The following is a 288,358-nucleotide window of genomic DNA, read 5'->3' as shown; positions in this document are numbered from 1 at the left end:
TTCAAATAATTAAAAAAAGTACCAATTTATAGATCAACAGCCAGGATGTTAAATAGAAATATTCTTCTCTATTTATTGAAGTAGCGTCCAAGCCCCTTTGCTTGCTAATTCTTAATTAGTTCAACTTGAATTGCTTTCTTTAATTGAAATAAATGGGAAATTGTTTCCTTTAAAAAATGACCATTTTGCAAAGACTAACTCCATTTGGTTTATCTGGAGAAAATCAATACATTATTCCTTTTAACATTATTACTTCTTGCTGGTAACTTACAATAGTGGTCACCATATATTTATATGAGAACTGATTATTTGCTAGACTGGTTGTCCAGAAATCTGTGCCTCAGTCTAACTCTGCTGACCTTCTGGACAGACTTCACTGAGCAGAGAGAAGGCACATGGGATGAGTTTAGCTGACATTTGAAATCTCATAAAAGGATTTGGTTGAGGAGAAAGCAGCTTGAAATGTTAAAGTTTTCACTTTTCCCTTCACTACAGTACTATAGGGGATTAAAAACAATGGCTTGGTCTGCTATTATTTGAAATGACTTAAAGAAAGAGAAAAAGACTAAACTCTGGGATTCTGACCCTAGGCAATTTAAACTTCTCTGAGCCTCACTTCCCCCTGACTAAGATACTGAGATTATTAGCAAGTCTCTGCCTCGCCTCTAGGTCTCCCATCGACTATGTGATTCAAGGGAAAGTGATGGGCTCTTATGAACATGAAACTCAGCTCAGATCCTCAACATCCTCCCACTATACTTGAATTAACTCACACTCTTTTTTGGTGAGTATACTGCATTGTTGTTTCTGCACCCATGGCAGAATATAGGGAAGGATTGATTGACTCTGTTTCTGAATGATCTGATGCACCCCAGCACCAGCAGACATTAAATGATCCCCTCCACACCCTTTGTGTATTTTTGATTTGGGGCCACACTTGACATTGCTCAGGGATCACTCCTGACAGGCTCAGGGGGCCATTTAGGTGCTGGGATCAAACCATTCATGCAAGTCAACTACATGCAAGATAAGTACCTGCACTGTTGTAATAGTTTTATGGCCCCAGACCTGGTCTCCCTTTTTAATTTGATCAAATACTGTTGACTTATGAGTATAAAGGTTTATATATTTTAGGTGCACAATATTACCAGCCTCTGCCCACTATCAATGTCAGAATTCAGCTCTGGTGAACGGGTCTGAAGCAGAGTCACTGTGAAGATTAGGTAAACAAGACAGACATTAGAGTGAAAGCATGGGGGTCAGGGGGCTCACTGCCTCATGGAGAGAAAGACCCAACTGTCCTCTCCATTGGATATTTATTGTTCAGTAATAATAGGTCCTAGAAAAAAGTGTAGATAACAAATAGATTCTGTGTTATTAACTAAATCTAAGGAAGTTTACAAATTTCATAGAGGAATGTAAAGAATGAGGAGGTTTTATGTATAATTTCTGAAGGTTGTCTTCCTCTAGGGAAGGATAACAAGGGAAGGGTATACAGGGGCTTCCTCCCCCAGGGCATTGGTGTTTTGATAACTTGTATAAGGAGCGCTTCAATTTGCTATTTATACCTTCTCTCAGATTCTCTGGCCTCTAAAGATTTGGGACTTCTCCACTACTGATTTCTCTATTATATAGCTTTCTACTGCAACCAGAATGCTGATATCGCCATCCCTACCCTTCACTAAGATGTACGTGGTCCCTTGCATCAGGGCCAAAGTGAATAACATCTATTCTCTAACTCTTTCTTTACATATAAATGAACGAGTCCACTGATGCTTCTATTTCTGACTTATTCCACTTAGTATGATCCCCTCCAGTTCTAACCATGTTATAGCAGAAAGCATGATTTCCTTTTTTCTTCCAGGTGAGCCATGCTCCATTCCATGCACAGGCTCATCTTCTGTACCCACCGACTGCTGCCAGGCATTGGACTTTTCCCCAGATCTTAGCTATTGTACATACCACCGCACTGCATGAAGGGTGTACAATTCTCTTCTAAAGGAGCATTTTTGTGTGTGTATGTTTTGATAGATTTCTAGGAATAGAACTATAGATCCAATGGAAGAAAACATTCTTTTTTTTTTTTTAAACTCTCCATTTTTAAACTCATCACTATAATACCAAACCCAGATCAGTTTTCTGAAACTTCTGGCCTCCTTTCAGCCATCTCTTTTCTGTCTTGCATCTCTGCTCACTGACATGGGGGCTCAGATACCCAGGCTCCTTCTTATGTAGGAATGTTTGCCCAGCTCCCCACCTCCTAGAAATAAACTCTCATTGATCATTTCATGATTCACTCCTTTAGGTCACTTCAACTATCCAAGAGAAACTTCCAGTTGTCCATATTGAGAGATCTCCATGATGTCAGCCCTTCCATTTCCCACACTCTGTCCTTTACATGATTTGAGCTTTTGTGTGTGACCCACCATAACTGTAACACCACCACCATATCACATATGGATACAATCCTAAAAACACATGGTACTCTGGATTTCGCTTGTTGATGCTCTGATTCCCACACAATGTGTAACAGTCAAATAAAAGATAATCATTGAATTAATGAATATGTTGAAATGCAGTTGCTTTTATTAAGGCTTCATCTTAAAGTGACTTTATTTCTTTTACCTTTACCACAGACCATGACAGCACTGGGTTTGGCCAAGTAAAATGCTCACCAGGTAGAGGGAAAGTTATGGAGGGTAAGACAACCCATGTGCAGGAATCGAGTGACCATCCACTCATCCATTTGTACATCCAACACACAGCCAGTAGTATTCATCTGGGCCAGGGCCAGCTCACAGGGATGAAAAGATTATAATGCTAGTTCACCTCTCTATGTAGAGAGAAGTCAGCATTTGGTGACAGCCATTCTTATTCTCCAGTTGTCAAGAATTCACATCTAATACAGTGAAAGACAATGAGAAGTGGCCAAAGGAACCGGAGAGCTGAACTACAGAGCTGAGCTTATTAGGGTGAGCAGAGGCCTTTAGAGAAGGGAAGGATCTATTCTAGTGGCAGGTGAGGTGAAGGGACAAAGTCTTCCTGAAAGTATCATTAACAGTATTATAAATCAATAAAAAAAAGTGGGAAAACCAAAACCAATTTGCACCTATGATCCAACATTAGGCATTGACAGCCTGTGGACTAGTGGTCAGAGTTTTTGCTTTTTTGGGGGGTTCATATCTAGTGGTACTTAGGGTTTACTTCTGACTGTGCTCAAGGATGTACTCCTGGCAGGCTCAGAGACCACCTGGGACATTTGGGATTGAACCTCGATCGCCTACATACCAGGCAAGCACCCTCCCTCTCACTGTATTCTCACTCTGGCTCCTAGTGGCCAGAGTTTAGGATAGAGAAAGTCTCTGGGTCTGAAAAGGCAGGTGGTGGGCACCCCATATTCCTGGTTCCTATAGCATCCTAGCTCACTTAAAGCAATAAGGGGCCAGGTTCTAAGTACATGCACCAAATACACAGCAAATACACAGACAGAGCCACACATGCTGTGCAGGATCCAGGATGCCAGAAGAGGTTGCCCACCTGGACAAGCCCAGTTCGAAGAGCCAAATCTAAGAACTGAGGCCTGCCTGGCCTGGAGAAGGGGCAGATGACCGGGGAGGGAAGGCGACTGGGCAGCAGCACCCCAAGTGGAGAGGAGGGCTCGATTGATTTCCCATCACTGCCTCACAGCGCTGTCAGATCTCGGAGCCCAAAGCCCATCTTTCTGCCTGCTGCTCTCAATCAATATGATAGATCTCCCCCTCCGAGGCCTGTCTGAAGCCTATTATTCCGCCTCCACGTGTGCGGAGCTAAATTAATGATGACGACTCGTGGGCTCCAGAGCATCCGTAAACTGTATTTATCGCTGTCCACACAGGCTGATCAATCCCCTCTCGGGGGCCCACGTTCTGTTTAAGACCTTCCTGCTTTTGAGGGCCAACTGATTGACCCCTTGTTTCTGCTGGAAGGAGAGAGAATAAGCAGGCACCAACATGGAGAAGGGGTGTCTTGTCTTTCCGGTGGGGCCCAGAAGGATCTGAACATGGAACAAGGTTTTGCCAGTGAAACTAAACCCTCTCGACAGTCTTTTCTGCAGGCTGAGAGAGAGAGAGAGAGAGAGAGAGAGAGAGAGAGAGAGAGAGAGAGAGAGAGAGAGAGAAACAGAGAGAGAGAAACAGAGAGAGAGAAACAGAGAGAGAGAGAAACAGAGAGAGAGAAACAGAGAGAGAAACAGAGAGAGAGAAACAGAGAGAGAGAAACAGGGAGAGAGAAACAGGGAGAGAAACAGGGAGAGAGAAACAGAGAAACAGAGAGAGAGAGAAACAGAGAGAGAAACAGAGAGAGACAGAGAGAAAAACAGAGAGAGAGACAGAGAGAGAAACAGAGAGAGACAGAGAGAAAAACAGAGAGAGAGACAGAGAGAAAGACAGAGAGAAAGACAGAGACAGACAGACAGACAGACAGAGATCCCCAAGAGTTTGCCTGGAGACACACAATGATACAGTAAAGGGAGGCCGTATGTTCAACGGTTAATAAGTCATTGGGTTCATTGTGGTTAATGAGGACAGAGCCCCAATCTGTCTGATTGGGGTCCAATATGAGCCCTAATCACTTCCTCAATACATAAGACTTTTCATTTTCTAATCAAAGCTGACAAAGGAGAATGTCTCTTGCTGTCATTTTTGATAGTCTCTTGTACCAAGGCTGACTGAGGATCCTTCCTCCAGCCCACAACATCGCATGTTTGGGATCTGACACATGGCCAGCACCCAGGAAATGGTGCTATCTCCCTGGGTCACTTTTGAGACCATAACCAGGAGACTGCCACCGTTCTATTCTGGGGCTTCTGTGTGTGTTATATGAATGTTATGTGAGTTAGGCAGCTGCATAACTGGAAAGAGTCGACAAGCAGATACTGGAACCATCTAATAAAATATCCTGCTCATTCTGGGAGACCCAGGGAAGGACAGGATTTGTGTTAACACCCAGATAGAAGCTAAAGCTCAGGGATCATTGTTTGCATGCAGGGTCAGTATGGGCTGGTGTGCCGCTGGCCAGCCAAGTTGGACAGTACTGAGAGGGGCTTCAGGTTTTTTCTGCATAGAAGGATGGGATCTAGGAGTTAACAAAATGTGGGTACTCAGAGACCAGACCCACTCAAGAGCTGTCGGAACTCCGTTCACTTTATTTAGAGTCCTGCTTCATATTAAAGCAAAAAAAAAAAAAAAAAAGCAATAGTAGGTACTTCGGTAGGTCAAGAATGACATGAGTTTTAGCTACAGGGGTAAATGTTATGCGTCAGCACAAACATTAGGCAACCATATAGACATTAGCTGTATTTTATACATTCTTTGTACTACTATTATCAGTTTTATTAAGCTAAACAGAAATAAAAAATACTTATTCTTTCCTCTTGGATGTCAATTATTACTAGTAAACCACTAATCGGCAGAATCTAACCCATTGTCTATTAATGTTAAACTAAGGAACTATTGTAAAAGGGAGAGATGATAAAAAAATAACTGATTTTGAGTGGAATTGGTGACTGGTATGGTAAGTGTTTTACTATCAGAAACTCTCAAATTATTTTGCAAAGGGGAGATATAATTTTGGATTCCCACCAGCAGTGTGACAGTGTTGCAGTCTTTGCACATTCTTTTCATATCCTATGATACTTATCCTCCTACTGTTTGTTCTTCAAATGTATATGCAATACTTATCTTGTACTGGACACATGATTAAAAAGTAATCTGCATAAAACCATCAGGCATTGGATTTTTAATCTAACTTTTCCCTCTCAAATACTTAGTGGATTGTACAGTATATACTTTGTCTCCTCTTCTTCTCTAAAAATTTGTAAACAAGACAATAAATTTATTTCAACTGTTAAAAAAATAGGCAGGAGATATAGTTATTAAAAAAACACAAACATGGGGTTGGAGAGATAGCACGGTAAGGTATTTGCCTTTCATGCAGAAGGATGGTTGTTTGAATCCTGGCATCCCATATGATCCCCTGTGCCTGCCAGGGGCGATTTCTGAGCATAGAATAATCTCTGAGTGCTGCCGGATGTGACCCCAAAACTAAACAACAACAACAACAACAAAACCCAAATATTCTCATAACCTACACATTACTAAGTAACCAGCCAAAGAATATTACTGTAGAGTCTACCAGATTGGGAAAAATATTATTGTAGATTTTAGCAGCTTGGGAAAAGCAATTTAGGGTAGGTAGGGTGTGTCCCAGCAATTCTTATTTAACTGCAAGGGGCAAAAGGCACACAGTTTTTTTCATCTAGTCAGCATTGTTAATTCCCATATGCTTCAATGTTTAACAAGATCATTGTTTCTGTTTTGCCAAGCACTAACTTAAGACACAACTGGCCTTTTCTCAACAGTGTCTGCCAGGACCCCCTTTTCAGGAGAGAGGCTAGGCCTACACCACACTGGCTGATATTTAGTCATCATACCTATAGAGCAGGGGCTATGGCACTGGTGGAAGGGGGAAGCCAGGCTCGGTGACAGTTATTCTAGTTACTACATGTCTTGTTTATGACTAGATCACAGGCAACATGATTTTTCAAGCACGTTATCCCAGTTACCTCGATCTCACTTCTTCACTCACTCGAACACCAAAGCTCAGATACAGTCTACAAGTGAAATCTCTTATAGGGGATACATGCTGGGAACAGGGTGGAGGGAGGACAACAATAGTAGTTGGAATGTACCAGATTTATTGTCACTCTGTACCTTAAATATTACTATGAAAGATTTGTAATTCACTTTGGTCACAATAAAAATTTAAAAAAAGACATGAAATCTTTATGTGTACATTTTTTTTGGGGGGTGTCACACCCAGCAGTGCTCAGGGGTTACTCCCGGCTCTATGATCAGAAATTGCTCCTAGCAGGCTCAGAGGACCATATGGGATGCCAGGATTTAAACCACCGTCCTTCTGCATGTAAGGCAAATACCCTACCTCCATGCTATCTCTCCGGCCCCAATGTGCACATTTTTGAAAGAAAATCAAACAGAAGTTTTTATAAAAATGTCAAAAAAAAAACCCTAGAATTCTCCATTAGAGTCAACAGAAGGAATTGAAAATATGAGATGCCTTTTTATTTGATCTTTTTCAAGGAAAATTAGGGGTGAATGCAAAGGCACCTGTGAATAAGGGAACCATAGAGTCTACTTGAAGAGCAGCTTTCAAAATGATTTACCTCCATTTCTCATTGAGCCACTGTCCTTACTTTACTGGAACATCAGTCCTTATTTAACAGATCATTTAAACATTTTCCACTTTTTAAGAAAGCGCCAATACAGATGATAGACATGGTGATTATAACATTACAAAAAATATCTATTGATCTCTAGAGACGACCTTAGGTTGTTAAATTTAAGCCATGAATGATAAGTGGGAACTTCAAATACTGCCCTCTATTTAAACATCTGCTCAGCCAATGTGTGATTACATATTATAATCTGTCTCAATTACACTTGGCTCCCTGTTCATCCAAAACCCCCCAAATTCTGCCATGCACAATAGCTCTTCGAATGTTTTTTTCCCCGAAGTTTGAGTCTAGGGAAGCATATTTTAATAGTTATCAGATGATAAGATCTTTTCCAAGTTTCTGCTGTGAAATGCCCATGTTATAGAATTTTACGATGAAAAGATGTTAATCATTAGAAAACTAACCTGAAAAAATAAAACCTAGGAAATTAATGGCAAATTACCTACTCATTTTTTTCTCTCACTGGTTCAATATATTAAAAATTAAATTATGCAAATCTGAGATAGACTACTAGGTAAAAACAGAAACATTTATTTTTTTATCCTGACTTTCCCTGCAATATATCAGATCTAACATGTTTTACTTTAAATATATACACCATACTGCATAATGTCATGAAGAAAATATATCAGTAGTATTTTGATCTGTAGGATTTACAGTCCTTGCCTGGTCATCAACTCTAGCATAGCTAGGTTTCACAGGTAAACACAAAGGGGAACTATTTTTATTTCTATTTTTCAGGAGGTTATGGACATACATAGATCTTAAGTCAATTTGCATTATCAGTCACTCAATAAACACTTTGTCGATCAAAGCAAAGGGGAGAGTCAAAGAGAGAGGCATTCTTCCATGGATTCCTGGAGCAAGCATCCTATGATCACACTGTGTAAACAATGAGGACTCTCCATGTTGTAGACTCTCCTTGCACATCTGGCTCCATGGATCATCCTTGGGCACCAAAGGATCCTGGTAGGGATCAGATTGCTTACATGGGCTGCAGTGTAATCAGGAGATTGTGGGCCCCAACAGCATGGAAGTGAGGAGCCCTCAATACCAGGACAGATGGAAGAAGCATGGAGGACACTTCCTCACCGGATGGAATAGGAATCTAAAACCTTACTGTGAAAAGTATTTAATAGAACTTAACAGGCTTTTGCTTTATTGCCCTGGAGCTTCATATATTGACTTTAGCCTTAAACTAAATCCCCCTTATCTCACAAGAAATTTGGATGGTGAAGGAATGAGGATGCAAGATCCCAAGCTAAGTACACATGGGCAAGGAAAGAGTGACATGGACAGAGTCAAGTACAGGTGTCCTTGAAGCTACTAAACTATATGGAACAAATACTGGTAACAAATGTTGACCAAAACATTGAAAACTTTCATTGTTTTGGCCTAGAAAGTTTGGGAAGATTATTTCTCACTATGCTGCAGTGAGGCTGACTTCTAATCAACTTGCACCAGTGTTAGGGAGTCTGAGATCTTCCTGGAAACCCAAAAAAGATGATCTCCTCTCTTGTACATGCTCCAACAATAAAAACAGGCCACCAGCTCTACCTTGGAGGGAGCTTGTCCATATCTTCAGCAACCACCTGTCCAAAGAGATAGGCAAATTAAAAAACTATCTAAAATATTATGTTCCAGAAAATGTGGAACCACCTGTAGGAGATAAAAATATAGGACGGCTCTTGGAAAACACCAGCACAGCAGATGAAACTTGGCAAATATATATTCTGTGACTCAGTAATACACTCAGGTACAGGCTCTAGATGAATACTAGGAATCTTATACTAGGAATCTTATCTTTTAATTTCTCCTTATCAAATATGCCACATCTTTAATGTTCTGATATTTATAACTAAAGCTTGGGATGTACTTGGCTCAAATACATTCTCCCAAGTAGAAGCATAGAATGTAGGTGGGTTTCTGAAGTATTCCAGGTAAAATGTTTAATGGAAATGTCCTAACATTGAAGCTGGCATTATTTATGTGCCAAAGACAAATACTTGGCACTGTCCTGTGTAAACCCAAAATAACCTCATCCACAAAAGGATCTGCAAAGGTCCCAAGCCACAAAGTCATGACTCATCCCTCTCTTCTACTCCATCACTGGCCTCCCAAGTGATCATGTACTTTGTAAAGAGGTTGTGACTGAACACCATTTCCATATTTCCTTTTACACAGCAGGATTTACTCTGCTGACCAGGAAAATAGGTGGTAAATACAGAAGTCACATGGAGGCTTTTATTTTCTCTATGAGATCACAGAATGGTTTGACAAACACATTCTGCAATGGTTCCATAGCCATGGCTATGGTTCCAAAACTTGCCTTGCCTTGCCCCAGATTGCACAGCAAGACAAGCCTTTAGACATTTGGAAGCCCCCCAGAAAGCACTTCGCCTGGTATGTATACAAGAACAGGGAAAGAAAGTACTAGAAGATGTTTGTCTAGAGAGTGAGAACCAGGAAGTCATGTAGCTGGGTAAAAACACCTGCTCTGGTGACCCCGACTCTAACTAACCCTCGTTTCTAAGTGGAAACATGTTCTTTTCTTTAAGTATATTTTTTATTTATTTAAACATCTTGATTACATATATGATTGTGATTAGGTTTCAGTCATGTGAAGAACACCCCCCTTCACCATTGCAACATTCCCACCACCAATGTCCCAAATCTCCCTCCATCCCACCCCACCCCCACCTGTACTCCAGACAGGCTTTCCAGTTCCCTCATTCATTCACGTGATTATGGTAGTTCTCAGTATAGTTATTTCTATAACTGCACTCACCACTCTTTGTGGTGAGCTTCATGAAGTGAGCTGGAAGATCCAGCCCTCCCCTCATTGTCTCTGAGGATTGTTGCAAAGATGACTTTTATTTTTCTTAAAACCCATAGATGAGTGAGACTATTCTGCATCTCTCTCTTTCCCTCTGACTTATTTCACTCAGCATAATAGACTCCATGTACATCCATGTATAGGAAAATTTCATGACTTCATCTCTCCTGATGGCTGCATAATATTCCATTGTGTATATGTACCGCAGTTTCTTTAGCCATTCGATTGTTGTAGGGCATCTTGGTTTTTTCCAGAGCCTAGCTATTGTGAATAGTGCTGCAATAAACATAGGTGTGAGGAAGGAGTTTTTGTATTGTATTCTACCACAGAAGCCAAGCCAAACAGCAGTCATGCAGCTCAGGGCTCTTTAAGCTACCGACAGGCACTTGTCCTTCCTTCACTGCTCTGGCACAGTCACTGAATAGAAGCATTAATGACTGGGAGCCCTCAGGGCTGTTAAGATAGGGACACAAAAAGTTCCAAACACCATACACTCCCCAGCAGTTTTAACTTCATTCCCAAACGTTTGGACTGAAAATAAATGCAACCTAGCGTGAAATTTAAATCACTTTTGCTGAAAAACAAAGGTGGACACGCCAACTTTTATTACCATTAGCATTTTGCTGCTATTGTTTTGCAACTGCTGTAGAGTTTGGGGACACTCCTAGTCTTGTTCTAGGACATTTGGGGAGACACCTGGCAGTACTATGGGTGGGGAAGGGAGGCAGTGAGGGAGAGGGTGAGCTTGAGGCCTCACATTTTTACAGATTATACTCAAGACTTCAAGTATATGCCAGTCTGCATTCAACCCTGACCTCTCCTGTGTGAGAGAGTTCATAACACACTGGCCCAGTAATTCCCAGATCAGGAGTCATTAGATCTTCCTCCAGGGGGAAGCTGTGATGGGACATGAAGGGAAAAGCCAGGACTCTCCCAGAGAGAGCATGGCCTAAGTTATGTTTTTTGGGGACTGACTCTCTACTGTCAACAAAGTCACTATTCTCCAAGCATTTAAAATCATTTCACTTACAAAGTTCTGTACAACCAGACTGACAAATAATTAACAGGGGCAGGCAAGTGTTCTAGCTTTGGGCACAGAAAGGAGATGAGTCTGTCCCTGCAGTTAAGACCTTCCACTTCTTCTTAGTAAACAAGTCATGTCTTGAAGAAACACTGATCCTCAGGGGCAGGGCCCGGCAGTCCATGAAATCACCCCTGAGCAGAGGCGACAAGCACCAGGGAAGTTTATTGTGGAAACCAAGACTAGCATGTAACAGGGAATAATTATCATTAGGGATCAGAGAACAGACTCTGGCAGAGAGGCCTAGGGTGGAACCCCGAAGTCTGTAGGATTCCACAAGCCCTATGGAGCAGGGAAGTTGCTGGCTGAGATGAACATTGAGAGAGGTAGAATGCCTGTCTCAAATATAGACAGTGGTGGGGGAGGAAGGGGGTTGTTGTTGGTGGGTATGTTGCACTAGTAAAGGGTGGGTGTTCTTTTTATGAACTACAATCATGTTTGTAATCATGGTGTTTAAATAAAGATATTTAAAAAAAGACAGAAAAGGCCAGTGCAGGAAGGCGAGGAGCCAGGGTTCAAGTTGCTAGACTGCTTGCTCATGTTCGATTTTTATGCCATCTCTAAACAGCTCAGCAAAGAGCCTAAGCTGGTTTTTGAGAGGGAGTTTAGCCACAGCTTAAAGATGAAAAGGGCCTAGCTAACCCCTGCCGCAAAGATAGCTAGAAGGCTGCATGCAAGCATGTTGCTAATTGCCAGACTCTACTTTCCTGCCTGGGTGCAGAAAGAACACACACATGTCAATAAACCACACTGAACAGTGCATCCAAGAATATGGGACATTAAGAAGCTTATTTCAAAGGAAGCACTGTTAGCTAGTGACGAAGACGAAGAATTTAGCTGACTCACTCCTTCATTCCTTGTCTCTTTTATCTCTTTTTGAAAATCCTGCCTAGCCAACCACAAGAATGGCTCTGGGAGATTAGGATCCCAGCCAGGCAAGGAGACAAGTATTTTCCACTTTACAAAAATGCCCTTTCTTTCAAAGGTATTTACGCGAAATCTCTCTTTGCTACTTCCACATCAGCCCTGAAGTTATTTTTCAGTGGAGTGTAGCTACATTTTAATCAGTGTTATCTCGGGAGGAAATGCTATCCTCTAATTAATGGCTCAAGCAATTGTGCTAAGGATAAGAATTGCCTGGCAGACAGATCTCTGTGCTAACTGTATGATCGCTGTTTGTTGAGATGCTTATTCAAAGTCATGCTATTACCATTTCCAGATAATGCGATTTACCTCCAGCGTCCAAAGCACAAGCAGACTGCGCTGGTCAGGGTCTGTGTCTCACACAACACACGGCAGTCTCTCAATTCAAATCTGGGGTCAGGCAGATTTGGCCTTGGCCTTGGTCTTTGTGATGGAAATAAAGAGCTTGGCCACTTCAATCTGTGGTACTTCAGGGAAGAGCATCAACTTAAAGGGGAACCAGCCAAATACAGTCCACCAAACCCAATACTGGTCCTCTCTCTATCCTTAACCTTCCTATGTTTGAACCCCAAGAAAGCGAACACTTTTGGCTTGCCCTGAGCCCTCCCTCAGGAAGCATGGTACAGACTGAAATATCTAAGCATAGCGCAGGCTGCTGGACTGAGCTTTACTCCACTTAGGGACAAAGAACCAGCAATAACGGCAATGTATTTTAACTGGAGAGTCACCCGTGAAACTGTGTACCGTATGAAGATGCTGATGGAGTACAAGGCATACTCAAAGCTTTGTTTTTATTTTGTTTTGGGGCTATAGCCAGTGGTATCCAAGGGTTGCATCCACCAGTAATCAAGAGATCATATGGCACTGGGATCAAACCTGAGGGTTCCTGAAGGCCAAGCAGTACTCCAGTTAACTAAACTCTCCTCCGGCTGGCACCATAGCAGTTGATTTTATAATTGTGACTTCAATTAAAACCTAGCCTGAGTGCTGAAAGAAAACAAAACTAAAAAAACATTTGTGTAGAGATGCATTTGGATGTGAGAAAGAACATGAAATACTACTAAAATATATATATTTTGAGGGAAAGGAACACATGGTGAGCTCAGAAATGGTTCTGTACTTGGAGTAACTAACTCCTGGATTGAAGCCTCATCCCACCCATTCTTCCTAGGTAACTTGACCTTACCTGCAAGACCCTGCCCATTTCCTGGGAGGGGTCTTGAAAAAGGTAGATAAGACTTTGACCAGAGGGGATTAGTCCCTCTTTTGGTCTTTTGCCAGCATGGAGGTCAAAGGAAGATGGCTGAAAGGAGTTAAGATGCAGGGCTAGCTAAGAATGGCTGAATGCTTAAAAGGTTATGATATAGGCCACACATGTGGTGGATAGGGCATGAATAAAGTTGATGCTTCCTGAAGCCTGCCTGTGAGTGAGTCAATACCCGTCGCTTTCCTGGACCCCAGACCCGCCGGTTGATGGGGGATGAAGCCATATGGCCATGGCCTAAGAATAAAGGCCTTCATCCTTCTCCATCCAAGCCCATCCTAAGGGCGAAATGCAACACTGGATGTGCTTGGGGTACCATGTGCCACACCAAGAATCAAACCAGGGTCAGCTGCAGGTAAGGCAAGTGCTTTACCTCCCAGCCTTATTTATCCTAAAGTGCTAATCCCCGGGCTGCTGGGAGGTGGCTTAGAGAATAAAGTGGACTATGTGTGAGTGGGAGAGAGGAGGTTTAATTCCCAGTGCATCCTGAGCATGCTCACTTAGGCTCTGGCAACTCTGTTATTCATGTTCTCTGTAACCACAGGATTTCTTGCCATGACAGTCAGCTACCCACGATGCCAGAAAACATCAGGGGCAGGAATATGACTCTCTGGGGAATCCATGTACTGGTACCACATGACCTAGACAAGGATGAGGGCTGCCGAGTAACATGCATACCCATGTGATGGTCACCCAGAACTGCATCAGGGAAGGAATTGGGGAAAGGAGACTGCAGGAGCTGGGCTGAAGCACTCAGCAATCCCCAACAACCCCCCCCTCCCTTCTGGGACTGTGGGTTAGATACCAGTCACTAGGAAGAAAAGATGATCTTGTTTACACTTCTGCCAAGATGATTCTTTTCCATGCAAGCTGCTACTTAAAATAGAAGATATGTGTCCAGTAGTGGGACTCACACTTATGTACTACAATCTGGGCTCTGTTCTGGCCCCCAGCTCCCTCCCATCAAGACAAGCTGGATATTATCAGGTGGACTCTAATGGCTGCCAAGCACTGCCACACCTGTGAACTGCTGGACTGAGCACACCAAGTCACCTTCAAATATAACAAACCTGAACTTCTCACTATGCTCTCCCACAAAGTGCCATTTTTGTAGTTAAAGTGTTTGACCAACTTAGTTCCATTTATGGAGCTTATTGTTACTGTCATTGTTGAATTATGGGAAGAGCAATAATGCCAAGTCCTAACACTTCACCTAACACAAAATGTCTCTAACTTCTCCGGGTATCCAAGAGTCAGAGCTGGGAGGGGCCTCATTACCTTGGTCCACTCGCTTATGTTCATTTCTCTTTTTCATATCTGGGATTGCTGACAGGAGAGAGAGGAGCAGGTTTGATGATTCTGTTTCTCTGAATTCTGAAACAGAATTCTTGTTTTCTCAGTTGAAATTTTAAATGCTTTTCTTAACCCAATAGCTTCCCTTGACATCAATCCTAACAAAAGAGGGGACAAAACTTTCAACTAGTCAAAGAGTAAAACATAATGGGTAAGGAATTAAACAACTGTGTTCTTGCTTCTAAGAAAGCCAACCATTATCTCCTACTACTAAAATTCAAATATCTTCTCTTGACTATCAACACACATTTATAATTCGCTGGCCTACTTCTGGAGCTAAAAGAGTATTCTCACAAATATCCTCTCTACCCTACATAACTCATTAAAAAGTCCACAAAAATGGCACATTAATAGGCTCACAATGATCACTAAGAGCTGATGAGTACTAAGACAGACTCTGGATAAAAAATTTAGAATCTACCTGACTATATGTTTATCTATTACATTATATATCACATTATATGGATGAAGTTGTTACCATAGGGAAAAATACTGACATTATTAAGACTCTCCAGCCTATGGAATCCCTAAGTACTTGTGTGAAGGCAGTGGAAGAGGCTCCTGCTTTCTTGGTGCAAGGACTGGGACCACCCCAAGCCTTCCTCTTTTCCCACCCTGTATAAGAGAACATAAGCTGTCACCCCACTTTGACACTTAACTTTTTAGACCCTCAACCCTATGTGACTTTTTGCTCTGCTGACTTTTGCAGCCTAAAAATTTAACTCCCTATTTGAGAATATATTTGGGGTGGAAGGCACACCCAATGATGTGCAGGGCTCTCTCCTAGCAGAGTTCAGGGGACCACATATAATGCTGAGGAATAGAATTGGAGTTAGCCATAAGCAAGCACCCCTGTACTAACTCTCTGGTTACTAATGCAGGAGTTTAAATCAAGCTTCTTTTTGTGGGTTCTCCTGTTGGCTAGGAGTTTGGGGTGCTATGGCAGAGTTTACCCTAAGCCTCCAGGCTAGGAACCATTTGAGGTCACTGGAGCTGTGTCCTTTGAGGACTGCCCTGGGCTGGTATTTCTAGGGGGTTTGCCATACACTGCCAGGCGCCGCAGGCTGGGAGCACAGAGCAGATGGTTGACCAGATGCCCACACAACACTGCTCTGCCAGCATGGATAACCAACCACACACCCCATGTGACAGCTGGGAATAAATTCTTTGCAGAGCTAGAGAGAAGCAATAGAGCCCTTTCCAAGGAACCGCAGAAATCACCAGCACCTTTTGGAAGAAGCAACCAGCTTCTTGCTGACAAAAGACATTAGGATGGTGCTTAATATGACTATGCCAGATAAAAGTACACTAACATTATGAACAATAAAAGCTCTGATAGCAACTTAGTATTTCATGTTTGATTTTTAATTTGCAAGCAAGAGAAACTGGAGGTCAACAAGGGGATAGAGAGAGGCCATTGGTTGGAGTCAGCATCCTGAGAAAGGGAAGACATGGGTGGGAAGGAAGGGGAAGGAAAACACACTGCATGGGAATCAGAGAGTTCAGTGCTTCACAGGCCTGCAGCTTCTTTGCTTGAAGACCTCCCTGGGCCACTTTCAGTCTGACACTTTTTACAGAAATAAATGAATCATTTGCTTGCAGCAAATCCTGGCTGTTGGGAGAAGCTAGGGAAAATGGAGTGAGAGGCTGTTTGATCAAGCTGATAGAGTAATGAGCCCAGAGTCACAGCAGACTCACACCTTCATCTGTGTGTCCCTTATCAAGAATTTTCACAAGATTATCTCATTTGTCCACACAGCAGTTGAGGGTTACAGGCCAGGCTTTATCTCTACTCTGCAGATAAGCAACCTGAGACCTCGGAATTCCAAGTGACTTAATCCTACTCCTACAGAGTTGAGACTTATGTTCACATGGCCCCTCCGGGTCCTGCCGGATTCTCCTGCTCAAATTTCAGAGCCCTCAAATCATAAGGGATGGGAAAATGTTTTTTCCTGGTGGCCTGGACACTCGCTGCTGCCAATGGGAGCATCCGGTTTCTGTAGACTCTAAGACTCGCCATTGTCAAGGATATAATTTCAAAAAGTAAGTTGCTCTTTTTGGGAGTATCAGGACTTGGGAAGAGCACATGCTATGCAGGTAGGAGGTCCAGGGTTGATCCCCAACACTAAAAGGTTTCCTGAGCACCACCAGAAGTGACCATCAATGTCCAAGAAAGGAATCGTCCTTGAGTATTGTAGGGTGTAGTCGCTAAAGGAGACCAAAAAGAAGGATGTTCAGGGCCGGAGAGATAGCATGGAGATACAGCATTTGCCTTGCATGCAGAAGGACGGTGGTTCGAATCCTAGCATCCCATAAGGTTCCCCGAGCCTGCCAGGAGATTTCTGAGCATAGAGCCAGGAGTAACCCCTGAGAGCTGCTGGGTGTGACCCCCTCAAAAAGAAGGATGTTCTCCAACACAGGTTGCAGTCAAAACCTCAATAAGATAGTGATAAAGGATTTGCTTATACTTGCTGTCATGCTTGTTCTCCCTCTTTGCTCGCCCTCTTTGAAAAGGCAGGCACAAGGCTAAGCACCCCAGAAGCAAGAGGTCCTCAAAATTCTCCACAAACAGAAACTTGCTCTGAAACATGGCATGGATTTGTGCAGACATAAGGAAAGCAACCAAACATCCTACAAATGTAAATGTTCTATTGTTTGGCTTTTGAAGAATTTTGATGCATGAGATTCGTGAACTGTGATGGCTTGTTATTAAATAACCATCATTGAGGATACCTGGAACTCAAACGTTTTATTAAAAAAAATAACCCAAGGGGCTGGAATGATAGCATAGTGGTAGGGCATTTGCCTTGCACATAGATGACCCAGGACAGACCCCAGTTCAATCCCCTGCATCCCATATGATCCCCCAAATCAGGAGCGCTTTCTGAACGCAAAGCCAGGGCCAAGGGTTTCTATGTTTCCCCCTTAAAATTCTTTTATTTTTTTTTTTTTTAATTTTTGGGACATACCTGGCTGTGCTCAGGGCTTCTTTCTGGGATCACACCTGGTGGTGTGCAGGGACCATAAGTGGTGCTGGAGAACGAGCCTGGATCAGAATTGTGGAAGCAAAGTACCTTCTCCACTGTACTGTCTCTCTAGCCCCCCAGGGCTAGGGATTTCATATAAGAGATAGCACACATAAATACTATGTTCAATTACCTGAACTCAATGTCCTGTATTGTAGAATAAAAAAAATAAAGTATACGGCCTATATATATATATATATGATATATATATGTGATATATATATATATATATATATGATATATATATGTGATATATATATATATATATATATATATATATATATATATATATGATAAGGCAGGGTAGTATCGGTGGAGAAATAATAAATACACAGTCAGAAAAGATGTTCATTGGAGTAAGCTAGCTTTATTCCCTGCAGCTTTTCTCTACCATGAGTGTCTCTGCCATGTGCTCTATTTTGCCAAGCTCTCCCTGTGCTACCTATCTCATGTGTCTTCTCTCTCAGATGAGCTCTCTCCTCACCTCCAGGCAGACTCTTTTCTTTATTTTTCAGAACCCCACCCTAGTGGGTGGGGGAAGGCCCTTGTAGTTCATGTGGGTGTTTGCATACCAAAAGAAGAGATTAGGAAAAAAAGGAAGTTACACTGCACCACATAGTCACCACATAGTCCCCTGAGCACTGCTTACTATCCTCTTGGTGGCCCTGAGTACCTCCAGGCTGAACACTGATGAGGGTGGTCCCTATAAAAATTTAACCCACATACATTTATAGGAACTTTGGCTTAGTTAACATAAGCCACATCATCTCACAAGCTATTGCAGACATTTTCCCTAGTGCTTCAAGCCTCCCTATTTGGCATCCACTTTGCCTTTTGCTTCCTTATCTTGTCAGTATTGGCTGATTCTCCTGTGGAAGACATTATTTCAACTAAAGTCATGCACAGAACTTATGACAACAATAGTGATGATGAAAGTGCCTGTGTTCATTCAATGTTTCACATAGACTTTGTATTTATGCAGGGTTTACTATGAACTAGGTCATGCTTTCTACATTTGTTTTCATTCAATTCTATCTACCCAACATGATCAATAAAGCCATTCTCCCATTTTACAGAGGATTGAATCTGACATTCCCCGTGGAAATATTTGCAAAAATTCCCACAGTTGGAGAATAGTCAGGCTGTGATTAGTCTTCAGTTTCTGTGATTCCTGAGCCCATGTTCTCTTTAAATTCAATAAACATAACATTGAGCTATGTTAATCCATAACCTCTGTATACTTTTCTTTGGAGAGAGGACAAGCAGTTGAAAGTTAAGAGTACTGCACTTCTTTGCATGAGTTAAGAGGACAGCACAGAAAATATTTTCAAGTTGTGGAGAAAAGCATCCCAGAAGCTTCCAAACCACAAATCATACCAAGTAGAAAAATTTCTGTGTTTTGTAGGACTAAAATGAGAATTAAGGGGCCCACATAATAGCATCAGTTGTGCTATTACCTCGCTTGAAGCCTTGAGTTTTTAATATGAGAAAGGGAAACTAGGTCATCCACAGGGATCTTCCTGGACCAATACCCCATTTTTGAAGAATTGGTTATGCATGCAAAGAGTGCAGTGAAGTTAGGAGTATTAGGTCATACTAAAATCCCAGTTTCCTCTCCAGTTAGAATTTAGTTTCTTGGGCCGTATGTAAGCCCACCACACGATGAAGGTCATTTGTCAACGACTGTCATTGGAACATTACAGCTCTGAAACGAATTCATCTCTCAAGCTACTTTCCCTGAAATTGGTAGTAAAGACTTACTGCTCCTTCTTGCTCCTTTCATCTTCAAAGCCCTTGCGAAAGTATCTAATTAATCTTCCAAATGTCACTAAAGTAGGTACATTTGTAGGTACAAATGCCTTCCCTCCCCTTCCATTCCCTTCGCATTTCCTGGTTAATCATTTTCTGAGAGTGATGGCATCTGAGGAGGCCTAGAAGGGCAGTGAGTTGAAAATCACATCGACTGCTGACTTCTCACAAATACTGTCATGTCAAGTGCTTATCCAGCAAGGGGATCACTGTGGGGGTGTCTTTCCTAGTCAGGAAGTAAGAATTTCCTTGTCCATAAACTGCTTTCCACCTAAGTGGAAGCCCAGACAGCAAGGCAGGAGTGTGATTCCTCAAACTACTGACAGTCATTGGGCAGCACAGGCATGCAGCTGAACCAATCAGAGAGAGACTCTCCTCCCCACATAACAAAGGATGCTCCTAAAGTCTGGGCTTGGATTCTGCTCTTGAATGGAGCCAATAAGCTTGGTAGTGGGATTCATCCAGCATCCATCCCTGGGATCCGACCTGCAACAGTGGAACTACGAAGCCAATGTGCAGTGGGGAATGAGGAGATGTTGAGAAGGGCCCTTCAGGACTTTCTGCTCCATCTTAGACTAAATATGCACACCAGTGGCCCACTGACATCTTCACTAACATTTCAACCCCAGAAATGAACAACCCAACAGGGCTTTTACTTACTATCACTCACACTTCCACAACTGCCCATTCTTCCCTCTCCTTAGGAAACTCTCAGAGTGAAATGGCAGATTAGGGGTTTAGGAAATTGTCTCTTTTTCCTTCAGTTTGAGGCAGGTAGGGGGAGACTCAAAGAAATAACACTCAGTGTTTGCTGTCTACTTCCATAGACTCTTCTGAATTCTTCTACTGCCAATAGCTTCTGAGTCTTTCTTCTTTTCAGGATGATGTAATTTCACATCAACCAGGGGGACACAATTTGGGATATTCCTACTTTTGGCTTAACCTTTCACACCTTCCCTGGGACCCCCACTTCCTTTTTCAATCTACCTGAGTTTGCAGTCCCCCATACATGCCTCCTTTAAGGTTTCTGTCTTTTGAGTTCAACAGCACAATCGCCAGAGAAGGGAGAAAGAGAAAGAGAGGGAGGGGAATCCAGCACCTAACTTATTTTTTTCAAACCTATAATTTCATACAGCAATACTGAGACTGAATTCAGTGGTGAAAAAGAAGCTGTAATTTTAATGAGCTCTTCTCCCTGCTCCCAGACCATCACCTGGATAATACAATTCTAAAACACCACCTGAATAAGTCTTTCCTAAGCCTTGTGATTTGCAGCTGCAATGATTAGAATTTAGCCCAGAAATACTGTTAGAATTACCTGGCTCCCTGGGGTGGAATGTTATCAGTTTAACAGGAGGGATTCACCTACTGCTAAACACCCACCGTCTGATTATGAAGGTCCCTGAGAACCTGGGGGAGTGTCTATCACATGGAGTAGATCACACCTGGGCTCCTCTTGTCAACTCCCCACCCATAGGGACAGTGATGTTTAGAGGAGGCCACCCCTAAGAAGAATGGGCAGGTGGCTTCTATGACATGTCTTTTCAGTTAAGGTGCCTTCTATTTCAATTACAAATAATCCTGCCCAATCTCTGAGTAAGCAGCAGTGTAGTTACAAGCAATAGAAATGCTTTTCTAAAAAGAAAAAAAGTGCTTTTCTAAAAAGAAAAAAAGTGCTTTTCTGGGCTTTCTAAGCCCCTGACATGAACATATTCTGTAGTGGTTTCAGGATGGTGAATATTTTAGCAGATTGGGGTCTGACAGGCAGCTGTAGATAGCACACTCATATTTCTTCTAGGCTCTGGGTTCTGCATGGTACCTGCATTGGGACTATGATATCAATGAGGGTTAAATGTACAATGGTTCTTTTACATGGCTCTTTAATTCCACTGAATTCTGCAATCTGTATCTGTCAGACTTCGCGACAGAATCTTCAGGCAAACTACCTGAATTTGAAGGCATAAAGCGACTGTTCTGGAAAGGCTGGTTACGGGTCTCATCCCAGTGTGGAATCCAGGAGGAGGAGGGGGGCAGTGCCATAGGATAGAAATCAAACAGCAGAGACAGACTGAGGAGCTGGGATGACCCCCAAGGTGGCATTGTGACCACCAGGTTCCTCTCTTCAGACTTGGGCTCCTTGGGTGATGATTCTGTTGGCTGGATTTAAGATACTAGCTCAAAAGGCATGGGGACATCTGGAGGTTCTTTAGGATAGATTGGCCTGGGATCACGTGTGGGGCTGTGTGGGGTTACTCTGGAATTCTAAATGGTACAGGGAGTGCTATAAAGAACGACAAAGATCTAAGCATCCTCCAAACCCAGCCCTCATGCATGTGACTAGAGACAAATACCAGGAATGGCTGTTCAAGTCAAAGTGTGTCACGGCAGTGAATGTGTGACTCTCCAATCCCTCACCGAGAACATCCACAACATATATCTAGTGTTGATAGCAATGCCAGAGCCCAGGCTGTCGAAAGCAACTCCCTAAGGCCCCACTAACACACAGTTGGCTAGCCTGCTCCCCACTTTCCCTCACTCCTGCTTTGAGATTTTTTAAAAATGAATCCCACATGCTTCCCTCAGTCTCCACTGGCTCCTTTAGGTTCCTGCCCACTCCTTTCCCCCACATCGCACATCACTTGGGAGCTTCTCTGAACTCAGTTCCAAGAAGGTCAGTCGAGGAGATGAAGCAAATCCCTCTTGGTCTCCAGAGGTACTTCCAACACTCCTGTCAGAGTCAGCGAGCATGGGGCATTGCACAAAATACATGTTTTGCCGATTATTTTTGGATTTCAGTGACCTGTGGACTCTCTGGCCCCAATCATTGGAGTTAATTGAAAACTGGTGCCTGTGCAAAAGCATCACTTGGTTCTGTGGCACTCAAGAAGTCACTGCAGTGGAAAGAGACATTCCAAGCTAAATTGGCTTCTGGCTGGACCTCTTACTAGCCTGCTGGAACCATTTATAAAGCACAGGGAAGTATAACACAGAGAGAATGCCGGTAAGAAAACTGACAAACATGTGAGGCACACAAGAGAGCAGGTGATTGGCACTGGTGCTCTGGGTATTCACTGACCCAGAGGAGAACTAGGGTTCCCAGTTCACTATTGAGAAACTTCATCAAGTCATGTACCTTCTTCATTCATTTCTTCATGTGTTTCTTCCAGATTAAAACGAGATTCAAGTGCATCTTTCAAGCAGTTGTTGCAAGAACTAAAACAGTTAGTCTATGAGAAGCTCTAGGAAAATTACACAGCATAAAACAAGTGCCCGGTTATAAATAATTACTACATGCACAAGAAGAATCACATTCTCTCCTAGATTGGTTGAGGCTTGATCCCCAAAGACTTCCCAGAATGAAAAAGCAATTTCCATTCCTCTGTCCCCCAGGACAGGGAAGCGATTCTGGTAGTATCTATCTGCAACAAATAATCCACACAGATAGGAGGGTAAAAAAGGTGAGAAGGATGGACACAGAATCCTCCGTCAACCTGCCAGCAGCTATAAAAACCAAGAGCCAGCTAGTCAACTGCAGAAAGGACCTTGACTTCCCAGCACATCACCTATTTATTCGGATCTGAATAGTGCTTCCCACCTCGAAGGTCATAGGTGGGAAAGCAGTCAGGAAAACAAATATCCAAGCAAAATATTATGAAAGCCTCTATATATACTTCATATGCACACATATACTTTTTCATGACTTTGTCACCTTGATCAATCCCTTTCCCTCCTTAGATCTGCCTTCATACCTGGACAATTAGCAATAACTTTCCTGGGCTGTCAAGATGAAAGAAAACGTTGCTAATATGCATTGACCTCAGATTCTCCATATTGAAAGGGCCTCATGGGATTTACAGTACCAAGAGGTGGAAGATATTCTGGGACAACAGCAGTGGGCTAGAGGAGTCTCAATAAATGGATGGAATCCACATTCAGACCACACTCAATCACATCCAATTAGAATGTCATTTGGGAAGCAGAGATCTTTCATTCGGAGAAGACCCATGTTTCCAAGGAAAGGTTAGATCGCAGCCACGTCTCTGACTTGGCTGTGGCACACAGCTGTGGTGCCAAGATTTAGCTTGCAGGACATATTTACCACAGACAGACCAAGGAGGGCAGAACTTGGAGCTTATTAGGTCCCAGAGACCATTGCTGGAGAGCAATGAAAAGCCCAGATCTGAGATCTAAAGTGGCTGAACTGTCTCTGCAGGAGACAGGGGGTGCAGGGGTCTGGATTGAGAATGTCTGGGTCTGGATGAGCTGACCTGGTTTTTCAATGAGAGGAGACTAACCTAGTTGCTTTGCAGTTCCAGAAACATGTGCCAGAGTCTGGGGTGGCGAGTGCTGAAGCAAAAACACAATGGGCAGAGCATTGGTTTTAGAAGCTTTGGGAAATGGAAGGAGGAGGTTAGGGAGGGTCTCTTAGGGAGGGTCTCTTAGATCCCTGCACTAACAAGGTGGGGGTGTCACAGGAACTTCAGGGCCTATAGACACAAGTACCAATCCCCTTTAACCTGGGAGGTGAACTGAGGGAACAGACACACTCCACCCCCACCTCCTGCCACCAGACTTGCCTCTTGTCTGTGTTGGGGCATAGGGCAGCTACTTTCTGCATCACCCCCAGATCAGGGGAGCATCACCGCTGGAACCAGGGGACAAAGCAACTTGGTATTGAATTCTGAGTGTCTCAGACCTTGGCTTTAAGCTGAGAAGCATTGCTTCCTTGCTGAACTCGCCTATTTGCCTACATGGACCTTCCTTCCATGTCCAGCCCAGGCTTTAGCCAGCCATAGGACCCAAGCTTAGAAAGGGGCATCAGAGCTATGGGGCACATCAGGGGGGGGGGCTGGGCTTTGCAGGGCACTGGGGGAGTGAATTTAGGGTGTGTGTTATTTCCAAATTCCAGTGTGGGGGTTTGCAGCTCCCAATATGCAGAAATAGCTAAAATCTTGTGTAACATGTGATCAAAGAGACACAACCCTGTGTCTATTCCCTACGTATTTCTCTCTTCCCTTAGTGCTGATCTGGTCCACAAAGAAACTGGAAACCTCAGGTCACAGGAAACTTGGAGATGCCTTGAGTTCCCCAGGTTGAGCTCTGAGCACAACTTCCCTGATCATTCTTGGCCATCACTATACCATGGGTCTCTGATTACAGCTTGGCCTAGGTCTGCTGACAACAACCCCAGTTCTTCCTCAGACCCGGTCTATGCCCTGAACACACAGTGTCACTTTTCACAGGCCCTTGGCCCCAGGGCTGAAGTTGGCCTTGCCAAAGATACCAACAGAGCTTCCACTAGGCCAGCTGCCTTTCTGAGTACCTCCCCTGCCAGTATCTACTTCACACACAAGATCCTGGGTGTATGTCATTTATCTCCTTCCTGGGGACAGTGTGGTATTTTTATGCTACCCCAATTCACAGTCTCAGTAACCCCAGAACCAGTTTTGCTTTTCCTCAGTACCTTCCCTTTGTAGGTGATGGAGAAGCCCTTCATGGGCTAAACGACATGTTACAGTGCACGTTGAGTGATCTAAAAGACTCAACTGTATGTTTGCATTTCTAGCAGCAAGTTGTCAAGTGTCTCTGTGTGTTCTGGTTGTGTGAATGCCATTTGCAAACCTCAGCATCTTCTTCAAGTTGGGCTCTTGTCATTGTCTCAGGCTTAGAGGAATGAACATGATCAATCTCTCCTTCGTTGTCTCATTGCCTATGAGGGTCTGGGCTGTGCCCCTAATTTCATCCTTAGGTGAACAGTGATGATCTCACAATCTGGAATCCAGAGAGGGAGCTTGGAAAACAGGGACACGGTTACCAGATGCTCCGAGTCTCTGGCAGAGCGGCCATACTGGTCCCGAGTTCCATTACAGTTTCCTCTGGTGCACCCAGGCAATACTTTGAGTGCAAGGAATACGCCATTTTATTCACCTCTGTGACTTGGCCCAGACTCTAGAGAGAAGTGGCTAGATTTTGACAGGGCATCCATCTCAGAGCTCAGGCAATTGGCTTCCACCTCTGTGGATGGGGAAAAATCAATCTTGATTCCTAAAAGGCAGAGAACAGTGACCGGAGGTCACCAAACTATTATAGTTGCTGCCACAGTCCTACTGCCTTTAATGGGATCCAGAGCCAGAGGATCCCAGATGGTTTGTGCTTCTTTTCTCTCCTTTTTGTACTCTTCAGGTTGCATATTTTGCCATTAATTAGACTTATCATCCCTCCATAATTGGAAATGTGTTTATTTTCCCCAACTCCTTTCTACCTATTTGACTCATATCCCCTGGTTGCCAGCTTTCCCCACACATCTTTCTAGCACTTTGATGATCTTCCCTGTCCCTAACAACTTCTCATTGGACCAAGCAAGGTCTGGAAACAACCACGAATGCTCTGTCTCACTGATATCCTCAGCATATCTGTACTGTTTATAAGGCTTCTCTCTCTGCTCAGCCTCACCCAGACTGAGGACTTGCTAGGCCCACTCCCTGTCTTCTCACAACTTGCTCCTTTATTTTTTTTATGTTTTTCATCACTCCCCCTGAGGTTCTAACTGAAACTCTTAGATCTCTCCCTTGATTTTCAGTTTTCAATACAACTTAAATCATGAGTTTCAGTCTGCTTGCTTCTCCCCTTCTTTTCTAGCCCCTTTCTAAATTTTTCTGTTGTTTGGAGGAAAGGGAACACTTGGCAGTGCTCAAGGGCTACTCCTGGCTCAACGTTCTGAAGTCACTCATGATGGTGTTCATGGGGCCTCTGGTATGCAAAGGGTACACTGAAACCCTCTGAGCCACTTCCCAAGAGGGGCCCAGAATTACTTAATTTAACCCAGAAAAACCATTATAATTCAAGTGTTTTTCATCTCACTTGGATCCAGTTGCCAACATTCACTCTTTCCTGGTTCCAATGTCTTCAGTGTAGGTCAGTGAAATGTGTCTCCCCGATGCTTATTCTGGCTCCAGTCCTTCAGGCATGACTCAGCTCCTTCTTTAGACAGAGCTGGCAGGTTTAGACATGCACAAGTCTTGTTTGATGGGCACAGAGTTAGAAATTACATATGACCTTTGGCTACTTTTGTATCAGAGGATTCATACTTCAAAGAAACTCAACACTTGGCTGAATTTTATTCTCCTTATTTCATTTCTCATCTTAAAGTCTCAATAGTCCATTAGGCACATTGTTTTTTTTTTTAGCCTCATGTTTGTGTTCAGTTAGATCCAAAATCAATTTTCTGTCTGTTGTCTCTTAGTCATGCTTTCCCAAACCTTTCCTTGCTCTAATCTCACTATTACAAATAATTGAAACTTTGCACTCTTTCTTCCTCTAGCCCAACTATGAAGCATATATTCACAAAAGCAAAGAAGGAATCTGAATTTTGTTTAGGCATGCTTTCTGACAAGTCATAGAAGAAGTGTCTTCATTGAAAACTTGTCTCAGATTATGAACATATCTGTAACCATGGTGCTTCAAAAAAGAAATGATAAAAAATAGAAGAATGAAGAAGAAAAGAAAAAAGAAAAAAAGAAAATGTGTCACAGGAATCCTATCCTTAACCCAAAGGCATATTTTACACAGGGGGCTGACTAGAAACATTGTACAAGCTGGAAACAATACTGAAAATTGCTCTGAAAATGTTGGATGAAAATCATTCCTCAGGAAGCTGGGCTGGGCCTTTCACATTTTCTTTATTATAAACTAGACTTGAGTTTAGGGCATAGAGTATAAAAACTTATAACTAGCATCTTGAAGTTTATAAAATTTAAGTATGAAGATTTATAAAATTGTTATAATTTTACAAATAATTATAAAATTATTATGTGAGGCAAGCTCTCATAATGAGAAGTATATTATGAATGATTCTGGCCTTAGGAAGAGCAGATTGTGTGACCTTCAAAGCATCAATGTGCTGCAGTGAAATGAGCTCACTTATCAGTGAAGGGGAACCTGGATGCTTTTTCCTCCAATCATGGCTGGTCTTTTCTCCAAATTACTTCACAAATCACACAGTATCCACATCCTACTCCATACATACATCACACTAAAAAAATGCCTGGATAAGGCAGCAGCCCCGCACCTTGGAGTGGACCTGGGACCCCCAGGTGCGAAGAGAGAACGCCAGGTGGATTTGGCTGAGGGAATTTTCTCAGCTGAAGCCTGGAGCGGGTGGAGCTCTGCTGACTCCCAGGGAAAGGAGGGAGGACAGGGACCTAGGCTCAACAGTGCCCTCCAACATTGTGTCCAGGAGCGGAACTGCACTAGCTGCCAACAAAAGGAAAAAACAGACCAGGCCCTACTAGAGAGCATAGGAGGAGCCAAAGCTTGGCGAGCTCACCCAACAGACCCCTCTAGAACCATGCTCAGGGAGGGGACCCATCCCCACGCCACAGGGGGCAAAAGCAGGCTGAACTCGGAAGGCACTGCACTCCAAGCCACACCAATAAATGCAAAGAAATATGGGTAAATTAAGGAAAACCCTAACATCTGAAGATACAGAGAGAAACCCTAGCAAGTTTCCAAGTCCACCAAAACACACAGGTCCATTGGAAGGAGACTTAAAAGCAGCCATGAAGAATAAAACAGAAGCCTTGATTAGCAAAATGAAGGAAACGCTAGCCACCGAATATAAGAAATTCATGGAGGAACAAATCAGCAAAATTAAAGAAGAAATGTCAAAGAATATGAGAGATTCCATACAAAGGGAAATAAAGGAGTTAAAAGACGATATAACAAGCCATTTGAGCAGGATCACACAGTTGGAGAAGCACATTGAAGAACTCGAAGGAAAACTGCAAACAAATAATGACCAAGAAACCAGCAAGGAAATAAAAGGCAAAGCACTGGAAGGAAAAGTCCAGTATCTAATGAACAAGGACAAAAGAAATAACCTAAGAATCGTGGGTATACCAGAAGGGGAGAATATAGGAAAAGGGGAAGAACAATTAGTCAGGGAAATATTAACAGAAAACTTTCCCACCCTCTGGAAAGAAGACAGTGCAAATCCAGGAAGTGAAGAGAGTCCCTAATAAAATAGACCCTAACAAACAAACACCAAGACATATAGTAATCCAAATGGCAAAAACAAAACAAAACAAAACAACAACAACAAAAAAAAACGAAGAGAAAGATGATCTCCTTAAAGCAATAAAGAAGAAAAAAACCCTCAAATACAAAGGAAGGGACACAAGAATCAATCCAGATCTCCCATTTGAAATAATTCAAGCAAGAGACAGTGGAATGACATATTTAAATGCCTGAATGAAAGAAACTTCCAACCTAGGGTCCAATATCCAGCAAAACTCTCATTCATATGGGAGGGCAGAATAAAAACATTTTCATACCAAAACAAGCTTGCATTATTTGCGCAAATAAAACCACTCCTAAACGACCTACTCAGGGACGAATTACACAATCCAAACCCCCGATTGTAACAACAGCCACTCTACACAACACAACTGCACAACAGTCATCTCTGTCAATAATCTCCCTAAATGTTATTGGATTAAACTCTCCCATTAAGAGACACATTGTAGAGAACTGGATTAGAAAACATAAACCAGACTTCTGGTGCCTGCAAGAAACACACCTACAACTACAGGACAAGCACAGGCTCAGAATAAAAGGATGGAAATTAATTATTCATGCTAATAGAATACAAAAAAGAGCAGGGACAGCCATTCTTATATCAGACCAAATTTTATTCAACCTCAAAAAAGTGATCAGGGACAAAGAGGAACACTACTTACTGATCAGGTGAAGACTAGATCAAGAAGTACTAACCCTGCATAATATTTATGCACCTAATGACCTAATGTAGAGCCAGCAAAATATGTGAGGCAACTTCTTGCAAACCTGGAGAAACACATGAAGGGAAATGTGATAATTGTAGGAGATCTCAATACTCCAATATCACCACTGGACAGATCCACCAAACAGAAAAACAGCAAAGAAATAAGAGCCCTAAATAAAAAAATTAGATTTAGGGCTAATAGATTTATATAGAGCCCTCCATCCCCAGAAAGCAGAATACACATTCTTCTCAAGCCCACATGGAACCTTCTCCAGAATAGACCATGTCCTAGGATACAAATCTAACCTATATAAGATCACAAATGTAAGGATCATTAGAAGCACCATATGAGATCACTATGCAACAGAGGTCAAAATTGACTACAAGAAGCAATGGAGAAAAACTAATACCTGGAGATTAAACAACATGCTTCTCAACAACAGCTGGATCAAAGAGCAAATCAAGGAAGAAATGAAAAGATTTCTTGAGACAAATGATAATGAGAAGACAACCTGTCAAAATCTGTGGAACACAGCAAAAGCAGTAATTAGGGGGAAACTCATAGCAATACAGGCCTATGTCAAGAAACAGGAAAATAACAAAACCATCAGTTTAAAGGATAACCTCAAGGAATTGGAACAACAGCAGCAAAGACATCCAACCACAACCAGAGGCAAGAAATAATAAAAACCAGAGCAGAAATAAACAACATAGAAATTAAGAAAACAGTACAAAAAACTCATGGGACCTGGAGTTGGTTATTTGAAAAAATAAACAAGATAGACAAACCAATGGCAAAACTCACCAAAAAAAGTGGAAAAACACCCAAATCAGTAGGATAACAAATGAAAGGGTAGAGATTACAAGAGAACCCCAAGAAATACAACATATAATGAGATCATACTATGAACAACTATACTCAGTCTAGAGAACCCAGTAGAAATCGACAGATTTCTGGAAAAATACCATCTTTTGAGACTGAATAAGGAAGACCTAGAAAGCCTAAACAGACCAATCACTTCAGAGGAAATTGAAGATGTAATTAAGAAACTCCTTAAGAACAAAAGTCCAGGTCCAGATGTATTTACAGGTGAATTCTATCGAACATTCTGAGAAAACTTACTACCACTTTTCCACAGGCTTTTCCAAACCATCGAAGAAACAGAAATCCTCCCCAACTCCTTTTATGAGGCTAATGTCACACTCATTCCCAAAGATGGCAAAGACACCACCAAGAAAAAAAAACTATAGACCAATCTCACTAATGAACATAGATGCAAAGATTCTGAACAAAATTTTAGCAAACCGAATCCAGCACTTTATCAAAAAGATCATATATGCATCATGACCAAGTGGGTTTCGTCCCAGGAATGCAAGGTTGGTTCAACACACACAAATCAATTGACATCATACATCACATCAACAAGAAGAAAGACAAAAACCACATGATCATTTCAGTCGATGCAGAGAAGGCGTTTGACAAAATCCAACACCCTTTCATGTTGAAAACACTCAGCAAAATAGGGTTAGAGGGAACCTTCCTCAAGATAGTTACAGCTATCTATGAAAAGCCCACAGCCAACATTATCCTTAATAGCAAAAAAAAAAAAAAAAAAAAGAAGCATTTCCACTAAACTCAGGAACTAGGCAAGGCTGTCCACGCTCTCCACTCTTAATATAATCTTAGAGGTCCTAGCAATAGCAATCTGACAAGAGACGGGAATCAAAGGAATCCAAATTGGGAAAGAGGAACTCAAACTATCTCTTTTTGCAGATGATATGATGATATACATCGAAAACCCTAAAGAGTCCACAGTAAAACTCCTAGAAACAATTAACCAATACAGCAAAGTGGCTGGCTATAAAGTCAATACACAAAAGACAGTAGTGTTTCTCTACAGAAATAATGAAGTTGAGAAGAGAGAGATCAAAAATACAACTCCATTTAAAATAGTATAAAAAATATAAGGTACCTAGGAATTAACCTTACAAGGGAAGTGAAGGACCTATACCAGGGAAACTTCAAAACACTCCAGAAAGAAAGTGAAGAGGATCTAAGAAAATGGAAGAACATCCCATGCTCATGGGTAGGTAGAATCAACATAGTCAAAATGACTATCCTATCAAAACTACTATATAGGTTCAATGCAATCCAAATCCAAACTCAGACATCATTCTTTAAAGAATTAGAACAATCAGTCATAAAATTCATCTGGAACCACAAAAGACCCAGGATAGCCAAAAACATACTAAAAAACAAGAAGCTGGGTGGCATCTCGTTACCTAACCTGAAGCTATACTATAAATCCATAGTGATCAAAACAGCATGGTACTGGTGCAAGGACAGAGCCTCAGACCAGTGGGTTAGAACAGAATTTCCAGACATAAACCCCCAGATATACAGTCAACTAATATTTGACAAAATAGCCAAGAACTTGAAATGGAACAAAGAAAGTCTTTTCAACAAATGGTGCTGGTACAACTGGAAAATGACATGTAAGAAATTCAAAATTGACCTGTACCTCACTGAAAATGGATTAAAGACCTCGAAATTAGACCCGAATCTATAAAATTTATAGAGAATTAAAAAAGGTAGAACACTTTAAGACCTTTATATCAAAAAGGTCTTCGAGGATGGAGCACCAATGGCAAGAACTTTAGCATCAAACATAAACAAATGGGAATACATCAAACTAAAAAGCTTCTGCATGGCAAAAGAAACCCTACATAACACAAGAAGATAGTTAACTGACTGGTAAAAATTCTTTTCACTCAACATATCAGATAAAGGGCTGATATCCAGAATATACAAAACACTCAGAAAGCTGATCCCCCCAAAACCAAATAGCCATAAAAAATGGGAAGACGAAATGAATAGACAACAAATACATGAAAACATGCTCACCTTTACTCATCATCAGAGAAATCCAAATCAAAACAACAATGAGGTACCACTTCACACCAGTGAGAATGGCTCACATCAAAAAACTGGGAACAGCCTCTGTTGGCGAGGATGTGGTATGAAAGGTACTCTCATCCACTGCTGGTGGGAATGCTCCCTAGTCCAACCCCTATGTAGAACAGTCTGGAGAGTGCTCAAGGAACTCAGAATTGAGCTACCATTTGACCCAGCAATGGCTCTCCTAGGGATCTACCCCCAAGTCGGAAGGACATTCATCCCAAAGTATGTGTGCACCCCACTATTTATCGCAGCATTCAGTATAATAGCCAAGTCTTGGAATCAACCTCGATGTCCAATGACAGATGAGTGGATCATTAAGATGTGGTTTCTATACACAATGGAATACTACATGTCAGTCAGAAATGATACAATCATGGACTTTGCAGCAATGTGGATAGACCTAGAACATATTATGTTAAACGAAGTAAGTCAGAAGATGAAAGATAAACACAGATTGATATCACTATTCTGAAGCACCTAGAACATACACCTTATATACAACTAATACTCAACAATCAACTAACAGGGTTTAACAGGGTAGAAACTCCAAACACTGTAACAGTCAACATACACCAGGGATCAGTGCCCAAAACACATGAAAGAAGAACAACACAAACTCTTGACTACATATTATACCACAAAGAAGCCAGCAACAGCAGAAACAGCAGCATAGAGAGAACAGGTATGTATGTAATCAGCCTTCTAATACAAAGGCCCATAATAATCCCTTAGGGTTCTTACACAGGAATACAGGTAAAGAATACCATGGGAAATCACCCACTCCAACGGAAACATCTCATAACAATATATTTTAATGCCTTAATCTTACTATATTTAAAATAACCTCTCAGGTGTTCTTGGACACAAAGGGTGGACAAACTAAGATGGCATGTCGGGGCCCAGTCACACGAGATACCATACCCAGCTTGCACCATGAGTATGTCCCGAGAAAACTCTTTAACATACACTTTATCTCTAGGTCATACCTTCTTTTAGGACTTGAAGCACATGACCAGCCAGAACACTGAAGCAGCAACTGTGACCTACAGACTTATTCTACAGGCCCTACTCATCGAACACATTCAAGCAAAGTAGCATTCCCTTGCCCTTTTCTCCTCTCTTCTCACTACTTTCTTTTTTTTCTTTTTCTTCTTTCTTTCTTTCTTCTTCTCTTTTTCTTTTTAATGTATTTTCTCTTCTCTTCTTTCCTGCCCCTTACATATACTTTCCCCTTTCCCCCTTTGTCAATCTGACTATGCCTTCACCCCTCAATCCCATCCAGATCTCCCACTTTTTTAAAACTCTTCACCCTCAGTTCTTAATCTATTAGGTATCAAGACTGACCTCCTACCCCAAGGAACCAGTACCCAGCACCCAAGTGAAGGGACACCAAGTTAAACCCACACCTCATCGCCGGCAAGAAAAGGCAACCATCTCCCCTGCTAACTCATGCTGCATGGCCCTCCTTACCAACTCTTCCTAACATGGACCTTACTAGAAATTGGACTTAGCTTTAAAAGTATCCCCAAAGCAAGAACTCTTCCCAAGACCTCTCTGCCTCAAAGCTTTTGCCAATCTCAAGAAGGTCAGGTTGTGGGATGAAAAGGTGCCTGGGAACCCACACACCACAAGAAAATCTCAAAAGACAATGGGGAAACCTATAGTTCCATCATAAGTATAAGACCTGTATTGTACTACCTCTTTACCTGCTTTTCCCCGATTTTAAGATAGTCTCTTGCATCATTTTGTTCCTTTAATTACTTTGTTATTTCACTTTTTAAAAATCTTTGTTTATATATATATATATGTATATATATAAAAGCACATATATACATATATATTTATTTCTATTTTTATCTTTTTTGGGTGTGTGACCTCTTTCCGTTTTCTTCTTTTTCCACCCCCAAATGCACCGGCAATATAATGTAGCACCATTTCTCCCTGCAAAGACACACTAAAAAAAGGGGAAATCTTACATATAAAAATGAGCTCTCATCTACTAGGGATAAGAACTCATTCTTGTTTACAATACAGGGACATCTCCCACCTTGAAAATATGTCACGTGGACCTAACTTAGACCCCAGGTGATTAGCACCATTCGTCCAGCCTTGAACCTTGGATTCCAGACATAGAAATGACACAGTTCTTCACGACAGCTACAGGAAACAAATTCCATCTGGGACATCCTCAGTACTGTTCGGACATCAGCAAGTGCCAGCTCTAATATTATATCCTGACAACGAGGAAAATGGGAACAACTTGACCTAAGAGTAGGTTATCCTACCCCTCCAGCTGATGATAAGACAAAATCAGAAGACTTGTAACCCTTTGGTCAGTCCAAAAGCCAAGATTGAGATTTACAGATGACTGACTGATAGAACCATGACCGGCCTGTATGTATCCTGTGACCAATAAAAAAGTCTAGTCTAGGATTTGAGCTACGACCTGCACAACCATCATGAGCTTCAGTTCCAAAGATCCATCTGAGACAATTGCAACAGAATCGGTCTTCTGGAAACACAACAAAAGACACTATCATAGGCTCCATCCTAAGATCAGCGCAAAGACCAAGACCACCAAACACAGAAGATGGATTAAAATGACAGTGAGGGAACAGAACTTTTAGAACCAAAAAGAAAGGCTTCATCACAAGTTCCACCCTTTGACCTGTGCAGATACCAAGATCTCTAGATACAGAGATCTGATTTTATCACCCAGGATGAAGCAGAAGTCTTCCAAACACCACGAAAGCACCAAAGGGAGAGTAAATGAACCTGAACGAAGTCTATAGTTAATACCATGACAATATACACCAAGGGTGGAGAAACCCTGTACCTCTAAGGCCAAGGAAATTCCTTTACAAATGACCCCAATTGTAGTATCAAATAATTAATGATGGGGCTGGATGGAAGTGGATGCCATCCCAGGCCACATGGCTCCACAACCCCCATCCAGCCGGCGGGTCCCAGGCCCAGGTGAACGGCGGAATCAGACTCATCCAGAGACAGGCATCAGGAAGCATCAACTTTATTCATGTCCTATTCACCACATGTGTGGCCTCTATCCTAACCTTTCAAGCATTCAGCCATTCTTAGCTAGCCCTGTGTCTTAATTCCTTTCAGCCATCTTCCTTTGACCTTCATCCTGGTCAAAGACCAAAAGAGGCAAAAACCCAAAAGCCAGAGAGCCCAGCAGGGCAAAAGGGGCCCGAATCCCTTGGGTCAAAGACTTATCTAGCTTTTCCAAGACCCCTCCCAGGAATGGGCAGGGTCTTGCAGGTAAGGTCACACATAATATCTGGTTCCCAAGACCCCTCCCAGAAATGGGTGGGTCTCAGGTAGCTACACCTAAATCCAGGGTGGAGTTACACCCAATATTTACTGTGCCTGTGCGGGAGGGAAAAAAAAAGCACAAAACAATTTTTTATATCTATTTAGGTTTTGTTGATTTCTTCATTTTGGTATGGTTATTGAAGTTGTTGTCTCCATTTATATTTACTTACTTCTTTTCTTCTTTTCTTTTTCCTTAGGTGCTCTGCCATGTTTTTTATCTCAAGACCATGGCTTTTATGTGGTGCTTATCTTTATTGTTGGACATTTTATTTGACACTTCTTTTTGTACTGTTGAGGTGTTTCACCTTCTTTTTCCCCTTCGCCTCTCAAACCGATGATGAGAGCCTCTAGAAGGACTCTGCCCATTTTCGGTGTATTTAATTTTTACCCCAGTTTATCACTTTTCTCTTCTTCAAACAAAACCACATAATTGGAACTATCTAGTACCGCTTCCCAGTTAGAGGAGGAAACAAGGGAGGTACCAAAACCAAAACAGGTGTAGGACCACTAAGTAGTAAACTAGGTTCAGAAGGGACTGCGTATTTTAGCAGCCCGGGGGAGGAGGGAAGAGGATATGGGCAGTAGGATGGGAACAGAGGTATAGGGAGGATAATTCGGTGATGGGAATCCCCCTAATATTATGTTGATATGTACCTAAAATATTATTGTCAACAATATGTAAGCCACTATGATCAAAATAAAAATTATATTAAAACAATGCCTGGACTAAATTTAGTAGAGTCATCTATGTCTTTGGGAAATTTGATCAGGTTCTTTTCTCCTGTTTCCATTTCCTTCCTTTCTTACTACTGAGCACCTGGGTACAGTAGGGACCCCCCAGGACACCAGGCCACTTAGCCTTGTAAAGGGCTCAGGTCTGAGTCTGGCAGGAGAATTTCCTGTGTGATTTGATTGATGGAAATATTTACACTTGTTATCTTCATTCACAGCCAGAAGACAGGAAGGTGCTTCCAATTACTCTGTAGGAAAGTGCCTGCTCAGAAGTGGGTTTTTATGGACCTTCTGCCTGTGATAAAGCACTTTCATAATACCCCATTTTATAGTTCTCAGGGAAAAAATGCATTGCCCTCAAGTGAATGATAAAAGCTCTTGGAATCTTGACATTTTCTAAGAGAAGTATCTATGTACCTAGACACCCACCCCTTTACATTTCCATTAAGAAAAAAGTATTCTACTCTCATATCAGCATAGCTTTTCCCAAATTTATGAATGGAAGAGTCCCTACCCCAATTTACTTGTGAGCTACTTCTTTGGAAATGGAAACTATTTCCCCATAGAAACAGATGAGAGTTCATGCCCTAGGCCAGGAAATGAATCCTGTCCTATGTGACCAAATAGGTGACAAAGGCCAGATTGAAATGCTTGAAACTTGCAGAGCAATAAACTGCCTTAGTTATTGGGAATAAATATTTGGCACCAGCCTCCATGTCCAGATAAGAGGCAGATAATATCAGAGGCTGCAGGAGGGCCTCTCAGTGAGGTCTCAAGGCATCAGGTGGGAAAGACTCAACACTTCAGCAAACAGCAGCTGGGGAGAGCTTGAGGCCAGGACAGTATCTTAATTGCATGTAACAGATGCACAATGAAAAAGAAGCCTCTTTTTATTTATCTTTTATTTTCTCATGTTCTTTTTTCTCTACTTATCTTGAGAATAAGAACTATATTATCTTCTCTTTCTAGCTGGGTGACCTTGATTAACTTTTGGACACTTGTACTACTCATAGGACAGGTTGTAAAAAATAAACCTTAGTTGATCCATAGTGATCATCATAGCGAATGTTATTTCAATGTTACTCTCTTAGCTACTAAATTGTATAAATAATTTTCAAGATTCAACCCTGTTCAAGAGCAGTCAGCTTTACTATTTTATTTCTTTAAGGTAGTAGGTACTTGACTAATGTACCTGGCAACCCTGGAAAGGAGAGAACAAAAAGTACTTGGAATGCAGAGTATGTATCTTGTACCATGCTTGGGCACTCGTGAGCTTGCTCAGCTCCACTGCAGAAGTGGATGTGGGTTGACCAGATCTCTCCATCCTCCCATAACTTGGACTCTCACTCATCCTGAGTGTGATCTCACTTTTCCACGGACTTGTGGGGAACACTGCTTCCACTTGTTTGCCACATCCTAAATCTAGCTTCTCATAATTTTCAGCTCAGCTGCTCATTGTCATAGACTTATCAGAACACTAACTCAGGAGCCAGGAAAAGGGCACAGGGGTTAGTGTGCATGTCTTGCACATGCTGTTCCTGTTCAATCCCCGACATCACATGATCCCCTGAACATCACTTACTGGGTAAAGTCCTAAAAGCCCCAAACACAACCAGGGTCTCCTGGGTGCTTATTGGCACTGCAGAATCAGGCAGCTCTGAATCCTTATATTGAATTCCCAAATCACTGGAAGTGCTCTTTAAGAAAAACAATCACCTTTCATGGGAATCAAACCTTTAGCTTCTGGTGGTCCTCATGTCAGGAAGATCTGGAAGCTCCTGCTGTTTCTTATTCTGTATTGTGTCTCAGAATTTTTTTTTTATTGAGTTTGGATTTTTCTCGCAGCTCCCAACCCAGTTATCCTGCTAACTTCAGAGATGGGGTCACTGCAAGAACAATAGCAAGAGCCTTGAGAATTGACTTGGTGTTCAGCTAAAGAAGATGCTGGGGGGTAAACAGTCTCATTTTTTTGTTTTCAGCCTTGGCAGCTGATAACTAAGAGTATCCTGATCACACAGATGACTGATGACAGGTTTGAGGCAGGGCTGCTAGAGCCCCTGGGAAAGAGGGATGTTTATTCCTACCCTGCTTTCTGGAGAGCCTTCAACCAGTAATGAATCTCACTTTCATGCTCAGAGATGAAAATGACAGTACCTGCTTTGACTCAATTGATTATTGGGATCAAATTGCCCAATGCATAGAATATAATTTGGAAAACATACAGCATATTAAGCAAACACAAGAGATTATAATATTTATCATCACCATCAGCAAAAACTGAGTGCACAGTCTTTGGGCTGTTCGGAATACAAATGCCACACTGACCTCAGTGGATGGCAGCTGCTTTCCCAGAGGACACATTGACCTTTTGGAAACAGGTTTCTATTTCTTGGCTTACTGCATCCCCTGTCTACTGACCTGTGTCCTGACCTTGTCAGCAGCCATCAGATTCCAGCTTTGTTTCTAAACTTCTAATTCCATTGATATTTTTTTCTTTACTATATATTGGCATTTATTCCTAGATATACATTGACTAGCATTTGTTCATAAGTGTGCATTGAGTATACTATAAGTTGCATTGAGCATACTATAACAACATACTATAAGTTGTTCTTGGAAATGCAACGATGGTGAGAATCTCTTGTTTGTAGAAAAGACTCTTAAGACTGGTGTGAGGGAATTGGCAAGGATTTAGCACATCATCCCAACAGAGCAATATACTCTTCAAACATGTATAGGCCAAAAATTAAAATGAGATAGAATGTGCTGACCATGGGACTCAATCCCTGTCAAATGATCCTGTATTGAAATGAGATGTCTGTGGCAGATGCAGAGAACAAAAGCAGATGTTCACATCTAGCCAGTTAAGTCTGCTGGGAAACTGAAATGAAGAAGAGCCTTAAAACACAAATCCATTGTGAGTGCAGCAAAGTAGACTAAGGGTGCTTTTTATAGGAATTGGCACATCGGGGCATGAGGGACACAGAGGATTTTTTGGAAAATGGAATATTTATGTAGCTGAATTCCACGGCTTTAGAGATTAAAGTAAAATAAAAAGCCAAAAGTTAGGTTGAAAGTAGATTTCTAAGACTTTTGAATACCAGGCTAGAATTTAAATTCATTTTTGCATGCCATGGGAAGCTATTAAAGAATTTTTAATGAGTCTTTGACATAATTCGAAGAGCAAAAAGCTCGCTGATGGTTGAGTCCAGGGGAAATTGTCATATGGGAGATTAATTAGAGATGAGCAACACTGATGGCTTTCAAACCTAGCTGCACTCTCCAATTTCCCAAGGAGTTTGACAGATGCAGAAGCATAGGCCCTTCATGAGGCCAGTTCAGTGAGACTTTGAGGGTTAGGACCACAGTTTTCAATGTTTTCATAGGGAGCTGGGGCCATACCAATAAAAGCAAAAATGTTTCAAGGGCGACTCTGTTAACCAAACATTCTAAACTCGGAATTTGACAGATACTAAGTCCAAAATACATTCATTGACTGAATGAAACATTATCTGGCCATGAGGTCTTCTCATGCAGGTTTGTGGGAAACTGTGATTTGACATCTAGTCAGAGAGATGATATAACCTGGATTTCCTCTTACACTGAATGGGTTATAGAGAACTTTTCTGTGTAGACATAGGCCCTTTGAAAGATAATTGTGAGTGTTCACTTCAGCATCACAGATACCAGTACCCAGAAACTATTGAGTTTGCTCCCAACATTCTCAGTGCTACATTCTTAAATTTTATTCATTGTAAATGGTATCTGGATATTGAAACACCTTTCAGAACTTTACCAGTGTGCAAATATACTCTTCAGACATGTTTTGAAATATGGACATATGTAGTGCAGTGAAAAACAGGGTATTTGCTGTGGTCATACTAGGTAACACTAAACATGGATTCTCCTAGGATCTTTTATAATGCCACATTTTTTTACATCCTTGTGTTTGGGTGATGTTATTATTCTGAATGCCACCCAAGTACACTAATGTGCTGTGTGATATTTCCAGGCACAAGAACATTGTGATAATGCTCAATGTTGGAAATATGTTTTTTTGACAACTTTTATTCAAGCATGAATTACAGTGGTGTTGAACACAAGTTCAAAGCTAAGTGACCAACACCATAAAATAGGCTATCCTGAATCAGAAACATATACAAAGTTGACCAATTGAATTGACACAAATGTGATCACAGTTCCCAGGAAATGGATCCCTACATGTCCCCTGCTGCTGTTTCTGTACTCACCACTTCAGCAGTTATGGTGAATTTAAGGAACATAATTGCCAGGAATAGCAAGCACCAACTGCTTCTCTGGATCTTACCTTCACTTACTCCAGAAAGTTATTTTTACCCCAAACTTCTAGTTTATTATGACATTCATGCCATGATATACCACCATACACAAAAGTGCATGTATACACACACACACACACATACACACACACACTCTACACAGAGACTGCAGGGGAAATGAGGCATTTTTGGTGAATAAATAAAATACTTAATTCAGTGGTTTTCCCCATACTGAGCTGTTGTTAAATATCCTTTGACAGAAATAAAAAAAAATATCTACCAGTATATTCTGAAGATTGCACTCTAATGGATAATAAGGATAAATAAAATCTACTTGTTACATGCCACTTGTTAAGTGTTGCAAGTCAGTCCCTGAAGAGGTTGACTGATGGAGGGACAGAGGATGAGGTCTTTCCCCTCCAGCTCTAAGCACACATCTGCCACCCTGTTCAGCCGGCAGTTCTGAGGTGAAGCGGTGGGTAAACAGCTCGCAGAGAGTCAGGCTTGTGGAAATATTAGCATTATTTGGTGGATAAAACTGAAGTCCAAAGCCTCAGCATCAGTTCCAGCCAACACCTTATCTTCATGCTATCTCTCTGAACCCATTTTCATTAAAGTCCAGGTAGACCAGAAAGCCCATCTTTGAGGGCATTGAATTAGGCCCTTATTTTGGAGGAAGAAGCATATACCCCCTGCACAGTGGGAGGGGTCACTGCAATGATGATTAACAGGCTTCTGAACTTAATCCAAGTTTTTAATCCAGGCTGAAGTCCATATGATGTCCAAAATTGATGTACCAATACGGTCGATTATTTATAGATGGGAGCTTAAGTCACAAACCAAAACAAAATGTTTAAGGCAGAGACCCTCCCTGTGTAAATAAACAACTTGAGGATCCATTCAAAATGGATGGAACCTCCTATAAACCTAGTATTTTTGCCTATGATGCGCCATGCAAAAAACCCTGAGAATAGACAAAAATATCATTTAGGAAATTACAGACAACAATATCTAACCCACTAACCTAAAGTCAAGAAAGCAAAACCCTAATGTAATATAACATCAACTCCTAAGATTAAAAACTAAAATAGAAAAACATTAATCACAATAGTCAAAAGAAGTGTAGTACCAAATATAAATTCAAAGGATTACAATTATAAGAAAAATACAAAAGGTGAAATTTCTACAGAGTCCAATACCAATCTGTAAAGATGAGGGGTCTGGAACTCCGAAAAGACTGGCAAAAGACACTTGATGGGTCTGGAAAAGCGGGTTGAAGCCTGGTACAGAAGATAACATCAAGCTGAATGAAGAAGGCAGGCCAGTACAGTAATCCATGTGTTGGGGCATCCCCAAGCATTACATCATTACCATCATGAGTTGGTTGGGCTTCTACATTTCCTTTGGGATCAGTGCAATCTTGGGGTAGCCATGGTAGAAATGGTCAACAATAGCACTGTGTATGTGGATGGAAAACCAGAAATTTAGATAGCACAGTTTAACTGGGATCCATGATCTTTTCTCTGGGGTTATATTGTGACACAAATTCCAGGTGGCTTCATTTCCAACAAGTTTGCAGCAAACATGGTACAAAACTCCAACAGTCATGGATTTCTTCCTCAGGCCGAGATCAGGAGGCTTGTAGTTGTGGGTGAAGGAGATGAGTTGCACATGTGAAGGGAATCCTAAAAATTAAATTTTAAGGTCTAGGAAGATAGAAGGAAGGATAAGGAAGACTAAATTGGGGAAGATAAAGTTAGGAAAAAGGAAACTATATACAAAATATGCAAAAAAGACACTGAATAAGACACACATACAGACTTCACAAAAAATATGGCCATAACACTCACTCATACCAAAAAATATTTGTTGGAAAGGATCCAAAATAGAGCAAAAGAAAAAAATAATTCAGCTGAATAAACTAAAAGCATTTTAAAATGTAATAGCTGGCAACTGTTTAGATGAATCATTTCAAATTCAAAAAAATTTTTCTTTTAATGGCAGAGCAGAGCAGATCTGAAAGAGAATTTCATGCATAATACAAACATGGAAAATTCTACTATAAGTGTATAACAGTATATATACAAAGTTATTGTATAACAGTAAGTCTATGATAGTCAATCATAGGCAAGAAGCACTGTGAAGAAAGTCCATCTAAAAATTTCATTATGTCAGCGTCTTAAAACCTAAATTGAGGGAAATGAAGCAATGATGTTAAAATAAAAAGAGTGAAAATCGTTAAATGAGTATATCAAGAAAGAAAAACATTAATATGATGAGAAATTTTTTTTCAGGTGAACCTTGACTAAATTAAATTGTAAGATTTCATGATTCACTGAGACCTAGAGCAATAATGAAATTAAGAAATAAATGCACCATACAAGGAAACACATTGGAGGTCTATAATTTTTAATCCTATTTATTGATCAGTCCTGTGGAAAGAATCATAGAGCATTAATAGCAACTAATAAGGAAGTGAAATGATTATCTTGTGTTCATTGTAGGTCTTTAAGAAGTATAAAACAGGATGTATGCTGCTGTGGATTTCACCAATGTATTAGGGACTTTTTTGATCTTCTTGTCATCAAAATTGATCCAGTGTTGTTTTGCAGCAATTTTACAGTATGAATACAGTGTCCATAGTGAACTTTACCATAATGGTTTGACACTGCTGATAAGTTGTATTTCTTAATCTTGTTTTTATTCTCTGAAGTGAATTCTACTAAATTGAGGTCTTCTAAAGGAAAATCCACATAAGTGTGCAATATTTTATTTGTCTGCTATCAAAAGCAAAACATTTCAAGTACATTATAAGTACTGGTGGCAGTTTCCATAAATACATTTTCTTTGAAACATCTCTTCTAGTTTTGTAGCTGTTGCACTGAACTTTGTTGTCTTCTCTTAACTTTTCTTCTTTAAAAAATTCAGAGAGGCATTCCTGTAGTGTACATTTATCTGTAGATGTAACAGCCAGAGACAAATGAACAAATGTCTCATAAACCTCAGACTTTTGGTGGCATGTGAGACACTGTAGTATAGATTTGAATTGTCCTTGAAAGAGATAATAAATAATAGATTTGTGAGCCTTTTGATATTGACTAAATTTTTCATAATTTTCATTTTCCATAAGATGTGTAGTTTTGTCTGTCATTAGATTTACAGTAAGCAAGTCCTGATGTAGCCCCTCTATTAGAAACATCAGTAGTTCATGTGGATCCTGCTGATTGTGTACAGCAAACTGGTCATTAAGTAAACCAATTGTTACTTTGAAGCTTTCAGGGTTAATATATCTATGAAATCCATTTCCCATGGTTTTAATGAGCTGACCAAATTCTTCGGCTAATTTATCTTCATGCTCCATTGAATTTTTCTTGTTAATAACCTTTTTATAATGATCTTGATAAAAATACTAAGTCAAATCTGAAATATTTTACAAGCATTGCAATATTGAGTTCATGTAGCAAGAGTTTCCTATATTTTGTAGCCCAGTTAAGACAGGTTCCTGTCTTTCCTTTTGCATCTCGGAGTGTAAGGGTTTATCACTACCATCAGTCTCACTCAACGTGTGGTGTGTGATAGCTAAATCCTTGTTACCTGCCCCAGAGACCTCAGCAATATTACTGTTGTTAATATCTTGAGTATTCTGTTTTTGCTCTGAAGGGGAGTTTATAGTCTTAACCTGATCATTTGTGCTACCCAATTTCTAACAAGGCATAAAGGAACCCCACATTTCTTGGGAGGGTTGTCATTTGTAGAAACATAGGCAAAACCCCTTCCTCTCAGGAGAAGATATCCAGCTGTCCATTTTTCATCCTTCTTGATCCAAATAGGTTTATGGGTTGTTTCTTGTCTCTGAATATCTTCTTTGAAATGTCTTTCCGCTGCAGTATAACTTTCCCTTTGGGGTAAGTTTAAGTAATTTAGTGTGATAAGAGTCAAAGATAGCAAATCCATTGGTGGTAAACCTCTTTTTCTATTTTTTTTTTTGTAATTGAGTTTTTAAGGTTCTGTGAGTCCTTTCTACAATGGCCTGTCCCCTACAATGGTAAGGAATTCATTTGAGATGTCTTATCTGCCATTCTTAACAGAAGAAATTCAAAAGTTTTGCTATCATAGGCTGGCCCATTATCAGTTTTTATAGAATATGGAATACCCATCACAGAAAAACATTGTAAAAGAAAACTACAAACAGCCTTAGATTTTTGAGAAGACATAGAAATTGCCCACATAAACCGAGAATAAGTGTCCACCATAACATGAAGATAAGATTTTTTTGGAAATAAATCTGTTTGAGTTATATCCATTTGCCAAAGTTCGTTAGACTGTAAGCCTCTTGGGTTTGCTCCTGCTATGTGAGTCATTTTTGTTAACGGTGCACATATGTTGCAGTTTTCTACAAAATCTCTAGCTTGCCTCCATGGGGTTTGGTAATTCACATGTAAACAGCGAGCATTTGTATGTAGGGCTGAATGTTCTTCTACAGGTGATTTAAATATAGGCATTGCTAGCAAGTTAGCAGTTTTATTTCCTTGAGTCTTCCTTGGAAGACCTGAGTGGATTCTAATATGTGTGATGAAAATGGGCTCAGTTTATTTTTGAAGAGGCTGCTGTAGTCATTTAAGTAAGTTCTGTATGATTGGGTTATTAGCATTAAGGGAAGCAATGGCTATCACATGACATAAATTTACCACAAACAAAGAATCAGAAACTATATTCATGGCTTCAGATACATTTTCTAATAGGTAAATTAGCGTTCCTAATTCAACTTTCTGTGCAGATTTATATTTGGTATCTATGGTCATATTAATGTTTTCTCCGGTTATTCTTCCTTTTCCATTTTGGGATCCATCAATGTAAAAAACCTTGGCATTGGGAATAGGGGAATCCCGAACAATTGAAGAAATAACAAACTGAGTTTTCTTTAAAAATTCCCAAGTTTTTCCTGCTGGATAATGGGAGGATATTTCTCTTGTGAAATCTGAGAGGGCCCTTTGTAGAGATTCATTAAGAGGCAATATTGACTCAATTTTATTTTTTGGTATTGACAAAACTATTATATCTGGGTCAAAACCTAGTAAAGATATAGATCTGAGTCTTGCCTTAATAATAATCTCTGAAATCAGTCGCAAGTAGGGGACAACTGAGCGAGGCTGTTTGTTATGCAAATACACCCATTTCAAAGGTCCTGACTGTTGCATCAATGCCCCTGTGGAGGTTTCTATAGTAGGGAAGATTAACAGAAATACCTTTTCTCCTGGGATGAATCTTAAGAGAAACGATTTTTGTAATCTGCTCAAGATGATGTCCAATTCATTCTTGGCAACTGTTGTTAAGTTTCTCGGGCTATCTAAAGCAGGGTCATCCTCCAAAGTTTTAAACAGATTAGACATCTTTGCATTCGGGATTTCTAGTGCAGGGCGGAGTCAATTTACGTCACCTAAAACTCTCTGAAAATAATTAAGCGTTCTGAGGTTTTCTTTTTTGATAGAAATTTTTTTTTGTGGACGTATTGATATCCAGTCCAAAATAATACCCAATTATTGACATGGTGGCATTGTCTGTATTTTATCTAAAGCTATTTTCAGTCCTGATGTTTGTAAACAGTCAATAACATAAGAGTATAAGTCCTGTAAATCTGTTTCATTGTTCATTGCGAGCAAAATATCATCTGTATAATGAAATATCATGGCTTGAGAAAATTTTTCATGAGCAGGGCTCAAAACCTTATGTACAAAAAAATGACACATGGTTGGGGAATTCAGCATGCCTTGGGGGAGAACAGTCCATTGGAAATGTCTGTAGGGATGAGTATTATTGAGAGAAGGAACTGAGAATGCATCTGGGTGGATAGGAATATGGTAGAAGCAGTCTTTCAGATCAATTATAATTAGTGGCCATTCCTTTGGAATAACTACATGTGATGGTAAACTATTCTGCAATTTGCCCATAGGTATCATGGATAAATTACAGCTCTAAGATCCATCAAAAGTCTCCATTCACTTAAGGGCCCGGAGAGATAGCACAGTGGCGTTTGCCTTGCAAGCAGCCGATCCAGGACCAAAGGTGGTAGGTTCGAATCCCGGTGTCCCATGTGGTCCCCCGTGCCTACCAGGAGCTATTTCTGAGCAGACAGCCAGGAGTAACCCCTGAGCACCGCCGGGTGTGGCCCCCCCCAAAAAAAAGTCTCCATTTACCAGATTTTTTATAGTGAATATAGGTGAATTCCATTGAGTTCAATATGTCCTGAACTTAGCTGTTCCTCCACTAATTCTGTCAGCACCTTTAATTTATCAGTTTTAAGGGACCACTGACCTGTCCAAATTGGTTCGTTAGATTTCTATTTTATTTTTATTGGTGCTGGTGTTTTTATGGTAGTGGCCCCTACTAAAAATTTTGGGGTTTTAAATCAAAAGAAGGTTCAGGCTTTTCTGGAGCTAATGGGATGTGCAATTCTGCTTTCCACTGTTTGTGTAGGTCACGGCCCCACAGGGATAGTGAAAATGGGCCCACATGAGGTCTTATTGTCGCATTTTGATTTTCTGGACTGTAAAATATCATAGTCCTTGTACTCAACAGACAGGAGCTCAGGCCTCCTACTCCTTCTAGCGAATACTGGATTTCCTGAAGAGGCCAATTTTCTGGCCATTCTTTATCAGAAATTATGGTAACCTGAGCACCCGTATCTATCATGCCATCAAAGGGTTGCCCTTCCAAGTGAAGTTTGATCATTGGGTGTTCATCTTTAAATTTAGTAACCATAGCCATGATTGGGTTTTGAGCAGCACCTGGATCTGTGCTTCTAAAACCTCCAATTCTAGTCTTATCTGAAGTCCCAAATTTGACATATGGCAATATTATTATCTGGGCAATCACTTCTCCTTTTTTAAAGGTCCATGTAGCTGGTACGGTAATAACTACAATGATTTCTCCCATAGAATCTGAGTCAATGACACCAGTGGTTACTGATATACTCTTTATGTTGAAGAACTTCTGTCAAGAATCAAACCCATAGTATCTGGGGGTGGCGGGCCCACAATGCCAGTTTCTCTTTTTTTAATTTTTAATTTTTTATTTTTAATTATGATAACAAGGATGCAAAGAAAGAGGACAAGGTAAAGTTACAGTGGAAGGACAATCACCCATAACATAATTCTCAGAAGTCCCCTTGCTGATATCTTAACTTTGAAATTTCAGCCAAAGAACATTAAGATAAATAAGACAGAATCCATGTACAATTACTTTGTCCCTCAAGTCCCCAGATTGTAACACATTATAATATTTCTTAACAGCACACAAGGCAATCTAAAGCCATAAAACTTATGTAACTCCTTAAACATTAGAGGCATAGTATTTTTTTACATTTCCATATACAGGCATATTAGCTTAAGTTAACCTCAAATTTTAAGTGGGTTCTTTTTCAGGATTAGAGTCAAAGGAGAACAGTAAAAATGGTTAGAGTGGCAATTGTTGTTTGCATAGGCCCACCAAAATATGAGGAACATGGAAAGAAATAACCTTGGCCTAAATACAAAGAGACCCGACCCCTAAAGTTTCCTGGCACAAGACCAACTCTAGGCTCCAGGCAAGCTAGATCGTCCAATCCAAGACATTGTCTGTAGTGCCAACACACTCTTATTTTTCACAGTCTCTGTTGTTGCTATCATGTTTCTATATTAAATATCCTGGAATCTGCATATCCTATAATGAAGTCAGGATGTGGAGCATCCTCTCGTTTCACCTCACAATCAAAGGGCAATTCAGGGAGCCCTGTCCTGTAAGCAGATCGTTGTTGTTAAGTCTTCTCAGTGTTAAGGGAAGTCTCTTTTGAGCAGGTCGATGTCTGAGCAGTGTAGGGTCTTCCGTGTAGAGGATTGCTTCCAGGTGATGTTATAGACCAGCCTGGATGTTTCGTGGATGGCTTCCCTGGTTCAGGGGTGAATGGAAAATGCCATTTCTTCTGAGGTATGTGCCAGGTCGTTATGTCAATGTTCAGGGTGTAAGGTCCCTTTGCACTACAAGATTTGTGTGTTCCAATCTCTATTAGATAGGATCTTATTTGTATGTATAGTATTTTCCCATTTTAATGTGCCTATGCAAAAAAGAAACAATGCCACGTGGTGTTATTGGCGCATATGGGGGCCTTAAGAACAATTCCAATGATTCCCATGATATGGTTCAGTCATAAACACTAAACTGGGGGACTCTTTCACCAAAATTCCTTGTTAAACAGCTCAAAAAGAGAAGATAAAAAGTGGTTAGAATCGTCACTGTATAAGACAACTTTTAGTAAGAATTATAGCTGTCAGAGAAAAACCACAAAATATTCTAAAGAAATACGTGTTCATTTTTTGTATCTTGAAACAGTTTGGGGTTGTTACACAAAATTCACGGTTTTGGTCTGTGATTAGGATTGTACACTACTGAAGTTAAAAAGAGTAATGTAGGTTAGTGACATTTGTGGGCGGTTAGAGAGTTAAGGAGTAAAAAAGAGCTTTGTAGGGGTGTGGGAAAGGGCAGAATACAAAATGAATATTCTGGATACGCAAAACGTAACATAAGAATAAGGAATAATCTTAATACATGAAGTATGAGCGGGGGCTCATGCCCCCGCACGGTTCTGTAGTTTTTGGATCCATAGGGAAGAATTTCTCACCCCTCCCCCCAGGGCCAGATTAACCAGGCGTGACCCTGAAGACCCGCCTGGTGTGTGTGTGGGTCTTGGTCCCCTGGACTAAGTGGTCAGCCCAGGGGGCCTATGGCTAGCTGTCCTGCCCAGAGCCCCCAACATACCAGTCAAACACACCCAGAAATCCTGGCATGCAGAGTGTTCTGAGCCCAGCCGTGCCTCTGTAGTTTTTGGATGCATAGGGAGGAATTTCTCACCCCCTTCCCCCAGGGCTCGATTAACCAGGCGTGACCCTGAAGACCCGCCTGGTGTGGGGGGATATTGGTCCCCTGGACTAAGTGGTCAGCCCAGGGGGCCTATGGCTAGCTGTCCTGCCCAGAGCCCCCAACATACCAGTCAAACACACCCAGAAATCCTGGCATGTGGAGTGTTCTGAGCCCAGCCGTGCCTCTGTAATTTTAGAATGCATAGGGAGGAATTTCTCACCCCCTTCCCCCAGGGCCCAATTAACCAGGCGTGACCCTGAAGACCTGCCTGGTGTGGGGGGATATTGGTACCCCTGGACTAAGTGGTCAGCCCAGGGGACCTATAGCTAGCTGTCCTGCCCAGAGCTCCCAACATACCAGTCAAACACACCCAGAAATCCTGGCATGGGGAGTGTTCTGAGCCCAGCCATGCCTCTGTAGTTTTAGGATGCATAGGGAGGAATTTCTCCCCCCCCAGGGCCCGATTAACCAGGCATGGACCTGAAGACCCACCTGGTGTGTGTGGGGGTCTTGGTCCCCTGGACTAAGTGGTCAGCCCAGGGGGCCTATGGCTAGCTTTCCTGCCCAGAGCCTCCAACATACCAGTCAAACACACCCAGAAATCCTGGCATGGGGAGTGTTCTGAGCCTAGCCATGCCTCTGTAGTTTTTGGATGCATAGGGAGGAATTTCTCCCCCCTACCCCCCAGGGCCCGATTAACCAGGCGTGGCCCTGAAGACCCGCCTGGTGTGGGGGGATCTTGATCCCCTGGACTAAGTGGTCAGCCCAGGGGGCACAATGCCAGTTTCTAACATGTAAGGGCATGCTCCTGGGTAAATTGTGATGTCCTCTGAGAATAATATGTCTAATCCGGCTCTCCCTGATGTGGAGTGAATTAATTTCCTTATCGTGATGAATTTTCTTGGGCTGGGCTTGGAAGGATTATTGTTTGTGAACTTTGCCCCTGATTTGGAAGGGCCTGGGGGGAGGCCCTGTGGGTGTTTCCCTGCATCATGTCTGTGTGAATTTAAAAGAAGATGGCAATTCCTTTTGATATCCCCCTGTTTTCTACAATGGTAGCAGACAATTTGCCTCCTGGGGATTGTGTTGAAACCTCTACTTAGGTTATTATCAATGAGGTTTCTGGATCTGCAATCTTTTGCCCAGTGGCAACCCTTTTTGCATTTTGGGCAAAGACCTGGTTTATGTAAAGTGCCCTGTCCCCAAGGGGAGTAAGGCTTCATTCCCTTGGTAACTGGGAAGGTTTGTACCAAGTCTAAGTGGGGTGGAGGTTGGGGATCCCCATAGACATTCCGGCAGGCATAAAGGAAATCATTCACATTTGCCTTTTCTTTTAATGTATTCAATACTAATCTACAGGCCGAATTTGCATTATGATACGCCAAAGATTTTACTAGGAAGTTTCTCATCTCCTCATCTTTGACATGTAACTTCAGAACATCTTTAATCTTACCTACAAACTCTGCATATGACTCATAAGGGCTTTGGGTAATTTTTAAAAGGTTTCCTCTAGCAATGCTGTTAGAACCAATTTTTTCCCATGATGACAATGCAATATCCCTAATTAAATTTAATATTTCTTTAGGTAAAGCTGCTTGTGTCTGAATACTTGAAAATTGATTTTCTGCCATCAATAATTCATATGATAGCATAACACCTGCCACTTGTTTTTTTGTACCATTTGGGCTATAAAATTTGGTTTTTACGCCTTCTGAATAGTACAATTCCCATTCAGTTCACTGTTTAAATGACAGGCATATTTCAGCGATTCTTTTAAAATCATACAAAGTCCAAGATGAGTTATGACTCCAAAGTCTTAGTAATTCCACACTATATGGTGATTTTGGACCATACTCTTTACATGCTTTTTAAATCCGATCTAATTCTTCCATCCGAAAGGGTACATAGTTAGAAACATTTACCCTGTGTAAAGGGGATGAGGCCAGATTAGCAAAATTACTCTGAATAGAGCTCTGAGGCCATGAGTGTGGTTTATTGTCTGAATTTGCACTGTAGTGCGATTCAATTTTGTGAATATAATGAGGCCTCCCTTGTGGAGTTAGCACTGGAGGTTGATCATTGTCTGAGTCACTAGTGTCATGCAATTCGCTAGAATCAGGCTTAACTTTCCGAGTTGTTTTTCTTCCAGCAACAATTTCTATATTGTTGATGGTTGGGCTGGATTCGCCAGCCTGCATCTTGGTCTGAATTTTCGTTGGAAAGATTTCCTTATTATCCATACAGGTTTTAGCCTCATCATTTCTACACTTTCTATTTCCTAAATACCAGCCAATAACTATGCTCACAATAACAACGTGAGCCAACACAGAAATTCCACAAACTATGATGGCTGGAGATAATGCAATTTTCATTTGAAATATAGACCACAATCATCCAACTGCAGTGATTGTCCTTAGATCAAAACCAATTAGTTTTAAACAAAATGGAATAATCCACTTGTATAATAGAGAACCAATGCAGAAGCAAAAAGATGGCAGAATCCACACGACTAACCACAGAAACCATTTAATGGTCAGCAGAGGAAATTTCCAATGAAGTATTTCACTTGAGGGTCTAGGTTCAGCCTGTCTGGGCACTATTATGTTGCAAGTCAGCCCCTAAAGAGGTTGACTGATGGAGGAATGGAGGATGAGGTCTTTCACTTCCAGCTCCAAATACACATCTGCCACCCTGTTCAGCCAGTTGTTTTGAGGTGAGGCAGCAGGTAAGCAGCTCGTAGACAGTCAGGCTTATGGAAATATTAGCTTTATTTGGTAGACAAGACTGAAGTCCAAAGCCTCAGCATCAGTTCCAGCCAAAAAGCCCCAGCCGTCCACAGACCCTTGTTTTTTATCCCCAGAATCAGGTACTACCCAATGGTGGAATCAGATATCACCCAATGGTGGAAGCAGAATCAGGTACCACCCTAGGATAGGGCACAATCACCAAACAGGGTAGGGTCAGTAACATAATAATCCCATAAAATGTTTACATACACAACAGTTAAGAACAATGGTTTCTTAACCACTATTAAGTTGGGAACATTATCTCACTAATTTCTCACTTGGAAAATTATGCCTTCACTATTCTTATGGTCACAAGAGATCTCACCTCCTGTGTCTTTTCATTGACTCTGATTCCCTCAGTTTGAAGGTTGATGGGTAAGGTCTGGAGGTAAAGAGAAGAAATGAGGAAGTCAAAAGGAAAGAATTTGCAATATGTTCCTAACCATACGGGCCAGAGAATAAAACCCGAGTCTTACGTTTTCAAGAGACAATTTGCATTAGAGACATTGTTTAAAATATAAATTGAATCTCAGAGGAAATTTAACATTTGGTTTTTGGCCACTAAATCTGGCAACCAGTGTCCTACAGTTTAAGGCAATAAGAAGTCAAATAGTTCCACTAGCAAATGAAGGTCAAGAAATCATAAAACTAAGTTTAATTTCAATAAAGTGCTCTAAAAATTTGTTAGCACACCATATTAGAAGAGAATAAGTCCATAATAAAAGTTAATGTTCTCTGAGCACTCTTGGAATTAAACTTATTTTTCAAGAGGGCAGAAATTAATTTTCCAATATCAGAACTATGACTGGAATAATAAGCATGAAGTCCTGAGTGGAGCGTTTAGCTGCTTATCCATTCTTGATCTTTAACTATTATATTTGGGAGACATTCCCCCATGTGATGTTAACTTGGAAAGGCCCATGTAATCTTTAACTTGATCTTTAAAAACAACAAAATTTGAGTGGATGTCAATAAACTCCATGAATTATAAATATTCTCTCCCAGCATATTTGATCAGAGCTGTCAATAAACAAAACTGTATTTTCTAGCATCTCAGGCATGAATACTAATTTATGAATTTTAATTTAATGTTCTCCAGAGGACCACGGAGAATACAAACCATTTGGACATCTGTTGTGTTACTCATAAAACAAAACCCAACACATGCACATTTCAGGAAATAAAATAAAATTCTTAATGTATGTGCATTAAAATGCTGTTTATATACACAACTAGTTTGATGTTTCACATAAGAAGCTAAATTATATGGACTGACCAAATTTTCATGCTCTCACCACAGTTTAATCCACCCTTTAGCTGCGATTTCTACATTTTCTATGGGTGTAATTGACTCTTGACACAGAATACACTGGCTCTATTTCTTTTTCCCCACCCAACCAAGTACGAGTAAAGTGGATTGTTTCATAGGAAAGTGGCTATGAAGCTGTCATCTTGTCTCCATCCAGATGATGGTGAATAAGAAAGTACCAACAGAAGTTCCTACAGGAGGAAGAGCTCTTTGATACCTGTCCACCAATCTACCCACTAAAAGTCAACAACTATGAGCCAGACCTGATGGCATGCTACCAGCTGGCAAGCCCATCTAGAGGGAAAAAGATGCAAAGACCAACCAAAGGGAAGTGAGTGCAATGTTACTTATTTCAGACTCCATGGAAGAGAGCAACTGGCTCTCATGCCAAGGCTGCCAATGGGTAATGGATTTCGGCACAAAGTCAGGGAAGATGAAAGCCATAGGACAGTGGGGAGGGTGTTTGACTTGGTTTGATCCCTGGCACCCCTTATATTCCCCTGAGCACTGCCAGGAATGATTCCTGACTGCAGAGCTATTAGTAACCCCTGAGCATTATGGGTGTGACCCCCAAATAACACAAAAAATAAGATGGAAAATAATTGGGCATTTCAGAAAACACAGTCACAACAAAACAGCAAAAAAAGGTAGAAAAATAGCAATAAAATCCAGAACCCACCTTTTCATCTGGCTTTGGACAGGGAAAAGAGACTGTCCTCTACAAAATAAGGTTTGTAGTTTGTTTTCTTCTAACACCACATGCTGGCTGCAGAAATGTCCTCCTGTCTCTTCAGTGGCATGTGCCTATTAAATCAAATCTCAAATATATACACCTGCTAAACAAATTGCCTGCTTTAGAGCAAGGTGGGATTGGCAGAGTAAGGGGTGAGAGGGAACTGGTGATGGAAAGGGTACACTGGCAAAGGATGGTGTACATTGTATGAGTGAAACTGAACAATGAACAACTTTATAACTATGGTTAAAGCAATTATGAAAATAAATAAAACTGCAACTGAGTACTCGATGATGCAATGGTTTTGTTCAAAATCATGTTTATTCTTCATGATGATAAAAATCATATTACATTTGCTATAAAATTGCTACAAGAAGGAAAAACATTATGTGTTACTGATATGACCCCTCCCAAAGAAAAATGCCCAAACGTTTAAAAAAATTTAAATGTTCTGCCCTTTGAGAACATATTAAATAAGAGGCATTATTCCAAGTGAGTGAGGCATGCGTAAGTGTGGATTTATTAGGGTTTGTTTTGAAATGTAATTTGTTTGGAGAGCTTTTTATTCCTTTGATAGCAATGAAACAGATTTATTGGCTATATGTTGGAAGTGCAAGAGATAACAGATAACCAAGAGAGAAGTTTTAATAAAACACTCAGCAAAGGAAAGAGAAAAGTGAGTGACTATGCCTGCTCACATTTCAGCTAATAAATAAAACGTACAGATAGTGTTAACTGAAAAACATCCTGGTTATTACAACCGGGAAGGTTTATTGAAAATTGGGTAGAACACTATCATTTTTCATACTTAGGGCTCTGCTGCAGGCCAGTCAGGCTGGAGTGACGTAATGCATATTAGAGTTTTGGTTCAGGCAGCTGATGTTTTTTTGGTAGAAAACTTGCAAGTGACCATGAAAAAGGAAGGGCGGCTACTGGGGTAAAGATTTGGCACCCACTCATTCTGGCTGGGAGATCTGAACAAACTAAACCAGTGTTGAATTTTATCACTCACTCCCTATGTGCCAAATGCTTGGATATTTTTAGAGATGCATTCAAGGCACTTTTCCAGTAGAAATTGGCTTTAAGATAGTGAAGACTTTAGTCTTGAGGGTACCAAGGGGACCTTCATTTTACTTGCACCCAAGTTGATGGTCATGAGTAGGACCTAGACACACACAAAATATCAGCTCCTCTTGTATTTCAAGGCAGGAAGAAAAAGGTGGCTCTTGTCAGGGTCCTTGAGCTCTGCAGATCTTAGGGTGGTGTTAGAAGGTTTCAACTTGGAGTCTGATGAATCACTTCCTGCTTCTTTAAGTGAGACATTCGGGAGCCAGAGGGGAAAAATGCCTCTAAATACCAATAATAACCACCAAAGTTAAAATAGATTCATAAGGGGATGGAAGGGTTGAAATGCTTCCACAATTGCTGTGCATCTTCTTTGAATCAAATCCACAGTTAGAAGGAAGCAAATACCCCAGATCCGATTTTACTCAGCCCAGGAAAAGGCAATCAGAGTGGCATTCAGTGAGTATCTGGTAAGGAATCAACATCAAGAAAGCCAGATTGTTTCAAAATACAAAAGCTCTCAGACTATAAATTATCCTGATGGCTAGTTGAAATGAAACTATAAATTCAGGCTTGTCTAGTAAAGAGCCAGGGACACACAAGCAAGATGCCATGAAATTAATTGGCATGGCATGGGGTGAAGAGAGTTTGCTTTCACTGTTCAGTCTGGAGCCTATCAGATGTCCCATTTGATTCTGTCATGAGAATACCTTCAATGCTCACTTTCTTGATTTTCAACCATTTAAATATTTTAATGATATCATGCAGAAAGACTCATACAGGGTACCATTTCATTCTCCAGAGGACTTATTTTTGTGGAGAGCTTTTTGGGAAAAAATAATACCTGAAGTTTTTGCTACTGTTTCTAGCAGGACTCTAAGAATGTATCAGCAAGAATAATTGAAGAGAAGACATAGCCCCAATTTCTGAAGCACCTATATTATTATGGCATTCTTATGGATATATATGTATATATATACATATATATATTATTTTTTGGTTTTTGGGCCACACCCGACGGTGCTCAGAGGTTACTCCTGGCTGTCTGGTCAGAAATAGCTCCTGGCAGGCACCGGGGACCATATGGGACACCGGGATTCGAACCAACTACCTTTGGTCCTGGATTGGCTGCTTGCAAGGCAAACACTGCTGTGCTATCTCTCCAGCCCCTCTTATGGATATATTACCTACTTACATCAATCAATCAAGTATGTAGGTTATCTGGCTAGGCTTTTGTTTTTTCTCAGAAAGCCTAGTTTTTTACCTAAATAATTAAGACATACATAAGAAAATATCATTTGCATGGTTTTAATATTCATAGTGCTTTCTGTGAAAGAGCAAGATCCCCAAATTATGTTGTGATTTAAAATAAAAACAAAAGTTCATGTTTTGAATATTCTAAAGTTATGTTTAATATATTTAGTATGGCCCTTATGTAATGAAAAGATGATAAAGGTCAAGCACACCAAGGCTTTGATGCACCTGTATATATATACAGAATAAACCACTTCATCTATTTACACATTGACATGGGTATGTATATGGATATATCTAGGTACATACACATATCCTCAGATGCTATTATTAAATGCAATCCTATATTTTTGGCTAGACAAGTTGGTGATAGGCCTTGATACTTGCCACCATGCTAACAAAGCTATGTTGAAACTCAGCAACCACTGCGTTCATTGTTTGGCCAGATAATTCAGCTGCTGCTGAGGAAAGGGATTCTTATCACACCCTTCTCTCTCAATGTTCTGCTGTGCTTAGAATGAAAGAGGCACAGACTTTTATCGAGGTGGTCTTGAGCTGCAGATGCAATCACATCGCTCGTGGTGCTCCAACTGGATGTCAACAAGGCCCATGTACTTACTGGTTCGGCCTCGCCTCTTGAAATGGCCAGGCTCAAACTTTAAGACCTAGGAAAAGGAACAATTTTCATCAGAAAGGCCTGGGAGCTGAATTCCAGTTGATGTCACTTCCTCTCTTTATGATAGCTGATTCTTAATCCTTGGGGACTCCCGTGGCAGCTTTGAGTTCACTTTCAGAATGTACACAGTAAGTATTTTTAGGAACAAACATCAGGGATCTGCTGATCATAGTAATCCCTTCTGCTTTATTACCTGAAACCTCAGGGATCCTTTTCTAACTTTCCAAGAAGATGTTTTGTGCCAGGTAGTCCTCAAACAGGGCTCAAAGATTTTTCCAACCAAAACATGTTTTATAAAAACAATAGTAAGCATCTTATCATTGTACATGGGTCAATGAAGAAAGTATTAATAATAGCACTGATATGAATATGAAGATAATATATATCAGATGGTATATGTTTTGTTAATATAAATATAATCTGAAGGTCATAAACAAAAATTTATGTTCTTACATTTTGATAGTTCAAACAAATTATGCTCATTGTAAACATTTTTTGTAGATTCCTGGGTCTATTTCATCATTGCTTAAGTTAACATATCTTTATTTTTATTGTATTTTATTGTACTTTATTTTATTTTTTTGGTTTTTGGGTCGCACCTGGTGGTGATCAGGTGTTACTCCTGGCTCTGTGCTCAGAAATTGTCCCTGGCAGGCACAGGGTACCATATGGATGCCAGGATTTGAACCACTGTTTGTCCTGAATCGACTGTGTGCAAGGCAAATGTCCAACTGCTGTGCTATCTCTCCAGCCTCAATATCTTTATTTTTAGTAGTAAATTTAAAGAAATAAATTAATTAGCAGGTTTAAATAGAAGTTTAATCTTCTATATTATGTATGTCCAACATCAGTCAATACCAACTCAAGTATTAGAAAAATTTTAGATACACTGTGTAGTCAGTTAATAATTTTTTTTATATTTTTAGTTTCCAGTTACTCTCTCCTTTTGATTATATTATTTTTCAGATTTTAAGCCCTGTCCTGGCACCACCATACAGTTCTGTTATATCAAGGCAGTAGATTTTTCTAATATAGGGGATGGTCTAAATGCCATTGGCACTAGCAAATCATGCCATCTTTCCCCTCTGCAAGTATATTATACTGTATAAATTACAATTTCATGATATATTATGTATTTTTCTAGTAAATGGATTATAAATGCCTGGAAGGCAATGACAGTGAAAAGAAATATCACTCGCATTATTGGGCCTTTGCTAAATGACACACACTAGTATGACTTAGCAAATGTTATTTGGGCATTGCTGCAGTACTATCAGGTACTATTAAATACTTGCTCTAATTTTGTTCAGACATAAGGATATACCCAGTTGCTTGCTCCAGGTTCCAGAGTTAGCAAGTGGTGGGACTATAATTTGTCCCAGGACGTCATCAAAGACATCAAAACTGTAGTTTGGTCCCAGAGAGATAGATGTGTATGAATTAAGATTTACTGCAGTGTATACAGCCAATTCCAGTTTGATCCCTAGATTTCCATATGCTCTCTTAGCACTTCCTGGAGTGAGCCTTGAGCGCCGACCAGGAGTGACCCTAGATAAACAAAAACAACTTTGATTCATTCAACTCAACAGAATGTGTATGAATGCTAGATCTTCAGCATCACCCCGAGGGGAAACATGGCAGTAATGACATTGACACAGAAATTCAAGAATAAACATTCAGGTTCTGTCTTGTTCTCTTTCCTCTAGACATCAATGCTATCCACCACCAATAAGTCCAGGGACCAGAGTAAAACAAGTCAGGGAATTAAAATGAGGCCCTAATAAAGTGATTCATGCTTTAGATTCCTGTCAATCCCCTCATATAATTTTGAAAAATATAACAGAGGTATTGAGTGAAAGCTTTCACTGACATGTCCCTATTCTTAGTTCCATGTTCTTCCATTGTTGGACTCAGAGGAATTAGATGTTGCATCTCCTTGAAAGAAACCTGAGTAAGACATGCCAAAGTGGAAGAATGTGGTATTTTGGAGGTGTGAACTAGCTCTGTAGAGAGGAAAGTCTCTCCCTGCCTTACATGGTCTAATTACTGCCAGATGGATGCCAAAAATCTGCAATTACTTCTCCAATATGAGCTAGTCACTATTGTCCAAGGTTATCTACATGCAAAAAACCAAAAACCTTGGGGGTTTGCAGATGCAGGGCAGGGATATGATTCAGAAGATGCTGAGCATATTATAAATATTCTCTCTTGAAAGAAGACTGTTCTTAAAGCCTAATAAGTTGCCAGGGCTGCATCTAGAATTGCTTTCTCATTTGATGGCAAACAAACTTGTGTGCTTTGGATGAGAGCAGAGCCTGGAGGTTTATTTTTTTTTTCTTCTTCCTAACTGGTCTCCTGATTGTGGAGGGATTTTCCCTGTGTTTTATATTAAGCAACATGAGCACAGTATATATGTATTTTGCTGATAAGAAGAGAGAAATGAATTGGCAGACACTTTTGCAGACAAGACAGGAAAGTAGTGTGTGAGCAAAGTGGAAATTGGACTGCCTTGCTCGCTGATCACAGCCCTGATGTTCAAAGCTTTCAGACCATGTAATAGTCTTGGGTTCAGGTACACAAGCTCTGAAAGGAGGAAGAAAGCAAAGCTTATTTGAGGAAGCGTGAAAAGTTAAAAGAAAAATGAAAAGCCTTTATATGAGAAAGCAAACTGGCTGGTTATGGGTTATCTGGATACCATTAAAGGAAGGAAGCGGTGAATTAATTATATCCCCTGAAGGACACTTGCTAATAGGTGCCATCACAAAATGCTTTCTATTTTCCAACTCATAGCTCACAGAGACAAACCCAAGAGTTGAAATAAAAATTTACAGAGGAGCAGCCAGCCATGGCTGATCACTTGTGAGTGAAAATGGAAATCTTGACTTGTCTCCGCTGCCTGGCAAACCAACAAGAAGCCAGCCAAGTTGACTTGCTGACTTGAGATACTGGCTGGGCCCACAGTGGCTTCACACTGAAGATGCTCTGTTTGCAAAGACATTTAACTACAGTTCCTTGCCGTGTTGCCAATAAACCATGGATGAATCATTGCAGAAAGCCATGACACTAGTAAAACAGTACCAGGCTGAAAAGCGATCTGCTGAGTTGGGTTCTTGTTTATTGGGAATATAAAAAAGGCTGTTATGGCTTTGTAACAGTTCCAGAATTAATGGCTGACACAGGAACACAAGTAAATATTTCAGCACAATATAGTGCATATACCTGAATCATTAAGAGTTTATTTAAGGTTCTACCCAATTTCTAAGTCAGGTAGTGTTCAGGACACACATGATTTCTTAAGAGGAATAAAAATGTTTCATATCTCTCTGTTTTCACTTTGACACCTTTGATGTTCATGGATCTAGGAAAATGATGCATAGAATTAAGACTCAGAAGAGACAGTGGTCATTTTTTCTGAGACCTTCATAACTGAGAAGGGTAAGCATTTGATTTTCTACCTGGAGCTCTGGTCCATTGGTAGAGAGTGGCCAGGGCAGAGACAGAGCCCTGAAATGGAGGTACTGAGACCAAGTGAGAAGACAGGTCCTCATAGAACCAAGAGCTGAGGCACTCTGAACAGGTTGAATCAAGGGCCCAAATATCAGGGATCATCTGGGGCACCTGGGATTGAAGCCAGGTCAGCTGCATCCAAGACAAGTAGTCTACCTGCTGTACTGTCTCTGCAGTATCTAAAACAGCTTTTCTAGATAAAATATTTTCATGTTTTATGAGTTTTTATCATCAGTGCATATTTTTGTCAATTCATATTTTCTATCTTTTAATATTTTTTTTTGTGGTTTTTGGGTCACACCCGGCAGTGCTCAGGAATTATTCCTGGCTCCAGGCTCAGAAATTGTTCCTGGCAGGCACAGGGGACCATATGGGATGCCGGGATTCAAACCGATGACCTCCTGCATGAAAGGCAAACGCCTTACCTCCATGCTATCTCTCCGGCCCTCTTTTAATATTTTTTAATGAATCAAAGTTTGGCCCTCAATAAAAAGTGATTTGTTCTTTTTATTTAAATAATACTTATTTTTGAGGGGCAGGGTCTTTCTTGGTGGTGCATCTTGATGGTTCTGTATTTAGATGCAGCATGTGGGGCCAACCCAACCTTGGGGAGAACAGGATGGGGGATCATATGCTACCAGAGATTGAACTCAGGGCCTCCAACATACAAAGCATAATCTCAACATTTCTGGAAGGCATCTTCAATTCTGCAGCCATGGGCTGTAAATGGACACTATCTATTGTTTCAAAGAGTTCACATCCACCCTGAAGTCACTACATTGGACATTTCACTGAATAACCTAACATGACTGTTGTCTGTTTTATAGAAGGACCAGAAAAATAAAATTCTTCTTCCTGAAGGATATACCTCTGCACAGGGCCCTTGCAAGCATTAGCCTAAATTAGATACCAGCTACCTGGCAAGTGTCCTACGCCCATGCACTGGGCCCAGTGCTTCCACCCTTTGGTTGAGTCACATACCTCATGGTACTTCTTCACGGTTTTCCCTGAAGAACAGGTGCAGGACTTCCATCCAGGTGTGCCACACCCACAATTGCCCCCGCAGCGTTGTACCAATAGGCACCGAGGGAAGAACACAGCATTGCTCAGCCTTAGTTCCTCTCTCAGGCTGACTGAAAAGTTTCGGGGGGTACAGCTATAACGCTTCACATCGTCGTTGAGTCGGTCCAGGTCCACTGTAGGAAACACAGCCCATCAGCAATGGCCATGACATATCTGCCTCTGGGATGTCAAATTACTCCCCAAACACCATGATGGAAAATCTAATTTTTCTCCCTCTCCTACCTGCCCTTTAAAACCAGATCACAGCCAAAATCCAAATAAAAAATATGCCCTGTCTCCCCAGGCCCCTAAACCATAGCTCTCTCTCTATATCTTGGAACAAATATCCCTCTCCTGTGGATCAGAAAAGGGATATTAGCATTGTATTCTTTATTGATAAAAAAAAATTATTCTGCAGATTCTATTATTCTGAGGATAATTCAATAAATATTCTGAGGAAAGAAAATGAAACATTCAACAATTTAAAATAATTGCCTTTATCTTAACATACACACCCACAGTAAATTGCTTCTTGCTTCTAAATAAACCTTGACTGGAAGCTATTACCTAAATATAATTTGAATTCTACTGGGTAAACATTAGGCACGATCACTGGAATACATTCACTTGACCAGAAAAAATTTCAAGCAGTTGAGAGGCAAAGAAAGGGTTTCTTTCTCAAGGTCATCCAGAAGGTCAAAGGAAAAGGCAATGTGGGAAGTCATGTGAGGTCTTTGTGACCTCACTACTACCCCTTCTTGGCCAAGCCTCTTTCCATGGATTCTCCCAGTTGACTTCAGCTGCCCAGAAGGACAGAACTAATCATCACCTTTCTTAGCTGCATTCCTAGGACTGGATGCAGAGGGTCTCAGTTCATACTGCGTATGGTGCTTCATTTTATCTTTTGGAGGAGGCACTTGTAGCATGCTTAGGGAATATACTCAGAGGCGTTCAGGGGACTATGAGGTGTTAAGGTCAAACCTAGAGCTCCAATGTGTACACCAGCTCTTTAAGTCACCTTCCCAGAACCTTCATCATGATTCAGTTTTTTTTTCCTTCCTTATATCTCTGTCAAGTCAAACAGCCAAGGAAGGGGTCAGGAAACTAGCTTAAAGGGGTGCATGACTTGCCTGCAAGCATAAGACCCTGAGCCAATCCTTTGTACTTCTTGGCCTCTCAGGTACTACCTGCACAGTCCTGGAGTTATCCCAGCACTGCTAGGGGTGGTCTCCAAATACACAGACAGAAAGTCCAATGGTCTAGTTTCAAACAGAGGTGAGATGAATGATACTCTTTTTTTTTTTTTAATTTTTATTATGGTCAAAGTGAATTACAAATCTTTCACAGTGATATTTAAGGCACCTAGTGACAATGAATGAAGAACATTCCCACCACCAGTGTTGTCCTCCCTCCATCCCTGTGTCCAGTATGCATCCCAAATCTCCCTCCTTTACTAATGCTAGTGAAACTTCCCTACTTGTACAGCTTGTTGTAGATTGGCAATTACTCTCTTAAAAGATTGTCAAGGCGTATGGGCACTGGGACTTGTAGAAACTAAGGCATAACCTTAGAATTTGTTTATAGGTAAGTCCTAGTTCCCTGAATTAAATTTGGTGATGCAATCTTAATTACACTGAAATAGACTTTAATTCAAAATTCATGTAACCTTCCACCTCTGCTGCCTCCTGTCCAAGCCCCTGTCTGGTAAGCTCATGTGAGACTGTCTCTAGGGAAGCAGCAAGAGAGGGAAGTCCTTGGGCTCTGATCCAGCTCACTCACTGTGCAGTGCTCATTCCCAGCAGAGGAACCATTAGGCTGATGCATCTCAGCAACTCCGGTTTCTAGGAGTGTTTGAGAGCCAAGCTGGGTGAGAAGCTATAAAGGGGTACAGAAGCAGCCCAGGCTATTGGCATTGTTAGATTGTCCCCACAGAGAGCACATCAAACACAAGAAGGAAAGAGGGAGAAGCCATGTGACCCCATGAAGTCAGCTCAGAAACTGGCCTTATAGCCAGAGGACCCTTGAATAAGGAATGAAATGACATTGGCTTGATGTTCCCTTGGGGGCATCTTTTCTGGTGGGAGAAGATACTGAGAGTCAAGGGGAAGGACAGTTCCCTACTCTGTATGTGCTGAGCTCAGGACTCTGCTGGGGGCTGAAAAAGTGCCAAATAATTCCTGTGCATAATTTATTGCTTTTTTTTCTCCTTCCTTTGTAAAGACATGTCATAAGTTTAGCTATAATCAATCCAGATTTAAATTGAGTGAACTCTGTCTAGGGGAAAGGAACCATTTTATTGCTGCTAGAGCCCTGCAAATAAGTGCAAACCAAGCAGGAAGGATTACATAAAGGGATTAAGAAGTGCAGCCTCACCCATCAGTGGTGTCACCTTGAGACACATTCTCATGCTGGCCTGTGCACTGTGGGGGACCTGAGGATAGCATGGAGACAGGGGGAGTAAAGGTCCCTTCACAGAAAAGGACAGGGACAGATAAGAGGATGACAGTGTGGCCGAGATGCAGCTTCTCTGTAGGGAGGGTCAGTGAACTTGTGCTGTCTCACCCTTTCTTAGTTGATCTTTCTTGGAGTGACTTTCTTGGAGGTGGAAAAGCAAAACTGAAATCCTTTGCCCTCCCTAGGGAGCCCTGGCATGGTGTAGATGGGTAACTCAATGGTTGAGTCACACATACTAACACATATATTTACTCTCTCTCTTACTCTCTCTCTTTCTCTCTCACTTACACCCAATCTCACAACACTCTCACACATACACACTTTCTCACACACATTTTCTTCCACACTCACATATTCTCACACATTCTTACACACTTCCACTCTCACACACATTCTCAAACACATATACTCAAAATTATATTTTCTCACACATACATACTTTCATACACCTCCTATATGTTCATATACCCATTCACACTTTTTCACACACATTTTCACTCTCTTTCTCACACACAAACATACACATGCCACATCAGGCAGTCCAAGAGGAGTCTATATTAGGATGAGGCAGCCAATGCCAATTTTTTAAGTCCAGGCCATGTCCCAGAGAGACAACAACATGCTAAACTTCAAAGTGCCCCAAAATAACCTTTTACAAACAAACAAGGTCCTGGGCTGTGAGACCATGCCAGCCCTTAGAGCCCACTGCTTAAAAGCTCTTCTGACAATGTGTAAAATGCCACAGAGCCAGGTGACAGATTTTGTGCTGGGATATTGTTTCCAGTCAGCAGAGACCTGTTAGGCAGTGCCAAGATTGGAGAGCCAGAGAGGAGGCTGAGAGACAATCAGCACTGTGGGGAGGAGGATCTGGGGCTACCATCAGGGGTGGAAGTAGGTCAGGCCCCAAGAATCCAGGGGGAGGGGTTGTCTATCCTGCCCTGGATTCAGTCTCTATAATGGAACAATCTGGAGCTCAAGAATGTTCCAGATTCAATCCAAAGGCCCTTGAATCTTACCTCATCTCATCTTATCTCTGTCCCTTCACTCAGTGTCCTGCTATTCTTTTCCATTGGAATCTTACCTTTTTTCAGGATCTGTCTTCTATACCAGGTAAATTCTGGGGATCCAGTAACTCGAATATGATGGAAATCTGAGAAGGCTCCACTGTCCTTCAGAACATTAGTTCAAAGTGAGGGTGTGGAGAGCACCTTTTTCTGGGCAGCCTTTGCTTCCACAGAAGTTCTTGGGCTGGGAGATGGGCTCTGGGAGGGAAAGAGTGAGGGATTTGGATGGCTCAGGAGGTGCCTCAGAGACACAGCTATCTGGTTCTGACCCAGATTCAGGGCAGGAGAAAGCACAGTGGCTTCCCTTGGCCATCAAGGGTCCTCAGGTACTGTGAGAAGCTCCTCAGAGCTTCAAAATCATGAAATGGTCACAAAAGCTACCAGTAACCACCATTTATTTTCTTTATGAGCCTGAGAAATTGGAACTGTGAGGGAGGGGGGAGGTAAAAGGGGAGGAAGAGAGAGAAGGGGAGGACATGAAAGGGGAGGGGAGGATAGGGGAGGGAATGAAAGGGAAGGGGAGGTATAAGATGACACCTGGCTATGAACCCCAAACAAAGGTGCTCCCCCAACTTCCTTCTTCCTTAAACCTCTTCCCTTGATATGTAAAAGCTCATTGATAGGTACATCTGTCTCACTCTAGACCTTCCCCCTCCTGGTGAATGTATAATAAAGAAAAGTCAGTTTGGGCTTGGCACTCAGAGATACCCCCAGGTGCAGACTGGCTCCATGGCTCCCTCCTGACTGGCTTGGCTTATTTTTTCTTTGCTGCTATATTGCTACTTTAGATATGTCTGCCTAAGAGGTTAGAAACATGGCATGTGGGGTGGCCTTACAAACCCATGGTTTTTTTGTTTTATATGAAGGGGAGAGGAGGGGAGAGAAGAAAGGAGAGAGAGGAGAGGAGAGATGAGAGGTGAGGAGAGAGGAGAGGTGAAAGAAAAGAGGAGAGAGGAGAGAAGAAGGGAGAGGAAAGGGAAGGGGAGAGGAAAGAGCAGAGTAGAGCTCAATGGGTTGAGCACTTGCTTTGCATGCAGGAAGCCTGGCACTAGAAGTCTCTGATGAGCTTTCTCATAAGGGTTGTTTTCCCCGAAACCCACTGAGTCAGAGGATGCAAGGAGAGTCCGACACTTCACAGAAGACATAGGCATAGGAAGCAGGAGGCAAGGTGACAAACCCCTCCATCATTAACCAGAGTCGCTGCTGTACGAAACACACATCCCGCCACCCAGATAGAAACACTGAATTTCCACAGAAACACACACTCCCATCAACTCGCATGTGAATTAACTACCTAGATTGGGAAAAAAAAAATTGGATGTGGCCACCAGACCAGGACAGCCACTAAGGAGCCTCCTGCTACCAGGACAATAACCACAAGGGTCCTAGTCCCTTCACTGAGATATTTTCTTCCTAACATTTTATGTTTGTGTCATCACAGACATACAATGAATACCAATAAGATATTTATAAACAGTGGCTGACAAACTGGCAGGTACTCTGGATATTTACAAGTGATATGATAAGAGAATAGGCAATGCTGAGAGTCTTAAAATACTTTACAAAGATGAAGATCTAACAAGCAAAATGATACCAGAAAGTGAGTTTAGTGTCTGGCAATGATTTTGTGTACTTATGACCTTTCCAGATTATTGGGGACTCGCAGAGGCTAGAGAAGAGATTGCGATCACAGAAACACCTTGGTTCTGTGAAAGTTTGTACTCAATAACAGTGACATGGTTAACAAAGTATTTTGTACCCACAAAGTATTATGTGATTGTAAATCTGAATCCAATGAGGAGCTTATTTTTAAAAATGCACAAATCAGTGTCTCTATAGGTGATTTCTCCAGAGATATTATTCTTAAGCTTTGAATGAATAACTTTATCTGAATTTGTGTGACTTCAAAGTCTAAACTCTCCTTACCATAACATTATTCCTTTATCCTTTTTTTTTGCTTGATTTCTATACATTTTACAGTAAACAATTTTATAAAAGTACTTTTACCTGGTGTGTATTATGCGGTTCAGACAACTGAAGGAAGTGAACCTTTTTCATTCAAGGTGAAAAATTTGAATAATATTTATTTTGATTTGCTCTCCCTAGTGTCTGTTTGTCTTCTTTGCAAAGAGGTAGTTGTTTACAGAATAGGGAATTAAGACGTAAGACAAACTAATTTGTTTTATCTTTAGTGCCCTTTGAAGCTTTTAAAAATTCTGATCCAGAGACCTAATAAGCAGACAGAAAACATTGCCAGAATTCAAGTGCATTGACTTCAGCGTGGGTCTAAAATTGTTTATGTCTCACTATGCTTTGAAGCTATTTCCTATATTCTATATTATGTTTAAAGAGCAAAACTTGTGCATTCCTGGTTAACATGCATGGGCAGGACAAAAAATAACAATAAATAATTGGAAAAATAAAAGGTGTTATGACCAATGGGAATTCAGAACCAAATCAAACAGTTATAGACAAGAGCCTTTTTTCATTTACTCCAGGTTATTTTTGAAATGCCAGTTACTTTCTTATACAACTTACCAATTTTCAATTTACTGAATTGTAAAGGTATAAATCTAAAGACATTTGGATCAAGTGTTTAGATCTTAGAGAAAAAATAATGTCATGCTAAGAAATGATGGAAATGTTAATAGAGCCTCATAGGATTTAGGTTCCAGAAAGATAATACACAGAGCATGGGAAGCTTATATTTTAAAAATTATGCCATTTCAAAACCAATTTAATAACAATACATTTCCTACTCTACATAAAAATAATTTTTTACAGTGAAGTAGCTGTCAGTTTTGGCATTTGCATCAAAAATAGTAGCTCTATAGGGAAGAATGATTTTTATTAAGCATAATCGTAGTTCAAAGCTATTATTCTGGACTATCCCAACAATGCTCCTATTTTAACCACACCACTTAATCTATGAAAGCAGGCTTCCTCTGGCTATTATGTGTTGGATTTCCCTATTATTTGCTGTAGAGCTGATTACAATTTTTGTGGAAAGTTAAACTCTTCTACAATAAGTAAAAGAAAAGGGCTCACTGATGTTGTCAGTATCTATAAATGTTCTCTCAATAAATGCCCAGTCTAGCAAAGTTTAAGGTCAATCATTTCTTAATTTAGAATGACTGGATTTCATGCTATGCCCTTGAAGAAATAGATTCTGTTAGCGAGACATATTTCAAAAGCATCATGGCTGAGTTTCAGTTCAGATAGGCAAGGCAATGCCAAGTCTAAAGGCAATTACACAGTCTACAGAACAATCCACCTATTTTTTAAAACCAGATTACATGCAAAAATTTTATACCATTACTTTGCTCTTAGAAGAGGTCAATGCAATATGAAACAAAAATAACTAAAAAAGAACGGGGCTACTTGGTAGTGGAAAGAACAAAGTTGACATAATTGACAAAGATTGGGCATTCTACTAGTTATCTGCAGATTTCAATGATCCCAGCTGCACTCTTTTCCATTTCTCTTTAGAAAACAGAAAGTTCAATAAAGTAACTAGTCATGTGATCTTTAGTGAGATGCCACCACAGAAGAGTCTGAGCTTCTCTTTGACTTGAAGATTTAAATGCATAGATGTGAGAGGCTGAAGTTCTGGTTTCCGAAATTGGCAGTGTTATCTGTCTTCTTTCTCTCCCTCTTCTCCCCAAACTTTTACTGACTTTTTGCTTCTATTTCAGCTCTCCTTGAAAAGCTTTCTGGAAACTCATTGTTATCAGAATTCCCTTCCAATAAATAGGAATAAAATGATAACATTAAATTTCCCACATTCAGAAGTTCTTTACCCCATATGTTTGTGTATATTCACAGTCATCTTAACAGGATTTCCTCAGGGTTGTGAGAAACCACCTGTGAGGTGTCTGGCCACTCAGAAAGATGGATAATGACTGCTCAATACTATTTATTCATAAAGGCATGTTTCGAAACAACTCCAGTAAGCTATCACTATCCTGATAGTAACACACTTTCAAGCGATTCCATAACGTTTAGATTTAGATGGCCTGAGGGACTTCCAGCTTCTATATTGATTAATCCCTTTTTGATCTTAATTCCATTTATTTTTTTTTTCATATGTGAGGAAGAAAACTATAGTTTTGTGTTTTGGGGGGTCTAACAGCTGAAATATTAAAGTTGACTTCCCCCACCTCTGTGATACACAAAGGTGGTAGAACATCAGTGGACAGATAAACAATGAAACCAGGAATTTATTCAAGAGAGGAGACATGTGGGAAGCCAGACAGATATGCCCTACGCCCACTTTAAACAAGAAATTGAGAAAGAAAAACTAAGCCAGTAGGAGAGAAATATGTTTACTTTGTCAGAAATAAGTAGAATGTCCTTTAGATGACCCCTCCAAGGTTATTTCAGCCATCAAGTTGTATTTATTTATTCATTCATTCATTCATTCATTCATTTATTTATTTATTTATTTATTTATTTATTTATTTATTTATTTATTTATTTGGTTTTTGGGTCACACCCAGCAGTTACTCCTGGCTCTATGCTCAGAAATCCCTCCTGGCAGGTTCGGGGGACCATATGGGATGCCGGGATTCGAACCACCGTCCTTCTGCATGCAAGGAAAACACCTTACCTCCATGCTATCTCTCCGGCCCTCAAGTTGTATTCTTAATAAGCAACACCCATAAGGCTAGAAAATGGATTTCTGGAATATTCTAAACAGAGAGTGCTGGATAATCCTTACTTCTAATTCCACAAACATGAACTGAGGGTCTAGCACTGGTCAGACTGCATCATACACCATAGATAGAATAAAACCAAAAACAGCTTTTAACCAGCTTTCAGGAGTGAACAATCCCAAAGAACACATATTCTCTCTTTCACACAAAAGGCTGTTGAGGGGCCATATGTAATAATGACCAAGGAACTGGGATTGGTCAGTACTGAAGGCAAGTTTTTTACTCCTGTACTATCTCTCTAGCCCAAAGAAAATCTTATCAAATACATTTAGGGCACTGCAGATAATTATTATAGTTTTATCCTCACCAAATAATTAAAAAAATAAGTTCTAGGTATTTCACTATAAAGTCCAACACTTAAATTAAAAGTCTTAAAAATTTTTGGTTTTGTTTCTGGGTTCCACCTGGGTGGTGCTCAGGGAACATTACTGACTCTGCATTCAAAGATCATGCCTGATGGGCTTGAAAGACCCAATGGGATGCTGGAGATCAGGCCTAGGCAGTCCCTCAAACATCTCTAGTTGATCCCAGATATTCTTTGCTTTTCACTGGGAAGTTCACAAGCACCCAGGGTGCCAAGCACATAGTGGGTCCTCATTAAAAATTTGCAAAATAAGGTGAGAGTGAGAGATAATACAGTGACTCAGGCACTTATCTTGCATGTAGTTAACCCTGGCTCTATCTCCAGTACCTCATATGGCCCCCTGAGCCCAGCCAGGAGTGATCCCTGAGCACAGAGCTAGGAGTAAATGCTGAGCACATCTGGGTGTGACTCCAACTAAATCTATAAAATAGATACCGAGTGTGTAAAGTTAAAATTTTTCAGAGCCCTTGACCATTATTTGACCAGAGACCTATTAATGGAGTCAGCACTAGGTCACTCCAACATCCAGAATGGTCTGGTGGCCCTCTGACTAGGACGGACAAACCATTGGTGGTGAGACCCCAAATCCTTATTTTCTCTCCTGCTGTTGGGTTGCAGGCTCTGGAACACTGTTTATTCCCGCCAATTTTGGTGGCCTGCATGGTTTACTTTGGGGTTAACAAGGCTTTCCTTGTCCCAAATCCAGAAGCTGGCCTTCTTGCTTTTGTAGTTTTTCCTAGTTACAAACTGGGATAGATCATTAATGAATTGATTCTTTCTACAAATATTACAGTTTTGGCAACACAAAGAACTTTGTGAAAAATGTAAGTTACTAAGAGCAATCCTCAGATATCAGTTCATGAAGCATTGCATTGATGATCCTAAATTAGTATTTCTCTCTGGTCATTTGCTTTTTACCTTTTGACATCCTGTCATGATATGATCGCCCTCGATAATGAGGGGTGTCCAAGAACAGATTTTCAAGGTCGTCCTGCCATGATTCTGGGTTGAGGTACTTGAGTAGTTCTTCCACTGTATCAAACTGTGAGACTGTTTTGTCCAGCATGTCCGCCATGAGTGTGGGATCCGTGACTGCTGGAGAGTGATAGGATAACCCCTAAAATGACATACAGCTCAGTGATCTTACAAAAAATCTGCATCCATAAAATACAACAGTTCTACAACTCTAGGCAAGGAACATTCATAAGCTTCTGATTATAGGCTATCATCTGCATCCATATCATGATAAACTATTCTGCCATGATATGGCCATTTTTTATACACAAGAGCAATTATTAGTTAATGGCAGCCATTCTCCTTTTGTGAATCAAAACCAGGCAGACCATAAATCTGCCAGCTCCTCTAAATTGTAATCTTCAAAACTATGTTGGGGAGAATGAATATTAAACTGACTTCATACAGTTTCTGGCTTGAAGGTCCCCAATACCCAAATCCACATCAATAAGTAATGGCAAAATTTAAAGTCTAAAGCCTCCCATGTAAGTTTTGAATGACCCATCCTATTCTACTATGGTTGGCTCCCATGTCCTGCTTTGTGAGGCCTCCTAATGGAGTGGAAGATAAATCAGCAGGGCTTAAATCCACTCGAGAGACATATTGATAAGGCTTGGCATGCCAACTAGCTTATTCACTGTCAACAAGACTAATTAGCCCTGATATGGGCTCACTTGATGAAAAGAATTGAGGATTCACCTGGGCACCATTTTGTTAAAGTGCTGAAGCTCTCTAGTGATCTCAATTGCTGTCAACAAGGCCCATGAATACTATTTAAAGAGGCAACACCATAGCATGTCTGGAATGGATTATGTATTTCTGTCATGGTGTGTATCCCCACATAAGTTTCCAAGCACTTACTTCACTAACCCTTGTACAATCTAGAGGTAAATGAGCCATGATTTGAACAGCTCTGTAAAAATTCATGACCCATTAACAAGAAAATAGAGAGCACACAGTCTCAAATGATTTCTAAATGTCTCAAAAGAAACTGCCAAACAAATAAGATTCTCCCAAGGGCAAATATTTCCCATCACTATGGGAAACTAGAAATTAATGAAAACTTGGGCTCCTGAAACTTAACTGCAATATCTGTTTTGAATAGTAATTTGTGCTCTCAAGTCCCAGAGAGTAAAGCCCTTTATTTATCATCTCATTCTTAGGTCATGTTTTTTTCTGCTTAACTAACTCAGTTGCTAAAGTCCCTAAGGGATTCGCTGATTGCCTGCTATAGATAAAATAAAGAAAAGAAAAGAAAGAATAAAAGAAAGGAAAGAAAGAAAGAGAAAATAAAAAAGAAAAGGAAGGAAAGAAGGAAAGAGAGAAAAAAGAAGGAAATAAAAAAGGAAAGAAAGAAAAAGAAGAAAGGAAGAAAGAAATAAGAAAGAAAGAAAGAAAGAAAGAAAGAAAGAAAGAAAGAAAGAAAGAAAGAAAGAAAGAAAGAAAGAAAGAAGAAAGGTGAAATGGTTTTCTGCACTAGCACCACACTGGGGGGACCCTGATACCACCCTGGCACCAACTTGCTCCAGGCTGTGCTCATGATATCCTGATGACTAGGAAGCAGCAACAACTGTAGGTTTCCTTGCCTTGCCACCTAACGGTGAGATGAATTCAGAAGACACTCTATGTATGGCACCCAAGCTTCGACATAAGATCTGTGCAAAAATCAAGATCTTTACGGAACCATGATTGTAACAACTGCGGCTGAGTAGAACTTTTACTGAGACCATAAAGAAAGAACTCAGGGTTGGACAATTAGTATGTCCCAAGCCTGTAGTTGTTCTTATGACAGTATGCTTCATGGGTAGAGACACACTGTGGTTTTCTTAGGCCCAGGGTATTTCCTTTCTAATTTCTCTGTTTGCTGTGCCTATCCCCCCACCAAAAAAAAGTAATATAAAAATGCCTGCCATCACCCTTTTTAAAATTCTATTTGTATCTTCTTGTAGGGGCTCCTGCCTTTTTTATAGAACCTTGGGACAAAAATTATTTCGTTTTATATCATATTTCTGCAACTTTCTACAAATTGAGAAAGTAAAAATAGAGGATGGGGCCAAGAGGCCAAGTGGTCTCAGATGCATTGGTGGAGAAAAAATATGTCAGAACTAAATACCCAAGCCAAAGTCAATGACAACATAATCAAGAGACCCAAACTATAACAATCCAAACTTAAAATGTACCTGTTACACTGGCAGGCTAGTGTAGTTTTGTTTATTTGTTTTTGATAAGCACAGCAAATGATGGGGGAAATTAGAAAGAAAATAATACCCTTGGCCTAAAAAACAGGGTGTCTCTACATGCGAAGCATACTGTCATAAGACCGACTACAGGCTCTAGTCTGAGTGAAAGATTTTTAAACCTCTAAGAGAGGGACTAAAATTTGGGTCTCCTGCTTTAACTGTTGTGAATTTGATCTCATTTAGCGTGTTATATGCATATGAAAATCAACTGTACAAGGAATACTGAAAAATGATAATTTTTAAAACAGTGCTCTAACTGTAAGCTACTTTTAACAAAACAAAGTATGGTTTTTATAGAAATTAATGTTTGGTTCAAAGGTTCTATGGTTTTTGCACATTCCAGAAAGTTTTTGAGAAACATGAATGCTGAGCAGAAAAAGCTATATTTCCCCAATTTTTCTAGAGGACTAAGAAGAAGTTGGCCTTGAAGTTCAAACCAAAAGCATTTCAAGTATACAAGGTCCCATAGTCAAATTTCTGCACATTTTCCAAATGATCAGGCCAATCTGGCTCCTTCCGAGAGATGAATCATCTCTTATGCATTCATTGGGCCTTTAAACAAGTTCTTTACCAGGGATTAGGAAAGATGGGTCTATGAAACTCACTAGCTCAAAAACATAATAGAAGCGACAAAATTTCTTGATAAACAGTACAGTAGAGCCAGGTTGTGAAAGATTACTTTTAACTGTGGGCCTTCTATTTTCAATGGCATGCTAGGGGTACTAGCATCTGAGCTCATCAGAGGAAGTGTAATGGACCATCCAATCATAATACTCTCATTGACACTCTTAGAGACCTTGACCCAATGTTGTTCTAATCCAGCAACCACATTGGTCACAGAATCCAGAGCTGAGGAAATCCTGACATAAGAAGGAATTACAGATATATTCCTGAGAGCAAAAGATCATTTTAATGGGAACAATATCAACTCTGACCCAGTGCCATTGACCTTCTTTACAACCATAAACACACTTTTTCAATTCTCTTGACCTCTTACTAACATCTGCCTTTATTATCTTCCATGTTATTGCCACATAATGTGCTACACATAGAATTGACGAAAACAAGGTCTGCTCTTTCTGAGCAAGGCAGACAAGTAGACAGAGTACCGAGAAATGACTAAATTTGGAGAGAAAACTGAGAACCGGAAGTAGTTAGCAGTTTCAGGGTAGACTGCTATTTTATTTCTTAGTCCAACAGAAGACGCCTGGTTTGTTCTTGTTACTTTACTGGAAATGGTGAGAATTTTTAAGTCTGAAAAGAACCTTGAAAATGTAGAGGCTCACAACTTGAATAAAAATAAAAACAAAAGAGGAAAACTATTTAAAAATTCTCCACGTGAACCATACTCCCCAGATTAGTATGCTCTGTTGAATGTGTCCTTGACATGGAATTCTGTGCTTGGGAACTGATAAGCACATAAGTCCTTGTCTCTCCTGTGTCCCAACATTTCCTGAAAATCTTTCCCAAAGAGAAGCATAAAATAACCTGATGTGGTTTTCTGTGACCGCAGTAAAATGGGTGCACATGGCAAGTCTGAGATCTGGCTTCTGGCTAAACCATGGGTCCTTAATGCAGCTGAAATGGTTCTGTGGTTGATCTTGGCTATTGCAACAGATTTTTCCATTTGCAACAGAAAAATAAATTACTTACTGAGATGGAACTTGTGACTGACTCCCAGTTGGTCTCTGAGGCAGCCACGGGTTGGAAATCTTCCTAGAGGACAAAGAAACATCCACAGAAGTTCATAAAACATCTTTTGGGTTCATTAAGTGCCAACTGTCAACATCTCAATCATCAGACGCTTCCAAGTAAATGCCAACAGGAATAGGGACATCATTTCTGCAGAACAGTCTATTGTTTGTCTCAAACTCCACTCAAGAACTTTGCACGTCCAAGTCACTGACCTCAGCATTCATGGATTTACTGGCTCTGGTAAAATGGAGAATGTGTGGGCAGAAGTTCAAGGTTTAACCTGGATGTCTATTGTTTTAAGACATCAAGCAATCTATTGAGAAGATTACTTCTCAATCCCTGTCCTCAACTGCTAAATGCTGCTACACATGCCTACATTATGGGGTTGTTTTAAGGCTCCTGACATTCCTGATGCCATTATAGTTGGTAATAAAGTGGTTTCAAAGAACAACACTAAACCTTATCTATACGGTCTTTTCTTGTTTGGTCCCACATCACATTTTATCCTGTCTCTTCAGTTAGTCCACACTCTCAGAGGCCTTTCAAAGCGAAATAAACTGACAAAGGGCAATTTCTGAGTCTATAAAGAAATGCCTGGAATAAAGCATGGCAGTTGAAGAAAATGATGATAGGAGTGACAAAATACGACCACTGCAGGAGCACAAAGGACTCATCTGAGGAAGTTAGTTCAGCTTAGAAGAATTTGTGATAGCAAAAGAGCTCAGAGAAAGTTACTTCTCTTCAAAGCCAAACTTCTCTTGGGATTTAAATTGCTTTCACGTTCATTACTCCAGCACTAAAAGTTTAAAAAGTACACAGAAAAACAACTTGAGTTTTCCTTTTTTTTTTTCACATGTAACACTTTTTTTTAAATTTAATTTTCAACTCTGCTAAAATAAATACCCTTGTTTAATTTTGTTTAATTTAGTATTTTATGATGATGTGAAAAATTCAGCCACTCTCATTTGGCAGATGTATTTTGCCATGTAACACTATGAATAAGAGCTAAGAATTGGAAAAAAAAAAAAAAAAAAAAAAAAAAAAAAAAGAATTGGGACTAAGTTTCATTAACATTCGGAGGAATTGGAGGTTCATTTGTTAATTGCTTGTGATGAGATGGGTTTATATATAAATGTCTGTGTTGAAGAAAATCTCAGTTGTTTACCAAAAAAGATCCAAGTTACATGTGGTGTACAAGAAAGGAATTTTTATTACAAATTGGCTAGGTATCCTAATTTTAATCTGGCCCTCAGAGAAGACAGCAAAACAAAACATTCTGTGCACTAGAGACATCTGAGACAGGAAAGGACGGTGGATTCCCTCAACAGAGGATGTGTGCGAACAAAAATACTCAAGCAGTTAGGAATCTTCTAGATTCAGATAGCAATAGAACACAGACATTCGAGCCAATAGTTTCTTCTTATTGTAAAGCGTTTATTGGCATCAGGCTATAAACATGGGAATGGCTCTGGAATTTTCATTTTCACTTATGTATTCAGAATCTGTCAGTTGCCCTCGATGTGCTGCTTCAGGTAGAATCACAAAAAATAAGAAACTACTTCTGCCTCAGGGAATTCAAAATGTCACCAAGTAAATAAAGCTGTATCCTAAGCTCTCAGGGGGTGCTTGAGATCTGCCATACCAGGAAACTATGTGAGACCATAGAGAATGCTTCCTGAGAGGAAGTGAGTTTAGAAATCAAATGTACTTAACTTATAATGCAACATTACTTAAATAAAATTTTCACAAGGGTAAATACGTGCATAAAGGCTGATGGGAAAAATAATGCTAACGAACTTTTTGGTAGTTTGGAGTATCTAGGAGATAAATAATTACCATAGCTTTCTTTCCAAACAAATGATTTTTCAAGATGAATCTTTTTGATAAGAATTTAGAGGATTACTTGCATACAAGGTGAGTTAAGGCATTGAAGAATGCTCTGACCTTGTGACAAAAGCAGTCAGGAAATGTATATTTAACACATTATTTGGACACAGTATATTTAAGAAACCCATGCACAGTACCTATATTGGGATGTTAGGAAATCATATATTTTGTCGTAAAGGACTGAGAGAGAAAGAGGGAGAGCTGTTTTAACATAAGTTGAGAATTATTAACTCCAAAATATTTCAATAAAAGCAAGTAACTGATTATATCTACCATTAATGAGAATAAAAAAAGGGCCATCTTCAAACATGGGGATTTGAATAATTTTATAATTATGTAGTCCAATATCTTCACTGGAGTAATCAAAAGTCTAAGTCTCTGAGTTACAAATATGTCTACCTCCTAGCTATTTAGGAGCAGCAAAGCTCATTGGTAAGTCCAAATGTGTAGTGATTTTTCATGCCAATATGGACACATGTCAAAAGATGGGATAGTTTAACCAAAGTGGATAAAAAAGGTGAAATGTAGTATACCAGAATGTTCCTTGAAATCACCACTATTTAAATTTTGCAGTGTACTCACTCTATGATATGCTTTCAGTTTGCTTCTTTTTATTGCAGACACATAGTATAAAATTTTTATTCATTATTTTCACTTTTCATGCATGAGTCATTAATGCTTCCAAACACATGTTAGGTTCTTTACTCTCTGTACTACAGGGTTCAGTTAGAAACTCTCACAAGGCATGTATGAGAAAGGAGCTCATGTAGTTCCATGTAAAATGCAAATACTCATTGTTTGAAAGAAACCAACTTTCTTGGGCCTAATTTGAAAAGTCTATCATTTTTTTTTAAAAATAAATGGCTTATTTGAAAATGAGTTTATAGGAGAATGGGAAAACCCTTCTAAATATGAAACAAAGAACATTTGAATTTTAGTGCCAATAGGAGATTCTTAGTATAAAGGAACAAAACGTGTTTGCCTTCAAAACTGTCCTCAATATGATTATTTCTCACATCTATCCTAACCCCCAAGTCTAAGAGAGAAACAAGAGAACATTCAATCAACTTTCTCAGGGTTTTTATTTTCCCCAGAGTATTCCCCCTGTTCCCCTTTTCTTTGAGATATACTTGATATACAGCAGCTCCTTAGTTCTGAACATGCTGATTTCCAAGTTCAGGTCGAACATTCTACAGACATTTCAATGACAGGCCTCTCCTATCTCAGTTCTAGCCCAGTGGTCACAGCAAGAACCTACCTTAAAACACTATACACTGGCACTCTTAGTCATACTATCTTCGCAATCTTGATTTTTTTCCTGGAAAGAATATGTGAGGATATGAAGTGACTTCATATTTGTTTTATTGTGCATGATTCCTTTCCTGCACTAGAAGTGATGCCCCAGAATGGGGGAGAGAGAGAAACCTGTTTATTTGTTCTTCACTCTGGTCCAGTTCCTGGCTGAACTTTTCAAACATACTTCAGTTCCTCTGGCTCTCGATGTACTTTCAGGAATGATGTTTGGTGGCTGCTGCCAGCAAAGGCAAAGCACAATTTGGAGTAATTTCAGTATGCTGGCCCCTTGGTCACAACTGAGCTATGTATCTGTAAGGTCAAGCTGAGAAGAAAGCTCGTTTTGTTAGGCTCTAGGCTAACCCAGACAATATCCTTTCCTGCTGATGCCTTATGCACAGAAATATCCCTACTATTGTTTAAGAAATGTAATATGCAACTGAAAAGCATAAGTTTTTGGATTTTGATCAGTGAAGAATTATTTAAAATTTATCTAAAATAGTTGTCCACCTTACAAAAACACAATTTTAGTTTTTGCTGCTGAAGACTCAGATAAAGGCTTTAAAATTTTAGTTTTTATGTCCTAGTCTTCAGAGGAAACACAACTGTTTTCTAGCTCCATGAGGCTGATACAAATTCAGCCCTCCATTTCCTTCCTTCCTGCTTCTGCAGTGTGGCTCATTCTAGCCTCAAGGTTAGACCTAATAGGAGCTCAGACTTTGGCTACTCTGTGCCTTCAGTCCAGGTAGGAGTCTTGGTACCTAGGTATTACAGTTACAATATCAAGATACACTGCACCCCACTCCCTTAATAGCTGAATGGACTGATGCACAGAGAGTCAAATACACACCGAGAATTTGTATGTTAAGATGAAAACTCAACAAGTGTCAAGACGAAAACTCAACAAGCTACTGGTCCTCACTTGCTCAAATGTTCTTTGTGATACATCAGCTAGTGATGTCTCCCACTCTATAATTTGTCTAGTTTAATCTGTGCTGCCTTACTCTAATGAGAATTAATTTATATTATTTACACTAATAACTTACTCTCTACTCCTGTTCTCCCATCAAGATCAGTCATAATTATATTTTGGCAGTGAAACTCATTATTTAGAATTTTGGAATGAAACTCACCCCCTCATTATCTACATTATACTCTCTGGAACAATTTTGATTACATTGCCATTTGGTCCTCAAAACTCTTGCTTTTTTAGTAGCTCAATGTGCAGAGCTTTTATAAGGAAAGTGTGCTAGACTTGAAAGTTAGGCAATAATTCTCCAAGTGCTGCAAAAAGCACAGCTAAATATTCATACAAGAGCACAGATAAAGTGTAAATGTCAAAGTTAGCAAACATAAAAATTGATATACCTCACACTGCATAAAGCCTAAAAGGATCCAAAACAAAATTGAAATGTAATAACAAGTACACACTGGTAATAGATACAACAAATAAACAGCATCCTTAAATAAAATGAACTAATAAATCAAAAGGATGTAAAATTATGTTCTGCACCATACCATTTTTGCAATGAAAATGTACAGGTATCTGTTCAAAGCAGGAGTAAAAAAATAAAGGAAAGGAAAAGATGAAGTGGGGTTGAGCAATCATCTACCTACAGTCATGTGTTGTGTTATGTTAGCACTATTCATAGTTCCCATGTATTCCCTGGGGGAATATAAAAAGTCTTTGTAGAAATGTTTCTCACCAGTTACAATAGAGAAGTCTTTAAAGATTGAACAATAAAACATTGTTCCAGAATAATCCATTTGGCTTGATCTAAAACATAGCTCACGCCAACTTGGATGTTGAAAACACACTTGGATGTGGAAAACACACACACAGCCTTCAGAGCAGGGTCAGAGAAACATTTATCTGCCTCTCAGGACAGTTATCTCCAGGATTACAGCAAATATAACTGGGGATAAAGAAATCAGTACATGCAATTACTATTTTTGATATTAAAGACTAAGATATCAGAGCCAAAGAGAGAAGCTCAAAGAGTTGAACAATTTCTCTCTAGGTCATAGGCTCTGCTTCAATCCCCAGCACTGCAAAATCCCCTAAGCACCTCAATGGTAGAGCCCTTAAGCAAAGAGCCTGGAGCAGCATTCCAGTTCTTCTAGGTGAGGTCCCAACACAACACAAAATAGAAGGCTTAGATGATTTTCAGAAAGAATGCTTCTAGGTAGTCCTTTCTTTCTCTGACACCTCAAGGATAGATGTTTCAATATAAGCTAACAAAGAAGAATGCAATCAGATCTTCACCCAGGCAAGCCTACAGATATTAGAGCCTGTAATGCATGTCCAAATGAATCTCTTCTGTCCCTTCAAATTCGAGTCAGAGACACTTGTCTTAGGTATCTTTGGAGACAACTGCTGCCAGGACAATATTGCAAACATTTGGGCTGATTAGTTAAGGCCACCTCTTCTTGGATCTCAGGGAATGTGGCTTTTCATTTTTATCCTGAAGGTGAGTAGATAAGCCACATACTGTTCACTGCTTAGAGAAACGTATTTTAGCAACTCTTAAAGCAGAATGCATGTAGTTAATGCAGATTTTTTTTTCAAAAGCTTTTGTCCAAAATAATCTGTAATTTACTAATAGTAACTGATTGGGGGGGTAAAGCTTGAAAATATATTTGTTAAGAGCATGAAAACCGGCTAGGCTTTGCAAAAGCCGGCTCCCTGTGTGTGACACCAGGTGGGGAAAATCCACGAAAGTACACCGGCCCAGTGGGGCCCAACTCTGAAAAACTGTGAGTGTGACCTGTCTATGTCTGTCTACTGTCCTCTTGCGTAAAACTCTTGCGAGTGGGGCAAAAAGAGGCTCCAGAAACTTTGCTCGCCCAGACGCCATTTTCAGGGAGGGACTACAGAGCATGAAAACTGGCTAAGCTTTGCAAAAGCCGGCTCCCTGTGTGTGACACCAGGCGGGGAAAATCCACGAAAGTACACCGGCCCAATGGGGCCCAACTGTGAAAAACTGTGAGTGTGACCTGTCTATGTCTGTCTACTGTCCTCTTGCATGAAACTCTTGCGAGTGGGGCAAAAAGAGGCTCCAGCAGAGCACGGCCACTCCGCTTCGCTACGCGGCCGTGCACTCTTTCTAAGGAAAGAACTCCATTGCAACAAGAAGGAAAAATCACACTAAAAACGGCGCTATATCACAGAAGCAAACATTTCTCTCCGGACTGTCTTCTCTGTTGCATCCTCGGGCCTAAGATTTGACCCAGTGTGAGGCTTCATCCACGGAGGACTCCCCTCCCTTAGAGGCAAGTCAGCCCATCCAGAAAGGGAGGAGCCAGAGGAGTGTGCTGCCTGCATCATATAGACAATGAATACCACCACAACACGTAGAAAAACCCACAATACAAGTGTGACAATGGGGAAACAACGCAGGCCAGCATCAGACATAGAGAATGAAGATGACAATTCTGAGGACCAGATAATGACCAACCAACTAATCAACGTCTCAGATAAGGACTTTAGACTAGCAATATGGAAGATGCTCAACGGACTCCAAGAAACCATGGATCGAGTTGAACAGAACACTAATAAGAACCAAGAAAATATGAAGACAGAAATCACAAAACTCCAAACTGAAATAACATGTCAACTAACAGGACTGAAAAAGTCAGTAAACGAAGTGAATGACAAAATGGAAAAGGTCTGGGACAGGGTATCAGAAGCTGAGAATAGACTTGGTGCTGTGGAAGATGAGATACATAACAATTCCATACAGCAGGAGAGATTGGACAAAAAACTTAAAGCAAATGAGCAGACAATGGAAAAATTAGTCAAAGAATGGGAACAGATGAAAATAGAAGTCTATGATAAGATCAACAGAAAAAACTTAAGAATCATTGGAGTCCCAGAGACCCAGGAAGAAAATTTCCAGGAAGAATCAACGGTCAAGAACATCATTAAAGAGAAACTTCCAGAGCTAAAGAATATATGTGATCAAATCCTGCATGCCCGAAGAGTACCAACCAAAAGAGACCCCAGAAAAACCACCCCAAGACACATCCTAGTCACAATGACAAATCCCACAGATAGAGACAGAATTCTGAAAACAGCAAGATCAAAAGGGGAAATCACGTTCAAGCAAGCTTCCCTGAGATTTACAGCAGACCTGTCACCAGAAACACTCAATGCCAGAAAGCAGTGGTGGGATATTGTGACAAGACTGAATGAAATGAATGCTTCACCCAGAATACTATACCCAGCAAAACTCACTTTCCGGTTTGACGGAAGAATACATGGCTTCACAGACAAAAAACAGCTCAGAAACTTCACAGACACAAAACCAGTCTTAAGAGAAAAACTGAAAGACCTAATCGAAGACAAGACTACCCAAAAGACACACCAAATTTTGAAATAAAGATGGCGTTAAATCCCAGGACAATTCTTTCTCTCAACGTCAATGGACTAAATGCACCAGTTAAGAGACACAGAGTGGCTAAATGGATCAAAAAACTCAATCCAACCTTCTGCTGCCTACAAGAAACGCACCTGAATAGTCAGAACAAACATAGACTCAAAATAAAAGGCTGGAGAAAAATTATCCAAGCAAACAACACCCATAAAAAAGCTGGAGTGGCCATACTAATATCAGATAATGCAAACTTTATACTTAGGAAGGTTGTAAGGGACAAAGATGGACATTTTATATTAATCAAGGGGTACGTAGAGCAGGAAGAATTCACTCTCCTAAACATATATGCACCGAATGAGGGGCCAGCAAAATATTTAATACAACTGTTGACAAATCTGAAAAATAATATCAACAACAACACAATAATTGTGGGGGACCTTAACACGGCTTTGTCAACACTGGATAGGTCAACCAGACTGAAACCCAACAAGAATATACTAGACCTGAGGAGAGAAATGGAAGAAAGAGGCCTAGTGGATATATATAGGACACTCCATCCCCAGAAACCTGGATACACATTCTTCTCCAATGTACATGGGACATTCTCCAGGATAGACTACATGCTGGCACATAAAACATACCTCCATAAGATCAAGAAGGTAGAAATTTTGCAGACTACCTTTGCTGACCACAAGGCACTGAAATTATTTGTGAACTCCAAAGGGACTCAGAAGAAACACTTTAACACCTGGAAGTTAAACAGCCTCATGCTCAATAACCAGTGGGTCCGAGATGAAATCAAGGAGGAAATCAAAAGGTTCCTGGAAACAAATGACAATAAAGACACAAACTATCAGAACTTATGGGACACAGCAAAAGCAGTACTGAGAGGAAAATTTATAGCTTTGCAAGCACACATCAGGAAGGAAGAAGGAGCTTACCTGAGTAGCTTAATGACACAGCTAATAGAACTAGAAAATGCTGAACAAAAGGACCCAAGAATAGGAAGACAGAAGGAAATAACAAAGCTGAGAGCAGAAATCAACGAAGTGGAAACTCAAAAAACAACCCGAAAGATCAACGAAAGCAGAAGTTGGTTCTTTGAAAAAATAAACAAGATTGATAGACCACTGGCAAACCTAACAAAGAGAGAGAGAGAAACTTGATAACTCGTATCAGAAATGAAAAAGGAGAGATCACTACTGATATGACAGAGATTCAAAGGGTAATCAGAAACTACTTTGAAAAACTCTACGCCACTAAAAATGAGAACCTGGAAGAAATGGATAAATTCTTGGACTCTTATAATCTTCCACCCTAAAGACTCTATCAAAAAGCTTCTAGAAACAATAGACTCATATAGCAAGGTGGCAGGCTACAAAATTAACACACAAAAATCAATGGCCTTTCTATACACCAATAGTAATAAGGATGAAATGGACATTAAGAAAACAACCCCATTCACAATAGTGCCACACAAACTCAAATATCTTGGAATCAACTTGACTAAATATGTGAAGTACCTATACAAAGAAAACTATAAAACTCTGCTCCAAGAAATAAGAGAGGACACACGAAAATGGAAACGCATACCCTGCTCATGGATTGGCAGGATTAACATCATCAAAATGGCAATACTCCCCAAGGCATTATACAGATTTAATGCCATCCCTCTAAAGATACCCATGACATTCTTCAAAGAAGTGGATCAGACACTTTTGAAATTCATTTGGAACAATAAACACCCTCGAATAGCTAAAGCAATCATTGGGAAAAAGAATATGGGAGGAATTACTTTCCCCAACTTTAAACTGTACTACAAAGCAACAGTTATCAAAACAGCATGGTATTGGAATAAGGATAGATCCTCAGATCAGTGGAATAGGCTTGAATACTCAGAAAATGTTCCCCAGACATACAACCACCTAATTTTTGATAAAGGAGCAGGAAATCCTAAATGGAGCAGGGAAAGCCTCTTCAACAAGTGGTGTTGGCACAATTGGATAGCCACTTGCAAAAAATTGAACTTAGACCCCCAGCTAACATCATGTACGAAGGTAAAATCCAAATGGATTAAAGGCCTCGATATCAGCCCCAAAACCATAAGATATATAGAACAGCACATAGGCAAAACACTCCAGGACATTACAGGCATCTTCAAGGAGGAAACTGCACTCTCCAAGCAAGTGAAAGCAGAGATTAACAGATGGGAATATATTAAGCTGAGAAGCTTCTGCACCTCAAAGGAAATAGTGCCCAGGATACAAGAGCCACCCACTGAGTGGGAGAAACTATTCACTCAATACTCATCAGATAAGGGGCTAATCTCCAAAATATACAAGGCACTGACAGAACTTTACAAGAAAAAAACATCTAACCCCATCAAAAAATGGGGAGAAGAACAGACACTTTGACAAAGAAGAAATACACATGGCCAAAAGACACATGAAAAAATGTTCCACATCACTAATCATCAGGGAGATGCAAATCAAAACAACGATGAGATACCACCTCACACCCCAGAGAATGGCACACATCACAAAGAATGAGAATAAACAGTGTTGGCGGGGATGTGGAGAGAAAGGAACTCTTATCCACTGCTGGTGGGAATGCCGTCTAGTTCAACTTTTATGGAAAGCAATATGGATATTCCTCCAAAAACTGGAAATCGAGCTCCTATACGATCCAGCTATACCACTCCTAGGAATATACCCTAGGAACACAAAAATACAATACAAAAACCCCTTCCTTACACCTATATTCATTGCAGCACAATTTACCATAGCAAGACTATGGAAACAACCAAGATGCCCTTCAACAGACGAATGGCTAAAGAAACCGTGGTACATATACACAATGGAATATTATGCAGCTGTCAGGAGAGATGAAGTCATGAAATTTTCCTATACATGGATGTACACGGAATCTATTATGCTGAGTGAAATAAGTCAGAGAGAGAGAGAAAAACGCAGAATGGTCTCACTCATCTATGGGTTTTAAGAAAATTGAAAGACACCCTTGTAATAATAATTTTCAGACACAAAAGAGAAAAGAGCTGGAAGTTCCAGCTCACCTCAGGAAGCTCACCACAAAGAGTGATGAGTTTAGTTAGGGAAATAACTACATTTTGAACTGTCCTAATAATGAGAATGTATGAGGAAAATGGAGAGCCTGTCTGGAGTACAGGCGGGGGTCGGGTGGGGCGAAGGGAGACTTGGGACATTGGTGATGGGAATGTTGCACTGGTGATGGGTGGTGTTCTTTACATGACTGAAACCCAAACACAATCATGTATGTAATTAAGGTGTTTAAATAAATTAAAAAAAAAAGAAAAAAAAAGAAAATATATTTGTTAAGAGTATGTCCACACAGTTTGAAAATTTTCCTCTGATTACTGTCTTGTTTTTAAGTTCCTCAGAGGCAGGAATGAAAGAATCTCTCTCTTAATTTTATCTGTGATTTTTGATTGAGTGAGTGTTTAGAGGTATTTCTTTGGAAAAGCAAAGGGATTTATTGGGTTTCATGAAAACATAGCAAATGAATACACTATAAGGATTCACTGTATATTTGACTCATTGAGGAAAATTTACATCTGGCAAAAATTGGAGGCCTGTGGTCTCTCTGGGGGATATCCTTGATATTTCAGTACATGAATTTTGAGACACAATCCAAGAAATATAGGTATAAAGGGGGATATACCGATGTTTTGGTGTCTATTGGAACATAACAAAGCAATTACTAAAAACCCAGGGTTAGAGCTATAGTATATGTGGCAGACCCATGTTTAATCCTCAACACCCCATGTTTCCCCTGAGCTCTGCCAAAAGTAATTCCTGAGTGCAAAGCCAGAATTGAGCCCTAGGAACCACCAGTTTTATCTCCAAAACAAAACAAAACAGATCCTCACAGTCAATCGATCTCTATGATTTAACTGAAACTTTACAAGTCTATTTTATTATATGTTCATCATCAAACCAGCTCTTTTACTGAAAGATTAAAAAGTCTTTGGCTGGAGGCCATGTATATTGGAAATAACATTTTATACAAAGATACCAAATGCTCAATAATAAATAATTAAAGAGAATCAAGGAATATTTTCAAAATTAGAAAACTGATTCATAAAAATTGATATATATATATATAACTTTAGAGTAACAAGAGACACTGAAAATGATTTCTCTGTTATTGAAAATAAGTTTTAATAAAATATGGATCTTTAGTAAAAATATTATCATCAATCAGATTGATTGGCACTTGGTAAATTATGCTCATCTAATCATCAATTTCTGAACTCTTTCATTTACATTATCAATAATAAAGTAGAATGTCTTATCATAGAAGTTCTAGGATTTGTGAGCTAATCATCCATGCAAGGCTAATGCTAACCCAAAAGGTTAATTTTTTTTGTATGGTACAAGACAAGAAACTTTTTTTACCTTGGTTAATTTGTGTTTTTTTCACAATGAACTTAGACTTGAGAAGCTGTTCCTTATGTAAGAAATGGTCAGTATAATAAAGTGGGAAAGGCAATTTCTCCACCTAGCAGCAGGATGGACTGGGAAGCTCATAAGGCTTATGAAGGTCTCGTGTAGGAGAGTGCTAAGGGCCAACTGTGCCAGGAGATAGACAGGGATATTCAAAAAGTAAAAGGACAGCTAACCTACAGTGATTGCTTACCAACAATGAATTGGAAATAGAATAATCATAGGAAGTATAGAGGGGTGGCCCAAAAGATTGTTTGAAAACTGGATTGCTGGACTGGAGAGATGATACAGTGTTAAAGTACTTGCCTACCACATTGCCAAAATCAGTTCAATCTCCAGAACCACACATGGTCTTCTGAACACTAGCAGGGGTCACTCCTGAGCACAGAGCCCGAAGAGCCCCTTACACTGCTGAGTGTGTTCATCAAAACAAAACAAAGCCAAGGCAAAGAACTGTTTTCCAGACAAGAGGAACATTTTTTTTGCATACAGTACAAAACATAACTTTGCTACTGGCCATACACATATTTAATATAGATTCAATGATAGATGAGAATTTAATTTACAGCCAGAAAAATATATCTCCAGAGGAAAGGTCTCTCCCTACAAGGACTTGCTGAAAAGCTAGATATAGATTTCAATTTTGTTAAGGGCTCTTATAAACACAATAGACTTTAGTATGAAAACACCTCTGTGATGAATTGTGCTGTGGTCACAGATCCCAGGTAAGGGCACTGTAGCAGACACTTCCTGTGGATTATCTCATTCATCATTTCTGCACTTTGAAGAGGAGGAGAAACAGAGGGACAAGAGGAATCTTTCCAGGGAAGGGAAACTGGTTATTAAATGGGTCTGCAAATATATGAACTTTGGATGGCCCCTCTGAGCTCTTTCATCTCTGCAGAACCATTCTTTTTAGGGATAAAGAATCCTTGCATGAGATCAACAAACAGGCGTGATTTGTGCTAAGTACAGGTTTTCATGTCAAATTTTCAGAACACTGTTTGGGTTGCCAGTCATGTGAAAATTATTAAAGATATATAATTTTGATATTGCAAAGCTAATCTAAAAGATTATACTGCCAAACAAAAATAGACGATGAAGGAAATTATCTTCTACCTAGAACATTCTGTCTGAAAGAAGGAAAAACATGATATGAACAAGTCATTTTTAAATTTCCTTAAATATAATACTATTTTGTTTTTGCATTTAAACTGCAGTCTTTTGTTTTTAATTAATACATACATGTGAATTGAATAACCATAAGACATACAGTTACAAAGTTGTTCATGACTGAGTTTCAGTCATGCAATGTCCATCTTTCACCAGTGCACACTTTCCACCACTAACATTCCCAGTTTCACTCCCAAATTCCCCCTGCTTCTGTGGCAGATATTTTTCCTCTCTTTCTCTCTCTCTCTCTCTCTCTCTCTCTCCCTCCCTCCCTCCCTTCACCTGTGCAATGTTCCCCTCACCAATGCCCCATCTCTTCCCACCTCAACCCCCACCTGTACAGGCTTTCTACATTCCTCACTCACTGACATTGCTATGATAGTTCTCAGTGTAGTTATTTCTTCAACTGCATTCACCACCCTTTGTGGTGAGCTTCATGTTTTTTTTTTTGATTTTTAGGTTACACTGGCAGTGCACAAGGATTACTCCTGGCTCTATGCTCAGAAATCTCTCCTGGTGGGCTCGGGGGACCATATGGGATGCCAGGATTTGAACCACTGACCTTCTGCATACAAGGCAAATGCCTTTCCTCCATCTATCTCTCCAGCCCTGAGCTTCATATCTTGAGCTGGTCCTTCCAGCCCTCATCTCTGGGAATGATTTCAATGTCTTTAATTTTTCTTAAAACCCATAGATGAGTGAGACTTTTCTGTGTCTCTCTATCTCCCTCTAATTTCACTTAGCATAATAGATTCCATGTACATCCAAGTACAGGAAAATTTCATGACTCATTTCTCCTGACGGCTGCATAATATTCCATTGTGTAAATGTACCACAGTTAATAGCGCCACTAAGACCGAGGAGTTATGCAAATTAAAAAAATGCAGCTAATTCAAAGTACAGACATTTCTTGATCTGTCTTAAATAAGATTTTCGATTTTTTTTTTTTTTGTAGTTAAACTAGAAAGGGGGGTGGTAGTGGACAATTTGAACCTTAGGTACAGAACTTGTCTTCCAACAAATTACTCTTCTGACCAAGGGGACATCAGCACATTCTTGATCCTGCAGTTCCTTGTTCCACTAAAGAAGCAGCTACCAATGGAGTTAGCGTGCAGGTGAACCATCTCTAAAGCAACTTTGCTCTTTGAGTCTAAGAGTAAGCTGGTCAGGACTGCAAGACAAGTACATACATATGTGTATCATTCAGATTAGGGCAGGGAAAACCTTGCACAGAGAAATCTGGGTGCAGGAGCTCAGTTCTTTGACTCAGGTCTGTGAAGGCTTCCTGAGAACATTTGCACCCTGGCATTTCAGAGCAGAAATGTCAACTCTGTGTCCAGTAACTTCAAGTGTTTGCCCACAGACTGGAAAGTTACCTTCTGAATACGGTTAACACTTTTAAGAGACCCCCACAATGTCAATTCTATTCGTTCTCTTACAGTTTTCTTTTTCTTTGGGTTGCCACCAGTTAACAATTTTTTGTTTAGCATTTCTTTCTTTTGTCTTTCATTACAGCAGCAATATTCATTAGCAGTTTTGTGAGTGAAAACCCTAAAGTTTTCAAAACAAACTTTTAATCCTAGATTGGCTCTCCTTCGCTTCCTTTAATTTTATTTTCAAGAAAATTGCATGCTGTGTGTTTAGTTAATAAAAATTCATTGCTGTGTTCTTCTAAGCCAAAATAATTATGAAAATAATGAAATATGAAAATAATGTTTGGCTACAAAAGTAATTAGATAAAAAAAGCACAATGCATTTCAAAATCAACAGAAAACTAGTTTAGAATTGGTGAAATGATGGCTTCTCTTCTAATATACTGGTAAGATTAAAACCTGACTTTGTTGTTAAGGCCCAAATGTCAATCATGTTATTAAAAAGTTAAAAATATATTAGTATTATATTATACTATAAATGTTGTATTAACATAAAATGATAACAGTTATTCAAATGCTATGTTAATAATATCAATAGCATTGAAAGCAATGGAATTATTTTTATTAGTTATAATAAGTTACATTAAATTTTTATGCACACCTCCGGCCTCACTCTTGTATCTCATACATATTTATTTATTATTTGCAGCAGGTTTGGAGATGAAAAGGAGTTTATTGATCCTCAAAATCAAAGATCTATTGCTAATCTATAGCAGAGAATAGATAGATGCTTTAGTTATAGAATGGCCTCTGAGGAATTTCTCATTTAGAGTGATTCTAAATTTTCACTCTGTCATTCCTTTTCCCATCAGCAATTTTTATTCTCTTAATGACATAACATTATGTGATGGTATTCTGGTGGTTTGCATCAGTGTTTTTGTCCAAGTCTGAGTAATTCCACCAGATTGGTCCTTGGAGGCTGGAATTCATCCTAAATGTATTACTATTCTATCCCCCAGCTCTATTATAGTACTGTGAACTAGTGCACACTTGCTAAATACTGGTTAAATAAAAGGATTTAACATTCACCAAACTTCTGTGAGATACACAGAAATAATTCATGTAGAGGAACATTGGCTAGCACAAGATTGCCTATTAATAAATATCTGCAGATAATAAATGAATAACACAAGACCTCTAGCACTAAATGATGAAGGTGATAAATGAAGTTTCATAGGCCAATAGAGGAAGAACTGATTAAAGTTCACCTAGGAGGGCTGGGACACGTGGCATGGATATTGGTCCTGAAGTGACAAGTCACGGTGAGGAAATTTAAGTGATGTGTGTGTGTGTGTGTGTGTATGTGTATGTGTGTATATGTGTGTATATACATTTGTCTTTGAGTATCCTGGGCATTACCCAATGATATACAAGGTTTACTCTTGGCTCTGTGCTAAGGAATCACTCCTAGCAGGCTCAGGGGACCATATAAGTTGCTGCAGATTAAACCTGGGTTGGCCATATACAAGGCAAACACCCTACACCCAAAATTTCAATCAGGATCTTCGATACAAGAATGAGCAGGTGAAGAGAACAGACCAGAAGACCAGAAGAAGAGAATAGAACCAGATGCAGAGAACAGACCAGAACAGGCAACAGACAAAAGCAAGAACAGACCAAAACATAGAACAGACCAGAAGCAGAGAACAGACCAGAAGCAGAGACTAGAACAAAAAACAGAGAACAGATCAGCAGAAGAGACCAAAGCAGAACATATTCTGTGTACCCAGAAGAAAACAAGGAAGGAGGAAGCTGTAGAGGAGCAGTCGCAGGATACTATTTTCATATGGCAATTCATCTGTTTAGGGCTCACACCCAGCACAGCTCACAGTCTACTCTTAGCTTATTATTTGATAGTTGCTCCAGGGGATCACGGCTACTCAGGTCTCCTGCATGTACTCCAGCCTTTTGAGATAGTTCCCCAGTCTTTTGGTATTTTTTTTTCCTTAAATAATATTGACTCATTCACTCGGCAGGTCCTTCCACTATGACTGATTATAGGATTTAATGTGGAAGAGATACAGAAACAAAAAGGACATCAAGGTGATGGGTGGGTCTCAGGGAACTTTCATCCTGATATCTTGGGATGACTTGCAAGGAAAGCTAGTCCCAGAGGCCATGGATCCATATCATGGCTCCATATCATCATCAGCTGGAGCCCAAGTAATATGGAGCATTCATGCTGTACACCACCTTGCAGGAAGCAAGCTATGGTTTTGCCTTTGTTGTGTGTGTGTGTGTTTGTGTGTGTGTGTCTCTGTGTATGTTTCTTTGTATATGTGAACTACACTAGGTAATGCTCAGGGATTCTTGCGGTACAGGGGATCAAACCTGAGGGGTCACATGCAAGGCAAACCTCTTAAACACTGTTTTTTTCTATCTTCTCTCTCTTTTTCTCTTTCTCTGTCTTTGTCTCTTTCTGTCTCTCTCATCTGTAACACAGCCAGAATCCCCCCCTCCCTCTGCTTCCATGCCTTCCTGTCCAGGTGTAGAAAAAAGAAGACACAGAAAGCAACATTTGCATCTTGGATCTGGGAATCTTAAATATCATCCATCTCCTAAAACAGAATAGTACAATGGTAAGAACTATTCAATGAGTTGAGAAGAAAAAAATCTTGTGGTTAATTTAGAAAGCCTGTTTGGGACGTCCACATTTCTTCTAAGGCAACCTTCCCATTAGGAGTCATTCCTTATTTTAGTAATCAGACCCCTAAAATGATAATAGCATTCTTCACTCCAATACAATTGAGTTCTATCTTCATCTCAGCAGGGTACAAAATTACCTTTTATCTTCTAAGAAGAGTTAGAATGTTTGTCTGATGAGAGGCTTCAATAGATGAAAATCCTTTAAGTACTTTCTGGTGACCCCTGAGGTTGGTCAGAGGGATTGATTTGGTGGGATTACTAAAGCTATCTCTACACCCAGCAGGAGTTAGAAAGATGCTAGAATACAAATGGGTCTACATGGCTTTCATCAGAGGAACTCTCTGAAGAAACAAAATAAAAGCAAACTGGGTTTATTAAAAAAAAGAGCAGGGGAGTTGAGCAATGCCCTTTTTGGCATTTCGCTTTGCTGAATAAGGCTGGCATCATTTTTGATGCTGGAAGACATGGCAGAAGACATTTTATAATCAGCATGTGGAAGCATTTCTCCAAATTGGCCTGAGAGACAGATCACTCAGAATGAAATTCCACTGTGAACATTGACTGTTTGACCTTGGGCAAAGTCAGCTCCCTACACTCAAGAGTTTTGAGTTGTGAAACAGAAAACACAGATTTCTGCCACTCCCTAATGCACACAGGTTTAGCTTACACAGTTAATATTAGGTAACTTATGTGAAACTAACTGCTCCTAGTGGGCATTTTTTCTCAAACAAGCCCAGTTTTCCAATAGGGTATCTTGCCAATTAAAAAGATGGCCAGATGAATAGAGGAGAGACTCACCTACCAGAGTCTCTGGATTCTATCCTATTTCACCACTGACTAGTTCTTGAACCAATCACATAAGTTTCATTTTGCCTGAATTTGCCTATCTAAAAGTGGAGATAAATAATTCAAATCATTGAGGGATATTCTGAGGCAGACAGATCCCTCTGTGTAAAACTTTTGGAAAGGGCCTTGGCTTTAGGACATTTCTTTCCATGGCAGTAAATTTTGATTGCTTTATGCTGTCTAGAACGTCCTAATATTACCACTTATTGTATAAGTGGCATAAAAATACAGAATCAAATAAAGCTAGTTGGATCGGGGAGAAGCAAAGTTCTATAAAAGTTCTATGCCAATTGCTAAATGCTCATCACATGCAAACAACTACAAATTATGTTCTTTGATTTGTGAGATGTTTTCCAACTAGAGCTCTGATTGAAAACATAAAAAAGGGCAGAGTATGTGTGAGGACTTGAACTTGATCCTGGATACCACAAGCCTCCCACCTTCTGTCCATGCTTCTGTCCACGCATTCAACTATCAGACTACTTCAGATCTTCCAGCTTCCTGGGATGTGAGACCTATAAGAAAACTGTGACCAGAGAGCTAGAGTAGGGATAAAGGCACTTGGCTTGCGTACAATTGAGCCCATTTGTTCAATCCATAATGCCAAATGGTCTCCCAAGCATCACTGGGAGCGAGTGCTGAGCATAGAGCTGGAGTAACCCTACACTAGGTGTGGTCAAGATACATAAACATATCAAAAATAAAACTGAAATAGTCCCAAAGGTGCTAAAAAACGGGAAGTAGGATGTCATGGAAAATTTATTTGAAAACCACAAAAATGTTCAGCACTATTGCATCAATATTATAAGAGTAATATCCCCAATAGGAAAAAAAAAAACACCTGGCATTTAAATTAAATTCTCTGCAGAGGAAAACACTATTTTACATGAAATGACATACAAGCCCTGATACTCTGACAGTGAACTGCATTTCTGCAGTTAAACTGAGAAGACAGGAAACTGTTATTTCAGATAAACCATGATTCAAAGAAAGCTTTGAGGATAAAGTAAATATTTGCTCTATCACCATAATATCTTTCCCGATCCATAAAAGTAAAAGAAGGATCAGGTAATTCAAATAGACCATAGACTTTAAAAAATGCAACCACCGAACAAGGTCAGTCATTTGTCTGTACCCAGGAGCTTAAGTTACTTCTCTAATTTGACTAGGTTTGGATCCAGCATTTTGCACAACATCTTGTTATGTAAATAGAATACCTACAGGCCTATAGAATACCATTTAAATTCCAAGCGTTGTCTACATGCAGAAAAGAATCCAGTACCCCAGATGGAAGGTTGACAGAGAGCTTGGGGTTGGAAGAATTAATGGTCCAGCTCACAGCATCTCGACTATTCCAATGCTGACCAGAGCAGTTTCAAACCTCAGGGAAAGTCATTGTGCTTGAGACTTTTTGGTGAACTCCTATCACTCTGACTGGCAGGTTTCAAAGCTGTCACTTCCCTAACAGGAATCCTGGATGGGGCTCAGTGGAAACCTTCCACACTGCAGCTCTGACATTAAAACATTAAAAAAGAATCCTTTACCCCACTAACCCCAGCCCTGCAGTAGAAGCACATGCTTGAGTGTGGGACGAAGACTGATCTGACCCGAGCTAGTAGGGGTCCAGACTCTTGCTGTTCTCAGCAACTTTCCAGAGGACAAAGGAAATGGGGACCGTTTTCACATTCTCTTAGGAGGTGGTGAGAGAGCAAACATCAAAATCATCCTCTCTCTATACATATAAGCCTAAACTTACACGGAGTCAGCTACAGATTGTCTATAATGAGAATCACTTCATTCTTATCCAGAATGCATCTTGAAAGTGCTGAGGTTATCCGAGGGTGACGAAGGAAGAAGCAAAGTTGATTCTGACAGCAGCATGAGGCTATGTTGAACTCTGTTCAACACACACACACAGCTGAAGGAAGGAAGATGGCTTCACTATTTTCTCTCGGTTCATTCATTTTTGCTTATCCCGAGTGGGTCCTGTCAACATTTACAGCAGCTATTCAGATTTCATCAGGATAAATAAAAGAAAAATATGCCTGGAGCCCCTGTACTAAAGTAGAAGATCCTATCCTTTAAAGAGTAACAACAACCACCAAACCCATAAAATTTTATATCAGATAAGAATAAAGTTAACAAGAATCTTTGCTCTCAAATGAACACTGCATTATCTTCGGCCGATGTCCCAGTTTACAGATGGGATGGAGAACTCATGATTTATTATACGTGGTAAAAGAATATTGCTTTGGGGAGCTATTTTAGCCCAGACTCCATATTCTTTTAACAAATAAAAAAGGAAACTTTAAATTGGATTTCTGACATTGGTTGAGTGTTTTCAGTCTAAAACCCACTGAGTTGATTAATTTTAAAGTGGGGACCATCAGCACAATCTCATTTCTGAGCGTTACCATTTTTCTAGGCTTCCCAGATGCATGAATCGCTGAAGACAAACAAATCCAAGTCCTGCCGCACCCCATCGTCCTCACACCAATCCAGCCTATCAGGAAAACAAAGGATTTGGATGTTTTCCCCTGCTTTCATCCTGCCACTTTTTAACCAATGAAACGGTTTTGGAAATCTGTTCCTTAAGCTCCAATAATGCCTTCCACCATAAAGGCTCATAAGCCAACACAGGTGCTATGTGATGTTCATTGTCAAAACCTTAGTGGTCATCCTTAACCATAAGACAACCCTTTATTATTATTATTATTATTATTATTATTATTATTATTTTAATCATTATCAAATTTAATCACCTCTTTTCTTCCTTCTGTTCTGGTAACCACTATTGAGTTCTGAGTCCAGAGATCTTCCTTTAGGTCTCCCCCAACCCAGTTCGTTTGTTTATCTTGTAAATGAGTAAAATCAAGTGGACTTTGTCTTTACTTGTTCTAAAACTCTTTTTATTTGGGTTCAGAGATATACAATAACGTGACTTAATTTTCATGCATACATAATTCCTATCTTTAAAGGAGAAGTTGACCATGTCCCTCGGTTGGAGCGATAGTACAGTGGGGAGAGTGTTTGCCTCAGGAGCTGCTGACCTGGGTTTTATTCCTAGCATCCTTCATGGCCTCTTGAGCACCAGAACTGATTCCTTAATGAAGAGCCAGAGGTAACCCTGAGCTTTATCAGGTGTGTCCCAAAGAAACAACAACACCATGCAAAAGAGGTTGACCATCTTTCATCACTTCTTATTTACTCCTTTTTTACCTAACTATTCTTACTTAACTATACTATGTCCTTTATTGGCCTAACCTGATGGTCTTCAAAAATATTTTTGAAAAGTTCTTAGCTCTCTGTATAACTCCCAATTAAATCCCATATCAGTTGGATGTTCTCTGAACAGCTTGCAGCCTTTTGAGGAGGATGTGAACTTATTTATGATCTGGCTTTTGTCTCTCTCTCTACAATATGATTTCCAGTCATTCCCCCACATTACCCAGACTTTCAAAAATAACCCATTACCATATCATCTCTCTTAAATATACAAGGAAGCCTGAGGGGGGCAAGGGTGTGTGTGAGAGAACTTACTTTGCAGTTAGAAACCATAACTATGTTCCCTACCTTCCTATGGTGGACCTGATCCCTGTGGCTTGCTATAACCAGGTGCATGCAAACAGCCAGATGTACAGTCCAGGATATGCAGTAATTTAACAATAATAACAGAAAAGGGAGAGAAAGACATAAAATAAAATAACTTTGCTCTTTCAACTCTTCTTTCACATTTCGGTAAAACTTCATCATCATTTAAGGAGCAAGTAAAAGAACAAAAGCATCGCTCCGTCTCATGTGTATGCTCCCTGCCCAGTGTTGCTGCAGACTTCCAGAACTTGCCTCTCCATTAACATGCGTCTTGTCACTGTAGCCTGCATTGCTTGGGACTGAGGGGACATTCAGTAAAGGCTTGAAGAATGACTGGTGCCGCAGGCACAAGACGGAGCTCATCCTTCTCAACTTCCTAAACAAGATCCATTATCTATCAGCAGGGAACGTGTTCTTTTGAAGACTATTTTCAAACCATTTTCCAGCTTTCTTTATTCAAAGGTACCTTAAAGTTAAAGGTTAGCTTTGGGGTTAATGCTCATTTCTATTCTTAAATGTATCTAAATGCGTTAACTTCAAGTTTTAAAAGTCTGCTTTCTTGGCCATACAATAGCACTTGACATTTTAACTTCAAAAATGTTTTCCATTTTTTTAGAAAATGATTGAGGCATTTTCCTTAATATAAAAACTATGATGGAAAGGTAGCATATGACTAATTCAATTACTTTAAGGCTGATATTTATGGGATTTTTCATAATAACAATAATATAATAATTTTTGCTTTTACAAGATCATCTCTCCTTTTCACAATATTCAAACATTCAGTATTTTATCAATTTTTCTGACCTTTGATATTAAAGTTACTTCTTCAGGAACTTCTAGAATTGAAATTCAAGATGTTTTAAAAAGGTTCAGACTCAGGGCCAGAGTGATAGTGCAGTGGTAGAGCATTTTCCTCGCATGTGCCTGATCTAGGATGGACCTCAGTTTGAGCCCCAGCATCCCATATGGTCCCCCATGCTAGGAGCGATTTCTGAGCCCATAGCCAGGAGTTACCCCTGAGCTAACCGGGTGTGGCCAAAAAATCCCAAATAAATATAAATTAATTACTTAAAATTTTTTTAAAAAAGGCTCAGATTCAACAGGATCTTTTTCAACACATTTATATAAATATATTTTAAAATTCAACCTAAGATGAAACACAGATTCTGGTAACAACAAAATGCTCAAACAAAAAAATGTTTTTCATTTTAAAAGTTATAGAATAAAAAATTTCTTCCATTTGAATTTGTGAAAAGGAAAGATGACCAAATGAAATAGAAAAGATGTACATTATCATTATATAAAGTCCTATGAATCATTGATCATTTTATTCACATGTGACATATATTGAAGCAAAGCATGGGGAACAAACAAAACCAACCCTCAGCAACCCTTGAGGTCAGAGCACAGAATTGGGACTGCCAATAGAGGAGAACAAAGGGTGTAAAAAGGGTGTCAGATTGGAATGGAGGGCTTTAGGCCACTTGAGGGTAAATGTGGTAAGTAACTCACTCCAAAGGCATGAAAGAGAAAGCTCTCCCACACACAAACAATGAAGTAACTCAATATGACATCAAATTAAAAAAAGAGTGAAACCTTAGAAATTGGAAAGAAATTACTGGTGTTTTCTGACACATCTGATCACAGTGAATGGAACAGAAAAAAAAAATCAGGGACTGTGCTCATCAGACACTCCACTCCCACATTTCAAAGGGGTCCAATTGGGCCAGGAACATGGCTCAGCAGTAGAGCATTTTACTAGGCATGTGTGAGGCCCTGGGGTCAACTGTTGATACTGTTACAAAAATGATATTAAAGAAGTGACATTATTTACCAGAAACTATAGTAAACTACATGATGCCATGAATTGGGTCCCAATAAGGACAGATTGGTCAGTATATTTTAGACGTATTTTATATACAGACATGTTTATAGCACATTATTGAAGAGAAACTAGATAGCATAGATATTGTAACCATCTTGGTTAAAAATAGAAATTAGTGAAATTTTCTGTAACTACTAATACATAAAGTAGTTATTGTGGTGCATTAGAGAGAGCTGAGTCCATACTTAAAAAAAAGTTTATTTGTTTGTGTGTATCACTGAATCTAGAAATGTTTTGTATCTAAAGTTTCAAAGAAGAAAGTTCAACTGTGAATAGTAAAGTATAAAAAGCTATGGTTGATCTAAATGTACTCAGAGGATGCACAAAGCCCTGTTCAGTGCTGGCCAAGACAGGAGTCATTATGTGTGTGTGGGGGTCACTTAATATAAAATGTTGACAAATTTGCTCAACTTTCCAGAAGAGCTGATTGGTGAGCAGGCTAAGGAAAGTGATCAATGCAACAAGATTTCACAAACAAAATAAACTTTCCATTGACAACTAAAATGAAGCGCTTGAACACAGGACATAGAACCCTTCTGCAGATATGACAGAAAAAGAATAGGATACAAATGGCCAAGATATCAAAATGCATCACCGTGAAGGGAGAGAATGGTTTATGATACTCTCTGGAGGCAAAAAGAAGAGGTCAGCTCAGGAAACTGAATAACAGAAATAGAGTTTCCATATTTACAAAAGTGATCCCAATGGCAAATATCTATTCAGCTATAGAACAGCCTCACAATAGAAGTGAAGAAAAGGCACTGTATAAGTCATGTCACACCAGAGTGGACAGACTGTTGGAAGATACACCTTTAGAAAGAAATGGCCTCACCGCCGTGACGGGAGTGTAATAAATGCCTCTCTTGGGCTGCACAGTTCTGTTTCGGGAGTTATATGTTTTTCAGGGAACATCTGTCTCTCCTGTGAATCTAGTTATATCATCCCTTTGGTTTTATGCGTATCGTTTCAATCTTTTTTTTTTTTTTCTGAAAAAGCTTTCAGTTTGTAAATCCGTTGTTTTGCTTGGACTCTATATTTTTTGAAAATCTTATTTGTACCAAATATCCTGAGCTCTTTAGAAGGAAACTGCTCAGAGGAAAATACAATAAAGATAGTTAGAATCTTAATCCATTTTACAATGCAACCTATAAAGAACATATCCAATCTGAAATTCATAATATTTAAAAGCTGATAGGGAAGACACATTTTTGCCTTTTATGTATTGTTATAAATTGCATACCAGCGATTTCAATATATGCAACTTTGGCTTTTGTAATTGAGCCTGAATTCTCTCACTTAGGAGCATTTGTTACTACTAGTGTTTTCAGAAATGAAACTTTATGAGGAATGGATTAAAGGCAATGAATGCAAACAAAAGAAATATTTAATACTTTTTCTATACTGCAAAGAGCTGCTTTATTTGTACATAATGATAACTTTATCCCAGGAGCCAGGGAACAGGTTTTATTTTGGGGGGGGGGGGACTGGAAATGTCTGTGACTTGTGCATCTGAAACAGGTCATGAGGGTGACATGGCAGGTAGAAAAATGAGGAGGGGCCTTTCAGGGAACTATGCAGTGAACAAATTATGGGAGAGCCTATCAGAAAGAAGAAAGAAAGAAAGAAAGAAAGAAAGAAAGAAAGAAAGAAAGAAAGAAAGAAAGAAAGAAAGAAAGAAAGAAAGAAAGAAAGAAAGAAAGAAAGAAAGAAAGAAAGAAAGAAAGAAATAGAAAGAAAGAAAGAAAGAGAAAGAAAGAAAGAGAAAGAAAGAGAGAAGAAAGAGAGAAAGAGAAAGAAAGAAAGAAAGAAAAAGAAAGAGAAAGAAAAAGAAGAAAGAGAGAAAGAAAGAAAGAAGAAAGAAAGAGAGAAAGAGAAAGAGAAAGAAAGAAAGAAAGAAAAAGAAAAGAGAAGAAAGAAAAAGAAATAAGAAAGAAAGAAAAAGAAAGAAAGAAAGAGAAAGAAAAGAAAGAAGAAAGAAAAAGAAAGAAAAAAGAAGAAAGGAAAGAAAGAAAGAAAAAGAAAGAAAGAAAGAAAGAAAGAAGGAAGGAAGGAAGGAAGGAAATAGAGAAAGATACTATGGCTTAGTGAAATAAAAAGAGTTGTCCTTAGAAAATGAGAATTTTTGAAGGGGATTGGGGTCACTCCTGGTTCTGTGTTTAGGGACCACTTGGTGGTACATGGGTATCATATGGTGCTGGGAACTGAATCTGGACATCCTGATGCCAAGTCCATTCTTAGTTCATGGAGTCCTCTCATTAAGCAAAGAAAAATCCCAAGTGACTGAAACACTTTAACCCATCTTGATCTCTCATGAAGTTAAGCAGCATTTCAAAACCAGTTCTCTGAAGCCCTGACTCCTGGAGACTCATTTATCTTCTACACATGGAACCCAAAGCCCCTCCCTTGGCCTTTAGCATCTTTGAGAACTTCTTTGGTTAAGAGGTTCTATCAGGTCAAGACATAACCTCACTCCCAGGAACTTTCACTGAATGAGTTCTTCCACATGCTTGCATGATACAAAGGAAATAGCCTATTTGTTTCCTTCTGGCTCATGACTTTTCTCAATCTAATTTTCAGGGTCCCAACAGTAACACTACAATGGCAGAGAGTACCATATTTTTTTCTCCCTCATTCCATCCCCATATTTAAGGCTGAGTGTCCCCTTTCTTGTGGGCCTGCAGTGCTCTGTCGAGGCCTTATCACAATCCACACTGATTGTAATTGTCTGCCTTTCTACCTCACAGAGATATCACTGTCTCCTTATTAACTACAGCCATTTCTCAGAACTATCCGCTGAATCTATAAGTGAGCATTAGACAAAGATACATGTTTTAAAACCAAGTTCACTTTCCCAATGCTCCTTCAGAAAGAAATACGGCTTTGCTTTAGGCCTCTCTTAAATATGCAAGTCATTTTTTAAAAAGAGTTGATTAGCATTTTCCTCCCTCAGTTTTTTCATACCAAAATATTAGCACATCATAGAACAGTTGGAGGAAGCTTAGTGGAGAAAGAAGGGCTGCCTTTCTAAATCACTGGATCTTTCTGGAATGAGCTATGTGCTGGCCTGTGAAATGCTCTGGATACAGGTGACGATAATATATTGGTGTCCTAGAGCATTACCTCCCCCAGAGTTGGACATGCATTTACTCAGTATGAGGGGCATGTGTCTGCTCATGAGATGAGCATATAGTGGTCTGTGAGGAAAGTGAATCACAGATGTGAGACATTTTATCAAAGCTTGATGATATGAGAATGAATCAAACTGCAAGGCCAACAATGCACTGAGATTCCCTCCTTCCCTGCAGCTAAGAACTTGCAGGACACATGCATGAGAATAGGGGGTCCTCAAAAATCTGCATGGCTTTGCTCTGGGATACTCAAGGCTAACATGTGTGTGAGTTCTGGGACCACAGGCGGATTCAAAAGCTCATTTCATTTGCTACCTTCTTTGTCAAGTTGACTGTACTGTGATTACTGTCTTGCTGATAAAACAAGACAGTTAGACTAGGTATTAGATCTTCAAAGTACTGCAGCTCCAAAGCTGCTCATTTTCTGGCATCAGTCCTCACGTAATGCACAGCTCAACTAAAGCTCTCACAAAACATTTAGATTTTCAGAAGGCAATTTGATAAAAACAAACAAACAAATTCATTCAATCCTTGCACAGAGACCCTGGGTTCATCAACATGACTTGTCAGTGGCGACAGGCCATTTGATGTAAACATTAAATGTAAACACATCCCCCACTCATCTCAAAAGGCAGCAGGGTAAAGACCCTCACTCACCAAGTTTCTTCCTGCTCCAGAGCCTAGAGCCCAACCTAAGGCCGATCTCTCTTGCTCAGGACCTGGCCATCGCTCTGGTTTTCTGGTTGTCTGGTCGTCTCTGCCCTGCTCTGTTCTTGCAGCCTTGCTGACATCTCTATGCTGTCTAGCCTTAGCTGTCCCTCTGATTTGAGTTCTTTATGTGGTCAAAGTACTGCAAGATTTGGGAAATGATTAAACCAGATTGGGCTGAGAGGAGGTGCCTCTTAGACCTAAGTGACGAATTTGCTATTGTCCTGCTACTACCCGAACTTCCATGTAGCTCTTGCAGCAACATGCATCCTGATACACCAAGACAGCAGTGACCAATCAGCAAAGAGGCCTTTTGTACTCTTGAGGTCTGGGGTACCTATGGATCTTTTTGGGTATAAGTGCACTTCTCCAGAGCTTCCTTACTCTCCACTTCAGCTTTACCTCCACAAAGCTCCCCAACTATCACTGCTTCCCCGTCATTTTACATCACACTCCCTTAATTTTATTTCCAGCCCTTTCTTAGTCCAGATCTCTGCACTAATCCACTCCCATCTGAGCCTGGGCTCAGCCTCTTTTGCTTGCTAAGGGTAACAGCCTGGTACAGTTCACAGGGGTTTTATGTAGCAGCCACTTCCTGGCAGCGCTCAGAAGTGTGCAGAGCACTGCGTGAGGATGACCTCCTGCACTCTGACGGAAGGCTTTCTACAGTCCTACTGGCAGAGGCCAGACTCCTAGTGGATATTCTGAATCTTCATCAGCTTTTATCTGCTTACACAAATGAAGAAGGGATTTGTTCACAGGGCACAGAAAGGAGATCAGTCCTGTACTCTTAAGCTTTGTGCCACATTCCATGAAGGGCATATGGTTCAGTGGTAGAGCAAACACCTCATATGTGTGAAGCACTGAGGTCTATCCCCAGTTCTGCAATAAATAAATAATGAATAAATAAATAAATGGAAGAAAATCAAAAGGATAAAATCAAGTCAAAAGAATGAGGATATATTGCTTAGCATTGTTTTGTTTTCCTTTTAGTTTCATCTCTCCTTAAATTTTGGGTGATCAAAATTAAAACCCCTAAAAACTGTTATAACAGAAAACCTTGCACTAAATGCCCTTGTTTTATTATTCTTTTTTTCCATGCCCTCTTGGTCTTCTTCCCATCTTCTACCTTCTCGACTTCTATTTAAAATAATTTGCAATGCAAGACCATGAATCATGAAGAGTTTTAATCTCAATGGGAATCTTAATTGCACCATTTGAAGTTAATTCAAACAGCAAAGATATACAACTAATCAGTTAAGCAATTGGTCTGATAAAATTGCCTTTTTGTTGTTTTAGAAAGTGTTTATAATAGGCATTAGCAAAGTTCAACTTAATATACTAATGCTTGTTAATAAATCAAGGACATTCTTTTGAGGAGCTTTCAAAGGACATCTATTTGACTTTTGGATTTTAAAACAATATGCCATCCATTAAACCCACAGACAGGAAAGTTTCTAGGTTGGTTCCAATGTTTAATGAATTATTATTACTGAGATTAAGGATGTCAACGGTGGCTAGAGACATGTATACCTGAGCACAGGTACAAATGGGGGGGGGGGGCTCACTGACCATGCCTACTTGTAATCCAATGGGCAATCAGGTGATATGCCAGAAATAATAGTAAAATAAGAGTAACATATAATAAATACTAATAATTTCCAGAATTATTTATGAAATTTATCTGTTTGACACTGTTTCTGGCATGTCTAGCATATATCATCTCTACTTGACAGGTGACAAAATTGAGCCTTTGATAAGTAAGCTAAGGAACTGAATAGCAAAACTTTATCTATTCATACCTTTGTATATGATAATAGTTTTAAAAACAAAAAAACAACAGTTCATAAATCCCTTCCTTGACAAACTGGATTGGAGGTAGGAAAGCTGTGGGACCCTGGGTTCTGAACAAGGAGGAACACCATTTTGTAAAGGACTACATGTTAGGTTTCTCTTTCTTAAGCCTAAATTTCCATTAGCACTGCCCTGAACTACCAGGCTATACCAGGTAGCCTATCTGGAAAGGACACTAGGAATTGACAGAAAAGTATGTTAGACAGTTGCCAATAATTTTAAAGATCAACGAAGCTCGAATCTCCTTAGCCCTTTCTTATATAAACTGGCTTGCGACCTTGGGCGGAGTTCATCTCCTTTAGGAGATGAGCCTGACCAGTTAGTAAGGAGCTTGTGGCTGATGAAATAAAGTTTTGTTTTGCTTTACTCCAATAGTGTCGCTTTGATTCTGGACTCTAACAAAGCCTACTTATTTAACCACATCTGGTCAAGAATCCTTTTTTTTTTTTTTTTAATTTATTTGATAGGGTCTTAGGGCTAGCTCCATTCATTGGAGCACATGTCTGTGTGCTGAAGATCCAGGATCATTTTCTGGTATTTCAGAATTCCCTGAACACTGCCAGGAGTAAATCGTGAGTGTCAAGCTGTGGGTAGTCTTGGAGTGCTATTAGGGGTGGCCAACCATGACAAAGAAAAACAAAAACAATCAAGTCTCTGTAAGGGAAATGTAAAAGAGAATGAAAAGATCTTTCTATTACATTGTTCATGCCAAGAGTGATTTCCTAGATGTATTCAGAAAGAATCAAAGGGAACAAATAAATTAAAAGCTACGTTCATTAAGAGTTCATCCACATCTGATGGTTGAGCCTATTGTAGTTCTGGGAATTCAGCCACAAATGCACTTTGGCCCACCTTGATCATATTTAATGATAGACTTGGAAAGAGAGCCGAAAGATGTTCCCGATAAAATGACCAAGGGGTGAGTGGGGAAATGCACAAGATACTTAAATGCTGATCATTTCTAACAATATGACCTGGTGGGAGCAATTGAGTAATGCCTGCTATTCCACTCAGGAACTGAGTGCCTGAGCCCAATCGCAAACACCTCCTTAAATTTCTAACCTGTCTTTCCTACAAAAGGAGGTCCATTTCTTTGACAGTTTCACAGGAGAGCTAGTTATTATTATTATTATTATTATTATTATTATTATTTTTACTAATTTAGGGAGCATTCACAACTGAAGTTCACAGAGAATATGCCTATGAGCACTAATAGTGCTTGAAATCTCCACAAGGGACAAACCACCCTGCCTAAGTCAATCCATCACCATTCCAAGCTGCCAACCCCCCTCCGCACATGAACAATGGAGACCAGTGGAATCACCAAACACCCTGAAAGGCAAAGAAATGCAGAATTCCAACGGTCACGGTGTAATTTTTAATGCAGAGTGGCAACGGCATGAGCTTGTGATAAAGTAAATCATGCCTGATGGATTATTTTCAAATTAAAACTGGAACTAGTGCCACTGAACGCTATTTTTCCCATTTGCAATAGTCTGAGGTACAATTCACTTACTGCTGAATCACTCATAATGCAAAGAAAAAGTTAGATTAAAAAAGCAAGTCTTTCCCATCTAAATTTTAATCATAAGAAAAGAACTATGCATTAATACCAACCGGCCATTCTATGCTCTATGTCAGAATCTATGTCAGAATCAATGCCTTGAACAGGGATGGAATAAACAATGAGAGGAAAAGTGTTATTGGAAAAATACAAGGGAATGCTTAAAGGACAATGAACGAATTCAGGGTATTTAAGATAGTTTGCAGGCAAAATTATGCTGATCTCTCCTTGGTTTTCACCTATAATATCCTGTCCTTTATCTTCTTAATGTAGTGTCTTTTTATTGCCTTTGCTTTGGTCATCTTTGCCAGGTTATAGACTCCAATAAAGCCATGCCTTGCTTACTTGTATATTGATCACACCTTAGACAGGAGTTGACATGAAAGAATTTGATATATACTCTAAATAATTGATGGCATCAATTAGAAATATAATGCATGAAATCTAGCAATAGAATGAATTACATAGTAGATTTAGTCAAACATTTTCTAAGAGTCAGGGAGCATTTCAAGTTGGCAGTGAATGCTGACATATTTGAACAGTGAGGAAAGAAAGCTCCATACATTGGCATGTAGTAAGTAGGAATCAGACTCCTGGGTTGTATTTGTACCTTGTCATCTTTAAGATGCTTGCTAATCCTGAAGCAGTACAATTTTTAGAAAATAAGTACTTCTCAGTGTAAGTTGCGATTTAAATAAGAAGAGACCTTTTTTTTCTGTCATTGAAATTACAGACAACCTTTCATTGCGTTGTACACTTACTTTATCTGCGCTCTTGTTGACTATAAACAATATGTAATATACTCTATTTCATATACTTTCTTTCAAAATATGTACAAGGGGGTGACTTTAAAGATCCCAAATGGTAGTTTTAACTAAAAAAATAATTTATCATTTTGGCTATAAGACAGAACAGAGCGTACTATAGGGAATTAATAAAGTTCGTTCACCCTCATACCATTATATTTATTTGGAGAAAATTATCCCTATTCTTCATAAAATCGATGTCTGTTTTGAGTCACAGGGAGTTTAAGTTACTTACCACAAAAGAATAATAAATCTTGAAGCCAGGTTTAGCCACAAAGTAGTCATCAGACTTGAAGGTTATTTTAATTTGGTTTGTCCTTGATGTTATCCTTGGAGGGACTTCCTTGTGTCCACACCAGCGTCCTTGGAGTACGGTGCTTGTCTCAGAGACATCTTCAACTTCCACAAAATCATACCTAGGATCAGTTTGACAGATGTTAAAAACAGGAACTAAGGTAGACTATTAGATTCACACTTTTACTGAGAAATTAAAAAGTAATGTAGGGGCCGGAGAGATATCATGGAGGTAAGGCGTTTGCCTTTCATGCAGAAGGTCATCGGTTCGAATCCCGGCATCCTGTATGGTCCCCCATGCCTGCCAGGAGCAATTTCTGAGCATGGAGCCAGGAGTAAGCCCTGAGCACTGTCAGGTGTGACCCCCCTCCAAAAGTAATGTAGTTGTTCAAGATCTATCATAAGAGGGGCTGGAGCGGTGGCGCAAGTGGTAAGGCATCTGCCTTGCTCATGCTAGCCTAGGACAAACTGCAGTTTCATCCCCTGGTGTCCCATGTAGTTCCACAAACCAGGAGCAATTTCTGAGCACATAGCTAGGAGTAACCCCTGAATGTCACCGGGTGTGGCCCCAAAACAAAACAAAACAAAAAAATATCTATCATAGGAAATAAAAAATAATTAAATAATAACATTTGGAGGGAAGACAACATTGGTGGTGGGAATGCCCCTGATTCAATGTCACTATGTACCTAAAATATAACTGTGAAAGATTTGTAATCCAGTTTGGTCAAAAAAAAATGTCAATTCAAAGTAGATTTAATACTAGACCTGAATCCATAAAGTTCATTGAGAAAAACATAGGCAAAACTTAGATCTCAATGGTGTCTTCAATGATAAGATGCCAATAGCAAGGGCTATAAAATCAAATCTTAATAAAAGAAACTACATAAAACTAAAAAAATAAGGGGGGATAGTTTTTTGGACAAGCTTTTTTAAATTCAAATGTGAACAACCTATTTTGAAGAATTCATAACAGTTAGCTGTTACTGCTCTGAAGTCAATAGTGACCAAATCAGGCCATTTTAGACTAAATCAAAGGGCTTCTAAACAACAATTGTCACTCTAACACTGTTTTAGCTGTTCTCCTTTGACTCTAATCCTTAAAAAACCACTTAAACTATTGAGGTTAACTTAAACTAATATGCATGTGCATGATACTGTTAAAAAATACTATGCCTTCAATGTTAAAGGACTTAAATAAATTTTGTGGCTTTACAATGCTTTGTGTATTGCTAAGAAATGTTATAATGTACTACAATCTGGGGACTTGAGGGAAAAAGTAATTGTGCATGGGTTTTGTTTTATCTTTCTTGATGCTCTTTGGTTGAAAGTTCAAAATTAAGGTGTCAGCAAGGGGATTTCTTTTGAGAATTCTGTTTATGGGTGATTGTCTTCCCACTGTAACTTTACCTTGTCCTCTTTCTTTGCATCTTTGATCTCATAATAAAAAATAAAATATTAAAAACAAATGAAAAACTATAGGGCTGGAGCAATAGCACAGCAGTAAGGTGTTTGATATGTATGCAGCCAACTTAGGACAGACCCTGGAGCAATTCCCGGCACCCATATCATCCCCCGAGCCTACCAGGAGAGATTTCTGAGCACAGAGCCAGGAGTAAACTCTGAGCACCACTGGGTGTGACCCAGAAAACAAAAATGAAAAATGAAAAACTATAATCTTGTAGTTGCTCTATCAGGGGTTCTCAAACTTTTTAAACAGGGGGCCAGTTCACTGTCCCTCAGACCATTGGAGGGTCTGACTCTAGTAAAAACAAATCTTATGAACTAATTCTTATGCACACTGCATAGATCTTATTTTGCAATGAAGAAACAAAACAGATACAAATACAATATGTGGCCTGCGGGCCATAGTTTGAGGACCACTGCTTATATATCTAACTATATAACAATCGCCCCAACCTCACAACCTTACTTTGAATTTCCTTAAGATAGTCAAGGACGTACACCATTTTCCTAATGGTCCCTCATCATTACCCTTCTATGATTCACTTTGGGGACATTGATCTGACCAAATTTCAGGAATAAGCCAATTTAACAGAAGAGCTTATTAAACCTTCTGCCATTGTATTAATGAGTTCATTGGATAGACGACAGTTTCACAAATGTACTAGCTACTGTGATTTTTATTCTTTTAAAACTTTCTTTTTTCTTTATTTTTCAATAACTGCTTTCACTTATCTGGAAACAAATGCAATATGGTCAACTATGTGATGCAATATCTTTAAATAAAGTAAGAAAAAGGAAGTTAATGTAACTATATAACTCTAGAGCTTATAGTCTAAACTTTGTCACTATAACTCTATAACTACAGAGCTTTTAGAATCAGCATTCACCCAGCAGAAATAAATGATCAAATACATTGGTATCTTCTTTTTGGAACATATTTATAGTTGATGCATATAATAAAACATGGCATTTATCATGACAGAAGCATGTGATATCAATGAAGGATATACACTAAGCAGTAATGACTAATGGGAATATTGGGCTGATCAAACCAGTCATTTCTCAACTGTGCTTAACCATAGGTCACCTTAAGCACTGGTAACAGAAACAGAACCTCAAGGTTGAAGAAGGGAGAAAAGACCTCTCTGGTTACTACTTATAATCCTGATCCTTGACAGCTTTCCATCATGTAATCATATCTTTACACCACTGGCATCTTCAATGGTCATTATTTTGATTTCCAGACATTCAAGATCCTGGAACTTCCTACATAATTAGCTGAACTATTTGCCATTCAGTCACGGGAGTTAATGAGTCAATCCAAAAAAAAATCTTTCCCCACCAAATAATTTCAGGGTCTAGTGCCCTTGGGCAAGTGATGGACAGCTAGGGCACAGGTTCCACATCTCACATGCCTCTTATAGTTTTCATCAATATTAACCAAGAGGAATCAGCTGGAGAAACAACTTGTCTGAATAGGAGAAGAATCCAATATAGCTTCCTGGTCCGAACCATGCACCAACCACAGTGTTCTTACTGGACCGGCAGGGCAATCTATGATTATGAAATTTGTCGTTGACAATAAGTTATGAGGCTTTCTGTCCTTGGCCTCAGTTTCCTCATGAACAAAAAGAAAGTTTATACAATCTTACCAGCTGGATATCTCTTGGGTGCTGTGTAAATTAATTACTGAACAGTTATATGGTGCTTGGAAGGTGAAAAGTACTAACAAAGAATCATTAGTCAAGCAATAAAATATTACAATGCAGACATTAAGAAGGCATTGAAACAGATGGTAGGAAATCAACTGTGTTTCATTCTATATACAATATGTATCAATCACCTTTATTGCTCAAAGCAGTGATACTTGAAACTTCGTTATTAATACTTTAGAATTAATGAAATAGTATTTTTCTTCTTTAAAAAAGACACCCGTTCAACTTTCATATTAGATCTCAGAATACACTGAGTTGTTTCTTTAGGGGGAGAGGTCTTGGGGAGTTGGATAAAACCTGGAAGTATGCAGGGGCTATACAAGGCTCTACTCAGATGTGACTACTGATGGTGTTTGGGGACTATATACAGTGATGTTAGGCAACAAAATGAGGATGCAGCATGTCAGTCAATCGCCTTGCCTCCTGTATTGTCTCTTAACTTGATTTTTTAGGAGGAGTTCTGAGGCAAATCTCTGAGGACTTTCACTTCTCCTTCCCCCCCTTCCATCTCTTATTCTTCTACCTGCTTTTAGAAATTTAAATGAGCAATTAGAGTGAAGGAAGTGCCCTTAAGGAAGCCACTTTATATCTCTTTTCCATTTTCAAGGTCAGAAGACTTCCTCACCATGAGGATCCAAACTTAGTTTAGCAGTAGAGACAGCGCCTCCCTCTCAGGAACCTCTTGGAACAAGCTTAATGGTGAATTCTCACTCTCTCACTCTCTCTCTCTCTCTCTCTCTCTCTCTCTCTCTCTCTCTCTCTCTCAGAAAATTAATTCTCCTTTTCAAGGTTGAAAAGGCAAGATCTAGTTTCTTCTCTTTGCAAATATGAGCTGGCCTCTTCCTGCATGCATTCATCTCTGCGTTCTATCATACATTACTCTCTGTGGACCTAGAAAGTAATGGTTGTTGCTGTTGTTCTAAAAAAAAATAACAAAAAATAAACAGCAACATAATAAAAGCTGTCAGCATAATAAACAGGCAACAAAGGACATCCAAACTTGAGGCGCCCTCTTTTTATTATTCAAAGGAAAATAAACCTGCTGAAGGAATTTAGCAGTTCAGTAGTTCATTGCAATGCAGAACAAGCACAGGAAATAAAGTACAAAGAGTGGGGGAAATCTTCCCTAAGTCTTCACATACTAATTAAGGGAATAAGATGCTCGCTTGGAGAGGACAATTCAAAGAACAAGGTTTGTGTTTTCACCGATAAATATGCTAAGAAGGGAGAAGCTTTCATCTACTGCTGACCCAGAAACTCAGAATTAGACTACAAGGAGTCCAGGGTCCCCTGAGTTGCCTGACACACAGCTGGGGCCTTAACACAATGTTTTTAGGTATCTACCACCCCAGAATGTGTCCTTGGCAAAGGTCCATTAAGGACAGGGGTCCCCAGGCAAAAGAGTGAGAATGGTGAAAGATTTACCCATAACCTTATTTCCTAGGAAGACTTCATTACTGAGGAAATCATAACTTAATAATTCACAGAGCTTTGCTCAGTTGGATTTTTGTTGCATTCCTGTTTTTTTCTTTTTGTGACCTCCCTCAGCTCCCTTTCTTCTTCCCCAGTGTCCTCTGTGTTCCTTATCTTTAGAGACAGCCTCTACAGCTAGGTAGCCACTTATTCTGCTTTCTGGGGCTCTTCCATGAGGACTGTGGGTCTGCCTGTCAGTGACACATTTCTCAGTTCCACTCTTAGCAACCTGACTCGAGTTTGAGTGATTGATTGTCTGCAGAACTGAGAGAGAACTTCAGTGATTTATTTCTGAACCAGTCAAAGGTCCTCAGGTAGCCCCTGCCAACCCCTTCTCCCTGTGCTGGGCAACCACTGTGGCTCATGAGTCAGCATATGGTATGAACCTGCAGGCTGTGACAGGCCAGGACTCCAGGAGACCGGGATCTGGGAGGCACAGGAGTGTCCAGACCCTTCCTCCAAGGACTGATGGAACAGGATCCTGGGAGAGCTAAATTATTTTTCTAGACTTGAGGGAAGGGAGTGGAGGAACCAGCAGGGGAGTGTTGTGTATGTAAATATTTTAGGGGATTACGATGTTACTCACCCTAAACTATTTACATACACAACAGGGGAGCATATGTCCTAAGCCTAAGGAGGAGTGTGACAAGCTTCAAGGAGGAGTGTGTCCTCTTCCCACTCACCTGCAGATCTCATTTTCCGCTTCCTCCAGCCCAAACTGATTGTCGAAGGCCAGCTGGATCCTCGTGTGATCCTGGGAGTAGAGCCGCCAGGTGAGGAGCAAATTCCGCGGGTAGGTGCTGGGGAAGCGGGGACTCTGCAGGTGCCCATTGCCTGTCACCTGGATGGTCTCATCCTTCCGGTACAAGTCTGTGAGGTGATTGCTCTCTGTTAGTAATCACAACTTGGAGAAGTTAGTATGCTGAGCCAATTACAGGAGAGCCAACACAAAACAACACACAAAGAAAGTTGCAAACATCACATTTCAAAACGCTGCTGGAGTTTTGTCTGGAAGAAAACAAAAAGTCAGAGCCAATGGCACAGCCCCATGAGTCAACCCACAGTAAACAAATTCCTTCCTTGAGCCAGGATCTCTCAGGATCTGCACAAAATCAGACTTCACAGTGCTAAGAATTCTGGAGGCTTTGGGGGAGCACACGGTAGTTCAGAGTTTAAGTTTGCTTAGATTAGAATTAAACCAGCAAATGGGGTGAAGAGATTGTACAGAGGGTAGGATGTTGGCCTTGCATGTGACCAACCAAGGTTTGATCTTCTGCACCCATGTGGTCCCGAGTTCCACTAGAAGTGATCAATGAATGCAGAATCACAAGTAATCTCTGAGCATCACCAGCTGTGTTACCCCCAAACCAAAATGAAATAAAAATAAAGCAATTTTAAATATTTTCTCAGTCCCTTTTTTTCTATATAGCACAAAAAACATTTTTCTCTTCAGAGTTTAGTGCATGAGATGATCAATAAATGTGGCAGAATGAGTGAAAAATAAATGAGAAGAAATTCATGGTGTCAATAACCATTTATTTTATATTCAAATGGCATTTTCCAGTAGGTTTCACTAATATCCAATTATGTTCTTTTATCTTCATTTGTCGTGACTTAAGACAGTTCCATTTCCCCCTAATAATATCTTTATTTAAGCACCCTGGTTACAAACATGCGTGTTGTTGGGTTTCAGTCATAAAATGTTCACGCTCTTTCACCAATGTAAACTTCCTGCCACCAATGTCCCCATTTTCTTCCTCCCTCACCCACTGCCTGTCTGCATTCTATTTCTTCACTATCATTGTCATGATAGTTGCTTAGTGTAGTTATTTCTCTAACTATGCTCACCACTCTTTGTGGTAAGCTTCATAGTGTGAACTATGTCATATGGAGATAGACACAGAATAGCCTCACTCATCTTTGGGATTTAAGAAAATTAAAAGACAGTATGATAAAAATACCCAGAAACAATAGAGAGGGCGGTTTTATTCTTATTCCATCTTCTGTGTACTGGATAATCACATCAGAATGGTCTAACATGTCTCTGTTCTGTGAAGTTCCAGAGATGGAACTTCTCAAACTGATAATTTCCCAGGAGATAAACGTGTCTTTGTGGCTTATGAGGGCCCTTGGAACTACATCTGATGTTACCTTGAAGTGATTTACTGTGGTTTCTTAAATAGTTTCAGAGATGTGTTGGGAGGTTCTTTTTTTCTTTTTTGGGGCCACACCCGGTGATGTTCAGGGGTTACTCCTGGATATGCACTCAGAAATCACTCCTGGCTTGGGGGACTATATGGGACACTGGGGGATCGAACTGCGGTCTGTCCTAGGCTAGTGCCGGCAAGGCAGATGCCTTACCACTTCATGCCACCACTCCAGCCCCAAGTTGGGAGATTCTTTGCTGAATGCCAAGACCAACCATGTGTTTAAAGCTAAGCTCTGACTCCCTGTCCCACCTCCTTAGAAGTCTAGGTGTAGGAAGTTGAGTCCAATCACAGTGCTCAGGGAAAGTCATTCTGCCCAGCTCTGACCACGAGGACCCATGCCAGCCTGCTGTAAGTGACCTGCTGATGAATGGGGAGAGTACTGTGTCCCTTCCAGACCTTGGACAGGTATCTGCATTTGGCTGCCCTTGGCTTTCTCCCTGCTAGAATAAAGCCATCACTCTGCATCCAATGCTGCCTTGAGCTCTGTAACATATTCTGCAAATGATCAAAGCTGAGGAGCTGAGGAGAATCCCAATTTGAAGCCAGTTGATGGAAAGTGTGGATTGTTTGGGCTCATCTCTGTGCAGTTGGTTTGCAACTGGGCCATGAACCTGTGAAACAGGATTTAAGGCAGCACCACTGCTGCAGATAGTCCATGCTCCCTGTCACTATATTTACCATCTCTGGCACAAAGTTGACTTTGGGATCTAGAATTAGGGTCCAGAAGGTTTATGTTGCTGATGGGTTACAGCCCTACCAAAGGGTTGGGCCAATGAGTGCGGCTGTTTGGTTTCCAAAACAATGGGCAGAAGTTGAACAAGACACTGGTGAGTGAAGTAACAAGAGTTTCTCTTCCTTTTCTGCATGTTTGTTTGCATGCAGGGTTCTCAGTGTTTCTAAGAAATGCATCTGCTGTTCACTATGCTCTGCTGGTCAGCAGGATGTGGGGGACAATTGTGGGTATGGCAAGATGCATAGTCCTGGCCAGGCATTACTACTAGGGAGGGAAGCAAGAGAACTTACTAGGGCCAAGGTATTTTTGCCAATTGTTACTTTTCTCCTTTCTTCTCTCTCCACTTTTTAATAATTTAGTGAGGCACTTATTGGTGGAGCCTTACAGGGCCATAGGGACTGGGGAGACTGCTCTTTAGGGGGCAGTTGGGCTAGTAGCTAGTACTCCCCAACTTGGGTACTAAGTACAGACCACAGCAGCCCGCAGTGACAGTGCCCATCACATTTTGGCCCAATCTTATAAAAACTGGTGACTATTTCCTTAAACTGATACTTTAATGAGGCAGAACTACTATAGCCTAAACTTTAAATCCTTCATGTGAATGGGCAACTAAATATCATTTGTCCCTAATGGGAGGTGATGTAAAATGTAATATTCAATTTTAAAAACATTCATTTTAGGTGTTCCGGTTCCTGATCTTTATAAGAGGTCTGGGGAGCACATTTTCCCTGGGATCTCTTTAAGGCTGTATCCAGGGGTGGCATTTATTTTATTTAAATTTTATTTATTTATTTATTTATTTTAGTGTTCCAGATACTTGATCCACATATAATTTAAGAAGTTTCAAAGAATAATTGCTGCCTTTGTAGATCTAAAAGGCAAACTAGATGCAAATTACACTACCTAAAAGAAGCAGGAAGGATTATGTGCTGATTTACTTCCATCGAAAGCAAACTCAAAAAGGTACACAATGGACATTTTTTGTTGTATTGCAATTTGGGCCCCTACCCAGTAGTCTCAGGGCTTATTCCTGACTTTGTGCTCAGGAATTACTCTTGGTGTGGTTCAAGGGACCATATATATATATATATATATATATATATATATATATGGGGTACCCAGGATTGAACCCAGTTGAGTTGTATTCAATGCAAGTACCCTCCTTGCTATACTATCGATCCCGTTCCTTATAAAGGAAAGCCAAGTGCTGAGCACAGGTATGACCATGGTGTGAGACAGAGTTTCTGTCTCTGTGCGTGGACCATAGAGGGGAACTTCTCAGAGCTGAGGCAAGTGGGAGGCTGTGGGTAGACCAAGGACTTTCAAGAAAATCTATGGAAACAGCTGAAAACCAGACAAAATAACTTCACTTGAGATTATAGCAATTTGTAAGCAATACTTTCATATTCTTTGCCATCTATAATCCACTTTGACTTTTGAAATTCCATTGTTTACCTCTGGTATCTAATTTCCTGCAAAAACAGGACAGTTCAGAGCAGATAACTAACATCATGGATACTAGATACAGAAGGTCTTCAATCAGGTTCACCGGAGATAATGACTGGCTATTATACATGAAGTTGCATTCCTGAATGAAGATGTTGACTCTGGTATTCTAAGAATACCTAACACTCACAGAGCAATTATTGTGTGTGGTCACACCAAGAAAGAGTTTAAATATGCTACTTTTTTAATGTTCACAGTTACAAGATGCAGTTAGTAACGCCTAATTTTGCAAGGGACACTCAAAGTTTAGGAAATGAATGACATTCGGGCAATCTAGCTGTGACCCCAGACAGTCAAGTCAACCTTTAGAACAAACAGAAACAAGAAAATAGTTTGTAGTGTCCATTCAAAGACAGGTCAGCCTGTCAGCCTCTTGAATCCTGGAGTTTTGCAGAGGACTTATAGTAGAAGCAACTCAAATGAAAAGCAAAAGCCAAAACTGTACCTGTAAGTCAACCTATGTGTCAGGATCAGGGGGAAGACTCTGGGACATCGAGGCCTTTCTTTGGAATATTCATTCAGAACATGGACTCTTAACATTATCTCATTAGCTCATGGTAAATGCAGATTCATAGGCCTCCCTCCAAAGGCTACAGTTGGGAACGACTTGATTTGTGCAACTCTCCTGTGGCTTCTAGTTCCCGTCCCAATCTTTCTTCATTGCCTTTATACCACACATTTGACTTTTCCCAGAATTTATGACCTGCTGGAAGTCACCATCCTGCCATTCCCTGACACCTTCTCCAGTGCCAGTATCCATAGACACCATCTACTTTGTAAGAGGCAACCAGTATTGGTGCCCTCCCCTGAAACAGCTTATCTCATGCTTTCTTCAACTTCTCACTGCATATACCACTCACTCCCAATCTTGTCACTTACTCTAACATTAAAGGAGAAAGGGGAGGACTGATCGTGACAGTGCTGTTATTTCTTCCTGGAAGGCTCTGCACGACAGGGTGAATGCTCCATTGTTGAAGTATGGATTAAGACACTCAGCCAGGGATTCCCTAAAAACAAGGAGCTATGTAGCTGTGCCCCCTTCATACAAACTTACTGGAACAGTGCAGAAGTGATATCCTACAGTTCTTCTGAGACAGACAGCAGGAAGCAACAGCATGACCGACAATCACAAACTTCCTATTCTGCAGCCACAGGCCAGGGACCAAGACTGCTCACAGAGTCAGGCAATCCCCAGCCTACCCAGAGATCTGTTATGAAATTCCATCTGCAAAATGGTTGTTACATGCTCATGCAATGTAGTATGCAATATAGCAGGTGAAATGTATCATGAAAACAATAGAATAAATAAACAGAATAGAATCAATTGAGAGAGACATCAACACATCAACTTGTGCAGCTCGTACAATCTTAGCATCTAGACCTCTTTGTATGGGTAAAGTGTGATATAAATGGAAAGCATTCAAATTTGTCTTTGATAAAGGCTTGTTGACCAAAAAAGTATGCTATCATTTAAATATAAGTGCTATCATTCTCTCTGCTTTTATTCTTTCCAACTGAATTTTTAGACATTCCTATGGCTGGGTGCATGGGAGCTGGGAAACACCTTGTCCCACTGAGTTCGGGTACCTTCTCCCAAAGAGCAGGAAGAACAGCCTTTAGCAGGACACGCTTCCCAGATAGATGCTTCAGAGGGCTGGATCACAAAGCACTTAGGTTCCTTTCCTCTCCAAATAACTTGATATCACAACATTCTTTTTTTGTCAAATGGACAGTACTCTTAGTACTTTGACCATGACTAATGGGCTTAAAATGAAACAGAGACAAGGGAGTGTGCCATCCAGTTCTTGATCAGGCCCTGCTTGTCCCATCTGAACAATACTACTAGACAGAGAGAAGCGCTGGCACAACACCTTGAGCCCAAATGGATGTTTCTACGAGTTGGTCAAAGGCCTATTACAGAGAAAATATTTATGATCTTTTATTGTATTAACTATTTGTGATATTTTATAAGCATTTAAAAGGTTAAACATCTATAAAATAAAGATTTAGAAAATTGTTTCAAGGCCTTTGGTCATATTTACACATTAATTCGTGTCTAACATTTTGTGGTGGGAACTTAAATAATTCTTATTATGTAGAAACAATGTACTCTAGAGTTTGTTCCATTTTGAAGCTAAGCAGAAGCTTCTTTCTGAGGCTGACTAGGTAGAAGAGATAAATGGAGAAATTTCAAAAGGTCTCTTGAATTTCTTACGAAGTTTCATAGGAAGAAAACACAAAAAAAATGTACAGATCATATCTCTTGTTCATCAGCACATGCCCCATTCTAGTTATTTGAAAATCTTCCACAAATATGTATATATACATATTAAATACATAACCTGGGTGTATAAGGACTGAAACTATGATACATCTGGATTATATTTTAAAGTAAGATAACAAATAAGGGCTCCTTTTTTTCATCAGAAATAATATTAGGAAATGCCAACAACAAATTCTTTCTAAGAAATTAAATTTTGATGTGGCTAAAAGGTCTGGTATTTATAGGAAGATATGGAGGCCCTCCATTAAAAGATTGAACTGGGAGCATCCTGCTGAAATCACTCTTCTTGATGTCTGCCACCAACAACAGTCCCCAAGTGATGATTTATGGTCCTTGCCTATGGGAAACTATCAGGTGGCCTGAGCAATGGAAGAGGTTCTCCTAAAGTCCTCCTCTGAAACTGCTAAATTGAGAGTAGTGGAAAGTCAGGACTGTGTTTTGCCTATTTATGAATTTCATGATTGACTTCAGTCAATCTATGCACTGCCCCTTGGCAGATGACAATAAAGAATAGAGACATGTCCTGGGGGGTAACAGTACCCTCCTACATTGCTATTTCTCCAGGTAATGCCTTGTGGAAGAGGCAATAAGAAAAAAGCAGGCCCAAGAGAGCTAGTTGTTCAGTTGACAGAGTATTCACCTTACATGTAGCCAATCCTAGCTCAATTTGTGGGACTGCCCAGTACTTTGCATGCACAATGCACATGACTAATGAGCCATGGTACTACCCAGTTAGCCAAAGCATGGCTGGGAGGGCTGTGAGCACCGAGCCACAAGTGAATTAGAGCACTGCTGTGTGTGGTGCAAGAAACAACTAAAAAAATCATTCATAATGTTAGGCTAAAAAAAAAAAAATCAGTGTTTTTCAACAACAAGTTCTATGGCAGCAAGGCTCAGAATTTGGAATCAATCCCTGAACCATGCATGCTCCTTCTGGAACCAGGTGGAAATGTCCGCTGGCAGAATTCTGGGCTAACAGCTGGTGTGAGTTCTTAGCCAGAATCATCTTTCTAAAGTCCATGGCAGCAGCTCACTGAAAACCTGGTTCAATAGTCAACAATTGGTGAGTATTTGCCAGCAATTCTTTTTCAAGGAACTGACTAGCATTATAGATAGAGCCTATTTGTCCTAGAACAGTTGGAAGGAGAGCATTGGTGGTTGTCTCTTACATTTTTAAAAAACAATTCCTTTGGTTACAATACAAGCTAAGTCTGAATGTTTGATAAACAACTTTCCTCATAATATCATTTTAGAAACAATGTTTTCCAATAGAATCTGCAATTGCTGAGGTCACAGTTATTGTGTTTTAAAAATCTGAAGAGAGAGCCTTGCCTCAGTCTCTTTCTGAGTTCCAGAGCCATCACTCTTTATCTGTCCTTTGGGGGCAGCCAGATTGGTGCCGGCGAAAGGATAGGGAACTCACTCCCGAATCCCTTCCACCAAATGCAAACGGGGCTGTCTTTTTGGGTCTTAACCAGCATCTTTCCTTCCTTTCCTTCAGTCCTCATTTTCCCAAACTGTATGGATGCTATTGCATCTGTGTAAACAAGTCATTTCAATTTATATCATAGACTTCCTGGCAGATTGGATCTAGCATTTCTTTCAACAGTCTAAGAAATATAGTGCTCTAAATCACTAACTGCAAATTCAATGGGGAAGTTAAGAAGATATCTACTTTGGGGGATACAGAGAGAAACCCTGGCAAATCTCCAAGTCCACTCAAATGCCTGAACCTTATAGATGAAGACCTAAAATCAACACTTAATGGATTAGTAATGATAATCAAGGAGTCACCAGCCTGTGAAATTAAGAAATCTATAGATGAACAATTCAATCAAATCAAAGAAGAACTCTTTCAGAAGATGAGAAAATCCATACAAATAGAACTGAAGGAACTAAAAAGCATGTTAGCAAGCCATAAAAGTAGAATTACACAGGTGGAGAATTACATAGACTTATTTGAAGACAAATTACAAGCCAGCTGGGATAAAGAAGTCAAAAAAGAAAGGAGAGGTAAAATTGTGAAAGAAAATGTAAGGTACTAAATGAACAAGGGCAGGAGAAATAATCTCCAAATTACAGGAATTCCAGAAGGGGAAGAAAACGGGGAAGGGGAAGAACAAGTAGTGAAGGAGATAATAGCAGAGAACTTCCCCACTTTTTTTTTTTTTTACTTCCCCACCATTGACAAAGAGTTTTCTCTACAAATTCAAGAGTCAAAAAGAGGGCCAAACAAAATAGACCATAATAGGACAACACCAGGACATTTTGTAATTCAAATAGCAAAAATCAAAGAAAGTGATCGACTCTTTAAAGCAGTAAGGGAGAAAAAAAACCCTCAAGTATAAAGAAAACAACAGAAGAATCAAACAAGATCATTCATTTGAAACAATCCAAGCAAGAAAATATTGTATGACATAGTCAAACTACTGAAAGACAGAAACTTTCAACCTAGAGTCCACTACCCAGCAAAACTCTCTATTACATGAAAGGGAGGGTTAAAAATATCCTCAGACAAAAAAAAAAGAACTGCTAATATAATCTAATGCTTATGTCCACAGATAGCAATGGAATATGCAACTGCATGCCATGAACTCCTGTTATAGAGCTCATTCATTGAATATGTTACTATAACCTGTTTTCAACTGTAGGTAGCTTACCATTATAATGCTCATAATTTTATATTGCTTTTAGAAAAGAAAACTGGATGCTCAAGACCCACTAGACAATATTTCATGGTATAGGCTCCTCTTTACAGTGCTCATTACCATATTACTTAATATTCTAGACTTAAAATTTTTTTAAAGAATGCTCTATACACAATCTAACCCATGAAGCCTATATGTGCACATGAGTGTATTGTTGGCCATCTCATGTCTGTCTAATGTTCATCTGTAATATATATAAAGTCTATGTTGTATATGTCCTTCTGCATGTCATAAATTACCCCTACTTACCTCCTTTATTTACCACCTTACAATTTTTTTCTAGCCCGTCAAGACTCTCTCACCTCCATCTGTTATTCCCCCCCCCCCATTTAACCCTTTTTACCCTCAGTTCTTAACTTTTCATGAAACAGAACATTCCCCACACCCCAGCCAGCTGCCAACCAGTTCCCAAAGTGAAAAGATAGATTCTTGGCCTGAGAAGAAGATAATATGATACTGCTACTAATTTTCTCTTGGTGACCCCTTTTCTCTTTACTGTGGATTTTTGCTTGCTACCAGAATTGGTTTCTGAGAAGCCCGTGGCTTGAGAACATTTCCTGATATGTGAGTACTGGGAGTCATTTTTAGATTCCACAAGACCAAATGATAGGCTGAAGTTGTGCTTCAGATTTTACCCCTCCCTCACAGACTATTTCAAAAGATTTAAAGGGGACATGCATATCTCCTTTGAATATTTCTTTAGATGTATTTCCTCAATAGGTATAACCCTTATTGAATATCTTCTTATATAGTGGCAATTTCCCCCCATTTTCCAGTAGATGTTTCTTTAGTGTTTAGAGTTCATGTTAGAATGAGGTATGGGGATTGTTGGACTTATTACCTCTGCCCCCCATATGCACCAGTAATACCTTATGGCATTTTCCTTTTTATTTGTTTGTTTTTTGGTTTTTGGGTCACACCTGGTGATGCTCCAGTTACTCCTGGCTATGCACTTAGAAATTGCTCTGGTGTGGGGGGGACCATATGGGATGCTGGGGGATCAAACTGCAGACTGTCCTAGGCTAGTGTGGGCAAGGCAGATGCCTTACCACTTGCACTACCATTCCAGCCCCAGGCATTGTTCCTTTTTGCATATGCACATTAAAATGGGAAAATATTATGTGTGAAAACAAGGTCTTATCTAAAAGTGATAGAAACACATAAAATTTATACTATAATGGAGCCTTACACCATGAATATTTAACATAGTGACTTGGCTTAGGCTTCAGAAGATCAGACATTGACCATTCACCCCCAACTTTGGATACCATCTATGGAAATGACCACGGTTTTCTACACCATCAGTAGGAATCAAACTTCTTCTAGGGAAGGCCCTATTGCTGCCCTGGCATCAACTTACTCCAGAGAGGGTTCTTATGACACTTTGAAGAATTAGTAACAGTAACAACCTGCTTTCAGGGAGGGTTCTCTGCATTACCATCTAATGGAAACCAGAAGATGCACCACATCACCCTAAGTTTGACATATGATCTGTACAGAAACCAGAATTTCTAACTACAGAAACCTGACAGCAACAACCGTGATTATGAAGAGCTTTTACTGAGACCACAGTGAATGACATTGGGGTTGGATAACCTAGTATGGCTGAAGCCTGGAGTTGGTATTATGCTGGAATACTTCATGGGTAAGGTATCCCTGTTTTTTAGGCAAATGTTTTTCCTTTCTCTTTCTCCCATATTTTGCTTTGTCTATGCAAACAACAACAACAACAACAGCAACAATAACAACTGCCAAACACACTTTTTATTGTATTTTTATCTCTTATCTTTAAAACAAGAGCATACTAAATCTTCTGCTATTGTATTAATGACTTTATTGAAGATACAATAATTTTCACAAACATACTTATGACTGAGTTTTTTCTTCTTTCCTTTTCTTCTCTTCCATTTTATTTTTTAGTTTTTCTTTCTATTTTTTTTAATAAGTTTGATTTCTGTTATCTTGAAACAAATGTATTAATGATCAGTTATGCCAACTATGTGATGTATTTTTTAAATAAAAAAAGAAAAAATCTGAAGAGAGAGAGAAAGAGAGAGAGAGAGAGAGAGAGAGAGAGAGAGACCCTTAAAGTCCTTTCAAACATTGGTGAAAATCCCCAGATGCAATGATGATGCTGCAGCACAGGCAAGCCTGAAGCACTGCTTACCACACTCTTCACCACACACTCCCTCTGTTATTTCAAGACTCTGCTATATTTTTACACAACAATGGACAATTAAACTCTCATCTAAAAAGGCTGGATTTTACAGGTACATCCTATAAATGTTTATAAAATGAGAATGAGAATAATTGGTGAAGAGAAAAGGCAGACCCTCTCAAAAATTAAAATTTATAATATATTGTCCTTAAAAATAGTTATTTTGTCCCCTAAAAAAATTTACCAAAATCTCACTGTCTTCTCCTGTTCTCTTTTAGGTGTGTGTTGTAATAGTATTGTGTATGTGTAAAGGAAGTGAAAAATAAATGAAACAAAATCATTCGGAATTGCAGCAGATGGGGCTGAAATCTGGAAAGGATGGAAAGTGGCTGGAGAATAGTTCTGTGGAGAATGAAAGGTGGCTGAAGGGAGAGATGTTCTCAATGAGACTAATTCTTCACTCAGCAAAGAGAACATCATCACCAAATTATCTGCAGTTTCTCCCACCAACATGGCTTAAAGCTATAGAGACAGTAATCTCCAGAAAGGACCATTCTGTTTCTAGTAATCCTTCACCATAGGAAACCCAAAATCCTTAAAAACATTGCCCTGGAAAACTTTAAGGTAAGAACACCAGGCAGTTCTTGAAGAGTATGAATCTTGTGTTTACTTTTTCAGGTTCAAGTTTTTGAATATGGTCAAGCCACAAAGAGGACAACAGGCATGGGCAGCCTTGAGGTGATTCATAGAGAAACTTAACTGAACAGTGAGGAGACAGTGATATCTTACACACTGAACATGTGATTTTGCAGGCTGCAGGGGTGATTCAAGTGGTTGAACATATTGAAAACTCTGGGTTTACTGCTTGGTAGCACAAGCCCTCCTTAGCACTGCTGAGTGTTCCCTTGCCTGAAGAAAACCAACTTGATTGGCACAGAAAAGGAAAATTATTTTCTTAGTAATACTTTACCAGTGAGCCACATCCACGTCCCATTATTCTGATGTTAGAGTGCGAATTGTCAATAACAGACATTTTCTTACCCACTAGTAATTGAATAGGTATAATTCCTCCAATTTACTAGGTCAATTTCCTAAAGATTGATAGCAACTAAACTTTTGGGAATGACAAAATCTATTTTAGAACGTACATAGAAAGGGCTGAGGAGATAATCCAAAGGTCAAGTATATAGAGCATGCAAGTCTTGGATTTTATCCCTGGCATCTCATGGTGCCCAAACATTGCCACGAACAATCCCTGAACAATGTACCTGAAATAATCCTTCTGGCACTCTTGAGTGTGGACTCCAAACAACAAGTAAGAAATAAGGAAAAAACTCTGTAAACAAAAGTGAAACAGTATTTATCTGGGTTTTAGCTTTTCAAAAGCCGAAAAACAAATTCATAACTGAGCTTTAACAAACATTCAGTTAATTTTGGCATTTACGCACAACCGATGTTTGCTACAGTTAAAGTTTTCTGAATGCTGCCTGGGAAGTAACTATATAAAAATGTAAAAAAACAAAAACAAAAACCTGTTTATTTCTTCAAGTTGTTGATTTGTAGTTCCAGCTAGTAAAAAAAAAAAAAAAAAAAGGAAAACTATGGAACAACTATTGCCCAAAGGAACAAAACCTATACACAAACCTCTGATTTAGCAACCAGAGGCAAACTCTACAGAAACTCACTTAATAAAGTGCCTACAGCCCTTTCGAGGGGGGCTCTCCAGGGTGAAATGTTCCACTCTGTGTAGCTTTATATATAATTAGAAATCTGCCACAACTATGACCTTGGATATATTTTAGAAGAAGGTATAATTAAGAAACCCAAATCTGAGTAAATAACAGCTGTTAGATAAGCAACCCCCCAAAAAAAGATTTTTCTGAGGAGTGTTTTATTTACATCTTTCAAAATTAGAACGAGACCGTCTTCTCTGGTCTACTGCATTTCAAATAAATGCCAGACTTTCTATTTTTCAAAGAGCTCTGGGTCGCAAAAGATTCCACTGTCTCTGCAATTAAGGCCAAGTTTCTGTCATCTCACTCAATTTACCAAAGATAGACTTACATAACCTTTCTGGAAAGGCTGCTACCTACTGGGAAACATTTAAAAAGTAGATTCTGAATACAAGAAAGAAACCGGCATTGACCACACTTCCATCTATCAAATAGTTCTGGTTTATTCACAGAAAATGCACACTATTGATTGTTCTCAGAAAATGCCCAATCTTGGTATTACTATGGAGAAAGGTCACAGATCTTTGGTTCAAGTCTTATCTCATCTGATATTATCAGTTTCATCTAATAATGTCATCTAATCAGATGAGAGCATTGCACTTAATAGCACTCACTAGGGCTTTGAGGGACAGAAATCAGGTCCTTTCCATGATCTGGGACCAACTTGAGCAAAAAGTTCTTTTAAAACACACAATTTACTATTTAAACAAATTTTCATATTGGGCACTTAGTCAGATGATAAAATAAGTCAATTGAAAGGAATTAATGTCTTCAAGTTGATGAGTAAAAAGATATGTGAATGTTAGGATACAAATAAAGTGAAACAACATTTTGCTATTACTGATCATGCTACTTTTCTATCCACATTTCAGTTGTAAAACGAATTGGTCAGAGAACATGAATTTTCTTCAAAATGAACCACAAGATGATGATTGAAATGCACACAGATAACTGATACACAAGCCACTGTCTTGCTAATGTTTGCTAATACTGTCAAAATAATGAGAGATCTACATAAGGCCTCTATCAAAAATGTGCATACAAATTGCCTATTTGCACTTGGAAGTGTCAAATCTGTATAATCTTCACTGGAAAAGTGATGTCAGAAGCTGTGGGCAGAATATGGAGTACATCCTTACCAAGTACTATCATATGAGCTATGCTTTGGGATATAAGTCCCCAAATTAATAACAGATTCCTCTTAAGTGAATAGGCTAGAAACCCTGAGATCCTTTGTCCCTCTGTCACTATGTCAAGAAATTCATGCCAAGAAAAGTGCCAGAAGAGCAACCCAAGGTCAGTCTACCCAAAGCCCCTGCACAGTCATTCCTGTCCTTTTCTCTGGCACCTCATGGTGATACAAGTGATCATGAGCAGACAGAACTGGAATCTGAATGAGTTAGAAGCAACAGGTAAAAACCCTGCAGCAGAACATATAGGGTTAATGAAATCCACACTGAACCCAGGTTCAAGCAACTCAATTTTGCTGCAATGACTTGCAGGGTAGACCTAAAGGGTCCATCTTTTTGTGAAAATACATTATGATATGGGTCAGAACCATAGATAGCACAGGAGTTTGCCTTGCATACAGCTGACCTAGGTTCAATCCCTGGTATCCCATATGGTCCCTCAAGCTTGCCAGGAGTAATTTCTGAGCACAGAGTCAGGAGTAACATTGCAGGTGTTTCTCAATACAAACAAATAAACAAAAACATCAAGGTTTACAGAAGACAGATTAAAATGACGTCGAGGAAACAAGAAGTTCTAAGATCACAAAGAAAGTCTTCATCGTAAGTTCCACTCCTTGACCTGTGCACAGACTGAGACCTCTAGATTTAGAGGTCTGTTTTTAACATCCAGATCGGAGCAGAAGTCTCCCATACGGCACGAGAACACCAAGGGGAGAGTAAATGAACGTGAAAGGAGTCTACAGATAATCTCATGACAATATATTCCAAGGGTAGAGAAACCCTGTATCTCTTAGGCCAAGGGGATTCCCGTTTCGGATGACCCAAGATTTACTGTGCCTATGCAGGGTGGGGGGAGAGACAAAAAATACTAAATAATCCTTCTTTTTTATTTGTATTTAAATTTTTCTATTTTTTTATTATTTTTATCTAGTTTTTGTCGATTTCTTTGTTTTGGGGTAGATATTGAAGTAGTTGTCCATTTTTTTAATTATATATTTACTTTTTCTTTCTTCTTTTCTCTTCTTCCTCTTTACGCCTTGTCGTATTTCCTATCTCAAGACCATGGCAACTATGTGGTGCATACTTTTATTGCTGCAGTGCTCACTGGATATCTTAATTGATTCCTCTTTTTGAACTGTTGTGGTGTTTCACCTTCTTCTTTTCCCCTTCGTCCCTCAAACCAAGGATGAGAGCCTCTAGAATGACTCTGCTCATAGTCGGCGTAGTCAATTTTTACCCCATTATATTACCTTTCTCTTCCTCAAACAAAACCACATAACTTGAACTTTCTAGTCCCACCTCTCAATTAGAGAGGACAGTAATGGAGACACCAAGACCAAACAGTTATAAGACCACTAAGTAATAAACTAGACACAGAAGGGACCACGCATTCTAGCAGCCCCTGGGTGGTGGGGAGAGTGGAGGATATGGGAGGCAGGCTGGGAGCGGTTGTGGGAGGACAATTCGGTGGTGGGAATTCCCCTGATTCAATGTAAATATGTACCTGGAATATTACTGTGAACGATATATAAGCCACTATAATTAAAATAAAAATTATATTTAATAAAAACACATCAAGGTTTGAGAGTAAAAGAAGTGATAGGAGAAAAACCTGAGCATAGTAACCAGTAATCCCATCTGGCTCAGCTGTTGTATCTTCAGCTTGGCCAGAGGATGAGGACGAAGAAGACTTGATTAGGAGGGGCAGCATGGACACAAGTCAGTAGGACTTGGTTGGGAAGTCAGCCCAGCACAAAGGACTGCCACCTTGTCACTGTCAGTACCTTCTAGATCTATTCTTCCATAGTCACCCATAAAAAATGAGGGTACCCTCCCTGGAAGAAGGAAGTTGGAGTGATGCATAAAACTCATCTTCTTGTGCTTGAGAGGAGGGCTGGGCAGGGACTTTAGAAACAGGGAAACCAAGCTGCCTCAAGCTCACTCCAACTGGGAACTGCCAGCCTTTGCAGGACCCAGATATGACTCAGGGAGAGGAGACAGGGCCACCATGAAGACTCAGTCAACACATATCACAGCTTGGTGAAAAAGTGTCTCTAGGACTGCAGACTCTGAAGCTGTGCATTCATACATCTGCTTCTATAGCCTCTTTCTGCCCTGGACCTGCCCACTGCTGATGGCTGGATCACATGCACCCCCACATGCCTATGCTTAGGCCACAAGCCCTGCATGTCAGTATTGAGGGAGGCTGAGCAGCTGGTGTCCCCCACTGGCACTGCCATTTCTGCTTTGGCTTCCAAGTCTATGTGGTAGCTACCATTTTCTTCTGATCTTCAGCCACCGAATGGGATGTTGGTCTCAGTTCCTGAAAGTGATCCTGGATTTGGTGTTCTGCTGTGCATTGCCAAGAGATCATTTCTCTGGACTCTCCTTCTTATTTTCTCTTAATCTGTGTGTCCCCCAAAGAAACTCGAGTCCAACAGCATCAATGGAATAATTTTCTATAGATGTCCAAAGTCAGGTTCTTACACTGCAACATCCAACCAGAGGAGGATTAAAAAAAGAGCAGAGTGCCAGAGTGATGGTGCAGAGAGTAAACCATTTGTTTCACATGTAGCCAATCTGGCTTCAATCCCTGGCACCACATAAAATCCCCTGAGCAACCTCAGGAGTGATCCCAGAATCACAGCCAGGAGTAAGCCCTGAGTACTGCTGTGTAAATAAATAAAATTTATTTTATTGAATAAAACAACTTTTTAAAAAGGGAGTAGGTAGAGATGTCATTGACTTTGTAAAATGCTTCATTCTTATTGTGTTATATAAGACTTCACAGTCTTACATTAAATCAGGCTGAAAGGGGGAGGAAGTCTGTTTTGATTGTTTGAGGAGGAGCATCATCCCAGGCATGGTCCTGCTCTGAGATCATCTCTTTGTTAGTCACAGTTATAGGCTTAGTGGCCACAGATCTGATGCTACCAATTAACCAACTTTTTTCCAAGAATTTCTAGATGCTGTACTGAGGAGTTCTCCCATTGTGAAGACCGTCAGCCTCTTGTTAGGCTTCATCCCAATATCAGGCATCCACTCTGATAATCCTTGGCTCTGGAATTTGCTTTGAGGGTATATATTTTTAGAAGATCTTTGAGACAAGTTCCACATAAAATAAGGCTCAGTCACTGTTTCATAACTAACACATAAATGTCTATAACTGAGTTTCTAAATATAATTAATGGGAAAGATCATACAACCAACTTTCAGCAGTTTGGGTTGCTCACGATATTAGCAATATTAATTTGATACAATGCTTTTCTGCTTAGTTATGATAGTGGATTTTCTTTTCACCATGATCTGATTTGATGAAAAATTCGGTGATGGGACCGGAGTGATAGCAACAGTAGGGCATTTGCCCTTGATCTGCGGTGATCAGGACTGGGCCTGGTTTGATCCCTGGCATTCCATTATGGTCCCCCTATCCTGGAGTGATTTCTGAGTCCACAGCAGGAGTAACTCCTGAGCATTCACTGGGATTGTGGCTCAACAAAACAAAACAAAACAAAAACAAAACTAAAAATTCAGTGAGTAACTCAGAAGCCAGGCTCCCCTAATCTTAAAACAAATTATCTATAAAAAATACTTGCCAGCTAGTTATGATTAGAAAGGGACATGGGTACATTCTCTAATAATGCACCATTCAGTCATTTACTAACTTAATGCTTAAAAGATAATTTTTGAGTCTGGAAATAGACTTAGAAATCATGTCCTATTTTTTCATGTTGGGAGCTTAGGTCAACAAAGTTTAAAAGAAGCAGGGCGAGTTCTAAAATCACCACTACATCTTGTCCCATGTCAATAGGGACTAAAATTCTCTTTCTATTCCTTCAGAAGCTTATAGATTCTGTCTTCACTTCTTAATGTTTTCCAGTTCTAATTACTGATTTACTCTGAAGAGGAAAAAGCAAGTTACTTTACTAGAACACCTGTGTTACCATACACATTCAAATTCTTCCTTTAGTCTACACCAAAATCCTGTGGAAAAGAGATTATCATCAATCTACTCCGTTTTACAAAAGAGGGATAATGAGGCTCAGAGAAATCAATGATTTGTTCAAGGGCATTCAGAAAAATAACGATAATGTCAAGGAACTTAAGCCCTTACTTTTTCTGAATTTCAAGCTCCACAAGTCTTTCTTATTGACCAGTAGAAGGCTCACACAGCCCCTGTGTGCGTGACTGTTTTTACAGATCTACTGCTACAGACACTATTGTTTGGCACAAGGACCCAACAACGTACCTTGATTAAAATTTGGCACTAAGTTTTAAAGACACCTTTATTTGTTGAATTTCATCACATACAAACACCACACACACACATGTCACAAAGGCTGGACAGGGCACTAAGTTTTAAAGACACCTTTATTTGTTGAATTTCATCACACACCACCCCACACACACACACACACACACACACACACATTGGTCACAAAGGCTGACAGTCAATACTTTCAAAGAACAGAATGTGAAACTTTTGGGGTAAGAAGTGACTCAAAGTATAGCATTTGTTCTTTATCTCTAATTGAGGTATCTTGTATTAGGATGATTCTTAGTTACTATGGATAGAAAAATTCAATGCCAGAAAGAAAGGACCTTGCCTGGCAGGCCAAACAGAAGACAGAACGAGGCTAACAGAGTTGACCAACCAAAACAAATGATGCCTCCTGAGAAAGATCTTTCTTGGGGGGCTGTATTTTTAATTTCTTCAGACTGACTTGCAAATTCATGAACTGAGGCTTTAAGCTGGCTTTAAACTCTTCTGTGAACAAACAGTCCAGCAGGGCTTAATTTCATGGGAGAGCCCAGACAAGCAGGGTTGCTTTTTCTGGAGGCCAGTCTAATGGCTGTGTACTCTTGTGGCAGAAGCCATCATTTGGGGGTTATCCTGGGAACCACTGTTGTCCCATGATCGGGCCGCAGGCACTGCCAGCCCACCACAACTCTACACACCAAGAAAGAAAACACACAATGGGAGGGAGGAAAATGGAATCACAGTTTTGTTCAAAATTCATCATGTGGGAAATGGCTTTTGAACAGAACCAAGAGAAAACAGTAAGAAGAGACAAATACAGTTTGATTAAGGTTGCAGGGATAATTATTTTCATCCTATTTATAGTTTTTTTTTTTTTTTAAAAAAAAGAACCCACTGACTCTATCTTCCTAGTTTCCCATATAAAGCTGAGGTATACAAGGGCAAGTTCTGGCCTTTTCCTTTGAAGATCTCCAAAGACTTTCTGTCTTGTTAATTAAAACAACACTGATCATATTTTACCAGAACATGGCAAACGAATCCTGACAGGCAGGGTGAAACTAGAGTATTTAGAAAATGCAATGGGAAAATAATGGAGGCAGAGATGTGGGGTTGGTGGTGGGAGTTAGAGGCCCTTCACTGAATAGGGAGAACCTGCAGGCACCCCATACTCCTGACAAAACCATACTAAATGAAATACAAAGAGGACATTGTCTGGATTTTGTAGCTGAACTGTTAATTTTATTTTATTTTTTAAAATTAAAGTTGAATGTCTTTCTTTTTGTGTGCTTTAAAAAATAAAACAAAGCTGTACATATCAGGCTTTCTCTCTCATTTTCATGGTTGGAATACGATTAAATTCTATAGACAGATGGACCTTAGCCGTGCTAATTACCCTGGTCATCAATGAACTCAGCTGCCGTTGAGAACAGGGGAGACTGCACAAACAGCAATCTGAAAATCCCATATTCTAGAAAACAGCAGCAGTAATATTGCTTGTTCTGTATGGAAGAGATGGAAATAGTTTGTTTTCCGAGGCTTTTACATTTTTTTCATTTTCCTGTACCTCTTTCCTTTAAAATAAAAAGAACATCCATATATTGTGGAGTGACAAAGATCATCAGATCTACTTTTTTTCTGACTTATGAACTGGCATAGGTCTTATTTTGGGGGTGACATGCTTGAGGGTAGAAGGTACTGGTCTGGTTTATTTAGCCAAGTGGTTTTACTCTGCTGAACCCTTGGAATCTTGTGTGGTAGAGGGGGCATGTGGTGAACAGGAAAACAAGTCACTTTAGGTAAACTTAAGGACCGTCACAGAGTAGGCATGGGGCACCTGCTATTCATTTAGGCATGATGTCCACTCACAGACATTCACAGTGAAAACCTTTGCAGAGATGTTTGGTAACTGCAGATGCAAACATGTTCCATGATCAGTGAACCATCTCCCTTGGCCCACATAGTGTAAGTGAAAAATCCAGTGTGGCCACCACATATCCAGTGCTGATGGGATGATGGGATCTTCATATCTCTAAAAGAGAAAGAACCTAGCAAGGAGCCTATGCAGGGGTTTCAATCTCACACTCTGCAGAAGATCTGCGCCCCCACAAAAACAGAGAGTGTCTTCTCACTGATCAGGCTCTGCATACCACACTGCACATCCTGAGTCCTCTGTCAAACTCTTGGGTATCCAACATTGACTAAGGGCAAAATGAGCAGACAAAGGCCCATGCCAAGATGGGGCTGAAGAAGATCATCTGGTTTTGGAGGCTCTGTCCAAACCAGCATGGGTAAAATTTTACCATCCCCTGCACCTCATTATCTTCTGGCCCCAAGCTAGCCACCTTCCCATATAGCATTCTCCCTGCTATGTGTTCTCCCTGTCCAAATAGGGGCCCTCTGTGTCTGCGAAGTAAGCATCCTTGTCTCAAGACTTCTACTTGTTTACTGCAAAAACACTAACATTTTCTATTTCCTCCCCAAATGGCAGAAAACTCAACACATAATGCAAATGTCAAAGAAATTTTTAACTTTTCAAATGTATATGTGCTAGGGACTGAGGCAAGAGACTTCCAGATAATGCTGAAGTCCTCCATTAATTTCCCAGTAGAAAGGCCTCTATGGGAAGGTCACAGAACACAAGACATAAAGATCTAGACAAATCAGAACTAAATAGTTAGTTTCCAGCACCTTCTGCAACAGGGTGAAAGAACTCAAGAAGAGCTAGGATTTTCCTGCCACCTTTCTTTACACAATAAGACCACGATCCAGTGTTAAGAACTTTGGAGACTTCAAAGTTGAACAGGACAATGTATCTTGCATTAAGAAAAACTGAAGCTAACACCTTCCTCTGAGTGTTCATGAAAGCTATGATTTCTAAACTAAAATCCTAATCCAGATTGAGGATAGGTATTGACTTGAACACATTTTGCCTCCTCCTTTAGTTGATGTCTTACACTAATGCAGACTTTTTGTTTTTGCAGATTAAAGAAGAACTTCAGAGGTCTATCCCGGTCAATTCTCATTGAAGGACAAGACAAGAAGGTATGAAAAAGGAACAAAAAATGTTGATTGAATTGTAATGCTACAGGAGAAGCCAAGTAATTTCTTTCATTTCCAGAATACTTAATAACCTAATGTAATTACTAATTAGCATAAACACTCCAATAAAATATTTATGTTGATATTATTAAATTTTCTTTTCACTTAGGAATAGGTCTCATTGTAAGGTACAGAAATTACTTTTAAATGTGTTGCTTACAAGTTACAATAAAAAAGTAAGTAACAAAAGTGAGTTGAATCATTATCTTCAATCACAGCTAAATTCAAACTATAAAGTCCAATTGTTATTACTATTATTACTATTTTGTAATACATGCTTATTTTCCATACAGCTGGTATAGGAAAATGTTTCTCAGATACATTAAGAAACTAGAAAACTGACAAGAATTATAAATCATTTTATCCTATTCTCAATTGTGGCACTAAATTTCTTGTTATTTATTTAAAAACTTATCAATAATCTTTAAACCTTCAATAATAATACATGAACCACATTTAATAGAGTGATTTATATGGGATTAAAACATTACACCTATATTCATTGCAGCACAATTTACCATAGCAAGACTATGGAAACAACCAAGATGCCCTTCAACAGACGAATGGCTAAAGAAACTGTGGTACATATACACAATGGAATATTATGTAGCTGTCAGGAGAGATGAAGTCATGAAATTTTCCTATACATGGATGTACACGGAATCTATTATGCTGAGTGAAATAAGTCAGAGAGAGAGAAAAACGCAGAATGGTCTCACTCATCTATGGGTTTTAAGAAAAATGAAAGACATTCTTGCAATAATAATTTTCAGACACAAAAGAGAAAAGAGCTGGAAGTTCCAGCTCACCTCAGGAAGCTCACAACAAATAGTGATGAGTTTAGTTAGAGAAATAACTACATTTTGAACTGTCCTAATAATGAGAATGTATGAGGGAAATGGAGAGCCTGTTTAGAGTACAGGCGAGGGTTGGGTGGGGAGGAGGAAAACTTGGGACATTGGTGATGGGAATGTTGCACTGGTGATGGGGGGTGTTCTTTACATGACTGAAACCCAAACACAATCATGTATGTAATCAAGGTGTTTAAATAAAAAAAAAAAAGAAAAAAAAGACATCAGAGGTGAGTAATAGCACAGTTATAGGGAGTTTGCCTTTCACATGAATGACCTAGGATAGACCCGAATTCGATCTTGGGCATCCATATGGTCCCCCAAACCTGCCAGGAGTGACTTCTGAGTGCAGAGTCAGGAGTAACTCCTGACTCCCACTGGGTGCTGCCCCCAAACAAACAAACAAAAGTCATCTAAGGGGCTACAAAAATCATAGCAAGCTTTCTTAAAAATAAGTAAATACATATATATTTACACTTAGAAAGTATATTTAAATAATAAAAATAAGTTTATATTTTATTATGTTCAATATGCAATATGTAACTTAAAACTAATCTTTTCATAAAACAATAAAACAATCTAAAATTAAGGCCATAAATTTAAAATATGCTTTAAAACAAGTAAACATGACATGTTCTTTAGCTTGCATTTTTAAAATAATGGAAAAATGTCTTGAGTAACTTGATCATTGTATGTATGTGTCTCTGATCCATATTTTTTTTATCAGTTTCTGAATAAATAAACACTAACTGAACTCTCAATGACTGTCAAAATTTTCAAGTCTCATTAGTTTCTTTAATTAGCTATTTGACTATATATTTACCTAAGAGGGTTTATATCAAAGCTTCATATAATCAGTAGTAAAATTTTTTATAACAAAAAACTAATACTAATAGAATTTGGGACATTTGCCAGATAATTTTTAAAGATATCTAGCAAATAATGAACTATCTTCAGCATACTTGTTTGTTTGTTCAGTACCATTCTCATACAATTTATAGTATTCTTGTAAAACAAATGGGAGAATGGTAAGAAAACATTTAATCTTAAGAATACAGATTTCATGAACCGAAGCAGTGGCAACAGTTGTAGGGCATCTGCCTTGTATGTACTAAACTAGGATAGACTGTGGTTTGATACCCCGGTGCCCCATATGGCCATATGGTCCCCCAAGCCAGCAGTGATTTCTGAGCACATAGCCAGGAGTAGTCCCTGAGCATCACTGGGTGTAGCCCAAAAACAAACAAACAAAAATACAGATTTTAAAACTGTGTGTCCTTTGGGGCTAGGAATGTGACTCAAGTGGTAAAACATATACCTAATATAAAAGGGAGGCCCTGAACATAACCCAGGTACTGCACACTGGCCTTCAGTCACCCCTGTACCCCACATGGGGCTCTTGGACCACCCTACTCAGGTTTGGAACAGCTCCCCATAACAATAAAATGTTTGTCTTTTATAAAGTGCTTTGAAAATATCGTCATAATTTCACTTCATAAGTCTAGATTACACTTCACTTTGAAGTAGTACCATGCATGTTTTAAGGAAGGAATAAAAAGATAGTCAGTGAATATATTGCTTAACATGATCTAATTTTTGTATATTCTAAAGAATGGCATTTATAAAGCCATTCCTCCCACAAAACTCTTTCCCCCTAGAAAAAAATTTCCATTTATTTTGTCCAGTAAAGCAAAAGATGATACTTTAAACATCAACTGATCTATGTGGGACCAGCTATTATCTGAAACTTTAGCTGCATTAAGGTTGATTTAAAAAAAAAAAAGAGGTAGATTATAAAGGGTATAATTGTGTATTTTCCCCCCAAAATCTTCTTTGGGGTTATTTACTTAGCTAGTATGAAATCTGTGTCATCTTTTTTATTTTCTGGGTGTTTAGGCTATACAATGAGAATTGATTTTCTGAGTGATAGCCCTGAGATCTTGCAGGAGTCTCACTTTTCAAAAAATATTCAATTATGTTCCTTATTGTGCTCACCAAAGAAGAAAAGCGAATGTAATTTCCTTTAAAAAGCTATCCAGAAAAGTTGCATTAACCTTCAGATAGCACAACCAGATAACTCACATAATTCTCTTTAGGGGTTCATGGTGCAAGAATATGTTATACATAGGAATATTTGTATATGCCTCTAATGATCCTTGACTTCATTTCGTAGACAGAAGGAATTTCTCATTAACATGTTAAAAAAAGAGAGTGATATATAGTGTATTGGAATTAGGAAGAGTGGGGAGTACAAATGAGTAGGAAACCTAACAAAACCCTAAGCAGCCTGAGACACTGTTGATCCCTTTAGATTTCAGGGAGTTTGTGACAAAGGATCAAGGAATGGGCCTGTGGGAATGGATTAGAGGAACCAAAATCCCTGCCAGTGATGATGTGATCCTGTGATATGAGCAATGATAACAGCCTACTGCTTTCCATCATGTATTCCAGTATGGGGAAAATCAGAGGAGGAAGAAAGGAAGGAAGGACAGAGGGAAGGAGGCAAAGAAGGAAAGAGGAAGGAAAGAAGGGAAGGAGGGAAGAAATGAGGAAGGAAAGAAGAAAGAAAGGAGAGAGGGAAGGAATAAAGGAAGGGAAAGAAGAAAGGAAGGAAGGGAAGGGAGGGAAGAAAGGAAGGGGTAAGGAGGGATGTAAGATGGGAACAAGGGAGGGAAGGAGGGAAGCAAAAAGGTAGGAGGGAGGACAGGAAGGAAGGAAAGGAATAAAGGAGAAAGGCAAGGAAGGTAAGGAAAAAAGGAAAAGGAAAGAAAAAAGAGATGAGGATAGGAAGGAAGGAAAGCAAAAGGAAGGAAAGAAAATATGAAGGCACACAGATGCAAAATGTCACCCAGAATAAAAGTTGCAGCAATATAATAAAAAAGAACATAAATATGCATTATGTTGAATAGCAAGGACACATTCATGGTGATATGATAGATATAATATTCTTTACATGTGAACCCAAATTCCTGATTTTTCCTTAGAAATCTACAATAATAATAGCCCCATATGTTAAAAATAACCAACAACAATAACATCAAAACCCCAAGCATTATCTCCCTTGCTTATTAAAGTTTTAAGAACAAACTGTCCTTATCTGGGTGGGGTTGGGTGGGGACAGACACTGCATCAAAGCTTCAGGGTTTCTTGTACTGCAGAATAGGGAAATATGTTTGGTCACAGCCCCAGGAGAAAGTGTTACTGACCTCAGTAAACTTATCAGGAAGATAAAAAACAGTGTTGAGGCAAAAGGTCAGCAACTTTCTTTACAAATAATAAAACCCGTCTGAAATAATGCAATTTCTTCAGGAAAATGTTATCACTAAAGACAGGGCAATGGTTCAAAGTACATGGGTTAAAAAAATAAACAAAACAAAATGGTATATGATGGAGAGAAGGAATATAGTTCAGCCTTAGCGCTAGAAAGATGGCTAGAGATCCTCTGCAGCACTCTCAAGGATCAGAGTCAGGAATTGCCCGAGCTAGTACTATTGGGTATGGCCCAAGAGCAAATAAACAAGATGCCTATTTAACCTAAAGCAATATATAGATTTAACAGTATCCCAACACCAATCAAAGAACCACAACAATTTTTAAGGAAACAGAACAAAAAATATGAAGGGTTATGTGGGAATCATAAAAGACCTCAATTTGATACAGAAATTTGAGGAAGGAAAGAAACAAAACAGGTGAACAAAACAGTGATGGAGCCTGTACGGAGTGTGGAAGAAAAAAATTAGGCACAAAGACTAGGGTTTAAGAGGTAGTATAGCAGAGAGATGCTTATCTGGTATGTGGCTGAGATCCTCTTAGAATGAGCCATTCACTTCTCTCTGGAAGGAACTTGGCCTGCCATGACATCATCTTGCTTTGGTACCTGCGAATCTTTCTGTTTGGGTGGACCATGAACCAACACTGCTGTTTCAACACCCACTTTGTCCGTCAGGCATAGAACATGGGAAAGCACTTTCCTACAGGATTAGGATATTCTCATTCCCCATCAATCTCACGCAAGAGGGGAGACATCCCCGGACACGCACTGAGCCTCCACCAATGGACAATCCAAGGAAAAGCCTGATAATCCCACAGAGGAAAGAGATGTGGGCCAGTGAGCTGTGCCTGCCAGAGTGATTCCTGAGTGCAGAGCTAGGAGTAAACTCTGAGAGCTGCTAGATATGCCCCTCCAACAAAACAACAACAACAACAACAACAACAACAACAGGGGCTGGAGAGATAACACAGTGGTAGGGCATTTGCCTTGCATGCAGCTGACTCAGATGGACAGTGGTTCGAATCCCATCATCCCATATGGTCCCCTGAGCCTGCCAGGGGTGATTTCTGAGTACAGAGCCGGGAGTAACTCCTGAGTGCCACTGGGTGTGACGCAAAAACAAAACCCCACAAAAACAACCATACCATCTTGAACTCAGGCTGTGGGGGGAAAACAGAGCATCTATGTTCTCAGTGTGGCTTCCTCAGGTGTCGGGGGGCCATTAGCTCAGGAAACTCATCAGCAGAGCCACTGTGTTACTATGGGAACAGGCATTGTGAGAGCTGAAGGGGCACCCATATGAGCCAACATCTGAATGCAACCGGCTGCTGGGGATTCCAGGGGTTCCAGCTGCAGAAAACCAGGCTGGTAGGCTGCTCCCAGGCAGGCAAGGAGCTGAACTTGTGCCTCAAGTGAATGAACAAAGCACAGAGCCCAACTGACGAGGAGCAGCGGAGATACCAGCCAGTCACCGAAACACCTAATGCCAGCTGCCCACCCAAGCCATCGGGGACCCCTGCCATGCAGGTCACTGTATACTGTGTGCTTAGGGACCTTTCTGAGGTCACTTTCTCCCTCCAGCTCAGCTCAGATTTCCAACTGCATGACCTGAGGCTGCTCTGTGAGCTGGAGTCGGGCATTCCTGCAGCAGAGACACAGCTCTTCTTCCAGGAGAGGCCCCTGAAGGATGAGCATGGAAGCTTGGGCTCCTGTGGCATCAAGGATGGAGACGTCCTGGTGCTGCTACAGAAGGAGAGTCCAAGTCCACGGCCTTCGGGACGCGTGGCCAGTCTATCCCGCCTGGACCTGGGTGGGGTGGCAGTGCCCAGCACATCTAGTGCCAGACAGCAGCCACCCCAGCGCCCATCCCAGCACCAGCGCCAACAATCGGTTCCCAGTGCCTTCTCCCTGGGTTCTGGAGAAAAGATGGGGTTGGCACAGGGTATGGACAACCCTGCCCTAATCCGGAGCCTGCTGCTGTCCAGTCCTCATGACCTGTCCCTCCTGAAGGAGCGCAACCCCACTTTGGCCGATGCTCTGCTCAGTGGGAATCTAGAGGCCTTTACTAGAGTGTTGAGGGACCAGCAGCAAGAGAGGGCCTGGAGAGAGCAAGAGAGACAGCGTCTCTATTCAGCAGACCCCTTCGACCTGGAGGCCCAGGCCCGGATAGAAGAGGAGATCCGGCAGCAGAACATCGAGGAGAACATGACTATGGCCATGGAAGAGGCACCTGAGAGCTTTGGGCAGGTGGCCATGCTCTACATCAACTGCAAGGTCAACGGGCATGCCCTCAAGGCCTTCGTGGACTCAGGTGCCCAGATGACCATCATGAACCAGGCCTGCGCTGAGCGCTGCAACATCATGAGGTTGGTGGACACCCGGTGGGCTGGCATTGCCAAGGGTGTGGGCACTCAGAGGATCTTGGGGAGGGTACATCTGGCCCAGATCCAGATTGAAGGGGACTTCCTGCAGTGCTCCTTCTCCATCCTGGTGGAGCAGCCCATGGACATGCTTCTGGGGCTAGACATGCTCAGGAGGCATCAGTGCTCCGTTGACCTGAAGAACAACGTGCTAGTGATTGGCACCACCGGCACTCAGACACGCTTCTTGTCCGAGGGAGAGCTGCCAGCCTGTGCCCGGCTGGTAACTGAGCTTGGGCAAGAAGAAACAACAGACAGGGAACAAGCCAACGCTCTTAAACACTCCATGAAGGATCCGGGGCGCAAAAGGCATTGATTGAGGCTTAGAGGACAAGACACCATCTCAATAGGGGCAAATTCTAAGACATAAACTCACGGGCAATGTACAAATTAAAAACATCTACAACCATCAAATCTGGCCTCAGCTAAGTTTGCAGTTCCTTGTCCCTGTAAATTCCCCCTTATCCAAAAATCACTTCCCCTTATCCTGAGCAGGCTGGGGGCTCCCAAGGAGTTCCAGACCCCTGACAGGCCAAACATTCTTCCCGGAGTGATACAATTCTGACAATGAAGGAGCTGTGCTTAACCAATGGCTCTCTGCAGAACTTTCAGGACAAAACCATTGCCACTGTGCAGCGTTCCTGGGGCATCTGTGCAGAACTATCAAGTCAGCACTAGCAACTACTCATATTTGGAGAGATGTCCATTTTCACAGGTGCTGTTTTCTTGGGGAACAGTATTAGAAATAGTTAGGTCAGTTACGAACCAGTTGTTGAACATGTTCAACATGTCTGTTTTGGACAAACCAAAAGCCAATTTCCAGTTTTGACAGCTTCCACTCCCCTGTCTGTCCTGCAGCCATACCCACTACAATCAACCTCAACATTTTTTTTTTTATTTTGCTATGTATAAGAAAGTGAAACATTTTCCTAAGTGTCTTAAAATAAATTTTTTTTACTTTTTTATTTTAAATTATTTTGTTTTCAGTTTTGGGCCTCATCCAGTGATGCTCAGGGGTTACTCCTGGCTCTGTGCTCAGAAATCTCTCCTGGCAGGCTTAGGAGACCATATGGGATGCTGGGGACCAAACCCAGGTCTGTCCCGGGTCAGTAGTGTGCAAAGCAAACACCCTACCTCTATGCTATTGCTCTGGTCCCTTATTTTTGTTTTTGATTCAAAGCACCCTGGTTGTAAGATGCAGATGATAAAGCAGATTTTTTTGAATGATGGGGTGGCAGGGAAGAGTAATAGTACAGTGAGAAGACCGCTTGCCCTGCACATGGCCATCCTGGGTTTTAGCCTTGTACCTCATATGGACCTCAGTATCACCAGGAGCAGAGCCAGGAGTAAGCCCTAAGCACAGTTAGGTGGCCTCCCCAAAGCAAAAATGATGATGATGCTTGGAAGTGCAGTGGGATACCATTGCACTCATTTCAACAAGACCACTTCTTTTATATTTGAAGCTGTCACAGAGTGTTTCACTGTTGCAGCGTTTCACTCTTCAAATTAGCCTTGAAAATTTCTGAATGGAGAGATTTCTAAAGCTTCACGCAATCCTCCCATCCATTCTGTCTATTCTTCTTTACCGGTGCTAGCGGTAAAGAGACGATTGATTGCAATGCAGGAATAAAACAAGAAAGATAAATAGGTTCTATAGTCAGATATTCAGGTGCAGAGAAAATAGTGTAGAGAAATCATATGAACTGATATTAAGTTAATATATTTGAAGTCAAGAAATACATATTCTGCTTCTCTAGAGTGCTTAGGAAGTCAGTAGATGCTTTTTTTGCAACTCAAACTTATCAGAAAGTGTTTCTAAGGGAAGAACATTCGTAGGCTTGGAGACTACATTATGAACCTAAATATACTGGAATTATTTTCTCCAACAAGATCTAAAGCCACTCAAGGCATTTTTAGAGATTATAGGGTGAACAATACCTTAGCTATAATAGAATTTCTTGTTTCTTATTTTAAGAAATTGAACTCCTACACACAATAACTTCCAATAAATTTGACTTTATTTTTCTTCTGCGAAGGATACATCTGACTTCTCTGGCATGAAACCATCCTTTAACATCTGAAATCAAGGTCTTTTGCAGAATTTCAGTAGATCCTTTAACTGTACTTTAAGGACAAGTTTGAAATCAACTGAAATATATGTCATGTTTCTCTGGATATACTCCATCTTCTAAAAATATTCCTTGAGTAAATGGAGGGGTAAATGTAAAACTCTTTGTTCTTATTTGAAAAGCAAATTCTGATATAAAACAAAAATCAATAACCAAAACTAATGAGCTGGTACCTTTATTAATGTTTTCGAGATCATTGTTTTTAAATCAAAATATTTAAAATTATTTCATGGAGTTAGTCTTGGTTATATACACCTGAACTAATTACATTTAAATGGAGGTCAGAGTAAGGGACAACATATTATACATGTCTATTGTGTAGAGAAGATTCTATGCAAAAGTAACACATTATTGCAATAAAAGATCAGAACAGACTTTTAAAATATGCTCCCCTTTGATTCTGGGAATGGACCCAAGGCTTCACAAATAGAAAGTCTGTAGTTTACCACTGAACCATATTCCCAAATGGAAACTGTCATTAACTTTCTGTGTGTATATATATATATTTATATATATATATATATATGTATGTATATATACACAAAAATGGGAAATTCAAGGAGCAGAATACCTATGAAACATTCAAAAATATAGAAGTTGCTACTCCTTAAGTAATTTTGATGATACATCTGTACTTTGAATTATATAGATTATATAGTTTTATATCATACATGCATGCCTGCACACAGCTATTTTGGAAAATGACTACTGAATTCCACTATTTCATTTTCCTAGTCTATTTGAAAATGGTAGCCATGTCCAACTATTTGTATCCCACAAAGGTCTGCTGACTCACCATTAAAAACCATCAACAAACAATAGACTGCTGGATAGACTCAAGACTTTCATATTTCAAATGCCAGAATCTTTTTTTTTTTTTTTTTTTTTTTGGTTTTTGGGCCACACCCGGTGGTGCTCAGGGGTTACTCCTGGCTGTCTGCTCAGTAATAGCTCCTGGCAGGCACGGGGGACCATATGGGACACCGGGATTCGAACCAACCACCTTTGGTCCTGGATTGGCTGCTTGCAAGGCAAACACTGCTGTGTTATCTCTCCGGGCCCCAAGTGCCAGAATCTTACCTGAAACATATGAATGCTAATATAGTGTGATTCTATTCACTGTGCAAAACTCTTAGAAAATTCACCGAGTAGAAACTACCAAAATAATTCCAGTAAAGATGACAATAGAGGAGCAATCATTAGAAATCATTCAGTATGAACACATGAAGCCAGCACTAAACTGGGCTTTCAAGAATGGGGAACCGACTAAAATGCCTTTATAGGTTTCAAGATACAGCAGTGTGGTAGGGACAGGAGACAATTTCATAATCAGAACTAAATATATAGAGGAAAAAAACTACTGACATGTCAGTACAAATAAATGAATTTTAGCTTGATGCTTACTTTACAAAGAAAGAAGTCAGCAACATGTGCTTTCATTATACATAAAATGTCAGGGAAAAACACACCGATAGTACTCTCTTTTAAAAGTCTAAGTTGCTAATATATACCTTATCAACCAGTGGGGATTTAGTATCTAGAAAATGATAAATCTTCATTTTTCTCTCTCCCTAGCAGAAATCATGCTAAAGAATGCGTGATAAAATACAGCCAAGCTGGTTAAAATAACAAGTCCTTTTCAAACTCCATTAAACACATGGTTTCACCTAATGCCCATCTCAATACCACTTTACTAAGGAAATTGCTACTGTTGACAAGCATGCATTTTGAAGCGACAGTAATGCATTCTCCTGAAATTAAACCTGAAGTCCCATGCTTGGATTGGTGGAGCACATAATGTTAACCACTTTTTAAATGCCAGGTTATAAAATTTCTCTCAGTTTTTGAGAGGGGAAAATCTACTCCTGCCCCTCACCAAAGGAAAGGATGCCTGCATGAGTGAGTCTGTCTTCACTGCAGGTATTAATGTTGCCTTTTCAAGAGAATATTCCACTTGAAGAATCTGATTTTTTTCCCCTTTGCTGACATCTAACATTTGAGTAAATAATTAGCAAGTGGTCTGGGATTTACACTAGCAAATAGGGTTATGACATCAATAGTCACTCTCATACTTAATCTTCAAAGTTAACAACAGAAAAAAAAAACCCAAGATAAAGAGAAGTAGAGGAAGGAGAAGAAAAAGAGAAAGCAAAATAGAACTGAGTTGTCTGAACCAATTCTCTATTGTTTTAAGAGCTGCGCTTTACAGTGGGTGAAGACTGGGCTGAGATTATGGATTAGCTCCCATTCCAAACACCTCACTACAGATGCCTTATCTAAATAGGATCCTATTTGCACATTAGCAGCTGACTCAGACTTGCTTTTGAGACTCAGCCTGGTTGCACGATGAGTCTATCCAATAGATTCTAATAATTTTTGGCCACACCCCATGGTGCTCAGGGGTTACTCTTGGTTCTGCACTCAGAAGTCACTCCTAACAATCTTGGGGGATGCCGAGGATCAAACCGAGGTCATCCTGGGTCGGTCACATGTAGAGCAAATGCCCTACCATTATGCTATCACTCCAGTCCCTGATTATAATAGTTTTTAAGAATCATTATTATCAGAAAAACAGGACCCACAGTTCCATAGTTTTTCTCAGGAAATCCAGTCACAGGATGCTGTGACACATAGAGATGCGCATAATAGACTTCTTCAATAGACTTGTAAGGAGTGTTAGCATAGCAGGTAGGGCATTTGCCTTACACATCCAGGTTTGGTCCAGAGCATCCCATATGGTCCCCTGAGCACCTCTAGGAGTAAATCCTGAGTGCAGAGCCAGGATTAACCCCTGAGCATTGCTGGTTATAGCCCCAAATACAAAAGCAATGAAAAGAAAGACTTTTTAAGACTTCATCCTTTCTTTAATTATAATCGGTAAGATTTATTTTAAGAATATTATTAGAAAAATCACAAGGATTTCTATATGATAAAATATGGAGCAGTAACAGGCACTACTCCAGATGAAACTGAACATGCATTTATTTTCCTACTGCTCACTGGTGCTGTGTCCAACACACACATACACACACTCACACAAATTAATAAAAGGTTATCAGCAATAGTATATTGTTGATCAATATCAACATAAAATTATCAAATTAGGTAGAGTCTTACCTGACAACATTAATCCCCCTAAGTCTCACCTTATGAGTCTTACTACAATGAGCTCTTAACATAAAGAAGAAAATTAATTTAAATTACATTCATTAATATATTCAGTTTTTTTTATAATTAAATAATTTTTACTTTGACCAAAGTAAATTACAAATCTTTCTCCCAAACTGGTGTCTAGTCTAGGGATTCAATTAGTCTTTCTGTCAATAATGTATAAAAAGCTTTATGTTTATTGATGCCATTAGAAAGTCAATCTACTTTCCCAAGAGTCTAGTCAACATCCTGCATGAAGCAGAGTCAAGAGAATGCACTTTATGGCCTATTAAAAAAAAACACCTTAGACACTTCCGAGTCTGACAGGTCAGTCTGATAGTCTCACTTGCAGTCCCCCTTTTATGCAATGCTCACCCATGGCCTCCTTGGGATATCCGGGGGAGCCTGTCAGGGTGACAGGGTTGAGAGAAACACTCCTTTGTTCAAAGGGGAGCAGCTCTGGAAATTCTCAGCCAAGTGGGCCAGTTGTTCAGTGTTAAGATATGGTCTGCTGCTTTGTCCCTGCAAAGTTGGGGTTCCTGGGCTGCTCTACTGTTTCCGGAGAGCCCTGAAGTCACACTCTGCAATCCTCAAGAGCCGTATGATGATGTGCTTGGCATCAAGCCTGGGTGGTTGCCCTATTTTCTCATCAGAGAAATGCTGCGTTAAGCAACACAGTCCAACACATAGCCCTGCACATGGGATTCCTTTCTCATGCCCAAGAGAGGAATCATTCTAAGGTGATGGAACCCAGTGACACCCTCAAGTCTGCATTGGGCAGACTCTCAAGCTAAGCTTCCATGGAGTATGTGATTTGCTTCTGCCCCCATTCACAGGAAATGGGTTTCCATTTCCCTGCTGCTGATAATGATCAGGCCCCAATCCACTAATATGTTTCTCATCAAAGCCAGTGGGTGGGGTTTGGTGCAATGCTTGCAGAGAAATCAACTCTCAGATATGCCACTGTTGATGGAATATTTGTCACATACTAAACTCCAGGAAATAAAAGAACTGGGCTCTCTTGGACACTGAGATACCAGCCAGATGGCAGTGATGTATTTGGACATTTTGAAATGCCAGAATAGGGTCCCAAATTGCTAACAAAAATTCAAAAGTGCTCAGATTTTCTGGAATGATTACATTATTCCTAGTTAATGTTCAGTGCTTCAGGCAAGGAAGTATATGCTTGATAAATACACATGTTGTGATGAAAAAGTAAGTCTTATTAATAAACAAAGGATACACTGTAATTTACTATTTTATATAGATATGTAAAGAAAGACTCAACTATTTTAATACTGAATTTAACATGTATAATTAGAATAAATATGTCCTGAGCTAGCTACATAACCTACACATATAAACTTAAATGTGAGGATACAATAAATTAAAGAAAGGACAAATATAACTTTAATATGGTCAAGTGGCCAGCTGCATTTCATTTAATAAGGGTAATTTTAGCAGATTTGAGGGTGGCTAAGTTACCCTGGTGTAGATGAGACTGTCCTGTTTTAATATGGACAGTTCAGAATCCTTGAAACTTCATCCATCAAATGGACCAGAACAGTTCGTATGTAAGTGTGGAGTGGATTTTTACTTTAAAGCATATGAGCATGCTGTGAGCACTGACAAAAATGAGAGGAGGAGGAGGAAGAGGGGAAAGAGGAAGAGTAAAAAGAGAAGAAAGGAGGAGAAGGAAGGAGAAATAATGGATAATGATGGAGGAGGAAAAAGAAAAAGAGGAGCAGGAAGAAGAGAAAAATAAAGATGACAAAGAAGAAAAAAGAAGGAAAGAAAGAGAAAGAAATCTGGTTTAAAAAGATTTATTACTTCTTATTAAAAGAAATACTGATAGATACAAGAAAAATAAAAATGTTATTTACCTATATTTAAAGCCACAATATAACTGACATTGAGAAACATCTCTAACTTTTGAACTTCCATAAAAGTGGTATATAACTAAAAAGTGGAACGTAACTAAAATATTACATGAGTGTAGAAACTTATCTAAAAAATGTAGATAAGGAACACTCTAAATATGACATTTATCTATGAATTTGATTTATCTACTACTAAAAGGCACTGATAAAATCAATAAGCATTTATACTTAGGGTTAGGGTAACAGATTCAATTCTGAGTCTCAAACAAAATCCTAGCTATCACATTTTTAAGAAACTGAACAAGGAAGCAGCCATTTTAGAAAGAAGCAAAAACAAGTGGTATGTCATGCTCACATTTATTTTAAGTTGCCATTGAGCAACTGAGGAACAAGGTGTGAGGAACAGAGTGTAAGTAGCAAAATGTAAAGTGGTAGCTACAGGTCTTTAAAAGAGATGAGGGCATGGAATGGGGACAACACCTAGAACAGCTCTGCTTTGGATATGGCCAGGGAAGTCCAAGAGCTACAGTCCCATGACTCCGCTGGAGAAAGCTGTGACAAACCAGGATGTTGGGGAGTAAGAACAAGGAGTCAGGGCCAGCATACTGCCTTGTTACTACAAAAGAAAAGTTCTTGGAGATACGTGGAAAAGAGATCTTCTGTTGCGTATGTAAACATTTCAATGGGATTATTATGTTACTGTCCCTACCCTGATCGGTGATTGTGCCCTACTCTAGGGTATGATTTGGCATTCTGCTCTCACCCTAGGGTGGTACCTGATTCTGCTCCCACCTTTGGGTGGTACCTGATCCCACCATTGAGTGGTTCCTGATTCTGGAAGATAAAAGCAAGGGTCTGTGGAAGGCGAGAGGCTTTTTGGCTGGAACTGATGCTGAGGCTTTGGGCTTCAGTCTTGTTCACCGAATAAAGCTAATATTTTCACAAGCCTGACTGTCTGCGAGCTGTTTACCCACCGCTTTACCTCAGAACTGCCGGCTGAACAGGGTGGCAGACGCATGCTCCGAGCTGGAGGGGAAAGACCTCATCCTCCATCCCTCCATCAGTCAACCTCATCAAGGGCTGATTTGCAACAATCTTCCACGGACATCCAGTTTGCTGAGCTCTTTGAAACAAAACAAAATGGCTTGGGGAGACCTTTGCCACAGGCAAGATGACCAGAGCTTTGACAAGAGCAGCCCTCAAAAAAAAAAAACCAAGGGGAGCTGATAGCACTTTGGAACATCAACAACTTCCACAGAGCAACTTTCCTTCATCAGCGAACTAGTTCTTCAGTGTTCTATGCACAATGTACAAACTATGCTCAACTCAGTCCATCTCAGCAAGAAGTGAAAGTAAAATGGTATTAAGAAAAATTGTACATGCATATGCATCTGAGTTGGTGCTCCTTCATTCTATCACAAATAATTGCATAAAGTGAAAGCAACAGATGGGCAGTGAGCGTAAAATAAAAGCAAAGATACTTTGTTCACATGCTGCCAATTGCCATTGGTTCTCTAAAGAAATAACCGAAAGAAAACAATCTCAAAGATATTCTAGAAGAGACAGCAGTTTATATCCCCATATGGCAAGGTCTATACCCACAAAGCCTTATTCTATAATGATGCTTCAGAGCTTGTCAGAAAGTGTTTTTATTAACAGAAGAATTAGAAGCTACTTGCTCCTTTCTAAGTATTCAGTAACTAAGAAGCCTGTTAATGTTTTATGAAGAGAAGCAAAATCCTTTCCAAGCTATCTATTCTCAGTTGAGTGAGAGAAGGCTATTTTATAAAAAAGGAAAGTTCAATAAAAATCACAAAGAATAGAGAGAATATACTTTCAGATGCTTTTTTCACTTCAATAACATTCTAGCAATTCTACTTCCTGGCATCTATGTCAAAGATCCAGAACTATTATTTTTGAAAAGACATTTTTGATCCTATACACTGCAGCACTATTCACAATAGCCAATATCTGGAAATAATCCTAGGACCCAAGAACATATGAATGGATAAAAAAATTATGGTGTATTTACACAGTGCAATATAATTCAGCTCTAAGAAATAGTAAACTCCTGTGGTTTGCTGCTACATGATCACGCAGCGGTTTATCTCCTAGTTTGAAGGTCCCCAACCTTTGGATAGTGAGGCAGGCATTGTGCTTTATCTTGTGAGGGCTCTAAGTCAAGTTTAATCATAAAAGCACAGAGTTTTGCTATCAACAACATAGGCTATTTGCAAAGCTATATTATTCTCTTGCCACTCAAGTAAAATTGGAGTCCTATGACATTTGTCCAATGACTGGCAAATCATTCATCTATTTACTCAATATACAGAGTCAACAATGCCAAGGACACTGCTGCTGCCATGGGGCTGACCTGGGATCTAGGAGGGCAGGATGGCTGTCCCCATAAATATAATAAGAGAGAGTACATGGCGTAAGGTGCTTGCTTTACATAACCAACTATGGTTCAGTGTTTGGCACTGCATATGGTCCCCTGAAAACTTCCAGAGTAATCAATCTTTTGAGCACAGAACTAGAAGTAATCACTGAATATAGCCAGTACAGTACCCAAACAAAGCAAAGACAAAATAGCTAAATACCAATATTTATGAAGCACTTCTTAGATGAGTCATTCATGCTAATGATATTACACATTTTGACTATTTCATATTTTATAACAATCTGCCCATGTTAAATAAGGTCTCTGAGTAATGAAGAGGGTAAGTTAGCAGCTGGAGGTCAGAGCTGATTAAGGAATGTGAGGGGCATCCAGCACCCATGTATTTAATCCCTTGGCCATATTCTATGTCATTTAGGTCTGATTGTGGGTCTTTAAGCAAAGCAAAGTTACAGTTCATACAGTAGGAAGGCAGCAATCCAGAAAGTGGGTACTTCGTATTGTTCTAGTCACTACTGGCCTCAAATATGGGGGTATTCAGTGTCTCTTGTGCATGGAAATGCCCGTAAGACACATAGATGTCCTCCATGGCCCCAGAGGGCTCACCTCAGCATGCTCTTAACAAAATGGCTGACATGGGTAATTGCAGGAGTTGCTCTCAAGGAAAGATGATTCTCTGAGATTTGAACCCACAAAATCTCCAGCCTCAAAAGTCAATCCTCACCCTCACCCTGTAAAACAGGTTTTGCTATAAGTGGGGGCAGGTCAGGCAAAATGGAGGGGACTGGATTTAGGACTCAGGGTTTCTCCCAAGCAGAGAAATTATTGAGCCAGGAAGAGGGAGCACCAATAGAGCGTGACCCTAGAATAAAAACTCAGCCCTCTCTGACTGTGGAAACTGAAATCATTAACTACGACTGTACTTAAACTAGGGGGCCACCTGCAGTATTGCCCAGAGACAGGAAGCAGCATCTGGGCCTTGGATACCGCCAGGCTGGTAGGAGAGAGCACCTCAGTACCACAGAAGGGCACACATTCCTCCGGACTGTGTTACCCATAAGAAAATGAAAACTCATGGACAAGGCCTTGACAATTACTTGAGTCAATATATCAAATCCTGCTCAAGTGATCAGCAGGACGCTATGGGCATCACTGCTACTGACCTTTCTAGTTGGCGCATTTATTAATGATGTGTGAGGGGAAAAGGCAGCGTGTGAAGAGATTTTCCAGACTCAGTCTGTCAGGGGAGTAACTCTGAAGGCGAGCTTCCAACATTGAGGTAATACCTTAAGTAGAAACCCATATAAAGGGGCCTGTGAAGACTTTAAATGCGAGGCAGACAATTACACAGTGAAATAACCAGGTGTAGAGGAAAAAATACTAGGTGAAAATATTCAATAGCACGATGGTGATTCCTGAAAGGAAAAACTCAGCGATTATACAGTTCTTAAGTAGCTTTTTGACTGAGATCCACTGAATAAAAATGCTTGGTTGCTATAGAAACAGAATTGTTTCAGACATACAATGTAATCAAGTAGAGGAAAACAGAGACCTGCTTTTTAACTTTAATAAAAGTTGAATTATTTCTGGTAGCTTTTGCTTGGGGAAGGTTGGGCCACACCCAGAGATACTCAGGGGTTACTCCTGGTTCTTTACTCAGGGAACCATATGGGATGCTGGGGATCAAACCCAAGTCCGACCTACCACAGTCACATGCAAGGCAAACATCTTACTCCTGTGCTACCACTCTGGCCCTTCTGGTAGTTTTCTTAAAGACTGAAGTTAATGTCACATAAAATAATCTTTTAAAAAGTGAATAACCTAAGAATCAACTAATGTAATTCCAGATGCTATACCCACCACCTCTTTCCAGGTTCCTCACATCTGGCTGACACATGTGAAGCAATTACCTGTTCTTGTGTCCTTCAGTTCTTGAAGGCATGAGCCATGTGTGAATCTCAACATTTTTGCCAGGGACCTCCTTCCCTTTCTCAGTGACACCCACCCTCAGAAGCAGTAGAAACCCTGCAAGATCCCGTGTATCATGCCAGATGTAGTCTGTAGTCAGAAGTCTTTGTACTTCTCTGCCAGCACTCCAAGCTTCACTAATGCCACTTCCTGTTACTGCTAAACCAACAGCAGAATTCTCTAGCTAGGAGAAGAGCTTCCTCGAAGGTCTGCAGGGTACCTTCCAGTAGGAATCAGACCATTTTGTTGCTATTGACCTATTTATTTGTCCTATCTCTTTAGGGCCAAGGGAACAGAGGACACACAAATAGACAAAAGTGCCCGGTGGTTGACATTAGCAGTGGGATTTGTCAAGTTTAAGGAAAGATTTTTGTGCCAGTCAAGTTCATTTCTAGCACTGCCAATAAACCTGTTTCAACAGTCGTGCTCAGTTCTCACTGGGACTATTTTTGCATGAAATATCCTAATAGGCTGTAGAAAATGTTCAAGAATGGCTTCATTTTTAAACTCTACCACTCTTTCAGGAAGATCTTTCTTCAAACTCTGACTAGGAAAGAATGTCCTAAGACTATTTTTATTCAGTCAGACACACAGAAAAGAAATTTATGAGCTATAATACTGGCTAGAACTGAATTTTCCACATTCTGATTTTTGTCTGGTTTATCTGGTTTAAGGTCTCTCATATAATTGAGCAAACTTTTTCTTATTATACCACTTTCAATGGTAAACCCATTTTAGGAGCTTAATGCAGAAATCTCAAGTGAGACAGGTAACTGAATTATGTAATGAAAACTTTGAGAAAATTATATATAAAAAGAATTAAACAATTTGGGGCTAGAGCAATAGCACAGCAGAGAGGGCGTTTTCTTTGCAGATCGAACCCTGGGTTTGATTCCCGAATCCCATATGGTCCCCTGAGCCTGCCAGTAATAACTTCTGAGTGAGAGCCAGGGGTCATCCCTGAGTACCATCAGGCGTGGCCTTAAAAATATATTAAGCTGAGAAGCTTCTGCACCTTGAAGGAAATAGTGCCCAGGATACAAGAGCCACCCACTGATTGGGAGAAACTATTCACCCAATACCCATCAGATAAGGGGCTAATATCCAAAATATACAGGGCACTGACAGATCTCTACAAGAAAAAAACATCTAATCACATCAAAAAATGGGGAGAAAAAATGGACAGACACTTTGACAAAGAAGAAATACAAATGACCAAAAGACACATGAAAAAATGCTCCACATCACTAATCATCAGGGAGATGCAAATCAAAACAGCTATGAGGTACCACCTCACACCCCAGAGATTGGCACACATCACAAAGAATAAGAATAAGCAGTATTGGCAGGGATGCGGTGAGACAGGAACTCTTATCCACTGCTGGTGGGAATGCTGACTAGGTTCAACCTTCCTGGAGAGCGATATGGAGATTCCTCCAAAAACTGGAAATTGAGCTCCCATATGTTCCAGCTATACCACTCCTAGGAATATACCCTAGGAACACAAAAATACAATACAAAAATCCCTTTCTTACACCTATATTCATTGTAGCACTATTTACCATAGCAAGACTCTGGAAACAACCAAGATGCCCTTCAATAGATGAATGGCTAAAGAAACTGTGGTACATATACACAATGGAATATTATGCAGCCATCAGGAGAGATGAAGTCATGAAATTTTCCTATATATGGATGTACATGGAATCTATTATGCTGAGTGAAATAAGTCAGAGAGAGAGAGAGAAAGACGCAGAATGGTCTCACTCATCTATGGGTTTTAAGAAAAATGAAAGACATTTCTCAACAATTTTCAGAGACAAAAGAGAGAAGGGCTGGACGTTACAGCTGACCTTATGAATCTCACCACAAAGAGTGATGAGTTTAGTTAGAGAAATAACCACATTGCGAACTATCCTAGCAATGAGAATATATGAGGGAAATGGAAAGCCTGTCTAGAGTACAGGTAGGGGCGGGGAGGGGAGGAGGGATATTTGGGTCATTGGTGATGGGAATGTTGCACTGGTGATGGGGGGGTGTCATCTGATATGGCTGAAACTCAACCACAACCATGTTTGTAACCAAGGTGTTTAAATAAAAAATATTTTAAAAAACTAATTAAAAATAGATAATACCAAGAAGTGGTATTATCACTGGGCTATCTAGTAGAAATTGATCTTAGCCAAAAAACCAAAAAGTCTTCAATGGTATAAATTGAGACTGGAGAAATAGTACAGTAAGTAGAGTGCTGTCTTGTGTTTATCTGACCCAAATATGATTTCTGGTACTCAGTCGGGTCTCAGGGTGCCCAAGCCTTGAAAGAAATAATTCCCAAGATAGAGCCAGCAGTAAACTCTGAGCACCTTTGGGTGCATCACCTTCAAAAAGAAAAGGAGGCTATAAAAGAGGAGGGAAAGGATGTGCTTGGTGTATATCTGGTTAAAATTTGCACAGTACCCTTCACACTTTGGACATTCCATTCTCTCTCTCTCTCCCTCTCTCTCTCTCTCTCTCTCTCTCTCTCTCTCTCTCTCTCTCTCTCTCCTTCCCTCTCTCTCTCTCTCTCTCTCTCTCTCACACACACACACACACTGATGCCAGAAATGGTATTTAACTTCTTAGTTCTTCATGAAGTTTGCCAGAGTATAGAGAGAACTCCCCACCCCCCTTAAATCTGTAATGATTTAGATGGCAGGAGGGAAGGCTCAAAGAATGAAGTGCTTTGCATATATGAGCCCTGGACTTAACACCTGGGCTTGTGAGCTCCAAGGTTCAACAGCTTAAGCAAACATGCCATCAGGAAATCATCCCAAGAAAACAGACAGGACTCTTGAACAAACAAACACAGAAAGACAGTTGAGAAGGGTAAGAAACTTTCAAAATTGATGGCTGGTAAAATCTTTGGAAGAAGGCAAGCAAAGTAGAAGGATCAAAATGATGAAGAGTGGAGCAAGTGAGAGGGAAACTGGGGGCACCCAGAAATGTGCACAGATGGAGGGAACTGGACATTGTGACTGGAACTCAGTCAGGAACAACTTTGCAACCATGTAAAAATTTTTAACAATAAAAGAATAAAGTTAGTAACTTAGAATATGCACAAAAATAGATGTTAATTCTAATGGATAACAGTTGGAATTTTTTTTGTTTTCTTTTGTTTTTGGGCCACACCCAGTTAGTTACTCCTGGTTATACACTCAGAAATCTCTCCTGGTTTGGGGACCATATAGGGCATTGGGGGAATCAAACCACAGTTCCTCCTAGGTTATCGCGTGCAAGGCAGATGCCTTACATCTTGAGCCACTGCTCTGGCCCCTTGTTTTTTGTTTGTTTGTTTGTTTGGAGAAATTTTTTGTTTGTAGTTTGGACCATACCCGGCAGCGCTCAGGGGTTACTCTTGGCTCTGGGCTCAAAAATTACTTCTGGCAGTCTCGTGGGGACCATATGGGATGTTGGGGATTGAACCCAGGTTGGCCACAAGCAAGGCAAATGCTCAACATGCTGTGCTATCACTCTGGCCCTAGAATTATTTTTAATAAAAAATTCTATTTAAGATTAAAAATATTGAAAATTAATGATCATATGTTGTGGAATAAATGAGTTTGCCCTATGTATACAAAACTGAGTAGCATGAAAAGAACTCCAACAATACACCCAGATTTGGATAAGACATGAATATGAAAATAATTAAAATGAGGAACAATAAGAAGGGAGGAAGAAAGGAATAGAAAGCATTTTCAAACTGAAAGAGAAATTGAGTGTCAGCAGAAAGATAAGAGAAAGGCACAATGAGTGTGATTTTAGATGGGAAATACTAGAGAAAATTAAAAAGCAAAATGAAGTCACCATTACAGGTAGAGAATTCAGAAGGGGTACCAGGGTGGGAACCTGGAGAGGAAGAGGCAATGTGGAAGGACCAGTTAAGGGATGGGAGAGGAGGGACAGACTCCGATGGAGAAAGTTTCTGTACTCTCTAAAGCACAATCAGCAGCCACACAAGAAAACTACCACTTAGAAGGAGCAACAAAACTATCCCTTAGGAAACATTATGCAAGTAGTGCCTGGCATCAGAGATTATTTATTATAACTCTTTTTTAATCCATTTAATGGATTTTTATAATCCAGAGATCATCTGTTATTCTCAATAGTTCTTATGCATGTCACGTGTATTCACAAGCAAATTCTCTGGGTAAAATCTATCTTCTCTGCCAACTTGATTCCAAGAATTAAAAGAAATTAGTATGCACACATATTATGTTTACATGTATGTATATGTTGCATTCAACAGTTACTATTTTTTATTAAGATAACAATTTTAGAGTTATACAAATGTGGGCTCGAATCTGGCCCTGTTGTTTTATAGCATGCTATTATTCATGGTAGTGTAACTGACATTTAGTAAGTTTGTTGACCTAATTTTTTGGCCTGCTTTGCCCTATTTGCTGAATGACTAAACTTCAGTTTTGGCTTGTTTTTCTATAAATAGAATGAGAGAAATCATTAACTCAAATGCATTAGAAAGAACATATCGGAGTCATAGTAGGATGAATCTAGTACTTAGAAGGAGCATGTTGCAAATATCAATTCTTAGTAATTAGAAACAATTTTCTGAAGAATTTTCAAAAATTGGAAACATCATTAAAGTATCATTTTATTGTAAAATGTTTTGTTTGCTTTGATATTTTGGGCCCCACTCAGGAATGCTCAGGGGTTAGTCCTCACTCTTCACTCAGTAATTACTCCTGGTGGTGCTCAGGGGACCATATCAGATGCTGGGGTTCAACCCAGATTCACCGCCTGCAAGGTAAATGCCTACCCCCTGTGCTATCACTCCGGCCCTAACTTAATGTAAGTTTTACCTGGAGAAATTATTCTATAATCTACTCAAGTTGATTACTTATCTCGTTTCTTTCCTATGGCAATGCCTCAAGTAGCTTCAATGTGCTACAGAAATGATAAATGAAGTTCAAGAAAAACAGGTAATGGTGCCATAAAAATGGTATTTCTCCATTCTGTCTGCACACACAGATGTGATTCCTGCAGAGTAAATAAAAAAAAAACACTCATATACATTGTCACTATTGCCTTATATATTACTGAGAAAGATTTGTAATTCACTTTTTCCACAATAAAAATGTAAAAAAAGAAAACAACTCAAATACAAAAATAAAACCACTGGGCTGGAGAGCAAGCCCTAAGGCTGAGTACATGTTCTGCTTGAGGGTACGCTTAGAACCCCCATACCAAATAGTTCCCAGAAAATTGCTGGGTTGATTCCTGAGCACAGAACTGGGAGTAACTTCTGAGAATGCCAGTAGCTCTTGAGCACAGGTTCCCCCAAACCAAAAATAATTTAAACATAAAAGTAAATAAATACAAGCATGGAACAAACCTTTTTTATGTTTAAAATTACTTTTTTTGTGTGTGAACCTTTTTAAAAATTACTTTTCATAATTAAAAACAGGCAAAATATTCACCCTACATCAAAGGATTAGTCTATATTTTGCAAAATTTATAAACATCTTCTTTCCTAAAGAGATGAATGGTTTTGCCATATCAGTTCTAGCAAAACAATAAGGCTTTAAAAACTGTAGAAATGAAAAAGAGAAATTGAGTATATCAGGAACATAGCAGTTTATATCAATCCATCACCTGCTTATGATGTGAACTCTTTGTGCTATGTTCATGCGTTATAGACAAGTATGTCCCAACTTTCTCCTAACTGTGCATATCCATATGACCCCCAGTTGAAAAACACTACTGTAGACAATAGAATACTGAATAGGGAACCAAGTCTTTATCTACACAGTGTCTACTTGGATGTTTCTGCACTTTGAATAATGTCTTCAGAGTATACAGAGACTTTGCAGGAATAATAAAGAAGTGGGGACTGTATCATCCTGAAATCAGTGTGTGATCTGAATCCAGTGGCTGCATCCATCTAGCAGCAAGAAGAGGACAATGTGGGACACATTCATGGGCTCCATGAAGACAAGCTGGGTAACAGACCATGGACTAAGAATCCCACAGATGGCTGGGAGAGAGGCAGAGGATGGAATTTTTTTATGGGGAGAGGGGTGTCTTAAAAAGAAACCCACAGAACTGGGATGCAGCTTAGTGGTAAAGTGCATGCCTGGCATTCAGGTGAATTAGTTTTGATCCCTAGCACAGCAAATAAGTAAATAAATAAATAAACTAACACCTCCTCCACAATATCCTTGAGGATGAATTGAGTATAACAGATCTAAGACTTGTATCTAGAAAACTACACAGAACTGATTCTTTTCTCAAAATAAAAAAAAGGAAACAACATTGCTCAATGAATGAGAAAAATTAATATAATTAAGCTGTTTATTTCTCATAATTTGATTTATAGAGTCAAGGCCATCCCATTCAAAATCCAGCCCGATATTAAAAATAAATCTTATTCTATAGCTTATTCATAAAACAAAGACAATTTTAGAAAAAGAAAATGGAAACGTCAGAGGCCTCAGGATACATATGGCTTCAGGACTTTATGAAGCTGCAGCAATTAAGTTAATTTTATAGTTTACATATAGCCATATATATCCACAGGACAAATTAGAGCCCAGAAATAGACACACTCTACACAGTCAACTGCTTTTCAACAAAGATGTCAAAGCAATCCAGCGTTCAGAGATTTGTCTTTTCAACATATGGTCCAGAAGCAATACGGCTAAATGGGCCAGAAGCAATGAGGTAATGTACGAAAGCATTTAAAACAGACCAGTGCTCTAATGTAAAGCCTATAAAACTGCCAGAAGAAAACAGGAGAATATTTTCATGACACAGTTAAGATACATTCCTTAGAATAAAAAAAAAAGAAATATAAACATTAAAGAAAGAAGAAAATTATAAGCTAACTTTATCGAAATTAAAAATACTTTAAGAAGTAAAAGAAGAGTGGTAGATGTTATTTTTGACATGTATGCTTAATAAGTGTCCAAATATATTCAGATGCATTTATAAATATTTTCAATGTAATGGAAATAAAAGGATTGCAATATAATTTGAAGAGACTGTACTGAAGCATATTAATAGGTGAAAAATAGGTAATATTGTCAATTACATGCATCAAACTTGATCAAGACACAAGTACTGGAATGTCTAAAATTAGGCAACAACTGACCTACAGGCAATATGCAAAGATGTCAATATTTGGAGGCTCAGACACTACTGCTGCGAATACACAGTGAAAGTCACTTTGAAGAATGGTTTGAAAACTCTGACGCTAAACAGACACTTAGCACCTCTGTAAGTATTTAGGCCTCAAACTGGTATCAGAGATCCATACACAAATATTTATAATATACATCAGTCTTTGCCCCCAGCTGGAAAGCCCTGAAACATCCATGAGCACTTCAAGTGATAAAAAGAAATTAAAGGAAGAAGCTGTAGCCACAGGGACAGGGAGGACTCTCCAAACTTCAAAGCTTGCACTGAAAGAATCCAGGCTCAGAGGCTGCAGGCTGCAAGGCCCATTTACATGCTAATTCAAGAAAAAGCAAAATGATGAAGACAGAAAGAGCAGCAGGGATTATCTGACTTTAGATTGGGGCAGGCAGCTCAGGGAACTTTGTTCTGGTGACAAATCGAATGCTGCATGCTGTGGTTAGGGATTTCCCCTTAGGCTGAGTCATCTACCTGAAAATGGCAAATTTTACTATAATATGTGACTGTGTCTAAATAATATACATCTAGACATTAATATGGTTTATATTTACCTAAAATGTCTTAATAATAAAAATAAGTGGGTTTCAGACTGGCTTCTAAAACTGTATTTGTTTAAAATGAACATAAATGGACTTTTAGTCCCCAAAGTGTGTTCTTCAGCAAGTTCTGGAGCAAATATAAATCCTAAACATCCTTCCACAGACATGGAAGAGTACGCATGGATGTGCCTTTTTGCTGAAAAATCAAGTGCTTCAAAAAATAATTGTTATGGCCAAAGTGATGGTGCAAGGCTTAAAGCACTTGGCTTGCACACTGTGACTCCAGGGTAATTCCCTGCACATTACCAGGATATGATCCCTGCCTACATCCTGCTCAGATACTTCGAGCACCATCATTTTGGCCATAACAATTATTTTTTGAGTGAGCAGTCAGTATCATGTATCCCTTCAACAGTCCCCCCCAAAGTAAAATAAGAAATTGTTGACAAGCTCCTGACCACATGATTCTTAAAATGCTTTCCAATTTTATCACTTGTCTTGATAACTAAGCACAAAAACCTCTCTCACAGCTGAAAACATTAGCCCCAGGTGGTTAAAGCATCATTATTATGATTATTATTTAGGCCAGTTCTTCACCTAATTCTCTTATTTATTGAGCTTTTCCAATTTGGAGTGTGGAAACAAATCCCCACTTCAGAATCATTTCCCACACTCTGCTTTTGCTTCCCTTTTGAGACCTGGTCTGCCAAAGAGAAGCCTAGATAAGAGAGGCAGAGTCCCAGATCTTGGAAGACAGATGAGCCTCCCCAGTCAACTCTCTATGCAACATAGCAGCCAGTACCTCCCGTGCTTCAAGGTGTCACATCTGTTTTCAGCAGAGCACCCACTCCTAGACATTTGTCTTCTCTACTAAAAGAACAGGGATTCCGCTTTCTAAAGCTTGATATGGCCTCCTCTTAGCAAAATGCCTGCTACCCGAAAGGTGCTAAATGGAAGTCTACTTTTCAAATACATCATCTGGAGTAAGGAGTATCAGATGTCATTTCCCCACACAGGAGGTCAGTCCTTGCAGTCAATGGGCCAAGGAGAGGTTCCAAAGTACAACAATAGTAGAAGGACAACAGACTCCATCTTCATTTGATTAGTTACCTTGTCATCTGTTTCTTTTTCCTCAAGGCACATAAGTGACATCACATCCCCAAAGACTGATCAATTAATTGGGGGGGGGGAGTGATATCAAGAGGTGTTCTCTGTGATGAGCGGTGGCCCACTTCTGAGGGAGTCACTGACCATGCTCTGACATGTTTGTTTGTCAGATTTGAGCACCTCCTTGAGGCCAGGGAAGGGAGGATGCCATGTTCAGCCTTAGCATTGCCCTTCTGGAAGAAGAGACAGTAAGAGATGTCATTACTGTTCAGATTCAGGGTCGGGAGTGCTGGGACCCACCCATGGTTGGATTCTGCTTCCAATGCTGTAAAGCAAAGGTGCTTGATTGCTATTTAGCAGATGAACAAACAAATCCACTCTGGAACTATGTTTCTGCCAGAGTATTGGAGTGCATAAAAGAATAGCTGTGTGTGTGTGTGTGTGTGTGTGTGTGTGTGTGTTTTGGGCCACACCTGGTGATGCTCAGGGGTTACTCCTGGCTCAGAAATCGCTCCTGGCTTGGGAGACCATATGGGATGCTGGGGATCAAACCCAAGGTGCATCCTGGGTCAGCGATGTGCAAGGCAAACACCCTACCACTGTGCTATTGCTGCAGTCCCAAAAGAACAGTTTTAAAGAATGTTTTTCTGGTATTCTTGAGAAGTGAGGTGTTGAGAGTTGCAAGCCCTTAATCTCACTCTCTCTCTCTGCTTTTTATGGGCAGAGAGAAGGACTTTCTAGGGGTGTGTGGAGGGACTTCTTGAAGTTGTTTATATATTTGTTTTGTTTTTATATTTGGGCTATACCTGGCAGTGTTCAGGGGGTCATATGAGATTCCAGGGATCAACTTTATCTGCATGCAAGGCAAATGCCCTTCCTGCTGTGCAACTGCTCTGGCCCCATCAAAGGCATTTATTTACTAGACCCCAGGAAGAGCAGAAACTAGTTCCCCCACCCTCAAGCACCTAGACACCCTGTGTCTCTGTTAGGTTCAGAGAGACAGATGGCTCCCTTCAGCATTCCAGCTAGAACCTCGGGCCAGGCCTTCCTGGGATGTTCATTCCTCCTACCTGGTGCTCTTCCTAGCCACAGAAAAGTCCAACTCAGGCACTGGGTTCTTCCCTAGCCTGGTATGGCTTTGTTTTCCTACTACCTTCACTGTCACTAAAAAATAATTCCCTGAACCCAAATAAGGTTGGTGAAATTGCATGATTGAGGTTATCAACTAGATATAAAATGGCCCATTGAAGTTCTGAATTGAATTAGGACATTTTGGGGGGGAGGGGCGGGGAGGTTAGATTGCAAAAATGTCCAGGTGGCAGCTAAACATCTCGGAATATTTGAGAAATAATTACAGATATTCATTAAATTCTGATCCACCCACTCAATTGACTGCAGCATGAACAGTTGAGAATTAGCATACAAATAGGTTATCACGCTACCACAAACTTCCTCCAGTCGAAATAACTGCAATTTAAAACTATACCTATGAACCTACCCAGAACAAGAGGGGACATTTGAAAAACTCTGAATGGGGGGAAACAAATAAGGTCTTCCCTCAGATTAAATTTTTTTTATCTATAACAGATATGCTAATGAACGTGTGGTTAGCTATTTCGATTTCTTTAGAGGTACAAATAGTGTGTCTGAGGAGCTTTTTATCTCCCAAATGGTCTTTTACAAAAACACAAACAAAAATCTTTGAGACCATCCATCATCCCTGGGCAAAGCAAAGACACCAACAAACCCTTCTAATTGCCAAGTTCCATGTATTTGGGTTATATAAATACTTTATAAAGAGCTTCCCCTGAGAACCAGCAAACCAGGACAAAGGGCTCCAGATTCCAAGCTTCGCCGGAAGTAATCATGGCAACAAATCATGGCAACATGCTGGAGAATGAGGGATTTGATGCTGGTGGGCCCAGAGTTAAGAAAGGATTAAGACAGGTGCAAAGATGTGGCCTGCTCAGGTGCGTGACTTAGTTGAGAAGAAAACTTTTCATGGGGAGATGGGTGGCAGACACACAGGCAAGGACAGAAGGACAGACAAAATTGGGGTGGCTGAACCAGCAGGCAGTTGAGATAGTATATCCTAGGGCTGCACAGTATAAGCACGGGACTGTCAGTGGTAAATGCAGTAGACTCCACACCCCAACTCTCTCCAAAGCCTGCCCCAGTTTTGGACAACAGTTCCTGGAAAACTGGCACTAAGGGACGATTTGGGCCCAAAGGACCCCCAGGGCCTTTTCTCTGCTTTTGCTTCTTCTTTTTCTGTTTTGGGGCTATTGAACTCAGGCTGGCCTTGTGAACCACAAATGCTCTCCCCAATGTACTATTGCACTGGCCCCATCTATCTCTTTATTAAAGTAAATTCTTTCTTTGCTATCCCTCCCAGGACCCCTGCCCCAGGTTTAAAAGCCTATTTATATTCTTAAGACTTTCTTTGGGGCCTAAGGAGGGACTCAGGTGGTGAGTTAGTTCCTGCGCAGAAAGGATCAGGCACTAGCTCTGCATCCCCCAACACTGAGTGAAATCATATGAAAGGTCAGGAAACAAAATTGCTGGTGTCACTGAAGAAGATTTTCCACTCAGTGGGAATCACTGGTACACTCACCCAGCCTTCACCTCACCCCCAAGATCCAACCAAAAGGCTGAGCACGCTTCCTTTGTGAGCATTTCAGCTGGTTGTTCTCTTTCTGTGTTATCCAGTCCCAGAACATATTCCAGGAGATCATGCTTTGTGCAACACCAAATGCCATGTTTTTCTGCACCAACAGTTGCGGCTCCTCATTTTGTCCATAGTTAGTGAAGACCATGGGCAGCTGGGCACTGCAGAGTTATGCTGATAGGAGAGTTGTGGGTATGAAATGACAGGTCTCCGCCATGCCTGTAGGGTTCACGGAGTGTGAGGCCAGTAGAATTGCATCAGAAATGGTCATGATGTGACCCCCACTATCACCCCAATTCTTTCCAATCCTCTCTCTGGAGACCAAAATGCCTTCTATCAAAGGAAACATTTCTGTATGTGGACATGAACAAGTTGAGCAGAATTTTTTAAAGGTCTTTCTCAATTTTACTTGGAAAATTGTTTCTCTGCAAGCAAGAATAGAGTTGTGGAGTATTTCCCGGTGGACGGAACCATGGTGCTGATGATATTAAAACAGTTGCACGAAAAATATATAAAGTGATATGTTTTTCTTTTATCTATATTTGTGTAGCACAAAGGGTACTTCAAAATTAAAACTCCTTTTTACTGAAATTCAGTCAGATTAAACACTTGCCTATGCACTTGTAGGCACCTTTAAATTGTATTCATAGTTTTATCAAATGAACCATAAGAAATCTTCTGTTTTCCCATTAGTAAGATATGAAACTAGAAACAATATTGAGGTGGCTGCAGAGATGTATCATCTATTGTAGCAAACCAGAATAATTTGCGATGATATGAGGTGCAAGAAGAAACAGAAAATTCAAGACATTTTGAAGAAGAAATGGCTTTTGCTGGTGTTTGTTACCTAATTTGAGTGAAAGGCATTTCTATTCTTAAGTTTCCTGCACTGACTGCATCTGATCAGCAAGATTATTTTGAAGACAGTAGGTACAGTTATTCTACTTGGTATTTGCTCCAATGGCAGATAAGGAAACAGTATCAAACCAGAGTTAATTAAATGCTCTTGCTTATCGCTTTGGTTCTGTAATGGGAACAATGCTAATGAGATGGCAGGGGAGAGAGACTTCTATGTGTGAACCTGACAGGAACATTCCAGTGGCTGAAAGAGAATCCAAATTGCCATGTACTTGCATGTTAATGCATTCAAGAGTTTCTTTTCCAGGTTATTCTTTTGACATAAGAGATGAGGAAGCTGCTAGTTCGAATGCATCATGCCTCTAGGAAAGGGGAGTCATAACAAGAATGCCACGTGCTGCGCCCTTGGTTATCCTGGCTAAACTGTTTCCATACCCATGCAGAAACTATCAAGGTCTTCTTTCAAGTGCAGAATTAGGATGGGACCAGAGTTGTCAGAAATCATCAAACTGCTCTTTCCTGCATGCAAGGAGCCATTATTTAACTCAAAAAGCAGGAACAACCCTAAAAGTTCACAGAGCTGTTCAAAAGCCAGGTACTTTATTTACCACCCAAAATGACAACCCAGAGACACAGACCGAGGCAGATAACTTAAACCATTTTCCAAGAAGGGACAAAATCATGGTTTTGAGTGGGAGGAAAGGTAAAAGGTAAGGTAGTTGAGGACTGCAACAAATTTCAACTATTTTTGATTCTGGATAAACTGCTTATTTGTTCTATCTTCTGGCATAAAACAGCCCATGATCACTGAATTGCATCATCCGAATGACATCTCCAGTAACTGTTTGTACTATGGCTGTGGAAACAACTTGTCTTGACCCAACCAAAGGGTGTTATCAATCCAAAGTATGCTGCAATGACTCCAACCAATGGCAACTTTGCAAAGAAGAAATAAATCACCATTGGGGTTAAAGAAAAAACAGACAATCACATTCTTCCTTTGCTGGGCTTAGTCTAGTCCTTGCGTGTTTTTAGTAACTTACCATTCAATAGTATCTCAACAAATTGCGCACAGTTACTCTTTATGCCTAAGGTTAACATGAATCCTCAGGTAACACAGTAAGAAAATGAACAGTCCCAGAGAAGGAAGCAGGTGCACTCAGTTTGTGCTTTACTAGTATGGACCCTTCAAAAATCTATGCTGGATGTTGGCATATACCAGTATTGCCTTAGAGGGGGTAGGCAGATGTAAACATGGACCAAGGTGCCTGGGCCAAATACAGTTAGTTGGCTTTAGAGCAGGGGTCTCAAGCTCGCGGCCTTCAGGCTGCAAACGACCGTCCGTACAACATTTTGTGGCCCTGCCCTAGACGAATCTTTTTTTGTTTTGTACTGTTTTAGTTGTTTGGGTCACACCCCCCAATGTTCAAGGCTTACTACTGACTTTGCACTCAAGGATCACCCCGACTTTGCCTCCCGCAGCCCCCAGCTAAATTAAGTTTGAGACCCCTGCGAGGATCACTCTCTCCAGTGCCTCTTCTAACAATAAAAAGCACAGATATGAAGACCTGGAAAAAGAAACAATCCATGAGCAAGATCAATGTAGAGGCATTGTCTGTATGACTAACTCAGTCTCCAGGACTCATGCCTTTGTATCTTCCTGTCCTTCAACACAACAGGCTGTGGTTCCATTCACTCCCAAAAGCCTTGGACAAGAGAGATTAGAAATAACTGTTGGCATAGAGGTGCAGAAAAAGAAAGTCTGATTACACTGCTAGAAATGGGCACAGCCTCCGTGGAAAATGGGCTGGAGATTGCTTAAAAGGCATCGTGGTTTACAAAGCTGGCAACACTAGAGTTTCAGACAAATAATGTTCAAATTCCAAAAGCACCACTTGGTCAGTGTCACTCCTAGGTTCCCACTCCCTCCCAGTTTTCCCCCAATAGACATATTTTAGGTTTCAAGAGATTGTTTGACCCATGCTTACAAAAGCAGACAAACTGAAAAAGAAAAAAAATACCCTCATTGGTCAAAGTAAGTCCTAAATTGGTGAAAACTATGATAGTACTAGAGGGGAAAAGGGATAGGAAAAGAGAGGAGATAGTGGGGATCTTTTATTGAGCAGAGAGATAAAATGGAACTAGATTATGGTGATAACACATATACAAACACCTGGAATTTCATAGTATTATAAACCAATGATGCATTAACAACAATCACCCTCCCAGAATTATAATAAACTTCTTCACTACTCAATCCCCTAACATGATCATGAGGGCACTCAGATTTCTTAAATTGATATGATGGATCTAAACCTGGGGCCATTTTCATTGTCTTAAGTTCCCTTTCCAAATTCACTGTCCAGAGGGCCGGAGTGATAACATAGTGGTAGGGTGCTTGTCTTGAATGCAGCTGACCCAGGATGGACCCATATGGTCCCCCAAGCCTGCCAAGAGCAATTTCTGAGTACAGAGCCAGAAGCAACCTCTGAGTTTCACTGGGTGTGTGTGGCCCCAAAAATGAAATGAAAACAAAATACCAAGACAAACAAACAAATTCACTGTCCAGTATGTCTAGTGCAGACACAGTAACAGAGTAAATGTAATCTGCTAAATCAGCCTTTGCATAAGTTCCTATGCTATATCATACCCATGATAAATTATTAACAGCAAGGATATAAAACACAGACTAAAATATTATTTAATGGTATTTATAGATGTCTAAATCTACATTTTTAAGCAGAGTGAGGAATGTCTATATATTTATAGTTTATTTTTACAAGATCTGAAGTATAGACGATAGTCTTTGAATTTAAAGACAATAGTTCTGACAATATGACTGCCTACACAAATGTGGCTAAAGTGACAAAGTTATTGTGTTTTCCCAAGTAAGCCGATAGTAAATATAATGAAAAGATATAAACAGTGGTCAAGTATCATGCCCTCCACACTTAAACAAGGAAGTTTTTATGTGAGTCATTAAATTCATTGTTAGTATTGCCTTGACCTGAATGCAAGAATTCCAAAGGAGGCCATTCATTATCAATTGGGTCTTTTAAGACAGTAGGCTTGTGATGCTCTGAGGGAACAAATTATGATATAGTTAGCTCTCAAGCATAAAATAAATATCTCTAAACAAATAAAAGATACTCCTCATGCATTTTCGTCCATCACCAAATGGACAGTTTCTTAAACTCATGCATGTCATTTACTAATTATTTAATAAGGGCGATCCAAATAGTTTGCCAATTCACTGAATGATATTTATATTCAATGACTATATTTAAATACTGTATTAGGTGGCAGAAACATAGTACTGGACTAAACACAGAGCTTTTCCTAAAGAGGTTTATAGAGACCAGTGAGTGTTCAAAGTAGAGCAAACTCTATGCCAAAATCATCCAATTAGGACCACATATCAGTCCAACTAAATGTGGGATTTGGGGTGGCGGCCAAACCTACCTCTATTCAGGGATTCTTTTGGCCCTGTGCTCAGGGATCATTCCTTTTTTTAGAGGGGACTGTATCAACCATACCTAGTTATGATCATGAGTTACTCAGGAATCACCCCGGCACTGCTCAGGGACCTAATGGGATGCTTATGATACCCAATATAGGTAGACCACATACAAGTCGAGCACCCTCCCTGCTATAATACCACTTCAGTCCCACAGGGTCACTCCTTATGGTGCTCAGGGGACCATATATGATTCTAGAAATCAAAGCTAGGTTAGCTATATGCAAGGCAGGCACCTTAACTCCTATGCTATCTTTTTTGTCTAGTATCCTGGAATGTGAAAGAAGGATAGGAAGAGAGGAAGGCAAGAAGAAAGGAGGGTAGAAAGGAGAGAGGAAGGGTGTTAGGGAGAGGGAAGGGGATATATCAAAAAGAGGATCAGTAGGAGAGAAGTAGATATGAATGAATTAAACAAACAAAAACAAGCTTTTAGTCAGGAAAGCAGCCATTTCAGGAGTTCACAACCAAGTAATTAAACTCTTCCACACATGTGGTTCTTGGTGCTACAAGGCATATTCAGCATAACTTTATCTTAGAGTATTTCCATTTATTTAAAATTGGGAAAACTAGAGTTATTCAACACAGTCTTCCATATAACTATAAAATGGGTGATCAAGTAGTAAGTCCTCGGAAAAATAACTGTGAGAGTGATTAATGCCATTCTCTTTTCATAATAAGTACAGCTGTATGACTAATATGTCTGTCAATAAGTGCAATAATGTTGAGGATTATATGAGAAAGGAAAACCAAAGTAACAAATCTTCAATGTATTAAAACCAATTGCACTCTTAAACTAAGATCAATGGATGACAAATTACAGAGTTGAACTTTCTCATTTGTGAGTTATCCTCTCAGAGAATAGAGAAAATCATGGGCATGAAATGCATGACTTCCATATCATAATAGCCAGCCTCAGTAAGACAACCAACCACCATGGGGTTAGATATTGAGCACAGATTCAATCCACTATGTTCACTCAATGAATCATTTGACTATGGCTTAAAACTGACTATTAGAAACTCACAGGGAGTGTGATGGGATGGAAGATTTCTGGCCAAACAATTGTTTCTCACTCTCCCCACCCCTCCTTTCCTCACACTCTCATCCATCAGAATACCCATCACATCCAGTGGGTACATGGATAGGAGCAGTGGTGGGAGGGTTCTGGAGTTGGCCAGGAAGAAAATTTCTGGGAAACAAAGTACTGAATCTTAGTTTTGAAGTATAAAAGGGTTTAGGCACGTGAACAGGGGATGAATTAAAAAACGGTTTTATAAAGAGTAGCAAGATTCAGGCTCTAATAAAGAACAGTATTACATCACATCTTTTCTTTTTCTTTTACTTGCATCTTTTTAACTCAGATATGTACAGCTGGTTTATGGTGTCAAATTGTTGAAAGGGACATTTGCTAAAAGAAAATGCATCTCTGAGTCTTATCCCAAAGAATAGGGAAGAGAATATATATATCATACTCACCTAAATTGATTTTTCTTTAAATCCCAAGAACCCTTATTAAAGTTTGAATTCAACTTTCTAGCACAACAACTATACTAATATTAAAATATTAAAATGATAGTGTCTTCTAGAAAACAAATCATGACATTATGATATACCTCCATTGAATTTAAAGAACTGGGACAGAACCTGAGAGGTTCTGAAGATCAGTGTCAGCACCTGGAAAGGTTCTTTCACCATTTTGGTGTTGTGATTTCATGACTATTTACTGGTAGAGGCTGAGACAGTCCTCACATGCCCCTCTGCCCCTCTACCATGGTCCCTGTTGACAATCTTACAAGTGGCTCTTGTCCAGAGCATCAGGCATATAGCATTAGCAGAAATCAATGCAGCAGCTGGGCCAGACTCCTGAGATTACATTAAAAAATCTCAGAGTGTCCATGTTGGTATCCTGAGTTGCTCACTCCAGGGGAAACCAGCTACCAAGCACTGCTCATGCTCAAGCACTCTGGAGAAATTAGGGGGAAATTAAGGCACCAAGATACCAATGAGCACATGAGTGTATCCAAGGGAAAACAGGATCCCTGGACTAAGTAAAAATGAAGATAACCTCAACCCTACAAGATCCCACAAATGCAATTTTATGAAGCAGTCAGAAAGTACTGGATAAGTCAACTGGAAGTCCTGACTTCCACAAATGCTAGGAGATAATATCTATTTTTTACCTTTTTAAAACTGGGAAGATTTTGTTAGCTACACAGATAAACCTGAGAAGCGGATGCCGATGAACCATCAGCCCTTCTTCATAAACTGTGTGCCAAGGCCGTGCCTGAAAGAATGCTAATGTAGCCACAGGCAAAATCTCGTTTTCGAGTGACCATGATTCAAAATTCATTGAGTTTATCTTCCTGGTAAGAGGTAAAGCTGGAGGCTTGATGTGACAGGTTATAATATTTTCTGAATCACTGTTCCATTTATTTTTTAATGTCTTGGAAAAAATAAGTCATCAAAAGCGATTTTTCTTTCACCAGGAAACCCATAATTTTTATCCAACCTAAATGAAATAAGCCTCAAAGAATACATAGCCTATTTGATCAGCTCTTTTCATCCTAGTAAAATTTCATTTTCTAAGGCATTACCGCTGATAGAAATAATAAAATGAAAAGGAACAAAACAGTTCATTTTTGTAATTGAAGCTGTTGATACAAATATTCAGCTATAAAAAAATTACCCCAACACTGAGATCAGCCATCTATCTAAGTCTTTGCTCTTGGCATAATTTCCCATATTTCCCTTGCAAATACAGCTACAATTTTAGTCATTTTAAACATGTTAACTTCCTTTTCACCTCAACATTCAAATTCATAGAAGACTTCTTTCTATTTTAAGTTTATATTCCTCTTACTTTCATTGCTGTTTCTGTGATGACGGTTGGAGATAGCACACAAATTGGGTGGAGGGCATTAGAAATGGTACTTTGTTGTGATGTTGGGGTGTCTTAAATACTGAAGCCCCCACATTCTTACTCAGTTGCCAGGGGTGGGCCTCCACATGACACATTTTCAAGGGCACCATTGTACCAACATCCCTATACTGCAGAATTCCTTAGAATACTCATCTTGCAATTTATCACAAATGTTTCATGTGAGAGAGTCAAAATCAGTTGTTTATATAAATAATTTTTAAATATCCATCTGAAAACACTGAGAGAATCATAGGATAAAGTCTTTAAGGTAAGTCATTTTTATTGGCAGGGTGGGAGTGAAGTGAGTGTCTGTCAAGAGATACTCAGGAGGTTCTGGGACCCTTCCAGGCCAATTCTTCTTCAACCAGGCTGCTGGTTCTATCCTAGAGCCCAAATGTATAGTGCTCAGGCCCTGTGATACCAGGGACTGCCAGAGCTACTAAAGAGGTAATTGGGGCCATTCAGGGGTGCATCACATGATACTTGACGCTCCATGGTCTATGTGAGGTCAGAGATGGAACTGAGATGGACCTTATGAAAGAGGTGCTCAGGGATCATTCCTGGAAAAAACTTGGGATGCTGTATGCAGTATTGGAGATTGGACTGGGGTCCAATGTCTACAAGAAAAATGTCTAACCTCCTTATCTCTTCGCAAGTAATTCATGTTTTTTTGGTTATTATTTGTTTTTGGGCCATACCCAGCAAAACTCATGGCTTATTCCTGGCTCTGTATTCAGGAATTACTCAGGGGACCACATTGGGTGCTAGGGACCAACCTCAGGTCAGTCTCATGCAAGGCAAGTACCCTAATAGCTGTATTATCTCTCCAGGACTTACTGCAGGGAATTCTTTACAAATATAGTAATGGCCTTGATGTAATTCATTGTGTTCCAAAATTTCTGCTTTTTATTAGAACTTACAATTATTGCCAAATTGTTTTTATTGCAATTGCTGATACACTGGGAAATACAATTTTATATGGTACCTTTTTCATGTAGTGCTATAATATATAGCAACAATATCAATGATAGTTTAAACTCTAAGAACTCCAAAGTTGTAGAGAGTTGTACTTGAGCTCTAAACTAGTGCTGTCTTTGGTTTCTTTGATTCAGAGAGGTTCAATCATATGATTAGTAGAATTTCAAAAAATTTCAAAAAATTTACTGTGAAGTTTGGTTTGAAGAACTTTTTGTTGTTGTTGTTATTGTTTTCATTTGTTTGATTGTTTTGGGGGCCACACTAGTTTGATGCTCAGGGGTTACTCCTAGCTATGTGCTCAGAAATTGCTCCTGAGGTGGGGGGACCATATGGGATGCCGGGAGATTTAACCATGGTCTGTCCTAGGCTAGAGCCTGCAAGGCAGATGCCTTACCTCTAGCATGACTGCTCCAGCCCTGGTTTGAAGGACTTTTAAGAAAAATTTTATTTTGAGACTTTGGTTATATTTTTCACTACATAGATAATATTATGTTTTATCTTTGGTGACACAAATACTACTAAAGTTTGTTTGAAATTGGCATGCATAAATTATCTGATAGATACAGTAGAAAAACATGATTCAGATTTGTTTTATAGTTAATTAAAAACATGAGTAAATTTCTTCCAACTAATGCACATAGTTGGGTAACACTGAAGCCAGATTTTTGTCCCCCATAATGTCAATAGTTACTGTAAAAATTTTCAAGGTCCTCTTTTGGATTGTAATGGTCCTATAAATTTTAAATTACTAATACTATCTCTATAATGTATTAGTTTCATAATAGTGGCCACATACTTATATTGATAATAAAAATAAACCTATGAAAGTTTTAACAGTTTTATGAAACATGGTAAATATAACATTTCAAAACCATCTCAAGATTTTGGTCATTTTTAAAGTGCAAAAACAGATGTAGCTTTGCAAACAAATATTTGATTTGGCCTTAGGCTGAAAAGTGCAGAAATGATATGTGGGAGCAATATTTTTAATAGAAACATTCAAGGACCTGAAACATAAGAGACAGAAACAATATTATGATGATGACTATGAAGGTCCTAAGGACATCCTCAGAAGTGGCATTTCTACAAGAGGCACAAAGTTCACAGTTTCTATGTTTTTGGAACCCTGGTCACATTTCCTGTCTCTAGCACTAATAAAAGCATATTTCCTGATAACACAGGATAATGCACACAAACACTTCCAATGTCTTATGACATAAACTTGCCTCTACTATCAAACACCAAAGGAACAAAGCAGGATTATGTTGACTTCATTAAAGCATATGTATAATATAATCTCGAAATACAGAGAAAAAGCATACATTCTCAAACTTCTGTTTAAACAATGACAGTAAGAGAGATTTATTAGCTGATGGCCCTGTAGTCTCTCTGTCCATTCATTTGAAAAGAGAGCATAAAGTCCACCTGGGGTGGTGCTGTTAGATAAACATAGGGTACCCAGGTAAATCTGAATTTTAGACAAGTACAAAATACTTTATGTTTGGGAGGTTTGAAGCCACACCCAGAAGTGTTAAGGACTTACTCCTTGTCCTGTGCTTGGGGGTTCCTGCCTATGGTATTTGATCAACCATCCAATATCAATACCAGAGACTGAGCCAAGTTCTGACAAATGCAAGGCAAGAACTTTAACCATTGACCTACCTCTCAAGTCTTAAACAATTATTTATTGTATGTATGTTTCAACTATTGCATGTCATGCATCCTCATACTAAAATCTTTTTACTCTTGGTCTGGACTATTTTTTTAAATGTAATTTTATTTAGTGGTCTTTGGGCCACACCCAGCAGTGCTCAAGGGTTACACCTGCACCAAGGAGTCAGTCCTGATAGGCTCAGGGGACCATATGGGATGCCAGGGATGGAATCCAGGTCAGCTGTGTGCAAGGAAAATTCTTTAATCCTCTGTGCTATAATTTGGCCCTTTTGGTTTGGGATTTAAAGTTATGTAGTGCTTAATTCTGTGTGTACAGATAATCATCAGGTCCCTGGCTGGGTCAAGGATGCTGTCACATGAGATGACCACTGTATCTATAGACTGTGCAAAACATGATCCCTTCCCCAAGAGGGTCAACCTAAACCAATCACTCAGAGATTTGACCAGAGCAAGTTTGACATTGACCTGAGTAAAAGCAGACACCTCTGGCCTGGATGACTGTCCAGGTGGTCCAACATTGGTCATTCCCTGCCTTCAGTGTGAACAGGAACATCAGTTCCTCTTAATGAAAGATAGGATTTGATTTTCACTCCATCATTGCTCTGGCCTTGGAGAGTATAAGGAATGCCAGTGTGCACAGGAACAGCAAAGAACATGGCAGACGCTCAGAGACGGGGTGGGAAGGGAAGCTTAGTAGGATGTATCTGAGGACATGGGCAGGACATTGAGAGGCTGGCCCAGTGGCTGTTGGGAAATACACACATGGACAGATGTATCTTTGGGGATACAGGGTCTGCAGGTCTTGGTAATACAGACTCTGTAGATGACAGAAGGGAGGAATGGACGAATTACAAAGATTCTTTTGCAATCACTCTGCAATACAGATAGGCCTCAGAGAGGCTGACAATGAATATGGAAAACAGAGAAAAGTCTGTGTGTTGAATAAGGCAAATACCACTTAACTTTTCCTTGTTTTTTATTCGTAACCTGATATTGAGTCAGTGATAAATTTTATAATTGGTGTCTTTTTATATTTAACAAACTATACCTTTCTATTGCACTATGGTCTAAATAAAGACTAGGGTTTGGTATAGTTTTAAAAGGCAGTTTTAGAAACAGTTTTAGAGCTAGGAATAAATAAATGTTTATAGATTCTATTCCCTTTTCAGCGCTGTTGGTAAAACATGGTTAGAAGTAAACAAAACAGAGTTCAGTCCACAGGACGTTAACTTTAGACAAACATCTCACCCAAACACTGTAATAATAGTCACTTTTTTTTAGATAGTCATCTTGCTCAAATCCCTTATAGGATGTTATATAAACAAAATCAAAACTGATGTGAAAGCCAAAGTTTATATTTAGATCCAGATGTAAACAGATGCCTCAGTATCAAATATAGAAAATCAGTGTAACTCTTGTATTCCAAACAATGTTCTTTGAATAGATCCAAGTTATGGGACAAGTAGTGTCTATGTCCTCAATAAATAAATTACAAAAACAGGGTTGGCATTAGTGCACTTCTCAATGCCTTGCTTTGGGTCTCTCTTCTCTTCATCTCCTCAGTGTCTTTGCAGACCGTCTAGAAAGAAATTCTATTCACATTTTTTCCCAGTAGATCACATGAACCCAAAGACAACCAACTGACCTCCATATAACTTTCCTACTGAATAAATTTTCTGTATGCTCTTAGGTTCAAATGCCCGGGAACAACTTTGGGAATATTAACTTGCATGACAAAAGGAACTACTTCTCTTCAAGGGCTTGGTTCATGCATTGACCTTTAGAGTTTTAATTTGGAACAAGGGGCAGCAGATCTTTTATAAGATTTTTATAAGAAAGCTCCCTGACCTGGTTTTCTTGTTCAACAGTGCTATCACACCGAATCCTTTGCTCCCTGAGCAGGCTGCAACCTCTGCCCTCTTCTACTTGTTTGGTGAAATTGTCCTTTTCAATCTCAAGAAAACAGAAGCCTCACATTCTTTCTGAATGTGTCTCTGGATTCTACAGAATCAATCTCCTTTCTATGCTTCTATGACATCGTTTTAATAACCATCTTTTGATCAGACACAGATGGGTACAGGAAGTGGTTGGATCTTGATCTCACTTATCTCAATTCCAAACTGCCTTCATATCTTTTGTTCCTGATATCAGAGAGCTTTGCTCTCTGATAGTACTGTCTGATAGGGTATTTGTCTTGCATGCAGCTGACTAGTATTTGATCCATAGCACCCAAAATAATTTTATGAACCTACCAGCAGTAATTCCTGAGTGCAAAGTCAGGAGTAATCATTACAGATAGCCCCAAGACCAAATAATAAAATAATAATAATAATAATAATAATAATAGGGCCTGGAGAGATAGCACAGTGGTGTTTGCCTTGCAAGCAGCTGATCCAGGACCTAAGGTAGTTGGTTCAAATCCCGGTGTCCCATATGGTCCCCCCTACCTGCCAGGAGCTATTTCTGAGCAGACAGCCAGGAGTGACCCCTGAGCACCGCCGGGTGTGACCCAAAAACCAAATAATAATAATAATATACTAAAATACACAAATACACGTATATGATCGTCATATCTCAGACTCTTATTTCCAGTGAAAGGAATGAATAAAAATGTACCTATCAATTTTAGCTTTACTGAAAATGAGATTAGTATTAACCATTGTTTATATCTCCTTTATAAGATTCTATATACCATTTAACAACTGACTGCTAATATTTGCTTCCAAGCATCTAACTCAACTCTTCGCCTATACCCTGTTTTACCTAGAACACAAAGGGCAGGTGTGATGTGTTCAAACAAGCACTATAGAAAGGCTTGCAGAAGAGAGATACTGTGTTTAGTTTGTTAATAGAAAAAGGTTTTAAAGTCCAACTATAATTCAACATTCTTAGGGCCACTTGGAGTACGGCTGATGCTAAACACCTTGGTACAACAGCAGAAGGCACTGTGAACAATATCTTGATTCTTTGAAAAGATAAGAGACTTGAGACCAGAACGATAGCACAGATAGGGTGTTTGCCTTGCATGCAGCCTATCTAAGTTTGATCCCCATATGATCTCCCAATCCTGTCAGGCGTAATTTCTGAGTGCAGAACCAGGAGTAACCCCTGAGAGCTGCTGGGTATGTACCCCCAAGTAAAAGAGAAGGGACCAGAAAGAAAGCAGAGTACATGCTTTGCATATGTGAGGCCCTCTGAGTTTGTTCTCCACACAGCAATAATAACTACAGTGAAAAAAAAAACGAGACAAAAAAACAACTACCACACTGGTTATTAAAATAATGTAATTTTTCAAAAACCATTCGCCTGTAATAGAAAAAGCAGAATGGAATGCATGACTCTGCATTTCTGTGGGAACCATGTCCAAGCCCGACTGGCAGATGGGCAGCTGTCCCTCACTGCATAGCACATCTCCTGGGACTCTTTGGGGCAGCCACAGAGAGACCTGCAGTGGTCCAGCCTAGGAGTGGGATTTGGTATTATTCCTGCTCCAAGACAGATGTAGGAACCAGGGCTGCAAATAGTTCCCCAACCCCCACCAAGGGCCTAAAGACAGGGCCTAAAGCACTTCCCAGGCTCTCCAAGCCAGTAAACTCAGTGGAAATGGCACAAACCCACAGCGGATCTGCAGAGTGAAAAGCAAGTAGTGTTATAAATTAAAATCATGTCCCTGACAGTCTCTGGGTCAAATCACACATGCTTAGTGGCTCTGAGCAGCCAGTGAAAATGGCTCTTCAAATGCCTTCTCAGTTGAATATTCTTAAAAATTTATAACATGTTTAGAATTATTTTCCTTTCTTAAAAAAAATGCCTTATCAGGTAGAACATGATGGAAATTCCTTTAGTCTGAAGCAAGGGTTACCACAAAGTTTCTTAACTTCTTGGGAAGAACAAACCTCTCTACCCTTCTGCACTTAGCCCAGCTAAAGAGGTGGCATACACCTCACCCTCGTGGGATGCTCCTAACCATCTTTGGGGAGCAAATTCAGAAGCAGTTTCACATTCAGTTCAGTCCTGCAGCAGTGATGTGAGACATGGATTGTATAGGCATAGAAGAGGATGGACACACTATGTTAACGAGCCCATTTTCAAAGCTTGCTAAAAAGGTACCCTTGCAATGCCTTTCAGACTGTTGGCAGTCAAGACCTTATCCTCTGTGCTAAGTTCTATGTGCCATGGCTGATGGCATAAATAATACCCACCACTTCTGAATCTTGATTTTGGCGTGTTTCAAACTCCACATCTCAGCCCCTAAATGATCTCATATGCAGATACAGGAATGTATTCTAGAATGACCTAGAAGCTTGGGGTGAAGCTGTGAGTATCATGCCTGTCATCTCTATAGAATGGGGACATTTCTGGCTGGGACAGAGGGACAGGATAACTTGAGAGATGACACAACCCCATTCTTGTTATCTAAGCCTTATGGGATTCTTTTCACTGAATTGCCTACACGTCAGCCTGTTTCACTTTCTCTTGGGGGAGCAGACATGATTATTCCTTCATCAGCCTCTTCCACTCACAGACCTGTCTTAGAAATGACTGCCATGTGGTTGACTCTTGGAGATGCTTTGGCTTCTGAACTACAGCTCTCTCTGCAGCATCTTCTACTCCAGCTCTTCCTTCTCCTGCCAATCTCTCTTGTGGCCCCCAAAGCATCCTGGTTCTCCACTTAGCCTGTAGCCTCCCCTGGCTCCTTCCTGTCCTCTTTCATTCTCTAAGCTCTTCATTCTCTAAGCCAACTCTTGAGGATAGAATTCTAGAATAACCAATCTCCCTCCTGCTTTTCTTGCTCAAATCTTCATTTGTGTAACCCATTCAGCATAATTTCTATGCCACAAGTACCAATGGTTCAGAACAATCTAGTTCCAGATCTCCTTGATATCTAATCATCTAGGTATACAGTTCACATACTCAACTATTAAACTTTCTGAGAGGATGGTGTGGTCTTTCCAGTGGTTTCTAGCGTGGTTTCTAGAGTTTTCCTGTGAATTTTGCCAACTTTGAGAGTGGTTTGGACTGAATGTCACAGCTAGTAAGGCTAGTGAGACTGTAGTGCTGCTTGGCCTCTGTTATGCTGAGGATACCAGGGCCACCCCAGCAGTATTTATGGGCCTTCAGGGCTGTATCTTGTAGTGGTCAGAGGGACCATGTGGTGTGAGGGATCAAACTTGGTTTAGCTACATGCAAAGCAAACATCTTCACTCTGGACTATCTCTCTGGCCCAAATAATGAGTCTTTACTAAACTTTTCTCTCTCCAATCTTATATTCTGAGATAATAAATAGCATCACCATCTATCCAATTACCTATCATAGAATTTTCATGCTCCATCTTGATATTTCTCACTTTCCAATCACCCTAACCCAGTTGTCCGTCTATTTTATTAATCATGATTACATTCCTTTGCAAATGTGTGCCTAACTGTATTTCTCAAATGTTCTCAAGGCTTTATCCCTTACCTGGCTAAGTTTTCACACATCTTACTGGTTTCACACATGCATGCCCTCTCCATTGCCCTCTGCTCCATCAAATTCACACTGCCTAGTGATATTATTAAATTAAAATTCAGGTAAGCCATCTGGTGATGTTCTACTAAATTGAAAACAGAGCTGAAATTCCTAACCAAGCCCACAAAACTAATGATGCTGAGATTTAACTCCCACCTGCTTTCTGTTCTCCTGGCTTCCAGCACACCAGTAGAGTCCTTTCACAAGGCATCATTGTCCTTCCTGACCAATCTTCATCTGAGGGTTTCCTCTACCTCTAAATGCCATCCTGCCATTCAATCTCTCACCTCCAACTACTTTCAGACTTTAGTTTATTATTATCTCTTAAGATATTTCCTCTGACTATATGATCTAACTTAACTCAGTAATCTCGAAGTCTAATAGGTTGTATTAATTTTTTATGACATCAAAATCATCTATAGCTTCCAGGATAGCAAAAATTATATTGTCAATACTGTACTTAATTAATCTGGCACACAGCATTTAATACTGCCTACAAAAGTATTAAAAATGATACATGTGTATAGTAATATGCAGAAAAGATTTTTAGCTTCTGAAGTTGGCAGGCCCCTCAAATTCAATCTGGGCCCTGGAATGAAAAGGTCAGAGGATGACTTGGTCATTCAAGACTTCTTTTGTTCATAGGGTCACCTGGAATAAGTCCCTGCTATTCACAGCTACAATACCCATTAAATTATCTATTTCTTGTCACATCAACCCTGATGAGAAGAAAATGAGAGAAAGAGAAGGAGGGAGATAATTCAGAGGGAATATAATTTTTTGCAGTAAAAGCCCATTTGATATGTCAAAAATATCCTCTCAGAAATTTCCTTTCAGATTTGGCCTATAAAACACGCTCCATAGCAAAGCCACTCATCTCTGTAATGAATACTTGCACATGCAATCTCTATTACAGTGAACTATTGGGAAGGCCAAATACGCAGCTCCAATCTTTACAAGCGAGCATCCTACCAACTCAAGTATCGTGTTTATCCCTTCCTACAATTCACATTAGAGATAAAAAATCCCTCTTCCTGATATATGAGGAGATAAAAAATGCAAGTTAGCTTTATTAGTTTTGGAGCCAAATACTTCCCAGCCTAGACTCTGAAATAATAATAATTTATCCAAGATTCCCCTGGTGACAGCCAGAATTAACACAATCTGCAGATGTGCCCAAATACAGTCTCAAGATTATAATATAGGCTCTTGGAGAATCTGGCATTAAGTTCTTGATCTCCAGTGATTATTAGATTTAATGAGAGGTGTTTGTCATAAATATAATAAATTACATCAAAAATATGAATTGAAGTTGATTAAATGTGTTGAAATTTAGATGTTCTCCAAGCACTTATTTAAAACCAAAATGTCTTTGGGATTGTAATGATATTATGGTGGTAAGACTCTTCCTTCCACATAGTGGACCCAAGTTTGCTCCCTAACATCCCATAGGGTTTCCTGAGAGCCTGCAAGGAGTGATTAATCACTTGAGCACAGAGCCAGGAGTAAATCAGGAGTAAGCCAGAGTAAGCCCAGAGCTAGGTGTGCTCCCCACACAAATATTCAAAGGACAAAAGTAGCTCTCCTTTCTATTGTTGAGATATTCTGAATCAATTTTCTTGTCTCTTTTCTGGGTTTGAGGTTGAGATTACAAGGAACCTGGGCCTTTGAGATAATATCCAAGAGGGGTGAAAATATTGAGATTGGTGGAGAGCGCCTATCAGTTTTGTTTCATTTCTACTTTTACCTTTTACTTTTACCTGCTAAGAAGTGTCCATTCAATCAAAGCTATGGAAAACAGCATTCTTCATTCTTTGAATGCTCATGGGTCAGGGAAATGAAGAAAACTCTTTTGTAAACCAGCAGCTGATGACTAAGAGAGAAATAAAGTGAAATGCTATACTATTTTATTTTTCAACTCTAATATTTGAAAATTTAAATTTTAGCTAATGTGGCATCTGGTACCGCTTAACCATGACATAATTTAAGGAGAAGTTTTGGCACACTGCCAGGAACCACAGCCTCTAAAGGGCTTCAAATCACAGATATAAATGGAAACTGTTTTTCTTCTGTTTATTTACCAAATTAAAAAAGAAGAAAAAATGCAAAATGTTACCAGAAATGGAAAAACCACAAAGAAACGATCTAAAATCCGTAGAAGATTTTTGTCTGGTTCTTCCTTTTCTTTCTTTTTTGATTTTTGGGCTTACTTCTAGCTCTGTGCTCCAGGACCACTCTTTGTGGGTACTGAGTGATTATATGTGGTGTCAGGGAATAAATTCATGTCAGCCACATGCAAGGCAAGTTCCCCAGCTGCCATATCTGTGCAGGGAAGTATTAGGGCATAGTAGAACCAAGTTGCAGAACTCTTCTTGTAAAAGCACGAGATGCTTATGAATGCTTTCCCACCACTCACATGGCATCATCAAAGTGTCACAGGAGTTCCAACACATGTCTTCTCTGTGCAGACTCATTGATGATGGCTGTGCAGTTCTGCCTTGCAAGTGGTGAGTTCCAAAGGCTGACAAGGAATGTCACAGAGACTACGACAGACACAGTGATCAAAATACAAAGCTACCACATAAAAGGATTCCCAAATATTCTCCTCTGGATTTAGTGGGAATGCACACATCCTCAAAGAACAAATAAACTTTTTGGCTTGTTATATATACACACATACATATACATGCATGCTATTACATGTTTATATGTATGTACATATATAGCACACGGGTTTATTGTTTATCTATAAGTCCATAGTAATATCATTAACAAGAAAAAAGATCTTAGAATTAAAGAGGACTTCAAAGAAGTTCTAGAATAATTTTGATTGCCAGAACTTTTTGATAGAGTGACGAGTCAAAAGTATGGGGTGAGAAAGCAGAATGCTTATAAATATTGTTAAACCTTCAATTAAAAAATTACACCACCCCATGGGACTTTTTCAATCATGCATATATTATAAATATACATTTTAAACTAAGGAAGAGAACTATCCTTGGTAGATGACTTACAAAACATTCCAACAATGTGTCTTAGTAAACTGGAATCTCAAACTTCACAAAGTCTACTTGTAAACAAGATGAAGTCATTCTAATCTTTCAACATTGTGGCACTATGTGTTTGCAAAGTTCCTCGTGTACCCACTAATTGATAGCATATGCTTACATTTATTTTCAGCTCTAAAGAATGCTCGCAAACCACCCAGATACATAGTCAGATACATAACATGTGGTGATTTCCTACCAGCTACTTGCACTCAGGGGCAAAATAACTCCCTTTCCATCATACAACTTCCAGAGGCTGACCATGGAGACTATCACTGGTTTCTAGAGAGAGGCAAAATGTATATTAATATAGATCATGTATTGGTCAGGTCTTTGGATCAGATGTTCAACTCAAATCAATGCACACAAGATAGACATTCCATATCCCTCATTTCTTCTGCCCATTAACTTTCTTGGATAAATGAATGGTTAGTGGATGTTATTATTATATTGTGGACAGAAGGACTATTGTTTTTATTTTTTTAAGCTTAAAAAATAGAAGTAGAGATGAAGCTAGTATTCTTTCTTTCAAGTTGGTAGCCAGAATTCTAGCCTTGATATAATCCCCTCCTGCTTGAGATGGTGAGCAGGTCAGAAAAAGAGATTACATTGGCTTAATTATGTTACAAATTGAATAAATGTAAAAGAATCTGAGAGATGCAATTAAAGTCCCTAATCAGTTGCTATTATTACTATCATGGCCTCATTGTTTTTCTAATTCTTTTTTTAAAAAATTTTGGGGGTGCACATTCTGTGATGCTCAGAGGTTACTCCTGACTATGCATTCAGAATAAGCTCCTGGTTCAGAGGACCATGTGGGATACCGGGAATTGAACCCAGGTTCGTCCTGAGTTGGTGCGAGCAAGGCAAATGTCCTAATGCTGCACTATTGCTCTGGTGCCTATTTTTCTAATTCTTAAAATTTTCATTCAGGTAAAACTAAATTTTTATATATGAGCAGCACTAGTATTCAAAAGATCTCTTTATTGCTGATTGTTTTTATGAATTTCACAATTAAAGATTATTCTCTATCATTCTAGGTTCTGAAAAACAGTAATTATTCTGTGGAGAATAAAAAAGAAAACTCTGTGATAATAAAGAAGGTGTAAAGTTTAGATCTAGTTACTCCACAGTTGGCTAAATAATACATTTTAAGAGTCACAGTATATCAGACTATGATACCTTCTTAAAACAATAAAAAGCATGGAATAAAGAGTTCTAATGTTTCCTGATTTATTTTTAAATTAACATGGATTATATTCAAATCAAATATAAAACTTTCACTCTACCAGAGACACAGATGATCGACCTGTACCCCAAGAGTACCATGACAAATATTGCCATTTTGGTCATACCTCCAATACTGCATAGGGAGAGAGGATAGAGAGAAAAGTAGGGCTTGGGTGGGAGATTATGGTGAATAATGATAGCTCCACCTAACTATGGAATCATGCCAAAGGATTCAGACTCATCTTTGGCCAACTCTGCAGGAAGACTGTGAAACATTATACTGACCGATGCTAACAGACTCAACATTCACTGAGCATGAGCTGCCGAGGATAGAATGAAATCATGGAGATGACCAGGAATTGAAGAGTGAAAATCAGACTTCCCATTGGATTGGTTTCAACAGGGAAAAGCAAGAATGATTTCAAGAAGGGGCAGGACTCAAAAAGCCTATGGGGAGAGGTGGGGCTCAACCCTGATTCACCCTTGGTTTACCAGATTTTTCATGACTATGTGTCATTCACAGAAAAGGTACTGGGAAAGAAGGAGCAAAGCTTTACCACGGGAGTTAATGGTGTTGTGTGTTTGTGGTAGTAAGGACAAGTGGAGTACAGTAGGGAGGCCATTTAATGCACTCCTAAATGTTTTAGGATTGAGACAGGAGAGAATTCCAAACCAAACCTTGTTCCAGGATCCCTCAGAAGTTTACAAAGATGAAGAAAATTTCCAACTCAAAGTGACATCTAATAAACATTAATTCATACACCTCACAACACATATATCAGAAAACACAATTCCTCCTAAGCACAGCGATGTGTGTACATTCTTTTTTTTTTTTTTTTTTTTTTTTTTGGTTTTTGGGTCTCACCTGGCAGTGCTCAGGGGTTACTCCTGGCTCCATGCTCAGAAATTGCTCCTGGCAAGCACGGGGGACCATATGGGACGCCGGGATTCGAACCGATGACCTTCTGCATGAAAGGCAAATGCCTTACCTCCATGCTATCTCTCCAGCCCCGTGTGTACATTCTTATCCCATCCTGCAGTGAGTGTAAAAACTCCCCACCCAGTACTAATATGGAGATAGTCAAACATGCCTAAGACTTGCCCAGGCCCCATATCACTTCCATCAGTGAAAATAAAGCAAATCCTCAACAAAATTTTGTCTAAGTGACACTGATGGCCAAATTGGGAAATTATCTGTACAAGCTTAAAAAAATCTGTGGAAGCTAATTAATTGCTTCTACATATTATCGATGAAGCACAGACGTATCTTGAAAAACACTGAATAAATCTTGATCAATTCAGAGGTGAAATCACTTCAAAACAAAGAATATTTTCTCCCTCTGGACTACATCTACCAATGAAATTTGAGAACCATCCCCAACTTCTGTGGGGACCACCCAGGGAAATGAGTCAGTCTTTGGGATAAGCTACACTCAGGGCACAAGGCTGATGATGCTCATGAGGCCTCCTGCTTCATTCTGAACCTTGTCCTATCATGTTTTGGAGGTCGAATACTCACTTGTTCTAGATTAAGTCAGACCTGACGTGCAGTACAACACACACACAAATACACCTGAAAGGCAAAGGAAGTCACCTGCTTTCAGGATGCCTGTCTTTGTTGCATTCAGAGGACATACACAAGGAAACTTCTTCACACAGATCTGGAAACTCTTCCTTGAAATAAAAGCTGAGGCTTTCAAGGTCACAAAGGGCAGCTAGCAGGAACAAAGGCTTTGGATGTGAGGCATAACTTTTCTCAGTTGCTTCTATGGAATTACACAATCATAGATAAGCAAACAAGAGAACAAAAGATGCCTGCTAGGATGTGGAACCATATCTTGTCAATGTTCGTTTTCTGCTGATAATGAATCATGCCTTCTTTCTGGGTCAATCCCTTGCAAAGGTGACTTCCAAGGGGCCAGGAGGAGCCTTGTAACATATATTCCATTAATGTGTGCAACTCACACAATAAATAGGCTCTTTTAAATGCATCCAGTAAAACATTTGTTTGTTTGTTTGTTTGTTTTCTCTTTTCACCCTTTCTTCAGCTCCACCAGAGTCTCTCTGATGCTGGGTGCTAATGGAGTGTGGGATGCTTGTCAAATTTGAGGCAGGATTTAGATGAAGAGTTAGTAGGAATTTTAGGGTCTAAATTGATGCTGTCCATAGTCTGGTTCTCAAATAGTCAAGCCTGATGTTTGTGCTATTAAGACACTACAAAGAAAATACAGAGTGAGTGGGGCCAGGAAGATGGAATAGCTGAGAAGGAGCTGGCCTTACATGGGGCTAACCTAAATTCAATTCCTGGCACCCCATTTGGTCCCCGAGTCTACCAAGAATGATCCTTGAGCATTGAACCAGGATTAAGCACTGAGAACAATTGGATGAGGTAAAAAAAAAAGATAGCAAGAAGGTAATGTGTTTAATTCGCATGTAACTGACCTGGGATCAACCCCCCCCCCAGCACCTCATATGAGGTGCACCTTGTACTCAGAACCATGAGAGCTTCTGAACACTGTCAGGACTCAAATCTCTGCTAATTAAAAATAAGTGACTTCTGAGATGTTTTTAGAAATACCTCTGCCCTACTCTGATGACCCTTCTGTCCTCGAGTTGCAAAGATCAAAGTTTACAGAGGAAGGCAAAGGGATTTCTGGGTATCTGGAGATGCAGTTTTGAAAGTAGGGAGCCAGCAGCGTGGCTATGCAGAAAACTTACAGAACTTTCAGTGAGGTAGAAAAGGCCTTTGAAAGGAATATTTGCAACCATCTTAAACTCTTAACACGTGTTGCCAATAACAAGGAATGATGTCAAGATGCTTTTCAAACCATCCATACAGGAAAAAAAAAACCTGATTAGCCATGCTAGGAGACTGCATTCTCTTTATAGAAAGGGGATGAAAAGTCATAGTCCTATTAAAAAAATTCAGGTGGGGGCTGGAGAGATAGTATGGAGGTAAAGCGTTTGCCTTTCTTGCAGAAGGTCGGTGGTTTTAATCCTGGCATCCCATATGGTCCCCTGAGCCTGCCAGGAGTGATTACTGAGCATAGAGCCAGGAGTAACCCCTGAGTGCTGCCAGTTGTGACCCAAAAAACAAAAACAAAAACAAACAAAAAATTCAAGTGTCAGTTTAAAGAGCTGGAGCACTGTGGGGTATGCAGTGTCCCCAGATTCTATTCCTGACACTTCAGAGTTTACCAACCATTGCTGGGTGTATAGGTCTGGTGAGCCCCAAGAGCACTAGGTCTAGAGAACATCATAGAGTTAGATCCAAGCCTGACCATCTTGCCTGCAAAGAAAGCTGAGTATTATATAGAGTGGCCCTCAGGTCTCTGAGCACTGCCTGTAAATTCTTGCCACCTCTCAAATCTCTTTTGCAGGTAATGAGCAACCTTACTTGCATTTGTGAGTTTAAATCTCAGAACCACCTGGTGGAGGACATTAGCATGTAAGGAAGCATGTTCCTCTCCTCTAACAAAAGAACTGACAGGACAGTGGAGTACCCCTCACTGGCCGTTTTGTAATCTCCTGCTGCATTTCCATTTAGAACAGATCTCCGAATCCAAGTAGATTAGATGGTAAAGAACAAATTAAAAGTCTAATTTGATTGTCAACAATGTAGACACATTGCTTTTTTTCCCTCCAGGCCCCAAGAATATCCTCCTTAATCCAGGTGACATTGTGAATAAACATTAGAGGTTGGATAGTTGGAATTTTAATTCAGTGAAGCGATTTTCGTGAAACTGTTTTACAAAACATTTTTGTGTTGTTAGTGCATTTCACAGTGCCTGGGAAACAGTTGAAGCCAGGAAGAGTGTCTCAAAGACTATCCAGTCCAGTGTTAATTTAACTTGCTGTGCAGAATGCTCTCATATTCATTTTTTAATTTCCAATTTGCCATCAACCACTACATTTATAAAGTATAATATAATCAATAACTGAAATTGAAATAATAAAATGTACATGCATAAGTTCCAATTTAACTAGATAAAACAAATTATGGCCAATTATTCAAAATATACACACATTCTCAAATTCTTATTCTTAATATCATCATAGCGACATCTGCGTATTTCCACTCACTGGTTTACAAAGTGCTGTACGAGTGCACTGAGTCATTCCCCTAATTTCATAGAAAAGCAAAAAAATGAGTCAAAATAGTTTTTTAATGTGAGATCCCTCTTTTGTAGCCGTGATAGATATAAAGTCTTGATTATTTTATTTAGTCCTGAATCAGCATTTTTGGCATATAAACTACCTTCATTTGCTAGCTGGACAAACTTATATCGACAAAATAGGAGACATCTGAGAGCAGTCAGAAAAGCGAGGCATGGCCTGGTGTGCTGTTGAAAACATTTTCTAGCACTTTCTGGTCACTTTCTTGAGCTAATCCAAAACTTTGAAGGAAAAATAACCTTGCTCTGAATTTCATATTTGGGAATATTCATTTTGAAAAGGGTCCAACTTGGAATTACTTCTTGATCTTGATGACCTTGTGTGTATAAGAGGAACAAAGGATAAGAACACATAAAATTGAAAAGAAACATTGCTAGTATAGTTCAAGCTGGGCATTTACTGACAATTCGTTGGGGCAAGATCCAGGATCTTCTTAACTCTGCACAGCTGTGCTTACATTTTTTTCCCTTGCTAATGCTAATCCCAGTAATTTAAACCCTGGGGGAGTTTTGTTAGTGCTCTCCCTCTTTTAAAGAACATTTTCCTGGGAACTACCATGTGGTGAATATTTATCAAATATTGTAGCCTAGTTAGTTTACAGTGCACTATTTTTCCTCCAAAAAGTACACACATAAAATCATGAAAAGACTGATTGCCTTAGTTAACATTTAAAAATCTTCTCAGTGTGATTGTTTGATATCTTTGAATACCTTGAAAATAACGACAACAGCTGTTTTTGAAAAAAGGACATCCTTTATGTACTTATGCCATGTTGTCTTTAAAAATAAAGAAAACCTTATATCCTATTTGATCGAATGTGAAAAGTAAATAGGGCACCAGGGCAATTATCTAGACAAGTCAAGTAGAAAATTCTTGAAAATTTTAGAAAATTCTAGTTAATTGCCTCAGACCACTGATTTACTTGTCTATAGAGACAAAGACTATAGTTGCTTAGTGAATGTTAAATAATGAATACAAGCATCTATTATTAATAAGTGTTTATCAATTTTTAAACCAAGTAAACTATGAGTCAATAATACCCTGAAGCCATGAATCCAGCTGATTAAATATGTTCAAAGTGGCATTCATTTGTCTTTATTCAGAATTCATGAATTCAAACAAGAAATAAATAACTTGTTAGCATAGTTTGAGATTTTAATGCCGACTTTGATTTTTTAAAATGTCCTTTGTTCTATACATATACCTCTATGCCTTTATGCAATATTTTTCTGGGCATTTGTAATTCTCTCATACTTTTCCATTTTTCTCTGTTGTATGGACTGTCATCACTGGGAACTAATTCCAGGAAAAATGTACAGTAATTTTCTAAGACGGCTTCTCATTGGCATGGCTGCCTTTAGCAGGGACTTTCATATCCATTCATGGCATTGGATTTGGCTATAGCTCTTGCTTCACTCAGGGAAAGTCATTGGAACTCAGCAGAGACCTTCTGCTTTTTCACAGACTAAGACTAATGCACTTCACACTGAGAAGTGTATGTGGGGGGGGGGGAATACAATGGTGCAGAGGCTGAACTTCAAGCGTGGAGCTGCAAGAAAGTGGCCATTGCCCTGTAGCTGGAAATTTTACCCCCACTTTCACCCCCTAAAAGTTCAAATGAGACACCTCAAGATCTCTGAAGCAGGCGTTGTTCAACCATGTCACTTTGACACTTGGAATGAGGCCATTCAAATTCCTTCAGGTTCAGACTATTCCCACATTCTTACAGATCTACTGGATAAAGACTACTAGGAATTAGGATTGGTTCCAGATATGTCCCTTCTAACAGAGAATTCTATCTGCACAGGAAAACAATGAGCAGCATTGCAACTTTTGTCCTAAGAGTAGCCCCATACACTTGTCCTTGATGCCTCAAGTCTGTATCCCATTCCTCAGTACAGGAATAAAATTTAACAGTCTCCTCCATGTACTTCAAAATTTATAGATGCATAGATTCTCCATTCGTGTGCATCAAACGTGTTCTTTCTGCCCCACTAATCTGCAGCATCCCTTTATTTCTTTGGTACCAGTAGACTAATAATTTAAAGGGATAAGGGAAATTTTCCTTTCCACCACTACAAATGCCACGGCGACAAACTACTGTGTCCTTAAGAACAGTTGAGTGAAGACAGAGGGTTTCTGCGAAAAGATGTGGCCAAGAAATCACCATTTATGGTGCCTGCCTGGAGGTGGAGGAGAGCAAAACACAAAGCTGGATTATCTGGTCAGAAGTATCAGGAGCTTAGATTAAGGCAGAGGCAGTTGGATGGAGAGAGAAATCACTGGAAGCTAGGCCTAGGAAGGGGTGCGGGACATGGGTCACCCCAGCACCCCTCTAACTCCTTCCTCCAGAACTCTAGGAGCTTTTCCTGGCCACATGGCTGGGCAAGCCAGCGAGGTGGGTCCCTTGGAGGAGCTTGTGGGTTTTCCTAGGCTTTCCCCATTTCCCTTCCGGCTCCAAAGGGAGGATCTGGGTGGGGGCTCTGACCTTCCAGCCCTCTAGCTCGGGAAGGACCTCCTTCCTTCCTGGGAGCCGGGAGGTTCTGCCAGCATGGTGTTTGGCAGCCCTCCACCATGCCAAGGCCTCTTTAACCAGGCGTAGGAAGGGGTGCAGGACATGGGTCACCCCAGCACCCCTCTAACTCCTTCCTCTGGAACTCCAGGGGCTTTTCCTGGCCACATGGCTGGGCAAGCCAGCGAGGTGGGTCCCTTGGAGGAGCTTGTGGGTTTTCCTAGGCTTTCCCCATTTCCCTTCCGGCTCCAAAGGGAGGATCTGGGGTGGGGGCTCTGACCTTCCAGCCCTCTAGCTCGGGAAGGACCTCCTTCCTTCCTGGGAGCCGGGAGGTTCTGCCAGCATGGTGTTTGGCAGCCCTCCACCATGCCAAGGCCTCTTTAACCAGGCCTAGGAAGGGGTGCGGGACATGGGTCACCCCAGCACCCCTCAAACTCCTTCCTCTGGAACTCCAGGGGCTTTTCCTGGCCACATGGCTGGCAAGCCAGCGAGGTGGGAATAGCAGCACAATAGGTTCTGGCTTTATGACTTACCAGGGAAGTTTGCTTATTAAACATGTCCATTGGGAAACCGCGTGGGGGCTATTACCCCCATGCAGAAAACTATAACAAATATTTGGATATCATTGTGTTTTATTTGCTTGTCATAATCTGAAAGATGTCCAGGAGCTCGTTTTATTCTTCTACTCCCTCACTCCCATCTCTTGTTACCCCACATTTAACCATTTTTCTGTACTAATGATTTTTGTTTTGGCCAAGGTAGATTACATATCTTTCACAGCAATTTTTTGGGTGGAGTCTGAAGCTTTAGCAGGCAACATGTCACAGCAAGGTTCCATGCTATAGGCTTTTTGGCCAAGATAAGGTAAAGTTGCAGCCTCGGCTGCCTTCCACAGCCTTCTCTCTCCTTCCTCCCCGTCCCCAGGGTTATTCCTGGACACCTGCTCAGGGTCCCAGCAAGTGGGTTCCGGCTAGGTGCAATTTAAAAGAGACCCCAGGCTTTCTTGTTCCTGCAGGGGTTGGGAGGGGACTGGTGAACTTTCAACTTCCAGCAATTAGGAAGCAAAAGCCTCTTGGGGAGTTAGAAGCATTTTCTCCATTTTTCTGGACCTATGCAAACAATGGCGATTGCCACTATCACACCTTTGCTATATTTTTTACTCTTATCCTTTAAGGAAAAAAATACAACTTACTGAACTTAAAAACAAATAACTGTAGTAGAATGCCTGTCTCAAACACTGGCAGGGGATGGGAAGGGGGGAGGGGGTAATGTTACCCTGGTGAAGGGGGTATTCTGGCTATGACTGTAACCCAACTATGATTATGTTACTTAAATAAAAAATATATTAAAAAAAGAAATCACTGGAAACTCTCGAATAGAATAAAGTTTACTAATAGATTAAATATGGGGAATAAGGCAAAGAGAGAATCATAAAACCCTTTCAAATAGCTGGCTCAAGTAGCTGAATGAAAGTACTTCTTAATAGGATGGTAAACAGCAGGAAAGCATACTTAGCAAAATAAATAAATATCATAAAGTACCATTTATCCAACACTGCTAAAAATGTATGAATAGAGTTGTCCAGTAAGAGGTTAGAGATAAAGTTCAGTGGAAGAAAACACAAACAAACTAAGAATCAACAGTGAATGGATGGTCTCTTACAGTCTGGGCACTAAAAAATTGTCACTAAACAGGGTTCAGCATGAGAAAAGACAAAAAGATGGGGGCATAGGAGCCCCGGAGTCAGTAAGCCTTTCTCTACGTTATGGTGCTAGTGAAGGTAACATGACATAATTAGTGATAGCACAGCTTCCAAAGGCTGCTCTTTCTCGTATTTGGTCTTCAGGATGCAGCCAGATTAAGTCTTTCCTTCCTCCTCCTCTTCTCTCTCAGCAATAGAATACATGGTGCCAATGCCAGTTTCCATCAGCAGAAAAGAGCAAAACTATTTTATTTTGCAAGAACAGTCTATTGTCAGAATTCTCCAGAAGGAGGACAAGGTCAATGTGCATAGTCAGTGGCTGAGAGAGCACATTCCAAGGTAGTAGTAGATCCCCGTCCTGTCATGAAACCCTTTTCTTCCATGCACCAAGCACCTGGGGGTGGGCAGTTTGTTGGGCCCGTATGCAGTGGTCCAGAAGAGACTGTTCTGCTGAGAAGACTAGCAAATTTTGTCAGCTCTTTTGTCACCCAGAATCATTATTATAAACGCATATGTTCTTTTTCTCAGCTGCATTCATGCCCACTGATTTCTCATTTATTCAGAATATTAGTAGAATTCATTGTATTTATCCAAATGACTAGAAAAAGCTTAGATGCTTTGTCCGAGCTTAGAGTGAAGACAGTTTTTAAAATTATTTGTTGTTGTTTTGGGATTTTTTCTTTGTGGGGGAAGTAGAAGGGTACCGCCAGGAGTGCTTGGAGACTCCCACAGTGCCAGGGATGATCAAACACAAACATAAGATGGTCCCTTGAAGAAGCAGCTGCACCATTGGCCATCTGCATGGAAGCTTGATAGTTGAGAAAGAGTTAAAAGGGAAATGGTGATAGCACCAGATATAACAAAGTCGTGGGTGAAGTGAAAGCAAGGAGACAGAGAGGAGAGAGGAGAGATAGACTCTGTGATTGGGTTATGGACTGCAGACATTCAGCTGCTAGGAGGTCACCCCGGGGAGGTTACAGATGACCTCTAAGCTCTCAGTGAATATACACGAGTGGGAAAAGAATGTCTGAACCCCTGGGACAGATCCTGGAGGGGACAGAGGCCTGACCTGTACAGAGAAATCACCGCTACTGAGGAGGTCAACTCTTTGCCTTTCCAAGCTGAGCTGTGCCATAAATGGGTGACAAGCATTCATATCTGAGCTGGGTGTGATGAAGTAAAGTAGAGTTGGATTTGGATGTGCTCCCTTTTCTGCAAATACCTGCAGTGCTGATCTCTTATTCCAGAGGAAGAACAATGTATAACTTACATATAAGTTAGCACCAGGGGTTGCTGAAACAGAGAAGATCAAACTGGTCCCCACCCTGGCTTTCTCTGTTGGCCCTTCAGGATGCACCACTCTGTTTCCTTCCCCTGAAATGCTCTTCCTGGAGAAGGCGCATTTCAGTCAGCCAAGCTCAGGCCTCATCCCCCGTATCCACTTATTTCTTACATCTCATTTCCTTTCATTATCTCCACAGACCTTATAACTGCCTGGATATTCCGATGCACTGAATGTTTCAAGAAAATCCAAGCATCTATTCTGCAAGATGCTCCCAATTAAACGGACACAGCATTTCCTGACCATTTTGAACAATTGTTGCTTATATAATAAAAAAAGGCCTTCAGGGACTTGAATTTCATTTTTTAACATGCCACTCTTTTATAGATGTATATATAAACAAGAGTATGGAAATGAGCTGCACTCTGGTTTTGTTTTGTTTTGGTTATTGGGCCACACCTGGTGATGCTTGGGTTATTCCTGGATATGTGCTCAGAAATCTCCCCTAGCTTGGAGGACCATATGGGACTCCAGGAAGATCGAACCATGATCCGTCCTAGGTTGGCCGCATGCAAGGCAAATGCCCTACTACTGCACCACCACTCTGGCCCCTGCCCTCTGTTTTATAGTAAAATAGAGTATTATAAAATAGAGCATTAGTCATTTCTTCAAAGATTGTGATCGGCTTCGATATGGTCAACTTTAAGCTTCTGACATCTCTTCAGTGGCTGAAACTTTTGTTGGAATCATCGAATGAGACAAGGTTTTTTTTTTTTTTTGAAGATGTTTTAAATGGTTGTTGATCTCCATCTGTAACATGGATGAGCATATTTTGGGGATGGCACCCTTATGGCTGTCACTTGACCATCCGGAATGATGCAGGATGGGAGAAGAGCAGTCAATGCAATTTATCTGCAACTTATGACTACTGGCATTTCTGGCCTCAGAACTGTGCCTTAAAGCTTTGCTCCTACTAACTAGAAGGAATTTAATCTCCTCAGGTTGTCCAAATGTTTTCCATCAAAAGCTGTCCAAGTGTTTTCCATTTGACATTCTGGGAAGCCATGAACTGTAAAATAAATAAGCAAGCAAGGGGATGCTTGGTGAGTTACTCTATGATGAGATCAACATAGGATGAAATCCTTATTTGCTAAGCCTGGTAGAGTTAAAACTGACAAGTGGTATCAGGAAAAAATTTTCAGGGCCAACAGAAAGCTACAATGCTTCTGACGATTAAAAAATGTGGAACCTGAAATGTGTCCTCACACAGTGAATATCCCAAAAAACGGAACACCAGGTAACAAAAATTCATAACATCACATGATTCTCATTGAGCATCCCAACTTGATGATTTCATTTGTTACATATTCTTTTGTTTTATTTACAAAGTCCTTCATTGTTGTGTTTCATTTGTTACTTATTCTTGATGAACTTATTTGTTTATAATTTATGACAATATACTGAAAAGAAAGCTAACAAACTTCATTAAAGAAGTATGCATCTTTCTGTTGAATGCATTATCTTCCCTTTTCTTCCCTGCCTTTCGCCTTTCCTCCCCTCCCCTTCCCTTTCCTCTCTTCTCTGAAATTTCACTTTGGGACTTAGACATTTCACATAGGAATTTATGGAATAACAACTTCCCAATCCAGAATGCACATTCTTTCCAAAAATTTTTCACTAGTAATATTAATTTGGTGTGCATATACCCCTTTCCTTGGAGGTGTTACTACACAATGTCGCTTACTTTATTTCCCAATGTTGCACAGCTCTGAACTGATGTTCTTACTTTCTGATAAAGAAGACATGCTAAGTGTTCTCATACTGCATCCTTTCAGGTTCTTTGCAATGCCACTTACCAGGGTTCTTCTCTCATGGATCCTTCCTATTTTATTATCTGTATTATATTTCTAGTTATCCTCTTCCTCCCTTTTATGCCTTCTAAACAAAATGTAGTTTAATAAGGAAGTTTCTACTGAGGTTAGACATGTCACAGCGTTATATTAAAGAGCCCTTCATGCTGAACATGAATCCAATAAAATGGCACACAAAAGGATAACCTTCATAGTTTTGATTGATATATTGAACATGAAAAATAAAATAGGTATTGCAAATATTTTCATTGTCATCTTTTAGAAGGGCTTTATAAGATGAGCTTCTGTAGCTGAACTTCTAAAATGCCAGAAGTGATGTTTTAGTTTTCTGCTTAACAATACCACAACACAGATGCATGACAATACAGCTACTTTGGGAGTTGTCTAGTAATGCAACAGAGACACTCAACAGAGATCAAGCATGATCATGACAAATGTTCCTCCTCTCTGTAAATTCTACCCATCCCAATAGCTCTCTCTATGTACATCCACTTTCTTTTTTTTTTTTTTTTTTTTTTTTTTTTTTGGTTTTTGGGCCACACCCGGTAACGCTCAGGGGTTACTCCTGGCTATGTGCTCAGAAGTTGCTCCTGGCTTGGGGGACCATATGGGACACCGGGGGATCGAACCGCGGTCCGTCCAAGGCTAGCGCAGGCAAGGCAGGCACCTTACCTTTAGCGCCACCGCCCGGCCCGTACATCCACTTTCTACCTCACAGAAACCAAATGTCCCTCTTGCATTAAGCATCAACAATAATCACTATCAAATATTCAGTTTTCACTGAGTTTTTCCTTTGTGTCAGAAAATACTTCTAGGCATGTATACATTTGTGAAAGGGTCATGAAAAACAAACCAAAGGGATAATAAGAAAACAAAAGATCCAAGCAGCTGATGAATCTCCAGGCAGAACCCAGAGCACCAAATATCCTGTGACCAGTGTCTGTACATCCACAGGGATGGGGCCTACCAGCCACACAAGCAATTCTTCACCACTGATCAGGGCCAGACAGAAGAGACTGGTATCTCCCTCTGATACCCACATGCTTTTCCATAACATCACTCATCACTATTATCCTCTTGAGAAAAAGAGAAAGTAGAAAAGCAGAGTCAGACTTTTAAGGAGTTCTGTTTTTATTACCCTTTGCAATTGTATAAACCAATCTGTTTATATAGGCATTCGGAGTTTAAGGGACACACATAGACACATGTTTGCTCATATACAAAGTAATTCCATCATTGGAGTACAACAGACCAGACAACTGCTAAAAAATCAACAGGGGGATTACACATGGTAAATACTAGCTTAACTTTTTTTCAGACACTAAGCACTTACATGGAAATCCATCCCATTAATCATACTTAGAACATCCTAAGTATACTATTCAAATAAATGATTATGTTGGATTAAAAATTATGACATGCACAAAGTGAAATTCTATAGGGAGTTACATGCCTTATAAATACTCCAATGAACTCAAGAGCTATAATGCCAGACAAGTGGGGGAAGAGAAGTCATAGGGAAGGCTGTGGTCTACTGAAGGGTCATAGTAAGTCAACATCTGTCATTCACTGATCCAGTGATTCCTCCTTCACTGTATGCTAAGCTCGGAAAACTCACTGCCTTTTTTGTTTTGGTCACACCCAGTGGTGCTTAGAGCTTACTTTTTGTTCTGCACTCTTAGAGGACATGGGGAATTATATGAGGATGCAGGGATCCAAACTGGGTTGACTGTGTGCAAGGCAAACACCCTCTCACTGTACTATTTTTCTAGCCTCCTCACTTGTTCTTTAAGAAAAAAAAACAATTCCTAGTTCTGGTATAATCAGAACTTGGTTAGGAAATATTTGATTTGAAGCAACATATTTATTTATTTATCTGTGATCAAATGGGAAATGTAAGGGGAGACAAAGAGGCAAGATGGGGTTCAAGCCTATTATTATTAGTAGTAGTAGTGGTAGTAGTAGTAGTATTCAAGCCTATTAGGTGAGTAGCAGAAGCCCACACTTCAAATCAAGGAGATTCTTCCCAACTCACTATCCTCCTCTCAGTAATCCCCTTTGTTCTTGGAGATGACTTGAATTCTGTGTGCACAGAATGGAAAGCAGCAAGGCTCTCCCCATGTCCTTATTATAAACCTTTAATATGGCTAACGTTTTTGTAATCAAGGCTATGTTGTTATTCTTTTAAATGATTAAGAGTGTGGTACTTTTCAACCAAAGAATTGTTCTGAATTCGTCCCCCAAAATTAGCATGACAGGAGAAATCAGATCAATAAAACAACGTTAAATATGCAGAAATAATCATGTGTGTATGAAAGTTGATTATGTGGGAAATCTGTTCTATCACATCAGTCCAAAACTGTCACTTCAGCAAAGGATGAAGGAAGCTTTGAAGAGATTTAAGTCAGATGTTCTGGACAGCACCATAGATGCATAAGTTTAAGTTGATAAAGACTATCATTTCACAAGCAAAATGAAAGTCCAAATAGTGAAGATGATATGAGTTTTCAATTGTTACTATGACCCATTTTCACTGGCCTAGATTTTTTTTTATAATTTCTTATTGCTCTAGAAATCAAAGATGTGTCTCACTGGACTAAAATTAAGTGTAAAGGCCTTTTCTGGAGGATCTGGGACAGAAACCATTGACTTGCCTTGTCAAACTCTCTTATTCCCACTGGGCCTCTTTCATCCTCAAAGCCAACAACAATGAGCTGATTACACTGTATTCCCTCTCAGTATCCTCCTATTCTACTCCTACTCTCATTTATAAGACTCCTGGAGTCCTAACTCGATTATCAAGGGAAATCTACTGATACTGTTATTTTTCATTTATTTAGACACATTAATTATAACTTTATTGGCATCATAGGCAATGTGCCAAATTCAACCCACAACCACTATCCATATTTTAATTTTTTCAAAAACAAATTTTAAGGTATTCATGTCTTATATAATATTTATAGACATGTCACGAATGCTATTGCATTGTAAAAGTAAACGCTGTATGTATAGTCATGTAAGTAAGGTGGGAGTGAGATTCAGGTTGCCTGGAAATTTTCACAACCCCCCTTTTCTCTCAGTATCAGAAGCATAAGCCCTATGAAATCTATCCCCAGAGGCTCCCAAAATAGTAGTGTTTGCCTGCATTTGGCTGACTCGGGTTGAATGCCAGGCACCACATTTATCCCCTGAGCACTGCTAGGAATGATCCATGAACAGACCAGTAGTAAGCATTGAGCACCGTTGGGTATAGACCCTAAACCCACATTTCCCTCCCCCCAAAAGCCTAGGGCTAGGCTAATAATACAAAAATAATGTAAAGATAATAAAAAACAATGGCCTTGGATAGAAGACTAAATATATTTTAGGGACACTTAAAATCTTAGTCAACTCTGTCAAAGATTTTATAAGAATATATTATTGGCGAACATTATAAATGTCATCACATAACTAGTCCTAGTCCCTGTCTTTATATGGAGAACTTGTTAGGATACTTACCTGTCCACTGTACATCATTTCTCAAACTCTGCTCTCCTAAAGACTAAGTATGATAAACCAAATGGCCTAATTCCATGTTTTAACTGTTTGTTAGAGTTCCAGTAATCATAAGGATCCTGAAACAAATGAACTGATATACAATTCTATCCTAAATGGATAAAAAGCTTCAAGAAGTAAATCCAAGTCAATCCTCTCTCTTCTTTAGCTTGTTTACATACACACTAAGTAGAAGAGAGAATTAAGCAAAAATAAGGAACAAAGTGTGATCTACACCAACAAAATATTCATGGCAACTGGAACCATCTGTAAAAATTCCAAATTCCAAATATGCTTACAGATACAAAATTCACAATGTCCCTTCTGGAGCAAAAGGAACAAAGCACATCCGGTAGGTTTCTTCATTAGTCTATGGGACAACTAGAGTGTTAGATCATTCTGGAGCCCCGAGAGCATCCCAACTTCATCCCCCACTCATTCTGCTGCCATGAACCATCTTGGCTGGCTGACAGGATCACCCACTGGTGGTGCTGGCTGACTGACCTCTGAATAACAAATTATTTTAGATTATTTGGACTGTCCATCATACTAGAAAAACTCTATTGATACATGTCATTGCTTTGTATCTTCTCATTTACTGAACCTGGAATTTTTTTTGTCTGGAATTTTGTTGACACTCCCTGCTGTTTACAACAAATCTGCCCATTTGTTCCAGCTGCTCTTTAGCCTCTGCTGACCCTCTCTTTGCTGAATAGTGCCCAAGGGGTGCAAGGCAAGACTTGCCTACAACTATCCAGTCAGAAACTGAGTCTAGCCCTCCTCATTTCACATCCTCTGCACTCTGCTCAGTCCCTGTTACCTGAACTATATTAGAAAGATGAATAATTTCTGAACACTTTCTTATTATGACCAAGTGGTATAAATACCTAAGATATGATAGCTAATGTAGTAATGGGCTGAAGAAGGAAAAGAAGGAAATGAAGTGCGTCAACCCAAATTATCATATTTATTGAATAGAGAAAACACTGACAATAGATTGTAATTATACATTAAGTCATTTTTATTATTAAAAGTCCACATTTATGAAAACCCAATGAGGAGGTTCAGTTATAAAGAAGTTAGTTTAGATAGAAATTTGTATTACAAAAGGCATCACTGTATAGCTCTTTGAAATAGAAAGGTTCCTGGTTAAATTACTTTTGCTTCTTAAAAATTTTTTTCTTCATTTTCTGGCCACATAGGAGATTCTCAGGATTTACTCATAATTTTTTGCTCATGGATCACTCCTGGCTGAGCTCTGGTGTCTAATACGGGGTGCCAGAGGTTGAACTTGGGGCAGCCACGTGCAAGGCAGGAGCCTTACTTGCTGTACTATTTATTGCTCTAGCCTCAGTTTCTTAAAAACCTACAAATTAAATCTTACAATCCTACAACTGGATTAAATAAATTTATATGCTTTCTCTTATCCTTGGTTTATTATAAATATTGTATATAAAAATACTGTCTCTAAGAACAAACATAATATAAACTTATATGAACATATAAAAATTCTTCTGATATTTGATTAGGGATAAATGATCAATTAAAGTCAAAGTTGTTTAGCTGTTTGATATGGAGCATGTGTTCTGCAGGGAAGCCTCCTAGGCAAAGACTCTATTAACTGTAGACTCTCAAGTCCATCAGAGAAATGCTGGATCTGATTTATTTGCACACTTGATTTTGAAATGTATTATGGCTTTAGTCCATCCACTTTCCTTTCCTGTGGCCTAGAAGTGTCACTTCCAACTGCAGGAATGTGATATCCAGAGCACTAAATACAAGGTGTGGTGACATTACACATTTGTGGACACTCTGGATCTTTCCAGATTGCTCTGAAATACGAGTGATCTCATTTGAGTCCTCCTCTTACTGCTCTGTCATTAGGACAGATTGATTCTTCTCACCTAACAGATGATCTGACAGATTAGGTAGTTAATGGCAGGAGGTAATGGAGCAAAGAACTGCACATTCCTCAAGCAAGAATTTGAGGCTCCATGAGCACTCTGAGCTTGAGCCTTGGTTGGGGGAGAGAGAATGCAATAGAAAACAGAAATAGTTGGAAAGTGAAGTAAGGAGAGTGAGAGACAATGACTAGGTGAGAGCAGGATGCTAGGAGAAATGACTTCGAGAAGGGATAAGAGGAGAGGTTGATTATGGAGATTGGACCAAAACTGGACTGAGGGAGATGACAATTAAATCAAATGACAAATACTAAGGACTCAGGAATCACACTGAAGTTTCTGGAGCACGCTCCTGCTTTTCATGCAAGATCAGTCAGTGACCTTTCTCCTGACACAATATAATCCTCAACATAATGACATAATCACAAGCCAAGGCATCTTTCTTTGGTTATTAAAGGAACCATCTTGCCTGAAAACTTGCACTAACAGTACAGTGAGAATGCTTTGGGTCCTTGCCATGTGTCAATAAATAATGTTTCCTCGAGGAAAAAAAAAAGAAAGTAATATCAGGATAGACAAATACTTAGACTGACGTGCACATTAAATCCCAATTAAACCATTTGAATATCAGAACAAATATAGCACAAAATTGTAATTCCAATTAGCATTTTGTTTATCAGTCATTACCATAAAACAAAGAGCAAATATAGCCATGTTACTTTAATAAGGTCATAATTAGAGTAAATGATTTTAGCACAAAATGCAGAGAATCACAGCGAGATTCATCCACCAGCAGCCTAGCGGAAGACATAAAGGGATTGAGCTCGCTTACAATGCCTTAGTGCATGAAAAATCTGTCATTAAATAATCCTGCCTCCAGAAAAAAGCATTTTCAAAGGCAAAACAAAGGAAGTTTATGCTTTCACCTAACATCTTAAGGAAGATGTTTTCAAAAAAGCATAACATTAGAAACATTTTCTTTTCTTCTCTGGTTTTTGGGCCACACCAGGCAGTGCCCAGGGCTTAATCCTGGCTATGTGCTCAGAGATCACTTCTGTTGGGACACCAGGGACCATATGTAGTACCAGGAATCAAACTAGATTGGTCATGTGCAAGGCATCACCCTAGTCCCTGTACCATGCCTTTGGCTTCACATTGGAGACATCCTTCCTCCAACACCCCTAGCTCCTTCTTCCAGAGTTTCACCATCCTATCGCCAAATGGCCATGCTTCCTTTTCTGTATCCTCCTCTGACTGGTACCCTGGTAACTGGAGCCCAGTGTCTAAACCCAACCATCACCTCCAATGTCTATTTCCCTTTCTATTAATGCCTCATTTTTCCTATTTACAGGGCACCTTGAGTTCTCTTCAGTGGAATCTGAAACTAAAAACAAATGCCAGGCTCTCTTGGATTTGGCCTTGGATTTGGGTCCCATTTGCTATTAAAATCTGTCCCTTCCTTCCCAGGTCCAAGTTGGACAGGTGTAGGCCTAGTTTGGTGATGGTTCACCTGGGTTACATTACCAGATGCTTGCCTATTTCTTTACAACTTAGAACATGCTCCCAGGAGCTCAGTTTGGAGATCTCCTCCTACCTTTCACATGGGGTAGCTTATTTCCCTTCTCCTCTGCCTATCTCTGCTTCCCAATACACTTTCTCTTTCTTGCTCTATTCCACTGTTTATGCCCATTTTCAAGCCAGTAATGTTCTTCCCCAAATTTAGGGTTTGGAAAGGTTCTCATCTATAGTGGATTGAATGCTTCTGAGGCTGCTGTACTCCTCCAAACTCCTGGCCTCCCCTAAAGAGTTTCCATGCTAACGCTCAAAATTTGGTATTATTTCTCTATCTACTAAAAGATATGCTCAGACTCCAGAATGCTGAGAGGAAGCTGAAAGGAAGGTCGGCAGCATCCACTCATCCTACAAGTAGTCTTGGGGATCTGAATAAGTGGAAGCCTAAGGCTGGTTGACACCCATAGAAGAGGAGAGAGAAGTGGAGATTATAGCAAAAAAGGCCAAAATTAAGAGAAGGTACCAGTCAGCAGGTGAGGACAGAGTCTTCTGGAGTGTCTGTGATGTGTGTGGTGATGTTTACACCAAGAGTTTGACTGATATATTTTAATGAGAAGGTGAGGGGTATTAATCATGAGTAAGAAACATCTAAAGAACTCTGCAGCTAGAATAGGGAATTTTCTCTGAAAATTCTATAAAATGCAAATTTAGCATCAGTGACCCAGCATGGCCAAAGCCTTCCATGGGATTCAGCATCATGATGCGCAAGGAACAAAGCTATAGGGCCCCACAATGACCCTACATTAGGGTTTTAGAATCTCCTGGGCCAGGAAGATTCCTTGAGTGAGTATGAGACAGTGTTCTGGGTATGGGACAGTAGCTCTCAGGTCCCAGTACCATGCTGAGATCAGGCTGGACAACAGCTCCTGGAAAACAAAGCCTCTTTTTCAGAAACTCCACAACTAAACTGGTATTGCCATTAACATTTTGCAAGGAAAATTATCTTCCAAACATTCTGTTATAAACTGCCCATTGAATTTTATATCACATTGTTTTCTTCCAGTCTTCTTTTCTGTTTGCTGGGTGTGTTCACTCACTCAATGAAAATATTTATTCTAAAATCATTATTTATGTCAAGCCTGCATGATTTTGAACTGAGTAGAGGGGTAAGTTACTTAAAACATGAGCCGGAAAGAGAGAATTGTAGAATGGGTTTTGTTCAAACCTGGTGGTGCTGATGGCTTGCTTACTCCTGGCTCTGTGCTCAGAAGTCACTCTTGGGGACCACAAGCAAAATGATGAAATCAGGGCCCACCATTTGCAATAGTAAGCCTTGAATTGTCCCTCTGGGACCCTTAAAGAATTTCTGAACCAAAGTTTATAAAATCAAATGAAAGTGCTATACTTGAAATTGTCACTTGATCTTTCTTGATTGATAAGAAAATACAAAATTTGGCTTCATATATATATATGTGTGTGTGTATATATATGTATATATATATGTATATATATGTATATATATATTTCTTTTCTTAGAGCATCATTGACATTTCATTTCAAGGTGACTCAAAAACTTACAATGAGAGCTTTTAGGCACCCCCCCTACATGGTTTGGGAGGGGGCTCCTTTTCAGGTTCCCCTGGGCACATCCTCATAGCAGATAATCAAATGGTCTGAGGGCCTTTCCACCAGACTAGCAGAGAGCAGATATTACCTTATCCGGGGCAGCTAAAGGGCCTGGCCCAAGGCAGATTTATTCTATATTCAGTTAATGACTGATAAACCGAACTGAAAACTGACTTGTCTGCTTTGCAAATCCAGTTAAGATTATTTAAGGCAGCTTAAGCTAGGGCTCTTTTCCTTAAGACTGGTTTGTATTTGTATGCGCAGTACTGTTGGAAGAATGCTGTGATGGGCAGCTCAGAGACAGATTTCACCCTGACTTTCAACTTATTTAGATTCGTGCTTTTATAGAGAGAATTAGGTTATTTAAAAAAAAATAAAAGTCCAACCTCTCCTGAATAAGTTGCGAATCAGTTTTATATACAAGTCTGACTTAAATCCATCCCAACATGTTGAGCACCAGGAGTAAGCTCATACATACAATGAAGTTTTTAAAGATAAGGAACAATAAATTATTAGTTCTTACCCTGACTTTTTAGTTTAATATTCTAGAAAATGTGCTCTACTTACAATGAAGAGGCCAAGTGGGACCAGGGGATAGACCAGGGCTGAACAGCTGCCCTGAGACACACAATGAGCTTTCAATGCTGGCTCTGCCCCATACAGATCACTCTATGGTCCTCTCTGCAGAGGCAGCTGTGGACCCCAGCATGGCTGAGAGTATGAGCTCCAAGCAATCCTAACTAAGTGTGGGACTCTCCAACCATTTGAGCAACCAGACAGTTACAGTGTGTGTGTGTGTGTGTGTGTGTGTGTGTGTGTGTGTGTGTGTGTGTGTGTGTGTGTGTACGGGGGTGGTGGTGGTGGTGATCACAGAAACTCTGATGACTCCGATGGGAGAAAAGGGTGGATCTAATGACACCACCACTAAAGTGTTGGGAAAGCTACTTTCTTTCTCATCAGGAATCTTTGCAGAGACCCTTAGCAGCCTCAAGCAGAAGGTTAAAGAAGAAGCATTCTAATTCTCTCAGTCTTGAATACGGGCAGAGGTTGGGGAAGGAGGGAGATGGAGGGCATTGGTGGTGGGAAGGTTGCACTGGTGAAGTGGGGTTTCTTTTTATGATTTGAACCCCAACTACAAACATGTTTGTAATTATGGTGCTTAAATAAAGAAAAATATCAAAAAAAAAAAAAAAGAAACAGATGAGAGGTTGAGAAGCTGTTGCATCCTGACCCTACCTTACTCATCTGGTAAGACTCTGGAACATCTCTAAACTTCTCTGTGCACAGTCTCACCCACCATACATGAATAAAACAGCCTAACTAGTGTTTCTTTACTAGTAATGACGTTCGAAGAGTTAACACTGTGCAAAAGGAAAGAACCCTGGCAGGAGACAAAGGAACTAAACAGAAAGAAAAAAGGGTTACAGGAAGGGGAGAAGGTAGAACACAGTGGGAAAAGCTGAGAATCACTGGCTTTGTGGGACAACCTCAGCCAGTCTGGGCTGGGGACATGGCTCAAAGTGCTGGAGCTCTTTCTTGGCATATGGGAGCCCTGGGTTGGATCCCTGCTACCACATGACCCCACAAATATTCCCCACCCTCTCCCAAAAAATATTAGAGAAAAAAGAACTTGAACCTCCCAGCATAACATTTTGTTGGTATTTAAAGGCATCATATAAACATAATGTAGCCAGAACCCTAGTAATAAACAAATATTATTATGAAAAAATATGATAAAAATACATAGAACAATTCTAATAACAAGTAGGCTGTTAGGTCTGTTACTTTCCTAATATTTTTGTTTTTGCCCCTCTCTTCCCTTTTTGGTGCTGCTATATAGTTTTTCTAATCAGGAGTCTCACACACTTCTGCTGGGGCCACACACCACAGGCAGCCTCTCAACAGTTCACTGGGTTCTCTGCTGCTGAGAGAGCTGATTTCCCAGCACTGTTCTGACTACATTTGATCCAGAAACTGAGTTTTTACATTTGAGGGCAACAACCAGCAGTGCTCATGGCTGACTCCTGGTTTTGTGCTCATGCATCACTTCTGGTGGCTGCTTTGAGGGAACTTATATGGTTCTGGGGATGAAACCTGGTTTGGCCACAAGCAAGTCAAGTGAATTTCCTGTTGTATTCTCTCTCCTCTCTCTCTTTGTCTCTCTTCCCTACATCCAGAAACTACTCTTAATATTCACTTAGCAAAAGAGTTATTTTTCTTACTCAACTGCTGATACCTTAAAGAAAACACAGTTCATGAGTGAGTGGCAGGGGTAGGATTTTAGCTGAAGGCTTGCCACTTCTAGTCATTATTCCACAAATTTACACAAAGCCTCTTATTAGACTAGATTTTCTTTTCATGCTAATGAATTTCATTAACTTCTTCTGTCATACAATCTGTGTCTCTTACACAATGCACGGTTATCTGTTTAAGACCATTTTTACACACACATTAGAAACCATTTCATCCAACAAAGTTGAAAAGTACATAACTCATCAATGTAAAATGCCACAGTTTTATAGTTTCATTGAAAACAGAGATGTGACTTTTTGGGCCCCAGGTTTTTGGGACCATACCCGGTCGTGCTCAGGGGTTACTCCTGGTTCTATGCTCAGAAAACACTCCTGGCAGGCTCAGGGAATCGTACAGAATGCTAGGATGGAACCTGGGTTGGTCTCATGCAAGGCAAATGCCATACCAGCTGTGCTATCACTCTGGTCACTCAGGGCCCCAATTTTGACAAAGTACAGATCTTTTCTTTGAGAGTGTCTCATCCTAATGAAATTCTTTGTAATCTCTCTTGCATAAACTATCCCCATAGCTATTGTATTTTGCAAATTACTTCTGTTGCTAACTTCTCCCTCCCCTTGTTGCTAGATGATGGGAGGGGGTCCTCACAAAGGCTGTGGTGTTTGCCAACTTAGTTGTACTGCTCCCTGAGGAGTCCCACACTTGAGCTGTAATGCTCGCACACTATGTTCATGGTCTAATGACAACCACACTCCTTATCCCAGCAGTATCTCCTGTGCTCACTGACAATGTGTGACTCACAAATCTACTTGAAAGGCATATCCTTTCCCTGTGCTCTCCTCATCCCTTTAAAAGTGACCTTGAAAAATAAAGAAAAACAGAAGAAGTGTAAAAAAAATAGAGAATCCTTCAAGACTTGGAGATTTATTTAACTTTCACTCTTGGCAGAACCAAATTGTCTTGTCTCATTTCTACCAAAAATAACAGCATCCCCTTGTAGCTAGCTATTTAGCATGGAAGTTTGGGTATTTGGTGAAATGCCTTGGGAAATACATCTCCTTCCTCTCCTACATTCTTCTTTTATCGGATCAACAACATGTAAGCAAGCTAAGTAGCTGTCTTAATAGGGACAGCTGGAAGTCATATGTTTGGGTAAGAATGCAACAAGGCCTCAAAATTCATCTTTCTCTGTGGTGAAAGCAGAACTTCAGGCAAGGGAAGCAGCACAAAAGCTTCCGGACCCCGGGTACTCATCAGAATGGTTGTATTAAGACTTAACTGTTTGGATAATCCAGCTCTTGAGGAAATGGCTCTCCTACTCCATCACTTTGCTCATCTTCGAGGATATTTTCTCCCACATGTCATCAGAGTAAAACTTCAAGTGACAAGAGGATATGCCTTAATACTAGATAATGATCCCGATTTTGGGATGCCTTCTCAAAGACCCAATATAGTAAATTCTAAATTAGGTCTAAGGGCCTGGGAAGGGGCCTAGTAAGGAAGTGAAGACATTCTGATACATTTTGGCTCCTTTCTCTAGAGACAGGCTTGGGCGTCACCAGAGTTGCTGGGGGCTGCTCCCAACTCAATCATTCAGGAGATGTTTGAGATCTCCTCTCACTCCTCAAAGACAATTCCAGAAGTCAGGGATACAGTGAGGAATAATAGAGACAATATATCTCAATATATCTCAAAATGGGTCTTGGGGAAAAACTCAGACTCAAACATAAATGAGATGATTTTAGGGAGAAATCATGAGAAGAGTGCATGCCAAGCATCATACGATTCTGGGATGAGATTGTGGAAAGATTGCATGTCAACCTTAATATGATTCTAGGGAGAGTTCCTGGCAAAAGTATATGCCAAGAACCATATAATTCTAGGGAGATATCACAGGAAAAGTACACGCCAAGCACTAGGGCATGATAAAAACATGTTTTTAGAGCCACTCCTTTGCTGAAAATAAATGTGCCTCTAGAACTGAATAAGAAATGTGTGTGTGTGTGTGTGTGTGTGTGTGTGTGTGTGTGTGTGTGTGTGTGTGCAGACACATGGAGAGGCATTGCAGGACTTCTGACTTCACATGGCCTGTCAGACCCTGAGTGTTTATTCTGAGAACTAGTTAAGCTGTGCTAGGATTCTTCGTGGGATGTGACTTCAAGTTGGGCGGCTTGGGGTGAGCCCTCCATTAAAGACAGAAATAAAATGTGCACTGCAGAGAGTTTTACAAAATATTGGGATCTACGAGCCATTTGTGGGAACATAATCCAGAAGATGTTTCTAAGGTCAGCTTTGAGAAAAACAAAACCAAATACTCTTACACACTATTTATCTTACCCAAACTAAATGCACATTAGAACATCTATGCCCCCAAATTCCCAACTACAAGTTTGACAGAACTGTGTCATTTAACAAAAGTAGGAACGATGTATTTTTGTAATGACTTCAACTACCTTTCAATTATGGGCCATAAAGTCAAATTGAGATTTTCAAACTGTAGAACATTTTATTTTCCTTAAAAAATGGCACTCTCCAAAGTTACGCCATGCAAGGCCTCTCAATCCAATAATATGAATTACTGAATAAGACTGTATGCATTATATAATGTTTTTCCCCCAACACAAAGCAGTACTTTAGTTTTTCTATTTTCTTGATCAGTCAGAAAGAGCAATTTTTAAAATGTAATTTAATGAAAGAAAATTCTATCATTATCTAAGTTAAATTAAGTTGAAAATGAAAAGAAATACCAATGCTAGTTAAACAGAGTGTTTTCCTTCCAAGTAGGAAAATGAAGTACCAGCTGCTGCTTTCATAAGAAGCTTCTCAAATAACAGGAATTTTGCACCTGGCATATATAAGCTCAGTGGCCTGGTTTATTAGAAAACTGTAATTTTTTTCTAAAAGAGAATATAAAAAAGAAGCCATAAATATCAACTGTAACGAAGCTGATACAAATAGGAAAGAATATATAGACCACCTAGAAACTGACTATAGAGTATCATAAAATGCCCTAAAAAGTGACTTACTCAATCTCAGCACACTATTAAAAGGTTTCAGAAAAAGTTTCAAGATTAAGAATTTTTATGTTGTAGAAATGCCAAGAAAAACCTCTGTTGACCTAAATAAATGGCACAAAAATGTTATACTGTTCAAATTAAGCACTAACTAGGCCCCTGCAGCTCAGGAACATTAGAAAAGGCATTGTTGGATAAAGGATGTTACAAGTGTAAAGCACCTACCATGTTTTGAAGATTAAATAAGAGAAGAATATTAAAAAAGGAATATCAAGTTAAAAAATTCTTTGGAGTCTGGGGTAACAGACTGATAGCTCAGGGGTAACAGAGATGATACCTGGTTTGTTGTTGACTTTGGACTCATCCCCACACCAGATGGTCCCAGTATAGCCTTACATAAGCCCCTGAATATGATCTGCTAGGCTGGCCCAGGTGATCCCTGACAGGGTGGACCCAGTTGTTACAACTGCTGCAATGGTGCCATTGGCCTCCTAAGGACCACTTAGATGAAACCCAGCTCCAAACCCAAGTAAAATAATGATTTGATATATACTCAGTTAAATACAATACTAAAATTAATTTTATTTTTTAATGTAGCTACTGAGATGTTTTTATACATAGTGTACCCTACTTCTATTGAACAATCACAATCTGCAGAAGCCGGGACCATGCACTGGACCATGTGCGAAATTTTACCTGAATTACCTGATTTGTTACTAATGTCAATATCGTTGACTATTTCATATAGATGATTTTTCCCATGTTTTCTCAACTATCATACATAAGTTTGTACTTATACTTGTATTGACAGTCTACTCTCCATTCTAATAAATGCTTTCTGGGGTATAGTTATCTGTTAATTATCAAAGTCACTGTTGCCACAGAATTTTAAGCACCTTTCCCCAAAAAATCGAAAACAGAAATGATCAGAGAGAACTGCCAACAAAAACAATTTTAAGTAAAATTTGTTAGTAGATAAAATTTTAGTTTAGTTTATTCATATCTTTATTTAAGCACCATGGTTACAAACATGTTGGTTGTTGGGTTTCAGTCATAAAAAAAAAAAGTATGGTATTTTCCGGCATATAAGACGACTTTTGAAACAAAAAAAAAGTCAACCGAAAATCGGGGGTCGTCTTATACGCCGAGTATATCCCGAAAAATGTTTCAATATGCCGCTAAACAAAAATTGTCTGAATATTGCCACAAAACGAATTTTCTAATTCGATCCTGAACCAATCACTGCCAGGCTGCTCGGGCCGCCTCTCTGACTCAGTCAATCCAAGCAGGCTTTTGATGCATGCCAATGAGACAATGTTCTAGACCCGAATCTACACTGTCAAAAGCTTGCTCAGATTGGCCAGAGTCAGAGAGGAAGTCTATGACAGTATTATCTTTGAACCTTTGCTTGTTGTGATGGGCTCACTGTGGTACATACAGTCGCAGCACAGGAACGTTCTGTCTGATACAGCAAATATAGGCCTAAACCTATGTTTTAACTGCAAAATTAGGGGGTCGTGCTATACGCCCAGTCGTCTTATACGCCGGCAAATATGGTACACCCCCTTAAGAGTTTAAGGAATAAACAAGTAAATGAACATGTGAAACAATAAATGCAGAAATGACAAATCTGGGTTAAGGGAAACTTTTAAATTTATAACTTACATCTAAATTTATAACATTATAACTAAACTACAATGAGGTAGAATCACTGCATCTTGTATCAGGTGAGGATTCAATGTAAGTGAGAAAAAACCAAACAGACAAAAACTCAAACAGAAGAAACTCAGAGTTAGAACTTTCATAGCACTATGTTGGGGAATCAGGGCAAAAGGAAAGCTTACCAGTAAATTCTCTGAGGCTGACATCCAAATGCATAATTAAACTGACAATATAGATTTACTGGTCAGAACAATTCCATAAAAGGTTGGAAGTCTGGACTCTACCGTCAGCATCTTAACTGCTCTTCTTTGAAATCAAGACCTTTTATTCATTTCCTGGAGTACAAAAACAGATTGCTATCACTGATCAACACACCTTGATTTTCTTGTGATTCTGGAGACCTGGAGTCAGACATGAGATGTATGTGCTAGAACCAAGGGGGTTAGCAGAATATTCTTCCTTTATAGCAGGGAGTTTCCCACCCACAGTAGGTAACACTTGGGTGCTGACAGGATGGGGATGGGGAGGAAATCAATAGCCTCAGATGCAATCGGAGAACTCTGAATACATTTTTTTTCTGAAAAGAGGGCAGGTGGGCTAAGTCAAATAAGTTTGGGAACCTCTGCTATCCCAGAACAAATTCATTCCTCATTTCTTCAGCAGCTTTGGTGACCACAGCACTCCTTGGCTAGTGGCTACAGCATTCCAGGCTTTGCATCCATGTTTACACCACTTCCTCCTATCTGTGTCTAATTTTTTCCCCCACAGGAACTGGATCCCACTCATACAATGCCCATAATTATCTAAGCCCAAGATCCTTAATTAAATTGCATTGGCAAAGTCGTTGTCATTATATCTAAATTGTTGATATCTTAAGACAACTTATAGGTCTATAATAAGGACAATTGACCATTTTTCCCAACTTATTTTTTTAATCTACTTGAAATTCAGTGCATAAGAAATCCCCTATTTGAAATTACATTCTTAGCCAAGAGAGGAAGTGATGGAAAAAATGTACAGAGTTGCTTTTTTTCTATTGCCATCTGGTGGTCAAATAATCATATTCCCTACCATTTTTATTAGGTTGGAAAGAAAGGCCACATATTCATGGGTCAGGAATCTTTGGGCTAACGTCGCAAACGTAGATGAGAAAAACAGAATCCAGTGTGACTCTCAACTTTACAATTTAGATATTACTATTATTATCATGATAAAAATGTAATTATTAAAGCTCAAGTTTTTACCTGGATAATAACAACATGTAAGGATTTTTCCATTCAATCTTTAAAAATCACTTAAAATTATAAATGACTTATTATCCCTAAGTATATGTCTTTTTTTAACTCAATCACAAAAAACTCTCATCGATGTCTTTTGGAAATACAATTGAACTTTTAGACCAAGTCACTGTTTATAATTCCCCTATTGCCTGACTACCAGTACTCAGAAAATATCAGAAAATAAATTTATCATGTGCCCATAACTATGAAGTCACATTCCAAATATGAAATTACATAACTCTTTTATATCCGGGACACATGCATTTTATTCCTGTTTCTAGTCCCTTCGCTCCAGATTTCATCCACCTGGATAGTGCCCAAGGTCCTAAAACTTGCCTCTATTTTTTTTCTAGATCCATTTTTTATTCCCATTTCTTCTCTTTCTATTTTATCTCCCATCCTGTTCGATAACATAAACAACCTCCTGGTCAATTAACAGAAACCTGATAGTGGGCCTCTATTCTTCCTAAATAGTCTTCCACCATTTGTTTACAATCTGATAACGAGAGTGCTCCTGTGGCCTAATAATAAAATGAAGACACTGATTGATTGATTCATCAAAGCTTATCAAGCATCGCTGATATTCCAGGCAATGAATGGAATGAAGAGGCTGGAGCCAGTAAGCTCCCTCAGCAGATGTCAGGCGCATGAATAGACAAGCTCCATTGTAGGTCTTAGGATGAAAATGCCTCAGAGCAGTGGGCCCATGCGACCCAGGCAGGTCTGGGGCTAGGGGATTATAGAACCTGGTCTAAACCCCTTACTTAAAACGTGATCACTGCTTGGTACTTTCACTCAACAGCTCATTCTAAACCAATATTAGTGTGTCTGGAAGAATTCAGGGCAAAGAGGATTAAACACAGTGGAGGAATTCAGGATGGGTAAAAAAATAATACTTAAAAACCTTAATTATTTTATCCTGATATCTATAGAAGGGCAGAGTTTACTTTAAGTACCAGTGAGCTCTCCAGTGAGTCATGATGTCTAAGTTTACACAGTGATAAAGCAGAGAAAAATCAATAAACTTGCACATGCTTTGAAGGGGTTCAAGTAAATTGGAACACACCTACCTGTTGGCTGAGGGGACAGATAAAGTAAGGAGGTAAGTTTCATGACAGTCATCAGCTCTATGGACTGAGATGTGAAATCTCTTCCAGGAGATGGAGAACAGACAGAATCTTCCACCTGCCCATGAGACAGCTGATTTATACAATCCACTCACTGCCTCTCAGACCCAGATGGAGTACGGAAGCTCTAACAGTGCCTTTGCAGCACTCTTACTATTATTATTATTATTATTATTATTATTATTATATTATTATTATTATTATTATTTGGTGTTTGGGCCACACCGTGACACTCAGGGGTTACTCCAGGCTATGAGCTCAGAAATCGTTCCTGGCTTGGGGGGAACATATGGGACACCGGGGGATTACACTGTAGTCTGTCCTAGGTCAACACGTGCAAGACAAATGCCCTACCACTTGTGCCACCACTTTGGCCCCTTATTATTATTTGAACTATAAACTACATTGAGACAGAGAGAAAAAAGATCTCCAGCTGCAAATCCATTCATAATCTTTGCATCCATCCATGTGGGCATCTTTCCATTACATAGTACCTATTTTCTTTTCCTTCTGCCTTTTCCCTTTTATCTATCAGTAGGATAATTCACAGTTTCTCATTCTCTCATGCAGTGCTTTTTACCTTCCAGCCCAAGACCTGGACATTCTCTGCATCCCTGGTGTATCTCACTATGATAGGATCAGTCAGTCATCTTAGCCCAAGAAAAAGCAGCAAAATAGCCTATCAGGCCAAGTGCCTGTTTCTATCTAGAATATTCTCTCGGAACAGGACTATCCTCATTTGCTTGTGCTGGCCTGGTGGAGTTAAATCATCATAACTCAACTCTGAGCCCTTTCCAAAAAAATGTCAGCCAACCTCTGCATTGAATCCAGTCTATCAATTATTCTTTGCAGCAAAAAATGCAGAAGCATTTTCAATATCATTATTTGAGTTACTTTTTGGTTCTCTGAATCCAATAAGGTCTAATACAAAACACTAATAAAAAAATTCCCATTGTACTCCCTCTTGACTAAGACATATATATTAATATTTACTAAAATCCATTATGTGTTACTAAAAGAGTAATAATAGCATATTATTAATATCTAGGCTACCATAGTTCTTTTCACAAGGTTGTTATGGTCAATGAGGTCAATTTTATGGTCAAAATCTAATTGGGGGAAGCTAGTGGCTGTGTTCTCACAGTATGGAAGGGATGAGAAAGCTCTCTGATGTCTCTTAGATAAGTGGCTCTACACACCTCATCACTTCCTCACTTCTTAAAGCTCCACTTCTGGTAGCCATTCCTTTGGAGGGTTAGGATTTTAGTACATGAATTTGGAGAGGACAATTTACTTCATTGCGCATTGCAGCTATTTTCACTTCATTCAACAAGAAGCATAAGCCAGTGGAGATAGCTCAGGTTTTACAAATGCTTTTCAAAGTCAGAAAAATTTGAGAGAAGGCAAGAAAACCACTAGCTGTCCATGCTAATCATGCAAATCCCTGGTCCTGTTCTCTGGGCTAACACTGTGCTCCTACCCTACTGTGGAATGAAAACTACATAAGCAGATAGGATGGAATTACAAGGTGAGTAAAGGCAAGTGGCCTGTTCGTAATTACCACATAGATATTAAGAATTCTACACTTTGTAACACTGAGTTCAGCTTTTAAGTGAATTTATTGCTTAAGTATTAGTTCATTCGGTTATATTCGACATAGGTTCCTGATGGATAAATTCTGTAAAAGTAGGCATTGGCTTTACTAAATGTTTAAACAAAGTGTGAAACTTGTCATTAATGTCTCACACTGGGCCCCAAATTAATTTTGCTAACCAAATATAGCCAATTTCACCTGTGTTCACTTTGGAGCACTTTTTCGTTTTTCAGATTTTTGGGTCAGACCCAGCATTGCTCAGGTGTTACTGCTAGCAGGCTTGGTAACCATATGGGAAGCTGGGATCCAAATCTGAGTCAGCCACTGTAGAATTAAATAATTAGCGAAGGTGCTGGATAGAGGTGGATGGATGGAGGGATCTTTCTCTGCCATCCCAGGCCACGTGGCTCCGAAATCCCCATTCAGTTGGTGGATCCCAGGTTTAGGTGAACGGCGGAATCAGACTCATCCAGAGACAGGCATCAGGAAGCATCAACTTTATTCATGCCCTGTCCACCACATGTGTGGCCTATATCATAACCTTTCAAGCACAGCCATTCTTAGCTAGCCCTGCATCTTAACTCCTGTCAGCCATCTTCCCGTTGACCTCCATGCTGGCAAAAGACCAAAAGGGGCCTCATTCCCTCTGGTCAAAACCTTATCTACCCTTTCCAAGACCCCTCCCAGGAATGGGCGGGGTCTTGCAGGTAAGGTCAAATTACCTAGGAAGAATGGGGGGATGAGGCTTCAAGCCACAAGTAAGGCAAACACTGTGCCCACAGTGCTAACACTCCTGCCCTGAGAAGCACTTTTTATGTTGATTTGCTTTTTTAAGAGGCCACAGCTGGTATGTGTAGGTGCTGTTAGGCTAGTGATTGGCCAGTGATTAGGCCAGAGCCTAACATTCAGTAGTACAGTGTTCTATCACTTAAGCTACCTCCTAGACCCCTTGTGAGCATTTTCACAGGCAAGGCACTACATTCAAAACTGCCTTTATACACTTGCCAAAAAAAATAAGTACTCAAATACAAAGCCTACATTAGGGAAAAGACCACCCCTTGTATAGTGAAAAGCAGCTCATGTGTAGATGGTGTTGGCATAGACCTACTAGATTCCCCGTCACACAAACCGACATCCCTGCACTCAGTAGAAACACACAAACACTTCATATTAACCCCTCCACAGAGGAGCTAATACAGAGATGTCAGCACCGCAGTGGTAAAGAGCGGAGAACAGATCCAATATCACATGCACCGACAGTAGCTTTACAAACAAAGCATGCTTCACACTCCTGGGAAAAGATGCTCAGAAGAAGATATTTCTTCCTGGATGACATTTGTGCACTTTCGTGTCTTGTGGGCTTATTCCTTTATTTATGACTTACAGTTGGTCCTGAAATACTGCATGGGGAGATAGAACATTTGTGCTGCAACATTTGTCTTAGATTCTTCCTTTCTGCTGTCATCTATTATCTCCCCTATAGCTTTCTGTGGCAACTGTCCTTCAAATAAAGGTTCATGGAGAAATCTTCCCGTGGAATTGACATTCATTCTGAATGGCAGCAGATGCAAAGAGCCTGCAATGTGGTCAAATGCAACACCGGTTGTTTTCAAAATTTCCCACTGCCCTCTTGAGAAGTGGTTGGGGGTCCTTGTGTCAGGCACAGTGAGTTGTGTAGGGGCAATCCTGGGAGGGCTACATGTACCTGGTATTTGAAGATCTTGGGCCAGGAGCGAGTACCGTGTGTCCCTTGCTTTAACCTGGAAAAGCACTGAGTTCTGAGCTCACGTCATACATGTCATGGTGTGAGGAGAAGGTCCTGCTTCCCTCACTGTTGTAGCTAATCTATCACCAATCAGAGTACATACAATGCAAACACAGGATGATCTGCATCTCTCACCAGGCCATCTTCTAATAGGCTTCCAATGCCTCCAGCGAGATGCCACATTCCCTGCCAATGCTTTACATGCCTTTTACTGTGGACACTGCTTGCCTTTCTTCTCTGAATTTTAGCCAAAGCTCATCTCTCTATCAGGAGCCTCTACCTCCCTTCCTGCTGCTCCAATATTCTTTTCTATTTTTTTGAGGGGTCAGGCATTCCTGACAATAGCAGGTGAATCATATGGCAGCAATGAAGGATCTTGGGGCTTCCTTGTGCTTCACATGGGTACCAGTTTATCTTCCCACTGTACTCAACCTCATAGCTCCTAAAAAGGGCATAGCTTCATCCAAAATGCCCTTTCCCAGTCCTTATGAATTAGGTGAACAACCACTCCCAAGTGCATTTATGTACCTAGAACATCACAGTGTTTTTAAGCTTCTTTCTAAATGACAAAATTTACAGTCATACAAGCAAAAATCTTACCATGAATGTAAACATGTGTAAGAGAACTGTGGCAACAGACATGGGGCTACTCTGTTCAGGGACAGAGGTAGAACTTGAAAGTACATATGCCCAGTTTCCCCAAGACCTGTCAGCTGGCCTCTAGGGTACTTATGGTCACTCTGGACTTTCAGAATAGCTCATACACAACTTCAACATGTTGGAATTCCTTATTGTTATTATTACCCACTAGAAAATTGGCTCCCCCAAAGCAGGGACCCTTGTGCTTTATGGAGACTACACTGCCAGCTTATTGATAACCAACAAATAAATTGGCTATGGACATATGGATAATTGTTGCAATGGGAATCAGAGTTAGAAAGAACTAAGTGTATGTTCGTTTCCATCCTTTCATCCTTAGAAGACAGGTCAGATGTAGCAAAGTATCACTGGAACAAAGATAACTTTAAAAGAGCTCAGATACAAACCAGCTGCTATCTTCCTTTGCAGAAGAACAATGGCTTTCCTAAATGCATTATAAACAGCCTGCACTGGAGCCTAAGCAATAGCACAGCAGGCAGGGTGTTTGCCTTGAGTGAGGCCAACATGGGTTCGATTCCGGGCATCCCATATAAACCCCTGAACAATGCTAGGAATAATTCCTGAGCAGAGTCATGAACATTGCCAGGTGTGTCCCATAACCAGAAACATCAGCTTATACCTCATGTACTTATCTGTTTGACTTTTTGGGGGGGCCACATCTGGTGATGCTCAGGGGTTACTCCTGGCTATGGGCTCAGGAATCGCTCCTGGCTTGGGGGACAATATGGGATGCCAGGGATCGAACCACGGTCTGTCCTAGGTTAGCAGCATGCAAGGCAAATGTCCTACCACTGCGCCACCGCTCCAGCCCCGAAAGCAAAGATTTTTTAAGGTACTTCAAGGAAGCTCAAGAGTAAGTTCCAGCAGGAAGACAGCTTGCATTGTGACTCAGATCTCCAAGGCATAAATTCACACATCCATTCCAATGCCTGAACATGAGAAGAATGAACTCTGAGAACATATGTGTTCTCAGCTAGCATGCATGTTGCTGGCCATGAGAATTCAATAATTTTAGGAAACTATTGCATTGTTTTGACCTTATGGTTCTGAAACAAAGAGTTTTTATTGTTGTTCCCGAAAAGGAGAAATCTGATCAATGAAAATCTTATCAGTCAACAAACACACAGATGCTTGTTACTGTAAGTTACAACCTCATGGCAATTTCTAATACATTGGTATTGGGGTATATGGGTAAATTGACCTTTTCAAAAAGCTCCTATTAATAGACAGTGGCTGGTTGAAGTCATGTTGTATTTAAAATATGTAAACACCACAAAGCTTTATAAGATTATGATGCTTTAGACACAAAGGATAAAAAGATTCACTTATAATTTTGACAAATCATAAGAAATGAGATTTTTTTAGCTTTTAGACACTAAAAGTAATGTGTTCACAGTGTCTTCTATTTAATTTTAAGTTCTTATTTTTACATGGAAGTCAATGATAACACAACAGAAGAAACCCATGTTATTTAAAAATATATATTTAAAAAAACCTACTGAAAATATTAAGACTGCAATGACTACCACTGCAGGCCTATCGTCAGGTAATGATTATGCAACAGGCATTCAAGCAATGGCATATGAAATGGCCACACATAACTATAATCAGAATCATTTTTCACTAACACCTTACTTACTCAAAGCAACAAAAAGAAGAGTGCACCTGTATTCTCAGGCTCAGAGCAAATAGCTCCATCTAGTCAAATTTGAAAATAAGTGATAATATCAGTTTCTTGCTACCTTAGTTCTTTTGGATCCTCCAATGAGCAACACCAGTTTTGGCCAGTTTTCATAAAAGCACCAAGTACAGTGGCCCTAAAATAAAAATATGTGGAAATTTTTGCTAACTTAAGAATTTCTCTGTGCCAAGAGGTGGATCAGGATGGCGTATTAGAAGCAAATCATCTTGATAAAAAAATAGAGATGAGATGAGGAAATGTAAATATTTAAGTGAAAAATCTTTCTAATTTTAATCTTAGCAATAGAACTCACTTTTTGCTTGGAGGCAAATCCATCTACGTTCCTCCCTAACTATTCTTACAGATATTTGGAAGGTCTTTGAAGACATCTCTTTTAAAACAAGCATAGATCAATGGAAAGTTCTGGAAGGTGAGAAGATTTCCAGAATCCTCCACTTGATTGCAAAACTTTATTTCTCTATCATTTCTTCACTATTCAATTTATTTGGAGCTCTTGGGACCAAGAGTTTAGAAAGGAAAGATTATGATTTGGACAGGATCCAAATTCTCATACCCTGAACAGAATGCCTGCCCCCATTATTCCTTTTCTGACCCTCAATTTTGGTAGCGAACAGCAGGGTCAGGAGGACAAGAGGGTGGCACTCAAGTGTGAAGATAATTTCATCATAAGATGATGGTTTCTAAAACCCCCATTCAGAGGTCACATTTAATTTGTGTGTGTGATTTCCTTCCATTTATAACGTGTGGTCCAGAACTATAAAAGACTCTAAATAAATGGATAGAACTTTTAATCTTAGTTTAACCCATATTAAAATCCACAAACTTCAGTCCCTGCTTGTATCTAACACTCAAAAGAACAATGAGATTGTAATCTTGAATGACCCATTATGAAACTTTGACAAAGCAAGATGGAAGTGTCCAGAATCAGAACAAGGGTTTTATATACTGTTATTATTCCTCTCAACTTAAAGGTGCATGCAGCTTTAAGATTCTCCAGATGAGGGGTCCACAGAGATTAGACTGTGGGTAGAGCACTTGCTTTGCATATGGTTGACCCAGATTCAATTCCTGCCATTCCACATCATACCCAGAGCTCTTCCAGGTGGGATCCTTGAGTATGGAATCAGGCACAAGACTTGAGCATTGCTTGGTGTGTCTGCAAAACCAAACTAAAGTATAAACTACAGCAACTATTTCAACTATTTTTATAGTTAATCTCATTGTAAGAAGACTATGAAGACCTTTTTCTCCAATGACATGGACATGTCTTGAAATGTTAATGTTTCTGATATACTGTATTATTATGGGCTTCGGAAGTCTTAAAACCATTATAGTGCTCTTTATGGCCTTAATAATAAAAAAAAATCTAAGTTATCCCCTTGGAGGAAACATCCCTCCAAGAATGCATGCTTTACAACAGTATTTCTTAACTTTTTTCAAAACATGGTTTCCTTTGTATTATTTCCTTCCCGGCCTCCCCTGAAATACTGATGCCGCCCCTAATTTCAAACAGTGATTCACTTGGAATATCCTGGGGGGGTACACAAGGGAGTCATAATGTTCCCAACTGACAAAAGCTGTTTTAAATTAAGACTTAAATGTCTGCTTTATGAGATCCTAAACTAACGATTCATTAACATTTTTTCCTCTGACTCTAACTTTTATAATGGTGGTAAAGTAGAATGTAGGGGCCACACCTGGTGATGCTCAGGGGACCATGCAGTGCTAGGGAGCAAATCTGGGTTGGCTACATCCAAGGCCAGTGCCTTAGCCTCCATCTATTACTTTGGGTTTCTAACAACACATCTGTTTGTTTTTTATAGGGGCCCACGTGAGGGGGTGCTCAGGGGTTACTCCTGGCAGTGCTTGGGGGACCCTATGAGATGCCAGTGATGGAATCTGGGTCTGCTGCATACAAGCAGATGCCCTCTGCTCTCTCTGTACTACAGCTCTGGGCCCCTCACAATCTTTCAAGCTTCACTAATCTTTACCTCTTCCTCAGTCTGTGTACAAAAGAAGGTTGAAATTGAGGTCATTAATGAACAACCAGAACTAATAAAAGTGCGTGTGTTTGTGTATTAAGAATAATTGCAAAACAGCCTTAGCTAAAAATATGAAGAAATAAACTCAGGGTCATTTTCAATAATTTGATAAACCAAAGTATTTGTAAATGAGACAAACGTACACACTAAAGTGAAAATAATCTTTTCCCTTTAAAAATATATCATCTCGTGAGATCCTTAAAACTTGGTCCAAGAACAAAGACTGCGTACTTTTCATTTTCTGCCCTTAATTCTTGTAGCCAATACTTGGGGAGCTAAGGATTACAAAGTTATGTCATGAAGGCTTGTGGATTATAAAAGCTATTTTACTTTAGAGCGGAAAGGACCAACATGAACCAGTGCAAAAACTCAAAACGAATAGAGGATTATGGCAAAAACAGACGTAAGTGAAACAAAACTGGAAAAGTTTGGCCTTGGGCATAACATACCGGTTGGTTTTTAATTTATTAAAAAAAAAACAAACTTGTATTTTAATGTCCCATCTGAAGGGCCATCAGTATGCACTGCTCAGGTATTTCACAGCACACCACTGGGAGAAGAAAGAAGTTTTAGGGCCAGAGGGGGAAAACCTGGCTCCAGGATGGCTTGAGACCAAGGAGCCCCCCAACACCTCACCTACAGGTGACAAGTGCCTGCTTGCTTCAGAAAGTGTCATCTACAGGGGATCAGAAAACAGGACATTTGTTCTCTATATCTCAAAGTGCCAAAGCCTTGGGAGCAGCCAAAGTGAAGGCCAGACAGAGAGCTGAAACTTCCGTGCGGCTCATTCAAGAGTTTATTGTCACCCCTGGACTCGTGCGCCAAGTACTGGCCCCAAGAGGGCACCAACTCAGGGGAGGGCAGGTGTGGACCTACAGACAGACCAGACCAGAGATGACAAGGACATGCAAGAGTAGAGGGCAAGGACTCAAGCAAAGTGACCCAGGGACCCACGTGTCCTCCCTCCAGAGTCCTGGAGAAACAGCAGGCGCCCGAGATCCCCAATGCCAGCGCGCAGGAGCTGGGGAGGGGGTGCGGTGGGGAAGGAAAACGAGCATTCAAGGGTCCCATCGCTCCCCCGAGGACAGTTCCGAGGGACGGCCCAGCGACCACCACCCCTCGGTCCTGGGGGTAGACACCTCCACCCCTTATACATACCCATTGTCCCCCTAAGTCCCCACTGTGCCAATGGCTCTGCGCCGGATCCAGGCGGGACTCCTCTCCAACTTTCTGCCCTTCTGGGATCCCATTCGGAGTGACTCCCCTCCCCTTTTTTGCACACCTCTCAGCGGGGTTCCCCGAGACCCCCTAATCCCCCTCTCCCTGCTGGCTGCAGCGGCCAAACCCGAACTAGCTAAGCTAGCTAGCTAGCCAGAGGCGCGTTTGGGGGAGAAGGTGGGCGGCTTGCGCGCTTCCTCCCCAGCCCTGCAGCCACCCCAGAAACTTCGGAACCCCCAACTCCAAGGCTCCCAGACCCCAAGAGCCGAACCGGGCGTGGAAGAGCCGCGTTTCATCTCACCGTGGCGCCGAAGGTTGGCGTGGCGCAGCGCCCGCAGAGATGCGCTCTGCGGAGCGGCCGAAGCGTCCCGTGCGCTGCAAAAGTTGGAGCACACCAGGGCGCACAGGACCACGAGCCGGTGCATCGGGAACGGCTGCCTTGGGACCAATTCGCTGCCAGGGGACCAAAGGAGTCGGTTGGAGCTTCTGCCGGGATGGACGGACAAACAGATAGACGGACGGACTGCCGCCCGCCCGCCGCGCGCTGTCTGCCTCGGGCCGGAGACTGTGCCACTGGCCACGCGCGCCGCAAACTTGCTGCAGGCGCCTTGGGCCGCGCCGTGCGGGGGTTGTGCGGGCCCCGCTGCCCGCCTCCTGCTGCAGCTGCTCCTCCAGCAACTCCAAACAACAGGTTGACTCGGCCCGGTGCCCGGCAGCTGCAGCACAGGCCGCAGAGAGCGCGCGGGCCGGTGCGGGCGGGACCCAGGCGCGCGCTCCCCTGGACACCCCCTGCGCTCCTCCTCCGAGCATGCCCAGGCCCGCCCCCGCGGCACGCGACACCCTCACCCCATTCCCAGGCGGGTCAGTCCCTGCTACGCTCGCTCATCCACCCTGAGATCCCCCAAGGGGTGGCCCCGGAGCCCTTGCGCCTTGGTGAACTGTTTTGGCACAGTCCCCAGGCCTGGGCTTGCAACTCAGGTTGCCTTGATCTGGGAGAAGTCATGCTCAGCCCCAGCAGGTATGGGGCAAGCACATGTCCCTTGAGTCCTTGGCCTCCTGGAGCGCAGCCTGGAACACCCAAGCTGGGCCTTCGATGTCAACTCCCCCCGTGGGTCGTGGATTTGGAGCTGAAGGACGCACCCCCCTCTCTTGGGCCTGTGCGCCCACCTGCTGCAGCCCCTTTTCTGAACTCTTTGAAGCTTTGGTTTGTGTCCCTTTGGGGCTCAGAGCTGGGGGTCCCAAACAGCAGCTGAGGGTCACTGGTATGACCCCCGTGGACCCTTCTGGGGCCTCTCCAGCCATATCCAAGATTGTAGGGCCTCCCATGCAGTTAAAGGGCCTTGAACCCAAAGCTCCTTGGAACACAACCTCAGTTTCTCCTCCACAGCACTAAGCTGCAGGGGAAAGATGTGTCCTGTGAGTACACCCGGATGTGCCTTCACTTATCTCCAACTCCTCACCAAGACCCCTGGTGGGGTGCTGCCTCTTGTGATGCTTATCTCTAAGTGGCCTGCATTGGAGTGTCTCCATGGGTCAGTGGACAAGGTAGCCACACACTTGTGCTTTCCTCTATCCAGCTCCTCTCTGCCTTTTAAACGAAAACTGGTGTTTTACAGATCTCAGACTTGCTTGGGCTTTGTGAAATGAGTTTCAACCCATGTTAGTAATTTTTTTATTTTTATTTTTGGGCCACACCCGGTGACTCTCAGGGGTTACTCTTGGCTATGTGCTCATAAATCGCTCCTGGTTTGGGGCACCATATTGGACTCCGGGGAATAGAACCGCGGCCTGTCCTGGGTCAGCCTCCTGCAAAGCAAATGCCCTACTGCTGTGCCATGGCTCTGGCCCCGTTTTAGAAATTTTTGATAGGTTGACTTCAAACATGTGCAAAAGGCATGTGCTGCCCACATGTATAGTATCCAGGGCTACTGTCCCATCAGCTGGCACAGCTTTTTTTTTTTTTTTTTTTTTGGTTTTTGGGCCACACCCGTTTGACGCTCAGGGGTTACTCCTGGCTATGTGCCCAGAAATCGCCCCTGGCTTGGGTGGACCATATGGGACGCCGGGGGATCGAACCGAGGTCCTTCCTTGGCTAGCGCTTGCAAGGCAGACACCTTACCTCCAGCGCCACCTACCCGGCCCCTTTTTTTTTTTTTTTTTTTTGGCACAGCTTTTATAAAACTAATAATCCTATCTTGGCAAAGCACTACTGTATCCAGAGTTTGCATTTATGGTGCAGGAAACATTTATATTATGGCTCATTCTTAGTGTTCTCCATTGTAGGGGGCTGGCCAGATGTTTGTTTTCAGTCAAGTTCATTCCATATTTATCATTATGGGTCACTGCAGAGAATTTTTATTGCTCTATAAATCCTCTGCCCAAATTATTATTATTATTACTATTATTTTGTTTTTGTTTTGGGTCACGCCTGGCATCACTCAGGGGTTATTCCTGGCTCTACGCTCAGAAATCGCTCCTGGCAGGCTCGGGGGAACATATGGGATGCCGGGATTTGAACCACCGACCTTCTGCATGCAAGGCAAATGCCTTACCTCCATGCCATCTCTCCGGCCCCGCCCAAATTATTTTTAAATATATGTAATGAAATATAATAAGAGTCTCAAAATTTACTTATCAGGATTTAGAACATTAAGAATTTATGAGGCCCAGAGAGAGGACAAAGTTTAAATGTGTAAATAAAAATATTATAAAAATAAATATATAAAAAAGAAATCACTCCTGGCAGGCTCGGGGACCATATGGGATGCTGGAAATCAAACCTGGTTCCATCCTGGATTGGCAGCATGCAAAGCAAAGGCCCTACTGCTGTACTATTGCTCCAGCCTCCGAAGAGATTTTTATCACCATCTTTTACTTCTTAGTACAGACACTTACACAATATCTATATTTCTTTTCTTAGTAAAAAAAACAAAACACACTTTTTACTTTTATAGACTTATTCAGATTTTCTACTTTAGTTCTTTTTTTAATTTTCTTCGTTTTCATTAAAAAATATCCCTTCCCTTACATGCCACTGATCTGGGTTCAATTCACGACACCACATTTGGTCCCCTGAACACCTCTGAGAGTGACCCTAAAACAGAGAACCAGAAGGGGCCTCTGAGCATCACCAGATGTGACTAAACCACACAAACAAAGTTTCATGAATATTTTGTTTCAGATGGACACATATATAAAAGGTCTTTCAGCATATGAAAGGTCATGAATAAGAAATGAAAGCCATAGAAAATAATAAATGAGGGGAAGTAAGTGATCAGATTACATTGTCACAAAAGATAATTTTGAGACCCTTTATTTTATTTTTGTTTAGTTCTATTTGAGACACTTTATTTCACTGGAGATTCACCAAATAGATGAAATCTGGGTTTCCTTTGATTTAGTTATTTATTCAATAAGCATTCATTAGATCTGACACTATCTTAATTCTTTTACTTACATTGATAGAACACAAAAATGGTATTTTATCTTCTATCACTTTTCCAGATGTTTGGCTTCTGCTTTATTAATTTTTTTTAAATTAACTCATAATAGCCCTAGAGGAAAAAGAATGAACTGTGGAAGGCTTGTCATGTCTGCAAGTTGCTTTCAGCAGTGTTTTCTATTGTTTTTAACTAAACTTAGACCAGCCTTGGGTTTACACACTTTGGAGCTCAGCAACCCTGCTCTCATGGCAATGTTTAGGAGAACCTTGCTTCTCCAGAGACAGAGCCCCAGTTATTTATGCCCCAAGGCTGCCTTCTCTCTCCTACGGTCCTCAGTTCTCTTCTCTTTCTCAACTCCTGGGCTTAGTCTATATTGGGCTTTTATGGGACTTTGATTCTGTCTTGTAAGCTGGGCTTTGGAGATAAATGACCTTCCCACTTCTTTCAGAAATCTGAATGTTTCTTCTTCAACTATCTTTACCCACTATTTTGTTCATCAAGATCAATTCTTGGTAGCTTTATTAAGTTCAATTATATATGGGGTAATTTTTTTAAAAAAATTTGGTTATTAAGAGAACATATATTTTTTCTATTAAAAAGTAAAATTCCTAAGAATATAAGAAGATGCAATTTTGAAGTTTTAGTCACTAATATATAATAAAAACGTAGTTTAAAAGTTGGTTTATTACCTTATATTAATAGTTACTTTTGTTTTAAAGCTTGTAATTTCGTTGAAAGAAATCAGTGGTTGAAGAGCAGGAGTGATAGCACAATGGGTAGAGAGTTTGGCTTGCACATGGCCAACCCAGGGCCAAGCCAGGTTTGATCTTCGGCATCCCATATGTTCCCCCAGCCTGCCAGGAGCAATTTCTGAGTGCAGAGCTCAGAGGTTACTCAGAGCTCAGAGGTTCGTGGTGTGGCCCAAAAACCAAAACCAAAAGAAAACAGAAATCAGTGGTTGAAATGTGTAAAAATTTCCCAGTAAACATAACTAAATTGATTATATGCAATTGAGTGAAACCACAATTTGAGTAAAGAGGCCTAAAGTTCACTTTGATGGTGTAAATAGCAAAATTATTTTGACGCATGATTGGGTGCAGTATATAATAGATTTAGCTTAGTTTATTTTTAATTTAAATAACAGATTATCTTAAATATTCATAATGTGATAAACTAGTAAATTTATAAGTAGGATATTCTATGTCAAAGTATACATAACATATGTTAATAATTTATATTGACTCATCAATAATTTTAGCACATCACTACTTAACCCATTCATTTAATGTCTAAACCAATGCTATTATTCTTTGAAGTGACCTGTTTTCCAAGTGAATTATACTTAAGCTATTTCTACTAGTAATATGGGTCAAGAAGGGGGGGCCGGGCGGTGGCGCTGGAGGTAAGGTGCCTGCCTTGCCTGCGCTAGCCTAGGATGGACCGCGGTTCGATCCCCCGGCGTCCCATATGGTCCCCCAAGAAGCCAGGAGCAACTTCTGAGCTCATAGCCAGGAGTAACCCCTGAGCGTCACAGGGTGTGGCCCAAAAAAAACAAAAAAAAAACAAAAAAAAAAAAAAAAGAAGGACCAATTTTCCTTAAAAGTATCTTAAGAAAATTACATTTCCCCAGTTTAAAGAAAGGGAGAAAAATGATTAAAATTGGGCCCCTTCTCGGGTTGAGAGCTACTGATTCTATTTTCTGGATTCTAAGCTAAAGAAAATCAGAGTTTGTGGTAATACAATCACAAGCTTAGGCTTGTTAATTTATGTATGTCCCTATTGTTTATGCTACTCATCATATATGTATAAATACATAGATATACATATATATCTATATCCATTTTACACTGCTGTCTGTATTTCTACAGAGCAGTTTAAAGTACAATTTATCCAATGACCCTGCAGACATTTTTGATCTATTTCATTCCAAGCTTAAGAGGCTGAGGATGGGCTGGGCCAGGAGGAAGTAGAACCAGAGGACACCGTGGGGGTTAGAGAGAAGAGGGGGAGTGGCACATACCGAGATCAAATCTTCACATTTCTGTGACCATATTACCTTAAGTAAAGAAAATTTGTTGTGAGTTAGACTCTCAGCTCTCCACTTTTTGACAGCTAACAGGCTTAGTTCATCAATTTAGTATCTTTTTTCCATTAAACGGTTAGTGTTTCTTTGCTTCATTAAATGAACCAGTGATTCAACTTAATAGAATGAGTCAGTGAGTTATATTTAAAGTCTATTATGTAAAAGAATCCCTATATCTATAATTTTTCATCAGTGGAGCTATATATTTTATTTCCATTTATCCATATTTGAGCTGCATTATCTAAATTTAAGGTTTCCAAGATGAATATGTTGCCTGTGCTGCAGGATTTCTTACTTAATTGATCTGGGATGTCTGCCAGTCTCCTTCAGAATTCTGCACTTTTATCTTTATAAGATTGGCTTCTACCCAGTGAACTCTTTTAGTTGAGTTCTTTTACCTTGCCATATAGTGAGTAAAAAACCTGGGATTAAGGTCTTTAAGTGTTCTTTTCCTTGTGCAAATCTTTTATTCAGTCTAGAAAATATATTCTTGCATATACACTTTATTCATACTCTGTTACACATTTATGCTCCTTATACCAGAACCACTTTGCATTCATTAATAATGCAATGTTTAAAACGGACTGACCCCCTACTATTAACAAGATTCTTTATGTTCTACCTAATTTTGCATTGTGATATGGATAGTCCTTATTAAGGAATTACATTTAAGCGTGTGAGGCTGAAACCATTCTTTTGGATGTGTTCGAAAATGGTAGTTTTATTTTCAGATGTAAATTTGTATAGTTTACTAAAGAAAATAAGAGCATCCAGCAGAGAAGAAAATAGTATCAAAGTGTGGTGCATAGTGAGTAATCTCTTTTGTTCTTAATGAGCTGACTCGTGGTGGAAATGAATCACTCTTAGATACTGAATTCTTTTCTTAGAATTTTTTTTTTTACCTTTAAGGTCACAAAGAATTTCTTTTCTGAGCAGACTGGGAAAGTCCCTCCTTTCAACAATTTTGAATAGCTTCCAAATGCGATGAAAAAGCTATTTTATTTATTAAATAAACAGTAATTAATAAATTCATTAAATAAATAATTTATTAAATAAATATTAATAACATTAGTATTCATTGGACCTACCCCACAATCTTGTGGAAGTTTTCAGTGCTACATACTGTTTACATGGGCAATCATCTGGTGATTGATTCTAAAGCAGTATTTTCCTCCAGTGGCTGGATCCCAGTCCCAGAGCTTCCAGGATATTCCAAAAGATCATGTGAATGTGGACCACAGCTTGAGACTCTGTGAAGGGGGATTGGAAGAGCCCCTGATCAGAAACTGGTTGACAAGCTCTTTGTATAGCGTGGTGACATCTTTGAAAGGTGCTTGATGTGCTTTTAGGGGCACATCCTTCATGCTTGTGCTTAGACTTCTTTCTAACTTGTGAAAAGCTATGCCTGGATCAAACTGTCACCTGCCCTTTCTTCTGTAGAGTTGACAGATGAAAACTAAACCAGGAAGTTTGGGTGCAATAAGCGAACATAGATTTTAGGTTGAACAGTCAAGATGCAGCCTCAGGCATAGGTCTCACGTGAAACCCAATAAAAATGTGACAGAGAAATAATGCGGGAGACAATTATCAAGTAGGTAATTTCCAGTAGGTAATAATTTCAAGTAGGTAATAATGATGCAAAAAAAAAAAAAAAAGAAAAACCCTCAAACTTAAAAATTTGTAAGTGACTTAATTCTGATTTTTGGCTAGCATGCACAGTAATGAAGCATTGAGAGGGAAGTGTGTTTGTGTGGAAGTCACAGCTGAAAGATGAGATAAAGATTTGAGATGCATGGGAATGGAGGAGTGGGGACAGAGGTCCAGGATATGTTGACATCAGAATGATCACTTGAAACATACTTAACTATGGGAATAAGAGTGTATTCTGTGGAAGAGGGGGCATCCCTCCTCTGAGATGTAGAGAGCACTGATGAAGGGAGTTTATCAGGAGCCTCATTTGATTTGCTGTTTCCTCAAAAGTTACCTGATCTGCTTCCATTGGGAAGAAGTTGCTCCTTAATACTGATGTCTTTTGATGATTAAAGCACTGTATTTAATAAATGCTGTAAATATAAGTATGTAATATTGCTTAATAGAGAAGTTTTGAGAAATATTTGGGGTTCTTTTTCAAGCCCTAGGAATTCAAATTTTTCATATCAGATCTTTCTTCATATTATTTACTTTTTGTACCGTAATCTTATCTTAGACAGCACAGATGGGAAATTATGATTCTATTTCAGACGCTTCAAATGTTTTCAGTTGTTAAAATTGTTTTCTGGACATTCAGAAAGGCCCAGCAGTATTCTGAATATGGCTCGAAGGCATGGCAGGGATGAACTTTAATTGAAAAGAAAAGTGAAAAATGATTATATCCTTAGTCTGACAATATCTTGAAGACTGTTCCGACTAGCCGTACATTTCCCTAAAACATTGTGGTCGATGGAATTGCTTTTCTAGCACAATATTAATTTCAACAAGCTCAGCAAAGTTTGTTGAATTCACCATTGAGGTCAAATGCGACCACAAAAAATATTAAGGTTGATAAAATACAGCATAACTTCTCTTTTTTAATTATTGTTTTGAAATTTTCTCTTTTGGCAACTTAGGATAGAATTAAAATAAAACGGAGGAACAATCTCAGAATAGCTTTTTTTTTTTTTTTTTTTGGATCTTCCAAAAACCATATGGCACTGAAGGTAGACTTTGCACAGAAAACTTTTGATTCTAATTGAGTACACATAGGCTTGCTGCTAAGATCACTTTGTCGGCTTAATTCTCTGCTTTCTCCATTAAATAGCAAAATCTATTTGGGGGACATCCAGAATATAGAAGAATGGACAGCCCAGAGGGAAGTGGATGATGTCTAGACCTGTGGCTAGAAGGAAGTACGGGGTCAGCTCCCCCACTTCCTGAATGACTCTGGAGACTACGAATGCAGGAAGCTCGCTCTTGAGTATTTTTGGTGAAGGACCACCAAAGGCCTGCTCACCCCATGTCCTTCCTCCTCACCCAGTTCCAAGGCCCCGACACCACCAAGGTCACTTCAAAGTGATGCTGCAGCTGATAAAACTGTGTGGGCAGAACTAACTTGGCTCCACACTGTAGCACAACTGTCAGAAATGGCTTTGTTGGTACTGTTTGCTGATGGTATCTGTAGTTTGGTCTTTATGTGCTTCTATTGTAGTTTAGAAGTTGGTAGGAAAGAGGTAGGAGAGGAAACATTTAGCTTTCACCTACCTTAATTTGCGATGTCTCTGGCAATATTCACCCAGACACCTAGAATATTCCTCCTGATCATGTTGGTTTTCAATGATGTGCAGCACAGACATGACAGATATGCTGGAAAACTGCAATAGAAGATAGAAGATAGAGATGATAAAGTTAGGGCCGGAGAGATATCTTGGAGGCAGAGCATTTTTTTTGCATGCAGAAGGATGTTGGTTCAAATCCCGGCATCCCATATGGTCCCCTGAGCCTGCCAGGAGAGATTTCTGAGCAAAGAGCCAGGAATAACCCCTGAGCGCTGCCAGGTGTGCCCCCCCCCCAAAAAAAAGAAATGATAAAGTTAGAAGATAGGAGATATAAATCAGGTATGTCAATAAGATAATCTAGAACCTTGAGTTTTACTTTGTAACCACCCCCTTATTTGAGAGTGCTGGGTACTTATGATGTTAACTTGCATTAAAATCATATCACCCTATAATTCACCAAATTATAGAGTTATCTAGAAAAGGCAAGGTAAAGGACCCCAATGAAGAATATTATTAGTTTCCTCCAAAAGTCTTTTCTCAAAACAAAAATCTTATAATACTATTGATTGCAAAAGGGGTCCAAAGTCAAGTAATTTTCAGAAAAGCCTCATCACTCACCAGTTGGAGCCATATATAAATTAATATATATCAGACATTAAAAAAATTGTATGAATGAGTCCTGTTTAGCCTTCAGTATTTCCCCCCTCCCCATGATATTTGACATTATTTGTGAAGTGCTGAATTAGAAGGAAGCTCCATTTGGATTGAATTGAATTCTACAGTTAATAGTTGGCAATGGTATGCTAAAGTAAGTATTTACAGAGCTTTCCAGAAAGGTGAGGAAAAATACCAAAGCACTAAAGTAAAAGATATCATAGAATATATATATATATATATATATATATATATATATATATATAAGCTTTTCAAAAGACTAGTGGGGGTAGGGTATTTGCCTTGCAGATGGCCTTCTGGGGTTCAATCAGCATCCCATATGGTTTTCTGAGCCTGCCAGGAGTAAGCTCTGAGCATCACAAGCTGTGGTCCAAAAACTAAAGTAAAAAAAAAAAATGTAAACTTTTCAGTAGAAAAGTATTTATCATAGGATAAATACAAACTACATGCTGAAGAGCATACCATATGCCATCACTTCTATGATGTATTTCTTATTTTTTTTCCTTTCTGAATGACTCTGAAATCAGAATAAACTTTTTGCTTTTCTTCAATGCTGTTTGCCAAGTAGGAGTTACGATAATATGGTTGGTATCACCTAACACCTCTGGTGAGATTTAGAAAACCCACACATCAAGACTCGAGTTTTGTGTTGGTGGAGAAGGAGAAAACTTTTAAGTTTTCAACTGTGGTTGAAGATGATTTTATTAAGTGTTGTTTTATAAACACCCTGGATGTCCAGAAAAATAACAAATAGAGGGGAACAAGGAATCTGGTAATTCTTTGTTTGATGTTTGGTGTTTGGCCCACACCAAGTGGTGCATATATTTGACTCTTTGTTCTGTGTTCAAGGATCACTCTGGGTGCAACTTGAGGAAATATGTGAAGAACTGGGGGTTAAACCCAAGTTGGAAGCATGCAAGCCACACACTTTGCCCATGGTAGGATTACTCTGGCTTATTTGCATAAGCATGCATGGAACTGATTATGTATAAACCAGTTTATACACAATAAAATATAATATAACATAAACAATTTATTTATTAATTATTAATAATAATTATTAATAATTAACAATAAAATGCAACAATAAAATATATAATAAGTATTATGTAAATATATTATATATGATTTATACTATAATATGATAAAAATAATTGTTAATAATAAAATATAAATATAAACTAGTTTATGTATAAACTAGTTTAGAAGAGTTTTTGAATAATCCTGACATTTTAAAGGATAACAAAGCTGTGTCTGACTTAATTGTTCATTTCACTGAATTTTTCTTTAAAATGTAACAAAATGATGACTTTTTTTGTTTTTTGTTTTTATTTTTTTTTGGGGGGACCACACCCAGTGACGCTCAGGGGTTACTTCTGGCTATGCACTCAGAAATCGCTCCTGGCTTGAGGGACCATATGAGACACCGGGGGATCGAACCTCGGTCCATCCTAGGCTAGCGCTGGTAAGGCAAACACCTTGCTGCTCTGTGCCACCGCTTTGATCCCGATGACCTGCTTTTGATTGCATCTTAGTTTTTTCTGTTTGTTTTTTTTGTTTGTTTGTTTGTTTTTCACACCCGATGGATTACTCCAGACAGGCTCGGGGGACCATATGGGATGCCAGGGCTTGAATCCTTGTTGGCTGCATGCAAGGCACATGCAGTGCACTACCTTCTATGATCAGTCCAGCCTTGCATCTTAGTTCTATTTAATTAGGGTCATTCTGTAATGATGTCAAAATAGCTATTACATTTCTCAACATAATTCAACAATCATTGTATAAAGTAGTTTATATTTTCTAATAGATTTGTTTAGGTTGGCTGTATTTAGGCAGTTGTAAAGAACTAAAAGATGTTTATACAGTGTATAAAATGACAATATTTTGCATAGTGTTAGGTACACAATAGTCATGGTGGAGCAAACAATAGATTTGACAGAAAATTCACTAAGGAATACTATGTACAAAAATCTGTCACTATTTGATAAGCCCCTGACTCAAAATGTGAAGAACTTCCTTTCTAAAACCTGTGAATAGATGTTTGCTTATACTAAGGCATTTTGTGGCTGATGCTACATTTAGACTTTTACTAATTTTTGTTTTTGTTTTTGGATGACACCGTGTGATGCTTAGGGGCTTCTCTTGGCTCTGTACTTAGGCAGTGCTCTGGGGAATTGATGAGATGCCTGAGATTGAACCCAGGTCAGTCAAGTCCAAATGAGTACCCTACCCACTGCACTTTTTAGCCATCAGATTTTAATTGTTTTCATATGCATCACTGACTTTATTTTTGTGTTAGTTTAGTAGAACTTTATATTCTATGGTAGAAAAATATGGCCTCAAAATATATGTACTTTTTAATTTGTTACAATAATTCTCTGTTTTATATATCTCCTATTTTTAAGTTTTTTTTTCTTTTCTCCAGAGCATTCTTAGAAATGAACACCCTACCATATATTAAGGGAGTTTTGCTTCAGTGCAATTTGACCATAAAATCCATCTTCCTCTCCAGGGAAAGTAATGAATTAATATAAGTGCCTTCACAATTTAGGTTCTGCTTCTCTCCTTTTTTTAATAAAAATGCAGAAAGAATATTGCACAATTCCAGTTTGCTCCAAAGAAAGTGGTGCTTTACAGGAAATATTTCTACCAGATTGTCAATGAATTGCTAAGAAAGAAAAGCATTCAATTTGAGAACCATTAGTATTAAAATATTTATTGAGTGTGGGAATTTTAATTTGTGAAAGTAATTCTGTCCCTCATGAGAAATGTCTTAATTAAGTCAATCTCAGAAACAAGAATATGATTTATTAGTAAAATATTCACTTATCATGACGTTTTTCACACTTGCTGTGTCCCTCCATTAATAGCATATAGATTATCTTTGGTCTATCCAATTAAAAAACCAAGAACAGGTATTATAAATACAGGTATAAAATTGTCTCTGTAATTTTGCTCCAAATTGATAAGATTTGCATTGCCTTAAAATAAACTTCATCTTAAAATATTGTCCTTACCATGTCACTTCCATGGATAATTCAATGCAACCACAATTTAAGGGGGGAAATTCTTGGAACTTGTGTTAGCACCTTTTACTGGGCAAACAGCTTTGCCAGATCAATGAGCCAATAATTCCATTTGGAAACAATGGGGTATCCAGGTTTTCTGCTGACATTGGCTAGAACTATTAACACTGGCTTCTATGCCACATATCAAATAGTTGGACTGCACTTTGAGGTTAGTTTAACTGCTGAGAGATTTATATGTATTGAAGAGTGGAGGGATGTTTGAAGTCAAATTAAAGACATAAAAACTACACATATACAATCTTCCCTTCACTGTGCAGGTGCCAGAAGAGGTACAGATATAGGATTAATTTTAAGAAATTCCTTTTAGATGAAAGGGATGGCTTGGATGTATCATTAATACAAGGAATATAACAAGATGAGGACTTGCTTTTAGACTGCCTCTTAGCTCTATTTAACTAGTGATGATGGAAGATAAAAATATTCATATTGGCATAAAATTTTTCAAAGTAATTCTACAATCTGGGAGGACTATGTACCATTATTAGGATCTAGAAGTGTTTAAAATGGGACAGTAGATTGTGTGGTGTCTGTAATTCCACTAGTGTGAGAAGGGTGAGCACATTTTGAGGAAAACGCCCTCTTTGGAAACAACCTGAGAAAAATAAAAAAGGATCATTAAAATATGCTCTCAGACCCTCTCACTTTTAAAGGTGGTTTTCCTCATCTGTAAAACAGGGCTTCAGCATTGTGATAGGAATTGAGTGCAGCCATTCATGTTTCTCACACTGGTACTATATTTAAGGCAAATAATTCTGTTGATCTTCACTATTGTGGGGTCACACCAGGCAGTGTGCTTGAGGATGACCAAGTCCACCCTGGGCAGTGTCTGGAGTGGGCAGGCACATGGTACTGAACCTAGGCTTCACACATCTTTTACCATTCATCTGTGTTGTAGCAAATGAAAAGTGGAGTTTCATTCCAGGACTGAATTGTATTCTACTTTGTTTACACATACCACCAATTCTTACTCACCTATCTGCAATGGAAGTGGCTGTTTGCATAAAGAGCAAAGTCACTGAGAAAGAAGACATGAAACAGTTGTGTGGTGTTTTTTTTTTTTTTTCTCAAAAGCAAGTGACTGAGGAAATAGCACTTGCAAAGGCTATGGGGTTATGTGGCCAGTGCAAATGATAGAAAAGAGGCAAGGCAAGTAGAATCACTGAAGAGAGAGGGAGAGAGAGAGAGAGAGAGAGAGAGAGAGAGAGAGAGAGACAGAGACAGAGACAGAGAGACAGAGAGAGACAGAGAGACAGAGAGAGACAGACAGAGACAGAGACAGAGAGACAGACAGAGACAGACAGAGAGAAGAGAGACTTGCAGGGGCCAGGGGTTAAGCAAGACATTAGCTTTGACTCTGAGCGAGAATTGGTGTAAAGAGAGACATTTTCTGACATCTATTTCAACAAGTCCCTCCCAACTTTGGTAGCAAGAACCACTCTAAAAAAAAGAGCATCTTGTAGTGTGCACAGAATGAGGTCTGAGAGGATGTTTTCAATTCTGCAGGGGAGAAATAGGCATGGTAGAAATTGGAGTAGTGATGGAGGTGGAAGAGATCCAATTTCTAAATCATTTAAAAGTAAAGCCAGTGGGATGTGTTAGTTGATTTAATGCTGTGTTTGAGAGGAAGGGCAGGCACACACACACACACACACACACACACACACACACACACAAGTGCCAGCAAATCTACAAACCCCAGTGATACACCAATTTTATGAATATTGACTGAGGGGAGTGGGGATGGAATAGACAGGGAAAAACAACTCAGGGTTGGAGAAAGAATATCAGGTTCTCATTTTGGAACCCAGAGATTTAAACACTATTTTTTGAAATCTAATCTGATATGGAAATTATGGGCTGGCTAAGATGAATTATTGAGGGATTTGATGGGCGACAGAAAATAGCCAAGTGTTGGCTCTGTGACTCCTCACAGCTCGGAGTTGGGAGATACCATATTTTTCACTCTATAAGACACACCTGACCATAAGATGCACAGTTTTCAGATGAGGAAAACAAGAAAAAAATATTCTAAAACAAATGGTGCAATGCGAGACACCATTAGGAGATGGTGGCTGGAAGCCACCAGCCTGAGAGGCCAAACTATATTTACAATACACCAGTCTACAGCTCGTTAAACGCCTTTACCTAACTTTATTTTTAACATCAGAAAATAAATTAAAAAAACATTTAAAAATACTTTTAAACTAATATAAAAAAGTCGCAGCAGCAATCAAAGAGTCTTAAACAAAAGCTCTCTATACAATGGTGAAAATGTGTTAACCTGACTGCTCGTAGTACTATGTGGTATGTCTGTGTAATAAAGGGGCATAACACCGCGGATATCAAGTGTACACTCTCCCCTGCACTGAGGCTTGAGCTTCAGGCAGCATTCACTCCTTAAGATGCAGTCATTTTCATGCATCTTTGTGGGGAGAAAGTGCATCTGTGGTATGAAAAATCAGTGTAAATCAGGATCAACAAAGACCAAAAACAAACAAACAAAAAAAGAGACCAATGCATGCTTTAGAAGCCAAGAAAAAAATCTCTCATATCTGCTGTCTAAAGTAAGAAAGGAAAATAGCAAAGAGAAGAAGAGAGAATGGGGGAGAAAAGGAGAGAGAGAGAGAGAGAGAGAGAGAGAGAGAGAGAGAGAGAGAGAACACAGAACAGAGTTTTTATTTTTAATTGCAGGAAATAATTTTCCCAGTGGAAGATGTTAGAAAGAAAAGATGATAAATTAGCCAAAGGGTTTATTAGAAAAAATTAACAGTATAGAAGAGGGACCTTGGGACAATTCCTCAAAATATACCGAGAAGATTCACTTCAATATGCAGTTTCTGATGTGAAGATTTTCGTGGCTGGCTGGGGATTTGAGTGTTAGAAAGCCCCACAAATGATTCCCAGGCATAGTCTTGAGGCCCAAGTGAAGAGTAAAAAGATAAGCATGAGTGTAGAAATGAGGGAGAGAATCTAAATTGTGAGGCAGCAGTTTGGGGCTCCCTGACCTGTGCTCTCTGCATCCAGACCAGGAGACTCCATCATTATATTGCTCAGGATTCCATTGACTCGGTAATTCTGTGTGTCCAAAAGGGTCACCTTCACTCTGCAGCAAATCGTGCATCCAGGAACAAACTCATATTTTCACATATATCAGTGAAATCTAAACCCCCCCCCCCAGTGATAAGATTTCCTGTTAGGTTTGTAGAAATTCATTCCTGGATTTCATGGGGGAATTTTATGTGTCAGAGCACACTTGCCCCCTCATCTTTAGGGTTGTGGTGAATCCTCACTATAATCAAATTACTTCTCAAATGTTGAGTGTCTGCAGAAGGATCATTCACAGCAATGAAGAAGCTACTAAATCAATGGCTTCCAATTGAATTAGGAAAGAATGGGTTGAAAAGGGGCAGGAGGAGACAGTGGGCAGCCCAGAAGAGAAGGACACAGAAAGAGACTTGACTCTTAGTCTTGAACCTTTGGTAGGCCAAAGACTCTCACACTGTCTCATTTTTATCCTCTCATTTCTGTTTAGTAGTCTGGATCAAGATTCTGAAACTCCTTTATCCAAAGGAAATCAATATCTCAATGAGAATTATATATTTCTCTGCTAGATAGTAACTTGTTTTTCATGGTACCATCTGACTTGTCCTAGACTTGGCTGTTCCTATTGGAGTCAGAGATCTTACAATGACTCATGTAACACTACTGAGATGCTTAGCATATCAGGCACGTGGGGAATAGCATAGGTTGATGTCAATGATCAAGGTGTTTTGGGATCCCTGGAGGGGTTTATTGGCAGAATCCCTGCCTTGACAGCTTCAAGACTCAAGTTTGTTCACCAGTGCCACCCAAGGCTACCGGCACCCAGCAGTCAGGGTGACTCCCTGGTGCACAAACACCCAGGTATGAGTGAATGCCATTACTTATGGGTATGATCAGTGCTGTGGCCATGCAGGTAAGCATGTCAACCAGTTGTATGACCACCACTGCTAACATATAACATTGCCAGTCAAGTGGACAGCTACTGTAACAACAGTAACAAGAGCAAAGCAAAGAGGAATGATCCTAGAGTTGTCAGAGGGAGACTAACCTACTGTCATATAAGAATTTTAGTCTGTAGTGCCATATACTAGATATTACAAAGTATATGCACAATTAAGCTGCTTTACCTCATAGTAACTATACAGCAGCCAAATACAGATGAATTCTCCAGGGACTATATATCAGACATACCATTTTCTCTCAGATACTCAGCTAGTGTGCTATTAATCTCCACTCCTTATTTCTTTCTTTTTTTTTTTTTTTTGGTTTTTGGGTCACACCCGGCATTGCTCAGGGGTTACTCCTGGCTGTCTGCTCAGAAATAGCTCCTGGCAGGCACGGGGGACCATATGGGACACCGGGATTCGAACCAACCACCTTTGGTCCTGGATCGGCCGAACGCCGCTGTGCTATCTCTCCGGGCCCATCCACTCCTTATTTCTAAGGGACCTGCTCAGCTTTTTCTAAAAAATGGGGCATTTAGTCCTTCTCCAGATATGCTTCCCACTGAACTTGTTTTTATAAAAGGGGTGCCAAGGGGCTCCTTCTGAGTCTACTCGCTCTCACTCTGTGTCAACTATCACCAATTCTTTGGATTCTTTGTTCCTCTGGCACTCAGGTTCATTTGCAGATGTTTGCACTTGCCCATGATGGTGATGTACACGCCGTCTTTTCTCACTAGAGGTGGAGTTTTCCCAACCCTGAGCAAGTTCCTCTAGGCACTTGTCCCCTCTTCTGTCAGTCTCCATTTGCCCTGAAAGTTGTTAATGCTGATGTGATGTTTGAGGCATTGTTCCAGGATACTAGAAAAATGGACCCTATAAGCAATAAGTGGAGGCATCCATCTTATTTCTGCCATTCCTCCATTGTTGAGTGTTGGCAGGTTACACACTAATCTTCCCTGAGTCCTACTTTCTCATCTTTAAAATAGAATACTTTGACAAAGTGAACTCTTTATTTATTTCCCAATTAACATCTAATCAATCTGACACAATTTATAAAATTCTCCTAGACAACTATATTCTTTTCCTTGACTTCATTCTGTCTGTGGCTAAACAAGGTGTTCATGGGGCCCAAGAGATAGCATAGAGGTAGTGCGTTTGCCTGGCATGCAGAAGGACGGTGGTTCGAATCCCAGCATCCCTTATGGTCCCCCGAGCCTGCCAGGAGCGATTTCTGAGCATAGACCCAGCAGTAACCCCTGAGCATTGCCAGGTGTGACCCAACTCCCCCCCCCAAAAAAAAAAAAACCCAAAGTGTTCATACAACTCCAATGGGAATCACTTATCATGGACCATCAGATAAGAAGAAATTTTATTTTTACTGAATATGCAAGGAAATTCATTGCCACTGGACAAAATGTATGCTGCATAGAGCATTGAAAGAAGGGTGTAATATCACAGATAGCCCTCGATACAGTGAGCATCATCTCTTTAGAGTTTCATTATCTTATCCGCTTATTTTTCTTTGTTTTTTTCTTCAGTTAAACAAGAATTAATTCTTTCACACTGATTTTTATTCTTCTCCATAGTACTTTGAGTAGGCTCCTTATGTAATCCTTGGAAATATAATTTTAATTCTGTGTGATATTCTTCATCATTGTTGAACCATTCTAGTGGAATAATGTCCTATATATTTTTCCTCACTTTGTTTTCAATCCCTCACTATGTTGAGATAGAATGTATAAATATCTGGTTACATACACATCAACATGTTTTGGCATATATAAGACATGCATTCATATGTGTATATATAATGTTCACCATTTCCATTATCATATACTCTTAGAGCCGGAATTAACTAGTGAAAGATAAAAACACATTAAACCTCTACAGTTAAAAATTCCTCTTCTGTGAAAATGCTCCCATTTTTACCCCAGCCTGGATTTTTGTGTCTTCTAGGATTCTTTTCAACCACATGCATGCAGTAACCCTTACCACTATGGTAGCAAAGATCTCTTTCCATTATATTTTAAATCTGTACCTACGTCTTTACTAGTGGGTTATAGTGAATGTGGACAAGCTGGTCTGCTACACAAGCTTGAGGCCCTGTATGAGATCCATCATCTTTCCTGCATCACTTTAGCTATAGTATCACCCTACTCCATGATTATGTTCAGCTCACTTCTTTCTAGGGGCTTTTGCCACACTGCTGATCTGTTCTCTGCTTGTCTCCAAATCCAAGGCTCTCTCTCATGCCCCCCATCCTGCTTTCATGACAAAAATCTTCCCAAGTAGTTCTTTAATAGTTCACTGAATACGGTGAGTCTATCATCTAAATTTGTGCTGTATACTTATGGAATTGCCTCCTGTTTTCTTTAGAACTGTTTGCCTATTCTCAAGAAATTCTTTGTGAGGGCAAAGATTAAGACTATGGTATTCAATTCTGGATCGAGTTCTATTGCTTTTTCTATTGTCTGGTGTGGTTGGCTGCTTAGCTTCTCGCTGTTCAATAGGCTGGGAAGCCCAAAATCAGCTGCCAGAATATATGCACCAGGGAGGGCTGTGTCTGGTTCATGCCTGGCTATGTGTTCATGAGTCTTCCCATGGCAGAAGGTCCAAGAGAACACTCAGAAGTGTTTATTTTTCCTGTTCTCTTTTTATTTATTGGGCTACATCCAGTGATGCTCAGGGGTTAATCCTGGTGTTTCCTTCAGAAATTACTCTTGTTGGCTTTGGGGAACCATATGAGATACTGGGATAAAATAAAAATAGGCTACATGTAAGGCAAAGGCCCTACCTGGGGGGTATTTATTTTTCAGAAGGGCACTTCTTCATTTATAAGAAAACCCCAAAGGCTATGCTGTCTAAGACCTGTACATTGTTAAAATTTGGAGTTTATTCAATATACACTATTTGTCCTATTTCCTTTCTTTAAGTTGGAGACAATGATGTCCAGACCAAATCTAATAAACTTTATTAATCTAGAATTTCTTAGTATAACCTGCCCTTGGGTCCCTTAGAAGAATGCACACAGTCAGAAACATTTTTTTCTAAAATCATGCTTGCTTATCCCTTTCTTGCTAATAATCTCTGGAACTATTTGGAAATGTAAGCAAGGACAGTGGTTCCCTGGAAGATAAATCTTTAAAACTACTGAAAACCTACTTTAAAAAAAGGTAGCTTCTGTTTCTGGGGAAATATTTCAACAGTATTCTTTTTATTTAATGCCACTGTGCATTTGTTCCTAGTTTTGCTTATTTTTTTTTTAATCTCACTTGGTTCTCTCAGGAGCAATGACTATTAACTCCATCCTCCTAGGAGGGTAGCAATTGACACTGAGTAGAATGAGTAGATGCTAAGACATCTTGGGAAGAGTTATGATTCGATTTATGTGAGAGCTGAAAGCAAAAGGAATTCAAGTATAACTACTAGAGCTTCATGTGTGCGTGCGTGCGTGTGTGTGTGTGTGTGTGTGTGTGTGTGTGTGTGTGTGTGTGTTGGGTCACATCCATAAGTGCTCAGGGCTTACTCTTGGCTCTGTATTTAGAGATCGCTCCCGGTGATGCTCAAAGGACAATATGGGATGTTGGGAAACCTGGGCTAGTCTCATACAAGGCAAAAGTCCTACCTACTATACTATGTCTTAGACCAGGGCTCTCAAACTCGCGGCACACGGGCCGTTTGCGGCCCTCCATACAACATTCGGCCCTCAAATATCGCAGTATTCTTGATTATTCGCTTACCAAATAATCACAATAAAAATAGCATTAGTAAGAAAAAAATTGCATTAAGCATTCACATACCCCGAGCAGTTCCGTTCATGGTATACAAATGTTTAATGCAATTTTTTTTTTACTAATGCGATTTTTTATTGTGAATATTCGGTAAGCAAAATCCCTTATGCGGCCCTGCCTCACCCCGACTTTGCCTCTTGCGGCCCCCAGGTAAATTGAGTTTGAGACCCCTGTCTTAGACCCATGCATAACCACTAAATCTTTGATAAGAGTAAAAGAATTGGAGCTAGATTAAATGTTATAAATACTATAATAGTGTATAAAACATGTGATACATAAATGAAAACCTGCTTAAGTAGGTGCTTGTTTTTTCTCTTATGAATATTTTCACTCTCTTAACTACCCCTTTCTCCTCTTTCCTTTCTTTTTTATCATGATGTCTAGGGTGGGGTGGGGTCCACACACTCTTTGACACGAGGATAAGGAGAAAAGTATAAAGAAAAATTAAATTAAATATTTAATTTACTGGAGTGGTAGCAGTAGGGTGTTTGCCTTGCACTTGGCTGAAACAGGACGGACGAAGGTTCAATTCCCAGCATCCCATATGGTCCCCCGGAGATAGGAGCGATTACTGAGTGCAGAGCCAGAAGTAACCCCTGAATGCTGTTGGGTGTGGCCCCCAAAAAAGACAAAAATAAGCATGAAAGTCAGAAAAATTAAGGCTAAAAAAAACTGCTAATTTAGTTTTCCTCCTTGGGCACAAGGAGAAAGTGGCTCTGAATGTGAACTTTAAAGAACAATATTTAGGTCTCCTCAAATTCAATCTTGAAAAAGCAAATATTTGCCCTTTTTTACTGCATATCAGAGAAGCCTGATGTTTTCTCAGTAACAACTCCTTCTGCTAAAATCTCCCACTTACAAAGAAATATTCAAGGGGATAGAAAACCTCCTAATTGACTATGAGAAGGAGGACATAAAAAGTTATTTAATTATGCAAAATAAAATTTCCTTATGACCGAAAGTCTCCTCCCCAAAGCCTACTAAGAATAAAGCAAGCATAAAACACACTGACATAACTCACTGTAACCTTCCAGGAATAATATAACTTTCAATATGGCAAAACATTAACATCTTTTAGCAAGTTTAAGTGGGGCCGGAGCGAACCTCTTGTAACAATCATGTGGAAAAATCCACACGATATATCCAACCATAAAAAATATCACTCTGGAAAATGAAAATGAAGCATTTGTCTGGTCTGGATAATTGTGGCACTTAGCATGCCAGAATTCAGACAGCAGTGCAGAGGAATATTAATTATTGATGCCTAATTTACTTAGGGTCTCCAAGCTGCAAATTTTGTCTTTAAAACTGAAGTTGCTTAGTGTGTGTGTGTGTGTGTGTGTGTGTGTGTGTTTATATGAGAGGTTATTTGCTCCAAAGCTGAGTATCTTATGTCTTCTAATAGACTTCTATGTCTGAATTTTTCAAAACAGCACAGAAATTGTACCTGAAGATAATTCTTTGGCCCTCCAGACCTCACTACTAAGTTGGGCATTGAGCTAGGCATTGGCTATATATTTCAGATAAATTTATTTCTGTGGCAGAAGTAAAAGACTATTGGGAATTCCTTTTTATAACCTACATTTAGATTCTCAAAGCTACAATGACTTGTTTTAAGGTAGACTTCTTTTTTTTTATTTTTTAATTAAAAATTTTTTTTTTGTTTTTTTTTGGGCCACACCCGTTTGATGCTCAGGGGTTACTCCTGGCTAATCGCTCAGAAATTGCCCCTGGCTTGGGGGGACCATATGGGATGCCGGGGGATCAAACTGCAGTCCTTCCTTGGCTAGCGCTTGCAAGGCAGACACCTTATTTCTAGTGCCACTTCACCGGCTCCTTGACTTCATGTTTTTTTAAAGGGAGCCTTTGCCCAATTGTTTACACATTGCAATTATGTCTGCTTTCTGTTCATTTATTTTATTTTAAAATTGTTTTTCATAACGATATCTTTATTTAAGCACCATGGTTACAAACATATTTGTGGTTGGTTTTTCAGTTATAGAAAAGAACACTCCCCTTCTCCAGTAATAACCTTACCACCACCAATGCCCCCATCTCGCTCCTCCCTCATCTCTGCCTGTATTCAAGACAGGCATTCTATTTCTCTCATTCACTACCATTGTTGCGATAGTTAGTATAGCTAGTTCTCTAACTGCACTCACTACTCTTTTTATTTTTTTTGTTATATTTTATTTTATTTTTTAAATATATATAAAATTTTTATTTAAGCACCATGATTACAAGCATGATTGTAGTTGGGGTTTCAGTCATAATTAGAACACCCCCCTTCATCAGTGCAACATTCCCACCACCAATGCCACCCTCCCACCTCTCCCAACCCTGCTTATTTGAATGAGGGAAGTAGAATGCTTGACTCACCACTCTTTGTGGTAAGCTTCATATTGTGGTCAGTCTTCATCTCCCAGCCTTCATCTCTATTTCTCTGGAAGATTTTACAATAATGTCTTAAATTTTTCTTAAATCCCATTGATAAGTGAGAATATTCTCTCTCTCTCTCTCTCTCTTTCCTGCAGTGTTCTAGAGAACACACATATTAGAGTTTGGAAAAAAGAAAATCATTTGGTGAGACTCTTCCGCCAGTCCCAGCTTGATGAGAAGAACTGGACAAGCATCCTGAGGAAATTGAGGATGGCAACTGGGTGTCCATCAGGGATCAGGCTACCTGCTTCCTGCTGCTAACTGGATTGTGGACCCTCTCACTTGCATCACAACCCCTCACTCTGTAATTTTTATGCAGATAAGTCTGTCCTATCCTTGCTTCTATAACTTAGCACTCTAAATTCTCCACAAGTGCTCTGCACTGACTGGCTTGTCCCTTGCTCACAGTTGGACCCAGCTGCCCAGAGATCCCTGATGTGCATACCTTTGCCACATTACTCTACGAATCCTCTCTGTGCTGCAGTGCTATGTGGTTTGGCAAGGTACAACAGAAATTCTCAGAGTAAGAGGGTGAGTCAGGGAGGGGAAGAATAGCTACCTGTTACCTGCTCAGCCCACACAGGGCTGAGATGTTTTTCTAGATAAAGCTGCATGTCACAAGTGCCATTTCTCCCTTTCATTGTTTTTGTTCATCATGTTTTTGTTGTGCTTTGCTTTCTTGCTCTTTTGAGGTCACACTTGGCACTGCTCAGGACTTACCCTTGGCTCTGTCTGCTCAGTGATCACTTCTGGTGGTGCTCAGGAGGCCATGTGCAATGCTGGGGAATGAACCAGGGTAGACTGTGGGTCAGGCCAGTGCCACCATCCTGCACCCTGTGTGAGCCCCTTCACCTTTAAGCTCTTGAGAATTGGACACCAAGTTTTCTTTTATTGCTTAATAATTAACAAGTTCAGATTTATATTTTATTTGGTGAAATGATGGTAAAAGGCTGATGTCATCAGGCTAACGTCTAGCCATGCACACTTCTGGCTGGGCAGGGGCCATTGATCACAAATTTCTTTAAAACTGAGGCTGACTGAGCACGTTTTGATAAGTATCAAAAGCTGTTATTAAACTTTTGAGAACTATCAAAGTTTCCTGTCTAAAAAATAAGATAAAAATGATATATAAATTGTGCTAGTTTGGAAAGAAACCCAGGGCCTGGTTGATGTGTGTTGATGGATCTATTAAACCATGTGAGATTAGTCAATGAAGCCTGGCATTAAATATTTGGTAATATGTATTGACGTTTCTTTGAGAACAATGTCAGGGTGGTAATAATTGAGAGACTCACAGCACTGAGAGCCCAGCTGAGAGAAAGAGAGAGAGAGAGAGAGAGAAAGAGAGAGAGATTGACAGACAGAGACAGAGACAGAGAGACAGAGAGAGACAGAGAGAGATTTGATTTCAGCATATCTTCTGCATGCAGTTGGGGTTTATACCTGGGACTATGGCAAGAAACCCTCAGTGTGAGTTTTGTCTTTAACTCATTAGAAGTATGGTATTTGACCAGCCTTGTAATCATCCTGGCTGTCAATTCCTATGTGGAGCTTGTCAGATAATTTACCAGATGTGTTAAGTCCTTTGTAAACTATTAAGGCATGCTCACACAGTGGACACCTTTACCCTTTCAGGATGTAAACAGGGGGCCTGGGGAAGAGATTCTTTCTGTCTAGTTCGGTTCTTGGCTATACAAGCATTATCTATAAATCAGTAATCTGCAGTTTCAAAATTATTAGAGGGATGGTTTACTATAATCCTGCCAATCAATTTACTGTGAATTTATATATGGTGATCTGATACAGTTTAATCATAGAGAATTAAGTATCTATCTGGAACTAACTTGGCAGACTGGGGAATTAAACCTTAGGAATCATGTATTGTCTTGGATTAAAGCAACTGAGATTGTTCCCATGATAGCTCACAAGAAAGAAGCATCTATTAGAAATAAATAAAACTGTGCCTAGGGGCCAGCGAGGTGGCACTAGAGGTATGGTGTCTGCCCTTGCAAGCGCTAGCCAAGGAAGGACCACGATTCGATCCCCTGGCATCTCATATGGTCCCCCCAAGTTAGGGGCAGTTTCTGAGTGCTTAGCCAGGAGTAACCCCTGAGCATCAAAGGGGTGTGGCCCAAAAATAAAAACAAAAAACAAACAAACAAAAAAAACTGTGCCTAGTACTTACTGCTCTCAAAGGCAGGTTATAATTTTTGCTAGGTCAGTGGGGTTCAGGAACCTGTAAACACAAAGGGCTTTGCTTGGTTAGTCCAGATTTAGTCTTGACACCCCAGATACCTGGCATTCATGTACATGGCTCCAGTGCGTGAAATGAAAATGAGAACACTTCATAGCTAGAGTTCTTTCTAGGTAAATGCTTCAGGCTGTAAAATCCTTTTTTTACTGTGCTTTTCAATGAAGTTAACTATCACTCCTTGTGCTTTTACTTATTTTTTTATGTTAGCATTTTTATAGTAAGAGAATGTATAATGTCCATGAGGAATTGGCCACTGTTTATACTGAATGTAGGATCTGGGGTCTCTGCTCTCCCCCAGGACCTTTTTGTGAAGCTCCAGGTTTATAGGTCAGGTGCCCAGATTCAGAGAGGCCAAGTATGAAGACCCCTGACTTGGACATACAGCTTCTTGGGACAGGTTTACTGCTGCCATGTGACTTTAAAAACATGTTTGTATGCCAATGTGATTGGAGTCATAAATACAGGCCCCATGATTTCAGTTCCTTTGCCCCTGTGCTGACCACTGATCTGAGGTGGTGTATCTGATAGAGAGAACACAAGCTTCTTGCTTCTGGGCATCTTAATTTTCTTTAAAAATGTCATAAAAATTTCCTTGACGTAAATCCTGAACTTGGTGTCTTTAACTTTATTTTAATTAATTAATTAATTAATTAATTAATTTATTGCTTTTGGGCAACACCTGAAAATGCTCAGGGGTTACTCCTGGCAGCACTCAGAGATTATTCCTAGTAGAAGTAGAGGAACTAAATGGGATTCTGGAGATTGAACCCAGGTTGGCCATATGCAAGGAAAATTCCTTACCAGCTGTGTTATCTCTCCAGCTCCTGTCTTACTTTATCCTTTTTGTACCTAACTCTGAACTCTTGTCTAGGGCAATAAGAGTGACAATGTTTTTTCTTTTTTTTTTGCTGGAGGCCTGGAAAGAATTCCTGGAAACATTTCCCTTCTCTCTGTCCCATCCTGCCTCCAGCTGTTCTGTGTGGCTGGGAGAAATCTAGTTGAGTTTTCACTCTGGTCACCATAGTATGCTTCAGCTAGATTGCTAAAGAAACACATTATTTTTTTTTCAAGAATGACTTTTTCTTCAAGACAGAAAGAATTCATTTTTGTAAAACATGGGCAGGAAACATGTGGACTGAGAAATAATTGTTGCTGGATGTTCTATTACATCTAGGTTGAGGAGTTTTAAAAATAGGGACCCAGAGCTAACCTTTTCATTCTAAATAGCATCATTGTTCCTTGCTTATTCAAATATGTGGATGGAGATGTGGGTGGCAGGGTTATATTTTTATTGGCATAAAAATGACGAATTCCTATGAGTGGTTTAGCTCTGTTATTGTAGGTTCTTTTTTTTTTCTTTTGTATTTTTGAGGTGAGAGAGACCATAGTCAGCAGTGCTCATGAATTATTTCTGACTCTCAACTCAGAGATTTCAGGATTCAGGGGACTGTATTTGGTGAAGGGAATGGTCTCTGGCTTCATTACATGCAAGGAAACACCTAACCTGCTGTACTGTGTCTCCAAACCAAATTACAGAGTATTTCTAGGTAACCTGTGTTCCCTCTGTAACAAGAAAAGGATGATAAAGTATATGTGTGTATATCCTAGGGGGGATGCTTTCTCTATTTCTAATTTTTCATTTTCATTTGCAACAGATTGAATCCAGGGCCTCACAAATGTAAGGTGTGTGCCATTCAGCCACATACCTGGCCCCTGTTAGGAATTTGAAGGTGGGTCTGCAGTAGCATGAGGGAGACTGCAGAGAACATTTAACAAGGACAGATGACTGAGCTTAATTTAAAATTGCTATGGTGACCTCCCTTTATAATAATAAAATAATGTTCTTCATGGGACCTAAGGCACTGCACCATGTTAACGTGAATTCTCTCCAATGAGATTTCTTCTCATTCTTGTCCTTGCTTCAAACACTGTAATAATATCATATACTGGGAAGTAGAGCCCAAAACAAAGGAAAGAGAAACAACACAACGCCCAACTACACATTATATCATAAAGAAACCAGCGACAGCAGAATCAGCAGCGTAGAGAGAACAAGTATGTAATTATCATTTTACTACAAAGGCCCATAATAATTTACTAGGGATCTTATACAGAATTACAGGTAAAGATTATAATGAGAAATTATTGACTCCCATGGAAACATTTCAAAACATTATGGTTGAATGCCTTAACCCTACCACATTTAAAATAACCTCTCAGTTTTTCTGTCCATAGGGGTTCCTGGATACAAAGTGTGAACATCCTATGGTGGTCACACAAGGCACCATACTCTGCTTGAATCATGAAAATGGCCAGATAAAACTCTTTAAAATACCCTTTATCTCTAGATTATGCCTTCTTTTAGGACCTGAAGTGCATGACCAGCCAGACCACTGAAGCAACAACTGTGACCTACAGATTTTTACTACAGGGCCTAAGCATTGAACACAATCAAGCAAACTAACATGCCCTTGCTCTTTTACCCTCTCTTCTAATTACTTTATATTTTCATTGTTGTTGTTGTTTAATTGTTGGTTTGTTTTGTTCTGATTTGTTTTCCCTTTTCTCTCTTCTTGTCTCCCTCTTCTTCCACCTTATCCTCATTACCATCAATTCAATCCATGTCAAATAAAAACCACACGGTTACCTCCTCTATAGGAAAGGAAAGAAAGCTGATATATAGGGTGCTGTGGACAATACTGCAAAGGGTGAACACCTATATAGATAGACCTCACTAACACAATTGTTAGTACTCGAGACACAAAACCTATACATATCCAAAAGTTGATCTATTAGTTTCCTTTCCTTACAAGTACTATACCTACCTATCTTTCTGTACTCAGCGTATCTCTTGCCCTACCCACCTCTCTACATTAATATATACCAAAACTAACTTCTATATGTTTATATGGGGGCAGGAGCACACAAGATAGGAATCCTCCTTAAGAGACAAACCTAAACCACAAACAACCCATACCTATACCCTATATAACCCCTCCATGACTATTCCCTCTCCCCCCTCAGAAACCTGACTATCCCTTCACCCCTTAATCCAATCCCCGATATCCCCACCATGTTATAACTCTTCACCCTCAGATTTTAACCCATTAGCCATCAAGGCCAACCGCCTACACCAACGAACCAGTACTCAGTTCTCAAGTGAGGAGACACCCACTCAAACTCACACCTCATTCCTGGCAAGAAAATACAGCCAACACCCTGACTCACTCATACAGTGTGGCCCTCCTAATCACCTCTCCCTATTGTGGACTGTGGCTTAATACCGGATTAGCTCCAAAAAGACTCCCATTGCAAGAACTCTACCCAAAATCTCTCTGCCTGGAGCCCACATCTCACGAGGAAATCTCAAAAGACAATAGGGAAGCCTATACTATCATCATAAGTTAGACCTATATAACACTACCTCTTATATTGTTTCACCCCAAATGTAAAGTAATCTCCTGTATCACTTTCTCCCTTTTTCTTTTTTATTTATTCCCCCCCTTGTTCGTTTTTTTTTTAATTTGTTTTGTTCTAGTTTTTGTTTTTGATTTGATTTGTTTTTTGCTTCTTTTGGGTCACAGCGGGCGGGTGGTGCTTGGAAGGTGCTCCTGGCTCTGTGCTTGGAAGTTGCCCCTGGTGGGCATGGGGGACCATGTGGGATGCCAGGATGTGAGCCACCGTCCTTCTGCAGGAAGGACAGACGCCTTGCCTCCATGCTATCCCTCCTGGCCCCACTTTATTCCTTTAATTATGTCTTTTATTTAATCTTTTTTTCTTGTAAGAAACTCTTTTTTCTTTAGATATGTCTAAGCATATATATTTTTAGTTTTTTTCATGGGTCTGTTTTCTTCTCTCTCCACCCCCAAATCCACCAGCAATATAATGTAGCACCACTTTTTCCTGCAAAGGTATATTAAAAATAAGGGTAATTTTATGTGTAAAAACAAGCTCTTATCTACTAGGGATAAGAACTTATACTTTTTTTTACAACACAGGGACATCTCCCACCCTGAATGTATGTCATATGGAACCAACCTAGAATCCAGGGAAATAGGCACTGACCATCCAGCCTTGACTCCTGGATCCCAGACATAGAAACAACAGAATTCTCCACAACAGCTCCAGGAACCAAATCTCCACCAGGGCATTCATAATGCTGCTCTGACGCCAACATATGCCAGTTCTAAATTGGTAACCTGACAATGAGGAAATGGGAACAACTAGATCTAAGAGCAAGATATCCTTCCTCACGAGCCAACGATAAGACAAATTCAGAAGACATGTCACCCTTTGATCTGTGCAAAAACCAAGATTGCTATATACAGATGACAGGTTGTTACAACCAGGACTAAACAGTATGCATCCTGGGACCAACAACAACAACAAAAAGCTCTAACCTAGCTTTTGGTCTACAATCTGCTCGACAAACAAGATCTCCAATTCCAGAGGTCTGACTGAGACAACTGCTAGTGAACGGGTCTTCCAGAAACATAACAGAAGACTCTGTCCCAGGCTCCATCCTAGGAGCAACATAATGACCAAGAACACCAACTACAGAAGATGAATTAAAATGACACTGAAGAAGCAGAACTGCTAGAACCACAAAGAAAGCCTTCATCATAAGCTCCATTTCTTGAGCTACACAGTCACCAAGATCTCTAGATACAGAGGTCTGATTTTACCATCCATGATGAAGCAGAAGTTTTCCATACATCACAAAAGCACCGAGGGGAGAGTAAATGACCATGCAAGGAGTCTATAGTTAATCCCATGACAGTATAATTCAGGGATGGAGAAACCCTGTATCTCCTAGGCTAAAAAGAAAAAAAAAGGGAAAAAAACACAAAATAATCATTTTTCCACATATATATTTATTGACTGATGGATTGTTGTTTCTTTTTTTTTGACATCCTTATTTTGGTGTAGATATTGAAGTTGATGTCTCCTTTTTAATTTTATATTATTTTATCTTATCTTTCTCTTTCTTTTTGCACTTCGGCATGACTTGATTTCAGAACTGAGACTATTGTGTGGTGCTTCTCTTTATTACTGTTGGTCTCACTGGATATTTAATTTGACATTTATTTTTGTATTGTTATGGTGTTTCAATTACCTTTTTCATGTCCTCTCTCAAACTGAGGCAGATAGCCATTAGAAGGACTCCGCCCATTTTCAGCATATTTTAATTTTTTTAAATTTTTTTTCGTATTCTTTACCCCATTCTATTGCTTTTCTTTTCCTCAAACAAAACCACATAACTCGATTTATCTAGCTTAGCCTCTCAAATAGAAGGAGAAACAAGGGAGGGCACCAGGACCAAACAGATGTATGATGACTGATAGTAAGCTAGACAAAGAGGGGACCACCTACTCTAGCAGGCCGGGGTGTGATGGTGGGGGATATGGGTTGCAGAAAGGGAATGGGGAAGGGGGGAGGACAAACTTGGTGGTGTGTATTCCCCTGATTCAATGTTAATATGTACCTAAAATACTAATGTGAAAGATGTAAGCCACTATGATCAAAATAAAAATTAAAAAAAAAATGGATGAGTGAATAATTACATGAATGATAAGAGTTACGGTGAAGGGGGTAATTAGAAGAAGGTTCTGCTTGGACAACAGGACTCTGAGTTCTGGGTGCTGGGTGCTGAGTACTAACTTCCTTGCTTCCTTGCTACCACTTTGCTTTGCAACCTGAGATAAGTGTCACAGATTTCTTTCACATCAGAATCCTACCCAATAAATAATTTGGACTTAGTGGCCACTGAACCTCTTCCAGTATAAGAATTTTATGATTCTATACTGTGACCAGGGCCATGAATTTGACATTTTAATTTTCTCATAATTGATGAATTCTCTACAGATAAGTGAATAGCCTGTCTTTTCCCATTCTATTTGGTATCTACATGCCTTCTGAGCATTTAAATTCTTCCTTCAGAACATAAATGGGACTACCTGATTAAGTGTGCTTGAAGAAAAGTCTTTTGGAATTTTTGAAGGATTGGTATACAATGAAAGGAACCAAGTATTTTTTAAAGTTATAGTTTAGTGTCTACCCATGCACAAACATACCTTTATATATTGTTCAAAACCATATATATGAAATATAGTGTGACATGATTATCACATTAGTCTAATTTATATATACCACCACTAAAAATTCAGGTATTTTAGTTGCCAGGAGAATGTTAAGTTCTACTATTTTTCAAACACATACTACAGTAACATTTGCTCTTGTATTACTCTATGCAATCACCTTGGAGGAACTGAGATATTTTACATCTAGAACTTTGTATCTTTTGACTACCTATATTCATTCTGTATACCTACCTTCTAAAATGATCAGTATGGGGGCCGGAAAGATAGCATGGAGTTAGAGCATTTGCATTGTATGCAGAAAGATGGGTTTGAATCCCCGCATCCCATATGGTCCTCTGAGCCTGCTGGGAGCGATTTCTGAGCATAGAGCCAGGAGTAACCCCTGAGTGCTGCCGAGTGTGACCCAAAACCCAAAAAAAATTAAAAATAAAAAATTATCAGTATGTTGTTCTCTGTATACATGAGTTCAGTTATGTATGATTTTTTAAAAACTTCACACTTAAAAACTTATGATTTGGCTTACTTCTCTTAGCCTAATATCCTACAAATGAGTTTCATTCACAAAAGGAAGGGTTTTATTTGTTTGTTTGTTTGTTTGTTTTTGGGCCACACTGGTGATGCTCAGGTGTTATCCCTGGCTATGTGCTCAGCAATTGCTCCTGGCTTGGGGGACCATATGGGATGCCGGGGGATTGAACTGTGGTTTGTCCTAGGTTAGCGCATGCAAGGCAAATGCGCTACCGGTGTGTTACTGCTCCAGCCCCTCAAAAGAATGGTTTTTATTGTTTTTAAATGACTGATCACATGCCACTTTATGTATATATGCATACTCCATTTTCATCATTCATTTTTCATTCTGCATTGAGAGACACTTGGTTTATTTCCATGTCTCCATTACTGAAAACATGCTACAGTGATTTGGAAGTACAAAAATCTCTTTGAGATAGTGATTTCATGCCTTTCTATGAAATAACCAGATCATCCATAAGGGCACCATGTTTTTACATTACTGTTAAGTGACCAAGTACATGTCTTCCCCACACCCTTGTCAACACTGTCCCCCTGACTTTTTGATAATGTATCTTTGAGCAGATGTGAGGTGACAGTTTGTTGAGGTTTAGATTTATGACTCCGGGTAATTTCTGCATGTGGAATAATTTTTAGTGCCTGTTGTCCATCTATATATCTTTTTGGAAAGACAGAGAGCACACGGCTATGTTCAGGGCTCACTCCTCGCTCTATACTCAGAGATTTTTGGGGGACCACATGAGGTTCTAGGGCTCCAACCTAGGTCAATTTACAAGGCAAACACACAGTCTACTAATTTAGCTATTTAATGCTAATATATTTTTCCTGTCTATATATTTTTAAATCAAAAAGTGTCTTTTTATATCCCCTACCTATTTTCAATGCTGTCATTTGTCCTTCAGCTACATTGAGTTACATAAACATTTTTGAATTTCAATTTATTTTCAGAGATAAGATTTTCATATATTTTCCCCTTCCCTTAAGCTTTCTTCTCATTTTACTTAGTTTTCTATGCAGAAGAATTTTTTAGTTGGCCGCAGTGTAAATTTTGCTTTATTTTTTATTTTTTATTACTGTTGCTTTCAGTGTCAGTTCTCTTTGTAATATCCTCTTGTCAAGCAATTTATCCCTTTCTTTTATAGTAGAAGATTTATGGTTTCAGAATTAATTTTTAATTAATTTTGAGTATTTTCTGTGTATAATATAAGATTGGAATCTAGTTTATAATTTTGTACCCATCTGTCTAGGTTTTCTTTGGTAACATATATTTTATGAGATAAACACTAGAATTTATCTGGATTACTGGTTTCTTCATCATAAATTAATTTAATACATACACATAAATTATTTCTGTGTTTTCTCTTCTACTCTTTTGTTTTGTTTTGTTTTGGGGCTACACCTTGCAATGATCAGGGGTCACTTCTGGCTCTTTGCCCAGAAATAGCTTCTGGCAGGCTCAGGGAACCATATGGGGTGTTGGTAATCAAACCTTTGTTTGTTCCGAGTTTGCAGCATGCAAAGCAAATACATGCCTTACTGCTATGCTATCCCTTCAGTCCTCTTCTACTCTTATCTATGTATTTATTTTTATGCCCATATGAACATAACTTGATTACTATAAATTTGTTGTGTAGTTTGAAATCAGGAAGCACATGCCTCAAATTTTGTTCTGTTCTCAAGATTGTTTTGTCTAGAATGTTTTTGTGGATTTTAGAAATTTTAGAATTCCTTGTTCTATATATGTAAACATTTATAAATAAATTTTGATAAGGATTATATTGAGTATTTATATTGTGCTAGATAAATGTGGACATTTTCACAATCTTAATTTGTCCCAGCCAGGGAGTAAAGAATATATTTTCATTTACTTGTGCTTTCTTCAATTTTCTTCATCAGTGTTTTATAGCTTTAAGTCTACAGTTTCCCCCAAGTACTTGGTTAAATGGAATCTGTTTTTGAATGAGTACATGAATGAGAAATGACAGGAAGGAAGCAATAGACTAATAAGGCACTTACTTCAAGTAGAAGTTAATGAAAGTGGATTTTCTGAGAGACATAATATCTATTTGTATTGAGTTCAATGACTTTCTGCACACCAATTCTTCACTTTGTTTCACTTCAACTATATTCATCCTTTTTTAGATAACTTTCAAGACTGAAACCATGTTTTTTTTTTCTATCAGAATGCTTGCTATCTGTGAAACGCCAAATAGTGCCATTTTAGTAAACATTTTGGATTCTTTTGATGAATGCTCTAATTTGAGATCCATGAAATCATTTTTTCTCATTTTCCCCTTCATCCCTGGTTAGGGTAACTAGCTTTGAGAAATAATGTTCTTTCTTAAAACTCTTCCCAAATTAACCTTTGAGATTTAACTTTGAGATAAAACTCACTGTGTTACAACCCTCTTGTAACTGTAGGCATTTAATGTCTTTTTATCTTCTTAAAATATTGTTGAATTAATATTACCAGTTTTGCTTTGATCCTGTACCATATCTTGTGGGTGAGATTCCTTAGAGGAGGAATTGAGAAAATGGAACCCACCACTGCCATGATGGTTACCAGTTAGATTCTCCAAACAATGTTCTTGAAGCTTTAATCTTTAAAAAGACTTGGCTTTTTTTTTTTTTTTTTTTTTGGTTTTTGGGTCACATCTGGCAGCACTCAGGGTCACTCCTGGCTCTACACTCAGAAATCACTCTTGGCAGGCTGGAGGACCACATTTGATGCCGGGATTCGAACCACTGTCCTTCTGCATGCAAGGCAAATGTCCTACATTGATGCTATCTCTTCGGTCTCTGTTGTAAGACTTTGGATGGAGGATGGTTCCTAGGTATTGCTGGGTGGCATGGTCTTCTCTTCCAGTTTTTCATGGCCAGCCAATGGGGCACTTTCATAGAAGGACATTGGTATGTGGTGTTGCTCTGGACCTGGAGTTATACACTCCATGACAGAGAGCTTGTGATTCTCAGAACCATACCTGCTGAAGTTTGTCCAGAATATCACTCAGCAGACCATGTGGTGCCAGGGAGTTCTTGGCCTCCCCATCCATTATTAATGAGAAGCATTTCCATCTGTTTGAAGCTACTTCTGTTTTACAAAAGTGCTATGCTTGCTGGTCATGCTGCAATTCAATCTGTAATGTTCCTTCAGCCTGAACTATTTGATGCTCTCCTTCCTTTCCTGTCTCATAGATACTCACATTTCATATTTACATCAATTGTTTCTTCTAGAGAAAACATTTCCTGACTTCCCAAGACAGAATTCTGTCCTTCAGAGCACTATTGGAGTGACCAGTTCTTACTTTACTCAAGATAATTCTTCTTTGCATTGCGTTTGTTTTTTCTGGGTAGGAAGTACCTCTGGATTGGTCCCTGACCCCTACCTGTTCTCCACTCATCCTAGTCTTCCCAATAAAAACCCCAGGACAAGGAGACATCTTCCAGTTTTGGTCCCACAGCTAACCTGTCTGCCTGCTGGTACCTTTTGCCTGCTTGCAGACAGCTTGTGGTGGAAGTTCCAGAACATGTTTTGTCTCCCTAACTTTGTGTGCATTATTTCCTGTGTCAGCATTGCTTCCAGACCCATGTTACCCAAACCCCCCAGGAATTGAGGCATGAGGCTTCCACTACACCTGGCACCTGAACAGGGACTTCAACTATGGATGAGATGTTCTCTGGGTAGTTTCATAGTTACTCAGTAGGATAATTGCTCACTGGATAAAAAAAATCTAGTTTTGTTAGTCTCAAGGCTATGGTAATGGCTTGATTTTGGATCAAGAGACCCTGGCCCTTCTTCACATATATTGCCACCTTTGTTCTTCCAACAATATATACCAAAGTATAATTTGCATATTAGTAATTTTGATATTGCCTCAAGTAGTCATTGTAAGTTTTATGTACCATGCACTACAGAATGTACAGACTAAGTCTTTTGAAATGCCTCCTACTTCAGAAAGAAAAAGCACATTCCCAGTAGTGACACAAGCTTGAGACAAAAACCCTGAGGTCAGTAACCCACTGCCCACCATTAGCTCTAGGTTAGAGACATCACCAATTGCTGAAATTAATATATCTGATGAAACATATATTGAAAATGGGCTGGCCACAGCTTCCTCATACACTGAGTTCAAAAGTAATTTTGTAAGAATATCCTCCCCTCCTCCACAACTCATCAGAGAGGGCTAGAGATATGTTTACTCTACTTCCCCATCAAGAAGACAACCAAACCCCAGTCTCATGAACATAAATGCTCATGAATATAAAATTTCTTGGCTGATTCAAAAAGACTTGTTCACAGTATGAGCCAATTTTACCATTTTGTATTAAATTTATTACTACCTGGAGTAAATGTGGCCTTTGGACTCCAGTGAATATTCATACAATAGCTAAGACATGCTTGAGTTCTCAGTTTGTACAGTGGAATATGTGGTTCTTTGATTAAGCTAAAACCAAGCTTCATACTTTAGGTCATGCTGGAAGGTCAATTTATGGAAGTTAGCTGTCCTATAAAATTTTGATAGGGGAAGGGGCTAATTTAGATCCCCACAGGCAGGCGACTTTACCCTGTGCTGTTTTGAAACTGATCCATGAAATTGCATTGTGTGCTTGGGAGAAAATTGATGCAGAAACAGAAATGATGGTAGTATTACAACATTTTTTTTCTGGGCCACCTTAGAGCCTTATGCAAATTTCTTGGGAAAATTAATGGACAGTATCTAGAGGCAGATTAAGGGAAAGGAAGCACAACAGTATCTGATAAAAGCATTAGCTTTTAAGAATGCCAATGAGGACTTCCAGGCTATCTTATGTCCTTTTACAAAGAGAGGATGTTATGGGATTTCTGTGGGCTTGCAAGAATGGAAGTTTCATAGAGCTTATACAGGTTTGTGTAAATGCTATGTCAACATATCCTGTGTAAAAGGCAAACTTGGAGGAACCAGAATAGACTAGGTTATTTCTCTAGAGGACACAGAGGCCAATCACAAAAAGTTTCCCCAAGCTTACATCATTGATTATATAGATGATATTTTATTAGCCTGTTCTAGGACAGAAAGCTTCAATTTCTGTATGACTCTGTCATTACTTGCCTGTTAGAAGCTGGCTTAAAAATAGTCACAGAATAATTCAAACTCTGCCTCCATTTCAATGTTTGGGCTACATTTCACAATGCACTTTGATGCACCACAGAAAATCTTGATCAGAAAACTCTAAAAATTCTTAGATAAACAATGACCAATGATAAACATTGGATCCATTCTTCCTTAGAATTCTCAACTCTGAGCTCAACAATTTATTTTATAGCCTAGATGGTGGCACAGCCTTCAATAGACATCCGCATTTAACTCAAGCAGCTCAAAAGGAATTGGGCTTTGTCATGAACTGACTCCAATAGTCTAGCTTCACACCTGGAGGTAAAGTTTGGCTGTGAATGTTTTGCTACTCCCAGTCACCAATGGCAGCTATTGCTAATTATTGATACCATTAGAATGGGTATATTTAAAATAAACAACCTAGCACATCTGTGCTGCTCTCATAATCAAAGTAAGGCTCAGAGCGGTTGCTTTATTAGGTTTTGATCCTAAAGTTAAAGTCCTGCCAATTCCATAAAAGGAAGTAGAATCCACACTGCCCCTTAGTGACGTCCTTCAAAGAGTCTTAGCCAACTTCTCAGGAGAAATCTCTTCCCAGTCTCCTGCTGGGATTTTTTTCAGAAGAATGTATTTTGTAATCCCTTCAATAATCTGTTCATCTCCCATACCTAATGCTCCAATTTTTATATTGATGGATTATCATCAAGAAAAGGTGGTATCACTGGCCCTCACAACAGTGTCTACAAATTACAAGTCCACTCAAAAAGTGGAACTTGCTATTTTAATTCATTTACTCTCCCAGGTTTCAGAACCATGCAACGTGGTAATTCAGCTTATGTGGTCGACCTTTTCCTAGAATTATAACTGTCAATGCCCAAGACCAGGTGGTTCAAGAGTGCTTTTAGAAATTACAAGCCCTTTAACAAAAGTGCTCTGAGCCTATTTTAATAACTCATATAAAATCCCATTCTGTCCAACCAAGGCTGTTAGCTCAAGTAAATGAAATTGCTGACCAGTTAGCCATGACATATTTAAGTCGCCTGCAGAAGAACATGTAGCTCTTCATTCGAGTGGCTGCTTCTTCACATGCACTGTCATACTGCAGGGAGGAAAGCGAGACATATTGTTGATGAATGTACCTTTTTTGTGCCTTTGCATAAAGAATCAAATGTAGCTGGAGCCAACTCCCAAGGTTTGCCGACAACTGAATTGCAGCAAATGTATGTTACACATATTAAATTCTTTCACATGTGGCTGTGGATACTTACTCTCATTTTATGTGGTCACACATTGACTTCTAAAAGCTTCTAGGCTACTTGCATCTTTCTACTGTAAAATTTCTCTGTCATTCTTATTTTCTAATCCATCCAAATGGCTCCACACACAAGTAAAAACTTTCAATCATTTTTCAAGGAATGACAAATGTAGAATCCCCTACAAGGTGAACAAGCTCACAGAACCCTCAAAACTCAATGACTAAAATACAGGAAAAAGGGCATGTCACCGATGAACCTTTTATCCTTAACAGTATTTTCACTAAGCTTCTTGAATTTACCTCTGAGAGAGCCCTCACACAGCTGCTGACACTTCCAAGACACTTCCAAGAGAATGCTCAGGTTCAAAAACCAATGAATCCACCTAATTAAAAAATGAAAACGAATGGGTTTATGGTAATCTCATTTGAGAGAGAGGATATATTTATGTTTCCACAGATGGCAACCCTACCAAGAAATTCTGTGTGTGATCTCTCCTTGTCAGAAGCAGGATTTTCACAAACAATGAGACTCAGTGCATGTTAAGTAATCCTCCAAACCAAAGTGCTCCTGCCTCAGATCCAACACAGACTACTCAAGAGGACTAGAGTAGGAAACCAACAGAGACCTCAAAAGGTAACCAGGACAACAAGCCAATGCCTCACAATAATGCAGAGAACACATACAATGACCAGTTTCAGAATGTCGGTTCTGTTGAAGAGGGAACCGGTCTAGAACCCACTGGACTTCATAATCTAGGAAACACTTGTTACATTAATTTGATATTTCAATACCTGTGTAATATTACAGGTTTGACTGATTGTTTTAACCAGAATATTTACAATGGTGCTATTAATAGGTCACATCCGTTGGGACATAAAGGCAAAGTGACAGAAGGATTTGGCAAAATTATTAAAGCCCTATGGGCAGTACAACACGGGCATATCAGCCCAAAAGACTTTTAAGATGACCATTGGGAAGCTAACTGACCAGTTTACAGGGTACAGTCAACAAAATCCACACGAACTACTTCTATTTCTGATGAATGATCTCCATGAAGACCTGAATAAAGATGTTGGGCAGAAAAGACATAAAGAAGAAAATAACCATCTTGTTGACTCAAAAACTGCAGAGCAAGCTTGGGAGATACAAGAAGCTCAAAAAATCTTTTTATTGTTACACTTTTCCAAGGCCGGTTCAAATCCACAGTTCAATGCCTCACCTGCCACAAAATGTCTCAGACATTTGGTATTTTCATGCATTTATCCTTGCTGTTGGCAGCCACAGAAAAATGCATGCTGCAGGATTGCCTCAAGTTAATTCTCTAAGAAGAAGAACTGACTAAGATATCTTTGGAGAAGGCATCTGTATGCTATAGATTCTTGCTACCATGCTCATTCAGGAGAATGGTTTAGCATTCTATTTCCAAGTCAAGCAAGTTTGGAATCATACCCTAATGTTTTTCTTCTCAGTTTTCCCATAGGAAATGAATCTGGATACCCTAGACTCCTATCACTAAACATCCTTTTACAGTGCTCATTACAATATTATTTAGTAATTTCTGGAAAAAGTTTTTGTGATATGCTGCAGAATAAGACTTGCAATAACCAATTGCTTTGAGACTGTTGTACGCACAATATAATATATGAAGCTTTTTCAGCCAGTATACCTTCACCAGCTGTGATTCCTAGGAATTGGATAACTTTTCCATGTGACCTGCTGGCTTTATATTTTTAAAGCACTGTGACCTGTTCTAGCTGGGTCAGTTTGACAGCTGCTTTATATTGATTGATCTTCAATGTCTGTGCATGTGTTAGATAACTTTATGTCAGTCTAATGTCTATCGTACTATACATTTGTCTGTCTATGTTGTATTTAGCTCTTTCTCTTCCCCTCCCCTACTTATCACTTTATAAACCCTTTCTATTGTTTCCCTTCATTCTCTTACCCAAGATTTGTTATCTTTCCTATATAACTTTATTCAGGATCTTACTTCTTTGCATTGTGCTTGGCTTTCCTGGTGCTGTCTTCCCACTTCCTGGGTGGGAAGAACCCCTGGATTGGCCCCTTACCCCTATTTGTTCTTCACCCCTAAGTATAGAGAGACTTCTTTTGGTTTTGGTTCCACAGCCAAACTGTCTGCCAGCTGTACCTTTTGCCTGTTTGTAGATAATTTGTGGTGGAAGTTCTTGAACCTGTTTTATCTCCCTAACCTTGTGTGGATTATTTCCTGTGTTGGTATTGCTTCTAAACTTGCATTCCCCAATCCCAAAGCACCATTAAGATTTCATTCATGGCATGGCATTTAATTGTCAGAGTCATTTTGTAATTGGAAAGAATCCTAGAAAAAATTGAACTAAATCAATAGGTCTAAAAGAGGGGATGCTTAAAGAAAATTGGGGTGTTTACAATTCTGTTCTGTGTGGAAATTTTTATCCTCTATTTGGGTTTTTACTGAAGGGAATGGCAAGAATATTTGCATGCAAGAGACCCAGGTTCAATCCTCAGTGCCCCAAAGTCCCCAAGCACCACCAGGAATGGCCCTCAAACACTAAACTGGAAATGGCCTCAGGTGTGGCTTCCAAAACAACAAAACAAACAACACAATTCCCACGGACAGTGTCATATTTACTTTAAATCTTCATGGTGTCTGGCACCTATTTCCTGGTTGATTGAGTGATTGAATGAAAGAAAGTTGAACCAGTGAAGGACATCAGAGAAAATGAAATGAGAAAGTCCATTTCTCCAGCATTCTATGAGTCAGACTGGCCTGGTCTTTCACATGCGGTCACCCCAATTTTTAGCTCCTTACTACTGCTCAGTATAATACACGGTCTTTTCATTCTTCATCATTCTTTTGTTTTGTTGTTTTGTTTGCTTGCTCTTCAGAACTTGGAAAAAAATTCAACCAGAGATAGCTCTTAAATTGCAAATAAAAATGTTCTCCTGAGGGTATGCATAACAGTGATCTTCCTCTGTAGTTTTATTTTTCTTCAAACTATTTTAAAAGATGCTTTTATCCAAAACTGTACCTAATTTTATTTTTTATTTCCTTGCTTGTTATCATGAAAATTGGTGTCTTCATGCTTTGACAGTCATGGCAAGCTCTGTAACTTGAATATAACAACTGTTGACCAATCTTTTTGCTTTTAAAATTTCTGTCTGACCATCAGTCAAAGAAGCCTGATAGTTGGCACTCTTGGAAATACTGGAGATTTAAAAATAAAAAAAGCATGTGCCCTACCTCACTGCAGTAGTTTCAACATAATCTACTGACCCTAAAATACTGCCTACATCTGTGTATGCATCAGAGATTTTCTCCCCTGGCCACATACCCATCAGTTACAAATGGACCAAAAATGTTTGTGAGAACTGACATAAAACTGATGGAAATAATAATTTAAAAATCTGCTTTAGTGTAACTGGACACTAAAGCACATTGGGCTACTTGTAGGGCAGAGGAGATGACTGTTGACTAGAAAAGGGTCCCAGGGAAGAAGTCCAAAGGAGTAAAAAGAAAACTTAGGGATGATGGATTAAGTCATTCATGTGGCTTCATCAATCAATAATCAATTACATTATAATAAATCAAATGAAAAACTCTAGGCCTTAAATATGTCAGTCATGGGTACAGTGACATATGTAAGCCTGATCAGCTCAGGAAGATGAGTACTTCCTCTCCTGCATATGCATTCTGGGTATCCTGCTGTGAAGGTCTCTTCTATCTCTAGGAATCAAACCCCCCAGGGGCTTATTCATCTTTTTCCAGGCCTTCTTGAGAAGGAAGAATAGACATAGGCCATGAAAAGTGAATTACATTAACATTATTTATTATTATTATTATTATTATTATTTATTGCCACAACTCTTTGAGGTTCAGAATTAAAGCATCTATCCTGGAAGTGTTCTGGGGACCAGGTGGTGCCAAGGATCAAACTCAGGTACTCCTGCTTGCAAACCACACATTTTAGCCCATTGCACTGTCTTTCTGGCATTGGGAATGCTGCACTTTCTGCTTCCAGTATTTTGCTCAGTTTAAATTATTTACCATAACCTCTCTACAGAGGAAACTGAGAAATATGGCCCCTAACCAGATGATTTTGCTTTCAACTCAAAATTTCTTAGAAGGGAAAAGTGAGGATGAGATTTGGCGAGACACAGACCTGACGTATTGAGAGACGATTCTATGATGTGCCTTGTGCTATATACATGACTGCTTCTCTCAGTTCCTCCCACCATTTGGTGGGATTGGATAGGTCCTACCTGACTAGTGAGTGGAACGCACCAGGCACAGTCGTGGGCTGTGTCATTCTGTGACCATCAGTCATGTCGGTTCTCTGTTGAATGTTGCCTCAATCACTGTGATCAGCAGTCTTTGCTCTGGAAATCACATAGTGCTGTTTAGACCATGAAGAGTTAGAGAGCCTGCATAGGCTACCTTCATAGCTGGGAGGTTGTAGAGCTGGGATTTGAGGGGGCTACATGCAAACAGTGACAGTTCCTGAAATTAGTGCCAACTCTGATAACTTTCATTGAAGTTACAGCACTTAACCATTATGGGCATATTCTTACCCACAGATTGGAGATTCCCTAATATTATTCTTTAAATTGTATAACACTGGTAGTAAATCTTTGGGGCTTGAAGTCCAATGCTGCCACTGTCATATAAAAATACCCACAGACAATGGAAATATGAACGAGAATGTCTCTGCTCCAATACAATGGCATTTCTCTTCTTTTTAATTATTTTTTTTTTTTTGGTATTTGGGTCACACCTGACAGCGCTCAGGGATAACTTCTGGCTCCAGGCTTAGAAATCGCTCCTGGCAGGCTCGGGGAACCATATGGGATGCTGGGATTTGAACCAATGACCTTCTGCATGAGCTCTACCTCCATGCTAACTCTCTGGCCCTCTTTTTAATTTTTTAAAATTACTTTAAATACTGTGGTTACAGGTTCTTTATAACATAATTGATGGGTTTTTTTCACCCAGTGACAAAGTTGTTCATGATGGAGTTTCTGTCATACAATAAACAAAACTCTTCACCAGTGCACATTTCCTGCCACCAACATCTCTGGTTTTCCTCTGCCTTCCCTGCTTTTGGGTCAAACATTTTTCTTCTGTCTGTATCTTTCCCTTTTCTCCCCTTTTTGAGACTATGGTGTGTAATATTATTACTGAAGTCGTATCATTTATATTATTTTACCTTCTTTCAGCACCCAATTCTTTTCTAGAATGATCATTCTTAACTCTCATTATCATAGTTGGTCCTTCTCTGCCCTAACTTCACTCCTCATTCTTTGTGACAAGCTTCCTATCATGGACTGGACTTTCTGGCCCTTGACTCTTTATTGACTCTGGATATTATTACAATACTATCATTTTCTAGAACTATTGCTGAACCAAGTAGCTTATAGAATGGGAATCCCTTGTGTAGCCAGGAGGAGAGCTCAAAGCGCTGGTATCCATGTTTTGCAGCCAGGAGGCAGGTTTGATCCCTGGCATGGCATAGTCTTCCAAGATCCAAGCTGAGAATGGCTTCTGTGCACTGCTGGATTTGCTCAATAGCACAAGCCCCTAAGAAAAAGGCCTCACTTGTTGAAATAAGGGTTTCAGGGGGTTATGAAGCATTAGGACAAGCTGATATTTTGGATGCTCCTGTATCCATCTGGAATGATCTTTCCACATATGCTGCATCCATGTTTATTGCGGGATCACTGGGAAACAGCAATTCACCGTTGCCTCCAGTCATTCTACATTCTGTGGGTCCCAAGAGCTTAATGCTCAAATTTCAAAGCTAACTTCTATATCTTTGAAACCTCAAGCAAAAGCTATTAAATCTTTTTTTTCTAAATGCCAAGACATTCCTGAAGAATTTAAACCTCCTGAGATATTTAAATAAGGTGAACTACATTTTTTAAAATGTTTATTGGATTCTAATACTCACACACAGTATTCCTCTGCTCTAAATTCCAAATTTCCCATTAATTCTTCAACCTGAAATCCCCTTTCATGCTTCTTTCAGGTCATTACTATCACAGGGTCTTGTCTTCTCTGCTACTCAGTTCTTACCCATCTTTGATGTTGAGAAGAGTGTAGTTGTTGTGTATGTAAATATTTTAGGGGATTATTATGTTACTGACCCTAACCTGATTGGTGATTGTGCCCTACCCTAGGGTGTGACCTGGCATTCTGCTTCCACCCTAGAGTGGTACCTGATTCTGCTTCCACTATTGGTTGGTATCTGATCCCACCATTGGGTGGTACCTGATTCTGGGGGATAAAAAAAGGGTCTGTTGAAGGCGAGAGGCTTTTGGCTGGAACTTATGCTGAATCTTTGGACTTTAGTCTTGTCCACCGAATAAAGCTAATATTTCCACAAGACTGACTGTCTGCGAGTGGTTAACCCGCCATTTCACCTCAGAACCGTCGGCTGGACAGGGTGGCAGACGCGTGCTCTGAGCTGGAGGTGAAAGACCTCATCCTCCATCCCTCCCTCAGTCAACCTCTTCAGGGCTGACTTGCAATGTAGTAACCTGCATTCTTCTGTGCTTATAACTGACCATCTTGCATCCAGTAACACTTGTTTTTGCCTTCGTCTTTATTCCTCTGGTTTTCTTCATCCAGTATTCATTGACTGAATTTTTGTGTCCTCCTCATGAAAACCAAAAATACTCCAAGTAGATAGTGATAATTTATTTTCATGTCTTTTTCATCTACAGAGTAAAAACAATCTATTCTACTCTGAGAAAATGAGTAAATTTTACTTAGCCTTGTAAATAGACTTATATCCGAGACTGAGTAACATGGATTCAGTGGCTATTGGTATATATTTAGGAATGAACTTTCAAAATCATTTGGTTAATAAGTCCAAGGTCATCTTCTTCACTGCACAAAGGTCAAGAGGCAAGGATTGGTGCAAGAAAAACAGGGTTATTGTTTGTTAGCAACAGAAAAGGTGAATTTGTAAGAAGATGTACAAATTATTTTTAGGCAGGGGCTCAGCATGTTTAAAAGGCTGATACAGGATGTAGGCAAATGCAGAACAGGGCAGGGCTCATGAAGACAAGGGATTTCTGTTGACGTCACTGAGATACGTTGTTTAGCTATTTGTTAGATGGCAGATAACAGTGGTGGTATTGATGGCTTCTCTGATCTCGTTAGGAAGTAGTTGGTTCTGGAATGCATTTTCTTCTCTTTTTTTGGCTCCAAGTTCAACGCTAATCACACAGTTTACTGGACTATTTCATAACATTAATGGAAAAACAGAAAAAAAGGTTACTGAGATATCTAACATTCTGTGGATATCAAGATGGGGTTTTGATGTCTGTTCACTAACATTAAAATTATGCATAATTTGCCTTTACCCTCCAAATATTGGGTGTTGAACCCTGGCTCTCCCATAAAGATGTGATAGATACTCTGCCCCCCTGGACCATGAGTGCTATTATCCATTCAGATGAATTAAAATGACCCTCAGTTTAGCAGAAGAGATGGTGAACTTGTCACCTGACATGAACAGAGAAAAAGTACAGGCTGAAGTACAATGGGCAGGGGAACTTGCCTTGTATATAATTGACCTGTCTTCTATCCACAGAGACCCAAAGGGTGCACGAAGTCCCACCAGGTGCAACCTGAATGCAGAGCTAGGAGTAAACTTTGATCACTGCTTGGTGTACACAAAATAATACAAAGAAAAATTACAATGGTTAAATGTTGAGAGGTTTATTTGTTTGATGTTGTCTAATCCCATCAATAGTTATTAATCTGTCCTCATGATGAGGGCCAAGCTCATTAATGTACAGTGACCCTTGGCTTTGTCAGTACATTAGAATCACCTAAGATTATTGAGCTCCTTTCACACTAGGACTATCGCTCAGATTAGTTCAGTCAAGACCTCTGAGAAGGGAACAAAAACATTCAATGGCTTTGCGCTCCTCTGGCAATTCCAATATTAAGAACCATTTACTGATATCCACAGTTATATTTAATATCCCTCTTTATTTCCCATTGCAGAGTTTGAATTTCACATCTAGTTCAATCAGAACTAACACATAGTACCTTCAGCCCTAGAAGAATCAACTGTGGTTGTGAGGCATGAATGGAGAAGGGGGCTGTGAGGCAGCTACTGATATAGTCAATGATTATGATAGTGATTCCAGAGAAAAACAAATGTCTTATGCTTAAGTCAAATTTGCTCCTATACTTTATGTTAATGAGAAGAGCGCATCTTCTGAGTATTGTAGCAAACAGAATTTTTATTATGTGTATATGTCACATTTGTCAGGCCTGATGTTCCTTTTTAATTATGGAAGAACTTCAAGCATTGTAAGCATCAAAGATTTATGTAATTATGTCTGACTTGCAAGACTCTCACATATGTAGTCTGAGATAGCCACTGCCTTGTAAACTTTTATGGTGCATTTTAAGGCATATAAAACTTAATATGATTTTGAATAAGGACTTTCATTTAAAAATCTCAGTAGTTAACACACACAAATTAAAGTATATTAAGAAGGTAAATGGCAAATGAGCAGGGGTGGGGCAGAATAGCATGTCACCACATTTAGAGAGAAGCATTTGTGCTACTCATTTCATTACATTTTAGTGCTGTTGTGTGCTTGGTGCCCGTAAATGCTCATAGCTGCTCCTCCCAGTTTGGAAAATCCTGCTAAGATTTGTCTAGTCACTTGTCATTTCCTTCTTGCCATATTCAAACAAGGCTTTTTCCAGCTGGAATATCTGTAGGGCATATAGATGAGCCACTGACTATGGTTAGAGAAAATGCCTGGTAATCACCAACCTTATGTTCTGTGCCTACTGGTCCTTCTCATTAACAGAAATAACTTTAAGTCTTCCCAAATGGTAAAGAGAATCTAGAGAGTTCTACAGGAATGTTTGCTTTCCACAACTCTTTAGGAGTGCCCTGAGACCAACCCCAAATTCAGGTTAAATTCAACAATGAAGAAAATAGGAATAGATGATAAATTTTTGATAATTCATAGAAGATAATATTTGTGGGACCAGAGTGATAGCGCAGTGGTAGGACATTTGTTTTGCACAAGGCCAACCTGGGTTTGATTCTCGGCATTCCGTATGGTCTCAGAGCCTGCCAGGAGTGATTTCTGAGTACAGAGCCAGGAGTAATCCCTGAGCACCTCCGGATATGGCCTCAAAACAAAACAATAAACAATCAGGGTCACAGTAAGAATAAAGGAAAAAAAGTTAATATTCCTTACAGAAATTAGTTTTTAATGAAATATAGTGAATATATAAGGCTAATATGTTCATAGGTAATAAAGGGAGTATTTTTATAAGTCTCTAAAATACCAGCTTATTTGGATGTAATTCTAAAATTGAAGAAGCATCCTTATGCATTTGAGAGTATAATAGGCCACCACAAAAAAGCTATTATTCTCTAACAGTACAAAAAGAATTTTTCAAATTGAGTCTCACCTGACAGTTTAAACTTGGTAAGCAATAATTTGTGTTATCTTTACAGCATTCTGATTTTTGTATTTCCGTGCAACATTATGTCTTATATAAAATATAAATATTTAAATAAGAAACAAATATTATTTCTAGAAAATAAAATAAAATTTTATTTTTTGTATGACTTAGCAAGCATTGAGAGCGTTTTTAAGGAAATTATTATTTTTTATTGTAGGATAACACCAGGTTTCATAAATGCTCTTACTTCCTTATAGAATTAGACATTTAGTGTGACAATAGACGATGTGATCTAAAAGTTAAAAAGAAATTAATTTTTGTTTACAAGAGTTGTGTGATTCATAGAGAAGAAAAGAGAAAGTCAACAATGTCAAGAAAAATGTTCAGAAATCAACACAAATGTGGGGTATCTAATTGGGGAGAGGGTGTCTAGATTAATGTGCTAAGAGTGAAATAGTTTGGTAGGTGCCTATCAGCCAATTAAGAGAAATCTATGCCTTCATTAGAAAACTCTGGGTTTCTCTTTCTGTCTACCTTCTCGAGTTTGGATGAGTTGTACTTCGTCAGTTCTCCCTGGACACTGCATCCCTGGTGAGTGTAGGTGGCTGGAAACATGCTGGCCTAAACATCATCTTCTCACCTCTGCTTCTCTTCGCTTCATGTGAAGTAGAAATTTTTGTGATAAAGGTATGGGAAAACCAGGAACCTGAAAACTCTCAGGAGTTGTCATATATTGCTAAAACCTTGTTTTTGTGCTAAATTGTATAATTTCTTTCAAGATACATTTCCCATGAAACAATATTTATTCAGTTGGAAGATGGTAATTATATTTAATGTTTGGTTGCTATCAGATGTGATAATTTGTTTAGGGAAGAGGGGGAAATCATCCTGCCCAATGGATCCTTCTGGTGCTGGTCGGGCAATCAAACAGATTACTCAAACAAGTAGATAAGCATTCCAAAGCCAGAGGAGCAATAGGAGGGTATATATTTTGAGATAAGGAATGGCATGTGGGTCCAGAGCAACAGTACAACAAGTAGGGCATTTACTTTACATGTAGCTGAACCTGGGTTCAATCCCTGACATATGTCACTGTCATATCCCAAGCACTGCCAGAACTTGAAGGAGAAAGAAAAAGACTCACTCAATGAGGAGAGGTGACTCCTGATACAATCCAAATGCCTTGTAACCAACCTTGTTAATAGGATGTTTCTAAGTCAAAGGTTTCTTGATAGAAGATTCTTGATTAAAAACACCAATTCTGTATAAGCCCTCCAGTACTTATTCTTCTAGATACTTAAGAGAATAGTAAGAGTTTTACATGGGCCCTTATGTTTTTTTTTTAATCATTACAACTCAAAATAATTCACATGTCATATTGAATTGTCACAGAAAGACCTATCCTAAACTTCTTTGGGTCAGGTCTGTCTGCTTTTTGCTTAAGAATTATTTTTTGGGACTAGAGATATAGTACAGTAGGTAAAGTATTTGCCTTGAACCTGGCTGAACTAGGTTTGGTCCTTAGAACTCCATATGGCCCTCTAAACCCCACAGGATTAATCCTTGAGTACAGATTCATGAATAACCCTGAGCACTTCTGTATGTGACTAAAAAACCAAAAATAATTATTTCTTGGTCTTAGAACATGAGAAGTTGAAACAGAGAATGCACAAATAAAAAGAAACAGCATTTTGATGTGTTTCAGTCAAGTTACTTATAATAATAATGAAAAATACCAAATTCTGATAATATATGCAAAGCTATTTTGCTTTTGCCCCCTAATTATTTTCAGTGCTGCATAACTCATTAATTATGAACTACTGGTATAAAAATTCAAATGACTCTGCCATTGTTTATATTTGAATCATGAGCTCTAACAATCGTTGTCTTGTGATTAAACAGGAAAAAGAGCTAGGTATAGATGATGCTCCACTAAAAACATGATCAAAAGGCATATATGCAAATTGGGACAATCTAAAGAATGAGGTTATCAAAACACATTTTCCCAGAAGGAATAAAGATATAAAATCTATTTGGCTTAGTAAAAATCTACAAGTTGTTGTTAAAAGTTATTGTCATTTAACTCAAAAGTTCAAAATAAGCAAAACCCAGAGAATAAAACTTCAAATAAACGAATTCAATATAATTTAATCCAATATTAAACATGTACTATGGGCACTTTGCTGAGTGCATTTCTTTTTGACCTTTATGTAAGTAGTATGATTTAAAAGGCTTTACTTCCCAACTTTTCTAAAGCAGTAGAGAAAGAGATGCATTTAATGTGGAAGGCCATAGAGAACTATAAAATAATGGTGAAGCACTATATTTACTAACAAATGTAGTAGCTAAATAACAGTAAAAAAAAACTATGATAATATAAATACTAAAAAAACCACATTTAACCTTTTCTCTTGGTCTTTGCTATGAAACTCTAAGAATCTGGGTACATCCACCTAAATAATTTTGTATCAAAGAAAGCTGTTGAACTTACATGTCTTGAAAATTTGACAATTAGCAAAACTTTTCCATGTTAGGCTATATTTTCTCTCATAAACTCATGCAATATCTTTAATTGGGGTATCTTTTTTTTTCATATTGTGTTGCATTTATGGGGTTTTATGATCCCAGGTAAATCTATTCCACAGACTGTCAATAAGGATAAAAGACACATTGGCCAGGAGTAGGGAACTATTAATAAGAATAGGGAAAAGGAAACATTTTAAGCCCGTTATTGGGATTCTGACTATGGTTTTATTGGTGACTCTTCCTTTGTGGTTTCTTTGTGGAACTGGACCTTTTTTATTTTTTTATTTTTTATGGTTGTGTGTGTGTGTTTGTGTGTGTGTGTGTGTGTGTGTGTGTGTGTGGTTTTTGGGTCACACCCAGCAGTGCTCAAGGGTTATTCCTGTCTCCAGGCTCAGAAATTGCTCCTGGCAGGCACGGGGGACCATATGGGGTGCTGGGATTCAAACCGATGACCTCCTGCATGAAAGGCAAACACCTTACCTCCATGCTATCTCTCCGGCCCCTGAATTGGACCTTTTTTTTAAGGACAATTGTTGAGTTGATGCTTTGTCATGATTCACACCATATCTTATTTTGTTGACACTGTTAGCACCAATTTATTTCTTTTCCAAAATAGGGGCTATAGTATTTCTTGGAATCTTTTCAGAAATAGTTGCTACTCAGACATTAAGTTATAATGCATTTTCTCTCTAACCCTCTACTTTGACATGAGTGTCTTCCAAGTGAAATGGTACTGGGCTGGACTTGTGACTCAATGGTAGAGCTTGGCAAGTTTGAGGTCCTAATATTTGTCCCCAACTATGTGGCAAAAGACAGATATTTTTCTCTCTGTCAATAATTAGTTTAACAGATAATTAACGCCTATTTGGACCAGGTACTGAATCAAGCTCTGAAATTGGGAAAAGAAAATTTGCTACTATCTTGGAATTAAAGTTATCCACCAAATCCTGATTAAGTGTCTTTATTCCTCTGGTCTTCATAGCTCCATATAGTTTACATTCTTTCTTCTCCCTTTTAATATTAAGTTCCTATCTACATACACCGTTGTCTACCAAATTACTTAAGATTGTTTCTCTGAGAAAACATAAAGGTAACTGGTGAAATGGAACTTATAGGCATTGGCAAATTCTCCAGACTCTCAATCGAAAACTAAACTAAATCTCTTCTAAAAATCATACAACCGGGTTTATTTCTCAGACTGATCTATATGCTCTGCTAAGAGGCAAAATAATTTACTCCTGGATCAATAATAAAGTTCAAGAAATATTGGATGCTAATGAAAGGGTTGAATATAAAACACTCAAGGAACCTTAGAACTACTCTAACTGTGAATAAAAATATCATATTTTGTGGCAAAATGTGTAAGCAAGAGGAATTGATGCAGAGTACATTTTTTGGATAATCATTAAAAGCTGTGGTGTTGTCAAAAAGCCTTTGAAGTTAGCCACTTCTTTGGAAATAACCTTTCAGTGTATTTTAGTCCTTCCGTAAAAGAAATCCACAAACAAAATCATCCATAACAATTACATCTTAGTCTTCTGTTGGAGACAATTTTGGTTTCCTGATACAGATAGGACTTAAAAAGGTTCAAATCATCTATAATCTTCCATATACGTATTAATAGACGTATTTAGTTTCTAAGTACTAAAGAAACATATTTCAAATGGAGCATAATAGAATGATGGACACTCATTAACCCCAGCTCTCTGTTTTTAAATTAATTTTTGATTGAGGTAATATCAGTTGATGATATTTTATAAAATTCTTAATCTTTGTTCTGCTCTGCTCTCCTCAAAAGTTCTTGCCTTGACATCTGTATAGATAGTACCATCAGCACCATTTTTTTTTTTATCAAAACCAACCCTGCCCACCCTTCCATCTGCCCCATCCCCATTATCCCTCCCTTGTTCATTCTGGTAAGCACCATTCTCTTGTGGTAAACTAATAATTTTTTCTAATTTGCTTTGATTTTATATTTTCCACAAATTAAACCTAACTTACTTTATTAAGTCTGTGGATGTTCTGAGCTCAGATGTCCCCAGGATTCTTTAATGAGTGAGTGAAGGGACTTGAGAGATATATAGGTGGTAGGGCACTTGCCTTGCACATTGCCAAAAAAGGTTCAATTCCCAGTACCCTCCATGATTCCCTATCCCCCACCTGAAGTGATACTTGAGTACAGACACAGGAGCAATCTTAAGAACTATTGAGTTACTAATCCTACCCTAATCAATAATTGTGCCCTACCCTAGGGTGTGACCTGGTAATAGTATATTGGATTATTTCTTGGCATTCTGCTCCCACCCTAGGGTGGTACCTGATTCTTGTGTATAAAAGCAAGGGTCTGAGGAAGGCTAGGGCTCTTTCTGGGACTGATTCTGGGATGGCTTTTTCTTCAGTCTTATCCACTGAATAAAGCTGATATCTCCTGAAGCCTGACTGCTTGTAAGTTTTCTACCCACTGCTCTCCTGAACCCAGATACCCGCTGGCTGAACAGAGTGGCAGAAGTGTGGTCTGACTTGCAACAAGAACCACTGGGTTTGGTCATAAAACCAATAATACTAATAATACTAATACTACTAATAATAAACAAAATAATAAGTGAATGAATAAATAAGTAAATAAATAGCAAAGGTATGAAGAGTTGTTGGAATCACTCAACTATTTCTTCTTGGGCTTCTTATCAGACCTTTGAAAATAAAATTAGGATCAGATCATTTCTTTTGGAGGTGATTATTGGCACCACGAGGGGTATAGAATGAAGAGTCAGGACAGGGCACTGGATAGTATGCTGTTTCCTAGGTTCTCCTGTGAGCATCAGGGCTCACTCCTACTGGGAACTCCTGGGTGACATTAGAGATGCATCAGAACTTACCCATCCAAAGGGTGAAAATGTTAAAAATTTACTTCCAGTTCTTCAAGTTGGCTTCTTGCAGGAATATTAATGCTTTAGCACTTCCAACTTGCTCCACATGTAGGCCGAGTATATAATTCCTTGTCCTGAAAAAGAAAATGGCCCATAAGTAACTGTAATGAGAAAACTTCATCATTTTAGAGGTAAATTCTGAGTGGATATGAGCTGTAATGACAGCCATACTGTGATATCAACTATGAAGCACAGAGCTGGAATAAATTTGTTCAATAGGGTTTGGCAGGCTAGGTGATTAGAGCTAGGTAGACTTGGGCATGAATCTTGATTTATTTGTTTATCAACTAGGAGTCTTTAGTTACAGTTCTGAACATTTTGTATCCTCAGTGTCTTAATAATCCAATCCAATTTCAGCTCCTAAGGGTACTTGGAAAGATTAAGTAGAACTGTGGACACACAGATCAACACTGAGTTAGGTTGCTATAGTACTAAATGAACAGAAATGTGCTGTTGGCTCATTCAGTGAATATTTTTGCTATATTCCAGGCTTGTGTTTGATGTTAGAAGCATGGGGAGTAAAGCTAATGGACCAAATGATCACAATGTTCCATCAGGAAAGGACATACCGAGTAAAGACACATAAATATTCAACCTGTTCTCATGATATTTATTTAATCTTTTTGACTTTATACTGCCTTTATGAAATGCAAACCCCTGACTCATGAGTAGTCCACCCTCATCTTTATGAAATCTGTACAAAGTGGTTTATTTTACAGTAGATCCTTTCAGTTTCTCATGTTAAGAAAAAAATTGGAGGAGGAACTCACTATAATGCAGGTTAGATTTAGGTGGTATGTTTATTTCTTTAACCTCCCTCTAGACATTTATGTCCTTAGAATTTCAGGGTGCTCAACGGAGGGATTCATGTAAACAGGAAGTCTTTTGTGGAGGTCATCCACCCCCTTTGATGAAATATGACTGTTTGGGAATCTTGCTCTTGAGTGGGCCTTTCGTCTTGGTGCTCAGAAACACCATGTGGATTAGGTACTAGTAATGAGCATCAGTATTATTAAGATAAGATAAATAGAAAGATAAGATAAGATAAGATAAAGAAGTAGAGTTTAGAGAAGCATTGACCCACCCAAGGTCACTCAGCCATGCATGGTAAAAAATCAGGGTTCAGAAAGAGCGCTAAGTATAAACATGAGCATTGTCAAGTCCTTGATGGGTAGTCTTGGTTGAACCTCTCAGAGGGATGATAACACAACCTGACACAAAATGAGAGTGTAGGGAAAAGGAGAGCTACAGACTAAATGGAGTGTTTTATTGGTGCTGATGGAGTAGAATGGAGGAGGGAGAGGCAGCATGTCCTTCATCCTTTCAGTGAATGATGTCCGTGTCTTTGGTTATAATGTAGAAAAGTTATTGGTTATAATTTAGAGAAGTCAAACTGTTTCGCAGATGTGCTAAATTATAGGTGACACGCCACTTCCTATTAAGTACCAGAGAGATCATCTGGGCAAGATCTACAGGCATTGTTGCCTCCAAAATAGAACAGGCACTTAGCTAAAAGCTGTGGAGTCAGGGTTTTCAATGATGCTGGTGGGTCCGTGCTAGATGACTTAGGAGGAGATGTTTCTGCTGAAGGAAGTTTGCAAAGCAATGCGGTTTAATTTTTTTTCTCTTCCAGCACATCCAGTAGCACTAGGACTAAGTCAATAGACAGAAAAATTATGTGAGCCTTAGAGAAAGACTTAATGCTGTCCCACAGTCTGTTTCCATTGTACTAGATTTAGCATGTGGCCTCTTTTACTCCCAGGAGCTTTCATTTCATATCAAGTTGAGATCGCATTGCCCACCTCAGCTGAGTTTGAGTTGAGCTACTTGTATATTAGTCTTTCACCAGTTTGAATAAAAAAACAGAGGCCAGAGCAGTGGTGCAAGCGGTAGGACAGTTGCCTTTTATGCACTAACTTAGGAAGAACCCAGTTGGATCCTCCTATGTTCCATATAGTTCCTCAAGCCAGGAGCAATTTCCGAGTGCATAGCCAGGAGAAACCCCTGAGCATCACCAGGTATAGCCCCCAAACCAAAAAACAAACACATAAACAAACAAATTACAAACAACAAGTTAAATGAACCCTGAAAAAAACTTATGCTAGCGCTGTGCCTTATTTCCCTGTCAGTTGTTTTAATGAGATTCCAAGTATGTCTCTGAGTCCATCACACTTGACTTGATACTACCAAGTGCTTCTATCTTGTTCTACTCCCAGGTCCCTCTGGTCTTAACCACTGTATCAGTATAGTTTGATGATGTTCCTAGAATGATCAAAGATGGCACTTGAGAGATGAGAAGATTGAGGACAAAGCACTGAGCTGCCAGTGAGGGTGGGATGGGTCAAAGTATTGCTATACTTTGAGGCAGACGGGGTGTATTTGGGGCCTTTGTACTGAGTCCTGACTAACTTGCAAAAAACAGTTAAGGGAAAGGGTGGAGTTAGGACTTGAGGACACTATAATAATTGCTCTGGAGGCAAAGATAGAGACTCATAGGGATCAATGAACTACTACTGAACTAGTGAGACTTCCTCTAAGTTTAGATCCTGATTCCTCCAACCACTATTAAATATGAAGATCTCACAGAGCTTTAGGAATATTGGATTGACTATAAAGATAACTGAAAAAAATTAAAAACATCATGTTTTCTGACCATCTGGAATAGCACAAGGTGGGAGGGAAAATCAGTATTTTTATCTTTTAAAGGACTTGTGGGCAAGAAAAAATAACCCTGAAGGCCAAAAAAGGAATCTAAGGCATTATTATCTTAGTAAATCAATGGTGTGCCATAAAAGATAGCTTGGGTTTATTTATTTATTTATTTATTTTTGCAGTGGAATATAGGTTATATATTTTACAATTTCAATTATAGACTTTACATCAACAAAATGTGGTTCTTAAATAAAGGAAGCTTTTCTGCCAAGGACTAGGGCTAACTCCACTCAGCACTGCTGACCAGCAAAAGAATTCCTTCATCCAACTTGCACAGTGATTTCTTGGCCTCTAGCACTTTTCCTCTCCATCTTTCTTCATCTCTCCTTCCTTCCTGTCTTCTGTAGATGCTAATAATATTCTTCACACCTTCCCTTTGTACTCTGCTGTGATCACTACTGTGGAGATTACAAGTTCTTAAGTGGCTAGTGCTTGTAGCATTATCAACACACTGATTTGACTTTGCTTCTTGATAATGGAGAGTATTTTCATATACTGGTATTCATAGGCTATTAAAACCTTAAAGGTCAAATGAGAGACAGTGCTCACCTTAAATTGTAGATATTTGCACAGCAGGCATCAAAACCAGTTAGTTCCATCGTGAACTCAGTCTTAATATATAGCTATGTAGCCATTCGTCTGTTGAAGGGCATCTTGGTTGTTTCCAGAGTCTTGCTATGGTAAATAGTGCTGCAATGAATATAGGTGTAAGGAAGGGGTTTTTGTATTGTATTTTTGTGTTCCTAGGGTATATTCCTAGGAGTGGTATAGCTGGATCGTATGGGAGCTCGATTTCCAGTTTTTGGAGGAATCTCCATATCGCTTTCCATAAAGGTTGAACTAGACGGCATTCCCACCAGCAGTGGATAAGAGTTCCTTTCTCCCCACATCCCCGCCAATACTGTTTATTCTCATTCTTTGTGATGTGTGCCATTCTCTGGGGTGTGAGGTGGTATCTCATCGTTGTTTTGATTTGCATCTCCCTGATGATTAGTGATGTGGAGCACTTTTTCATGTGTCTTTTGGCCATCTGTATTTCTTCTTTGTCAAAGTGTCTGTTCATTTCTTCTCCCCATTTTTTGATGGTATTAGATGTTTTTTTCTTGTAAAGTTCTGTCAGTGCCTTATATATTTTGGAGATTAGCCCCTTATCTGATGGGTATTGGGTGAATAGTTTCTCCCACTCAGTGGGTGGCTCTTGTATCTTGGGCACTATTTCCTTTGAGGTGCAGAAGCTTCTCAGCTTAATATATTCCCATCTGTTATATATATATATATAATATATGGATATATATCCATCATATACACAATGGAATATTATGCAGCTGTCAGGAGAGATGAAGTCATGAAATTTTCCTATACATGGATGTACACGGAATCTATTATGCTGAGTGAAATAAGTCAGAGAGAGAGAGAAAAACGCAGAATGGTCTCACACATTTATGGGTTTTAAGAAAAATGAAAGACATTCTTGCAATAATAACTTTCAGACACAAAAGAGAAAAGAGCTGGAAGTTCCAGCTCACCTCAGGAAGCTCATCACAAAGAGTGATGAGTTTAGTTGGATAAATAACTACATTTTGAACTGTCCTAATAATGAGAATGTATGAGGGAAATTGAGAACCTGTTTAGAGTACAGGCGGGGGTCGGGTGGGGAGGAGGGAGACTTGGGACATTGGTGATGGGAATGTTGCACTGGTGATTGGTGGTGTTAAAAAAAAAGAAAAAAAAATATATAGCTATGTATTTTTCCTATGACTCTACAGTTAATCTTCAGCTCACGTTTGATTCATATTAGAATGCGCCTGTAATTTTTTAATGTTTAAAAACCATAGGTTCTTATAACTTGAATATGGATTTAATAAGTCATCTGGTTGAGTTAGAGAGAGATAATATAAAAACCATTTTGTTTGGCTAATTTTAAAGAAGTAAAAACAATGAAGACAGATGTTGAGCTGATAATGCCAAAGACTATTGGAGCATTTTTTTTAACTGCTGAAACATGATTCTAGTTTCGATACAATATTTACATTAGTGTTAATATTCATGGTTTTGCTGTATAGTTATCTCATCTCACACCAAAGTTCCTGAGACCCACCACCAGTGTCCCTATGTTGCATCCAGACTACCTTGTCATTCCACTCTCACACCTACTTGGTATTCTCAGTTAAGCAATTCAGGACCAAGGGTTTTGTTATTTTTTTGAGATATTTATCCCCTTTACTTGTTACCATGTATACCACAGATTAGTGAGGATATCTGGTACTTATATTCTCCCTTTGGTTTATTTTGCTCAACATAATACACTCTAGTAGGAACTCTATATTTTTTAAGTATTAATAGTATGATATTTAATTTTAGGGTAATAACAAATTGTTGCCCAGGAATTCTTTGAGTTTTTGCTAACTGCATCTTTCCCACTGGTATAGAATAGCATTGCTGAGCTGAGTTTTTACTCTCTATAGAGTTAATTCAACATTCTCACTAAATTTATTTTTTTCTCTAGACAAGCTATCAGTTTTATAGACTTAATGTCTTCATTTTGATAATAATTCTCCACACCAGTGCTCACTCCTATTAGACTTAATCTCTTCTTTTTATAATAATTACTTTTTATGCCTAATTTATAATTTTGAAAAGAAATTAGTAGATAATAACCTCTCTATAAGCAAAATTTTTAAACTTTTCAAAATAATACCATAACTAGATGACAAGGATATAACTTCTCTGTATTTGTCAAGAAGCTAATGTTTTGCACATAGTACTGAGTTGGAGTGTATAGCAACGGAAAATCAGAAATCAAATTTAAGAGAAGTAACTGATTTGATTTTTGTTGTTGTTAGCTGAACAGCAATCATGAAATGAAGTAATTAGGCACTGGGACGGCTCAGGTAGGCCTCCAGATGGCAAATTAATGCTAATACTGTTTAATTCTGATTGTTGTTGTCTTCTGAATCAAAATAATTTTTGAGTACCATGCACATGATAGGCTGCTTATCTCAGTGAGCCTCTTTTATAAATTATCTGCAAAAGTGTCTCAGAATGATGCACTTTTCAGACAAGTCCTCAGAAGGTTCTTATATTCTGTGAGAACCCATGTGGGCTCCTTTGTGAAGACAAACTAGCCCAACTTTAAACCATTTGAGCTGATTAAGACATCTTTCTGATGTTGACTATAAAATTCTAACCTGATTAGCTATTCACTTCTGAAAATTCAGATTTTAACTGAGTATTTATAAGCTTTCAAATGTTTTTGAGGTTTTTTTTTTTTTCCTGGAATGGGGCCAACAAGTTCATTGTAAAGTGTTTGCTTTAAAAAATGTCTTAATTTCAAGCTGAGTTAGGAAGAAACATATCTGTACTCACTATAGTGCTCAGTTTCCCTGATTATTAATTGACTGATTGATTATTACCCGTCGTAGAAACTCTCCCAGATGATCACCAGATTGTGAGATTTTGTGATTTGGCTGTTGGAAATAGGCTGTAAGTTTACCCTGGCTTACTTCCAGTCATTATTCCAATTATATATCTTCATATATTACTTTCTTCCAGTTCTAGTCCTTTCTTCACTCAGACAGACACACACACACACACACACACACACACTGAGGACCCAACTGAACACTCCAGAGACATTTCCAGATGGTCAGATCCTCCTATTGATTTCCTGTCAGCAGAGAAGACAGCCCTTTTTTTTACCTGATGCCTCATGTCTACAGTGCCATTATCTTGTCCTTTTTTCTTTTTCTTTCACTAATTCTTTTACAGGGATAGAAACCTACTCTTTCTCCATCTTGATCAGAAAGACAATATACACATAAACCCTTATTAGTTTCTAATACAGGATTTCCTGTTCCAGGCTATGGGTATGGATAGGCCATATCTAGTGGTTTTCAAGGACTAGTCCTGGCAGGGCTTGTGAAGCCATGCAGAGTCAAGGATTAAACAGGATTGCCTGCATTCAAGGCAAGGGCCTGAACCCCTTCCTATGACTTTTTGGCCCACTGTGGATATTTTTAAACTTGTCTTTTCAATGTTTTACACACAGGAATGTGTTTTTACATTTCAGTGTGTCAGTGAAACTTTACCCTGTCTCCCTTTGCCATCTCCTTTCTGTCACTTTTTGAGCTTGACATCTCTTTTCCTCATGTGCTTAGTTAGTTCAGCTCATGACTTTATCATTTTTCCATTAAAAATCAATGCCTTGCTTTTCTGAGCTTTAAAACTGAAGTGCTAGAGGAAATGCGATTTTGCTTCTACTCAGCATACTGTAGGTACTATCATTTTCAAAACTCAGAATTTGAAAGGTTTTTTGAATCCAGCAGGTATCCTCAGATTTGTTGTTGTTTAATTTTTAATTACTTACTTGCATTGCCTAGTAATAGGGCATTTTTCTTTGCACAGAATGGAGGTGAAGTATTAGTTCATTTGTCTCTAATTTAATTTTAAAGAGAGTGAATATCTTTGTTTGGATTCAAGATTTAAGGAGATAGTTTATCTTGTAAGTATTTTTACATTGGATATACACTCTATATTTTGGAGTTTATTCAGAGGTTTTTGTGTGGCATTCAGTTTAATTTCTGCAGTTTATATTGAAGGAACAACAACTGCTCATTTAGTATAGCAATGATACCTTTTTCTTATTTTCCATGCCATTATAGACAGGTAAGCATTCTTTCTAGTGCAAAAGCATTTTGTCATTCTGGTTGATCAATTTAATAAGGAGATCTTACTTAGGAATCAGAATTCTAGGAGAGGAGTGATAGAAAAGATATATGAAAATCTAATGGCTTGCACTGATTCTCCACAAAATTGCAGGCACCTCTGAACTCAGTGTTTATTGGCCGAATTAAGTAATCTAAGTTTGATGAGCATCCAGAGAGCAGGGATGTGTGAAATGCCTTCTCTGAGATTCAGCTATCAATGGCTGCTCTGTGGCACCTGTCACATGATTCTCATTTCTTATATAGATGCTGGGTTCATTTAAGGGCCAATTTTGATTGGCTAGTCAAATCTGCCTTTTATCACATAAGCCTAGAGGATATGAAGTTTCTTCCTGTATGCTGGGGGTATGACGCAGCCATGGGGCACATCCTTGCCTATGTGTGTCCCTGTGTCCCTCCTGAGCACAGCAGATCCATGCTCTTAACACTCTCTGGATGCTGCTGCTGGTAAGTGGCCTGTCAGTAAGTGCAGTCCTGACTGCTTTTATGGTACATGGCTTTCAAGAAGCATGGAACAAATCTCCAAACAAGTCTTGGATACCTCATCAGTTTCTTGAAGGCTTGATGATGGTGGCCTCCCAGGTGTCTGAGATTATCAAGTCATATGGTTCTGTGAACACATGGCCCGTGATTGTACATCACTTGCACCGACTTGTACCTGGTGTCACAGGATTTCATTCTATTAACTGGAACACGCAGTCAGGTGCCACTTTGAGCACTTGGTGCTGACAATACTTCTCATGGCCCTGTGCTTCTAATGTGCTTCAAGCCTTAAATGAGATCCTTTTATTTTTTATTATTTAGGAAAACTACTTTTTTTTGCTTAATAAATATTTCATGCAGAAAGAACACACACACACCTCTTGAAATTCTGTTCCAAGTCAATGCTATTTACGACTGAAATAATAAAATTCAAGCGATTCAAGATTCTGACCTCACACTTTCATCAAAGAATCTCTATTACGTATTAATTCATTTATTTCTGTCACAATGTTTTCAGAAATATTCTCATCAGCTAGTTCACACTTAGCCTTCTTCTGTTCTTAGGCAGGGCCATCACTCACATTTAGGACTGACCTACAACGGGTCTTCTGGTTTAAGCAGGTTGCTTCTATTTTTACTTTTGAGGGGTGAAGGTATGCTAAATACTAAGCATCAAGAATTATCATCTACACAACTTTACTTGTTTTTACCACCTTACATGTGAAAGGTAATTCCATTTACTTCATTGCTCTGGGAGACTGAGCTGATAAGATCTGGTTCCAGTACTGTAAATTGTAATTAAGCCTCTTCTGGGGGAGTATGATAGCATCTCATGACTGTCTGAACCAATGTTGTCAATGGGATGTCCTTGGCGGGGGGGGGGGGGATTTTTGGGCCACACCCAGTGATGCTCAGGGGTTACTCCTGACTATTTGGTCAGAAATTATACTTGGCTTGAGGGACCACATGAGACACCAGGGATCAAATCCTGGTCCGTCCTGGAATCCTGGTTGAGCCATATGCAAGGCAGATGCCCTACTGCTGGGCTATCTCTCCAGCCCCATCAATAGGATGTTTTAAACACAGCACAAATTCTGGACTAGAGAGATATTCCAGGTGTCAAGACACTTGAGCTCATCCACTGCTATTCTGCCCATTTCAATAATTGTTGAGCAGGTTCTGCTATATTTAGCTTCAGTTCCTCTAAAATGCTTCTGCTTGTTTTTCCTGACTCATCTAGTCTCCTTGGCAGTTTTTAGGTGTGATTCTCGACAATGACCCTACAGATGTTGGAGGGTTTCTTTCCACAGAAAGCAATAGAGAAAATTCTTATTCCTCTTCAATAAATCAGTTTAAGGAGTGGGAGTTTAACACACAAAAAAAATCATTTCTACTCTAATACCCAAAATTAAAATAAAATCTCAAGATTGAAAAGGTACATGTTATATACCGCTGACACAGAATGTTTTCGGCTGAGCACTGGTGAGAGTGAGCACAGAATCATGATAATAGCCTCTGACCTTTCCTGGATATGACACAAAGTCCCCACTGTTCCCCTCCAAAAAAATACCTTGCATGGTACATGTACATTCTATTGTATGTTCATTCTATTGTAATTTTGAAGACTGGGAGCTGTCAGTTTGTTTCAGTCCCTGCTGACAAGGTGCCTGTATGTGGCCTGCCCAGGCTAGAGTTGGTTTCATCAGTCTGCAGGGACCATGGAAAACAGAACTTTTCTTTCTGTTCTTCTTCTGGACTCTGGTGTCACTGGGATGCTTACCTGATGCCACTGCCACCTTGAGTTTCTTAAATCTTGATTCTGTTTTTCCTACTTCTTACTTCTGTCATTAAAGATCTTTCTGTTTTTTTTTTTCTTTTAATGACACTTGCAAATAGGTTTTAGGTCAATAAAAATAAATCATGATACTATCCCTACCTCGAGATCCTTAACTTAATTACATTGGCTATGTCTCTTGCATGAATGTGACATTCCTGGTTCTCTGGACTAGGATGTGGACACCTCCAGGGCCATTATCTAGCCTACTGTGCAAAGTTGTTAAATCTGCCCCCCCCCCCTTGCAAATAAGGACAATGCTAGTGGATTCTAACGTAATCTGAAGAAAGACTCATTTCTGAGGGGTTCCAGGATATTTCAAGATTCCCTCAAGAAAAACAAACAGTTTAGTTAGAGAGATGACTACACTAACTAGCATGACAATGTTAATGACAGAGAAAAGTAGAATGCCTGTCTCAAATACAGGCAAGGAGGGAATGAGGAAGGAGAGAGATGGGGAGCATTCCTGATGAGAAGGTTGCACTGGTGAAAGGGGGTGTTATTTTTGTGACTGAAACCCAACTACTATAATGTATGTAATCATGGTGCTTAAATAAAGAAAAATAGATGTATTAAAAAAGAAAACAAGTAAACAAACAAAAATCAATGTGTAAAGGGCTGGGCTACATCATAAACAGCTCAAGCATATGCTTTGCTTGCACATGCTTTGCTTTGCTTTGCTTGCAGGAGCTGCCTCAATCTCGCAAATACTGAAAAAGAAAAACCTATAATATAAAGAAAGAGTAGATGAGAGACCAGAGAGATAGCACAGTGAGTAGGGTTCTTACCGCCTACGCACCCTACCAGGTTCTATGCCTGGCTTTGTACTGGTCCCTGTCAGTACAAAATATACTCCCCTGAGCCCAGAGCCCTGCCCCAGACCCAGAGTGATGGGTATTGTACCATTCAAGCCAAGTTATCTTTACGTGTAAGAGACTGAGTGTTACTAATCATAATGACATTGCAGTCTAAAATTAAGACTGTCATGGGCAAATTAGTATTTGTGGCTTTTCTGTCAGAGGCCACGATAATCGCGAGCCCCTCCTTTAGTGACAGGAATATGCACACATGGAAAGGCAACTTTTCTCTGTCATTCATTGCTTCTTTGATGTATTGAGAAAAGATTTACAGCAAGGGATCCTGAAAAGGCCAAGTCCAAATTAAAAAAAAAATTAAGCAGGCAACTTGACATCCTCAACATAAAAATTTTCTGACCTTCTGAAAATGGAAAGGCAGATCTTAGTCTGGGAGAAAATACTCACAATGCCTCTCTTTGAAAAAGATCTTACATCTTTAATATTGAAAAAAATAACTCAGGATTGGGTATCCGGATCAGTGACTGAGTGTATATTGCCTTCCATGCTAAGTTCCTGAGCATTATTCCTTGTATTGCAGTAACAATTACAAGAGCAACAACAACAAAGTCAGAAAAATTCTCATAACTTATTATCAGAATTAACAAACCAGCCCCCAGCTAAAAATAATCAGAATTTTAGCAGATACATCAAAAGAAATGCAGAAGATTAACATGCACCCCAAATCATCATCAACCTCATTAGTCAATAGTGAAATAAAATGATAACATATTCCGACATGCTCACAGGTGTGGTTACAATAATAAACAATGTAAAGAACTAGTTTTCTTAGAATACACAGCAATATAATGAAGGAAGGTGAGATTGCCAGAGAAGCTTTGCAGACCCCAGAGTGCTGAGCAGGGCTGGGAAGGCCAGCTACTCCCTGGCACTACATCCCTGTACAGCAGCCTGTCCTTGAGCTCTTCCATTAAAATGGCTCAAATATTGCTTGATGATGACACTTTAGAATCTGACAACACCACTGTGGGGTGAAGGTACAGTAACTTCACCCGTCAGAGCCATGTGTTTAACAGGACTCAAACCTTAACTAAGGCTGGGGCGATAGCACAATGGTAGGGTGTTTACCTTGCACGAAGTTGATTTGCTCCCCAGCTTCCCATATGATCCCCCAAGCCAGGAGCAATTTCTGAGTGCATAGCTAGGAGTAACTCCTGAATGTCACTATGTGTAGCCCCAAAACCAAAAACCAAAACAACAACAACTGAAAAAGAAAAACAAATAAAAACCTTCTTACCTAAGTTATATCAACAATAATGTTGCTGGTAATAACAATAGTCTGTCTCAGAGTCTCTCCCAAGGTTGAGTTTGTCTTTCCATAAGTCATAAGCCAGACACCCTATGGTGATGGCCCCATAATACTTTGGTACATACCGATCATAGAATTAATCATCAAATTGTCTTTAAAATATAATGGATTTTATCACAATAGATTTTTGGGAGATTATTTTTGTTTTGGAGCCACATCTAGACATGCTCAGGCATTACTCTTGGCTCTGTGCTCAGGGATCATTCCTGACAGTGCTCATGGGATTTTATGAGATTACAGGGCTAGAATCTATTTTGGCTATATGCAAGGCAAGCACCTTCCCCACTGTGATATATCTCCAGCCCCTATTTTGTTAAGAGGAAAGATAATGTAATTTAACTTTCTATATTATCATTTTCACAATTTAAATATAATTTAATGAAGAAAATTTGTAAATATTTTGAATTTTTATTTGGATACTTTGCCAATAAAAAAATACAATAAATCTTGATTTTTTTTGGTTGTGTTTTTTTGGGGCCACACCCGGGAATGCTCAGGAGTTACTCCTGGTTTTCTGCTCAGAAATCGTTCCTGGAAGGCACAAGGACCATATGGGATGCTGGGGTTTGAACCATCATTTGGTCCAGGTCTGCCACTTGCAAGGCAAAAGCCATATTGCTGTGCTATCTCTCCAGCTCCAATAAATCTTAATTTTTAAAGTAAGTTATTTAATCAGGTTTATACTTTTAAGCATTCTTGTTAACAAAAATGTAGCCAGGTAATACAGAAAGCTTATATAGGTATTTGCTTAAAGTACCTGATTATTATTGATTCATATAAGCATTGGTGAAGTGGAAATAATAAAAATTGCTGTTTAGATCTTATAGGGTTGAATTATATTGTTGAATATAAAAGCTCTATACAAATTATTCTGAATAAGAGGTTTTTTAGTTTTACTAATATGAATTGAAAAGAACTTAACTCCTATGGCAAATTGGACAAGAACTTAGTATATTATTATTTCTATTTGTCTATTTCTTTTGATTGAATTCTAAACTCACAGATCCTTTTCCGTTTCTACTGTATATCAATTTCTACTCTATCTCCGAGTTGACATTATTCCAGTATCAGATATTGAATCAGGATTGTACAGGAAATTGGCAATAATTATTAAAGACTTGAAAACTAATTAGTAGACTCTGTTCTTTTAGCTCAATGTTGAAAGCTCTGACAAAACAAATTAGGAGGTTTTCTCATCACCACAGCAACAATTTTCAAGTTTGTTTTGCTTTTCTGAAGATATAACCAGTCAAGCACAGTTAATTTAACTTGAGAAGAGTGAAAAATTGATTTTTAGCAATGCAATTAGCCTTTTAAGAAATCAAGTTCAATAATGATAAACAAAGTTTAACTTGTTTATAAAACTTTAGAAACTTGTTTTTAGTTGTAACAAGGAGTTAAATATAAAATAGAAACATTGTTTGACTAGTAGAATGTCATTACAGTTTGTTCAAGTCACTCGTTTGATCTAAAATGATTTAAAGAATTAGAAACTTACTTTGCTTATATTTGGCCTGAGGAGATGCTTATTGACTGTTTCTCATCTACTAATGTGACCTCTTTTATATCACTCATTCATCTGGATTAAAATAAGCATGGTTTTTCTACCTAGACTCTCTAAATAATTTTGGAATATAGTATATTTAGTAGTTTAGAAGTTTAGAAACAGTGTAATCTGTAAAAATTGTATATGGTCAAGTTTTAACAGTGACATACTAATATATAGTTTACTGATAATGATTAAACAAGAGATGTTGATCACTGA

General features: G+C 39.6%; 2 protein-coding genes across 3 annotated transcripts; one reads left to right on the top strand and one right to left on the bottom strand.

Annotated features, from left to right (window-relative positions):
* Positions 1-56,862: 56,862 nt before the first annotated feature.
* PDGFD (platelet derived growth factor D) lies at positions 56,863-222,500 on the bottom strand. 2 transcript variants are annotated; one of them, XM_049778573.1, is made up of 7 exons: positions 222,068-222,500; positions 112,830-113,034; positions 107,433-107,613; positions 75,479-75,541; positions 71,490-71,688; positions 61,894-62,108; positions 56,863-57,394 (listed from the first exon to the last, which is right to left on the bottom strand). In XM_049778573.1, exons 1-7 carry the CDS (start codon positions 222,189-222,191, stop codon positions 57,266-57,268), a joined length of 1,116 nt encoding a protein of 371 aa, XP_049634530.1. In that variant the 5' UTR covers positions 222,192-222,500; the 3' UTR covers positions 56,863-57,265. The 2 variants fall into 2 exon arrangements, with proteins under 2 accessions (XP_049634530.1, XP_049634531.1); XM_049778574.1 differs by having other exon boundaries at positions 112,830-113,016.
* DDI1 (DNA damage inducible 1 homolog 1) lies at positions 139,672-140,886 on the top strand. The gene has a single exon (XM_049778570.1). The coding sequence runs from the start codon at positions 139,672-139,674 to the stop codon at positions 140,884-140,886; it is 1,215 nt and encodes a 404-aa protein (XP_049634527.1).
* Positions 222,501-288,358: the final 65,858 nt, after the last annotated feature.

Source organism: Suncus etruscus, chromosome 8 (assembly GCF_024139225.1).
Source record: "Suncus etruscus isolate mSunEtr1 chromosome 8, mSunEtr1.pri.cur, whole genome shotgun sequence".
Lineage (NCBI taxonomy): Eukaryota > Metazoa > Chordata > Mammalia > Eulipotyphla > Soricidae > Suncus > Suncus etruscus.
The sequence above is the reverse complement of the archived record's forward strand: the minus strand, read 5'-3'. Positions and strand labels throughout refer to the sequence as shown.

Excerpts from the sequence above, each read along its gene's own strand:
- DDI1 (XM_049778570.1), top strand. The coding sequence starts at position 139,672 with ATGCAGGTCACTGTATACTGTGTGCTTAGGGACCTTTCTGAGGTCACT.
- PDGFD (XM_049778573.1), bottom strand. The coding sequence starts at position 222,191 with ATGCACCGGCTCGTGGTCCTGTGCGCCCTGGTGTGCTCCAACTTTTGC. Across the intron at positions 113,035-222,067 it reads CGCCAACCTTCGGCGCCACG|AGAGCAATCACCTCACAGAC; the intron begins GTGAGATGAAAC and ends GATTACTAACAG. Across the intron at positions 75,542-107,432 it reads AGATTTATTATTCTTTTGTG|GAAGATTTCCAACCCGTGGC; the intron begins GTAAGTAACTTA and ends TTTGTCCTCTAG.